Source organism: Aplidium turbinatum, chromosome 3, assembly GCF_918807975.1.
Source record: "Aplidium turbinatum chromosome 3, kaAplTurb1.1, whole genome shotgun sequence".
NCBI lineage: Eukaryota > Metazoa > Chordata > Ascidiacea > Aplousobranchia > Polyclinidae > Aplidium > Aplidium turbinatum.
Window position 1 is genome coordinate 20,188,820 of NC_137474.1, and position 288,358 is coordinate 20,477,177.

General features: G+C 39.0%; 4 protein-coding genes and 2 non-coding genes across 6 annotated transcripts; 2 read left to right on the forward strand and 4 right to left on the reverse strand.

The window, feature by feature from the left end:
• Positions 1-8,775: 8,775 nt before the first annotated feature.
• LOC145767593 (neurocalcin homolog) lies at positions 8,776-12,870 on the reverse strand. Its single transcript, XM_082579445.1, has 5 exons — positions 12,753-12,870; positions 12,190-12,316; positions 11,904-12,049; positions 9,127-9,229; positions 8,776-8,999 (listed from the first exon to the last, which is right to left on the reverse strand). The coding sequence occupies exons 1-5, from the start codon at positions 12,837-12,839 to the stop codon at positions 8,896-8,898; spliced, it is 567 nt and encodes a 188-aa protein (XP_082435571.1). The 5' UTR covers positions 12,840-12,870; the 3' UTR covers positions 8,776-8,895.
• A 2,873-nt stretch (positions 12,871-15,743) lies between these two features.
• LOC145767538 (uncharacterized) lies at positions 15,744-16,868 on the reverse strand. The gene is made up of 2 exons (XM_082579380.1): positions 16,603-16,868; positions 15,744-16,456 (listed from the first exon to the last, which is right to left on the reverse strand). The coding sequence occupies exons 1-2, from the start codon at positions 16,854-16,856 to the stop codon at positions 16,084-16,086; spliced, it is 627 nt and encodes a 208-aa protein (XP_082435506.1). The 5' UTR covers positions 16,857-16,868; the 3' UTR covers positions 15,744-16,083.
• A 30,170-nt stretch (positions 16,869-47,038) lies between these two features.
• Positions 47,039-169,892, reverse strand: LOC145766429 (uncharacterized). The gene is made up of 25 exons (XM_082578139.1): positions 169,754-169,892; positions 167,760-167,973; positions 151,412-151,572; positions 112,737-112,865; positions 71,933-72,049; positions 71,322-71,435; positions 70,233-70,346; positions 69,596-69,709; positions 68,700-68,763; positions 67,449-67,612; positions 62,057-62,095; positions 61,643-61,771; positions 61,299-61,466; positions 60,709-60,844; positions 52,911-53,127; positions 52,325-52,496; positions 52,073-52,127; positions 51,437-51,660; positions 50,933-51,104; positions 50,513-50,562; positions 49,475-49,520; positions 49,235-49,312; positions 48,681-48,748; positions 48,414-48,488; positions 47,039-47,848 (listed from the first exon to the last, which is right to left on the reverse strand). The coding sequence occupies exons 1-25, from the start codon at positions 169,836-169,838 to the stop codon at positions 47,634-47,636; spliced, it is 3,120 nt and encodes a 1,039-aa protein (XP_082434265.1). The 5' UTR covers positions 169,839-169,892; the 3' UTR covers positions 47,039-47,633.
• On the forward strand, positions 131,793-131,866 carry Trnai-aau (transfer RNA isoleucine (anticodon AAU)). The gene has a single exon. It is a non-coding gene; the product is annotated as a tRNA-Ile (tRNA).
• Trnaf-gaa (transfer RNA phenylalanine (anticodon GAA)) lies at positions 131,873-131,945 on the forward strand. The gene has a single exon. It is a non-coding gene; the product is annotated as a tRNA-Phe (tRNA).
• A 30,984-nt stretch (positions 169,893-200,876) lies between the features above and the next one.
• Positions 200,877-279,868, reverse strand: LOC145766623 (uncharacterized). Its single transcript, XM_082578336.1, has 23 exons — positions 279,726-279,868; positions 277,062-277,351; positions 276,186-276,326; positions 275,631-275,670; positions 274,931-275,120; positions 272,107-272,247; positions 271,566-271,844; positions 268,774-268,855; positions 267,634-267,808; positions 266,473-266,772; positions 254,316-254,628; positions 253,846-254,078; positions 238,661-238,766; positions 238,177-238,298; positions 237,498-237,609; positions 232,740-232,907; positions 232,135-232,557; positions 213,639-213,923; positions 213,072-213,299; positions 212,340-212,502; positions 212,087-212,221; positions 211,385-211,557; positions 200,877-201,770 (listed from the first exon to the last, which is right to left on the reverse strand). Exons 1-23 carry the CDS (start codon positions 279,866-279,868, stop codon positions 201,615-201,617), a joined length of 4,398 nt encoding a protein of 1,465 aa, XP_082434462.1. The 3' UTR covers positions 200,877-201,614.
• Between the last annotated feature and the right edge of the window lie 8,490 nt (positions 279,869-288,358).

Below are 288,358 nucleotides of genomic sequence, written 5' to 3' on the forward strand. Positions count from 1 at the left end.
TCATTACCGAAAAAAAAAGACTGATAGTTTTTTGTTCTACAGTAGTTTACATCCTTTGTGTTTTGGAGTAGCCTACAGCTTGCTACCTCGTGTCACAATTACACGATTGTGATGCAATAATCAAAAACAGAATAGTTGCGACAAGTAGGACAAGCAAAAGCATTCACGATGCTAGTTTAGATTAACTAGTATTTATTATCATGGTGACTCCAGAGCGAGCGAATGGTTATTTATGCAGGTGTAGTGTGCAGACATTTCACCGGCTGCTTACGGTTTGCTTTGCAGCTAGTAATGGTTATTTGTAACTAGTAAGTACAGATAAATATTGTACAAAAATGGCAGCAAAAAATACCAGAAAAAGGTCATATGACGAGACTTTTTTAAAACTTTGTATTACTGATTCTAATTGCAAACTAAAGTGAAGAATTAAGAAAAATAAACTTAAACGTCATTTAGAAACAAAATCATCCAGGCTGCCTGAATGGATAAACCATCTGAATTTTTTGAACGTAAATTGCAATCTCTTGAATTCAATTTCACTATCAGCAGCATCAGTAAAACGTAGGATTGAAGATATGTCCAACGACGTTCTTGACCAAATTGAAACCATCGCATCAACAGTGCAAATTAAATGTTGAAACAAATTGACAATTTTGTGTTCGTGAAATTGAGTTCATGTATTAATTAAAACTTCTTAACAATCATTTGGAATACTTCATTGTAGCCACATTTCTCTGTAATTGTGCATACTCACTCGTATTATTTAATTTCAGCATTACTTGAAACATTTTTCTTCGTATTGGAAAACAAAATGGGGTCGCATGGAAATGCTGATTTCGTTTTCGCTTAAATTGGGGTCGCTTCTTAAAAAGGTTGGAGACCACTGACATAAGGTGCACAGCTTTTAACTTGGTCAATTTGGTCACTAATTTCCATACCAAAATACATTTCATAAGCATAAAAGCTTTGCTTCTAGCTTTGTTTCATTGCACATTTCGTTTGTTAGTCTGATATGGTTACTGATATAGGTAGACCACAGACATAGCAAAAAGTTTCAAAACAATCAGTAGAAAGTTTGCATTCAGCACGTGATGATCCGATTCCTAACTTATCTGCAATTTAGGCTAGAGCTTTTTACAGAACACAGTAAGAAACAATGAATGATTGAAACATTTTAAGTTCTATATTTTCTGATTATATTGATAGTAAATAAAAACAGTTTGAAATTTCTGTACTTGCTCTATTCCGCGACCATGACAAAACAAAGATCATTGTTATGATACAAGCTACAGTTATGAAGCTAAAATGATAGCCACTATGACGTCATAGTTTACCGACCTTATAAGGAATTTAGAATAAGAGCTTGAGAAACAGGGTACTAGAAGTTCAAAAACCTTAAATAAATATTTTTTAAACGACACTTGTGGAAAAAAATTGCTAGAAGCATGTTTTAATGAGCAATATCTTTCAAAAAATACTAAAAACTTGACACAACTAATTTTTTGTTACATGGTGTTATAATTTATAAAAGTTGGGTATATTTCACACGAGCATAGCGAGGCGCAAGCTCGATAAATACACTATCCTGTGAATCAGACAAATGGCTTACAATGAATTCAGGTCTACAGTCATGGACGTGACATAAGATCTTATGGAGTCGTCAATTTGCTTCAACATGCTGCTTGGCATTGCATCATCACTGTCTTTGTCGTTGCGCGCCATTCCAACAATCCACTAATTTTGATTGCAGATGTTCGAAAATATGTGTTACATCTGTGGGTCTGCTACTATTCGGTGAGTCCGATTTGGTGAGTCCAATTCGGTGAGTTCCTAACCTCTAACCCCTAACTCCTAACCTCTAACCCTAAAACGGCAATGATAATTAGGCTACGGTACCTGATAATTAAAAAAAAATTGAAAAAATCACCGAATAGGGATCGGACTCACCGAATCGGACTCACCAAAACGGGCCATTCCGTACATCTGTAGTAGACACCAAGAAGCTTGCATGGAGCAATCAGCCATTGGCTGCATTCTTTGATGCAACAAGCCAGTGCTCCCCATGCTTAACACATGGTGAGAAAAGAGACTGGCTATCATTAAAAAACAATCAAATGTCTAATGAACGGTTAATCGGGAATGTAAGGCAATGCTTTCAGAACAGAAAAGTTAAAGACAGTGACGATGCAATGCCAAGCAGCATGTTGAAGCAAATTCACGACTCCATAAAATCTTATGTCACGTTCATGACTGTAGACCTGAATTCATTGTAAGCCATTTGTCTGAGTCACAGGATAGTGTATCTACCGAGCTTGCGCCTCGCTATGCTCGTGTGAAATATACCCAACTTTTATAAATTATAATCGTATATTCCTGCTGAGTCTGGTAACTGCCTATTTCTCTTCATGACTTTGCGCGATGTGGCTTACTTGATTTCTAGATACAGTGTATCTTTATGTTTTCTTGAAGTTATCACAGTTGTGATGTGAATTTGTTGCATTCAGTGTTCGCTAGCAGTTTTAGCTGTTTACAGTGTTCATTACGATTCCTTCAGTGTTTGTTTGTGTTCATTCAATATTCTTTAGCAGGTTCCTCTCTCAGTTTGGGAACTAAATTGGATTAGGCTACTGTATGTTGCTAGTTAACGTTGTTCTTTTCATTTTGTTACTGAGCTGACACATGCATTTCATAAACATACACCTGAATTTGTTTGTATTTTAACTTAAATGCATTCCTGAGCTAAAGATGTTTTCCGGTAGAATGACCCCAATTTGGGATAATTTAGAATATTCACATTTATTTTGATATTTTCCTACAGTTACTTTGTTTACTTATAGTATACACAACACCTTTCAACACAATTTACTCTGCAACTAAACATTTGTTTTTAAAATATGCATGATTAGGCAATTACTATGATTTTCCAAAGTCTCGAATGCCCTGAAAATCATTTTTTGGCTCATAACTATTTTTCTCAACACTTCAAATAGGGATGGTAGAAGTAGGGGATTGCTCACTCTAAAGTAAGGTGGACAACTGGAGGGTCACAATGTTATGACTAAATTTGATGCAACTACAGCTTGAGGTCTTCTACCATATGTCGCATACTCAGGTGCAGTTTATATGACCTGCCCACGTGTGTACAAAGTGTGTATCGTCAAAATAAATGTAGGAAATATGTGATATCATGTTCATTTAATAGTATTCAAGTCATGATTATGCAGGGGTAGACTTCACGCAACATTGGTAACGGTAGGTAGCCTCAAACTGCTGTAGTGAGGTTTTGGAGATTTTGTAGCACCCAAAATTTTAACCAAATATAGTAATTCATTTGATGAGAATAAATTTACCTAAAAGCAAAGAAAACGTTGTGCAGTTCTGCTCATTTTTGAACTTCTTAGTAACCCTCCAGCTGTCCATTTCGTAGAAAATATCATTAAAGTGAGTCGTCCCGGTATTCTACTGTCCCTAACTTCAAAGAACACATTCCTCTTAGAGCAGATAGGAACATGTAACTTCTGAGTCTTTAGAGCCAAAAACGAAGTTTCTACCTCAAGCGGTTTAGAAGTTATGTAATTTTAAGGAAAAATGGGGCTCGGACATTTTCGGGGAGGCGGAGGGACCCCTAAACAATGATATTTTTTGCTCAAAAATTTTTGGGTGGTTTTATGTGATTTCCCACCTAGCCAAACCTATTACTTGTATTTTTAAACAATTGACCTCAAAACGCAACGGCCTAATATACAGATAAAAAATCACTTAAAAGCCCCAGATTTTTTTTTTCTTTTCTTACCATACGTTTTCCCATATGGCCTATCATGTTCCTATACTGAAAATTTCAAAGGGCCATTGCTTGGCGAATACTTGAACAAACCTGCTCAATTTTTTTTTGGAGAGTTTCTAGGACCAACCTCATAATCTGAGGGGATTGCTGCCATGTTTCTGAGGGGGTTGCTGCCACCCACCCTAGTCCACAAAGATATAAGAAACAAATTATATTCTGACATTGTTGTTCATTTTTCAAAGAAATTGGAGCTTGCTTTAAGTTCGGTCATTCAACAAGGACACAAATCCCATAGGCTATCCCTGATTTGCATGCACTCGCTTTGAAACAGGCAAATGTTAGGCTAGCCAACGTTGTCAAGTACCAAGGAGAAAAATAATTCACTTTTTAATGAATGCCTGTAGTTACGTAACAATTTAACATCAATTAGACGCTATAAAGTTGCTGCAGCAAGACTGCAGTTAGTGACAGAAGAAGGATTGATTGCGAAAATTTTTAACCTCATACTGAGAACGCTTTTTTGAAAACAATGGAAGTTTTGCATACTTCCACAGGCGTTAAACAACCGACGCAGGCTCCGTCATCGCGATTGATGGAGTGAAGTTTTCCCTTGTTATTAAAATATTGTCTGTTAATTACCTCATCCACAAGGTGCCGCTAAATAGAAAGTATTCCTAAAATGCGTTGCCTAAGCGTACATCCGAAAGCCGAACCAGCACTGCTTTATCTTGCCCTTTCTTCATTTGCAAAGTCGAAGACTTCACCAACTGAGCAACCAAAACGGACAATAATGGATGCTTCAACAACAAAACAATGCAGAACCTCAATGAGAAGCAACCAGACGAAGAGAAACTGTGACAAAACATTACCCAACGTGGTCACAAGAACAGATTTGAAATGAAAAAAAGCAGTCGACTCGATATTATTTTCAAAATTTAGAAAAAAACAATTAAGTCTTCCTGCTAATAAATTTTACAACAATAATAATAAGTGTCGCTTTTGTTTACAAATATGCAACGCTCACAAACAAAATGGTAGCAATAAGAAATCAAAAGAATTTAAAAGAAACGATGGAAGTTTGCAAGTATGCACCACCATACAACGTTTGAGTATCGTTGACCTGCTTGGGCCACAAAGCGGATAGTCATTTGTAGAAATATAAATAAGGTGTTGCAGGTGCCCCGAGGCGAGCGAAAATAGCTCATGTTTTTTCCTGAGGTGATTTTGTGTAGAAACACTTCAGAAGAAGTTCCTATGAAATTGGATAAGGTTTACGCTAGCTCTGGCAGGATAATAAGGTTATTTTAGTCCTCCAAATGTCCTCATGTTTATACTTTTTTACGAAAATTTTTGTAAAACGTCCGGCTTGAAATAAATTAAGAATTTCAATTAGCCCCAGCATAAAATACAAAGTATGAGAATGATGAGGTTTGACAATCAAACTAGAAAAAATTCAAACATATCTTTTCTACTCTATTTTTACCTCATTTGGTGTGATTTCGATCATGTTTTGAGGTGGCCTATTTCATCAAGAATATGTTGACAAGATCTGTATGATTGGTATTAGAAGAATCCTTTCTATTCGTTTCTACCTGAAACGCCTAGCATTGAACATTTTCAATATTAGACACATAGGGTTAAACTTCCAACTCATTTTCAAGTGCTTCTTAGATAGGGGAGGGTGGGACTAGTTTGAACACTTTTCACGTTATTTAGTCTCACAGTCATGTTTGTTTATGAAATAAAGTTGTTTTAGCTTTGTTGCATATCTATAACATTTGTAGATACCTCGCAAAAAAAAAATTGAAAACTTTTTTACAGTTTAGATTTTATACTGAAATACAAAATATTTTTCAAGTGTTTAAACTTACCCCATGTGTGGGGTAAGTTTAAACACGCAAGAAGTAAGTTTAAAAATCATAAGAATAGCCATTACCAACTGGATAACTTCGTGTTATATGCAGTTTCGCAGTTTAGATCAGAACAAACAGAAAACGAACAAGGTGTATCCAAAAAACGACACAAATATTAACATAAAATCAAGAAAATTCGCCCACAAGTCGAATTACAGTCTCATATCAATCACGTGTCTCATCGCATGTTTTCACTCAGGAATCTGAGGCACAGTTATGGCATGCATAGTCTGAGAGGTCTTCTGTGCAGTCTTGGTGTGCGCATTGACGACATCCATTACATCTTACCCACTCTTCACCAGGACGACTGTTCGTATACGGCTCGCTGCACACCAGGCAGAACAACATCTCTTTATGTTTGGTTGTTTCCTTTGTTAAATATCCCAGCCTTCTTTTCGAGGGTTTTGTTGGTTTTCTTTTTCTTCCTTTTAGCTCTTCTTCAAGTTTTTCTTTTTCTGGGTTATTTGTCAAGATTGCTGCTCTTCTTTTTCCTGCATTTTGCCTTGTTGAAGCTTTTGGCATAGGCATTACTCTTAAGAGAGAAAAGTCATCAGTCTCCAGAGAACTCCCGGCCACACGAACACTAGTGGATATGCCCCTATCTGTCTTTCTCTTATAGGTTTTCATAATTATTTTAACTAAAACAACCTGAAGGTAAAGTTAAGTTAAGAAAAACAATTATTAACACAAAAACGGTTTAGCAAATTTGTTATGGCAAGTTTAAACACCACGTTTAAACTTGCCCCCACAGCATCCAGTGGACAAGTTTAAACACCACGTTTAAACTTGCCCCAACAGCATCCAGTGGACATTTATTTAAATTTCACTACCAAGCTAACTAGCTATCAGTTCAAGTGACAGGCCATCTGAAAGTCAGTAAGTAGGTATTTTAAAACTGCAAAGAAACTTTAAATAACTTTACTGCGGACTGCGTTACAACACTACAAGCAAAAAATAAAAAGTTTACTTTTACCTCCCGAAAACAGTCTTTACTTTCTGGAAAGTTGCATGATCAATCTACTGTATTTCGACTAAAATCGTTGCTGGTATTCGGTAACTATCCAGGCATAGATGGCGCAACAGAGCTTCGATACATTTACTTTCGGAGAGGAGCTATTAGCAGTGTTTAAACTTGCCTCTGTTCAAACAACCCCACTCTCCCCTACATGGCCTTGTATAAAACTCCGAAGTGATAAAAACAATCAAAGCACAAAAACCGTGGTATCCTTTTACAGCAAACTTTGCTATTAAAAGATTATTTTTATTTTAGAAGTTTTGATCTCTAAGATCATTTTTTTATGTGATCTTGATCTTGAAGAACAATAAGATCAAGATCACTTTAAAATTGAAATTTACTTACGCGATAGAGGCATCTTTTAGAACTCATACTGTACAAAGTAATGAGTGGGAACTGTTAACATTAAGCCACTGTTAATATAATATGTGGCCAAGAAACGTCGAGTTAAGTTTTGAATAATTTGGCCAATGTTGTCAATTTAAAATTTAAGAAGTTTTCCGAATTGGTCAAAATAAATAAGCCAACTTCCGTATATACTTTACGTTGACGTATAATTCAATTTTGTTCACAATTTTGTTTTGTGTGAATTCTAAAAAGATGTTTGCTTCTTTGATCCGATTTTATATGTTTAAAAAGTTTAGAATGGCGGTACTAAAAAAACTGGACTAGACAGCCTACTTTGGTCATGTAAACTGGTTTATTGCAGAATATCAACCAAACTAATAATTACAATACTAGGTTTATAGTCAGACTATGATTATAGTCAGACTAATAATAGGTCTGACTACTGAAAACATATGCGGCTTCTTTTTTGCATTGCTTTTGTATTTTTGTTTGGAGTCCTTTATCGGACCGCAGACCTCTGAATGTTTTTGATAGTGCAAGCCGCATGTAGACAACGGTATCAAGGTTGCCAGATGGATAGATTGTGCAACAAACATTGATATAATCCAGTGAAGGTTGAAAATAATTAGTAACATGAATAAAAGCTTCCCACATAAATCAGACAAAAATTTAATGAAAAATGACACAACGCAAAGGTGTCTTTGTTTTGTAAAAAGCTTAAAACTAATAGCAAATTTTGTGACTTTGTGACGTGTGATGTAATTACCCTCAGCCTTGGGTGTGACGTTGCGATTCTACGCAAACTACGACAACGATGGATAGTCGGAATATCAACAGTCACTAACTTGTGAAGAAAGGGGCGTTCTTCCCGGCTATCAGCACAAGGCTGAGCACTCACTAGTACAGCGAGCAACTGCGATTCGCCAACCATAACGGTGTAGCTTCCACGCTAGCCATTCAGACCATCCAATCAACAATATGTTTTTCGGCAGCCGATTTGTAGCAAGAATTGACAGCGATAGACACGTGTTTCGCCCATGAGGCTGGGCTCATCAGTATCGCACCGTATTCTGCCACAAATTTATTCGACCACCGCTTTACCAGTCAGTTTAACTCTTATCTTTGTGGAAACAAAGAAAGAGCCAACAAAACCAGCAGGCGCCAGGGCAGAGGACATAGTGAAGAAAGGGGGTTTCCACAAAGATAAGAGTTAAACTGACTGGTAAAGCGGTGGTCGAATAAATTTGTGGCAGAATACGGTGCGATACTGATGAGCCCAGCCTCATGGGCGAAACACGTGTCTATCGCTGTCAATTCTTGCTACAAATCGGCTGCCGAGAAACAGTCACTAACTTGTTGCAATTCTTAGGTCAGCGATTTAGTAGTAAAAAGCAACAGTTAGCAATTTCAACTACCTTTGCCAGGTTACTTATATAGGCCTTTATAGGCCTGATAACATTCCCTTTTTTGCAACATCATTGATCAAAAACTTCATTTTATCAAGTTTAGAAAAGTGATCTTGACCGTTTAGATTATGATCTCGATCTTCAAAATCACATATTGTTGGCGATCTGATCTTTAAGATCACAAAACTGACGATCTTGCTTATCTCTGTAGCTTACTGTGTGTTTTTTTTTTTTCACAAAACCACCATAGGAAAAAAGAAGGGGTGATAAGACTAAGTTTATTTATTTTGGGGCCCTGCAATGCCCTAACATAAATCAGTAAAATTAAAAAACTGAACATTTAGTGTTATAACTTAATGTGTCTCTGCTGGAAGAATGCTTAGATCTCCCTGAAGTGGCAAGAATGTTCTTGCGGACAAAAGGTGGTTGCTACATGAAAGGAAGCTCAGTGTTTCCCACATTGGCAAGAAGAAGGTTTGCTACAGTGGGATCTTTGCATCCGACTTCTGTAAATTCTTCCAAAGTGATTTCTCCTAAAAACACTTGCTCATGTTTACTTATGTGGTAGTTCATAATAGTAGTAGCCTATAGTGGATGCATATAGTAGGCTTATGTCTATCAAAATCACAAAAATCTGCTACATAATTTGAAACATCTCACCATCTTGATCTTGGTCTAGCTCACTGAACAATCCTTTTGCGAATACCTCCGGTTTGGGTAGCCCCTCCACACTGCAGGGCCCGTTTGTCATTCCGTACATTGCCTGGAGAATAAATATATTAATGTCTCAGCTCACTTAAAGTTCTTGCCAGTGCATACTGCCAAGAAATACAAATCTTTTGTAGTTATTTTTCTTTATCATATTGTTCACTGCTGTAGCCTACTGTAAGTTACTGTAGATTTGTTTGCAAAATTAAATTCTTTGACAAAGCAGGAATCATGAAATAAACTTGGCATTGAAAAACTGGCTGTCAAAACATGCAAAAATTAGTGAAACCTGTTTCTTTTTTGTGAAATGATTTAAGACTACCCAAACAGTCACTTTATCTGGTCCAGATCTGGTCAGATCCGGTCCCTATCTGGTAAAAATCAGGATCAGATAAAGTCGTTGTGCGGGTATACCATCCAGGCAAACGATTTTCAACAAAAGGTATTTTACATAATGTTTTAAACAGTTTTCAGAGTGAATTTGATGAAGCTAAATAGATCTGCTTACTCTTGCTTGCTACATTTGCAACTAAAATTTTCCATACGTTTGTCAAAACAATTCAAAGATTTTTTTTGTACAGCATTGTCTTCGTACAGTGGGTGTAATTCTGTCTAAGCGATTGTTTTCTGTATAATTAATTGAATACTTCCACTTGCTAACCGTTGTCATGCTCCTGGGAAAACGATTTGTGTTAAATAGCCACAGTCAAAAGCAAATGTGTTTAACATAAATTTTTAATACAAGTAAAGTTCTTATTGATAAGTTCAATTTAAATGGTTTTACTTGTTTAACAAAACACTTTCAAACGATTGTTTTTAATCATAACTTGTCTGAACTTTTAGCTTGCATGTTGAAACCAAACTGCCCCAATGAGTTGAATAGGCAGTCACTCATGTTCCAGTGATGAGGCTTTGTGATTTACGTCATGTTTCGTGCAGTTCTACGTGCACGAAAAGCCGCTGTGTTCCAAAGGTAGGGTACACTGTTTAATAAACTAGATGAAGAACCTTACCCAAAGGGAGGTTTATTTGAAAAAAAAGCTTTGACATAAGCTGCACTCTTTAGCAAACAAGCGTGCATGATGTTTGATGATATTTATGTTTCAAGTTACCATGCTTAGTTATTGTTCCATGCAGAAGGCCTCGTTTACTTAAGGTAAGATGCGATATTGCGGCAGGGGTGGTTGAAAGTAATATGCGAAAGTATGGAAGGTACAAAAAGTTTTAAATTTTATTGAAGCGTCAGATGTAGAACATTGGTGAATCCATCGAGCAATTCAAATCCGTCTATCCAATCCAATATTGGAAATATTGTAGGTTCATGTACAGTATATCAATGATTCCATGGCATCAGCATTGGAATCATTATTCCTACAAAAGCTGTTACAATTATATTTTGAGAGATTTGTTAGGAATCCAGAATTTGCATGAAATACATTTCAGGAAAAGTGTTTCGACTGACAACGTACTCTGTGCAGCTACTTAGTGCTGACTACAAAAGTACCCAGGCAGACACTTTATCTGGCCCATACCTGGTAAGGATCTAGTCAGATCCGTAGGCCTATCCGATCTGGTAAAGATCTGGATCAGGTAAAGTGGCTGTCTGGGTGATTTCCTAATTCTTTGTTTCATATTTCCCATTAAATAAATGCGACAAACAAGCGAGCGAGTTGCGCCATCGATCAAGGAAGTCGATCTCCTGTTATTCAGATGTTTCCTGTTCGGCCTGAAGAGAAAAATACAGACAAAGAAAGCATGGTTGTCCATTAAAATGTGAAGAAACTATCTGTTCGATAACTCTATACCTTTGCTTTGATATGGTATGTTTGACAATCCAATGCGTACGCTACGGTTTCATAAGAAACTACCGCGTTTCTCTTGTTAAAGCTTCAAGAGTTCTTCAGTCAGCTTGGATTCAGTCGCCAACGTGATAACACTCATTGATGACGTTGTTAAAATGAAGTTCTTTATCCTGTTGAAGCTTAGTTGTGACTATTACGTTAGTTGTTAGATATTCAGAAATTTAACGAACACCCGAGTGAGCAAGTTCGCATAGCTTCAAGCACGTTTTACTGGATAAGAGTGAAACTCAACGTTGTTTGTGCTGAAAAAATTAAGAGTAGTCCCTAACTCACAACGAGTTTTATACGTGAAATGGGAAACTAACATCTTCTGAAATAAATTGGTGGTCGTGATGGCTGAGTGGGGAGAGGCAAAATTGGGGAAAGTAATTTGATTTAGAAATTTTGCTCAACCAGAAACGATCAATGGTTAACTTCATGTAGATGATTAAGTGGCGTCTTGGAATACTACAACATGAAGCCCTTCAGAAACGAGCCTTTCGATTGTGTGGACAGTTTGGCATTTCAGAGGCAGCAATCTTTTTTCTCAATTTATGTAAACCACCTGCTTCAAAATCAAATGCGATCATTGCCGCTCCAGACACATTCTGAACGTGTTTTGTAGTTATTCTAACTTCATAGGATAATAGGCCTACTCATCTTTGTCTTGCTTTAGAAATGGATGGTTGTGCTATATATATATTTGTACTAACAACATGGTCCACCGAATAGGAAGATTATAAACACCTAATGTAGCCATGTTTCGTTTTCTTCCCTCGGTTTTTAACAAAATAATGCAATTTCATTAGATTTCCACCAATTTATGAAAAACGATACTTTCAAAAGTTTACATTGAGAATTATCATGAAAGACGTATATTGACGTTACTTTGACGATGTCCAACACTTCATCGTACGTGAGAACTCCGTCACAGTTCTCATCGTAGAGATAAAAAGCTAAGGACAGCTTCTGCACCAGAGTTCCCTTTGACATGACGCTGAGCGCGACCATAAACTCTCGGAAATCGATTGATCCTGAACAAACAACAACCTGTCACGTGATTTTTGTTATTGATAATTTTTGTTACTCTCAGCATTAGGTAGCACAGCAGATACGACAACGTTCATGGCAGGTTCCAAAATACAACACACTTTTGCTGTTGATGAAAACTCACCGTCATTGTTTTGATCAAAGGTTTGAAAGACTTTTTCGGCTTTTTCTCTGACATCTTTATCCGCCGGAAAGAAATTTTTGTAAACCTCTCGAAATTCTTTTTTGTTGAGTTGTCCGCTTGGGTATTCCTAAACACAACTGACAATAAGAATCGAGGAGGGAATCGCAGTTCAAGCGCACCGTGTTAAAATGCATAAACTACTCATGTTCAGCAAATACTGGCTTCATCTTCAGTGCTATTATGAATATTAAAAATATTACAAAAAAAACGCACTATGCTACAAACAAAGAAATTAGGAAAAAACTTTAAATGCAAAACAAATGGGCAAATATTTTGGCAAAACAGAAGATGAAATATGAGGGACATGTCTTGAGAAGATCGGCAGGCCAGCTACATCAACTGATCGTTGAAGGCATGGTGGAATGAAGATTGCCATACAACACTCCCGGACTACAGATGTTAGATCCCGCTGTTTCCGCACTTCCGAGGCGTAATACAAAACTTTTGTTCAAACCAAAGCCAGACAGGCCAAGTGATAATTAAATAACTGTCATTAACCTCACCTTCATGAAGCCAAAGTAATATTCCCGTAGTTCTGAAATATTTAATCCCGTTTTTTGAGATAAATCCAACACTGCGGACCCATCCATCCTCGCCAGATGCGCTTCCCTGCAGCAGCACTGTCCCATTGGGTGGCGCAGTACAAAAACCCAACAATGATAAAAAAAATGGGAAGTTTTATGTGGCAATGACTGAAATAATCCACAGGGATCAAATGACAGTCTGACAGTTAAATGACAAGTTTATGTTTTCTTTTCTAATTTTGTATTTTATTTCTGAAAATTCAATTGATTTATTCTATGCATAAGTTTTGTTTTGCAATATATTGAAACACAACCCATCAGCGTGTAGAGAGCCTCAGAGAAAATTTAAGATCGGTCGAAAGTATTATAAAACACGGACCATAAAGAAACCATTTTCAGTATGACATATTTAGTGAACTTTGCCATGCGTATTGCGTATGTTATTGGAGTTATGCAATTGATTGAGTTTCGCTTTTAGCAGCATGATTGTTGCTTACTTCACAGTGCAGATTCTAACGATCTGTATTAGCTTGATGCTGCGGGTTCGTGGTGGCAATATCGAATTACACGAGCTTTCGGAACACAGTTCCCTAGTCATGTGCTCTGACGAGGGAACTTCGTTTAGCAAGTGGTTAGAGTTAGTTTAGCAAGTGCGTAGAATCGCACGATGCAACTTCTTGTAAGAAAATCAGCAAAGGTTGCTCAATTAAACTCACTCAGACAAATCAAAATAGAAAGCAAATAGCCTACTCCACTATAGTTGCCTAATTAGTCTGCACAGATTTTTAAAGACAAAGATAACTTGCATTGTGAATACAAGATATTTAAGTTAACCCCTTGGGGAACTTTCGCAATGAAAAGTTAAGGGTTACAGCATCAAATAATATATTCCACGTCTAAATTGATACGCAACATACGTTCAGGCTGTTCAATCAATGAGATATGGTAGAACATTAACCTTTATAAATATTGGTGCGTCCAAATTGAGTTTTCTACTAGCAGCCGATAGCAGCCAATTATATTAGGCTATAAATTTCGTCATTATTGTAGGCCTGCATTTTGTGTATTTTTATCACACATTTGCAATCGAACTTTGCAGGTGACATTTTATAAAATCAAATCGCTTCACAATACATTTTATGTAATAATCATATGTCAATTTCAATAACAAGTAAATTCATTGCGAAATAAAAAACAATTCTTTTGAAACATTCAGGTGATGAAGCGAAGTTATTGAAGTGTTTCAAACTCTGTAAAGAAAATCACCTTCCTTCAGATTTATGCTTGCAGTTTACAGACAAAGATCTTCCCAGTTTTTTCTTTGAACATTCCTTTCATTTTGTCAAGTTCAATATCACAATCATTATCACATTGCTTTAATTGTATGAGCAGGTTAGCCGAGTGAATAACAGAGAGGCAAAACTTTGAAGAGGCTCATGTTTTTAAAACAGGCTCAGCTTCAAATCTATCATTTGTTTACAAGTCATTGCTCTATTCAAGTGAGGTTTTGGAGTTTCAAATACGAAATGCATGCCTTGTTGCAGATTTCCTTCAAAAAAAAAAAAATATTGTTAACTTTTGTCTGACAATATTGTCGTCGTCATCGTGTGAGCCTCTGGGGACAAGGGTCTATCCTTTTACCAACCCTGATTTACGATGTTCTCGGACTACAGCGGAAGGCCACTAGAGAGCAGCCAGTTTTTGCCATCATCATTCAAGAAACGCAGACGTTCTACTCCGTTCAGTGCCTTGGAGATGGTACAGTCGTTGATGATGTGGTCTGTGGTATGTTCCTCAGCACCACATTCACACGAAAAAAGAGACCATTCCCTATTGATGCATAGTTGAACAAAAAGTCCGACGCTCGTACGGAGACGGTTGAGGCGCATTCATGCCTCTCTCTGTAGTGTCAGGCCGATAGGACCGGTGTCGGCATCGGTGATGAACGAGTGGAATCTGATGGTACTTGACTTTTATCCAGATTTTTACAACATGGTGCTGCGGACAGAGCGTAACTTCATTAGTTGGGCCTCGGTGCAAAAGTCATCATGCTATACCCTCTTGTTTTGGAGCCTCGGTGCAGTGCACCAGCTGTAACAATATTAGCTACGGCCTTGGCTACAGAAATCACCCGACTTACCCCTTTTAGAGTCCCTGGTCACATATAGAGGAGGAAGCTACTCTACGGCTTCGATCACAAGTAGGCTACTTTCTTCCGCATGGTTCTCGGACTCAACCTTATTGCTGTTCTTTGACTTGAAGCTTTTGTTCTCTGTCATAGCTCATACACTTACTTGCCCTTAGAGGCATCGATGCCTAAAAGTACAGCAATCACTTGAACTGTCGTCATCACGAAACCTAGCGTACTTTATGTAATCAAGTAAACCTTGTTTACGCTCTGCCAAGTGTGGACGAGATCTTTGCTTGTTGATTCACTGCATGATTCCTGCAGTCTTGAGCTTGCCTTATCGCATGCATTATTCAACAGACTACCACAGGACGAAATATTTACTCTTGTTTCAGCTCATTAGAATAATTGAAAGAAAAGTTTCACGCGTCGTCTGCCGGTTTGATAAACGGCCAATGTGTTGTCAAGAAACAGTTCCTTTCCTCACTCGCTATCGATCTTGAGCTGATATAAAGTAATGTTTAATTGTACAAGTCATTTTTTTGTATTTGCATAAATATAGGCTATGCATAAAAATATATTTTTTTGAAACAAATTTTCAACAAGATCCCACCCTTATGAACAGGTTTGCAGCCGACCCTTACTTGTCCATACCCAAACACTTCACTGCGTGGTATCACCCGACTTTCTTTTAACCTTGTTTGGTCGGAACCCACCTTCAGCTTAGCTCGTCACAATGTACGACTGGACTGCTTTTTTAGTTGCCGGTTGCTTAAAGGGGTACTAAAGGAAAAACCTGACTTGGCGATTTTCCACGTTCTTTGTGTTTAACCTTCGTCCGGCTGCATGGGTACAATTGTACCCATTCCAATTTTAAAATACGACAGTCTTTTTTCTAGAAACCCGAGAGACCTGAAACTTCCTGACATCTCTACATTTCTGTGTTAGATTATGCAGACTAAATGTCGGCAAAAAATCTTTACACGTTACCGAGATTTAGGGTCGAGTTGTTTTTACACCCTTAACAGGCGGTATGGGTACAATTGTACCCTTGCACATTGTGTATCTAAATAATGCCAGTATACATAACACAAAGACAATTTTTTGAATGTTGAATGAAACAGAGTACAGAAATGATTTATTTGACACAGAAATATGAAAGAAAACTTAGTCGAGATGGGTTTAGTCAGTGTCACAAGTAATACACTTTGTTTTTGTTATGGAGTGTTCGTCGCACACAGGCTGAACGCAAGCCACGCAGCCTTTCCTGGTTTTACGTCGTTTTCGTTTCTGATCTCTGCAGACATAGCAACTGCCAACAATCGGTGTAGCTCCTCGATTTCCATGGGGTTCTTTGGGGTTAGCTTCTGCCCCTTCTGGCGGTGTCGCAATGGGCCGTCCTAGAACCATTTCCACTGCAGCTCGAAGGAAGCGGTTTCTCATCATCATGCGGTTGGTAGTGCGAGCTTCCACTGAAGGCATACACAGCTGTTTCGCAAGATCTTTCAGGAACTTTCTCCGTTGGTCCTTTTTCCTAAACACTGGCTTGTGTTCCCTGTAGATGATAAACGACGCTAAGCCAGTGACGTCGATCATGTTATAGAAAAACGCCAAAGGCCAACGCAGTGTCCGTCGTTTTACTGTGTATTCACCCAGCATTTTGTCTATTGTGTCCACCCCCCCTTGGTTTTATTATAGTACGTGATGATCTCTGGTTTGCTTGATTGTGTTGCTTCGACTTCTCCGGTCATGTGCATGGATGATAGAAGCACAACTGATCTGTTTTTCTTTGGCACATATGAACAGACTGTTGCATCTCGATGGTAGGCGAAATTGGTCGAGTGAAGTGCTCTTTCCTTGCCAGGCTGCATGTTGCTTGGCAAAAACCTCTTGTTTTTTCTGACTGTTCCAACTAAAGTCATGTCCCAGGTGTTCAATACTTTAGCTAGCTGCATACCTGTGAAGAAATTATCGGTGGTGACATTTCTTCCAGAGCCTTTATACAAACAGACCAGGTCCAAAACTGTTCACTCACCAACATTTGTTTGTCGGGGACCATCTATTGGTTTTCCAGTATAAAGCTGACCATGCAGCGGGTAGGCGTTTGATGCATCACAAGCCCAGAAAACCTTGGTACCATATTTAGCTGGTTTAGATGGTATATACTGTGTGAATTTGGTATGTCCTCGAAATGGAAACAATTGTTCATCTATCGTGATACATTCATGTGGCTTGTAGGCTCTCTCCAAATTTTTATTCAGCATTAGCCACAGATCTCGTATTGGTGCAGCTTTATCTGTTTGCACACGCTCTGCACGTGTATTATCGTTGTCAAATCTGATAAATCTGAGCATCAACTTGAAGCGGTCACGAGACATAGCTGCACGTATAAGAGGCAAAGCATCTACTTTCCACATATCTTCCAGATTCTCTTTGTTATTCCTGTGTACACCAGCAGCAATAAGGATGCCAATAAATGCACTGAGCTCAACTTCAGTAAAGGGCTCGAATGTTATTAGTGGTGGCCGTTCAGAAGCATTACGAAATCTTTCTGCGAGATTGTTGTTGAAAGCTTCATAAACTCTTCTAGCCTTTCGATTTGTTTCTCTTAGTATGATGTCACACATCTCTGGACTCATGATGGATTTGAACAGCTCTTTTTCTGTAAATAGATTGCTGGTTGCTGCAGGCCCACCTCTTTGTCGTAGGATGTTACGAGATCTTGTTTGGGCAGTTGGCAGCGGATCTCTATGCCATTCGGTTTCATCCTTAGCAATCCAAATGCTATCAACATGTTGAGACATGGCAGGGACATCTTCAACACTCTCGTCTGAGTCGTATTCTTCTTCCTGTTCTACCACCATTTCTTCTTCAATGTCGGACGCTTCTTCAATGCCATCATCTGCTTCTGGTATGTAGTTTTCATCGTCAGATGCAACATATGCGCCTTCCTCATATTCAGAATCAGATTCTTCAATCATACGCCTCATTTCATCGGCAGTATATCTGAAAGGCAGCAAAAAAGTAAATAAATGTGTATAATGTTTCTTTGTGAAATACCGGTACTACAAAAGTAGGCTATAAGCTGGACACAAAATGATACTGACCTCAATCGTCGTGTTCTTCGATTATCGTAAATGCTAGATTCAGCATCACCATCACTCATGATTTCTTCACCAACCTTCCAAAACTTATAGCCTACAGTACAACCAATTTTCAATCTACAGTTTACACCTAACCAATTCCGGCAGAAAACTTACCAATTCCTACTAGTCCTACTCAAATATAATCAAAAATTCTAATACTGCACGTGCCTTGTCTTATCTAAGGCAAGAGACGAAGGGAGAGGAAACGAAGTGGAACGACTGGGATGACGATAGCTGATCGCAGGGGCAGAAAGGATGATAAAAATAAAAGGGGAATGGAGAGAGAACTGGTGCAGCAACACGTGCTATACTTCCCTAGAGCACAGTATTTAAACGCTCTGACCAATAAATACGGCATACCGTACAAAAAATATAACTAACTTGGAAATTTCAATGGAAAATGTACGTGGGTACAATTGTACCCATGCCGCCTGTTAGCGGTGTAAAAATATGCAGTCTGACAAAGGTTAACATGCTACCATAAAACGATTTTCAATAAAATTTTGCCCCATTGCGGTCTGACCACCATTGTGGGCGTGCTTTTGTCAGAGCTTTCAAAATGAGATTGAGCCTGAGCAACGAAGCGTGCGACTGTGCAGTCTACGTCATAAAGGCTAGCAATCAACCGATCATGCAATAATTGTTACTGCGGGCGATTTGACTGTAGGCTATGTATGTATTTACATCAAAACAGCACATTTTAACATCAAAACAGCAGACAGTTTGCTCAAAACATCAGATTGGTAACGTGGCTTTTGTTATTGCTGGCCTTTATGACGTATTCTCGAGCAGTGTTTGCACGTTTTGGTCATTTTGAAAAAAAATGAAAATAAATGAAACTCTGGACTTTGGGCCTTGCCAGCGCCATTGAAAACACATTTTTTTGGGTAATTGTTTTTGAAATGTATTCTTGAATGTTCAGTTTACTCAATTTAATGCTTAATTCCGGTTTGAAATTTTCCTTTAGTATGCCTTTAAAAACAAAAATGATTTTGCGACAATATTAGCTTCGGCTGTTCTCTCTTAGTTTGTTGATGGTTGGTTACTTGTACGTTTGTAAACGTTGATAAAGCCTACGAACACATTGCTGGAAAAATTAAAAACGAAATATAGTTATTTATATTGATAGCAAGGTATAAAGTTTTGCTCCTTCATCGGCCTGCAATTGTGACGCGGAGGAACAAATTGCTGACCATGTCTCGTCTTCAATGAACTAACTGCATAACATAGCAGCACTGGCCGAAACTACACTGATCTGGTTTTTCATCACTTGCTTTAAACTTTGAACAATCTGTTTCAGACGAAAGAAGAGGATTATGATCAGCAGAGATTTCAATCCCCTGTAGCAAAGTAAGGTCAACAGTAATGTTTCTCAGGGGTTAATGATGTTTACAACTGATTGATTTTGCTTTGTTTCAATTTTATTCCATTCACTTGAAAACTTGTATGGGGCCCAGTGTTTACCTTAGCGTTCAGTTTCACAAAACAAGCAGACAATAAGTTCTTTAAAAACTTTACGTTTAGGCTATTTAAGGTTAAATGTGTCAAACCCCTTTTTAATTAGTGAATTGAAGTATCTTGCATCCGGCTTGCTCGGATCATTCTACAGGAGGCCGGCTTGACTGGTCCCAGATTTGGGCATATGTCAGCCTGACTGACCCCCATTTTTGTTGTTAGAATTTAAATACTTCCCAGAATGCTTTTAACGTATTTTCTTTGAACATTGTATGACCCAATTACCTTCATAATTTACATAAAAATTGTCATTATTACTGCTCGTAGACTAATTTCCCAGACTAACTCGTTTCTTGGCAACCACAAAACAATTTTGTTATTTTCTAAAGGGAACTGCTGCAAATCTTACTGTACTATGCTGTTTATAAAGTTGTACTGAAGAGGGTTTAATACCCGAAATCGCGATCTGCAACACGATAATTTCAAGCTGTACCAGAAAAACTTTGAAAACTATTAATGCTGTAGTTGATCTAACATGGAAGTTTAGCAAATAAATTCTTGTTTCTCTTTGAATTGACTTGTACTCTACAAGGTGGACGTTAATATGTTAAGGTATTCTACTTATTTTTTTCTTAAATAAGTTCTTTGTGGGAAATTTATGAATCGTTATTTTATACAAACTTGAGCAGCTTTTCTGACCTTTGTTGAATTTTTTTCACTAAAAGGCTTAATTTTGTACACGAAAAGATATAATTGTTCTAATGCGTGACCAGTTTTTGCTACATCGTAAAAAAGCATAAAAAAAACTTTTCTCAAACTGGCTCAAACAAACGTTGCCAAACCTTAAGGCAACCAAAAGCCACAGTCCGCTACCATCACCGGATATGACATAGCTTGATTGATAATTACGGCTATTTTTACATTCTGGATATCTGTTGCAAATTTAAATTCATTTCACATAAACTGCAACGAAGTAGCTTTAAAAGTGATTTTCAGCTTCGTTGTCAGACTGAAACAAAAATAACCTCCAGAAAACGTGGTTGCAGTTATTGGCTTCCCGGGGAGCGAAATTTTTTCCCACGAACTTTCTGTCGCATTTGCATATTTCTGTAATGGTAGCCATTACTGGTTACCGCACGGCGCGCGTAACTGTCTTTACCGATTCATTTTTTTCGCGCGGTTTTTCAGCAGCCAATTTTCGCCCTCCAGGTCCAAATCTAAACATTGAACTAGAAAAAACATAGCCTGGAGACACACCTAATCGTCGTCGTCGTGTCGTCGTCGTGTGAGCCTCTGGGGCCAAAGGTCTTCCTTTTACCACTCCAGATTCACGATGTTCTCGTACTACCAGGGCCGTTGACAGGATTTCTCGGGCCCGGTACCAATTTATTTTCGGGCCCCCTTCGGCCTTCATCGACTATGTTATGAAAATAAAGGTTGTGTACAAACTTTTATTGATGTCGTTTAAGCATGGTCATTTAACAAATCTTGCGCAATCTTAAAATTTCTTGAACCGCAAAACTTACTATCTCTACCTAGCGGTTGCTTTTTTGAACTTTTATTTGTCACATGGCGCTAGAGTATTTTAGGCTCACCAGAAGAGAATTTACAGCAAAGGTAGTGCAGACAGTCAAAAAGTTTTCAATTTGATTTGGGAAAGGTGTTTGGGCCTCGATCAAACATTTGCTGATTGCTGCAATCTGAAAAGCGGTTTTGTGCAGTTTTTAGTGCAGTGCAATGCAATTTTTAGTGCAGAAACAGGGATAGCAATCTTTTTACCTGTGCCATTTCAGTTTGAGTTTAAACAAATATTAACCTGTTTATGTTGAAATTCGTGTTTCGGGTAATATTCATGGTTAGGGAAATCACTATACTAGACTAAACTAAATTCTTATTTTACTGTTTGGTGGCTGAAGTGGCTATTTGACCACCAGAAAGCTGAAGTGCAGTGCTGTGTTAAGCCCTTTGTGGGCCCCCGGGGCCAAAATAATTTTGAGCCCCTTATTGGCAAGCAGGCTTATGATAATATAGTGTGTATGTTAACTGCACTGATATGGAAAGGTGGTTAACTTCACTAGAGTTTCTCACCAGTTGAGAAAACAATACAAATGTAAATAAGAGCAAACACAGGTCTATCAAGTCATAGCTACACCTTTGCTTGCAATGAAAGCCAAAAGTGTTAACGATTTCTAAACATACTGGCAACGGTCATGAAGCGTATGGGTCATTCAACCCAGATCTTATATCACACAGTAGAAGCCGGTATCAAAATTTGACATGCTTATCACATTGAGTTCATACAATTTTTTACATCGGACAAGAATTGACAAAATTATGAGAATTTTAAATTGGTTACCTACATTTGGAAGCAATTTTTTCCAAAAATTACAATTGGCATTTGAAATTTCACTAACCTATTATTTTTAAATGTATATATAATTATATAGCCATAACATAGCAAAACAGTTTAGAAGTGCAAAAAAAAAGTGAATTCACAAATGCTTTAACAAACAACATTTTAACACTTTCACCAAGTGGTAATTATGTTTTGCCTTATAGGATCGCCGAGGTGGAGGCTGACTTGGTGACCTCATAAGGTCTTTCGCTTCTTTCCTATCTCACTTTTATGTAATGTACCACTTGTACCAGTGCATTTGATGTGATATTTTGTGAAAAAAAATAAACCAGTGATTGATTGATTAAACCACTCACCTATACAATACTTTCAAAAAGCTAACAAGTACCCAATCAAAATGCTAACATGAAAACTCAAGTGTACTCAAATGTGCATAATCAGGAACTTAAGTACGATAAAAACAAAAGTTTACCAATCTAGTGATATACTTTCAATTCACAACAGAACAGTGTTAATCCATAACAGTACAGAATGGCGTACATGGTTTATTAACTAGGCCTACTCACACAAGATACACTATTATTAGAAACCTGTTGTTAATCATGCTATATTTCACTAAAACATTTTTTTTATTAATTGCTTTATTTTTGGAACATCGTGGTTGCTGAATTTAAGAAGCACAATTATTATGAGCAGCAGTTGCTGTAATCTAACTGTTGAATTAACTTTTCTACATGTAATTATTTTTTCATATGCAAACACCATTGGTCATGCTAAAAACAGTTGTTATTGAAATGGTGCATGAGTGCTGACTGCTGACTTATGTAGATGAAGTTTAATAACTTCATCACATGTTGCAACTACTTCACAGGAATCACAGCATACATAAGAAAATTACTATGATCTTTAACAAAACGGAGCAACATTTACAGTGTAACACTAGTTAATAGGTTTCTAGGTAAGGTCTAACAGCTTCATCACTCACTGACAACTTTGCAGTACTCAGAAATCCTTCATAGGTTACTGGTGCTTAATGAAATGTTATAATGCTTACTGCACAATACCGGCTAACTACTACCTAGTTAAACTTTTATAACTTCATAAACAATCATCAACCCAGCAGTGTACAGAACACAGCAGAAATATAACTAATAGTAAACACAGGTCTATCAAGTTATAGCTTCATCTTTGCTTGGAATGAAAGAAATGAAACATAAAGCAGCAACGATTTGAAATCACAAACAAAATACTGGCAACTGTCATAAAATACTTATTATACTGGTATCTAAATGTAATATGCTGGTTACACTTGCTGATAGCTACCTCTGTAAAGTCAGGGATATTTATAATTGCGAGATTGTAAATGCTAAAAATGAAATGCTAATTAATCTATGAGAAATGCTATTTTGTTTACTGTTCACAATTTTTTAGCAATAAACAAAATATGACTGCACAAATGGAATACGCTACAAATAAGACAAACATTTTTATGGCCTACAGTTAAAGGCAGGTTAATTGATTATATACCTATTACACTACTCAATGTTCGCTTATTACTTGCTAACCTTTGACTTTGAGGTCAGTTTTTGAATTGTTTGTCTTACTTCTGGTGGTCGTTCTTAAGCTTGTGGCCTGCTGGTCACTTTATCTGGTTCTTACCACAGCAATTAAAGACATGGGTAAAGATCGCATTAAATGCTTCATGGTTTCTGGTACATTCAAGGTTTAACATTTGGCTCAACATAACTTTTGAAAAAAAAAAACTATGCAAAGAGCTTGGAGAAAAACATTCCCTTGTTTGGAACATCTGCAAAACTTTTGCAGCACGTCTGCACCATTGCTAATCATAGTAAACGAATGTATTCCAATTGCAATAACGGCAAAGCAAAGTTTGCTAGGTTCTGACAAACCTCCATGTTCAGCCTTTTCAAAGAATTCCTCTTTGAGAGTTTTGTTTATCTGAAATGTTCAAAGCAAGAATGTCGGTAGTTCAAACAAGACATCTTCTTTATGAAATGCTGAATGAAATCTTGGTACATAGCAAGGTTACACCATTCTAGAACTAGATTACCGGTTGTAAACCAGTAACATTCACTTTGAAGTAAAGCTTAAGAAAACAAAACACCCTGTAAAACCAAAACGTTAAGCTAAAAGTGCAACAGCCTTAATGCAGCTTCTGACACTTCAAAAAATACTTTTACCTTGCAAGTTATACCGGTAGATGTAGAAAAAATATTTTATTGTTAAATGGGATATCAATAGACCAACCATACTTTAAGCTAGTCCAGTATTACAAAAAGTATTTCATGTGTCTTGTTTACTTATTGGCAGACTTCAAAATCAATCGTACCTGACTCTTAAAGTTTATGCTAACGAGAAGCTAACCTACGCACAAAACATGAACGCTTTCACCTTATGCTAAAGAAAGGTTTCAATCTATGCTTTTGCAAAATTTAGACAAGGCATTGCAATTAAGTTATGCAAATGTCTTATATAATTTGCCCATTTATGACAATCATTTTAAAATGAGCTGTCTACTTCGTGGTTTAACCTATAACAGTAGCACACAAAGTATGGTGACCCTACCACTACCAGTGTATAAAGCGGTTTCAGTTCAACAGTTGCCAATTCCAAAGTTTTACCACAAAATACGAAAAAATAAACAACCAAAATAATTAGAACACATTTATCTTAAACACACCTTTGTAGGAATTGGGCCTGTCTTGATTTCAAGTATTCAATTGCAACCAACCTGTTTTATTTCAAACACAGGTAATTTTACTAATGTTGTCACATTTTAACTTTTCAAGATAATGTGGTTTTTAGAGATGTTTTGGTATAAGGGCCCAGCATCTCATTAGTACCGGACCTAAATTATCTTCTCAATGAACAAGTAGGCTACACGCAGTAAACTTTAACAACTAAAAAACAGATTGTTACTGAAACACAAAAGTCAATTACCTGTGGGCCCCCTGAAATTTTATCACAAAATAACGACCAAGATAATGTGGTGATTTTAGAGATATTTTGATATAAGGGCCCAGGCCCAGCATCTCATTGGTATCGGACCTAAATTATCTTCTCAATGGAAGTACACACAGTAAACTTTAGCAGCTAAAAAACATGTTGTCACTGACACGCAAAAGTCTATTACTAGTAGGCCCCCTGAGATGGTGGGCCCAGTACCCAGAAGGGGGCCCGGTACTTTACCATAACCTCTGATGGCAATTCCTTCAGATCTGATTATATTAAGATCTTGATTATGTTTGAAGTCGCGGGGAATTTTTAAAATCCGGGCCCCTTAAATATTCCGGGCCCGGGTCCAAAAGTACCACCTAGACCCCCCTGTCAACGCCCCTGCGTACTACACTGGAAGGCTACTAGAGCCAGCAGCCAGTCTTTGGTTTCATCATTCATGATAGGCAGACTTACCACTCCGTTAGGTGGCTTGAAGATGGAACAGTCATTGATCATGTGATTTGCGTTCTGTTCCTCGGCACCACATTCACAGGAGGAGGAAGAGGCTATTCCCCATTGGTGCATGGTTAAGCGGAAAAGCCCGACGCCCGTACGGAGACGGTTGAGGCGCATCCATGCCTGTCTTGGTAGTGTCAGGCCGATGGGGCGTGTGTCGGCGTAGGAGATGAACGAATAGAGTCTGGTGGCGCTTGGCTTCCATTCAGAACTCCATTTATGATCCGTCCAAGCAGCCGCAGAGATGTCTTGTACATCAGCTTCGTTGATCAGAAGTTGAGCGGCTGGTACGAATGGGTGTCTTGATTTCAGTCGACGGGGGTGCTCGTTTGGGAGAGCAGAGATCTTGTGTTGGAGAAGGTGGTTAGGTTCCAGTAATCATGAGGATTTCTTCAGCTGAGAGCTCGACCCCAAACATTGATGAACTTGCATCCAAAATGAGAAGCCAAGTATCGGGGTTAAAGTAGTATGCGTTACAAATGCGCAAAGTAAACTTTCGTGTAGGTTTTTCTTTGTTTTTAGAGGCATGTTTGTGTTTTTCGGTTTTAGTTTGAATATTGTTTTCCTTCGCTGCTCTGAAAAAGCCGTACTGAAAGCCATAAGCAAGGAATACAACTGATATTTTTCTTCATTTAATAGTCCTATCTTGACTTTAGATATGACTTGACCTGAGTTTACTTTTTTAAACTTTAATCATGTTTCGGTAAATGCACAACCCATTTGCTCAAAATCGCTGGCAAAACCATCTATTTTTGCAAAGTCGGAAGTTTCTTAAAATATATTTTGCAATAAATATTGAACTAGTCTGGCCCGCGACTTGTATTGATTTTTTAAAATTTTGGCCCGGGGTGCATTTGAGTTTGACACCCCTGACCTAGATTGACAAAATGAATTTTCCGATTGATGCCGGGGAATTATTCCGTCCATTAGAATCCGCTGAATAGAGAGCAGTCCCATGCGTATTTGTGACACGCAAAGAACCACATTTGGATACTTTCATCTACCTTGCCAGAGTGCTCAAACTGCCGGAGTGGTGAACTATACCTACTATGCGCAATGCAAGAGCAAGATGTCTTCCAGCAGAGTGCTCAATTGGCGAACCAAGAGCATTACATAACTGCAGACAGGACGCCACTGTTTCGACCTAAAGGTCTCCTCAGTGCAGTAACTTGTCCATCACACAGAGCACCTTAGCACTATATAACTACTTCAGCGTGATGTTTTTTTTCATTTGTGGTACACGCAATGAACCACATTTGGATAATTTCACCCATCTTTCCAGAGTGCTCAAACTGCTTGAGCGGTAAGCTATGCGCAACGCTAGTATAGTATGCTAGATGTTTTCGTGGGCCACGGTATTATGTTATTTAATGTTCAGCTGTTATGATATTGCACAACAAAATAAACCAACCAATCAATCAATCAATCAATCAATCAATCAATCAATCAATCAATCAATCAATCAATCAATCAATCAATCAATCAATCAATCAATCAATCAATTAGTAGTATTATTATTAGATTAAACAACTTGCCTGTTTCTTGATAGATCATTCATTAATTGGTTTAATTACATTGTAGTTAAGATTGTTTTAGATTTCCCAATAACATCCTTAAACTATTGCCTACATTAATATTTTCCCTCGTTCTTTTTTGTTGATATTTTTCTGTTTGTTCAATTCTTGATTAGGCTACACTTATCGGTATTTTATCAAAACCTAATGTAGGCGGTAGCCACTTTAACAAGTCGAAATTCTGCCATTGCAAATGACTACAATGCAACCGCCAACCAATCAGAACATGTTATAAGAGGCTACCGTCCAATTGTGACCCTTCTAGCACTCATCCAAAGAGGTAATGCTTGTTTTGAACTTTATTTGGTAATTACAGAAGAAAAAGAGCAATAGCAGTGGTGAGAATCGAACACGCGTCAATGAAATGACTACTTTCTATCCCTAACCCTAACCCCTAAGCCAACGAGCTGACAAAAAATCCATCACTTAATTTGCTTTCTATGATCTTCTTTTCGCCATTTTTTACGTCACTTAAACCGTAGCTTATGATTGGTTGGCGGTTGCATTCTAATCAATTTCAGTGGCAGAATTTCGACTTGTTAAAGTGGCTACCAGCTACTAGACGTTGTTTGAGTGATGCCATTTGAGTTTTTTGTCTTGGGTGTTTACAATGTTGGTATTTCGGCAACAACAGTAGATAAATTAAACTGTAGGCTCCAGGTGTGCCCTTCAAACAAAGAAGATCACAAAACACCAGTATGGCCTGTGTGGACCATGAGCGTTTGAAGTAGACGTTGGCTATGTTACTGATGCCTTTCATACCTGTCTCTTAGTTTTTCCTCTATCGCTCAGTAGACCAGTTAACCTTGTTGTACAGTAAGCCTACGGATATTTGTGACAGATCTGCTACATTTCAAATTATCAAACTTTTTATCCTAAAAGTAGTTGCAAGTGCAAATTTGTAAAGAATTTGACTTTGTGAAAAAGAGTTGCAAATAAAGAAATTAAATCATCGAGTATTTTTACAGGTAAGTTTAATCCCCTACACTACCGCTGAAAGTGTCTACAAAAGGATCACTAATTGTTTTGTTTGTATGTTTGAGATTCTACGAAATTCTACAAACAATTCATACAAGAAAATTGAAATATTTTGGCCGCCCCGATAGCTCAGTTTGTTAGCGCGTGACTTCTGGAGCGAAGAAGCTTCAAGATCAAGCGGCGCTGGTTCGACTCTCGGGATGTGCGCTTGAGCAACGCACGTTAAGGACTGCTCTCCATTCAGCGGCACCCAATGAATAGAATAATTCTCCGGCAACAACACTTCAACAATCGGCAACTCCACTCTGTCAATCTCGGTGACCGGCCGCAGCTTTCCAAACGGCACCATAAAAAAATTCCCTACTTTGAAATTTGACCAATCAGAGTCGCTGATCAGTAGGGTAGGCACTTTAAGACTTTAACATTTAAACTTTGTTTGGTAATTACAGAAGAAAAAACAACAATAGCAGTGGTGAAAATCAAACCCACATCAATGAAATGACTACCATCCCCCTAACCCTCTACTAAATAACCTGCCCCGACATGTATAAAGTAGCCTATCTTATCCATGTCAGATGTAAGCTACTGTAGTCGAATGCAACATTTAACTGGCAAAAGTTATCTGGGGCAAATTGCCGCACGAGGCAGGTGTTCATCAGTAAGGCGACTCCTGTGTGAATTTTTGTTTATTTTTTTTTAAAAATCGCCAGACTTTTGATTTTGGCAATAAGTTCGTCAATATGGCCTACCCAGAATGTCCTTTGATGAAGCATATTGAGGACTTTGGCTAGTGCAAATATGCCCTATATAGGTCTAGTACTTATAAACTAAACATTTATTAAGTTTTAATCGCTTATAACTTCATTATTGTTTATTTTAATTATGTAAGTTTATTATTGATTAATGATCATGGGGGATCATGTTGAGAACCTTCACGTGGCGATCTCCGTTAATCTTTTACAGGAGACTAATCTCAACACCACACTCCAGTCACTGCCGGAGAGAGCACATTTAGGGTGGTACAAGGATAGACCCTCGGCCCTACGATGAAAATAATTAGCTTCAATACGGAAGGTTTGTCAGCCCCAAAAGCAGTTCTTATTGCTAACTTACAACCAGACATCCTGTGCTTGCAAGAAACACACAGAGAAAAAAATCCCTTCTAGCATCCCAGGAATGTACTTAGCTATTTAATCTCCCAGCCGAACCCATGGTAGTGCCATATTCTGCAGCGAGAAATCAGCGATACTCGGATCGGCCAACCTAACAACGGGTGCTTTAGAAATTTTGCACATAAAAACTAGCTCATTAGATATCGTCTAGATATACTGTATAAACCCCCCACAGAATCTTTTTCCTGGCCAAATAACACCTGGATCGACAACAGCAAACCGTGCCTCATAATAGGGGGACTTTAACAGCCACAACCTTGCCTGGAGATACAGCAGCAGCAATAAAGATGGAGAACTGGTCGAACTGTGGGCCTCCAACAATAATCTCTCCTGCTCTACTCGCTGAAAGACAAACCAACCTTCCACGTTGCCCGTTGGAAGAAAGGCTATAATCCTGACCTTGCTTTTGTTAGCTCAAAATACATCAACTCCTTTAAAAGAACAATCCTCGAACCCGTACCCAAGTCCCAACACCTCATACATCAACATAAACCCATTAATTCAGCCCCGAATCTCCAAAATACCGCCACGGTTCAATTTCCGCAAAGCTAACTGGGACAACCTTACACAAGTAATAGACGCAGAAATCGACAATATACCCCCCACACCCCAATCATACGCTGTTTTTCACCAACTGGTTTGGAAGGTCTCAAAACAGACCATACCAAGAGGAAGCCGCAAAGAATACATACCAGGTCTCACAACTGACAGCAAAGAAGTGTATGAAGAACATCTGAACCAACACAGCCAGGATCCTTTCAGCCAAGAAGCTCTGAGCCTTGGCGAAACAGTCCACAACAAACTCAATGCAGAAAGAAAAACGCGCTGGAGAGAAATGATAGAGTCAACTGACCTTCGCCATAATAGCAAGAAAGCATGAGCTACCATAAACAAAATTAAATTCTGATAACCAACTGCAAAATAACCTCGCAGCAGTCACACCAAACCAAGTCGCCCACCAACTGCTCCTCAATGGAAAGACCAAAGCCAAGCAGCGATACCGCAAACCCACGAGGCACAATGTTTGCTTGTTTTTCATGCTTTTCAATGTTTGCTTGTGTATAATAGGTCCTTCAGGGGCAGGACCGATTATACACTCTTCAAAAAAGTTTGTATATTAAGCTTTAACCTCACAAAAATAAGTTCGATTGTCAAGATATTTACAGTCAATAAACATTGACCTTGGCCGTATTCTCTAAAAATTTTGTCTTATTTTGATATAATTTTGATAATGATATAAGCTGAAGAAATGAGAGCAAACAATAAAAAAATGTCTAATAGGTCCTGCATCTCCCCTACTACATAAAAATAGTAAAATTGAGTTCTTTGCTTATAAACATTTTGCAAGTAGTCCTACAATAAAAAGTGTTCTTGGAGCTGATATAAACATGCCACTTCTGCAGCTTTTGATGTAACGTTCATCTATTTATCTCCAGTGGTTTTCGAAATATGACAAATTTTATGAGAATGGGTAGGTCTACTGGTAACCATAGAAACGCCCAGCGCGACCGTGTGACGTCATTATTTTCTCTCTTTTTTACGTTTGTGTTTGTAAAAGGCCACTACAAATTTTCTGAAAGTTAAGGAAAAATCCATGAACCTTGCCATTTTTGGGCACAGCCTAATGACCAGGCAAGTTTTCGACCAGCAGGGCGCTCTTGCTGCGGTCCAGTCTTAAACCTAACTCAATATATAGAGGATGGATTCGAACAGAAACTCGCCACTGGAACAGTCTTCGTAGACCTATCTGCCGCTTATGATACCATCAACCATAGGACCTTGCTTCTTAAACTGGATCAAGTCATCAAGAACCCCACAATCAACCAAGCTATTCAATCACTTTTTACAAATAGACGATTTTTTGTTGAGTTGAATGGTCGCAAAAGCCGCTATGGAGAACCAAACGTAATGGCCAGCCGCAAGGCTCTGTCCTTGCACCTATCTTATTTAACATATACACCAACGATCAACAAAACTCCCCAACATACGTCGTTTCATTTATGCCGACGACCTCTGCCTAGCTACCCAATCAAAAAACTTCTCGGTGATAGAAAAGACCTTAACATGAGCAGTTGAGCACTCTCCGAGTATTCCACCTATTACATGTACTGGAGCTTAAATGCAAACCCTTCCAAAACCCAAGTAACATGCTTTCACTTGAACAATCATCAGGCTAGCCAAAAACTTATCGTCAATTGGGAAAACACTGCATTACAATATACCCCCTTTCCTGTATATCTTGGCATAACTCTGGACAGGACCCTATCCTATAAGACACACCCACTGAAACTTAAGAAAAAAATTATCTGCTTGCAATAACCTTTGCAAAAGCTGGGAAACTCAAACCGGGGAGCAGATGAGCACACACTTAAGCAAACAGCACTGGTTCTTTGTTATTTGACCGCTGAATACTGCGCTCCAGTATGGGCTAGGTCAAGCCATACTAAAGTAATTGACTCCGAATTAAACCAAGCATGTAGAATCATAACTGGAACACTCCGTCCAACACCAATCTCCGACCTCTATAACTTAGAAACTGTAGCTCCACCTTATATCCGAAGAGAAGTCGCTACAAAAAAAGAAAGAGTAAAACAAATATCCGACCAACGTTACCCTCTCTATAAACACAAACGTATTCCAACAAGACTCAAGTCCGCAAGAGCTTCATCAAAGTCGGCCCATTGGAACACACAAGCGCGGCAGCTGCACGACTAGAAATGTGGACCTCTGAGCCCGATAGGACACAACATCCTGCCATCCCAAGTCCTTCCGAAAGTCTTCAACAAACTTCCACCCTTGAGAGAAGAGAGTGGTGCTGCCTAAATAGAGCCCGCTGCGGAGTCGGGAGAAATAAAAGCAACCTTTTCCGATGGAAGATGACTCCTGACCCAACCTGTGATTGCGGCCTATAGACAATCAGATGATGAAGCACATCCTCACTAACTGCCCCCTCAGCCCTTCATGTGATGACAACGACCTCAAAAACATCACAAACAATGCTCTTACCTGGCTTCGACACTGGCGTGACAAGCTATGAATGAATGAATTATTGATTAAAACTTGAAGTTGTTCGTGATGCAGCATATCGGCGGGCCAGATTTAAAAGGAATTTAATACCATCCTGAGGGCCAAAAAATGTTGCATCGCTGCCGGATTTGGTCCGCGGGTCGGGAGTTTGACACATATGATCTAGGACAGGTGAACGGGCCTGCGTTAGTGGTTCAAAATTTCTACAAGTACGGTATGCGAAACTGTCAGGATTAAGCCCTCACAGAAGCTTTCCCAATTCGAGGGTAAAGATTCAATCAATCAAACCATGCTGAGTTACTGGTAACAAGACGTTCAGTCTAGTATGATTTACTGCACTGAGGAGGTTTTAAAGTCGAAAAAAGTGGTGTCTGCAGTTATCTAATAGCAATCATACTTTATCGTCTGAGATGTGTTTGACATTTTGAACCAAAGCATGAGAATAACTTAGCAAAGAAGGTTTGTTGCAAAGTAGTGACTGGAAAAATGAGAAAAGGAAGACCAACAAAAACATGGGAAGACACAGTGAAGAATGATGTGACAAAAAAGAACTTAAAACTTGAAGATGCAAGCAACAGAGAGACATGAAGGAGTCACTGCAGACAGCTGGTTGACATTCGATGTTTCGAGATAAAGATCAGGCAACTTTGAAGCAAGATGGGAAAAGAAAATCATGTTTTATTTTGAGCCCATTGTGACAACAAACAATGCACCGCGATCACACATGCAACACAATTTTGGCATGTCATTATGTATCTTGCCTGGCCAAAGCTGTGTACTAGGGTGGCCCAAAAATTAAAAAATAAATTTTAATTTTTAAACTTTTTCTTGTTTAGACCTGTGCATTGTGGTCGAAAATGACACCTTGCCAAGTTTTGTTGAAATTGGTCCACATTTGACGCCCTAACAGTGGGCAGGTACCGCCCGCCGGGTCAAAATCGGCAAATCTGGCTAAATCTCAGCAACCGGTAGACCTAGAACGCTCAAACTTGGTTTTGAAGAAGAAGAATGCATGGTTTCCTATCTAACTTCCAGAAGGGTTTTGAGGTCTAAAACATTTAGTCTATGAAAAAAAATAAAAAAAACACATTTTTGACCAAATTTGACCAACATAAACGTGTAATGTTCAACTTTTAATATAATATTCAACACTAATAACACAAAATTTAAAATACAAGCGACTTTTGTTTAATCACAGACAAGTTTTATTGCTTTTGCAGTTTGATTTACCTCTTAAGTCTCAACCACTGACCACTCCAATTACCCATTAAATAATTCAAGACAGTTTTTTTCGTTTTTCATATTAGTTTACCATCTAATATTATTCTTAAATGATTATGTGGTTGTGTCCATCTTTTTGGTGGACAATGACTTCTTGGCCATATCTCGAACTTTAGAACGGTAGCCTAAGCATGAGTCACTTTGATTATTTTGTCCAGGGATATCTAAAGAAGGGGATACGAAGGCTTTTATTACGTCTGACAATAGAAGGGCTATTGTTTATCGTAAATAATCTGTGTTTACCATAAAGTGACAATTGGCACCGATAGCAGTTTAATAAATCTTGTTATGATAACTTGCATTGCGCTATTAACATCAGGCCTGGATATTCACAGCATGCTCGTGGTTGCTTGTTAATTCAACCACCCATATACTTGCTTTACATCTAGCCTCCTGCAAAGGCTTTGTTATAAAAAACAGCTTACTGGTTACTTTACAACTGTCTTTTTAAACAAGTATTCTTTAAATATACTCTAAGTAACATTTGCTAACTGTCTCCTGTAGCTCATTGTACCAGATGCAATACAAAACTTTCTACAATTTTAAAAAGAACCACATGTTTAAAGCACTACAAACAACCGCCCTGGTAGTGTCATGAGAATAAGGCAATTGCTGCAAGCCTTCATATCCCCTTCTCTAGATATCCCTGATTTTGTCTAACGCTTTCTCACTTTTTGGAGCAGAAACCCTTTCCTCAACATCAGTAACTATGCCCAAAACTCTCTCTACAACATCATTTGTAGCAGGCATGTTCTGGAGCAGGGCTTTAAATAATGAAAACTCTTCCATGTAGTGCCAGGATCTGGGACTTTCATGAGTCAAACATTCACACTTAGACAAAACTCTAAAAAGTTCAAAAGAGTCTGGTCCGATCAAGTCCGGCAAGCGAGTGGAGTATTGAATAGAAGGCATTTGAACTAAGCCCTTTCCAGTAACGGCTCTCTCAGAACTTGATCGAAATGTTTGCATCTTTTGCCACATTTGAACCTTGGTGGATGTGCTCACATGATCACTTGCAAAACCAAACACAACGTGGCGTTCAGTGAGGTACCATAGGTGCAGGTTGACACTGAACAGCTATTTCAAGGAAAAGGTCAGGGGAGCCTGAATTGATTCTTTTAGGAATGGCATTTGTGAGAGCGTTCCACATTTCTAAGTCATTCACTGCAGCATTTGTCAAACTTGGAAATGTAAGCCAATATTTAACATAAAGAAGTGTTAAAAAGCAGCCAGTGAATATATAATCTTAAGGTCGCAATCTTTGGTAAAAGCTGGATCTTCTGATAACTGCTGCTTGAAGAAGGCAATTTGAATGGTATAAATGATCTTCGCCATCCAATGTGCCTGATGAAATGCAGTTGGAGCCTTGAACGTATAACTGTATCCAAGTGGGAAAGTATCACCAAGAAAAAGAATGGACAATTCAGCCAAATTTTTGTAATCTTGTTGTATGTTCTTTCCATTTTGAAGCCAACTGAACAAGAAATCTAGAACTGATTCTTTAATCCTATTCAGTTTTCTGTTGTTCTTTTGAAAAGTTTCATAAACTTGAACATTTATGTTCACCCAAACTTCTGCAAAGCTTTTAATTACAGTTTCATGTGGTGATTCTGCGTCACCGTAGAGTCGTAGACCACTAAAGCTGCTCCACCACAAAAGCTGCATGATATGATGCCTGCAGGCTAGTTGAAGGATACTGTGTCCTATATGAAGTTGAAAGTTGACGCCAGTTTTATAACCACTATTCACTGCAGTTGTTTTAAAAACAAGACCCAAGACTATTTTTATGTCGAAATTGACAGCATTCAGTGCTTCAATCACGTTTCTTGTTTCATACTTTGATCCACTTAAATCCGTCATGTTTATCACATCAACCAACACTTCGGCCTCATTTTTTAAACATTTCAGTACCACTGCAAGAAGTGGCTTCCTTTTTCCTGTATGTTAACACTTTTTTATATTAAATATTGGTTTACATCCCCAAGTTTGACAAATGCTGCAGTAAATGACTTAGAAATGTGGAACACTCTCACAAATGCCATTCCTAAAAGAAGCAATTTAGGCTACCTTGACCTTTTCCTTGAAATGGCTGTTCAGTGTTGCTGCTTGCGCGAAACTCAACCTGCACCTATGGTACCTCACTGAACGCCACGTTGTGTTTGCTTTTGCAAGTGATCGTGTAAGCATCCACCAAGGTCCAAATGTGGAAAAAGATGCAAATTTTTTTTTTGTTTACTTCGCGCAACGCTTAGAGTTCAAGATGGATACCACTACATCTTGCAGGTTTACAATTTTCCATATGAAATGGATTTGTTTCCTGTCTCATCATTAGTGCGTCCGCTCCGAGAGCCGTCCACACACACTCAAACACTCAGCAGGCACACCATACTTACATGGAAGATACCTACCAGGGAGGCGAGGGACTCACTACGACCGAAGGACCCACCGCGGTAGATGGTAATCTGTGGATGTAAATGTTTGGTTAGTGGCTGTCTCAAGCTGATCTGCCTGTCTCGACTTTCCTCTTGCTGATCTTGGAGCAAACTAGGAGATGGCGGGTCAAGCATGAGAACTAGCGCGTTTAGGTAGATACAGTAATTCATTTTTTAATTTTATTTGAGTTTGTTTGTGTGTGTGTATCTTCTTGTTGCCCGCTTGAAGAAGGGCACCTGTTTGGAGAAAACGGGCTACTGCAGTCTGACATCTCATTTGGCGGAGATGCCAGAGAGGAGCGGCCAGAGGGAGGGTAGCTTTCGCTGACCCCAGAGTCATCTTGGAATGGGCCGCTGCAATCCTGTCATCCCAGGGCGAGTAGGTCGACGGAGAGGGACGGTTGAAGATCCCCCGCTGCAATCACTCTTCCGGCATCAGGCCGTTGCAGAGGAGTGAGAGGGACGGGTTAAAGGTGGGTTGTTACGCCCTTGGCTGTCTAAGCTTCTTCAAAGATGATCTACGACCGTACTGTGCTAGTGAGATCCACCGCTGCAATCAGTCATCCCTACCACCGAGGATGACTGAGAGGGCGGTTGAAGAGTGGATCTCGACTGGTTCTTCTTTCTTCTGACCGTAGGAGGAGGTTTAGAAGGAGTAGAAATGTCAGATGACAAAGGAATGTTATGCTTTTGTGTTATGTTTTTCGTTTTTGTCATGATGACCCACAGGGCTTGAATGGTGGACCGTTTTGTGTCCTGTATATATGTGTCACCTATGTCCAGAGATATCTTCTTTTGGATGATGGTGTGTTTCGCGACATTCATCATGGTCAAAAGAATTGGGTTGTTCTTCTGTCCGTCAGGGATTTGGTTGTGTTATTAGTGTTGAATATTATATTAAAAGTTGAACATTACACGTTTATGTTGGTCACATTTGGTCAAAAATGTGTTTGTTTCATTTTTTTTTCATAAACTAAATGTTTTAGACCTCAAAACCCTCTGGAAGTTAGATAGAAAACCATGCATTCTTCTTCTTCAAAGCCAAGTTTGAGCGTTCTAGGTCTACCGATTGCTGAGATTTAGCCTGATTTGCCGATTTTGACCCGGCGGGCGGTACCTGCCCACTGTTAGGGCGTCAAATGTGGACCAATTTCAACAAAACTTGGCAAGGTGTCATTTTCGACCACAATGCACAGGTCTAAACAAGAAAAAGTTTAAAAATTAAAATTTATTTTTTAATTTTTGGGCCACCCTAGTACACAGCTTTGGCCAGGCAAGATACATAATGACATGCCAAAATTGTGTTGCATGTGTGATCGCGGTGCATTGTTTGTTGTCACAATGGGCTCAAAATAAAACATGATTTTCTTTTCCCATCTTGCTTCAAAGTTGCCTGATCTTTATCTCGAAACATCGAATGTCGACCAGCTGTCTGCAGTGACTCCTTCATTTCTCTCTGTTGTTTGCATCTTCAAGTTTTAAGTTCTTTTTTGTCACATCATTCTTCACTGTGTCTTCCCATGTTTTTGTTGGTCTTCCTTTTCTCATTTTTCCAGTCACTACTTTGCAACAAACCTTCTTTGCTAAGTTATTCTCATGCTTTGGTTCAAAATGTCAAACACATCTCAGACGATAAAGTATGATTGCTATTAGATAACTGCAGACACCACTTTTTCGACTTTAAAACCTCCTCAGTGCAGTAAATCATACTAGACTGAACGTCTTGTTACCAGTAACTCAGCATGGTTTGATTGATTGAATCTTTACCCTCGAATTGGGAAAGCTTCTGTGAGGGCTTAATCCTGACAGTTTCGCATACCGTACTTGTAGAAATTTTGAACCACTAACGCAGGCCCGTTCACCTGCTGTCCTAGATCATATGTGTCAAACTCCCGACCCGCGGACCAAATCCGGCAACGATGCAACATTTTTTGGCCGTCAAGATGGTATTAAATTCCTTTTAAATCTGGCCCGCCGATATGCTGCATCACGAACAACTTCAAGTTTTAATCATTAATTCATTCATTCATAGCTTGTCACGCCAGTGTCGAAGCCAGGTAAGAGCATTGTTTGTGATGTTTTTGAGGTCGTTGTCATCACATGAAGGGCTGAGGGGGCAGTTGGTGAGGATGTGCTTCATCATCTGATTGTCTATAGGCCGTAATCACAGGTTGGGTCAGGAGTCATCTTCCATCGGAAAAGGTTGCTTTTATTTCTCCCGACTCCGCAGCGGGCTCTATTTAGGCAGCACCACTCTCTTCTCTCAAGGGTGGAAGTTTGTTGAAGACTTTCGGAAGGACTTGGGATGGCAGGATGTTGTGTCCTATCGGGCTCAGAGGTCCACATTTCTAATCGTGCAGCTGCCGCGCTTGTGTGTTCCAATGGGCCGACTTTGATGAAGCTCTTGCGGACTTGAGTCTTGTTGGAATACGTTTGTGTTTATAGAGAGGGTAACGTTGGTCGGATATTTGTTTTACTCTTCCTTTTTTTGTAGCGACTTCTCTTCGGATATAAGGTGGAGCTACAGTTTCTAAGTTATAGAGGTCGGAGATTGGTGTTGGACGAAGTGTTCCAGTTATGATTCTACATGCTTGGTTTAATTCGGAGTCAATTACTTTAGTATGGCTTGACCTAGCCCATACTGGAGCGCAGTATTCAGCGGTCAAATAACAAAGAACCAGTGCTGTTTGCTTAAGTGTGTGCTCATCTGCTCCCCAGTTTGAGTTTCCCAGCTTTTGCAAAGGTTATTGCAAGCAGATAATTTTTTTCTTAAGTTTCAGTGGGTGTGTCTTATAGGATAGGGTCCTGTCCAGAGTTATGCCAAGATATACAGGAAAGGGGGTATATTGTAATGCAGTGTTTTCCCAATTGACGATAAGTTTTTGGCTAGCCTGATGATTGTTCAAGTGAAAGCATGTTACTTGGGTTTTGGAAGGGTTTGCATTTAAGCTCCAGTACATGTAGGCTAATAGGTGGAATACTCGGAGAGTGCTCAACTGCTCATGTTAAGGTCTTTTCTATCACCGAGAAGTTTTTTGATTGGGTAGCTAGGCAGAGGTCGTCGGCATAAATGAAACGACGTATGTTGGGGAGTTTTGTTGATCGTTGGTGTATATGTTAAATAAGATAGGTGCAAGGACAGAGCCTTGCGGCTGGCCATTACGTTTGGTTCTCCATAGCGGCTTTTGCGACCATTCAACTCAACAAAAAATCGTCTATTTGTAAAAAGTGATTGAATAGCTTGGTTGATTGTGGGGTTCTTGATGACTTGATCCCGTTTAAGAAGCAAGGTCCTATGGTTGATGGTATCATAAGCGGCAGATAGGTCTACGAAGACTGTTCCAGTGGCGAGTTTCTGTTCGAATCCATCCTCTATATGTTGAGTTAGGTTTAAGACTGGACCGCAGCAAGAGCGCCCTGCTGGTCGAAAACTTGCCTGGTCATTAGGCTGTGCCCAAAAATGGCAAGGTTCATGGATTTTTCCTTAACTTTCAGAAAATTTGTAGTGGCCTTTTACAAACACAAACGTAAAAAAGAGAGAAAATAATGACGTCACACGGTCGCGCTGGGCGTTTCTATGGTTACCAGTAGACCTACCCATTCTCATAAAATTTGTCATATTTCGAAAACCACTGGAGATAAATAGATGAACGTTACATCAAAAGCTGCAGAAGTGGCATGTTTATATCAGCTCCAAGAACACTTTTTATTGTAGGACTACTTGCAAAATGTTTATAAGCAAAGAACTCAATTTTACTATTTTTATGTAGTAGGGGAGATGCAGGACCTATTAGACATTTTTTTATTGTTTGCTCTCATTTCTTCAGCTTATATCATTATCAAAATTATATCAAAATAAGACAAATTTTTTAGAGAATACGGCCAAGGTCAATGTTTATTGACTGTAAATATCTTGACAATCGAACTTATTTTTGTGAGGTTAAAGCTTAATATCATGGCTTACGTAATACAGGCCTTGCCATCGTGCGAGCTGGAGTCCAAGCTGGAGGCGAAACTTGCTTTTGCACTGTTTGCAGTAAAGAGTTCTCTCAGATTCGATAAGATAATAAAGAGAAAGAAAAAAATTGCTCCTCCGCGATCTCGTAGTATTTCTCTCATGTATCGTCACAACGATTGATTCAGAAAATATTTTACGAAAGTAGTCAACTAACTAGAAGGGGGCGTTTTTCTTATTTTGGTTATGAAATAGCAATGTAGTGTTGATTTGATTTTATTTTGAACAATTTTTTTTATTTATTACTGTATGTGTAACTTTTAGAAGCATAATTTGTACAAACGTGTATTAAAGTAGCCATTTGTTCGAGTTCTTAACAACCATGCCACATGTTGAATCGGTCTTTGTGAAGATAATGGTTGGGAAAACCGGAATCTATCTATGCTGCAAGCAAGAAGATGTGAATTTTGACAGCAGCAAAGTATAGTCTACTAATACAAGTTCTTAATGTTGGTAATATTATAAGCTAATGTTGTAGCTGGTGAATAGTCATTAGCTGTTGTACATTAGATTTCTCACAATCATTAAGTTGCTAGATAGGTGTAGTTTTTTCATTATAGCTGTACCTTGAACAGTCAAAATGTCAAAGAGGACTTCCCTACTATAGATACAGCCAGGTTCTCAGCAATCAAGATTTGACAAAAATTTTAATAAACAAATTACAGAGTATAAGTTATTCTGCATGTTTGTTTTTGACAGAGAATTTTACCAAGAGAGTATCTTTGCGCAGGGCTAGGTCAAAGCAAGAGATTAAAACTTTAGTTTTTTTATATGTTACTGATCAGGAATAGGTTAATAGGCTATAAGGAACCTAAAAGGTAAGCCTATGGTTGAATAAAATCATATACGGTACTGTAATTAACTACTCGCATGTTATATTTAGGTAACTTAATAAAGGTTAATTCATAATGGGGCGTAAATGTGTGATGAATTGCAATTATTACTTGCTTCTTGCCAAAGATATGATAAATGTGTAGTCTTGTAAACTTTTGCAGTTGGTTACTTGATATGAATGTCTATTGTTCATTGCAAGAATTTATCAGTTTTTTCATACAATGAACGGAATGACTTGTGAAACTTGACTAAATTTGTTAAATCAATTTAGTAATAGTTATTCAGTTATTAAGAAGGCTGTGGTTATATTTACACAATAGTATAATAATAGCCTCAATAGTGTTGCCAGATAAGGAATTCTTCCCAAATTTGAGAAAAGATTAAAGCTGTTGAAAACAAAAACTTGTAGGTTGGAAATTTTTTTTAGTGCTGGGCAAAGATTAAAACCCTATTCTTATTCTTAACTCTAAACCCTACCTTAAACCTTCCTAACTTTAATCCTAACTCTGGCAACACCTGATTGTAACAATGGCATTAAGTGTGAAAAAATAGCCACTTCCTATTAAGAAATACAGAAAGCTAGCTAAATCATCAACAACAAAATGGCAAGGCTATTTGCGTTAATTCTGGTCGTTAATGAGACTGTGACTACTGCTGTATATATATGATAGTGATCAATGCTTTCAGAGTGCTCAATGTATTATGTGTTACCATCATGACTTTTAGGAATTTAATAGGCAAATAACTTATTGTAGAACATACTGTACAATACACAACATTATTGCTACAATTCATGTGTCAAAGTTATGGAGCTGGAGAAGTGCTTTATTGGAAAATCAAATGAGTCTGATAAATGTCATAAAACGTGGTATACCAAACGACAAGAATTGTTACCCATTGCACAGTTGAAACGAAATGAACTAGAACTTGCATAATGGAGAGCGGGAGTCAAAGTGGAAGATTGCATTTACGACTAAGTGCAAAGATATGCCTTTATCCTTATTAAGTATATATACATATTGCGCGATGTGATTTACTATGACATCATGATGCATATGCTGTCTGGTGTGATCATGTATTTTTTATTAAAAAATCAATAATCAGCAGTGCCCTATTTATGGCATATGCATTTCGCTCTACTACTGTAGAGCATCATTAGTTCCTTAATTGTATGACACTTCGAGTCTATTGATTGAAAGCGTTATGAATATAGCAATGAAAAATTCATGTCAATTGCAGAAGCTTGCAACAAAATGTATTTATCATACTTTTCTACATGAAGCAGGTAGCTTTTCTTTACAGTTTAACATGCATTAGTTGGGGGAAAAAATCGTTTTGCAGGATTTGAGATATGGGGCATTGAAATGGAGTACCCCAAAACTTTTGTACAATAAAATAAAGTGTTTTCCTTTGCTTTTTTCACAAATGTAATAACATATTTGAATTCCTTGCCCCAAAAACTATAAGAATACATATTTTTATTATTTTTGCATCATACAAAATAAGAATTCTAAGCTATTTTTGTTTTTGTGATATGAAAATAGCGCCTCTAATGGCAAAAATATAATCGTCGATATCTTGAAAACCGCTTCATGGATTTTGACAGTGCAAATGCTAATCTTCATCTTTTCCCAATAGCTCTAATATATTAAAAAATGAAGAAATTCTGAGAGGATGGGTTACAAAATTTCAAAATTTTGACTGTATTATAATAGAATGACTCATACATATTGTCTTTCATTGTACTTTAGTGTTGTGCTTGTATTTGCGTTACTGACGTTAAATCAACGTTAATAATAGCAGATTGTGCTTGACAAGAAATCAAGAAATATTGTTTTCTTGTGTGCGTTTGTACTGTTTCATTTAACAACACCTTTTATTCCACTATGTGCTTTATTTAAATGTGTCATTCATTGTAAATCAAACATAAAATGCATATAACTTATCAATTAAATTAAAAAAAAAAGATTATTATTTACTGATATGGTATCAATCGAGCAGGACTTAACAAAATGGGCAAACAAGCCATGAAAAGTGTGTTTAGCAAGTTATAGACATGAGTTTTTGTTCGCCTCCAGCTTGGACTCCAGCCCGCACGATGGCAAGGCCTGTATTTAGTAAGCCATGCTTAATATACAAACTTTTTTGAAGAGTGTATAATCGGTCCTGCCCCTGAAGGACCTATTATACACAAGCAAACATTGAAAAGCATGAAAAACAAGCCAACATTGTGCCTCGTGGGTTTGCGGTATCGCTGCTTGGCTTTGGTCTTTCCATTGAGGAGCAGTTGGTGGGCGACTTGGTTTGGTGTGACTGCTGCGAGGTTATTTTGCAGTTGGTTATCAGAATTTAATTTTTTTTATGGTAGCTCATGCTTTCTTGCTATTATGGCGAAGGTCAGTTGACTCTATCATTTCTCTCCAGCGCGTTTTTCTTTCTGCATTGAGTTTGTTGTGGACTGTTTCGCCAAGGCTCAGAGCTTCTTGGCTGAAAGGATCCTGGCTGTGTTGGTTCAGATGTTCTTCATACACTTCTTTGCTGTCAGTTGTGAGACCTGGTATGTATTCTTTGCGGCTTCCTCTTGGTATGGTCTGTTTTGAGACCTTCCAAACCAGTTGGTGAAAAACAGCGTATGATTGGGGTGTGGGGGGTATATTGTCGATTTCTGCGTCTATTACTTGTGTAAGGTTGTCCCAGTTAGCTTTGCGGAAATTGAACCGTGGCGGTATTTTGGAGATTCGGGGCTGAATTAATGGGTTTATGTTGATGTATGAGGTGTTGGGACTTGGGTACGGGTTCGAGGATTGTTCTTTTAAAGGAGTTGATGTATTTTGAGCTAACAAAAGCAAGGTCAGGATTATAGCCTTTCTTCCAACGGGCAACGTGGAAGGTTGGTTTGTCTTTCAGCGAGTAGAGCAGGAGAGATTATTGTTGGAGGCCCACAGTTCGACCAGTTTTCCATCTTTATTGCTGCTGCTGTATCTCCAGGCAAGCTTGTGGCTGTTAAAGTCCCCCTATTATGAGGCACGGTTTGCTGTTGTCGATCCAGGTGTTATTTGGCCAGGAAAAAGATTCTGTGGGGGGTTTATACACGGCTACGCAAATGTTTAGTTTATAAGTACTACACCTATATAGGGCATATTTGCACTAGCCAAAGTCCTCAATATGCTTCATCAAAGGACATTCTGGGTAGGCCATATTGACGAATTTATTGCCAAAATCAAAAGTCTGGCGATTTTTGAAAAAAATAAACAAAAATTTACACAGGAGTCGCCTTACTGATGAACACCTGCCTTTAATCATGAGGATTTCTTCAGCTGAGAGCTCGACCCCAAACATTGATGAACTTGCATCCAAAATGAGAAGCCAAGTATCGGGGTTAAAGTAGTATGCGTTACAAATGCGCAAAGTAAACTTTCGTGTAGGTTTTTCTTTGTTTTTAGAGGCATGTTTGTGTTTTTCGGTTTTAGTTTGAATATTGTTTTCCTTCGCTGCTCTGAAAAAGCCGTACTGAAAGCCATAAGCAAGGAATACAACTGATATTTTTCTTCATTTAATAGTCCTATCTTGACTTTAGATATGACTTGACCTGAGTTTACTTTTTTAAACTTTAATCATGTTTCGGTAAATGCACAACCCATTTGCTCAAAATCGCTGGCAAAACCATCTATTTTTGCAAAGTCGGAAGTTTCTTAAAATATATTTTGCAATAAATATTGTGACACGCAAAGAACCACATTTGGATACTTTCATCTACCTTGCCAGAGTGCTCAAACTGCCGGAGTGGTGAACTATACCTACTATGCGCAATGCAAGAGCAAGATGTCTTCCAGCAGAGTGCTCAATTGGCGAACCAAGAGCATTACATAACTGCAGACAGGACGCCACTGTTTCGACCTAAAGGTCTCCTCAGTGCAGTAACTTGTCCATCACACAGAGCACCTTAGCACTATATAACTACTTCAGCGTGATGTTTTTTTTCATTTGTGGTACACGCAATGAACCACATTTGGATAATTTCACCCATCTTTCCAGAGTGCTCAAACTGCTTGAGCGGTAAGCTATGCGCAACGCCAGTATAGTATGCTAGATGTTTTCGTGGGCCACGGTATTATGTTATTTAATGTTCAGCTGTTATGATATTGCACAACAAAATAAACCAACCAATCAATCAATCAATCAATCAATCAATCAATTAGTAGTATTATTATTAGATTAAACAACTTGCCTGTTTCTTGATAGATCATTCATTAATTGGTTTAATTACATTGTAGTTAAGATTGTTTTAGATTTCCCAATAACATCCTTAAACTATTGCCTACATATTTGCCTCGTTCTTTTTTGTTGATATTTTTCTGTTTGTTCAATTCTTGATTAGGCTACACTTATCGGTATTTTATCAAAACCTAATGTAGGCGGTAGCCACTTTAACAAGTCGAAATTCTGCCACTGCGAATGACTACGATGCAACCGCCAACCAATCAGAACATGTTATAAGAGGCTACCGTCCAATTGGGTAGCCACTTTAACAAGTCGAAATTCTGCCACTGAAATTGATTAGAATGAAACCGCCAACCAATCATAAGCTACGGTTTAATTGACGTAAAAAATGGCGAAAAGAAGATCATAGAAAGCAAATTAAGTGATTGATTTTTTGTCAGCTGGTTGGCTTAGGGGTTAGGGTTAGGGATAGAAAGTAATAATTTCATTGACGCGTGTTCGATTCTCACCACTGCTATTGTTCTTTTTCTTCTGTAATTACCAAATAAAGTTCAAAACAAGCATTAACTCTCTGGGTGAGTGCTAGAAGGGTCACAATTGGACGGTAGCCTCTTATAACACTTTCTGATTGGTTGGCGCTTGCATTGTAGTCAATTTCAGTGGCAGAATTTCGACTTGTTAAAGTGGCTACCGTAGGCAAGCTACTAGACGTTGTTTGAGTGATGCCATTTGAGTTTTTTGTCTTGGGTGTTTACAATGTTGGTATTTCGGCAACAACAGTAAATAAATTAAACTGTAGGCTCCAGGTGTGCCCTTCAAACAAAGAAGATCACAAAACACCAGTATGGCCTGTGTGGACCATGAGCGTTTGAAGTAGACGTTGGCTATGTTACTGATGCCTTTCATACCTGTCTCTTAGTTTTTCCTCTATCGCTCAGTAGACCAGTTAACCTTGTTGTACAGTAAGCCTACGGATATTTGTGACAGATCTGCTACATTTCAAATTATCAAACTTTTTATCCTAAAAGTAGTTGCAAGTGCAAATTTGTAAAGAATTTGACTTTGTGAAAAAGAGTTGCAAATAAAGAAATTAAATCATCGAGTATTTTTACAGGTAAGTTTAATCCCCTACACTACCGCTGAAAGTGTCTACAAAAGGATCACTAATTGTTTTGTTTGTATGTTTGAGATTCTACGAAATTCTACAAACAATTCATACAAGAAAATTGAAATATTTTGGCCGCCCCGATAGCTCAGTTTGTTAGCGCGTGACTTCTGGAGCGAAGAAGCTTCAAGATCAAGCGGCGCTGGTTCGACTCTCGGGATGTGCGCTTGAGCAACGCACGTTAAGGACTGCTCTCCATTCAGCGGCACCCAATGAATAGAATAATTCTCCGGCAACAACACTTCAACAATCGGCAACTCCACTCTGTCAATCTCGGTGACCGGCCGCAGCTTTCCAAACGGCACCATAAAAAAATTCCCTACTTTGAAATTTGACCAATCAGAGTCGCTGATCAGTAGGGTAGGCACTTTGAGACTTTAACATTTAAACTTTGTTTGGTAATTACAGAAGAAAAAACAACAATAGCAGTGGTGAAAATCAAACCCACATCAATGAAATGACTACCATCCCCCTAACCCTCTACTAAATAACCTGCCCCGACATGTATAAAGTAGCCTATCTTATCCTTGTCAGATGTAAGCTACTGTAGTCGAATGCAAAATTTAACTGGCAAAAGTTATCTGGGGCAAATTGCCGCACGAACAAGCGGAAAGCTGAAATAGCTTCATTGGTTTGCAGCACTGAACTAATTGAGCAGCTTCACAATGTAGATTCTAACGATCTGTTTAAGCCAGATGCTGCGAGTTAGTTGTGGCAATATCGAATTACTACATTCGATATTGCCACAACCAACTCGCAGCATCTGGCTTAAACAGATCGTTAGAATCTACACTGTGAAGTAAGCAACGATCATGCTGCTAAAAGCGAAACTCAATCAATTGCATAATTGAGCAGCGTCGCGCTGAACTAACAATATCAGCACAAGGAACAAATCTGTCCCATAGGAATACAGTAGCCTACCTCACGTAACTTAATATCTAATAATTCCTTACTGCTAGCAGAACAATGTTAACATTGACATCACAAGTAAGCCAATTTATGTATGCTGCGTTTAGTTTGTACACAGTTCGCATATACAGGAATGCACAAACAAAAGAGCCATCTGCAGAGCTGATTAATAATGCATGAACAGTTCAACGACTCTCCTGTGGCGATGAAGTCTTAATGCATTCTTTCGCCATCAACACGGTTTCCACATCAACTCCATGAAAGTTATTTTCCTTGTGAAGCTTCAAGGTTTAGAGGCCAAACATAAGGCATGAATTGGCCGTAAGCAAAAGTTGAGCCTTCTAAAACTCCAAGAGGTATCATGTAGCCTAAGTCTAACTTTTTAAATTGCGGTATCTTGCGTTTTTAAAGTGTTTTTATACTGTAGCTTTCATCGTTTGATAGTTGTAACTCAATCAACAGTTGGGACAAGCAACAGGATTTAAAAATATCAAATTTCAAACAAAGTTTCTGAAGTTGACTGCTAAAAAGTTCCACCCTCAAACAATTACCATGCCAGGGGCTAGTTTGCTTACTTCCCCTACCCCTAGTGTCAGTTTTCCCCTCCACTAAAAAAAGTATTCGCCTGAGTCGACAATATGAGATTTTGATTAAAAATTGAAGTGTGTTTGCTGACTGGTTTATGTATTCAGTTCATTTTTGAATAAATGCATTTTCTCTCGTGAATCCACGTCCACGGTTGATGTTAAGAGAATTAGATTTTCGAATCAGTTTGAAGAACGATATTCTGGAATCTTCCTTTTGAAAGTTCCCGTGTAATTTTTGTTTTTCTATTGTTTCATCAGATGAGCTGATACCACCCTCTGGTGGATGTCGCACAGTGCTGTTCATCTTGTTTGAGTTCGGCTCTGCACAAATGGAAACGAACGTTAGGTTGGCCTTGCAATTGTTCTTTTATTTAAATATGTTTTAGCAGAATCTTGCAAAACAGACATGTTTTTTTATTTTGCAAGGAGTGTGTGTGTCAACAGGTTATTATTTTGTGACGTAAATAGGAAAACAACCTCGTTCTTAAGACGTTTCTATGTCATCACAAGGTTGTCTAACACCGAGTGTATTGTGGGAAATGAACCACAAACGCACCATCAACGATTGTACCATGCACTGTCTGTTACAGTACATGAGAGGCAACACGAGGTGCAATTAATTAGTTTATCGATATCATCCGGAAAACATCGCAATCAGTGACAACATGATAGACCCTCGGCAGAAGAGGATCATACAAAGAAGAAGGTCAACCGGAAAGAGTTATTGAAGTGCGGTGTTTGATTAAAAAAACAAGGAATTTAACCTGTGTTCTTTGATGTTGCTATTTCTTTAACAAAAATGTATGGTGTATGGATATTGACTTTAGACGACAACACTTCGGAAAGTAACGTTTGTCGCCGAGAACAATCTACGCAAAATGTTTACCTTTAACTCTTGATGACTCCTTCAAATATCGCGAGGATGAGCGTCCGTCTTCATATGACTCACGAAAGGGATCCTCTGAAAGATAATAATGAGGAAAATTATTCAGAACCGCCTTTAGCAGGTCTTCCCTGTGCCACCGCACACGCGCGAATAAATACAGGTGCCATTTCCGTGTTGTTTTGCTGCATATGTTCATAATTATCATTTCCTGGGCCTACTCTAACAAAAAAGTGCGTTTTTGCAGTGCTTCCTGTGTCCAAAACCAACCTTTGATTGGAGTCAAGCTTTTGCTTTGAGAATTGAAGTTTATTCTTTTCGGATGCTGGTTTCTTTTGCTGAAACATTTGTAGTTTAGTTACATATAGCATATAAAGCAAATGTAGCAGGAATCAAGAATTTGCAGATTAAAATCAGCTTTATTTTTAAGCCATGAAGGTTCCCCGGAGACTTATTCTGGATGGTTCTCCACATTCCGCAACTTCATGAACACTGAGCCAGCTCTGTTGGCTTGGTGACAGTTCATGTGTACCTTGACAGCACAAGCGCTGCTTCTGGTGACCATGATCATCAAAACTCTAAAGTAGAAGCAAAAATGTAGTCACAATGCAGGAAAAGAGCAGACAACGTGGGGTTCACCTAGCATCATGTCGTTAGATGTGTAATTGTTGAGCAAGTTAGATTCAACCACGTGAACGATCTTGCATTCAAGAATGAAACCAATAGTTCCTCACTTCGTCATCACGAATATGGATGATTTCGTAATTCAAACTTTAGAAAATAACATATGTATCAATTGCTGATAGTATAAGGTTAAGCCTAACCTGAATCCAAGGCTTCGAAGCCCGCTTGAAACGATGTTGTTCTTTCTGCTCAAGATACTCGTTTGACGTTGCAGTTTCCTGGAAAGTATTTGTCAAACTACAGCGATACTAAATATAGGTTCCGACATAAACGATTTGTGACACTAAGTGCTAAAAATTCAAAATGCTTAAAGCTGACTTATACGGCTCGAAGGCTTTCTGATCCTCTAGCCTTTACCATGTCAAAGTTAGTGGACTTACTCTTGAAGGTTCTTGCCAAACACAGGCTTCTCACTGACGTGGAGTTCTAAAAATAAATCGCATTTGAAAATAATCTAAATGACCTTTCAACAAATCAAAACAATAACAAGGTAATTCTGCATATTGTACACTTGCAAATATACGTTCCATCTCTGCTCAAAGACCTTCCTCTCTTTATTTTGTTTATATTATTTTATGTTCTGTTTGTTATTTTATGTTTGCACATTGAGGGTTGACGCATTGGGGCATCACACGAATTGCGATTTCAGTCATCTGCCATTCTGTTTAATATTTTATGCTGCTGGCGTAGCATAAATGGAAATCCTCTTGATATGCTTTGGAGATTTTTTTTTTCAGAACTTTAGACATCTCCTTGATTGTTCGCAACCACCAGCTTTAATCTTTATAGATAATAATTTGACTATTCGACTTTTTTTTAGAGTAACGTTTATTGAAGCACATTAAAGAAAGTGTTCTGCCAAAAAAGATATACGCATTGCTATTTTACAAAATGTAACTGAAAAACAACTTTTTAATTGAAATATTTGATAAGGATAAATAAGGATAATAAGGATAAATCTGATTTCTAAGATTGAGAGACTTCCTAAAAAAGTAGAAGGGGGGGGGGGTATTTCCATCCCATTTTGGGATGTGTCCAAAAATGTTAAAGTTGTGTCGTTTCTGTAATTAATTTTTTGCTTGTCTGACGTCCACAGTTCAAACATATCTGAGTTCCGCCCTAGCACCTGATGTATGTACAGATAACAAATAATAATGTAATACATAGAACTACAAATGATCCTTGCATTTGCAGTTATTTTAATCAACTTTAATTTTTTATTTAATGATCATTTGAACATGACATCTAAATTTAAGGAGAGGAAAATAACCGAAAAAAAGAGTAATCATTCACTTTGAATCTTTATTCTTGGACTGACAAAGCCTCTAATTGGTCATGCTTGGAAGTTTTGCATACTTGTAGAGATTTTGATGCAGGATTGGTTGAAACTAGGTGTTTACCTTTCTCCTGGTGTTTACCTTTCAGATTCACTGAAGAGTTTTTAAGTGATGACTGTCTTGTGTATTGTCTGAAACACAAAGATAGAAAAGCTCACAATAGATCGTCTTTTTATATCTAGCTATCTGTTGAAATGAAGCATAAAAATAAAACCAAGATGTTGCTGACCATCGCCATTCTCCACTACCCATGATGAGCACAAGTGATAACAATTTTACACAACTTTTGGCTTACGAAACTGTACGAACAAATCTCATGACATAATTACAATGTTTAAACCTTTGCTGCATAACTCGAAACAACTAATGCAACGTAGGCTATATTTTAAAATCATTGAAGAAGTTGTTTTCCACCACAATGCTAGTTTGGTTTGTGTTGTATATGTGTCATTATCAACTTCATCGATGCATTGAACATAAGGCAGGTCTACATGCACTCACTTTTCTGATTGCTCCTTGCTTCTTCGATAGTTCTGCGTGTGGTCTGCATTGTCATTTGATTTGATCACCTTCTTAATCATTTCAGAGTCCCCGGCGGCCTGGTAGCATTTGTGGGTAGAGGGAAAGCAGTTCAGCTTCTTATCATCTCTATCCTGCCAATGGCCTGTTTTACCTAAATATATTGTGACACATTGAAGCCATATGTTAGGCTACAAAATAATGTACAGTTTAATGTTTGCATGGTCCAAAGTAACGCTTTTAAGGATTCACAATGGTACAGCAAAACTTCGAAAACTCAAGGCACGACGCGTCAATTTGACAACACCTATCTACACTGTCCTTCAGTAACTTGAGTATTCAGATTGTTAAAATCAAACAAGCATGAGGTTTTCTCCCTATGAGCGACGTGTATTTGTCCAAAGTCTGAGTTCAAGGAAGCGACTCTTTTGTCTTGTGATAAAAAAACAAACCGATAACTCGTCCATAAAAATTACGACATCTTACGTTGTGGCAATTGATTCTTCTCTGAAGACATGCTAAGTTTTGTTTCTTGAAATAATTCGCTTTTGTTCCTCGAGTACGTGTTTTCTTCATCTCGGATGGAGGATGCTGGATGCGGACGCTGGGTGCGATGCGTTGTTTGCTCATAAACACTTTGCACGTCGCTTTGTTGAGGTGATTCAATTCTTTTGTCAGAGATGTTATGATCTGTATCATTTCGACTAATGCTGCAAAATCGTTTTTTTTTTAATAACAGTTTTGATTTACCTTGTTGATTCACTTACGAATGCACTAAAGCCTACTCACTTACATTGATCAGTGAGTCTAGACTTAGGTCTGGTAATCAGAGAGTAAATTTAAGTAGACGGAACGGCAAAAAAAAAACAGAACAATATGTATATTCCCAATCGTATGTCCTTCAAGACATAATTGCATGTTTGTCAACGGTATCGAACCGGCGTCCTTCTGACCGTCGTGCCGGGGTTTTCACCACCACGCATCCGACACAGTGATGTTGCAAACAACATTCATGAATGGCAAGATTTATTCATAGCGGATTAACATCAAGTCATGCAATTTTCAATGTAGAATTCTGAGCGCTTGTCCATAAACCTAACATCAACATATGGTCTCGCTTACGGTTTGTAATGCTTCCTTATACTTTTTGGACGATGCGGTGGTACCGACGTCGCGCCTGGAAAAACTAAACTTGTTAATTTAAACAAATAGACCAATAAGCCAAAAGACTAATGAAAGTTAACAACGAAAGCAAACGTTGATCGAAATATTATTTGTGTTGGTTTAGATCTTTGCAATACTTGAAAACTACAAAATGATACTAACATCCACCAAGATCAAAACCGTTCTGCCATTGCTATTTCATAAACTAACAACTTCTCTTGTCGTCTTTGCTGAGTTCTGCTTCATCCGATTCGGATTGCTCTGGACCAAGGAAGAAGAAGTCCGGATCTATATTTTCATCCACATGGTGTCCATGATACGGAGGCTCATAGGCATACGAGGTTTGCTCGTACTCGGGATACTTTGTTTGCAAATTCTGGCTCTAAATATACAGCAGCAATGACATGAAAAAGAACAACAGCAGCAATGACATGAAACAAAAATTCTCCTGAAAGCAAAGTTTCAATTCAAAATAAATAAGAACATTACAATCCCAAACAAAACACGCCATCATCTATTTGTCGATTCTATTTATATAAACCTTTGTGCACCTCCAAAGATGATGGAGTTGATAATTGCAAATTAAAAGCACAAAATAAAAATCCAATTGGTAGATTATCTTTAGGCAAAGTAATATTGTATCTTTAAAGTTTTTGTTTTCTTAAAAAAAGTAAATTTGTTGAAATAATATACGGTACTTCACTGGTTTGATTTCATTCAACTTTAATGCTTCATCCGTTAAAGCTACATGTGTATTAAACCAACTCTCTTATAGTCTTATTTGTTCCGCTTATACCAGAAAGGCTTGTCTTTGTGGATAGTCGTACACTTTCGACACTAGTGATCCATAGAGTCTGGGTTGTGTTAACGAGTGCTCAGGAAGTCCTTGGGATTCAACTGGATGCTGGTGCGGCGCATTCTGGAGGCCAGGATAGATGGTTGGCATTGCAACCATCATTGACTTGGTCGAAAGGCACGGTGGTTTTGAAATGTTTCCGATGTAAGCTACTGGCCTGCAACAAATACAGTATATGTATCTATCTATCCAACAACTACTATACAAAGAAAACAAGTAATGAACCGGATGCAAGATCTTGAGTGGAAACCGGAGCTTCCGATCTTTGACAATACCTACTTTATATAATAATAGTCAAGGTTCCAACAAAGCGGTTGTTGGTACACCACTCTCACCAAGCAGTAAAGAGGTAACTGCACTCTTAAAGAAGGAGCTTTATGACAATGTTTAGGATCTTTTAAAAGGATCGAATTAGAAGTAGGCTAAAAGGTTTGGGCAAATTTCAAATTTAGCAATGTTTTCTATCCATCTACTATATTATTGTTTTAAAGATATTGAAGATTTTTGATTCTTCCTTGATCCCATTTTCAATTTTACATACATATTTAAGACCAATGTTACAGACAACATGTGTAACAGTGTATTCTTGCATTACTACAATACCATAAAGGTACAAGATTAGATTTCTCCAAGGTCAAGAATTTGACCAGAGCCACAGGTTATTGAGAAATAACTTGCTGTGATTGATTAAAATAATACCATGATTATGAAATGATACATGATGAGGCTTCATCTTCAATTGCTAGCAGATTTAGAAATGGTAGAAACACAGGCGGTGAGCTTGCATGGAGCAACTACCACCTCTGGCCCGGAGCCAGAGTTAAAAAATGACCAGAGTTTGGTCGGAGTCGAAACTGGAGCCATAACCGGAGATTGTTCCATCACTTAAGAAAAGTACAGATGTGACGTCTTTTAACAATAGATTGTCGATCATCGAAGTTTTAAGCAAGAAATTATGAACTAAAATTCGAAAAAGCAATCAAATTGCTAAGAAGTGAGTTGTAAAACAAACAAAATATAACCTACCATGTACCAAATACATAACCAAGTAAGCTAGCTTAATGCCTATTGCATTTGATAAATAAACAGGTCTGCGTCAGTGGTTGAAATCCTTGTAAGTATGTAACTGCCAGGATTGTTTCCGAAAAAGCTTTCTCAATCCGAAGATAAAGATTCTCACAACCAATCAAATCAATCAAAGCTGAGGCGTGCCACTTCAGATAAAAACTTTTGGATGCGGTCATCAGTTCGACCACCTGAGCGGACCACCAATGCAGCTTGGAGTGAAAAAAAACACAAAATTTTATATCTTTATCTCCGATACCGGCCCTCACTCAACCGGAATGGTTTTACCAAGGAAGTCCTGGCTATAGCTCAACCGCTTAGGCACTGGCATCGAACTATTCCACTCGAGCATGCATATAGTGCTATGGCACCATGAGTAAGAAAAACAGGGCCTCTGAAAGAAATCAGGCTGGTCGGAAAGCAATACGAAAAGTGCACCCTTCTCCCCAAAAAAACAATATTCACAAAAATGAAAGCAACGAATTTGTATCATGTGTTGCCTCTACCTCGGCGTGAAATAAAATTACTGGTTTTGATTTTGAACAACGTATCTACTGTGTAATTATGAAAAATCTTTTCAATATGAAAATCAACAAAAATCACTCGACTACACTTGCAACAAAATTGCATCTTTTGGGAAATATTTTGTCTAGACTTTTTTTTAGTAAAGTCGAATGGTGTGAACATGCATATCTCATATGCTGTGCCTTTGGTCAAGGCCGTTGAGAGGAAAATTTAGGTCCCGTACCAAAATGATTCTCGGGCCGGAAATAAAGACACTTCTAATAAATGCGCCTCATATCCAAAGAATGCGGTGGTTTGTTCAAACTCCCCGGCCTTTGAAAAGGTTACGGGCACCTACCTACAGTGGGTCTACAACTCTACATTACTCCCTGTCAGCTCTTCTTTTGGGGCTTTAACCAGCGTTTAAAAATGTTGGCACTTGCATGAAGGCTACTGCTCCATATCCGCCACTGATTTTGGTGGCTGAGCAATCCTTGACCAGGTAATCGATGTCCTGGATGTTGGATTCTCTGTGTGAGCATCCAGGGCGTCAGAAAGTCCTAACTTATATGTAGCGTTTAAACAGTGCTGGCGTGTTTGCTGATGAATTCTTGTCTGTTTGTTGTGTGGAATCCTGGTAAAGCCGTTGTTGGGTCAGTGATAACGTCTCCTCCCCTTGACAAGTCTGCGTTGGTTCCATTCATAGTGTGAATTGCTATAGCTAGTAATTTCAGTATAGATGGAGAAAAAATTGTAAACTAACAATACAGGCAATAAAAATACCTCAGCAAAGCATTCCATCCATTTTGAACCGTTTGCAATGCAAAGTTACGGATCACAGCATCAAATAATAAAGATTTTGCAAGGTTTGATTAATGCACAATATACATAAGCTTTTTACTCAGTTTTGAGCCATGCTGGAGCGTAAACAACTCTTTACAAATTTCAGTGTGCTAAAACTACGTTTTCAACTCGCAACCGTTGGAGGTAGGCCTACTAGATTAGTTAAAAAATTCTCAAAGCAATAAAAATATTTCGAAAGTCGCAATCAATGATTTTCTTTAGAGATCATGGAGTGGTGCGTTCCAGTTTGCTGGGTAGCTTCCTTCTTTCAAACGTATCAACTCATCCAAAATGTCATTGTTGTACATCTTGTTTAAATTTGTTCCACATGCCGCAACTGCATATCAGACATATGATGATATTTTCACAAAACTTAAGCATATCAACGATATGTTTGAGTTTGTTGATACATTTGGTAATAAACTATCAATAGATAGTGAATCGTTTGCAACATACAGTAGCATAAATTTCCTTTGTATGATAGAGCTGGTGAAGCGGTTGTTGGAGCGCTCCGTCCTCAGAAGCATGCAATTTTTTATTTCTATTCATAGTTTTTATATACAACAACTTAAGCTTGCGAATAGCTCACTCTTTCCAGTTTTCTCTAACTTTGATTACATTTTTCTTTAACTTCATTAAATTCATCAGCTTATTGTTCTTTCGTCGTCGTGTTCTTCTTCTTCATCGTGTGTCACACGGCCGTAGCCCAGAGCACCAGGCAAGCTCTTGCTCTATCGTTGAACTCGGCCAAATACTGTTCAGAGAACCTTGTTTTTAGGTCAAGGCATTCGAGTAGATGTTGCATCGTTTGCTCCTGTCCGCATTTGCAACTTGTGCTCCCCATGGAATACCCCCAGTGTCTCATCAAGGTTTTACACCTGCCAATACCAGTTCTTAAGCGGTTGAGGCATCGTCAATACTTCCGCGGTTCACGTTTTCCGGGAGGAAGGCTCTACATGGGTGTGAGCTCTATATTGGCCAATGTCGGTCCGGCTGCCAGTCCCTCGTGTTATAGTTGATCCCGCACATTGGCGACGACATTGTCTTGACTTAATGGGACAACTGAAGCAAGGAAACCTTTTCTTGATTTCAGACGCCTGTGTGCTGGAGTTTGGCCATACAGTGGGTGTCTCAAATCCATGTCCTGGCAAAATTTTTCCTTTCTGCTGGTCACGCTTCTTCTGATGTTGGGGGAGCAATTCCAGACAGAATGTACAGCGACGTGATGTTGGTTGGTTTGAGACAACCTGTAATCAGACGGCAGCTTTGGTTCAATATGGGGTCAATTTTCTTGGCATGTGCTGAGCGTTCCCACACTGGGCAAGCTTATTCTGCAACCAAATAGCATAAGGCTAAAGCAATTGACCGTATTGTGTCAGGAAGGGCACCCCAATCAGAGTTTCCGTGTTTCTGTGAAATATTATTTCTAGAAGCCACCTTAGCTCTTACTTTTTCGATATGGGATTTGTATGTGAGGGACCTATCTAGTTTGACACCGAGGTATGTGGGATTGATACAGTGTGCCAGTTTGGTTCCATTCCAGGAAATGTTTAGTTGGCGTGATGCATCCCGGGATCTAAGGTGGAATGCGCAGACTTGTGTTTTATTGGGGTTGGCACGCAGGTGGTTGTCCGTGTAGTATGTTGTCAGCCCATCCAGAGCATCGCTGAGTACTCTCTCCGTGGAAGTGAAGTGTTTGTTTTGTGTTGTTATACACAAATCGTCAGCGTATATGGAGCTTCTTGTACCAGGATGGATTGGTTGGTCGTTTGTATAAATGTTGTACAAGATGGAAGCTAAAATACTCCCTTGTGGTAGACCATTTTTCTGCTGTCTCCATCTGCTATTTTGCCATAAAAATAAACATAGAAACGGCGATTCCTAAACAATAATGGTATCAGCTTAGTGAATCGAAAGTTCTCGGTGATCTTGAGGATCTTTGATATAAGGAGGCGATGGTTGACAGTGTCATACGCTCAGGGGCGCCGGAAGTGGGGGGGCAGGAAGGGATTGCCCTCCTGCCCTAAAATTTTCTCTAAATGGGGGAGCAAAGGGGCAATGGTGCCCTTTTAAGGTTATGTGAACTACTGCACATTTTTAATAATAGCAATTTCTGCTATTCGCTTTTAGCTTAATTGCAATCTTTCATTTATGCCTCAAAATAATATTCACACACAAAATTTTGTATCACAGTAGCATGATGCCCTTTCGCGCCATTGTTCTTTGTACAGTACACCGATATGTAATTCTTGTATCATTACTCGATAATGAGCTATTGTGTAGGTCACAACTCACAAACCTAATTTATTGCAATTCAACCACTCCTATGCTTCTTCAAAGACGGTTTTGTCACAACTATGTTTGGTGCTACCAGTAGCCGTGAAAATCAAACGGCAATGATTCGAGACACACTAAGGACCGTTTTGCATTGCATAGGACCAAAGGTAGGGCCGGATGGCCGGGTATTTTGATGACTGACTTATGAGAAAAAAATGTTCCTCGTGGTTTGGGTTTTAGTTAGAAAAAAGATCTGAGTGATATAGAGTTGTAGAAAAGTTAAGGAATGGTAACTTACAAACGTCTTGGCATAGCAAAGAGTGTGAGAACCTGGAAATTAAAAATTTTTAGAAGAAAAAGTGTAAGAAAGCCGTTATGATATAGAGTCAAATTAAGAAAGCTGAATGGTGAAGGCAGTTTTAGCGCCTTGAGGCGTGTAAAAATGTGGCTTCGTACCACAATGACAGACAAAAGTTTAAACAACAGACTGTTTTCGAGTACATTCACAAGCAGGTAATGGACACCATTGACTTAAATGCTGTTGCAAATAAGCTCATTCGAGCAACCGGCGGGCGTAAAGTGTACTTCGGATAGGTTTGATATTTGTCTACACCAGTGATTCCCAACCTTTTTGACTTTGCGGCACCCTATCAAAGAGATAAATAGTTTGCGGTACCCTGGCAAAACTGGATCAATTTTATGAGGTTTCTGTATTTCAAATAACTGTATGAAATAACACAGAAGGAGTTGTACAGTATATGGCGCGTAAATAAATGTATTTATTCAAAAGTCAGTGTGAAATTTGGGGTTGAATTCTTGCACAAAGTCCCATAATATCTGGGGGCACATTCGATAAAGCCACCCGCATTTCTTCCTTGACTATAAGCAGTAGTTTTCGTTTTCGTTTTTTAGCTTTTATTTTCGTTTATACGGAAAATCTAATCTCACATTAGTTATGACGTGGAAAACTGCAGCAAAAGTGCAATAGCATTCTTTCCAACGCAAGGATGTTCATTTTGAATTTTTATCCAGAACTCGTCAAATTTGTATCCAACAAAAGTTTCCAATTTTATGATGATTCGCAAACAATTGTGCAATTTTATAATCGTGCTGGGTCACACAATCCGATAACCCATCACTGCAATTTGACTTTGTGCGCCGTGAAACGCAAAAAAAAAATCATGAAGCCTGGCAATAATCATGCGTTTCAAACGTTTTTATGGAAAAAACAGCAACAAGTCAAAATCTCTTTCACGCTGTTTTTCCTGGGCGAGAAAACAAAGCCTTACCACGGATTAGGGTTAAAACATGGCGACCTTTATACACAGGTCGTGGCAACGTGCAGCTTAAAATTTGACTGAAGGCCGATCTGTTAGTAGCTAAAATCGCGAGTATAAGTTGATAGTTTGAGTATTAGTTGATAAATAGAGTCTTTGTTTATATTTTGTGAGAGTTTGAGTTAGTTTTGTGCTGTTTGTACCATTCAAATAACGGAATAGATTTTGGCACTTTTACTGGAAATCCAAAAAGCGTCTGGCAACACCAGTATTTCGGAAAATATTGTCAGTTTGTCAACATAATTTTAGGAGTTTTGCAGTGACTTGGGATTCAGTGATCACACTTTGGCAATTTAAATTGTTTAAATTATCATTTAAAAGGAATATAAAGTGAATTTAGCTTAAACTTCAAAATTGAAAATTCATCGGCCTTCAGTCAGCCCTACAGTTCGTACGTTGTCAAGGCCTGTGTATACAGATCGCCATGGGTTAAAATAAATAAATAAATTCCGCACTTAACAGGTTAAAATAAAGAATGGGCCGCAGTATTGCAATATCCCTATATGTCGCGGAACCCTTGAGCATTGCAATTGGCACCCCAGGGTGCCGCGGCACCCCGGTTGGGATCCACTGGTTTACACTCTACTGTCGGCCTATATACACTATACAGTATGCAAATTATCCCGTGGACACATTTTATACTTTGCAGCAGATTGTGACGCTATGAACGTGAAATTTATCTTTCGTTTATTCTTGTTCAAACTATTTCAATATATTTCATTTATTTATCTTCATCTGTCTCTGTCAAACTCAACAGTCGAACATATGTCGAACTGCCCAGAATTATCGCTTTATCTTATTTTAAAACTTAAAAAAAGTACTCTTTTTTCATAATCCTGGCCTCCCCAGTCAAAAATCGTTCCGGCGCCCATGCATACGCTGCAGATAGATCTACAAAGACAGCTCCAGTGACGGAACCCTCTTCAAACCTATTCTCTATGTGCTGTGTTAGATTCAAGAGTTGTCCTGTGCAGGATTTACCAGGTCGGAAACCTGCTTGTTCATTAATGAGTTGGTCTTCTATGAGAGGCTGCAATCGGTTTATATCAGCCTTTCAAACAACTTGAACAAATCACACAGCGAGTGAGCCTCTGGGGCCGAGGAGAACGACTTGTTCTTGATGAGAAACACTTGAATTAAGTAGCTTTTACAATGATAAAAAAATACTTGTTACCTAACTATGCATGGCATTCAAAAATTTGTTTATTTTTAAGTTGGTAAATTTTTATTTTAGTAGTAAAAATGGCTCCCTTCAAAAGTGCCAAAAAAAAGTACTCATTTTTTCTTTACAGTGTTATGCTAGGAGGAGAGGTGGTAGTTGCTTGACTCCTCTCCCTCTCGGATCCCCTGTGCGTAACTGTGGCTAGGAGGAACATACCGCAGACCACACCATCTGCAACTGTGGCATCTATCAAGCGTCAAACAGTGCGGGTGTGCAAACGGAATGACCAATCATTGTAATTCAGTGGCTGCTCGATGTCTACCCAAACATCTAGCCCGAGTCACCACCACTGCTCAAGACAAAGCCGCTTGAACCTTAGACTCTCGAAAAAATTCAAACAATGAGAAATGATTGAAATCCCAAAGAATGAAAGAACTTGGGACTCTTACTCAGGTATAAAAAGTCTTCCTGCTTTCACTTTTTTAGCAAACATCACCAAACAATGCGGTTACGTATCGTTGAAATTAGAATGTCGGGAAGGCATTTTTACCTTTTGCTAGCATCGTCTATTACTGAAATTGCATCCGAATCAGTTTCGCAGTGTAATATGTCCCGCTTTTGTTTCTTTTTACGACGTTGTTGCTTTCTTTTGTCCTTACGGTTTTGCTTCTTGGATTTATAAGAATCTATGTGGAGGTAAACAAGAAGGCGTGAAATAAAGTCGTAAGGTAAAAGAAAAACTCAAGTAACTTCAGGTCAGGAATGTGCTTTGGTTTCTTATAAACATTTTGTCCAGAAGCTTATCTGGAGACATTCTTACTGAAATCACTAAAGCAACTATGTAATGTCAAAGATAACTTTCTGCTTTAAAGGCATCGTTCCAGGCAACAAAATTTTAACAGGAAATAAAAGTTTAAACTGCTAATCCTAGTGACCTGGTTAGCATCAGTGCATCAAAACAAGCTAGGCTATGTCAAGCCATCAACGTTAAATTTCTTATCAGACATTTTAGTTACGTGGATAAATATTTAGTTAAACGTTCAACCAAACATTTAAAACTTATTAGAAGTAGATTGCATTTATTTAACTTTTCCGCGCCACTACACCAAGTCACTGAGGCAGAAGATTTACATGAGCTACCTTTGCTTGGTTTCACGTTGATTGTCCGCACGCGAGTGGATTTTTGTCGTTTTTTCTTGTACAAGTAAAAGAATAGGATGGCAAAAATGGTTCCAAGCAAGAGGAAGAGGAGACTTGGTAAGATAATCGAAAGAAGATGAACGTTATGGTGCCAATACTCTTCTTCTTCTGAATGTCAAAACATATTGGTCTGTTTTCTACGTATTGAAATAAGTTATCTTAGGCTACAGCACATCACTGACAAAGCTAATATATTCATAGGCTAACTCTAATGTTAGAAGCAATGTATTCAAAAGAGAGAAAAATAGGTTCAAATATGAAATGATAACATGAATTCAAATCACCATTCCTTTGGCAGGTTTTTCCCGTGTAGCCACCAACACACTGGCACGCTACTATGCCTTCACTCTCTGTACAAACTCCGCCATTCTTACAAGGATCCGGTTCACAAGAAAGAAGTTCTGGTTCTGTCTCTGATAAAACATTTCCAGATTTAGTTAGGTTATTTTTAATGTAGGCTGCAGCGGTGCAAAAGCGAGATGTACTTTTATTAGATTAAATTGAAAGCAATTTATCTTCACAGTAAATTATTGACTTTTTGAATGCAATCGAAGCATGTCTAAAAAACTGCCGAAGTAGGCCTACAATAGCACTAAAAAGATAAATAATGCCAATAAGAAATTTGTGTACATGAGGTACAGTAATAATATACAGCGAAATATTATATTTATGTCTTTAGCTAATGGCATAGAAATTACCTTCATCATCTTTAGGACTTGATGGAGCACCATCGGAAACTGCAACAAATATTTCCTATTAGTTGTGTTCAACAAGCCAGACCTTCAATTAACTAAAATCTGTAGCCTACTTTGCTTGGCCACCGATATCCAGCTGTTCCAATTACTATTTCATATTTTAATCACACATGAGACGTTTACGTTAATTTTAATAATTTGCATGTCCAGCAGCGATTATAGTTGTATTGGGGGACACACTTGTAACGAATTGCAACCTTAGAAAAATAGAATTTCAATAGATTGTCTGCATTGAAATGACAATCCGAACACAAATCAAATTCGAAAACAGCAACAAAAGCGAGATTTTTCAATCGTTTCTTTTTCTTCTCGTTTGGCCTCTAAATTTTGCTGACTGGTATCTCGGGCTGTTCGAAACGAAATTTTTCAAGTGGAAACGAAACGAAATATTTTACAGCTAGTAGGCCATTGCTTTAGAAGTCAATAGAAAATTTTAAACATCTTTTTTGCAAACAAAAGTGTAGCATTAGGAAAATGAGACGCCAACATTCTTTCTTCGCTAACCAGAACAAAACACTGGATTTCGAAAACGAAAACAACCAAATTTGGTAAAAGACCGTGAGGTTTGAAACGACGCTGTTAATGATGTCCGGGTAAGCAGCTGGTGTCAGGTTTTGAGAAGGTTTTTGAATTAAACAAAAATTCTACTCAATACACAAACGATACAGCAAAAGTGTTGCTCTGAGAAAAAGCATGTCATAAACCCTTGATGCGTTCAAGGATGCTCGATTTGGTACTACACAATGTTGCCAGCAGCAGACCGCAAACGCTCTCTTGTGGAAGTGGCTGGTAAAGCCAACAAAATCTGTACCAATTTTGCCACCATTGGAAAGTGAGTTTGCTTCACTTTCCACCATTGTAGTTCACTTTCCAATGATGACACAGATTTGACACAGCTAAATTGACGCAGATTTTGTTGGCTATACCAGTAGCCAGTTTGATTCAAGTTCTAGGAATAATAATAATGCTTTTATTTGCGCCCATTGCGATAACACACAGTACACTGCGATCACAGATGCGATACAACAGACGACAGGAAGTATCGAAGACATATAGTCTTCGAGTCAGCTGCTCCCCTTAGTTTGGCTTGCCATTAAGTGTCTTTGCAGAGACACAGTCGCGTGTTCTGGAGTGGTGTCGAACCCACGTCCTTCGAACGTCGCGCAGACGTTCCTCACCACTCGAATACGCAGCCGAAAACTACCATTGTACCAGTGTCCATTCTGCCATTGCAATGGACACTCGTTTGTTGGTATCCACTCGAGTTTCCAAAAGCGTTGCAATCCGCTTTCGAAATCGCCTGCTGGCACTTTTTCTGAACAAGTCTTTTCTTTCGTTTTCTTTTCTAACAATAAATGACCCTCCCTGCAGCAATTGTTTTATTTGTTCCTGTTTTCTGCACTTTACTATATTCGTCCGATAGATGTCCCTCCACTTTGTGAAGCAATTGTATAACTGTTTTTTTTTGACACATTGGTGAACCTTTTTATCAAACAAAATCTGCTTAAATCGTGGGTCGACAGAAGTGACAGTTTGAGAAGTTTTTCTATGCTTGTATTTCGATAAGCATTAGGGTGGTCCCGAAATGTATGGGAAATTTTTTTTTTTTCAAAACATTCCGACCACCCTACAATTTTTTTACATAGGCTAAAAGAAGGTAACAAGCTAAATTTCAGAAAAATTGGTTAATATTTAGAGGTGCCACACAAGGTTGCAAATCGGGTTAAGGGTGCTTATTTCAGTATTTCGATTTGATACGATTCCCTAATGATTCGAAATCTTTTTTTTGGTACTGCCGATTCGAAATAAAAATTCTCCAGTGCAGAATTTTTCTCTTCAAGCAATTCTTTTTACACCCAAATCAATGAGTATTGCGTAATTTCTTCGATGGCTAGAATTTGAAAGCGAAGCCAAGAACTTGCAAGATAGCAAGCATAGCGAACAAGTTGCAGTTCTAAATTGAATATGCTACTTCTATGAAAAAGAAGAGGCAGGAGGAGTTTATAGACTGACAAAAGGTTAACTTTCATGCACTAAGGGGTCCTTAAACGATGAGCACTGATCGTAGTGTACTGATGAAGTTGTGAATGTTTTTCTTTCTATGTTTTTCAGATGGCTAGCAACAGTAATAATAGTAGGAGGCCTATCGGTGGTGCAAAGCCCAAAACCAGAAAGGACAATTATGTTTGGTTGATTGGTCCCACTTCCAAGGAACTGTCTGGGAGAAAGCTTCCTTCTGCTTAGGGAAGTCCTTAGCGTGTTCTTCCATCTCCACAAGATTAAGAAGGTAACCATCAAAGAAAGTTGCAAAAAGTTATCAAATTGTGTATTCCATTCTGGGAGAGAGCCAGGATTATAACATGCACAGAAATACATGCAAGAGAAAGACTGGAAAAGTTATCTCTGCAATGGAAAATACTCCAGAAGGCGGCTTTAAGGAGAACAGATACACAGATGTAGAAAGTAGAAAAGTTCAGTGCCGATCTTGACAAACTGTTTGACATAGCACACACGAAAGCACTGAATCTGACTACTATTGAAGAAGACCGTGCTTTTCTGATGACACAAAGAGATGGACGAAGAGGTTTTCTAGGTTCAATTGATCACGAACTTGCTGCGAAAGAAGCACGAACTGTCAAGCGAAACAAGAGGAGCAAGCTCGAGCTGAAAAGGCAAAAGTATCATCTTCTGCAATGCAAGCATGTTATCAAGAAGGTATCTCAACATCGTCATCAGAGTCTGAAAATACTGAACAGTGTGAACAGTCCAGTTCTTCAGAAGTGCAGACACCAAAAAAAACGGAAATGTACAATTACAGCTAGAGCGAAGAATGTGATCTCTCCAGGACTAGCACAAGCTCTGGACCGAACCAAAGTCAGTGACAGAGCAGCGGTTCATTTCATTGCTGCAACAGCTCAAAGTTTAGGCCACAATGTGGATGAATTGGCCATTAATCGAAAAACTATTCGTCAGTCAAGAAGGTCACTAAGACAAGAAGCTGCTATTTCCAGTAAGGACAATTTCAGTCTTGACATTCTTGACCCGGGAGTTAAAGTTGTGCATTGGGATGGAAAGCTAATCCCAGACACAGCAGGGTGTCAGGACAAATACGGTAGGTTACCAGTGATTGTATCGTATGATGGTACAGAAAAGTTGCTTGCTGTACCAAAGTTGACTAGTGAATCTGGACAATCGATGGCTTTGGCAGTCAAAGACGTCCTGAATGATTGGGTACTAGAAGACAATGTTGTAGCAATGAGTTTTGATACAACTAGCAGTAACACAGGAAAAAGGAATGGAGCATGTCATCTTCTTGAGGTCCAGCTAAAAAAGGAACTTCTATGGTTGCCGTGTTGGCACCATATATTTGAACTAGTGACAGGTGCAGTATTCAACAATGCAATGGGACCGTCATCAGGGCCTGACATCGAGATTTTCAAGCAGTTTCAAGCGCGCTGGCCACATCTCAAGCAAGATGATTATGAAACCGCAGCAAGTGAACCTTCAATGGAGATTTATATCGCACCAGAACGTGATTCCTTGTTGATGTCTGCAAAGAAATATCTATTTAAACAACAACCAAGAGAAGATTACAGAGAATTTGTGGAACTGATCATCCTCTTCCTTGGTGAATTGCCAGATCAGGGTGTTTTGGTTATCAGAAAGCCCGGAGCTTTCCACAGAGCACGGTGGATGAGCAAGGTCCTTTATTCTCTCAAGATTTGGATGTTCCGGGCACACGTAAAGCTGACAGCAAAGCAAAAGAAAGGGCTTGCAGAAGTTGTTCTGTTCGCAGTGTTGGTGTATTTCAGAGCCTGGTTTGATGCACCGGTAGCAGTTTCAGCACCAGCCAATGACCTGGCCTTCTTGAAGAATTTGAAAGCTTATGCCTCCATCAACAGCAGTGTCTCCAAAGTGACATGCAGAAAATTCTTCAACCATCTTTAGTACCTGAGTGAAGAAGTTGTGGCATTTGCATTTTTTGATGATGATGTTGCTGAAGAAAGGAAGCAAAGAATGGTTAAGAACCTTAAAAAGCCTGGAAAGAGTAGTCGTGCCGTGAAAGCCAGCTGGAAGATGGAAGAAATTGAAGCAAGTGAGATAGAAAACTTTGTTGCAGTAAAATCTATGCAGTACTTCAAAGCTCTGAATTTGTCGACAGATTTCCTGTCATTGCTACCGTCACTGTGGCTGTCAAATGATGGTTACATTGCAAGAAAAAAGAAAGCAGCACAGTTTCGAGTGCTTAATGACACAGCTGAGAGAGGAGTGGCTCTAATTTAGGAGTATATCCATGTTTTGACAAAGGATCAGAAACAAAGACAATGCCTCCTTCAAGTGGTAGCACATCACCGCAAGAATTTTCCAGATGCAACAAAAAGAACTGTTGTTGCTGGGCTAAAAAACTTGGTTAAATCTGGCCCAATGCCCATGGAATAAACATTTGTTAAGGTCGTGATGACATTACAGTATAACATTGTACAGAAGGGTTTAGAAACAGTTAATAAGCCACACTATTTTACATTATGTCTTGAGAGAAAAATTAAATGGCTTTGTGGCACCTCTAAACATTGTTCAATTTTAACCAAATTTTGCACATTAACTTCTTTTAGGCAATGTAAAAAAAAGGTAAGGTGGTTGTAACAAAATTCTAAAAAAAAATTTTCGGGACCACCCTAATAAGCATATTGGTAAAAGTGTAAGTTTGGCTGTAATGTAACTTTAAAATCAATAGCATCTTTATGAAACGACCAACTTTTAAGAACTTCCTTAATCGCTAGCTCTTCTTACTGTATTGTTGGCGTACAACACTACAATAATTTTTGTGCTTTTAATTGATTTATTCAAATATTTACTGAATAAATCTTTCCAGATGTGGACAGTGGACACATTTCTTCATTTCAAAATTTTTCTTCCCTATGACTTCAAGGGTTTTGTCTAAATTTCGCTAAGTTGTAGCCTAGGTAACATTCCTTATTTGGCAACACTAATGGAAAATGTAACCCGGGGAGAGGCAAATAGCCTATAATAAAGAGGAAAAATGAGCACCGCTTAGTAAGCTTAGATTTTCTCACTTTGGTTGGTTGAGTTTTTGGCACTTTTTAAATTTTCAAATTCTTGTATGTTTCGTTTCGAATGCGGATGGAAATGGTTTGGATTTCGAAATGGAACGAAGCAAAATTTTTCACTCAGAAATTATTTCGAAACGAAACAAACTTAAGACAAAGAATTTCGCTTCGAAACGAAACGAAGTATTTCGAAATATTTTTGAAATATTTTATTTCGAACAGCCTTATAACTATAGATATACCAAAAATATTAATAATTTTCTCACCAACATCACAGTTGACACCGCTGAAGCCATTGCTACACAGGCACTCGTACGCCCCCGGGTGGTCAACGCATGGAGCATCATTCTGGCAAGGGTCGCTGTCACACTCGTCCACCTCCACGCCACAATCAGTGTTTGTGAAGCCATCAGCGCAGACGCACGAATACCTTGCGTATGAGTTTTTAGAAAAATAGCATTCTTAGAATACCTCTGGAGCAATGATTGTTGATGACTTTATTTTACGGTTAGTTGCACTTTCATAATTGTTGTATTTACTTGTCGGTTACCGAGATCGACCGAGTGGAGTTTCTATTTGCTGAAGTCTTGTTGGCGGGGAATTATTCCATTCATTAGGTGCCGCTAAATGGAGAGCAATCTTTTGAATGCGTTGCTCAAGCGCATACCCCGAGAATCGAACCAGCACCTCTTGATCACTCGCTAACCAACTGAGCTATCGGGGCGGATAAGCTTTTTTAAGAAAATAGCTTTATATCTGCTATAAACATTTCAATTCTCCACTTTTGAAGCTCTCTTGCAATAACCTAAAGCAATAATGCCTTTTGATACTTTTTATGAATTGATATACTTCAAACACTCCAAGGACAGGCCTTACGTGCCATCTATGTGATTTTTTCATGGTTTATTCAATGAGTTTGTTGTTCAATTGGAAGAGTCTGTCAAGTCTTGAAGAGCTGATTATGTTATTTTGTATTCGTATTTTTGCATGCACTGTGCAGTTAGCAGACCATTCTGTCTCAGGCAAGCAACAGATGAGAAAAAATAGTTTTGTTGCTTATTATTATTTTTTTTAACGCTGTATAGTAGTTGAAGAAGAACTGTAATATATGTTTATTAAATGTGTGTTGATATTTGACCTGCAGTTTGCTGAGGTTTACTATCTCGAAGGAATACTAACAACAACATGCCTGTAACCAACAGCTATTTTGAAATGAATTGTGAGATAATTTTCGCCAGTGCAATTACGTTATCCCCTTGTTTAAACGAATCTAACCTCAATGAGCTTCCACAGTGATAAAAATCTATTCGTGAATGTGTTGAAGGTCGAACTGTCTTCCAGCTATTTTTGTGACGCTGCTTTTTTTCTACCATTGTATTTTTTTATCTTGCTTTTTGTTTGTTTGAATATAGACAATCTTGCCTGATGTAAATAACAATTGGTCAATGAGCATCAAACATATTGGTTTGTGTTGAAATGAAGTAACAACAGTTCTAACAAAGGATCAGCACACCTACCTGCCGACGTTATCTTCACAAGAGGCTCCATTAAGGCAAGGATCAGATGAGCATTCATCGACTTCTTTAGCAGCAAGTGAGGAAGTTGATGTTGTTGTAGGAAAGTTGATGTAGTTTATGCAAAAAAAAGTTATTTAAAAATCTCTCAACTAATCATAAAATGCAAGTTCGAATCAAATGAAAAATTTTTATTGTAATTTTCTTATTACGAGTATGGAGTAGATACGACTAAAAAAATGCATTTCTATTGAACATTATAATAATATGAGGCAAAAAGTTTTGTTCATATCCTTGTTGTAGAGTTCCTTTGTTGGGGATTGATTGCAATTTTTGTGGCTGTCTAGCTACTGCTCAATTGAACGATAAAATGCGCCCTAATATTCTTTTCAGTCAGTTCTACAGTTGACATTTTAGTGATGTTACTAATTAGCGTCACATGCTGTGGAGTGCAACAGTTAACTAAAATCTTAATACAGATTTGTGCCATAGAATAGATAGATACGTTATCCTTCTGAAAGTAATGAGATTAGATTGCTGCATTGTAGGCCTACTGTAATATTGACAGTCAAGTAGGTCTATGGCTAGGCTGTCACCCAAAAATTTTTAATCTTTATATTTAGGCTATATAACATGTGAATCTAACTGACGTATCTTCTATCTACGAAAGCTTGAATCTCAAACATTTGGCATTTTGGAATTTCGACAAAGTAAAAATTCTAAACCAAAATGGACAATAGAAAAGTTGAAGTCTGAAGAAGCAAATCGCTTCGAAGGAACGTCTGGTAATAACTTGACCGAGTGGCCCCTTTAAATCCGGTATTGGCGTAAAAGCTTGTATAGCCTACTAGCGCACGGAAGACATAGTATTACAAGGTGATCGTTATATCACTACCCACCGTCTTTGCAAAGTGTCCCTTGGTACCCTTTGGCACATGCGCAGTTGAAATGACCGACGTCATCAGTGCAGGTGGAGTTGTTGTGGCAAGGTGAGCTTGCACATTCATCTATGTCTGCAAGTGGTAGCCATTGTGATAAGATGAGAAAATGAACAAAATCAAGCTCATCGTCAGTCAATGACACTGACTTTTCCAGTGGCTAGTGTTCCTGCCAATGTTTTCTAGTAGGCTATCATCCCACATCGTGTCAAACAAAGTTATGTAGTACTGCAATAGTTACAATTGTATTTGATGTTGAGCAGTGTTGATATGTTAAGATGATGACCGGATATGTTTCTATTTAAATAAGCCTAACTGAAGATGATCTAGCTGCTACCTGATCGAAATTGATTGTGAGCTGTTTATGATTGAACTGACTCGTGTGAAAATAAATTCGTTTGTATGACCGCATACGTCATTCTTTACCGTCACCTCTCAATCGGTTTGTTTGACCAAATGACGCACATTCTAAATAACAACACATTGCCAGTCACGCGTAATTAATCCAAGTCGACAACGCCACATGATTTATAACGTCCAAATGAAGTATGTCATATGATGTTGAAGCTATGTGAAATAATGAAGGTACTTTATTCACCGTTTTCACAGAGTTTCCCTTCGTAGCCTTCACTGCACTGGCAGCTGAACGAGTTGAGTTCGTCATGACATTCTCCGTTATTCTCGCACGGATTCGATTGACATTCATCTATTTCTGAAAAGATAAAGCGTAGAAATTTGATGTACAATATTATTCATTATCATTATACTGTAAAGTATAATATATAAGATTGTTTTAGACTAGACCTATTAAAAACTTGAGCTATTCACGAGAATTTGTTGCTTTGCTGATTGTGGTGTTCATTTGATATATAACTACAAGTCTTTTTGAATGATTACGATAATAAAGATTTATTTTCATTGCTTCACCAACGTTTCACACAGCATAACAACGCACATCTTTTAAGAGATGCGCATCTTTATGCGATATAAAATTGCAGAAATACACACTACATGACGGTCAGTAGCCTACGGATCATAGCAAAAGAAAAGGCTAAGTTAAAACACATTTGAAGTTGTGAATTAGAGCTGTAAAGGTAGTTCTTTGTTACACATGATGACATTGAACAAAACTTTCCAATAAGATGCTGTAACATCAAAACGCCACTTACAATTTAACCAGGTAGAACGAATCAAGCTGAGATTACATTGACCCCACGTTTCAAGTTGTGATGTTTGACGACCATGAGTGTCCATGACAGTAACAATTTATACTGCTCTAATAATCTTAATGCCCGCCACAATCGAGCACTTTGAACGGCACTTGCTGCTATTGTGTTGAACTAGTAATGACCTTTTCTTTAGAAAAACTTGTTTTTTGACTACTTGAAATCGTGGTCTAAGCCTAGCTAGCTTGAACAAGCAGAATATTGAACGAGTCAATGTAGTCAATACGGATATTTACATTGCGCTCAGTCTGACCAATGCACACTGTAGCATATAGTTGATTTACGAAACTTTACAAACCACACCACGTTTATTATAAAGGGCAGTGGGTTGTTTTGGGTTGTGATAAAATTAGCGTTTGAAACAGTTTTGTAGCGACTCTAACTTTGGTGTGGTTATAAGTTGTCGCAATGTTGAGTCAGACTCCACCCTGAGAATTGTTCAACGGATCGTCAGCACGCACCTGTCTCGCAGTGCAGACCTGTGTATCCTGATGAGCACAGACAGGTATAACGGCTCACATCATCTTGGCAGGACCCATCGTGGTGGCAAGGCGACGACGTGCACTCGTCAATATCTTTACATACGATATCATTGTCAGAATTCACGGAAAAACTTAACAATAAAGAAAGTTTGGAGAGAATTTATAAAAATTTTCATTGGATCACCTACTGATAATAAATCACACGCTTGTACCCTGATGACTCAGCAGCAACATAGCTAACTCGAATTGGAACACACTTCGAACATTGAGCATTGATGACGATAACAGAAGCAACGCCACGCAAACAATTGACTTTCAAAGTTGAACTTGTCATTAAGCTGCATCCTTCCAAGACGTCAGAATATACAAATACATACTTAGAACATCTCCAAACTCTAAACCCGTTTACAAAAGTTCCATAAGCAACTTCAATAGAAACAAGTAAAATAAATAACAAATAGAAACAAGTAGTAATGTTTAGGATAGGTCAGTTCAGCCAATATTCTTAATAAAAATGAATGCATTTAAAATTATCATGAACAATTGAAAACTATATCCAAAATACACAACCTCCTTCAGTAGCCACTTACTAATGTCACAGTTGTCTCCTGTGTAACCATCTGCGCACGCACACGAGTACATATCGAACTGAGGGGTAGAACATGTGCCTGAATTCTGACAAGGCTCATCTTTACATTCGTCGAGATCTACGAAAACAAATGTTTTTGTTTTATTTCTTTGACACGTTGAGGCTCAACGTATGAAATGGTTTAAACCAATGTAATAAATAACTTATAGAGCTTTTCTATACGCAACTCAACAATCTTTTTTTACCTAACTCCTTTTTTTTTTAATTACCAACCAGGTTCAACCTATTTTGACCCCATCACAAGGAATATACATTTCCCACTTTTGAAGCAAAAGTGTGAAACAAACAGAATGCTAGGTGTTTTGTGGCGAATGAAATAAAATCTCTAAAAGAAGACGGACTCGGATGGATAGAGAACAAGTAGACTCGATACAACAAAAAGACTGAAACAAGCGAAATATATGAATGGGTAGCGTTCTATAGTCACTGGTAGAGTTTTGTCTCATAAATTTAAGACGGTTTGCTTTATTGGGTGTTTTGTATATACGTAGATGCTATATGGGTTACATTCTAACCCAGGTAATACCTATTTTGTTTAAAACACTTCAATTAATTATCACAGACGACGTCGACAGCCAGTCTCCTGTACACTGGATATTCTTTCGTTTCAAACGAAAGCATTTTTACAAACTCATGTACTTATGTAGGTCCTATAAGTTAGTCGTCGTCATCGTGTGAGCCTCTGGGGCCGATGGTCTATCTTTTTACCTCTCCAGATTCACGATGTTCCTGGACTAAGCTGGAAGGCTACTAGAGAGCAGCCAGTCTATGGTTTCATCATCCAAGACAGGCTAACGTTTTACTCCTTTAGATGGTGTCCGGTAATTTCATCGCAGTAATTTCGTCGTGGTAATATCATCGTGGTAATTTCATCGCATAGTAATTACATCGCAGTATATCGCATCGTCAGGTAATTACACCGCAGTATGAGAGCTGCGTGGGCTACCAGCTGCGGGGCGACGGGAGCACCGCCGGCGGGGCCGCGCCCTGAAAGGGTCGGCTCCGGCAAGAGCACGGTCGTCGGGACCCGAAAGATGGTGAACTACGCCTGGGCAGGCCGAAGCCGGAGGAAACTCTGGTGAAGGGCCGTAGCGATTCTGACGTGCAAATCGATCGTCCGACCTGGGCGTAGGGGCAAAAGACTTAATCGAACCGTCTTTTAGCTGGTTCCCTCCGAAGTTAGGGTTAGGGTGGGTGGACGTTAGGGTTAGGGTTGACGTTGACGAAGACGATTAAATTACTGACGATGTGGTGTATTGCGATGTAATTACAATGCTATGACAATGTATGCGATGTAATTACCCTGTGATGAAATTACTGCGATGAAATTACCACGATGAAATTACCGCGATAAGATTACAGTGAATCCTTTAGATGGCTTGAAAATGGTGCAATTGTTGGTCTGCTGTCTGTTTCTCAGCACCACATTCACAAGTAGAGAAAGAAGCCATTCCCAATTAGTGCGTGGTTGAGCAGAAAACTCGCCGCTCGCACGGAGACGGCTTAGGAATACCCTCGCCTCTTTGTAGTGTCAGGTCGGTGGGATGGGTGTCAGCATCGAAGATGAACGAATGGAGTCTGGTGGTGTTTGACATCCATCGAGAGTTCCGTTTATAGTCTGCCCAATTAGCCACAGAGATGTTTTGTCCATCAGCTTCGTTGACTACAATCAGCTTCCCGCGGTCTCAACACCGGCCGTCCCTCATCATCGCCCCAAAACTTGTGGCTCCTGTTCGCGTTCACCGGTGAAGCGATGGCACTTCCAAAAGGCCGATTGGAATCAATACAGCCTCTTGACCAATGAGTCTGCTGCAAAGTTACCATCCCCTAAACAGAGGTGACGAACCTGCGGCCCGCGGGCCGCATGCGGCCCGTCAAAGAATTTTGTGCGGCCCGCAAACAATTTGACAATCGCTCATGCATTAAAGACAAAAGACATCTCAAAGCTGTTTTATGCCTTCACTGGTACACCTTTCCTTTGCTATTTTCTTGCCCTAAAGTCCAGTGGTTCCCAACCGGGGGAGAATTCCCCACTAGGGGGGAAATTTTCAGGGGTAATTTGGTTTTAGGATTGTAAACCTTTTAAGCCTAGTAAGTTGGCCTAGATTAGAGCGTTAAAGAAGAAATTATTATTAGATTAACTCCCGATTATTTAAGTGCACTGACAATCTGACATGGATGCAATCCATCACGTAGGCCTACTCCTTTTTCATTTAAATACTGGATGGCTTTCATGATGAAACGTAACCAAACGAGTGTTTGAGCTCATAGACAAGCTTAAATTATTTTTTGACTTTTAAATAAAATTGAAATTTGTTTGTGGATTGCTGAATGATGACAGATGGATTAGATTCCTTTCTTATTTGGTTGATATGTTTGGTCCATTGAATAAACTAAATCTGAAAATGCAAGGGAAAACACCAATATACGGTATATATTCAATTGCCATCTCTGTTTAAAGCAGATTGCTCATCAACATGGGTTATCTGTATCCATGAGCCATTGACATATTGATACAATGGAAATTTACAAACTGTAGGCTACTGCTTTCATGATGGTTCAAGGAAGGTTGGAAGAGAGTGATTGATTTATGTCATCGTCATTTGGAGATTGTCGGTACTAGAAGGCTCTGCTGTCTTCTTCGCGAGGGGAGTACGTTTTGTCTGGCCTCTACATTTCGACCAGGCTGGTTTGGGTGGCCCTTCCAAGAGTAGATACCAGTACCGTTCAGCATTTAAAGATGCTTTTGGAAGCTTTCACCAGCAAGCTTGATAATAATTGAAAGAGAAAAGTTAGAATGAACAATTGAACATGTTCCCATGTTTAAAGAATTATCATTGGTGCTGGTTGTTGATGGCAAAGAACAAGTTCTTCCAGAGTTGGAAAAAGAATTGACTTTGCAACATCTCACAGCATTAGAATTAGAACTGGAATTCATTCGATATTTTCTTAAAATTTATGACGATGAGCTTGATTTAATACAAAATTCATTCACATTGCTGGTGGAAAAACTTCTCGATAAATTGCAGGATGAAGTTTTAGAACTCAAAACGGATTCTTGCGCAACAGACTTATTCAGAAAGATTTCAATCACTGGATTTTGGCCATTGATGTGTAATTCCTATCCTAAAGTGGCAGAGAAAGCTACTCGAAGTATCCTTCCATTTGCTTCCACTTATCTATGCGAATCAGATTTTTCAACTCTTGCAAATGAAAACAAAACAAAGAAACAGATTAGTCGTGGAGAATGAAAATCGTTGTGCTCTTTCCAATACTCTTCCACGACATTCATGAGTTATCGAAAAAAAATCACAAGATTCACACAGACTGTTAAATGCATTGACTCTTAGAATTTTGAATGCCTATTCTTTGAATAAAATACTTTTCAGCTACGTTCTTCTTTAATTAAATTATTTTAGTTTGAAAAGGAATATTACCAGCTAAAAAGGTTATTACTAGTGAAATTTTAGTTTATCTTCCAAAACTTAGATTAAAATATTAATGTAAACGAGTTTTTAACAAACTAAATTTATAGGGGGGGGGGGGATTTAGATTTGAATATCGACCAAAAGGGTCCACCAGGTAAAAAAGGTTGGCAACCACTGCCCTAAACACTAACTTTCAGGGTTTAAAGTTAAAAAATAGGAAAGTTATAAGGTAAAGGTGTCGTCGTCGTCGTGTGAGCGTCTGGGGCCCAGGGTCTATCCTTTTACCACCCCAGATTCACGATGTTCCCGGACTAAGGTGTGGTGTGTAAAGGTGTGAAAACACTATTCACCAATTTTGGTCGATTCCAATCTATGACGTCATGGAATTTTGACGATTAAAAAGTTGTGTGGCCCGATAACTCATGTGTAATTGACAAAGTGGCCCGCGACAGCAAAAAGGTTCGTCACCCCTGCCCTAAAACATGCAACGCAGACGAGGCATACCAGGACTTCTGCAATGCCATAATAACTGCGGCAAAGGCCACAATACCACGTGGCCATTGAACCAGCTATACACCATGCTGGGACTCTGAAGCTCTGTATCGCTCCTACTTAAGCGCCACAAGTGGTGCTGCTTCTAACACCGCCGCCACCAGACTACTTGAGCGGCTGGACACAAAGAAGCTTGAGCGATGGAACGAAGCTGTCCAAACCGTCGACTTTTCACACTCAAGCCTCAAATAATGGAGCATCATCAATAACCTCACTGGGCGCTCAGCAAACTCTCCTCGTCAGTTCCCCGTTTTTGCTAATGCCATCGCTTCCGAGCTAGTGCAGAACGGGGTCTACAAGACAAAGGACCGCAAGGCATCCCGCCTTGTTGCCAAGGAAGTATCTGCCCTTTGGCGAGTGGAAACACCACAAGAGGAAGCAATCTCTGGAGACTTCATCCCAGATTAATTCGCTACCGCCCTCCGCCTAGTGAAACCACACGTCTCCACTCTCCAGGGCCGGATAAGATCCGCCCTGAGTTTGTGCTCCATGCTGGCCATGCCCTGAAGTCTTGGTTACGTAGATTCCTCTCTTCCTGTCTGCACCACCTAACAATCCCAAAAATCTGGAGAAGAGCTTTAGTAGTTGCGAACCTTAAGCCTCACAAGCGACCGGCGGACCCAAGGAGATTGTCCGATATCCCTCCTCTGTGTTCCTTTCAAGATCCTCGAAATACTGATCTACGCACGCGTCAACCCAATCATCGACCCGCTCCTTCCAAAAGAGCAAGCTGGGTTTCGGCGCGGAAAATCCACCGTAGATCAGGTCACACTCTTAACCCAAGACATCGAGGATTGCTTTGAGGCAAAAAAGAAGGCCTGCGCTGTCTTTCTAGATTTTACAGCTGCCTATGACACCGTATGGCATCGCGGCCTTACTTGAAAGCTGCTTCGCCTGCTTCCTGATCGACATATGGTTCATATGATTATGAAACTTGTCAGGAATCGAAGCTTCACCCTCGCCACCAGTAGCTCACGGCGAAGCAGACTGAGACGCCTGAAAAACGGCGTCCCACAGGGATCGGTCCTGGCTCCACTTTTTTTCAACATCTACACCCACGACCTGCCAACTACGGTCTCCGCAAAATATGCATATGCGGACGACCTGGCAATTTTCCACTTCACAACGTCGTGGGAAAATCTAGAAGACACCTTGAGCCAGGACATGAAAACTCTCTCAGCCTATCTCCAGAACTGGCGACTGAAACTCAGCGAAACCAAAACTGTGGCAGCAGCTTTCCACCTCCATAATCGGGAAGCTGATCGTGAGCTACACGTCCAGAACAACGGAAAATCTCTGTCCTTCTGCCCCGAACCAAGATATCTTGGGGTGACACTGGACAGATCACTCACATACCGCCACCATTTGGTGTCACTGCGCAAGAAACTGACATCCCGCGCTGCGCTACTCAAGCGCCTGGCAGGCTCTAGCTGGGGGGCGAGGGCTGACACTTTGCGTAAAGCAACCTTAGACCTTGTCTACTCTTCAGCAGAGTACTGTGCACTTGTTTGGTGTCGCAGTGCTCACTGCCATAACATCAACACTGCTATAAACAGCGCCTTGCGCACAGTGACCGGATGCCTGCGTCTCACACCATTGGACAATCTCCCCATTCTCGCTGGCATCCAACCCGCTGAGCTTCGTCGCGAAGAAGCCACTCTGTCCCTCGGTCGACGAGCACTGGAGCCTAACCACCTTCTCCACCACAAGATCTCTGCTTTCTCAAACGACTGCTTTCCCAAACGTCGACCCCCGTCGACTGAAATCAAGACACCCATTCGTACCAGCCGCTCAACTTCTGATCAACAAAGCTGATGTACAAGATATCTCTGCGGCTGCTTGGGCGGACCATAAATGGAGTTCTGAATAGAAGTCAGCCGCCACCAGACTCTATTCGTTTATCCCCGACGCCGACACACGCCCCATCGGTCTAACACTACAAAGAAAGGCATGGGTGCGCCTCAACCGTCTCCGTACGGGCGTCGGTCTTTTCCGCTCAACCATACACCAATGGGGAATGGCCTCTTCCTCCTCCTGTGAATGTGGGGCCCAGAAACAGACCGCAGACCACATCATCAATGACTGCTCCATCTTTAAGCCACCTAACGGAGTAGAAGGTCTGCATGTCATGGATGATGAAACCATAGACTGGCTGCTCTCTAGTAGCCTTCCAGTGTAGTCCGGTAACATCGTGAATCTGGGGTGGTAAAAGGATAGACCCTCGGCCCCAGACGCTCACACGACGACGTTGATTAGAAGTTGAGCAATCTGTCTAATGTCACCCCAAGGTATTTTGGTTCGGGCAGAAGGACAGTGATTTTTGTTTGTTCAGAACATTGAGCTCACGATCAGCTTTCCAGTTATGCAAATGGTAAGATGCTGCCACAATTTTGGTTTCACTGAGTTTCATTCGCCATTGCTGGAGATAAGCTGAGGGTTTTAATGTCCTGGCTCAGGGTGTCTTTTGGTTTTTCCACAACTTTGTGGAGTGGAGAATTGCCAGGTCGTCCACATATGCGCACTTTGAAACGGCCGTGGATTTTCCGGAACCCAGCTTGCTTCTTTGAGAAGAGTGGGTCGATGCTTGGATTGGCGAGGGCATATATAAGCTTTTCGAGGATTTTGAAAGGAACACAGAGGAGAGATATCGGGCGATAGCTCCGTGGGTCCTCTGGTGACTTGTGAGGCTTAAAGATCGCAACTACTAAAGCTCTTCTCCAGATTTTTAGAATTGTGAGATGGTGCAGGCAGAAAAAGAGACTCTACGTAGCCAAGACTCGAAGGCACAGCCAGGATGGAGCTCAAGCCCAGGACGGATCTTATCCGGCGCTGGAGAATTGTGTGGCTTCACTATGCGGGAAGGCGGTGGTGAACTCCTCTGGGGTGAAATGGTATATAAGTTACTGGTTTTGAAACTGTGTGCCGCGGTACTTTTCCGAAAATTGGGAAGGTAGGCCGACTTGTATTACAAATTGAAAATTAGCCATGTGGGTTCGATTAGACATGCGGAGTGAATTAAGCATGCAGTGTCAATTAGGCATGTATAGTCAATTAAGCATGCAGGGTCAAATAGACATGTAGAGTCAATTAGACATGCTGGGTCAATTAGATATGCGTAGTAAATTAAGCATGCAGGATTGCAAGGTCATAGCCTACAGGCATGCAGGGTCAAATTGGCATTTAGGGTCAAATAGGCATGCCAGTTCAAATAGGCATGTGATATCAATTAGGTACACAGGGTCTATTAGACATACAGGGTAAATTGAATATGCGGGGTCAGTTAAGCATGCAGGGTTAAATTGGCATGCAGGGTCAACTAGATACGCAACAAGTGTCAAGTAGATATGCGTAGTCAATTAGGCATGCAGAGTTAAACCATCAGCTGGGTGAATTTCTAATTAAGCATGCAGGGTCAGGCATGTGAGGTCAAATAGGCATGTAAGGTCAATTAGGCATGCGGGGTCAATTAGGCATGCAGGGTCAGTTAGGCATGTGGGGTCAATTAGATATGCCCAGTCAGTTAGGCGTGCGGGGTCAATTAAGCATGCGAGGTTGAATGAAAGCTACCAATTGCTCATGGAAATTTTTAGCAATTAGTTTAATAGAGAATGTAGTTTCGGAAGAGATTTCTCTTTTTTGTACAACGGACAGGCAAGGTACAACAACACAACAGGGTTGAGCATTATAAGAATATACTTTACATATTTATAAATAGTTTTAAAAATGTCAAGCACTTTTGGCTTAACACTTTGATCCTCAAAGTGAGGCCTGATCTGCCATCTCACATTTCCTTTAATAACTTGAAGCACAGTAGCCTACTGTCATGCACAGTTATACAGTAAATTGTCTTGGATTTGACGATAGACAATGAAGGACCTTCATTGAAGGTATTAAGGACGAGTTGGACCAGGCCTCTGGCCACGGCACTAATACAGTAATGCTTATGATGGGTAGGTAAAGGTGAGTCCCAGTCCCATACTTGAATCCAAGCATCGGGGAATGAGAAGATAATAGGTTTTTATTATACTAAGCCTTCGGCACTAACGAGAGTAGGGTGGCCAGTTCCTTTCTCTCGGCCGCCTTTACTTCAGCAACTACGCCCACCCAATTTATTACACCCTGGGTAGGGGTGAGCGGTGTATGTCAACAACCAGCATAAGCGGAGAGTCGAACCAGGATTGCATGATTGAAAAGCGAGCGCCTTACCCGCTTCGTCATCTCACCTTATGAGGGGACTCATTGTATTGATCTCCTGTGCAGGCCTTGTGTCCAGAGGTGGGCAAAGTTACTTTCAAAAGTAACTGAGTTACAGTTACAGTTACTTGGCCAAAATAGTAACTGAGTTACCGTTACAGTTACCAATTTTAAAAAGTAACTAGTTACCGTTACTAGTTACAGTTACTAGTTACTTTCAGTTACTCACAAATCTGAACATAAAATTCTGCACCTGGCCAGCTCTGCATGCAAGCCCAGTTTAACCGCAATGTTTGATATATAGTGTTAGAGCCATCCATGCTAACATAACAGCACAAGTACAAAACCAACAAGGTTTTATTTAAAAAAAATACTCAGTGGCTTATATGTTTATTTCCTTTGAGAAATACGAGCATTTCAAAGTGCTCGTCACTCAGGCCTGCCCTTTTGGGCTTTAAAATGTCCATCCTTGCCCAATCGTCGTCGTTGTGTGAGCCCCTGGGGCCGAAAGTCTATCCTTTTACCGCCCCAGATTCACGATGTTCCCGGACTACACTGGAAGGCTACTAGAGAGCAGCCAGTCTTTGGTTTCATCATCCATGACGCAGACCTTCCACTCCGTTAGGTGGCTTAAAGATGTTACAGTCATCGATGATGTCCACCCCTATAGTTCAATTGGTTAGCGCGTCACTTCTGGAACGAAAAAGCTTCAAGATCAAGCGGCACTGGTTCGACTCTCAGGGCATGCGCTTGAGCAACGCACGTTAAGGACTCCTCTCTATTTAGCGGCATCTAATAGATGGAATAATTTCCCGGAAACAAGACTTCAACAATCGGAAACTTCACTCTGTCAATCTCGGTGACCGGGCCTGCGTCAGTGATTTAAAGCCTCTACAAGTATGCGAAACTGCCAGGATTAAGTTCTGCAAGAAGCTTTCCCAGTCCGAGGATAAAGATTTAATCAATCAATCAATGATGTGGTCTGCGGTCTGTTCCTCGGCACCACATTCACAGGAGGAAGAGGCCATTCCCCATTGGTGCATGGTTGAGCGGAAAAGCCCGACGCCTGTACGGAGACGGTTGAGGCGCACCCATGCCTGTCTTGGTAGTGTCAGGTCGATGGCGCGTGTGTCGGCGTCGGGGTGAACGAATAGTCTGGTGATAAACAAGTGCTGCAATGAAAACAATATTTCTACTGCAGCACTTGACGGAATGGGAGTGTTATGTTTTTAAAACAGTTTTTTCATCGGTCCAATTGTGAATCTGGATCCGCTTAACTTGTTCTCAGGGTCCGCTTCCAAATACTCCTGTAACAGATTCAACGCGCATTGCTTTCTTTTCTAGGTATTTGCGTAAAGTGGTGCAAAAAGTCCTCCGTGGCTCTACTTACCACCATCCACTTCAGCGTCGCTGCTGCTCCCCTCTTCAGCAGACCAGTTTGCTTCTTCAATTGCTTGAAGCATGTTCTGTTTTATTTTTGTCTTCAATTCAGCAGTGTCGCTTAATGATCAGGCATTAAACACAGATAAGTCTAAATTGTAGGTGGAATGCAGTCGCTGTCCTCGAACCAATGACCAAATCTGGTTTGTATTGCTTCCACAAGAACGTCCACCAACGGCAAGCAAACAGCAATGCTGTTGCTGGTTTTAATGTCAGACAATCTTTTTAGAGGCATTGCAAGCGTTACACTAAATGCAATAAGTTTCAACTTCTTGAAGGTAACTATAACTAACTGACTATAAGCATCAACAAATTTCTTTTAATCGCTGCGTGTTTCTTGATGCTTAAAGTCAGTTGGTTGGTTACCTTCAAGAAGTTGAAATTTACTGCATTTTTATAAATATTTTCAGGTTCCTGATGAGGGCTTAAGTTAAACCGAAAACGTTTGACTGTTAAATTCATTTGTAAATATGTAAAATTTATTATTATAATGCTCAACCCTCTTGCATTGTTATGTCTTGCCTGTCTTTGGAACATATTGATTAATCGCCAAAAACAACTAATTTGTAACTATGTAAAATTTATTATTATAATGCTCAACCCTGTTGCATTGTTGTGTCTTGCCTGTCTTTGGTACATATTGATTAATCGCCAAAAACAACTAATTTAGCCAAATCAGTTATAAAAAATCGCCAAAAAAGAGCTAAATCATAAATATGAAGCTAAACGTCTTAAAAAATCGCCAGATTTCTGGACTTTGGCGATCAGTTCGCCAATATGGCAACCCTTCTCCACCAGACCACAAAACAAAAGTAGAACCGCGCATGCGCAGTGCTGCGCCGATACATCTGCGAAAAAAATGCATTATTGCGCAAAACGCAGCAAACACGCACTAAGCAAGACACAAACACGTGCAGAGAAATAAACGGCAATTAAAAACTAAAATTTCAATACAAAAGTAACTTGTAACTGTAACTGTTGAAAAAGTGTTAAAATAGGAACTAGTTATCGCGTTTCGTTACTTTTGGAAAATAGTAACGAAGTTACCGTTACAGTTACTCAAAAAGTAACTAGTTACTGCCCACCTCTGCTTGTGTCTCTGGTATGCAATGAATTAATCTCCTGCGTTTAATCGCAGCTCGTACCGTAACTATAGTGTCTGCTGTTCTACTTTTATGACAATCGCATCAACAACTTCTTCTAGTTAACAGTGCTTCCCAACTGGTGGGTCGCGAAGCTATTTCAGGTGGGTCGCGAAGCATTTCTAAATGTTGCTGAATATTAAAATTTTCTAAAAAGCACCGTAATTACTATGGATCTCACAAGTCGCAGTTTGGTTTTGAACAGTACTGCGCTTTCGCCATCGTTACTCTTATCTTCACTTCATTCGTTGATTTTCCATTTTCCTGAATTGTGCACCTTGTTTTCTATTAGATCGCGACCATTATTGCATTTTTACGTAACAATTATGCAACAAATATGTAACAATTAGATGTGTTGTGTCGCATTTAACCATAGATATCTTACATAGATTTAACTATATCAGTACGTATGCCACCTGGTAGTGGTTAGGGTTGCCAGATTGGGCGCTTTTATGCCCAATCGGGCTACATTTGATTTCTCCGGCGCCAAAAAATTCGCGTTGGGCGCGCTTTTTTGGCTGGCGCCCAATTTGGTTAATTTTTTTTTTTAAATATAATATAACTTTTTATGTAAAAATTGTGTCATGTTTAAGATTTTTACCTAATTCGTAGTTATTTCATTGAGGAGCAGCTTTTTTGGAGGTCTAGGTCAGGCAGGGTTACCAATTTGGTATAAAGATGCCAATTTTCAAAAATGTGCATGTTTAGGCTTTAATATATAGCAATTTAAGTGATCCAGGTTTTTATGAAAATGTAGTGGACATCAGTTCAGTTTGTCTTTATTTCTGACCATCACAACGAAAAACAATATATGGCAAACATAGCAGGGGTATAGAAAAAGGTAGAAGCGACAAAACACGGACGCTATAACGTGCATGATTCCAAAGCAGGACAATCAGTTATGGCATGATCGCAACATTTTAATAAAGTTTTTACAAATGTAGAAAGATGAGACAAAAAAGGCTAGTGAATTTTTTTAAACAATTTATATGAGTAAAATAAACAAAAAAAACAAGACAAAAAGATAGTTTCTGCGTTGATCGACCTTGGTGGGTTATCAAAACTGTTGGTGATCTTGAGGGGAACACTCTTGATGCGTTAGCTCATCTCGAAAAGCAACTAAACCATTTTTTGTGTTTTGGTACCGGTACTTGTTTGTAGTTATTTTAACAAACAATTGAGTGAATTAATGCATGGTTGCCAATCTGTCTGAAAGATGTGAAGAACTGGAAAAACACTTACAATTTGGGACTGATGATCAAGCGCTCTGGAAGAATTTTGTATAATAACCTATCTCTTTGTTTGGGCTCCATTTTAGAACCGCCCAAAAATTGGGCTACTTTTTGCATAAGCTTGGTTTTTTTTTTATATTAACCACTGGCAACCTTAGCCTAGTAGTGGTACGCCAGTAGCAATAGCAAAGATGCCATAATAAAAATGTCATATCTCATTGTGGGTCGCACAATAAAACTTGCATTAAAAGTGAGTCGAACTGTAAAAGGTTGGGAAGCACTGAGTTAACTTACATGCTTGTTTTGTATCATTCTATGCCCTGCAGTGCTTCAACACGTGAGTCGTTTTTTGTTTGTCGTATCCAGGCTTTCACCCGGTGGTTGAAGATTTAGATGAAGTAGACGAGAAGACAAGAAAGCCAATCTTCATGTATACCTTCAGGCATACACGTGAGTCGTGACACTATGTATTTAAAGTTTGAAACAGTGTGCTTTAAATAAGTTTGAAGTTTAGACTGCATCGAAACAGTCAGTGAGTCAGTCAGTGAGGGTCTGAGGGATACATGAACGTGAAGGAAAAGAGAAAGGCTTGGATTGCAGCAAGACAGCGGTTGCCTTACGCCAGTAGTTCTCAAAGTATGAGTCGCACAGGGTCAAAAAGGAGGTCGCGCTATGATGATTCATTTCTGCCCAAACGAACTTTTTCATTTCATTTTTCAAGTATTTTCAATTCCATTATGATGTGCTTTGCACAGGATTTGGCCGAGTTCAACGATAGAGCAAGAACTTGTGTGATGCTCTGGGCTACGGCTGACGGCCGTGTGACACACGATCACTGTTGCCACTCTCTTGTCATGGAAAAGAACTAGATTTGACTAAAAAAAACACTAGATTCACAAAAAAAACACTAGCATCATAAATACACGATCATTTACATGCATAATGTAAGTTACAAAAATGACAGCCAATGGCGTTAATAAGTATTAAAAGTCCTTAAAAATTTCAAAGTAGAACTGAATTTCCTTGAAAGTGAGCCCTGAAGTCATAGCCGTAGGAGAGTAAAACATTTTGGGGGGGCGAACAAAATTTTCCCCAAATTTAGCCTTTGCAAATATATTGTCAAAAACGCAATATTACTCACAATCATTTTAAGAACTCCACACTCACTAGCGTACGCAGGGGGGGAGGGCATTGAGCTATGCCCCCCTCCTTTAAAAATGTTTTAGTAGTAAACGACGTAGATTAAGGCATTTAATATGTTTTGGATTGCACTGTGAAAGCAATTAACAATGTTGTTTTATAGACTAAGCTAATACGAAATACATGGCCCAATCCACCTATCCCACCCCAGGTAGGCTATGCCAATGTAGCATAGTGTTCTGTAAGCTTATTATAGTGAGAAAGAAATGAATAAAGTCTAAACTAAAACCATTCTGGGATATCATGAAGACGTCTGGGATATCAATGGCCAGTGGCGTAGCCAGGGGGGTGGTTACAACTCCCCTTTTAGCACGCGTGTGACGTCACGGTATTGAGAATGATGCTTTCAGTCTCTTTATGCTTGGTGTTACGGACAATTTTCACCAAATCAAACGTCATATAAAACCGTTCAGGTCTACTTAACCTAGCTGGCATCTTACGTCATGGAAATTGCTAGAAAATGTCCAAATATTGCACCATCGTTCGTAAGACCTTATGAAACATTGCATCACCAACTTTCAACACCTGTTTGAATTGCGTGACAATGTCTTTCATTATTGCGTCACAGTTACTGTGTACGTGAGTTTGAGATATCGCAAATTATTCTAGTCATTCGTAAAGGTTGTTGCTTGAAAGTTGGAGGCATATTTAACTGTTTGCTTAGTGCTTGCCAGCTGGATAAAATTTCCGTCTTTTATCCAAGTAATCTGTTCTGTAGTGTTCTGTATCCAAGTAATCTGTTCACCTCTACGAAATCGGAGTGTCTAGGGAGCTGACTTTGTTCAGCCCCCATCTTATGGAGATGCCTCAACGTGGTGTAGAGGTGAACCCAGGCTGAAAACTAGGCTAATCCCTAGCAACTCCTGGGGCTAATAGACACACGTAAAAGTCCCCAACGGCAATCTCTTTATGGCGGAAGAGGGCAGTGTCTGACGGGCAGGCATCCTGTAAGGCGGGCCTCAATGAACAGAGCACCCGGCAGCCCGTTGCAACCGGTTCCCCTGAATCTGCACGTTCCGATCTTATTGGACCGCAGTGGACATGGAGCTGGCCAAGAGTGTGTGCGTAGCCCTCGCGTAGTCACGACCACCTTAAACAACCACACAAGCGAATGGCCTTTGTCTCAATTTGGACCAGGACCAAAACAAAGCCCAATGGCGATGATATTATGGGTAACGGGGGCAGGCTTGGTAGAGCTGGAAGCCTCCAGCCCGGTCTCACACATTGGCGGCGGATCTATGATGATCGTCTCCCAATGAACTGCGGTGACATTGGGTTCCGGTAGCAAGACCCGTGTCTGGGCTGGCCTATCTAGGATTTCCCGCAGCCCACCCCACATGGGGAAGCCCCTAGAAAAGGTGGGGTAAACATCGGACACCGCAAATCTCATCTGGCCAGCTTACCGCGGCTGGCGGATTATCCAAATAGCGGTCGACCTACACATATACCTATGAATACTAAGCTACCCTTCACATTGGGTGCTTGGAACGTCCGTACACTACAAGACAAAAGCAACAATGACCGACCAGAACGTCGCACAGCTTTGGTATGTAAAGAACTTGCACGCTTCAACATCGATGTGGCAGCTCTCAGCGAGACCAGATTTGCTGGAGAGGGCAGGATAAGAGAAGATAGATCTGGCTATACCATCTTTTGGAAAGGAAAGAGCACTGACGAGCCGCGCATTCATGGTGTAGGTTTTGCTATCCGTTCCCAGATTGTAAACCAACACAATCTTGTCCCAAGTATAATCAATGAACGGATGATGACGATAAGAATTCCACTCACCAAGAAATGCTACCTCACCCTGATCTCAGTCTATGCTCCAACACTCACATCTGAAGATGAAGATAAGATCTCCTTTTATAACCAGCTCACACATACTATCCAAAAAGTTCCTTATCTAGACAAACTTGTCGTGCTAGGTGACTTCAATGCCAGAGTTGGCAGGGACCATCACATGTGGAAGGGTGTCATAGGCCATCATGGTATTGGGAAATGCAATGCAAACGGAGAACTTCTGTTGGGTCTTTGTGCTGAACAAAATCTAATCGTAACAAACACTCTTTTCCAATTACCTTACCGTCGTAAGACTACATGGAGACACCCTCGCTCCAAGAAATGGCACACCCTTGACTATGTCCTCACAAGAACAAAAGACCGAGAAGATGTGAAACTCACACGTTCTATGCCAGGAGCAGATGACTGCTGGACAGATCATCGCCTTCTGATATGCCGCCTGAACATTCAGATCCGTAGACCAACTAGACGCATCTCGGCAAACATTTCCCATCGTCGTTTTGACTGTAGCAAGCTTCATGATCCCAAAACCTTGCAATCCTTCCAAGAAGCTATTGATAAAAACCTGCATGATTTAAACCTTCTAGATAACGCCACAGTTGAAGACCAATGGACTACACTCCGAGACGCGATGTCCGCTGCAGCTAAAGCAACAATTGGTTACAAACACAAGAAAAAGCAGGACTGGTTTGATGAAAACGACGAAGAAATCACCAACCTTATTGAAAGTAAACGATGTGCACGACTCACTTTTGAAAATAATCCTTCTCCAACCAACAAACTAAAACATCGACAAGCTGCCACAGCATGCCAAAAAGGAATTCGTAAGGCGCAAAACAAGTGGTGGCAACAGAAAGCTGAAGATCTGCAAAAATATGCCGACCAACGAGATATGCGCAGCTTTTACGCTGCGACGAAAGAAATCTTTGGACCGACTAAGTCATCAGTGGGGGGTTTAAAAGACGCAGCTGGCTCAAACATTATCACTGACACCGAAGGAATCATTGATCGTTGGAAGTCGCATTTTGAAACATTGCTAAATAACCACTCATCTCCTCACAGTGACCTTCTCCGCAATACTCCACAATATCCCACCCGCGATTGGATGTCCACACCACCTACACTAAATGAACTCAATAAGGCTATCAAACACATGAAGAAAAACAAAGCTCCGGGACCAGACAACATTCCGTTAGAGCTTCTTCTTTACGGAGGACCCCAGGTAAAGGACCGCCTAATGCAGCTGATTCTTATGATATGGGAAACAAAAACACTTCCAAGCGACTTTAGAGATGCGAATATAGTTACAGTGTTTAAGAAAGGAGATAGAGAAGATTGTAACAACTACCGTGGTATCTCACTCCTCAGCATCACTAGCAAGATCTTTGCCCGCATTCTCCTTGATCGTCTTATCACGCTAGCAGAGGACGTACTCCCAGAGTCCCAATGTGGCTTTAGACCTTCTCGCGGCACTGTAGATATGATCTTTTGTGCTCGACAACTCCAAGAAAAGTGTCAAGAACAACAACAACCTCTTTCATTTATCTTTTGGGACCTGAAGAAGGCATTTGATAAAGTTCCTCGACCTGCTATGTGGTCTGTTCTTGCTCGGTTTGGATGCCCTGACGACTTTATTACCCTGATCCGTGCTCTCCATGATGGCATGCTTGGCAGAGTCTGTTACCAAAACACCCTCTCCGACCCATTCCCCGTTACAGGTGGACTCAAACAAGGATGCGTTCTTGCACCTACATGTTTTTCACTCTATGTGGCTGCAATGCTTAACGAGGTCCCACAAACCTCCCCTGGTATCAACATGCGCTGTCGCATGGACGGAGGGCTCTTCAATCTTGCTCGCTTCCGTGCTAAGTCGAAAACCTCTGCTCATACAATTCATGAGTTACAGTTTGCCGATGACAATGCCACACCTGCTTTTACTCCTGATGATCTCCAAACGATAGCCACCATCTACAACAACTCTTATGAGCATTTTGGAATGGAAGTTAACACTGATAAAACTAGGATACTCAACCAAACGCCACCTGACCACACCTCCCCAGAGATCAATATCAACGCAACACCTTTAGGTGAAGTAGACTACTTCTCTTACCTTGGTAGCATACTTTCAACAGCACCAACATGTGCAAAGGATATTGAGCAACGTATAAAAGCAGCTCACTGTGCCTATGGAAGACTTAACCATCGTGTCTTCAACAACCATGCTATATCCATCCGCACAAAAATTATGGTCTTCCGGGCAGTCGTTCTATCTACCCTTCTCTATGCTTGTGAAACCTGGACATTATACCGCCGTGACATCAAACGTCTTGAGAATTTCCAGCAGAGGAAGCTGAGGCAAATGCTAGGTACTCGTTGGGAAGATTATCTTACCAACGATGCAATCCTTGATCGCGCTAGGTTGCCCAGTTTTGAAGCCACCATATTGAAACACCGCCTTCGCTGGACAGGGCATGTCATACGAATGGACCCAATGAGGCTTCCACGAATAATGCTTTATGGTGAACTAGAGACAGGAAAGAGACCCCCCGGAAGACCAAAAATGAGATACAAAGATCAGCTGAAAGTGTCCCTCAACCATGCAAATATTGATCTGGATTCATGGGAACTACTTGCTAGCGACAGATCACTTTGGAGAAAAAGAACTAGGGAAGGCACGGAAATTTATGAAAAAAACAGGATACAAAAAGCCCAAGAAAAATGAAACACTAGAAAAGAAAAGCTAAAACTACCACGTCCCCCACCCTCCATACAATGTGACTTTTGCCCACGTCTTTTCCATCATAGACTGGGCCTCCAAAGCCACATACGACATCACCATCCAAAACCAAATTCAATTTGAAGACAAAACCAATGCTCGGATACGAGCTGGAGCCGACGACGAACGAGTGACAAGTTTTAGTGGTGTACGGCGTTGCATCCCATTTTCGACAGCCAGGAGGCTAATTTTACAGAAATACATTTGACTTCTTTAACTATGCCTAATAAACGAGGCCACTTGTTTTGCGCACTTATAGCGAGGCGAGCGGTTTCATCAGAATATTCATCGCCAAGCAAGAGTGGTGTCGTCACTTCGCTTCACAACAGATATCTTGCAATTAACAGTTTCAGTAAACAAGGAAATGTTTGACACATCGCATTACAGGCAACAATAGTGACTTGCAAACATATCAGTGAAAATAGGCTCCAATAACAGGGAGAAAGAAACCAGGCACCATGAAACAAACTCTTTTGGAAATCACCGAAAAAAACGTTTCTATCGTAACTTATGAACAGTGCTCCTTCTAAAAAAGCAATGAATTGGTTTTTTATCCTTTTTGTGAGAATCTCTATAAACGTCTTTCTTTGATTATATTAGACAACTGTCACTTGCTGTGCTTATCAGCATGGCAAGAATTGTTGATTAACAACATTTTGCAGTACAGCTTAATATTTTCGTATGACAACCAAAAAAGTCTTTAAATTTTTTTAAAAATATAATATTTTGCCAATATTTTATAAATTGAGTTTGCATACCGACCTATTTTGCCAACAAAAACTTGTATAAAGGGAACACTGCTCATGAAATACAATAACGGTGAAATGCACACTAGTGTTTACAGACAATTTCGAAATTCGAAAACAGGCATTTTTAATCAATCACTCTGGGACAATGTGGTTGGACAATTGGACATCGCATTGGTATAACTTTAAGCGACCTCCACCTAGAACTACAATCTGATTGGTCGGAATCGTTATGAAAAGCAAAAATATGCTAAGTCCCGGAAAGTATTTTTTGTCTTCATGCTCTTTAAAACTCATCAAGAAAAGTATTTTTGGTTATACTTGTACGCTGATACCTTCCGCGGGCCGCACATAACAGCGTGTCGGGCCGCCATTTGGTGACCCTTGGTCTAGATGATATAACGTTGTTCCATGCAAATATTAGTATTTTAATGAAACAATAACACAAAAAAATTACAAGTTCCACAATTTTTCAAGACATTTATTTTATTCAAAACCATAAGATTTATTTTTTATCATTTATCATATTGAAAACCTACTTCAGGTCTCAAATGCCGAGTTACTTCCCAGGAGCACCAGGATCCAACATAAGGCTACTTTGCTGGTGAAAACTATCGCAGTGGAGGACCAACAATTCGTATAAAGAGTAGACTTGAAACAATTACAGTGTGTAGAGTAGCACGGTCAGATGCCAGTATGAGGTTCATTTGTGAAAATCCGCGCTCACACTTGCTCGATGAAATTGGAATGGATTTTAGTGACGTTATCAAACTTTGAAGACTCTGAGATCTTTTTTTCGTAGTTACATATTCACAAAGTCTCCTCACAGCTTTGCGTTCATCTAAGCGCAATCTTTTTGCCTCTTCCATAATTTCGTTTTCTCCGTGTGTCATCACTGTGTCCTTTGGCCAAGTAGTTAGATCAAGTGTTTTGAAGGCTTTAATAAATGACGAGTCTGTTGAAATCAACAAGCAATCTTGGGTGGAATTTCCAAAGTGATGGTAGATGCGGGAATTGATTAGCGGGCTATTTCTGCAATTGTTTAGATGCAATTCCACTGTTCCGGCGGGTCAATTGCCCTCTTGTTTAGAATTGAAATTGTGATGAAGTTTGTTGACATTAAATTTGCGTTGTTTTTGTGTTCTGCGTGATGTGGCTTGCCTGGCTGCAAAGAGATTTCACAACTGATTGTCGCTTTTTGCTGCGTGCCGGGAGCTGTTGTTTCTGGTCACAATTTTGCCTTTGTGTTGAGTTTCATTTCATTATCGAAATAGATTGATTCAGCGTCTTTAGACATTGAGTCGGTGTGGAAGGCGATTGATTTGCTGGCTGGGCTTTCCTTATTTTGTTTCAGTTTGTAACACCAAGTGTGCAATTCCAAAGAAGTACCTGACTTTCGTGGGCCTAACCTCCTACAAGAATTTCTTTTCCACTAATGATGTGTTTAAACTACTGTATCGTATTATGTTGTGTTGTGTCGTATTGCACCCTTCACTATGCCCTGTTGTGTTCTAACTGTGCTAAATAGCTATTATAATAATGACTGTCGCTAAAAGACCATAGATGTTGTAAAGCGACATAAAACAAACCATAACAATCAATCAAATCAATTATCGAAATAGCAAGCTAGAGAAATGCCAATGTGTACCACGGATTTCGGATTTAAGTTATCGTTGTTGAAGCCATTATAAGTTGATACAAAATCAGGTTTTTATTCCAACTCACTAACTCAATAAATAAATCAAGAAACAATTGCAATTATGATTGAGGCAGACCGAGGAGGGATTGTAGGTAGGCAGTGAGCACCTACTCTTGTAACCAAAAAATAAAAACCTGATAATTGGACAACTGAAGTAAAGAACTATAAAGCATCTAAATAACGAAATAAAAGAATTAAAAGAACTAACAAAATTGGCAGAATTGAAAGAACAAGAACTAAAAGACTAACTTAAAAATAACAAATTTAAATTTCAACCAAGGAAGACTTCAGAAGGGGTGGTCAGCAAATCCCTGCAACGAAAGGACTTTAATATACTTTAATTGTGTTGTAAACTGGAATTCTACTGTAGCCTAATTGTGTATAATAACTTTTTTTAAATACTGTATTGTTTGTCAAGAGGCTTACGTCACCGTAACCAGCGAGCGGTAAGTCCCTAATTAATGTTGGTTACGCTGTCCATTTCGTTACGTGTGTCGCTATTACTGTGTGTAGGCTATAGTATACACTATACAGTAGTGTAATTTCTTAAATTTGATAAATGGAAGGTGACGGTGGCCATCCGGTGTCTCGTGCGTTTCCCGTTGACAGTGGGACAGGGGGCGCTGCGTCTAGGGATGGTGCGGCGGAACACCCGGGCGTTGGACAGGTGTATCCTCAGGGGGTTCATGGCAGCCTTACCCATGCTGATTTCACTGCAGAGACTGTGCTCAGGGACGTCAGACATAAAAAAGAGAGGTTCTGCAGGGGGTTGGAGAATTAAGAAAAGGTCTTCCCATGGTACAGGATGAAGCGTCGCTAGAGCGGGCCTTGGTTCATATGGCGGAGTTAGAGATCAACTTAGGAGAACTGTTAGAACTTGCGAATAAACTAAACGATAGCACTATGATATCTGAAGCTACAGAACATGTCAGGTTAGAGATTGAGGAATTGAGATTGGCTATAAAATAGAAGCAAATCTTCAGGGTAGATACAAAATTAGGTACAATAAAAGGAAAATCAACCACTAGTGCCTCGAGTAGTCGCTCGCGCCGTTCAAAAGAAGAAGAGATTGAAATCCGGCTCGAAATGGAGAAGTTGCAGTGGGAAAAACAGATGCTGGTGAACAAAGCCAAAGCAGCGAAAGCCAGAGCCGAAGCCAAAGTCGAAGCAGAGGAAGCCGAAGCCAGAGCCGAAATTGAAATGCAGATCAAGGTAGCCGAACTGAGAGCAAGGCAAAGTAAGCTTGACTTGTTTTCACTATGTGGATCGGACCAAGGGTCGGAGCGCGGGCAAAGACGGCCTACGGCCAGTAGTCTCGGAGTCACCGACTACATCCCTACAGCGATAGAAAAGGTCCAGAGGTGGGACGCTGACATTGTCAATCCGCCTGGGAGATCCCATGACATTCATGGGGCCGCTAGCATAGATGCCCAACCTAAACAGAGCAAGGCTAAACAGGATAATTTAATGGAACCGCCACATAGAGAAACTCCCCTAAGAAAGCTCTTTCCAGGGAACGCCCTCACAAACAAGTATAGAACGTGGACTAAAGATGATTTTTTGGCAAAACCGCCCGGGGGGACCCATGGGGCCGCTGAAAGAGTACCTCATTATGATTATCAACGTGATTTTTATAGAGAGAAGGTTGTGAAACCGTCACAAACATGCCCCTTAACTGTAAGGAAAGATCTTAAAAGTGAGAGATGTAATTTACCACTAGTTAAAGATGATGGCCGAGTAACTAGACATGTTATGATATCCCCGCCAGGGCTTAATGCAAACAGAGGTGCTGAGGATCAACAAAACTGGTTCTATAAATATCATAATTGTCGCACTTTCTATGACAGGGCCGCATTGATCAACTATAACGGCAACAACATGCCATTTATATTTTTTTAAAACCGTATCGAATTACTAATGGAGAGTTGCCCATTTGAGGGAAATCGGCTGACTTTGCTACAGGCAGCCTGCGTACGTAGCGCCGCGCAAACCATTTCAAACTTAGCATCGGATACTTCTGGTTGGAGCGAAAAGGAAAGGATCGATATGTCGCTGGATCGCTTGTCGCAGCGCTTTGGCGTTAGAGGCGGATTTCTCGCGGAGCCGGAGATTCGGCGGATACGGCATGGCAATAAATTATCTGGGATGTCATCATCCTCAATAAAGGAATTCAAAGACGAGCTGGCTCAGTGTACCCTCTTCGCTAGGGCGTATAACCAGCGTCATCAGCTAGAAGGACGTTTTGTACTAGACTTGGCAGGTCGATTACCTGGATATGCGAAGAAAGACTTTTTGTACTATTTGAAAGAGCAATATGGTAGCACCTAGGAACCAAGCTTCCAAAGCCTAATAAATTTCGTAAATTGCGAAGAGACGTGTCGCTCTACGGACTTCGCCATACGCTTAATGGAGGAAGTCGTTGCTAGAAAAGATACAAAACGGTCGGCGAGTGATAATCACATTATGTGTATTCGTCAAACCTCAGCACAGCCTGTCAGAAATGTCACCCAAGGTAGCAGTCGCGGGTCTGGCTCTAGTTCTGGGAGCCGAGAAGAAACGTTTGGTAGCCGCTCTTTTGAGGGTACGAAGTAGGGGCAGTAGAATAACGGGACGACTCGCTTTATTGACTTTTCTTGCGATATGGACAACTGGAGGGTCACTGGGAAATTAAAAAATTGACAAAACTGCAAAATGTTTTGTTTGCTTTTATCTAAATTCATGTTTAGCAAATGAAATGCTATATTTTGCGCGAGGTTTAGGATGGTAAAACATTGACAGAAACTTGCTACAGCAGTGTGAGGTTACAACTGTTACCACTGTAGCGTGAAATCTATTGCTGCATTATTATGACTAGTATGGCATTACATAAGCATGAAATCACATATTTTCATACATTTATTTTGGGAATACACACTTTGCGCACGCGCATCCAGATCACATACGCTGCACCTGGATATTCGACATATCGCGGTAGACCTCAAGCTGTAGTTGCATCAAATTTTGTCATAACACTTTGACCCTCCAGTTGTCCACCTTCTTTTTGAGTGAGCAATCCCCCTACTTCTACCATCCCTAGTACGAAGAAGGACATACTTTGTATCTTTTGTGAGAGTAGGAATAAGCAAGAGCGTCACAGACTACCCAATTGTCCCGAGTTCCTAAACTTGACGCCGTCGCGACGGCGGGATGTCATCGCCACGACTGGTCGTTGTCTAAACTGCCTACGTCTAGGACACGAAGCAAAAAACTGCACCCAATCATGCAATTGTAGGCGCTGCGGCGAACATTTCCGATTTAAGCACTATTATCTACTGCACGACGCCTATTTGAATCCTCAAGGAACATCGGGCAATGGCAATGGTTTTAGAATGGCACCTGCCGTCACTAATCGTAGTGTAAGCATCGCTCATAAGAGGGCAGTGTTTAATCGTGTCACGGCTGTGCGGGTCATAAATCCATTTAATGGAGAGACCACTCTGGTTTACTGTCAACACGACCCAGACTCTCAGCTCACATTTGTTTCAAGCCGATTGGTTAAAGAATTGTATCTAAAAGCCGCGGATAATGTCTCTTTCCGCATGGACACTCTAACAGGCAAACAAGAAATACACTTTGATCTTGTTAAATTTAATATCCAATCCTTAGTTACTGACAAACTGTATGGTGATGTGGAAGCAGTTGTAAATGCACCTTGAAGTGACCATGTCTGTCACGATTTCTTTTTATCTCTTACCAGAAAAAAGACTTGGAAAGGTTTAATGACGTAGTTTAATGGGTTAAACCGAAAAGTAGTCAATTAAGTGATCGGATAGTTCTACCGGTAAAATGATAATGAAAACTCTTGAAGGACTTTAACGAACGGCTTCTCTTCTAACTCTAATTTCGAACACAATTTATATCAGCACCAATTCTCATCTACTTGTATTCAATTACTTCACGTCTCAATCACCAATATTTCTGCACCAACTACCAATCCACAACTCATAACACAACTCTCATAAACAACTCATAATAATAATCAACTCATCATTTACACCACTATTTATAGTTGGTTGTTCAGTCCAGTAACTTCGAGAAGGTTACGTATGGTTACATCATAAAGAACCATTGTTCTATCAAGCAGCATTTAAATGTAAACAACTGAAGTCTCTAGAAAGTCACGTAGGGAAAATGATTCTAGAAAAATACACGTTACATAATACAGATTTTGTAATCAGAAGTTACTTCAGGTCATAACCAATAATAACACATCCCACCAGAATTTTACAATCAAAACAACAACGCTCGTTGAAGACACAAAGCAACCCATCGCGAGACAATACACATTGATTGTGACAATGTCAAAACATTGCCGCAGCACCAAGACTTAAATAGGTTTTCACATTTCGATAATGTTGAATTGATTTCGTTACCTAACAAAATGTCGGTCGATGTTCTAATCGGGAATGACCATGCTTACTTGATGCGAGTATTAGAAGAACGTGTTGGCATGACTCGGGAAGAGCCCCATGCTATTCTAACCCCACTGGGCTGGCTGGCTAGTGGAGGTCGAGGTTCTATGATCTCTGGTGATTCTAAAGTACGTCGTGTTGCCATTAATGGTAACGTCGCTGAGGAGTCACTTAGTCTTGACAGTTTTGATGCGCAGGAGATTGAAATCAGTCGTTTAAAACATGTAATAAAGGATTTAACCCTAACAGATGAAACTATAGAACTGTCCCGCAATGATGTCATAGCACAAAATTGTTGAGACGCAAATGAAAGTGGAAGATGGGAGATTTGAAATGCCCGTACCGTTAAAAACCGACTTTGAATTACCGGATAACCACTCTTTGGCTCTTGACCGTGTCCTGACCTTGCGACGAAAGGCTTTAAAGCAATCTGATGTTCGAATATTCTCAGTAGACACAATGACTGAAATGCAGTCCAGTGAGTACATTGAGCCGGTAAAAGACGACGACTCATCGGCATGTGTGTGGTACTTACCATATTTTGTTACCACATTTTGTTTGTTTTGTTTGTTGTTATTTACCTGTCTTGCGAGTAGAGCAATCCATGTGGAACTTGTGACGTCACTATCTTACAGTGAATTTGTTTTAGCATTTACCAGATTTGTAGACTTGCGTGGATCTATACGTAACATGTACTCAGATAACGGGACCACATTTCAAGCGGCAGCTAAAAGACTACCAGAAATTTTGGAGTCTTCTGAAATTCAAACTTTGCGAAAAAAGGGAATTAACTGGGAGTTCATTCCTCCATATGCCCCGGCCCAGGGAGGAGCCTGGGAAGCAATGGTCAAGCAATTCAAAATTGCCTTTTCCCACGTTATTGGGAACTCATCACGGAAACCCAACTTTGTTGAACTTCTTACATTTACGGGTAGTGCCACAAGAATAGTGAACGAAAGATCTTTAGTCCCTGTCTGTGATGACCCTAAGGATTCTACTGTTATCACCCCAGCCGCACTCCTTAACCCATTCTTGAGCCCATTTTCATCAGTAGGAAATCCTCATGACCGAGATGAGTTACGGAGAGACTATAGGTATAACCTGGCTCTACCTCACAGTTTCTGGGAGAAATGGATCTCTTTCTATTTACCTTCCTTGCAGGGTAGAAAAAAGTGGGCCAGTTTGGTGGAAAACCTACAGCCTGGCCAATAGTGGTGCTTGGTTTCCCAGAAGATATAACTAAGAGAGGGAGGTACCGTCTGGGGAGAGTCCATGAGATCATATCCCAAATTAGGAAAGGAAAACCGATTGTCAGGCGCGTCAGGGTGGCAGTCTCAGCGGTAGATGAGGCATCGGGTGAGGTCAAAGTGGATCTGGTCCTAAGGGATATATCGTGCGTTGCTCTTGTGGGGAATGCTTGACTGCGTTCTGGACCCGGCCCGCCCTGGTCTGTTGTTAGCGGGTGTCGTGGAGGCATCTGTACCACCCTTGCCTTTCATTTAAATTTGTAGTGTATTGTAGATATGTAGGCTACCGCGCAAATCTGTTTAACCTGCGTATTTCTATGTGTCATCCACAGGGCCCCAATATGCGTAACTCAACAACATGTCCTAGTAACGTATGCTCTACAGCGATCTCAGTGATCGGCCTCATTATAAGTAGCTAGTTAGTTACTGTGTAATGCATTTGCTTTGTTTGCTATTGTGTGTTTCATGAAAATGATGGAAATACTAATCGTGTAAGTATTCGCCAGCGATCTCAGTGATTTGCGTCACCATAAGTAGCTAGTTAGTTACTGTGTAGTGCCTTTGATTTGTTTGCTACTGTGCGTGTCTCGTGAAACTAACGTAGATATTAATGGTTAATCGTGTAAGTATTCGCCAGGCCATTGTGGCCAGGGTATCCCAGTGCCTTGCACTGCTATAAAAGGATAGTCACCGTTTCTGTGTAGCTTTGATGTACTTACTTTCTGTGTATTGCATTTCGGGAATCGACCCTTCTACTTCAACTTTTGTCTGTAATTATGTGCCATAATTAGGGGCCGCAATGTTCCGGCGGGTCAATTGCCCTCTTGTTTAGAATTGAAATTGTGATGAAATTTGTTGACATTGAATTTGCGTTGTTTTTGTGTTCTGCGTGATGTGGCTTGCCTGGCTGCAAAGAGATTTCACAACTGATTGTCGCTTTTTGCTGCGTGCCGGGAGCCGTTGTTTCTGGTCACAATTTTTCCTTTGTGTTGAGTTTCATTTCATTATCGAAATAGCAAGCTAGAGAAATGCCAATGTGTACCACGGATTTCGGATTTAAGTTATCGTTGTTAAAGCCATTATAAGTTGATACAAAATCAGGTTTTTATCCCAACTCACTAACTCAATAAATAAATCAAGAAACAATTGCAATTATGATTGAGGCAGACCGATGAGGGATTGTAGGTAGGCAGTGAGCACCTACTCTTGTAACCATCCACACCTTTGAACTCTAAGTTTTCTTCAGCATCCTTGGCAATGTGATAATGTCGCCCGGGTTCGTTTCTACCTGTATTTCAAATAATTTTGCAAGGTTATTAACTTTGTTATCTTCATCCCAAATAGTAGCCTACATGCTCTGTTTTGCAGTTCGAGGCTTACTTCGGATAACTCTTGCAAGGAATCGTAGCCTACATCAAAGCCAAGTCCAACAAGAAATCCGGGGATGTTGTCTTCGACAAGAGTCCTTGATATTTCGCATGTTTCCGAAAATGTCTTCTGTCGCTACTAGCTCTATTTTTGAAATGTTCGACAAGTGCTGGGAAATCATTCCAGACAGCATTAACTGTGCGGAAACTCGAGGCTACCCAACGTGTGTCCAGTTCTACTCTTCCGATTTTCAACAACTGCACTTCAACAGCCGCTGCACATTCACCTAAGTCTCTGCTATTTCTAGGACAACACTTAGCCGTCCAGCATTGAAAGTATTATTAGAAGTCGAAGCCAAGTCGTAAAACTTTCGCCACTGGACATAGCACAAAGACTTTGTTCTAAGTTTCAAGACATTAACGTCACTGAACTTCCACTGTGTACTTCTGTGGGGATCTTTCCCAATAGGTCGAAGAATAAGACTGCTTTTATTGCTACTCTTTCCAGTTGGTAACACGACTGCTCAGACATGCAAGGCTACTCTGCATAGGGCAAAACATAAGCTACTAAGAGTGATGCTAACTGCTAAGTAGCGGAAACAGTGAGTAATAAAACTGGAAAAATAGAGGAAAAACTAATTGTAATAAGGTGACTCAATTAAACATCGGAGTGTAAACGTCAGGGCGTGGCGCAGACAGTCAAGCTGCCCCAAGGTTTCACAATATCGGATCAAATGAATGATACAAATTTCAAACCATCTTAACGCTACTCTGAACAGGGCAAAGCATAATAGGTAGCCACTGTCATCAACCCTGCCTCACTTTTGACCCCATATTTGGATCCATATTGTGCTGTTGGGCAACCACATGATCGTGACCAACCAAGAAAGGATTATCGATTCAATTTGTCACTTTCTTAGCAGTTTTGGAGTAAATGGATAGATTTTTACTTGCCAAGTCTTCAGGGCCGGAAAAATGGTTAAAAATGGCCGGGAATTTGGAACCTGGTCAATTTGTAGTAGTGGGTTCTCTCCAAGACATTGGTGAACGTGAGAAGTATCAACTTGGGAGGGTGCATGAGGTGGTCCCACAAATTAGGAAAAGGAAGCCTGTGGTTCGGAGAGCTAAAGTTTCCGTTTGCAACTATGATGAGAGTACGGGGAAAGTGAAAGTAGACTACGTGTTGAGGGATATTTCGTGCCTCGCCCCAGTATAGAACACTTAAGAGTCAGGGTTTGAGCCTAGTTCTGTCTGCGGTGGCCGACATTTGTCTGAACCAAGAACAGTCGGTTATTATCGCAACCATTGTATATAGCGTGTACCTATGGTACCAATTTCATGTATCGTCGTGTGTTATTCTTATTGTTGTTCATTCTTTGCATACCCTTTGTATTTGCGTATTAGCCTTATCGTGAATAATACAATTTGTGTATCGTGTGTTTTTATTTATTGGCTCACGACTGTCGTCAATTCTTTTTTGGTTATGCCATGTCAGACTGTCATAACTAGGGGCCGCTATGTTACGGACAATCGCTCCGCAAATGTAACGTCACATAAAACCGTTAAGGTCTACTTAACCTGGCGTCATACGTAATGGAATATTACTAAAAAATGACCAGAGATTGCACAATCTTTCGTAACACCTGTAAAACATTGCACAATCCTTTTCAACACCTGAGGGAATTGCTTTACAATGTTTATCGCTGTTACATCACAGAAGCTGGTTACGTGAGGTTGAAATATCTCAAGTCAGTTCTCTCATTTTAGAATTGTCGTTAGAAAGGTTGGTCGAATATTAAAACTGTTTTGCTTGTGCTTACCAACTAGACGAAATTTCAGTCTTTTATTCTAGTAATTTCTATTGTGGTGACAAGCTTGAGTGCGTACCGCGTTGCGCTCCCTTTCGACAGCCTGTGGCTATTTTTCTTGAAGTACAATTTATGAAAAGACGTTTTCAGAAGAGTATTTTTTCGGTGTCATCGCATACAGACGAAAGGATTTGGGAAATTTATGTTACAACTATCCCACGAAGATATTATGGTTTTCCGCTGTGACCAACGGGCTCATTGTTTTGCAGCGCTTTGCGTAAAACTGGATTAGCACGGTAATTAAAAGGCGGCAAGACAAAGCAAAATAATCGTTTTTGGGTACCTTTGCACAAAATTAAATATCAAGTTAAGCATACAAAATGTCAGAATATTAACTTTTTAAACTTGTACAGTAGAAAAGTGATTTTTCTACACATTAGTACAAATTCGGTTCAAAAAGAACCAGCAGATCACACATAACAGCTGGTTGAATTTGGTCCAAAAACGCCCCCCACTTCAGCAGATAACTTGCGAAAAAAAGTTGAAAAGCAAAGGGCTAACTTAAGTCCAGTTTAAAATATTTTCAAACCAGAACATATTTACTTTGTTATAGATTGCCAATTATTTATAGTTCAAATTTTGAGTTTTCGATATGATCCCCTGTGCTTCATTAAGAAGTTTTTAGTTTTTATATCTGTGCTTTTCCAGAATACTCATGAAGCAGCCTTTACGACGTCGAAATCTCTACAAATAAGTTTTTGCTTGTTTTATTTAGTGATTTTATTCGTTTGGTTGCATCCCCAAACATGGATCCTAATAAAATTTAAATCTGCAATTCTCCAAACATGGAAGCCAGAACGGAAGTTTAAAAGACATCTAAAGCACTACTACTTAGCCTACACTTAGGCTACAGGTACTAACCATAGATTTGTTAAAAAAAAGTCAATGAACCTGAACAATAAAACATCACTTGCTGGTGTGATGCAAACTTGTATTTTTTGTTTGTCCTATCCAGGGTTACGCCCGGTGGTTGAAGGTTGAGATTAAGTGGACGGGAAGGCAAGGAAGCCAATCTTCTTGTCCACTTTCAGGCATGCCTTTAAGTATCATGCCAAAGACACAGCCGCATGCGTAACTTGTCTTGCAGACAATATATATGCAACAACCGGAAGGACCTGATTCACCCTGACTTGATTGTAGCCTACAACTACGAAAGACAATTTTGGTAAAGAGGTCACTTTCTTCAACCACAGACATATACAACCAAGCAACTACATGGCATTTAACATAGGCCTAATCTATTAAAATTGAACATAAACTATAAGATACAAACGTTTTCGGCCATACACACGTTAGCCCTTATCAAGTAACAAAAAATAACTGCTTATCATATCTACAATGAAAATGAATAACTGATCTAAACACTGAAATTGAAAAATGAAATGCAAAATGAAACGGCAGAGCATAAGAGAAAGGCACATCACATGGCGTTTAAATTACGCGAGGCAAAGACGCATCATATGACTCATCATGGCCATTTAAAGATACCGCCTGATTTGTCACATTTTGCAGAAATTTTCAGGTTTTTCTAACTTTGGGCGAACGTTTAAATAAATTTTTCTAAAAATTAGATTTTTACGCTTTCTTTTCTCTTTTCCCCAGATGACACAATAGGTTTTAACATCCTCACATGTTGAAAAACAAAGAAAATTTGATTTCGAAGATTTTAGTCAGACTGTTAATTTTTCAATAACAGTCTGATTTGGCGTTTTTCAACTTACTTTTTCTCATTTGCTACTGCTTCTTCAAGGCAACAAAAAAGTTTTATGTTATTAAGAAACCGCAAAAAGTAAAAACATCTCAAAAAATGTCAGTCAAACATTAGCAGTAGCTGTAATCAAAATCTGCAAAATGTGACAAATCAGGCCGCATCTCCAGGTGGCCATGGACTCATCAAGAAAAGACGTTGAGTAAATAAGAAGCGCCTGAGGCAAACAACTATGTATTGAGGCGAGGATTGTATGATTTTATTAGCAAAGCCTCATGGATTTTAGTGTCAAATTCTGTGGAACATTTACGCATAATTCTACACGACTCCAAGGATGGTTTATTATTTGAACATGTTCGGCAATCGAATATGTGATCTTCAATGGCACTTTGCTTCTTCAAATTAGTTAAATCTAAGTGCTCCCTCACTCTCGTGGCCAAATGCCGCGTAGACATACCGATGTATGTACAATTCGCGTCATGCGAACAAGTGAACTTGTACACGACATTTGAACACAAGTAGGAGGGAGTCCCAGATTTAAGCTGAAAATAATAGCCAACTTTGAAGTTTTATACACAGGAAAAATATCCACGTTGAACTTCATTTTGATAAAACTTGACATATTACTGACAAAGCGTCTCGATGCTTTACCCACAAAGGGAACTGGAAGAAAGTTTTTCCATTCACGTTCGTCCGCTTGAGAGTGCGTAGAACGTGAATCCAAACCCCCCCTCAGCACCTTATTGAAAAACCATATGGGGTAGTTGTTTGCAATAAAATAAGACCGTAAACGATTGACTTCAATATCAAAATTAGAGCAAATATCTTGTGCTTGCTTGAGCAAGCATTTAATTAATCCAGATTTGTAGGTAGAAGGATGTCACAATCAATGTGCAAGGCCTCGCGTCGGGCTGCTTTGCGTCTTGACAGAATGTGCTGTTTTCATTATGGAATTCTTGAGCGGTATGTTATTATCGGTCAATGACCAGTAGTAACCTCTAATTGTGAAGTCGTTGTTCTGCAACGTAATTCTAGATCATTCTGTATCTGGAACGTTCTGTTGTTTTCACAATTGCCAATATCGTTTGTCATGATGTCACAAGGTTGTTTACGAATGGACCTCTGATTACGAAATCTGTATTATGTAACAGTCCTCTACTCCTACGTGACATTCTTTAGACTTCTTTAAAACTTGCTTGTTTATGCCGCTCAATGCTACGTGACCGACGATGAGTTCGTGTGATGCAACACTACGTAACCTTCTCGAAGTTACTGGACTGAACAACCAACTATAAATAGTAGTGTAGTTTGTGTCATGTTTATTGATTATTATTATTATGGGAGTTGTGCTATGAGTTGTGGATTGGTAGTTGATGCAGAAATTATTGGTGATTGAGACTTGAGGTAATTGAATACAAGTAGATGAGAATTGGTGCTGATATAAATTGTGTTCGAAATTAGAGTTATTTGAGAAGCCGTTCGTTAAAGTCCTTCAAGAAGTCAGATTATCATTTCACTAGTAGAATTTTCGACATTTAATTGACTGCTTTTCGGTTTGACCCATTAAACTACGTCATTGAACCTTTCCAAGTCTTTTTCCTGGTAAGAGATAGAAAGAAATCGTGACAAAGGACATACAGCATTAAAATTGAGAAGGAGGTTGGTATTGGTTTTCGCCAAACCCAAGTGTCAAATTTGTTTTTATTAATTTTAATTTCGACATCGAGAAAGGGAATGGTCTGGTTGGCTTTTTCTACCGTGAAAGTTATATTAGGATGTTGCGAGTTGAGAATGTTGAGAAACTGCATACAAGAATTATCATCATTAAATACAGCAAAATCATCGTCAACATAACGTAGGTACAATTTAGGATGGCAGTTCACATCAGTTTTAGAAAAAATCTTTTTTCAATATGTGCCAAAAAGAAATTAGCAAGCGTTAGACCCAGAGGCGAGCCCATTGCCACACCATCAATTTGTTTATATAATTTGTCTTTGTATAAAAACATACCTTCGGTGGCTATGTGCAGCAATTTTATAAAAAAAAAAAATTTTGATAGGTGGTTGGTTGGGTTGATGTTTATAGTTTCTTTTAAAGGAACATTGGTGAATAATGACTTTACATCGAAACTAACCATCAGTTGATTGGTAGCACACTGGAATTTATTGAGTTTTTCCAAAAATTTGTTAGTAGAATTGAGCATGTAATCATTCGGTATATATGGTTTGATAATAGAGTCCAAAAACTTTGCCAAACCGTATTCAGGGGTAGAAATCATGGATACAACAGGACGCGCTGGATTATCTTTTTACGAACTTTGATAAGACCGTAAAGCTTACCTGGGCTGCTCCCAGAAAGAATCAATTTTCGTGTTACGTCTTCATCAATTTCTTTGAGGTACTTTTAGGCGGGTCAATATAAGGTTTGACACCAAAAAAATTTATACAAAAGGTTTTTTTGTTCTAAGTGTATGATTAGGTTGTAATTTACCCCAGAAAAAAAGTCTACAAAAATCTGACCCCGGGAATGTGGTCAATTTACATAATTTAAAAATGGTGACCCCCAAATTTTTCAATGTAGTCCTACACAAATTTTTTTTTAGTTCAATTAACACACTATAAATGTATTAAACACATATAAACATGGTATCTATGCACCAAATGAACATATCAGAAACCGTCTGTGATGTCATTATGATGTCATGCAAGACATTGGCGTCAATTTTTTAACATTTAAGAAAATATCTGAGGGGGCAAGATGATAAAAAGTGTGAAATATGTACCCAAATTTAAACAGTTCCATAAAATTACACTGTCAAAGCTACAAAAAAGAACATAACATAATACCTCGGCATAACCCTGGACAGGTCACTCACGTACCGCCGGCACTTGAAGTCACTGCGCAAAAAACTATCTACACGCGTCGCACTTTTGAGGCGATTGGCGGGTTCCGGCTGGGGAGCTGGTGCTAAAACTCTTCGTACAGCTACCCTAGCCCTTGTTCATTCCACCGCTGAGTACTGCGCGCCGGTCTGGTGTCGTAGTTCTCACACCCACCAGATTGATACCGCCATTAACGACGCACTGCGTACTGTGACTGGATGCCTGCGTCCCACTCCAACGGACTGCCTACCCATCCTAGCAGGCATCCAACTCGCTGAGCTACGCCGTAAAGGAGCCACGATTTCTCTCGCTCGCCGCGCTTTGGACCCCGGCCATCTCCTCCATGCAACACTCAAGAAACCACCACCTATAAAGCAGCGGTTGAAATCAAGACGCCCCTTTGTGCCTGCCGCACAACAACTCCTTAAGAACGCAGAAGAACTTAGTTTAAGTGCGGCACACTGGACGAACCACATGTGGAACACGGAGTGGCAAAATCACACCTCCACGCTCCGTGACTTCATACCCAACGCCGATCCCCGTCCACCAGGGATGTCCCTCGCAAGGCTTGCGTGGGTCAGGCTTAACCGCCTGCAAACTGGCGTCGGCCGCTTTCGTTCGGACATGCACAAGTGGGGCCTGGCTCCTTCATCAGAATGCGAGTGTGGTGCCACGGAACAGACCGCAGACCATGTCATCCACCACTGCCTAACCCACCGGCCTCCACACGGTGCGCATGGTCTGAGAATCCTGGACGACGAGACTGCCGAGTGACTGAAGATTTCCTGCCCTCCAATCTAGCCTGGAAAGATCGCTCATACGCCATCATCATCATCAACGCAGGGTGGCTGCCCCGCCCAAACAATTTCTACTGAGGAGCGCCCCCCCTTGCCTCTCGGGAATCGACGCCTATGATGGAAGAGTATATGCACTAAACGCCAGAGAATGTCAGAGATGAAGTACCATTTTTCAAGTTATGATTGTTACATACTAGTAGTCATCACAATTATCATCGGTACTGTCTGTGTCGTCTTGATCCAATGGAAGGACATTGTTTGGGTTTTCACAGGACACAATTTGGCATTGTCCACAAGCAGAGGTACGGTACACGGAAATCCGTACCTCCTACATGTACATCGCCGTGTTGTGCAAGCAATCGTGCAATTACAATGCACAATCTTTAACAGATTGTCCGGTGCAGGGTTTTTCAGAGTCATTACTGGTGCGAATTGTTTGTCCTCAATCTTCCAACCCCAGCCAGTAGGGTCCAAATTGCTTTCTAGTCCTAACTTATCATTATTTGATAGTAAGCACGCAGGAAATGGAATATTTTAGAAGATGCAGTTGGTGGGAGTCGGGCTGGCGCAACAAAGGATGACACTGAAACTACTTTATTTTTCAACACAGAATGTTGCAAAGATGCCAGCGAATCGCTTTGCTTTCCAGCATAGAGTAGAACCATTGACTGTTTGCCATACTCTTCAATTGCATCCACCCTCTGGCCAGGTTTTGTAAATGCAAGTGCTAAGGATTCTAGCTCTTTGTCGCCTTTGGTGGCTTTCTGAAAGAGTGTTCTCTTTTCCTATTCCGAAGATTGGTGAGGTGGTATCGCATCCTGTAAACAAATGGATGAAGAGTAACTGAGAACATAGCTGTTGTCCGAGACATTCCTTTAGGGTATTAATATTGTACACCCTCTGATCTTTTGACCTCTTGTCCAAACAAAAATACATTGTCTTCTTCCAACTGTCCATATGATAGAGGAGAAGGATCAAGAGATCTGTGTCTTCTCCAACCAGCGAACACTGTCATAGTCGGCATCTCCTTCAGCGTTTATAACTGTGGGGCCTTTCTCTCGCAGTTTGTTGCTTATCATATTGATCAGCCTATGCTTATTGCAGCCCTGTGACAAGAATTCCTCCTTGTTTCCAATGAAGACTGTTGCTGGAGTGAAGCTCACTTTTGGATGATTTTTCGTGCTGACAGTCCTTCACTGATGGTTGATCACGATAACCGTCGAAAACAACTGTCGCCATCCCGTAATTGCGTAGGGTAAGGTCGACATAGCCATCCGCAGTGGCACCGTATGTGTTTCCCTTCGTCCATTGTACGCGATGCATGAGGGAACCACCATCAAGGACATACTTCTCGGTCTGTGGTACTTCGTTGGTAACAGCCTCATCAGATAGGCTGCTTGCGTACTCATCGATTGCTTTAGCAAGCTGTATTTTCTCTGGCTTCCTCATAATGTTGCTTGTCTCAAACAGGGCAGGTGGGAATGGGCTCAGTTCGTATAATAGAACCTCCTCTAAAGAAAAGTCACCTGCATTCGATATGACCAAAAGTCTCTGAAAAAGTAGGGCGGGATCGATGGATCTATGTAGGGAAACTTTGATGCAACATGAATCACGTAAAGTTTTCACTTTGTCCGTCCGTTTACTTGCATATGTAAAAACTGGCTGACCCTCCATTTTTTCTAAGATTTTCCTCCCGACTGTTCGATAGTCATCAACATTTACGCCATCTTTCGCAATCACTCCAGTGATGATGTTCCTCAGCGTTGGATTCGCACAAAATGGACTGAATGATTGGAGCTTTTCTTTGATTTTCGCTAGGTCGGCCTGATCTCTCTTCATCCTTGCCCCACTCATTTCCTTATGCTGTGCACTCGTTGTAAATGCACGCTTGTTGAAGTCCTCCATCGCATGATTGTACTCTGAACAAGCTGGTGAGGATAACACCCACAAGGCTCGCTGCTCCTCCCTCATTCCACTACCTCTTGTCAAGCCACCGGTTGTCTTTAGCGATCTCATCAATGTCTGTTCAATTACAAGGTCCGAACCAAGGCCAGCCCAGACTTTGTCGGTTCGCCTGATGACATGTAATCCGTCCTGAAATTTCTTGAAGACAGCAGGGTCCTTCATTTTGAGGTTTTGCATGTTTTGTAAGTACAAGTATGCTGATTTCAAGTAGTTGTGGTGCCCTGCAGAAGAAAATATTGGTAAGCACTCGGCAACAGCACTAAGATGTCTAATTGTCTATCCCAGGAATCAATTCGATCTGCCATCAGCAGCATTCGTGTACATTTGACCATGTTCATGTAAGAAATCCAAAGCTTACTTGTCCTGGATTTATCAGACAAGCCAAGTTTCTTCTTGTCAAGTGCTTGCTGAAGTTTAGCATTTGTCTCCGAAGTAGCTACTGTTTCCAATGTGGTCTTTCATTCTTTCATGACATCAAGGTGTACATGTCCTCACACGACTTCACTGAACCAGCTAACTCGGGATCACTATCTATCATTTCAGAGACCAGCATCCCATTCAAGCATTTTTCTATCAAGAGGTGACCCACAAAGCTCTCTGCACAGCTTTGCCACCCATCATATGCTTTACTGCAGGGGTGGGCAAACTTTTTGTACTGAGGGCCACATTTGAAAAAATGTTACAGCCGGAGGGCCGCACACTCTCATTACAAAGTAGGAAAATTTACCCGATGTGTAAATAAACGCATATTCATATTAAATACAATTTTTGTATTTCACACTCAGTTACGTTTAAAGCTTTGCAATCATCATCACAAAAGTTAATGAGACTTGTGCTACTGTTCACAGTTTTTCACAATCTTCTGCAAATTGGGAACAAGTTTGCTGGTAGATATCCTCATAACATCATGCAAGTTGGTGTCTGTCAGCAAAGACCTGTTCTTCGACTTGTTTATTTTTATACAAGAAAATGCTTGTTCGCATATGTATGTGGATACAGTGTCAAAAACTTAGCAGCAAAGTTTTTTAAGTTTGGAAACAAATTGTCAGACAATGACTTGTAAAAGTGATTTGAATCTGACTGATCTTGAATCTGACTTAAACTTCTCTTTCAAGTCATTATTTGCTTGCAAGTCCAGCAGTTCCAGCTGTAAATCATCAGGAGCCGAATAAACTTCTGTAGTGAATGGAGAGCTGAGCAATGAGCATATTAAACTGCGGTTCCAGGTTCTTTAAGTCTTGGAACCTTCTGCCGAATTCAATAGCCAAGGTATCCAACTGAACTTTATACTTTGCTGCAAGTTCACCAGAAATGTTTGCTTCTTTCAGCAAAGGAAAGTGACAAAATCTGTTGTTACCAGCTTGTCTGAGGAACAATGACAGCTTCGTTTGGAATGATTTAACGTGGACGTACAATCGTACATCTCGTGTGCAAATAAACCATTGCCCTGAAGTTTTACATTAAATTTGTTCAACTTTTCCATGATATCAATGGCAAACCTAAAGTCCAACCTCCACTCTTCATCAACTATGTTGGTACTAAAATCACATTTAATGCTTTTCATTTCCAGGAACATCACGATTTCTTCTCTTAGCTCCCTCACTAGTAGGCCTATGGTAGCTGGTACAGTATTTGTATTTTATGATCAAGCAATTGAATCAAACAATGCGTGAGAGTATGTTGCAATACATGCGCGATTGACATGTGTGTGTTTACGCACTGAAAGTGAAGAGAAAAACATACTCGTAAAGAGAATAATATTTTGTCATGTCACCTGTTTAATTAAAACAATAAGTGATGAGTACGAGTTTCTGCAAGTGCCGGCGGGCGCATAAAATGGTCTCGCGGGCCTCATGCGGCCCGCGGGCCGTAGTTTGCCCACCCCTGCTTTGCTGCATTGTCCCCATAAACAGTTTTGAGAATGTCCATCAGACCTGACCCTTGTGGACAAAGCCAAATTGTGTCCTGTGAAAACCCAAACAATGTCCTTCCATTAGATCAAGACGACACAGACAGTACCGATGATAATTGTGACGACTACTAGTATGTAACAATCATAACTTGCAAAATGGTACTTCATCTCTGACGTTTAGTGCATATACTCTTCCATCATAGGCGTCGATTCCCGAGAGGCAAGGGGGCGCGCCCTCCACTAGAAATTGTTTGGGGGGGGGCAGCCACCCTGCTTTTATGTTCATTTTTGTAGCTTTGACAGTGTAATTTTATGGAACTGTTCAAATTTGGGTACATATTTCACACTTTTTATCATCTTGCCCCCTCAGATTTTTTCTTAAATGTTAAAAAATTGACGCCAATGTCTTCCATGACATCATAATGACATCACAGACGGTTTCTGATATGTTCATTTGGTGCATAGATACCATGTTTATATGTGTTTAATACATTTATAGTGTGTTAATTGAACTAAAAAAAATTTGTGTACATTGAAAAATTTGGGGGTCACCATTTTCAAATTATGTAAATTGACCACTTTCCCGGGGTCAGATTTTTGCAGACTTTTTTTCTGGGGTATAGTATAACCTAATCATACACTTAGAACAAAAAAACCTTTTGTATAAATTTTTTTGGGGTTGCCCCCATATTTTTCATATATTGACCCGCCTATTTCTCACATAATACCCAATAGATCTTTCTTTAGAGATAATCGGATGAACTTTGGTAGTAAGTTAGTGTTAATTTCTTTAAACTTTGTTGTATTATTTACAATAGTGTCCAATTTGGAGAAATAATCGGAAGAGTCGAGAATTGCCGTTCTTTTTCCCTTGTCGAATTTGCATACTTTAATATCCTTGTTTGAAGATAGAGATTTTAGTGCTTTGTGAATGGCCTGATTTCTTTTGGACGCGCACAACTGTTTAGGGTTGTTCATGAAACGCTTCACAATACATTTGATTTCATCTTTAGCTTCAGAATCTATGGAAATGTTCTCGTTCCGTTTTAAAGAGTACACAATTGTTCTACGTTTGCTTTTAAGGTGCTCAAATCCATTTTTTTGGGAAAAATGTGGTGGTTGAGGCCAAATCTTAATTGCTTCTTCTTCTAGCAGACTCAGTTTTTTTCTTACTAAGATTAATTATACAGTTAGGATTTTTGACTCTTTGTTTTCTCCACAAGTTGATAAGCTTCAGCTGGTGAGTTTTGATGGTTTCAGTTGGTAATCGTTTGAATTGTTCTGTATTAAGCAGACAAATTAAACATATTTTTCCACAAAAAGTACGGATATTCAAGATCATCCTTTTGTTTTCTTCATACTTTCTCTCTGCAATGCGTGTCTCTCTTCGCAATTCGCTCAAATTGCTTTTGCGCAATAATCGCCCCCATAGCTAAGTTGGTAAGCGTGACTTTGCGAACAAAGAGGCCTCAAGACCAAGCCGCGCTTGCTCGACTTTCGGGGTGTGCGCTTTGTTCACGAAATTATTGCCCACTTATCTATCCCCGTATTGTAACATAGATTGTGACGCATTCGTGACGTCATCATTGCGATGCACTGTCACGTTTGAGCAAAAATCTCTCATTATTCTTTCTCTATATTACTAACTCATGTTTTCGCTACTTGGCGAAAACGTTGTTCGGTGTTTTTGACGATGTGCGAATCTATCGGACGGTCGTATTAGACTTAGAGTGTGCAGTGATTAAATATAATCTTCACTTAACACATGTGAAACTTAAGTCAAAAGTTAAGAAGAAGACAGGTTGGGTAGCATTTCATACATAGCGCTACCAGAAAGAAAGAACACTCTTAAGCAACGCATTCTAAGTACTGCTCTCCATTTAGCGGCACATATGTTAAGAACCTCAAGGATCATCTTCATGTTACAACCACAACAATTTTTAATATAGTCAAATACCGGTATGGATGAAAAGATCTATGCATGAACGACTAAGCCTAAAACAGGCATGGTACGTAAAGAAGAAGAAAGCTGAACAAGTTTGAGAACCACCATGACCATGGAGCCACTTAAGTTAAAAGCTGCCAGGAGGTTAAGAAAGTTCTTAGAGATCATTTATCTTACATTCAGATGGTTTAGGATAAAAAATGTTTACTTTTGACCAACAATAGTCTAACGACCATACGCACAAACATATCTTGTTAACAAAAGAAGTAAAGAGAATACAACAAAGTAAAGGGAAGAAAAGTGTTAGGAACAAATACAGCACTGAAAAAACAAGCAATCTATCAATTGTGTAGATAGTCGATTCAAGCCACATGAAACCAAAATAAGTTCCCACCTTCATCACAAACGCCTCCAGTCCATCCTGACGCACACTGGCATCGCCATCCCTCCTCTGTGTTATCATCCATGACACAACTTCCACTGTTCCTACAAGGAGAGCTCTCGCAGTAGTCAAAACGCTCGACTAAATAAAAATAACAACTTTGATTTATAAAAAGTAAAATTGTCCAATGCCTGGTTAAGCCTAATTTGCATCATTTTTTTCCAAGTCTTGTAATCATTTAGCTACTTCAAGCGCCTTAGACTATAAACGTCATTAGCGGCTTACGCAGAAATTTTTCAAGGATGGTGTAATAAAGCGAATGGACATTAGATGTTGGTGTAATATACGGTAGAAAAAAGCTTCCTTTTCACTTTGTTGTTCCATTATAGTTTAGTCAGGAACAAGAATATCATCACAAAGATACGTCTTCACTGCGGTCCATAGATAAAACAAGAATAGCTGGCAGCGACAAAGAAAAACAACTGATAACCAACAAAACATTCACAATAAATAACAAAATATCAAACGATAGTACGTATTCCAAAATCAATGGGTGAGGTTTCCAACGTATTGTCAAGGGCACATGTTTGACATGAAACCACGTTGTAAAATTAAAGCGTTGGATACACTCATTCCTGGATGCACTAGAAGATGTAATCTTGTAGTCACAGAATTTTTTTCGTCAATTAACTTGTCTGTGCAACATGGAACTTGATTAGCCCTTAACAACTCTCTGCCTATAGCCTACTCAGCCATTCAGCTACCTGCAAGAAACTTGATCAATTTGTTTCACCCCAAGAGCGAAACAGTAACACACAGTAAAAAGGAAGAACTTGAAAAAGGACTGTTGAAAGTAATGCCATTGCATTAGTGCAATAGCCGATATTATTACAAAGGAAAGCGCACATCAGCAATTAACATCCGTTTGTTGTGTTGCGACCGTGCCATATTTTGAACTGATTGTTTTGCTTTGCTAACAGGTAGGGGAGACCGGGGCAAGTTGTGCAAGTCCCCGATTGAAAGGAAATAAAGAGCGTAATGAATCTTTAACGACATTATTATATTTTACCTATAATGCCTTTGAAGCACGTGAATTGCAGTTATCAGTTTTTTGGCCAGGTTAGGCTTGATCAACGATGTAAGGTGTGTAGGTCTTAGGATCTAAATTCGGATGCAAACGAAATTTTGATTTTTTGCATGCACAATAGAACTAGTCAAACTTTAGCAGTATGGGTCAGTAGACATGTGATGTAGTTGTATTTTCGCAGGTAACATTTTTTTGTACATTTGTCAGTTTTCTTGAAATTTTTTGTTCTTTAAAAAAAAGTGTGAATGGGGCAAGTTGTGCAATTGATGACGGGGCAAGTTGTGCAAGTGTAATATGGTCGTAATATGTTGCTCAACTTGCCCCTGGCACTAGTGTTGCTCAACTTACCCCATGGTGCTACACAGCTTGTCCACCATGGTGTTGAACAACTTGCCCCGGAAAATAATCGGGGGCAAGTTGCGCAATCGTTACTTAAACTTGAATACAGTGCAAAATAATAAATAAAACTAACCAGTTTTTGTCTTAAATCTTGGCTTATTAGCATGTTTTTGAAATGCAATACTTGAGTTTTCGAAAAAGTTAGTAAAAAAAAAAAAATTAGATTTAAAAAAAAAACCTGCTCAACTTGCCCCGGTCTCCCCTATGTTTTAACTAGGGCAACCAATTTTTTAACCTTAAAACTTGAAATTGTGACTTTATAATTTGCAAATTTTGGCCTAATTTTGACCAATAACTTTCCGCGTTTGTAACCCAGATGCGAAATACAAAGCATATTAGAAATCAAACCGTTAGGTAAGGATATCTTCTTTTTCTAATAAAATAAAAGAAAAATGTGGAAGACTCAACACCACAGCTAACGAACAGGTAGTGAAAGTAACTCGAAAAACTGCAAAAGATAAATATGGAGTGTCTTTAAATATCTCGAAGTTACTGAGATGGTTCTGCACAGTGCTGTATACGAGGATATACGGTGGTATACGCAGTATACTCTCTGCTTTTTCAAGCAACTAGGCTATACTGTAGTATACCCTCTGGTTTTACAAAGAGAGTGCCTATGCTATCTTTACTGATTCATGACAACTACTAGATCCCAAATTTGTAAAGAGGTTAAAGATGTAGATTTCTCTCGGCAGGCTGTTTGGAATGCATTTATAGAAAAATAAACAATTTTGTACCTCTCGTCCAATTTTGATGTTGATAATTCATGTTATGGTAGAATAAAGATTAGTATTTTGCAAGTTGTATATTATTTATCATTTTGGCAAATCAGGCAGTATACTCTGTGCTTTTTTTACGAATACAGCACTGGACTTCTGCAGTATTATATTTCAACGCCAAGTAATGTTTCACATTATCGCCTTTGAAGTTCCTGTCTTCTGTCATTCACCTTTAGGTGTTGAGGTAAACTCAGAAGCGTAGTTAATAGGGCAATTTTTTGTTAATAAAGTTACTTTTTTTGGTTGTACCAATTGACAAAAAAACGTAGAACCAAAATTTCATGGTCGTGGGGTCAATATTTAAGAAGTTATAAAGTTACCAAAAGTCACTTTTTATGTTTTTAGGTTACTTATCATTTATTAGGTTACTTTATTTTGGATACTTTTTGCCTAACTCCATTATTTATTTATCTTTCATCGCTACTGTAGAGATGAATTTACATTCTATGTAGGCCTAATGCCAAGACTTTTAATATATCTTCTACTATGGTACGGATTTTAGGTTTGCACGAGCCCATGCTTGTTCGTATTGCGTGTATTCCCGAAAACTCGTAAAGTAATTTTTTTGAAGAAACAAATTGTGTTAACTACTTATATTTGACCACTTGTTTTCCCTGCAACAGCTAAAGTAGCCTATTGATTGACAGAAACTTTTTGCCAGAGAATGTGAATGTGCAATTTGAATGTGCAACTATATTATGAGCACAAATTGAAACTAATTTAAATGTTTTTTTAATGTTGAATTGCTGGTTTTTCTTTCGCTTTCTTGATTTCGTTAAATAAAGTTACTTTTTCGCTTTTTTTAATTTTTTAGGTTACAAAAAAATCGCCTTAGTAATTAAGCAGTGTATTACGACTTTTTGAAGAATTTGGTTGTTTAACCTTAGGCATATTTATAGGCTAGCTAAAGACAAATTTGAGAACACCAGAAAGCTAAAACTCAATAGTTTGCTATAAGGGTTTGAGCATTCACCTAACCAAGAGCAAAGACCACGCTTCCTGCCTTTCACGTCTATCATCAGGAGTGGGCGAAACAAGATTATTACCTCAGAAAATGTAACAAATGGATTATTCTGTCAGAACAGCAACAGAAATTGCAACAAGAAATCAGTATCTGTGTAGCTTTAATAAAATATCAATAGACAGCAGAAAAACTACGTTAAAAGAAAATTTTGACCTAACCATGAAATTTGACTTTTTTTTACTTAACAACTTTGAAACCTCTCTTCGTGTCAGCATGAAATTTAGTTTATGAACGTTTTATAAACTTTGAACAAGGCAGAAAAATGTTGACTAATAATTATATTATGGACAGATAAAAAAAAAGGATTTTTGGAATAATTAAATTTCGTTTCATGGACCCTGAATGCATTTTCTCGGGCCCCTTATAGGAGTTCATAGACTCCAAGTAAAGAACTTCTGCTTTAAATGAAGAAATATGTGTAAAAAAATGAAAATAGTTTAACAAAAAGAGCTGTAGCACAAATCCCTACACGCACTGCGCAGAACCACAGCGAAAGCAAAATACTGTAGCCTACACAAAAAACAGCCGCACTTCAGACTCTGTCAACCCGCAAAAACATCTTGATGACACAATCAAGGGCATCGAAAAACCGCAAGGTTATTTAAGATTCTAAGTTAGATGCCTCCGCGGCTCAACAGCAAGCGCAAATTGACACACTCAGAAAAACAACCACTTCGGTGCATCCCAATCTCACCAGGCTCCCAGAACGATACGTGTTATAATCGCACAAAACAAGCCCATAATCCCTCTGTTTTAAAAACCAACTTAAATATTTTTCATTCAGTTAACTGTGATTTTTCTAACATTATTTATTTAATTACCTGTCAAAAATGAAAATGTTTCCAACAATACGTTGGAGAAACTGGACGCAAATTTAAAATTAGAATTAGCGAACACTTAACACTTAATGACATCCGGAACAATAAAAACACAGCTGTAGCTTTACATTGCAATAAACAAATTCATACCGCTCTTGATTTTCACGCCATTGCCATTGAAAAACTTAACAAAACTTGCGAATATAGAAAAACTAAAGAATAATTTTGGATTAAAACACTTCACACACACGAACCTATTGGAATAAACATTAGAGTGAACAATTTTATCACTTTTTTACTGATGATTTATTTACTAACTACTTTTTTGCTTTGTCTATTTTTCTACTTCTTTTTTAGATATTCTTTTCTTTCACTATAGTTTATTTAGACAGTTCAACACGCTTTTTTTTTTTACTACACCCTTATTCATTTTTAATTCATTTCAAATATAAAATTTTCATTATGACATCATTATTCAAATGCATTTTCACCACTTTGCTCCTCAAAGGGAGGCCAGATTTGCCTCCACCTCATATTTCCTTTGATTATTTGAAGCACAGTAACGCCATGCACTTGGTTTTTCTTGACTTTTCCTGAAATTGCCAGGCGGATCTGATGATATTAAATTTGATGCTAAAAGTTGTGTAGTTTTCTTGTAAATTCAAGATTTTGGTGAATTTTTGCTATTTCTAGCTAACTTCCAGCAAAGCGTGAAATGGATTACATTGCGATAACAAGCCATAAGCTCATAATTGCTTCGTGCATCGATATGCGCAAAGCAGAGAGAAACATCGTCTTGTTTTCCTTTGTTTAGTTTGACCTCAATAATAGACTACAAAGCGCGTTATTTCGTATGCTACAAACGAAAAGCCAGTGATCACAAAGCTGTTAATTAGAAAGAATAATAGCAAACGTTTTTTGCGTTATCAGCTCTACAAAGAAGAATAGCAATCCACAATTAAAATAGTAGGCTATTTAGGCCACAAACTATTCAAAACAGTTGTTTCAATCAGATAATATTCATTGACGAATAAAAAACGTTACAATAAGAAATCTTCTCTTGGGTAAAGGCACGAAAACCTGGTTTCGAAATAAACGTTCTATGGAAATGCTCTCATTGACAAAACTTGCAATTGAGGAAATGTATCACTGCAAATTCTATTGGAAGAAGCCGGAGAAAAATCGTTTTTGCAAACAGTAATTGTGAGATACACTCAAAATTATGAGATAGGCTCCATTTACACGTAGCAGCTAACTCGATGGCGTCTCTTCCCTGTTTTATGTCGCCTACTTGTTGTTATGCGTTGCATTTTTGTTTCACAGTGCGCTGTGTGTTGTTTCAACGAGCGCAAAATAAAGATGATAATGTCTCATCTACATTACAAATTTTTTTGTAATGTAGACGAGGCGGAAAGTTAGGCGTCACATAAGACAAACAACAAATCAGCTTTCTTCATCATTGATTCAACATCTGAATACGTTGCGCCAATGAATAAGAGGCCGGCTATTGTGAAGACCCGCCCCATTTATAAACTATCCGATTATACCAAAAGTGGGACAAACTAGTGGATCAAAGAATGAATAAACAATGCTAAGAAAACTAAATCTAAGTGACGAACAATACCGATGCTTTCATTTATTTTGGAAAAATGCTGCCTATATAAACTTATCAACAAAAAATACCGTAAATAACGCAAGGATCCCGAAAGCAGAATTTGCTGGACTTTGGCATGAATTTAGTCAGACATCTACAGTAATAATTCCACACATACAATAACGGGCTCTCAACGGCTGTAAGATACATAATAATCAACCTGGTTCTGGGCGGTTTGTATAACAGCTTAGGGGAAGACACTACTTGAAATGATGCATCAGACAAAAGATTTTCAATGAAGACTGAGTCTAAAAACCGATGTGGATTGCGCTTCACAATGACTTCAAGTTTAGGACAGAAAAGGCACAAAAATATCACGATAAAAATAAAGACCTTGTGGGAAATTTTCGAGAATCATAACACGATGCAAATGCCATAAACGCGTAGTTTGCATGCTGCTCTAAGCTGGCCGGCAACCACAAAGGTAGACAATAAAGGCGGTTTATAATTCAATAACAGCGCAATAAACATTCTAAATACGTAAACCGACAATTTTCTTTTACAAACGTTTTACGTCTAATTGTAAATTTTCCCCCAACAATTTTTTGTGAAGCGCTTGCTGTAAACCACGGTTTTGTAAAACAATTCATCATTATTATTTTTGCTTCTCGGATGTTGTAAAACGTCACCAGCAAAATCGCAAAAAAAAATTTCATCACTTCAATGTAATAAGCCTAAGAATTTTTTATAGAATTGTAGCCACGTTGTTTCAAAAAGGAAGCCATTTTTTGGCAATGTAAAGTTATAGAAAATAATTTGCTATCATGCAAATGTTTGGAAAGAATCTAGGAAGTATTCTCACAATCTTGCACAAAATGATTATGTTTATTGTATTTTTGCAATATTTTTTACGACGAACTTTGAAGCTTCATTATAATCATTTTTATCTTTGAAGTCAAAAGTTAATTTTTTTTTGGCCAGAAACATAGTCGCTGCCTGGCTGATGTTGTCGCCTTTACGCGTATTTTTTGTGCTTCAAACAATATGGACCCAGTCAGCAATCCAGTTCTTTTACATTGATTCAACATTTGTAAACGTTAAATTTATGTAGATTTGCTGACTGTGGGTTATATCACATTTCCTTTGTTTACGCATGTTCCTCAATTCGCTGTTGCATTGTTTCGACGCTGGCGGACTAAAAATGTATTTTCAAATTGCTTGACACAATCTTCAATAAAAAGTGAGCTTCGAACTTAGCTTTGTTGATGTAAATGCTGCATTTTTTGTGGATGTAATTTATGAGTCATGTTTATAAACACCGTAAGCGACTTATGATGCAGCCTGAATGATATTTGTGATGCGACTTGACACAAATCTACAATTTCAAAAGCACCTAATTTGAACTTAGAAATTTCAGATAATTTCAACAACTTGTTCAATGGTCTTCTCTACTAAAAATATTCATACTACAAACTCAATTGTAGACCTAAAATACACAAACGAAGATGTAAACAGCTATTCAAGCAGGCTACGGTGTTACTTATGAGAAATTTGGTTCCATAAAACTAGAAGCGAGCCATGAGTTTCGGAATGCATTACTTTAGGACAAAACTGTAAGACAACAAACGCAGTTTTTTTTTTTCAAATTCGTGTAACAATATTACTCTGATTGTAGCTATTTTAGAATCAGTGAGTAGCTTACAATAAGATTTGCTCACAAGTTGTAAATCTTTATCAATGCAATGATTCGGCACACCGCACACACACTTCGTGCGGTCGATCGAGCTCTTTGTTATTCAGAACTTTGCATGAAATCGGATTAACACGGTAATTAAATAGCGGCAAAATAAATCAAAATTGTCGTTTTTGGGTACCTTTGCAAAAATTGAAATATCAAGTTTAACATATAAAATTTTAAAATAATGACTTTTCAAACTTATAGACAAATGATTTGTTTTCACACTAGTGTTGAAATAGCACCAGCGGATAACACGTAACAGCTGATTGAATTTTATTCAAAAACTGCCCCCCCCCCTTGAGCAGTTAACTTCCAAAAAAACGTTGAAAAGCAAAGGGTTAACCTATAAATTGCTATTAATGTCATCATCTTAGGTGGCTTAAGTCCACTCTTAGAATTCAGTTTTGTTAAGTTAGCCGTTCAGTTTGTTTTTATTCCTTACTATCACGATGAAAAATAGTGTAGGCTATGTTATCCATGGTAGAAGTCAGGCAAATGATAGGAGCTATAATACGTGGAAACTAGTTTTATAGTTAAAAGTTCACTTCATCAGTTACATTTTTAATAGATTTGCTTTTTTACTTGTTTATAATCATCTTATTTATTGGCCTACAGTCTTACAGATAAGTGTAATATTGAATCTTTTCTATGATTTTTACCTACTTTGAAATTTTTTAACAGTTTTATTAAATTTTGTAATCATCTCAACAGTATTGTATCCTTTATTATTGTTGTAGATTATATTGAAGAAGCCACACTTGTGTGGCAAAAGCTGTATATTTTAATAAATTGATTTTTCTGATTTGGTGTGATATTGTTTACTGTATTTCAAATGTTTTGTCACACCGCGCATCCTAGTGGATCATCAGTTGAATTATAGGAAACTTTGATGAAAAGTTTAGGAACGAAGTTTTGTTTTGCAACTGAAATAAGCCTACAATTGCTATGCACTTGCAATAAGAACGACTTAAACTTAGCTACACAAAAAAAGTTAAGTGGTGCGGTTACAACTTTCCCGAACTTTAGTAGGCCTAGGCCTATAGGTTAATAAAATTTCAACGATAAAAAGGCTCACTGTAAGATTCGATAACAAATATAGAAATCACGTTAAAATATTGACCAATCTGCGCCTGCCTTGAAATGTATTTCCCTTGAACTCATCAAATATTTGCCAAATAGCTGCCCCAATTTTTTTTTCTAGCTACGGCACTGCATGTAAGAGTTGGTTTTTGACATTTTTTTTAACCCCATTCGGACTAGGCGATTTTTGTGAGGTAATGGCCTGACGTGTGGACTTATTCCATCCACACTTTCATTTTCTAATCTTTTGATATAAAAACGTTGCGAGATTGCTTTTTTCGCAAAGTTAAAGCAAGATTATTTACAAACTGGTTAAAATTTTAAGTAAACACACAAACACACATAGTCTACCACTTTCTTGCTTTTGCGTTTTTGTTAAAAGTACTCATTTTTTTGAAACTTTGTCTGATGTCTCTGTCATAATCTCCTTGAAATCGCTAATCTCTTCGTAAGCACCCACGGTCCAGCCATGCATGTAATCCGAAATGGTCAGTAGCAATCTAGGACTAGGTCACGCAGTAAATCTTGGAACGCACAAAACAATACAAACGTTTGCTATCTTGCATGTCCAAGATGATAGAATTTTCTACAGTAGATAACCAGCACAAAACTTCTCACCAACCAATATTATGCTTCGAAAAACATTTGTTGTTTAGTATAAAACATTAATCACTACGCTGCATTTACAAGTAATATTTCAATTTTCAAATAATGCTTAGTTATTGCGTTGGCTATTGATTTCCTTGTGACTTCAATCTACTTGTGACTTTGTAAGGAATAAGTTACTTGAAATGTAATTGTTTTAGACTTGCGTTGGAACATGAATGAATTATGAAGAGAGTCGTCAGAAATTACAGCACAAGCCAAAAAACAAACGTCTCGATAACTATTCAACCTAATTATTATTTTGAATTTAATTGACATGGTTTCATAGTAAATTGCTGATTTTTAAGGTTTCTGTGAGTAATTATCAGTTTTTGCGTTCATACTAAAATGCTCATCATGCCATTGTTTTATACGACGTTGGCCAATGTAGCCAATCTGCTTTGTGAATAAAACAAAATGTGTCAAGCACATGAAAACCATAAGGGTGTTTCGGTTGACTGAATACTGTGGAAGGGTGCAGTCTAAAATCACTCAAAGCACTTTTCGAGCAGTTTAGTTCAATCCATGCTTCACAATGAAACATACTTCAAATTTGAAGTATAAATTTGTGTGGTAACAAAAGCACAAAGTCAAATTAAGAAATTGGTGATAAATGAATTATGTAAACTTTCCACAGGCTGAAGCAATCAGTACGACAACAGTTTGAGACGATCTTTCAACGTAAAACAATGTTACTTTAGCAAAAATATTAGTCAAGAAGAAATTGGTTCCATCGATGCAAATTTGTTTAGTTTTGGAATGGATCAATATTTTTAATCTTTTTCTGCTTTATCGCTAAATGGCAAAAATAAAAATAAACGTATTTGTGAAAAAGTTTAGGCTACTTCGTGTTGACTCAGCCTTGCTAAATGGTATTCAGCAAAAAAAACTTTAAATTTATCGGAATTTGGGTTTTTACTAGTTTGAAAATTGTAGAAATAACATCGAAAATGTCTTGTTATTTCAAATATTTGCTCTTCAAAAATGCATGGGCGTGTGGACTTTTTTTAAATAGTTGTGCAAAACAGTGTATACCGTTAGTTGCGTTATATATTCTGCAACTCAGTTGTACAATCCAATCCTTTTTGTGCATCAGCTTAGTCTCTACTATAATCAGTAGACGTGCAACTTTGTTTATTGCAAAAGTTCAAAACAAGTAGGCTAAACCTAGAAATGTGCTCTGTCCCATTGTAGATTGTCGAAAAAACAAAGTCGAAAGCTCAAGGCCGGATTTAGCTGATTGGGGGCCCGGGTCACTTTTAGATCAGGGATCCCCGTGTGAAAAACCACCTTATTGTCTACAGTAGCATTAATCTAGCACTGCACATGCTCAGCATGTTGCAGAGACTTGAAAGGCTAAAAGAAAAAAAAAATAACACAAAATCACATTTTTTCCACGCAGGAGGGCCCTTCAAAAGTCGGGGGGCCCGGGCACCTGCACCCTCTGCCCCCCCTAAATCCGGGCCTGCAAAAGCTGGTTTGCCGCACTTTTGAAAAATTTTATGTTGATTAGTAGGCTACCATAAACCCTGAATATATGATTTATTAATTAATTAATTAATTTATCTGCAAATATAACAATTGAAAACACGTAGTGATGAATTGGAAACTAAAACACGCAAATGAAGAAAATCATCGTTTGTTCAAACCAAATTTATTTTAAAGTAATCTATGCAAGAAGTCCTGAAATCAGCCATCATGCTACAAAAAGTGAAACTCTATCTATTGCTATGCAAGAATGTTTGTCATTTGATCGTTTATGCGACTTTGCTAAATGTAGCCAATCTGCTTTGGAAATAAAAGTAATCTCTCCCTGATGATGTTTTAGTTGACTGAGCAGCAGGGGCTCCGAGAGGGGGGGAAGTCGGGCTACTTTCCCCCCTAGCATAACATTGTAAAGGAAAAACGAGGAGTTTTTCGTTTTGTCACTTTTGAGGGGGGCCCATTTTTACTACTAAAATAATAATTTATCAATGTCACGTTTTCTTTCTATCTCTTACCAGGAAAAAGACTTGGAAAGATTCAATGACGTAGTTTAATGGGTTATAACCGAAAAGCAGTCAATTAAATGTCGAATAATTCTACTAGCGAAATGATAATCTGACTTCTTAAAGAACTTTGACGAACGGCTTCTCAAATAACTCTAATTTCTGCATCAACTACCAATCCACAACTCATAGCACAACTCTCATAACCAACACAATAATAATCATAATAATAAACATTACACAAACTACACCACTATTTATAGTTGGTTGTTCAGTCCAGTAACCTCGAGAAGGTTACGCAAGGTTACATCATAAAGAGTCATTGTTCTATCAAGCAGCATTTAAATGTAAACAACAGAAGTCTCTAGAAAGTCACGTAGGGAAAATGATTCCAGAAAACACGTTTTACATAATACAGATTTCGTAATCAGAGGTTACTTCAGGTCATAACCGATAATAACACATCGCACCAGAATTCTACAACCAAAACAACACGCTCGTTGAAGATACAAAGCAAGCCATCGCGAGGCATTGCACCTTGATTGTGACAATCAATTAAAAATAAACAAATTTTTGAATGAAATGCGTAGTTACAAGTATTTTTCGATCATTGTAGATGCTACTTTAGATGTTTCTGATCAAGAACAAACCATTCTCGTATCAAGTCGGCTATGTTAAACTGCTTCAATACGTGAAATCTTGCTGTTAAGCCTACTGACCTCAATACCCTATCACTGAACGTTTTATTTTGTTCTAACTTGAAAACTAGTGCTGCTTTGGCTAAGCGTGTATTATGTTTGCTTGACCAACTGTACCTTGACATGAAAAACTGCGTTTGCCTGGCATATGATAATGGATCCAACATATCTAGAAAAGTGTCCAAGCAAGATTGAAGGAAGTAAAACCTTCTTGCCTATTTTCTGCTTATGGATGTCATTGCGTAAATGCGCTAGAGTTGGATCTACTCAAGGAAATCATTCATTGCAACTTTCGAAACACTTTTCCAAATATTTTTGTTGCTTTGAAAATTTGTTACGTATACCAGTACCTCCAACGGTTGCGAGTTGAAAACGTGGTTTTAGCACATTGAAATTTGTAAGAATTGTTTACGCTCCACCACGACTCAAAACCGAGTGAACAGTTTATGCATTTTGTGCATCAAATTAGACCTTGCAAAATCTTTATTATTTGATGCTGTGATCCGTAACTTTGCATTGCAAAAGGTTCGGAATGGATTGAATGCTTTGTTAAGCTATTTTCATTGCCCGCATTGTGTGTTTACAACTTTTCTTCTATCTACTGTAGGACAGGTTATACTAAAATTACCATTTATAACAATTTCGATTCACAACATGACTGGAACCAACGCAGACGCAGTGATGCAGACTTGTCAAGGGAGGAGACGTTATCACCGACCCAAAAGCGGCTCTTCCAGGATTCCACACAATAAACAGACAAGAACTCATCAGCAAACACGCCCACACTGCCCAAACACCAGAGAGTTTGCACAAACTTGTGCATTCTTTGGATATGGTGCATTTTTCTTGGAAGTGTCTTTATTTGGGGCCAGAGAATTGCTTTGGTACGGGACCTAAATTCTCCTCCCAACGGCCGTGGCCAAAGGCATCATGTATGAGATGTGCATGTGCACATCATAAAACTTCACTGCAATTTTTTCAAGAAAAAATTTTGAGCAACAATGGCAATTTTGCTGCAAGTGTAGTCGAGTGATTTTTGTTGATTTTTATATTGAAAGAAGTTTTTTTCATATAACTTAGATATATATGTTGTTTAAAATCGAAACTTTAAAAGAATTCAATTTCACGATGAGGAAAGTAGCCAAGTTCGGCTTAAGACACTGTAGACACATGATGCAACGCGCATGATACAAATTCGTTAGGCCTACCTGTATTTTTGCTGAAAAATATTTCTTTGGGGCCCACTTTTCATATTGTTTCCCGACCAGTCATGATTTCTCTCAGAGGCCCTGCTGAGCAGTGTAAAAGTCTGCAGTTAATCATTACTTTTAAAACTTTTCCATTGGAGTGTTCCAATCGCGCTTGTGATAATTATATTGAGGCCTAGGCCTATACACATACAGTGTAGGCCTACGTTGACGTTTGGAAATTTAAGGTGAGATTGGTTTAGCAACAAAAAAAAATTCCGTAACAAATTGTGATCTCGAATAAACCAAAACTTTCGCAGCCCAAGCAATTGCATGGGTTTTTAAACATAAAGCTGATGTTAGTTTAGAGTAGAGATGATCTCACCTCAAAACTTCTAATGAAGTTTCAACCTCTGTTATTTTTGGTGAACGAAGCTCCAACAGCTAATGAACCTAACTTTTTATTTTTTTGTGTAAACTAAAATGTGCAGAACATACTTGAAGACAAGTCAAAAAAGACAAGTTTGACATTACAGAAAAGTATTCTTTTTGACCTCAGTAAAACCATAAAAATAAATTTAAAATATGCAATAAAATTATGGTTAGGCCTACATTAAATCTTTGTATTTATTTATTATACCAACGTTATATTTTTTGCATTTTTATATTATTTATCAACCATTTTATTTATCATAAAATTTGGAGAGTTATTTTAGTTCAGTAGCCTAATTTTTGACATAGGAAAATTGTTGCTAGAAGCCGATTACAAAATTGTGACAAAGTTGAGTTCTAAACTTCAATCACTTTTGTTAGCAAAAACACAATTCCCACGAGATCAACTGCATTTGTTCATAAATGGCAGTCCACTTGTTATGACTCACTGATTTTTCTAAACAATAGGCTACATTGCAACATTGCAACACGTGTGATCTCAAGCACAGCGAATATTTGACGTTATGATTCGTGAAAGATTAGTACGGAATCATGCACGTTATAACCAGGGGCTGCGGACACTTCCTGAGAGTGGTGGGTAATTTAAGCAAGAGGGGAACAATGTTTTGACATCGACAGGGGCTTATCGGATTATCGCATCACATATACTTCTGGTAGTTGGCCCCCCAGACCCTCCTTCGCATTACTGAAAGCTTCAGTTTCTCATACATCCTTATACAAATTTTTGCCCTTAAGCACGATTTAAAATCGAAAAATTATTTCAACGAATCTAAAATCGCGAGCAAAAGCTCTTTAACATTTGCCTCAATTTTTGAGATTTTTAGACAATTTTGACTGGAAGAGGGGACGTACGCAAAAATTCCTCTCTGTATTCTTTCTTGGCTCGAGTCCTCCAATTTTGCACTTCAGACGCTAAATGGTTAGATTTAAAAGATCAAAAGCGTTAAGGTCAAAGCTTTCTATAAGTTAATTTACAATTATATGAATACAACACGATAACCTGTGCCATTACATCCGCAGTGAAAGAAAAAGTTTCAGCAGCTATAGGCCAATGGTTCTTAAACTGGGGGACGCGCCCCCTTGGGGGGCGTGTGAGGCTCACAAGGGCAGCGCAGGAAATTGAGAGACTCTGCATGAATTATGACTGAACAATGTTAAACATGTCTTCACAACTACGCTGGACTGTTGATTTTTGAAGATAAAACTTTGTGTTACTGTGGCACAGTGTTTGTAGAGCGTGTTGCTGTTGTCACATCTCTCATTCTTTGTGATGTGTTAGCTAACTGTTTGCGCGACAGCACCTTAACTCTCGTAACACAACGGCTTTCTGACACAGCAGCTTCGAGCTTTAGTTGTAATAATAATGGCAACGACTGACCAACAAGTGACAGAGGCTAGAAGTACAGTACAACAGTATCCCCAACTCTACTGTACAATAGTAGCCTACCATGCGTAAACTATTTTTTTAAATTTTAGCATTGATTCATTTTGGTTTATTTTTGATTATTCAGTTCTTTTGACATGAAATGAGTGGGGAAAAAGAAAAAGTATGACAAAGATTATCTGAAGTTTGGCTTTATAGATGCCATCGTAAGTGACCCGGTTGTACCACAATGCGTCATACGTTTTTAAAATCTGAGCAATGACGGTTTGAGACCAACTCGTACGCAGCAGCATCATCTTGAAAAACAAACACCTTGACCACCGAAGTAAACTTTTAGCTTTTTTCCAATGCAAGAAAAAGTCTTTTAAAAAAATGAAGATTGCAAGCAGCGAGTGCTTTCGCCAATCGTCGTCGGCGGAAGTTGTAGAAGCGTCTTTCGGAATTTGGCATCGTCGAGTTGGCCTACCTCGTGGACATTTTCGAAGCCCTTAATAATTTAAATCTGCTTCTGCCGGGCAAGAATGCTAATCGCATCAAAGACTATGATGCTTTCATAGCAAAACTGGAGCTATGGCATCGTCGAGTTCAAAAAGGAAACGCAGCTTAATTCTCCAACCATAATACTGTCCTTGAAAAAAATCAAATTGAACTGAAGGACGAGCTTAAGTTCGAAGTGGTGTGCCACGTTCAACTTTGGAAACAAGAATTTGAACGCTATTTTCCACACTTTGGTGATACCGAACTTCCAGATTGGAAGATGACAAGGAATCCCTTTCGTCTAAATAAGAAAAAGTTTCCCGACAATTTACAAGAGGAATATTCTTGAAGCTAAAATGAAATTCTGTTGCAAGGGACAACCTTGATAAGCAATGCCACTAACAGATTCTGGGAGAAATATGTGCACATTTACAAGAGTATGGGTTCTGTGGCTATACGCACACTTCTTCCATTTTCATCCACTTACTTGTGCGAAAATGGTTTTTGTACTCTCGTGAACATAAAGACAAAATCAAGAAACAAATTTGATTGTGAAGCCGATCTGAGATGTGGATTAGGCTATGTGCTACTAATCCTCAAATTAAACATTTGATATCGAAAAAAGTTCCATCCTTCGCATTGACGCAACTTTTCTGGAAATGAATTGCGGTTCTGCTTAATGTTGTTTGATTTTGAATCAAGGTAGGGCGTGAATTTTGTTAGAATTGTAAAAGGGAGGTGTGTCTCAAAAAGTTAAAAAACCACTGATCTTGGCCTAGGGTCTCCCGGCTAGGGTCTAAGGCAGGCCTACATTCAATTCAGATAAAAATAAAAAATAAAAGCTAAAATGCATTAACTTTTACAACAACCGAAAATATAAAGACATTGAAACAGTGCAACTGTAGTGGGTTTCGTTCGTGAGTGGCAAAAGCGAAATTAAACAGTTTGTAGCAGTGAGAAACTATGACGTCACACACTCACACATAGCGCATTGTGATGCGTATATTTTTGACAAGATACATACGGTAAGTTAGTTTGGCCATAGATGACGGTAACGCCTAGAATATCACACAACTAAGGCGAAAGAGCCATGTCCAATTGTCCATTGAGTCCTGTTTTTGTCATGAGTTACCAAGGGGGGTGGGGGGGACTTGTATACCTGGGATTGGTATATAAGTCTCCCCCACCCTCCTTGGTAACTCATGACAAAGACAGGACTCAATTCAATTTTCTCTTTCGCCTTAGTTGTGTGATGTTTTAGGTTTTTCCATAGATGACTTGGCGTTGTCTTGCGAGTCGGAGTTTCCAAGCAAACACAAAAGTAAAAAAAAATTAAAAATGAAATTTTTATCTCAATTCAATTCAATTTATTTTTCATTGCTGGCGCGAACATGAAGAAAACGGCAAAGCAAACTCACGAATTTAGCACCAATAAAAGGGAAAGATGGAAAAACCAAAAGGTTTAAAAGATGCAAAAATCTCTACATTAGTGGGGGGATAATTTTGTATTAGTAACGCCCCCACTCTGATTGGTTGGGAGGTAATTAGCTAATCACCCCCGCGGCCCCCCTCTAACGGATTCAATGGTTATAACGTCCGCGTTTTGTCGCTTCTACCTTTTTCTAGACCTCTGCTATGTTTGTCATTGTTTTTTTTCGTTGTGATGGTCAGAAATAAAAACAAACTGAACTGAACTGTATCTGATTTTGTAAGCAATGCCACATACTTTACTCAATTTTTACCAAAGGTCAGAAATGTTCTGTAGGGGAGAATGGGGTTAGTTGGAAGGCGGGATTAGTTGAAAAATTATCATTTTTTTAACTCTCGATAATTTTTTTAAATACGTAGGCTACTGCCAACATGTGAAGTAGTTTATAAAAACACATAATCTATGTTAGTTTCGATTTGTTGTGTCAAGGTATGCCTGTTTGGCTGACAATTTTGTATTTTCTTACTTTCGAAGTAAAATTTTTGGCGTATTAAAAACATCTCATGCGTCAATATCGTTAAAGATAGGCAAAATTTTTTGGTGTGTGTCAGCTGTAGATGTTCTACAACACTAAGAAATAAACAAATTTTAGTCCAATGCACCGTGCTTGAATATTTTAGGAAAATAATTTGTCGTATGCTAATGGGGCTAGTTGGAAAATAGTGGGTGGGGTTAGTTGGAAAATGTTTTGATAACGGTTATGACTATGTAGTATGATACGATAATATGTTACAGTGCAGCTTCTACAGTAGCTAAATTTCAAATTATTCATAAAAGCGTTGTGGCCCAAACAGAGCAATCTAGAAACAGTCCACAACGTTGAATATGTCACGAGAAAGGAAAATGCAATCAAAAGAAACAAGTCGATTACTTTAATAGCCTACTTATCTCACATTTTACATCAAATCTATTCCAAATGACGCTGAGTCATTGCAATAACGCTGTATTCTTTGTTTGATTGAAAGGACATCATTGTCTGCGAAAAACAATATCGCTAGATCGTGGCCACCGTAAGTAGAGAAGGCCCTTTACGTTGAAATGACGTCAACACAGCCGGTTACAAGCTCGCCGTTCTGCACGACTGCAGTTGCGCGCGGTTCTTTGAAACTGGCAATAGAATATGAAATATTTCAGAGGATGTGCTGAGAAATGCCTTATATCTTTCAAGTTATAACCTTCATTTGCTCAAAATTTCAGCTTAATAGAGGTGAATAAAAGTTAGGAAAAGTCAAAAAATCTCGTAGTCGCAACCTCAGTGGTTTTAGAGATACAACTGTTAATACAAAAAAGGTGAATTGACAGCCCCCCCCAACCTTCAAAGGGTTAACAGAGCGTTTATTTAAAAAATGTTTTTACGATGATTTGGTGTAGAATTGATTGCATTTTGATTTTAAAGCAAGTAAACATATTTGCTTACAACCCCATGTAAATGTTTGTTGGTTGAAAAAATAGTAGCCTATCTAGTTCATTAGTGGGCATTAAACTGACGTTTTTCAACTAACTCCAGGCATGGGGTTAGGGAACGTTCAAATATTACGTAACGCTTTTTTTCCGAATTTTTTACCCCCCTCCCCCATGTAACTCCAACGTAACGCTTTTTTCAATCCCCCCTGGCCCTCTCCCATGTAACGCCTTTTCACTACGAATTCAGCACAAAAAACTACCATTCCGTACTCGAAAGCGTTACCTAACGTTTTGCTTGAACTCCCTCCCCCCCCGATGTGATGCTAACGTAACGCTTTGCATAAACCCCCCCCCTCCCCCTCGAAGGCGTTACGTAATATTTGAACGTTCCCTTAGTTGAAAAATCAATTGTAGGCTATGTTTGTTTATTTTAAATTTTCATTAAAAGCTGAATTGACTCAATAGATACTTATTTTTGGTTGAATGATAAGGGACATCATGTAACCATAGGTGATAATTTAAGCAGCTTCAAGTTGTCAGGTTTTGCACGAATTTTTTTTAAATTTCACTTTAAAAAAAAAACTTTTCGACTAGCCCCACTCACCCCTACATGTTTGCGCCAGCAACAAATATTAAATTAAATTTGTCCTACTTTACATGTAGGCTACTCAACAACTGCACGTCTGAAGGTTTTTGTCTTGTGGGCGCACATCACGTTTCGAATAATGTACGGTACCTACTCGAAAATATTTCATGACATTGCGCTATCTTCTAAAAAACATTCAACTGTTTATGACACCAAATAACAATACGTTCTCTCGTCTGGCCGGTTAGCTCAGTTGGTTAGAGCGTCGTGCTAATAACGCGAATGTCGCGGGTTCGATCCCCGTACTGGCCACTTCCTGCCTCGATAGCTCAGTTGGGAGAGCGTCAGACTGAAGATCTGAAGGTCCCTGGTTCAATCCCGGGTCGGGGCATGTTTTATAAATATTTTGTTCATCGCTGTGTTGTAACCAGGCTGTCAAGGAGGTATTCAGGTCAGCAGGGTTTCTTAAACTCAAGGGGTACCCGGACTAGGTTTTGGGGGCCCAGTGGAAATCTTAGTTTATAATTTCAAAAATGGAATGCATTTTTCAAAAGAAAAGATATTAAGTTCAAACGCTGATGATTGTGTTGTAAAACTATTGATTCTCTCTTCTAATGCACACTCGACATCCCAGACAACAAAATCCGTCATCTTTACATTGATTCCACGTCTGCAGACGGCAAAAATGCAGAAATGCAGAATGCAAAAATGACGGATTTTGCTTTCTGGGCATGTTGGCTTCTGGCGTGATTCGCGAAGCTCTTGTTCAATGTTCACATTTTAGTTGTGTTGTGAAGGTTGTGTAAAGTTTAGGTGTTAACTTTATGTATAGGCTATGTTTAGCTATGCTTTATAAAGCCTTTGTTGTGGTAATCTTATTAAGTAAATAAAATATGTCAATTTATAAAACATAGCTTTTGAAGAGATAAATACTGTAGATGAAATGGATGAAGTATTGAGACCAGACGAATTGGATATTGATCCAAGCGAGCATGAAACAGAATGGGCATGGCAGCATTGGATAAGGATTTTTGAGACTTTCTTGGCAGTTTTTCTCAAGAAAATTTAAACAATTTAAACAAGTATCTATTCAAATTATATATGTCTCCACGCAGTAACGTAGCCAGGAATTTTGAAAGGTTGGGGGGGGGGGGGGGGGGTTGACCACCCAAAGGTTGTAACCCCCAAAACCCCACCCCCCTTGGCTACTCCACTGTCTCCACGAGTGTATCGCTTTATTAGCAATACCACTTCGTACGAGGAAGCTAAGCTTCAATTTAAACAAATTTTCGTTCAGCCAAAAAACGAAATATATGTTCGCCATGTAGTCTACTCGCAACTCGAAATCAACACAATTCCGAAACCATTGCCACATACTTGCGTGCATTACAAACTTTACAAGGGTTATGTAGGCTAAAAAGACTGCAACTTTCGTCAAGCCTCATGAAAAGAATCCGAAAACAAATATATTAGAGATGCATTCATAAGAGGAATACATTCTTCGTGGATCCGTCAGAGGCTCCTTATAGCAAATAAAACGCTTTCTTTAAGTGAGATGACGGATCAAGCAAAATCCTTAGAAGCCCCAGGTGGGGCATTCCCGAATAAGGAGCCCCCAAAGTTGGGGCAAAATACGTAAAAATAACATCATCAGGTACAAAGATGGAACTTGTATCATCAGTTGGGGCATGTTCCACCGAGTTCGAAAAAACTTTTCTTATGGCTCCAAGATGGGGCTTAACCTCATTTTTGGGGTATAACCCCTAAAATTTACAAAATTAACATCATAAGGTACATGGATGAAACCAAGTGTAGGTGATAGTACCTCACTTACGGATTTCAGAACATCAAATTTGGCATTTCCAGAGGCGTAGCAATCGCCCTCCAAACCCTCCGATCGGAGGGGGCCCCGCAAGGAATGAGGGCCCTTCCGCCGAAGTTTTGGAAACTATCGAAATACAAGATATAGGCTAAGCAGGTGTTTTAAAAAAACACGGTGCGACGTAGGAAGAGAATGTTTGGTTACGAATGTGCTGATGATTCGAGTCGTCTTTCTGCTGAAGAAAAATTCAAATCGTAAATTTTTCTTGTTCTCACTGATCAGACCATGTCTTCTGTTTCTTTGCGCTTTGACCAACTCGTGGAGTGGTACAAGTTGTTTGAATTTCTGTACAACGCTGGCAGCCTGAAGAAGTATCTCAGAGAAAATGGTTGGTTGGTTTTGAATCTTTATCCTCGGACCGACAAAGCCTTGATTGGTTATTCTTGGTAGCTTCGCATACTTGTAGAGGCTCTTGACGCAGGGCCGGTTACCGATATTGGCAGAGTGAAGTTTTCCGACTATTGAAGTGCTGTTGCCAGGAAATTATTCCATTCACTAGGTGCCGCTGAATGGAGAGCAGTCCCGAAATGCATTGCTCAAGAGCACACCCCGAGAGTCGAACTTGCGCCGCGTAGTTTTGAGCGGGCACGTAACCACTGAGCTAATGGGGCGGACAATTGAACTGGACAATTACTGCAAAAAAAATTAAAAGAAAAATGGGAGACATTGATGCCAACGAACTAGTAATGGAATTGAATCGTTTTATTTATGTCATCGAGAAAGGTCACGGCAAGCATTTTTTTAACGTAAGTTACAATAACAGCCTTCATGAGATAGCCTATGTCCGAATCTTTGCATTTTCACCAGAATTCTTCTGACCGACCACACCAGTTACTGTCGCCAGTGCTGAAAGGACCATCAGCAGAATGAAACTGATCAAGAATATCATGCGCTTAACCATGACAGATAACAGGATTTCTGCTCTTGGAATTACCATCGAAAACAAGATTGCCAAATCCCTGGACTATGACCCAGTACAATTTGCGCAGAACAAGGCTCGAAAGAAGCGCTTTGCGTAATTATGGAATATATATGTCCACACTGTCACTGTAGACTTATGTAGGCTATATACAGTGATGGGCGCAGCTAATGTAAAAGTTAGCTTTCAACAAAGAAATCAGCGGATTTTAAATAAATTTACTTTCGCTAACGAGTCCGCTAAAATTTCTAAATATTTGCGAAAATGCTAATCCGGTAACCAAAGCGTTAGCTTCGCTAATTAGCGGTTAGCGGAACTGTGCTGTTACATAATATGAACCCTGCATGTTGTGTAAAATAAATACCACATTCCAGTTTCTGCGTTGTGAGAGGCTCCTGACTTATGTTCGATGGGGGCCACGTTCTTTGTTGCTACGGCCCTGGGCATTCCCGAGTAAGGAGCCCCAAAGTTGGATCAAAATACGTAGGTACCGGTAAAAATAACATCATAAGGTGCAAAGATGGAACTTCTTTCATCAGTTGGGGCATGTTCCACTGAGCTTGAAACAACTTTTCTTATGGCTCCAAGGTGGGGCGCAACCTCATTTTTGGGGTATAACCATGGCGATCTCTACTACTGGCCTTCCCAACGTGGCAACGGCCAAATAATGTGGGGGCCTATTAAGTTTTGGCAACTAACAGGTATTAGGCGTAAAAAAAGGCGTCTTTGCATGAATTATTACTAACAAACAAATACTTCTGGATTAAAAAACAAATTTTTTAACGTAGGCTACTGGGTGTTTTGAAAGTTGGGTCACTCTTGATTTCGTGTAGGCTACCAGCTTGTTTCTGTTGATATTTTGATTCTCATGGTATTCTTAACATGTAGCTATTGTCCTGCTTCCTTGCCACTTATTTAATAATATTACATCTTAATTACGTTTTGGCACTGTATATTTACAATTTTTTGGCTAAAAAACATTACTTGACCAATGAAAATTGCTGATTATATGTTGTAACATTTATCTCAGTTGGTAAATTGAATTTTCGTATAGGCCCCCACATCATTTGGCTGTTGCCACGTTGGGAAGGCCAGTAGTAGGCTATAGATCGCCATGGGTAAAACCCCTAAAATTCACAAAATTAACATCATAACGTATAAAACCAAGTGTCTCTCGTATAGCCTATATTTCAAAACGTCTGCAAATATTTTGGAAAATCAACGAAGCATGTAAGATATAATATCTACACAGCATCACATTTGCTTATTAGGTTAAAATTTATCACTATGAGTATGAAAATAGATATTGTACGCAGGGGTGGATTGGCGGCTAATCATTAGCCTACTGCGAATTCGAGAACGTTCCCGGTTGGCCGGTCAGAGGGTCACTGTCCTGTTTTATGTACAAAAGAAAATTTTATTTGAAATATAATAGTCGTAGCGCTATATCCTTATTCTTTGTTTGAATAACACTGACAATGATTCCAGTTACAAATCGAAGCTTGCTATACAAAATGTCTAATTTTATAGCCTACATCATATTACCGGTAAAAGACTTTTTCTGAAATAAAATAAATTGTTTGTGAAACGAGCATTTTTATGCTAAATCTATTTTGATAGAAGTGGACCGTTATTATTTTTAAATTCCCGGGCTAATTAAGTTTGTTAATCCGCCCCTGATTGTACGTAGACCTACCTACATTTAAGTTTCTCTCAGACTAAACACTGAACAGAAACAAATAACAATATGTGGTTGGTCTCATTTAAATAACTGAGAGGACTTATCGAATAAAATGTGATTTGTACTAAAAGGAATGGAAAAATTATTCGCTACAAAATAACGAAACCTGGAACGGCGTGCGAAGGAAACGTTAAACTATACACTAGAACGAAAATATGCACATTGAACTATTTGAAAACGTATGCCCTGTTCATCAAGTCAAAAGGCTTCATGAAAAAGCATGCCTGCTGCATAATCTTTCTCGAGTAGGCTATGCAGTGCACCATTGGCCCCGGTTTGCAGCCATGTGAAAAGATCAATCCTAACACTTTGTTCCATGTGGTTTCGTGAGTTCTGGTGGAAACCGTAAAATTAATACAAGTTCAAATCATACTCTATCCCCATGTTTACAAGAATAAAGGTAAAAAGTTGCTTATGTAGGCTATAGCCTACAGTTTATTTATGCTTGAGGTGGAGAAAGGCAAAAACATCTAAAACATTATAGGTCTGCAGGTTCGTCGTCAGAAAAGTCACATTCATCCGTTTCTGTTGTTTCATCATCTGATTCTGTTCCGTCTTGGTCCAAACCCTTCTTACTTTGCAGAACGTTGTCTAGCGTGGACGGAACTGGATCTCCATGAAACCAAACTGGAGTGAATTTACCATCTTCCACATGCCAGCCGCTCTCAACTGGTGTCTGGAAAAAGCTTCCTTTTTCGGCAGCACGATTCCAAATGCCACAAATGTAATTCGCTCTGAGTATTTTCTGATGGAGCACAGTTTTGCACGGGGGAAAGTTGCTTCCATCTGAACCTTTCAGTCGTCGCAATGGATTGGAATCTTTCAGTTTGTATGTTTTAATGATTTTTTTAAATCGTATTTCACTAACGCGATGACCACTTTTACATCGATACATCTGGCACACACATTTTTCAATGCCTTTTTTAATGTTTTCATCAAGATTTTTCGAATATCCCAAAGCAGCAAAGGCATGTTGAGCATGCACATTTTTCTCCAATATATTAAGAGTCGAGCCTTCCCTTTACCCGAAAAAGCAGCTGTATAATCTCAGCCTGTAAAGCAATGAAAACCGGGAAGCGACCGAAGCATGTCTAGAGATAAAGTACTGCCAAGCTTTGATACATCAATATATCTCAGAGTGTTGTTTGCTTGTACACCAACTTCCATTCAATGTTTACGTTTTTTTGTTCGAACGACAAATTTCCCAACAGCATAATCAGAACATCCGTGTCATTAGAGCGGACTACCACATTTTTCACATCTTGGCATGCGGTGACGATGTGGTACATTAGGCGCGTATCTGCTTCTTTGTGGTAGCATACCAAGGACTCGTCTTCACCACACAACATTTTTTCGCCATCTTTGCGATAAACATAACATTTTTCATCAAGCGTAGCACATAAAGAACCTTTAAGTCGAGGAAGCTGGAACACTCATCTGATTTCCAAGAATTAACAAGAAAATGCACCAATGCTTGCTTGAAGTTGTCTTTCCTCATTGCGGCTGCAAAATTGACATGTCGTTTCATGGCCTCTCCTTCGATGACGTATTGCTGATCGCGGAAGCCATGAATTGCTCGGCGATCTCGCTCGGCATCTTTGATGGACGGCGATACAGTTCTATCGAAAACAACGTGTATTGTTTTCCCACTGTGTCTGCATAATTTCTTCAAAGTCGTCTTTGCAACACCCCCGAACGTCATCGGCAAATCTTCAAGAGTGTGAAGAAGAAACATACCATCGATCAACGTACAGTCAACAAAAGGCGGATCTGTACTTTCAATTTTCTTTTCAAGAGCCTTTAAAAGCATTGACTTTTGGGTTGATTTCATTGTTGCATCCATATGGCACAAAGACAGTGGTACTGGTGTGAGGGGATAAGACAGCATCAATTTCATGTCTACCTTGTGATCTATTGCTATACATAGAAGCCTTCCCATCGAATTGCGTTCCATTCTCAACTGAAAAAATTTGCCTTCGCGGGTTATGCTTTTCACAACGGCAGCTTCAGAAGCAAAGTTGCAGATTTTGTTTCTACGTATTGGCTTGTTGAAGGTGCTAGCGTCCTGATGGCATTGACTTATAAATTTGTTTCTATCTTCAGTTCCTTTTTGAAAAACATTTAAAAGAAAATTGTAAGTGGCAGAAGCGACTGCTTTTCCTGTGCTAATATTGAATAGAAAGGATACATCGAAGCTTGCACTAAATGGATTGACTGTACTGCGTATTTTTTGCATTAGTTTATCCAAATGTCTGCGTCTCTATCGATGCTTGAAGGACGAAGGTCAAATGATGCTCAAACAAATTACGTCTTTTACCAATTGAATTGGTAAAAGACGTTATCCCGAATCGATTGGCGGATTCTGCATTGATTGTTTGCTCCAAAGTTTGATCAACAGCACATCCACAAAAGTTTTTTTCAGTTCTTTTTACGGACAAGATGCCTTGTTCAAACAGATCACTTATTCCAGGGTGAGTTTCTTCCATTTTTAGCATGTTATCCTGCAGTCGCAAGATCCATCTTGCATAATTTGGGTGGTTGAAAATGAAGAACACGTTTGACATCTCTCCTATGCAGTGCACAAACAACTGATGATTTGCAGAATGAATACTCCGAGCAAAGAGGAGGTACGTCTTGACAAGTTTTAAGTATCCATATCAGTACTGGGCAGTCTTGCCATTTTCTCCTGTTTCGGTTTTCCTTGAAAATTCTTGGTAGGAACTCAAAAAGTCTTTAACATCGTCATCCAAATAGCCAATCGTTGACTGGGATGGTCGAACACATAAACGACATAGTTTTTCGTCCATATTTTCAGGAGCAGGGCATTGTAACAAGAATTGATTAAAATGCAAGATTTCTAATGCTGCTCCGAAAAGGACGTGTATTCATTTGCACCTATTGTAATGAGTACCACGCAGAAACCCGTTAAGGGATCCTTCGGCAAGAATACCAGCGTCTGTTAGGATATATGGACCACCTGAACCATCCAAGTACTTACCCATAGTTTTAAAGAACGCCATACAAATGTGGAAACCACCCAGTAATATGAACAAACGGTCATATTTTGGACTTTCTTGCTCTTAAATGTTGAGGGCATGTTTTGCAATGGCCAGATCGTATGTAACACACATGTACTCTTGCTGGCATTCACCTGCTATTTGCAAAGATCTTCTCATTGTTTCAGCAACCACTTGAAGACTGGTGGGAGACTGGTTGATCTGCGGAAGGTACGAGATCTTCTGTCTTGGAAAGTTATCTTCGAATACTTTTGCATTTCATCCGACCCACATAGGTGTCCTTGGAATACCCAAGGCAAGGGACACCATCCACATTCCACAATGAATCAATCGTAGGAAAGTTTTGCAAAGCCTTGTACGTTTGATTGTAGTTTGTTGTAAATATTTTCATCAAATTAACCTTTTCTATTGAGTAGAACTACAATGGTAGGCTACTGGAACCGGCACTGCACACTGGCAAGATTCAAAATCTTTAATCTATAGGACTAATACTAAATCTTACATTTCTAATGGCGCAGGTTAACTGATAGTCAGTATGAGAATTTTAGAAACACCACGTGAAGTTCTCTATGCACTATCATCGTCTTCGACTCTTGTACGATATAAATATAGCCACAAAAGTAGCATAATATCATCATGTTGTGATACAGAGTAACAGTTAATAGTCTATGACGAAAGCCTGCCTGTTGCGCCAAATCATTATCACATTGTATGCTATTGTACACTACAGTCTTCAACAGGTGAAATATTAAATTATAGCGCAGTTGCTTATTATCGAATTATGACTTTCGCACCCGGTATCAGTCTTTGTGCTAGGAAAAATCCTCAGCTGAAGAAAAAAAAAAATTTTGACGTTTTGCAAACGCTTGGTTTCATCCAAATAGGCTATAACCTTGAATTTGGGGGTTGCAGGCTATATCCTAAAATGAGGTTAAGCCCCGCCTTGGAGCCATAAGAAAAGTTTTTGCGAACTCGGTGGAACGCGTCCGAACTGATGATACAAGTTCCATCTTTGTACCTGATGATGTTATTTTTACGTATTTTGCCCCAACTTTGGGGGCTCCTTATTCGGGAATGCCCCACCTGGGGCGACCATATTTTAATGTTCTGAAGTCCGTAAGTGAGGTAGGCTACTATCACCTACACTTGGTTTAATCCATGTACCTTATAATGTTAATTTTGTGAAATTTAGAGGTTATACCCCCAAAATGAGATTAAGCTCCACCTTGGGGCCATAAGAAAAATTGTTTCGTACTTAGTGGAACATGCCTTTCAACTGTAGTACTCAGTGGGAACAAATCGCTCAAACCAAACCTTTCAACTGATGAAAAAAGTTCCATCTTTGTACCTTATGATGTTATTTTTCTGTATTTTGCCCCAACTTTGGGGGCTCCTTATTCGGAAATGCCCCACCTGAGGAACCCAGATCGACTTGTTCCAAAGTCTACCAGTGAAGGCATAAAATCTGGCGTACGTTTTGTTTTTGTACCCATGGCCACCTAGAGATACAGCCTGATTTATCACATTTTGCAGAAATTTCCAGGTTTTTCTAACTTTGGGCGAACGTTTAAATAAATTTTTCTAAAACTTTGATTTTTACCCTTTCTTTATTCTTTTCCCCAGATGATACAATAGGTTTTAACATCCTCACATGCTGAAAAACAAAGAAAATTTGATTTCGAAGATTTTAGTCAGACTGTTAATTTTCAATAACAGTCTGATTTTGCGTTTTTCAACTTACTTTTTCTCATTTGCTACTGCTTCCCCAAGGTAACAAAAAAGTTTTATGTCATTAGGAAACCGCAAAAAGTAAAAACATCTCAAAAAATGTCAGTCAAGCACTAGCAGTAGCTGTAATCAAAAGGTGGCCATGTTGTACCTTATGATGTTTTCTTGACCCCCAAAACGGGGTTTTCACGGGCCGTAGCCCTCAAACGCCCCAGCAGTGAAACCTCGGATGTGGGTTTCTGAACATCCCACAGTGGGCAAGGTTGATAAAACACTCAAACCTTTTGTATCTTATGATGTTACAAATACGTCACGGGCTGCCCGACTAAATCTTATGCAACTTAGAGCGGTATTTAATGAAGAATCGGTCGTGGAAGATGTTCCGGAAAACACTTTGTCGGCCTCAATTGGAAACAGTCAGGGCTGGATTAAGGGTAGGCCTACTGTAGGCCTAAGGCTGTTTACTAGAGAAGGGCCTAATTTTGCAAACCAAGATATAAAGAGTAGTAAGAATAAATAGCCTAGCCTACATGAAAAATTCAAATTATTTACTGCAAAATAACATAAACATAACAGAAAAATGGCTAATGATGGCTCGTAATTGGTTTAGGAAACAAACGCAATTTTTGTGTCAAATTTAAAGCAGATGGAAAAGATTTTGGAAAGAAAGAAATAGATAGTAGGTATAGGCTACCTATGAAAATACTCTACCTAATGACACTTTAAACCAGGGATTTTCAACCTTTTTCCCAACGCGACCTCCTCAGAGCAATCAATGTAGTCTCGCAACCCCCCATAAAAGTATTCAACAAAAGCATATTTAATGCAAAATTTAACCAAATTTGACTCATGCCGACATCCAGATATATTAATTTTGCTGTTTCAACGTAGGCTAAACTTCCGAAACGAAAAACGATTTTTGCGATGGTATTACGGCTTTTATTACATTTCCTCCAATTGTCATTTCCATTTTCTATCAATCTTAGCTAGATAAAAACAGGAGAAAAAAATAATGAGAATAATCTACATTTTCGCACTTTCAACGGTAGAATTTATTGCAATCTTTTATGGATTTATTTAAATCAATTTCAGTAAGATGGTTGGTGCTTCACACTTTTAACTATTAAGTTTGTCAATGCGTGCACCCATTGCTGAAAGAACTTTCAAACAAAATAGCCGACACTAATTTTTTTAAAGCTTTGGTAGAGAATTTGCTTTGTTGAACCATAGAGAAATAAAACAAAGTAACTTCAGCGGGTTTAACATGATGTATTACATACACAAATATAACATTAATTAAAATAAACTCAAACGTTTTCGACTCGTAGCCTACGTGTGTCTCATCAGGAATTACATATCAGCAATATAAATAAAATGAAAATTGTAAGGTAAATTTGACTTTGCACTATAACTGTAACTGTATACATGGGCGCCGATCCCTATTGGACAGTGGGGACATGTCCCCACCATCTTTTTACATGTGCCCACCATCTTTTCACATTATTTTTATAACGTAAAGGTTTCTGAGAAATTCAAGCACCTGTAGCCTACCTGGATCTTTATTCTGAAGAGTCTTTGCCTCAGGCTGCATCAAAACTGAAGTCAATTTGTCCAACAAGATGGCTCACACGTGCAGCTGCTGTAAAAGCAGTGTTTGATAATTAATTATTATAAGTCAGTATTGGAAGCTTTGGAATTAGCCGTGAGTCAATTTGATTCAAATGTAGCAACAAATGCTAGTTGGCTTTTCAAATCTTTTTCTCGTGGGTCAAGTGTGCTTGGGTTATTAGCGGCATTGTCTGCATATTTAGTGTCTTGAACGTTTTAACAAAGCCTTGCAAGGTTGCACGGTGACTGTGGCTGGCATGCTTGAAGGTGCTAAACTCCGCCATCTACGCAGTGAAGAAGAAGTTCATCGTGACTTTGTGCTGAGGGGCTTGAGTCATTGAATCTGTCACGTTCCAAAAAGATCTCAAATCGTCTTCAACATGGGCATGGTCAATCTCCTCAAATTCAAACACCAGAGACGAAATATCGGTCAGAGTATTTTGCAGTCATTGACAGCGGCAAGCAAAATTTTACTGACTGTTTCAAGTCGTCCGATCTTGAGCACTACAAATTCTACAAGAGACACTCTTTAGTGGAAAGCTACAATTGCATGTGGTAGATAATTATCCTGAGTTCTGTAACACAGAGTCCTTTGCAGAAGAACTATGCTTCTTTCGAAAGCAGTACAATGGATTCGAAAGCAGTACAATTGTCGGCAGCAGTGGCCGAGTGGTTAGCGCGTTGGGCTCGCAGTCGAGAGCCTGCATGTTCGACTCCAGCCACCCGCACTTGCTGTTGTTTCTCTGGGCAAGAAACTTTACGATAATTGCCTCTACCCAGTGATCGATTTCGAGTAATGGGTAGTAGTACCAAATTTAAGTCATAAGTAACAACCGGAAACAGACATTGCCGTCGGCTGCAGCGTGGGTCAGGTGTACGTCGGAAGGCGTACACCGATGCATAGCGCTCAAGTCCGCTTTCCTGCAATGCAGGATAAAGATATGAAAAACAAAGTCGGTGAAACATTTTCGAATGATATTTAAGAAGATGCCAGCAGCTGATCTGCAAATGTTTCCGCAAGTGGAACTTTCTGTGCGACTTTTGCTCATTTCACCAGCCAGCTCGTGTTCAGCTGAACGGTCAGTTTCAACTTTGCGACGTGTCAAAACTTGGTTACGATCTACTATGATACAGAAACAGCTAAAGTGCAATGGTCTGCCATGTGCACAACACAGTTTTGAATTAGATCAACTACCATGACCTCTCCAAGGACTTCTTTTTTAATTCGCCGGAGACTCGTTGTCGAGTGTTTGGACGTCTGCTGTCCAATGCTGACAATTAAAATATATATACATCGCATTAGACTTGAACCAACTGTATTTGCTTGTTTGTCAGACCAGACCCCGTTCTTTCTAGCTCGCTTCGCTGGTCTCCCCTTCCTACCTTTTCTAGTAAATGTCCCCACCAATTTTACAGAGCGATCGGCGCCCATGACTGTATAGCCTACTAACGACACTCCAGACTGAAAAGCACAAACTGAACAAATGACACAGGAATGATTACAAGTAAATTATATGTTGGAAACAGATCACATGAGGTGTAAATTACAGGCATTTGACAAACAATTAGAACACACACAAGAGGAACGATGAGCCACAGGCGAATAACTGCCGGTTGAGAGACGGATTATTGCGTTTGATTCTTAAGGCTTCCATGATCTTAGTCTGAAATTCAGATCTGCCTCGAGCGATGATTTTAAATTGGTCAATCGAGACATTGTCAGTGCACGTATCACAAGAGGCGATGTGCTCTTTAATTGCACTTTTGGTTATTAAGTTTGGGTTTAAGTGCTCCCCGGTGTAGCAGTCCAAGAGTTACTGCGGGCCAAAAGTTACCAGGGTTGCCAAATATTTCATTTAAATTTTATTTAATTTTGTTTTGAAAAATAATTAAATTTTTAACTTCTTAAAAGGTCAGATTAATAATTATAAGTATTTTGTAATGTTAACTGAAAAGCTTGCATTGGTTTGAGAGCAATGAATTCATTACACTTAGTTAAAACAATTTTCGCTTTTCTATCAATTGCGAAAACGCCGGGCACCCCTGGTAACTTTTGGACTGACAGGAACTTCCAGACTGCAACGCCCAAAGTACGAACCCATGCCTACCGATTCAGAGGCGGGCGCACTAACCACTAAGCCACCGAGCCGTTGATGGCGTTTTGACTACCGGTTGGCCTGCATGTAGCCTAAGTTACTTTATATTTCTTCAAAACGTAGTTATGAAAAACCAGACCAAACATAGGCTCAGTGCTTCATTCACCAGAAAACTTTGATTTTAACTTTCATGAAATACATAAAATATAGGCTAGTCAAAGACTATGTTCGTCAACTACAACTCAAGACCAGCGGCTAACAAGTCAGCCTTTAAAAGCAAACTTTGCACGATATATTAAGGCCTGTAGCTTTTATGCCACCAATTCACGTATAGCCACGATTCAAACTTTGAAATGTTTGGAGCGATGATCAATTAAATTATTTGTTTCAACAGCGCCATATAGCCTACAACGAGTCAATAAAACACTCATAACAGTAACACTACATTGTGAATCGTAGGTTGCATTATTATATCACAATCAGGATTGACAGCAAAAGACTATAGGCTAAGTGGTCATCTAGTCAATCACCTCCCCATGCAAATTTATTTGCCAAGGCACGCAAGGCACGGACACAACTTCAAATGGTAGCCTATAATACAAACAAATCAGGTTAAAATGATAGCCTATGTAAATTGTTAGGTTACAAATTAAAATTTCATTCCAATACAGCAACAATTTCTGGTGCAAATTTAATCTTTTAACTTTCATCTTATTTTCGCTTCATTTCCAATTACGTTTCTGCTGTAAACCATGTTGTTAAGATGCAATGGTGGATAAGTCTTCACGTCCAACATGTTTCCAATATTGAAATCATTTATACAAATCTGCATGCAAGCGTCAAATCTGAAAACCCTGTTTTAGTAACTTCTGGACTGGCAGTATACTAATAAAATAACTAAAATCTACTTCTTCAGGCGTGTCTTTTGGTTCATCAGCCATGAAGGTGTTTAAAACTTTATGGAAAAAGTGGGAAGAATATCCATTTAAATAAAACATGTTTTTCAATTTCTTGATTTCTTTCTTTTTAGTTATTTTATTAAAAGAATACAGTACTCTGGAATTTCAAACACCTTGCAACTCTCCGAAAAACGGCTCGCAACCCCCAGGTTGAAAACCCCTGCTTTAAACTCAATTTCATTAAAAGTGGCGCCTACGTGGTTTTGGAAATGGGCTCTTCATATGTATTGACTCAACTCGGTCATTTGTTTTTAAGCAAAAACTGTAGGCTACCGTACTGTACTGGATCTGTATCACTATCAGCCTTACAAAAATTTAACCTTAAAAAAATTGAGGGCAGAATTTTTCCAGGGCCTAAGGCTATAGCCTTATCAGCCTAATGGTTAATCCGGCCCTGGGAACAGTGCATGTTTTGTGGGCGAGCAAGACATTGCAGATCTGTTTGTCCAGCTAAAGAAGTAGGCCTACATTGTTTTAATTGCCAGAAATTAGGACATTTTGCTAATGTTTGTCGTGCAAAGAAAAGTGCTAATGTTATGAAGACTAAACCAACTAAAATATCTGCTTCCATTTCTTATTCTACAATCGGAACAAGTTTCAAACAGTATCCTGCACCAAGATGTACACTGGGATCTGTCAAAGGTTTTGTACTTAGTTCTCTTTAAAAGGCGGCGGCCCCTGTTGTACTGGGCGACAAAACTTTTTCTGCGTTGTTTGACAGCAGAAGTTCTGAGAGTTTCATTCACCCTCGTATCGTAAAGTCCCTCAATCTCAATTTGGTACCTCAAAGGAACACTAAAAAACAATGAAAATTATTAATACTACAAAAAGTGCTCAATGCTAAGCAAAAAGGCAAAGCGGAGTGAATTAAATCAAATATAGTTATTTGGCCTACTATCTGAAGCCTTTACAAATTGTTTCACGTAACGATCATCAGAAGGTCTTATTGAAATAGAATCAAATAGATTCTATTTGAATAAGACCTTCTGATGACCCGTTAGGTGAAACAATTTGTAAAGGCTTCAGATAGTAATAACTATATTTGATTCAAAGAAACACTATATATCCTAACTATGCATCCTAACTCTGGTTATAGATATATATTATACAGAATAATACAACTTATCATTTTGTTAAAAAACTCTTTTTCTCAAAAATGGTACACAGGAGCTCATTTTAATGGTGAAATTCGCGTTCAGCATTGTCGATTTGACTATAAAACATGTATCTATTGCCAGTGACAAATTTTTTAGTCAAAATGTACACACTGTGTAATCAGTACTGCGATGTACTGGGCAATAAGAAACTATTCTATGCTGTTGATTACAAGTGCTTCGTGTATTCTGTTGAGGATGGACACATGACAAGGAAAGAGTACAAGCCACTTGGGAGTTCCCACGTCGAAGCTGATACAAGGATGATGCCGCATGTGAAGCTTATTCACATCCTCAATCTCAATCACATCATCACTGTAAGAACAAATGACAATGATGTGCTGGTGATTCTGTTGTATCATGCCAGTTGTAACAATTCCTTCACAATATACATGGAAATTTAAACAGCAACAGTCGCAAGTATATTGACGTAACGTTGCTGGCAGACACTTTCGGAAAAGAACTTTGTGAAGCATTACCAGGTTTAAAAAAAAAAACGCTTGGAAAACTTGGCTTTTCAACAATGGCTGAAGACACCTACCTTCTGCTGGAAGAGTTTGTGTGTGTTTTGTATGGACAAAACAAGGTTAAAGATGTTAACATTGCTCACTTCAACCTCTTCAATGTGAAGTATCAATTCAATGACCTTAACACTCCTTTGAAAAATATCAAAGAAATGGAGCCATCTATGCTTTCTCCATGCAAAGCAACCATCAAGTAACATTGCCTTCGTGCAAACTTCATTGCCAGCATGTTGAAGTCAGCAGATGAAAGCGACATTCATCAGCTTGATCCACATGGTAACGAATGGAGTAGGAAAAAGAAAATGTACATGCTCCTGTGGTTCCTGATTGTCTCAGCGATCAAATTGAAGAAGTTCCTGATGAAGAAGGTAATAGTGAAAGAGAAGCAGAGGAAACTGGTGACTCGGATGAAGAGGATTAGTTGTTTATTTGAGATGTAGGTCCGAATTTAAATGTAGCCTATGTCCCTGATTTAGCTGCTGTTCAGCTTTGGCATACGTCGCTGTTCTAAGTAGCCTACAGCATCAACGAAATACCTTCTGTATGAATATTGTGTTATTCCATCGAACTTTTGAAATGTATCGCTTGTAAACTTAAATCGGTTTTTGTCTCTGTCTTTTGTAACTAACTGTCCTATAAGAGGCTGGTGCCTACAAGGGTCTATGATAGATTTGCTTCAGCTCTTGGAACTTTGCTAACACTAACATGTCTATGTTCGTATGTTCTATCTAAGATATGAAATCTAAACTTTCTATTTACCTTTCGTAGTTACTAAAATGTAGGCTATTAGATGGGCTACGAGTATGTAAAAATGACAAAGTATTTTGTCTGGTGATTGAAACTTTTTGCATGTTACCATGTTGCGTATAATCAAACAAAAAGTGTTCCTTTTGATCATAATATCAAGTCATGTTGTTCCGATATCTTTAATTTAGAATATACCTTTCATTTAAATCATGTTTTATTGCCTCTTACTGTTTCCTGTGATGTATAGCCTACCATCTTGATAAGCATTCTGTCACATAACAGACGAATATAGTGATATTGCCAGGTAGGCTATCATCTCGGAAAATGCTTAATATAACAAAAACGGTCAGACCAGTGCAAGTAAGAAGTTTATTTTGAAATCTACGTAAAATTTGAGTCTAGAAACACTTGTTAAACCTTACTGACCCAGACAGTCAAATAAATCGACCTGGCTTCTGGTCTAATAGCTTTGGCGTCTTCGAAATGTTCCGCTGAACTTTTGGGTTATGTGACAGTAGACGTGTATGATATGAAGCTCGTATGAAGACTGAAGAGTATGTATGAAGATGAATCGTATGAAGAGTAGACGGTATGAAGCTCGGTGCTCTCACGCCTTATGCGTGGATGTCATACTCGGATTAGATTTTGAATCTCAACATGAAAGTGTGATATTTCATTATGTAGAGAAGCCGAGTGTTTCTGTGCCTGTGTGCAGTTTTACCTCTTTGAAGAATAATCCCCCAGAACCATTTAAAACATCTAACCCCAGACTGTCACCTCATCGCTACGAAGTCACGAAAATACTCTCTAGATCAGTGGTTCCCAACTCGTTTTTAAGGCGACCCATTTAAAAAAAAAATTCAGTTCGGTAAAATTTTGCGACCCAAGCAAATTGTCGTAATATTTTAAAAGCCATACAAGATTGTGTTGCAAACAAACAGCACTACAAAAGCAGGAACTTTTTCCGAAAATAATATGTTTATCAAATCACTCATGAGATAGCTGTGCTGGCTTGCTGTCAGTGAGTTTTTTGAAATCGAGGCGTTATTTTGCTTATAGGCATAGCCGCATGTCGGCTTTAACTTCCAGCCAGTTTCGCTGTTCAGTTTTCAATACACACATGACGCTAAATCCAATCTTACAAAGCCAAGTTGTTACAAATGGAATCTGTTTTTGAATCCCTAATTGTGAAACTGTGGGATACACTTTGTAGGCTACATGGAAGCCCAAAAGTGAATGTTGGCAGAATCTTTGGGGTATTTGTCTTTGAAGGACGCAAAAGAAGTACGGTTTGCTACTTCTGTCGTTATGTCCATAAACTGCTCTGCAACATGGATGGAAAGTTGAGGCAGATCTTTTCCAACAAATGGATCAATTATCCAATCATTTTGGTTATTAAGTGTTAGAGATCTCCATAGTAGTGCACAAACTTTTTAGAAAACTGTTCCTGGTGTGTAATTATCGTTTGCTTAATATCAACTTCATTGCCACAAATATATTGCGTTAGCTGAGGAAATATATCGTAGCCTACTCATCTCTGGTGACATAACTTTTCCAGAATATGAGTTTTTTGTGTTAAGCAGAAACTTTTGCGGCGCGATCAGTCACCGTAAAACCGTTGCCTTGCATATATAAATTTAGAGAATTCAGAGAGTCAAATAAGTTTATATCGGCAAGGTAAGCAACTTTTGCGTTAAAATCTTCTTGCAAAAACTTCTTGGCTAATCTCACACAGTTCTGTTGCCTCAGGAAGATAGCAATCTCCTGTCGCAAATTACAAACTCGCTTTAAGACAAGACCTCGTGACAACTATCGTAGGCTACTTCTGTGCGCAACAGCAATGCTTGATAATAATCAGAATCCACAAAGACGAAAACAAATGCCGATTTAGTGGACTTGTTTTGAGGAAATTTACACACTTCACATTCAGTTGTTCAGTTCAGTTTTTTTTTTTTTATTTCTGACCATCATATCAAAACAATACACGTCAACATAGCAAAGGTCAAGAAAAAGGTAAAAGCGACAAAACGCGAACAAGACTTCGTGCAGCTCTTGAGACAGCTTTTTTGCAGCAAAGGCCTCTCTGTGGAGAAAGCAATAAGTCCATACGGCACTTGCGGCTTTGTCTTTGATACGTTTTACCACACCAGACTATGCGTGGTCCAACGTGTGGAAAACTTTATCATAGTTTGTCCGACATAGCGTTCGTGACATATAGTGCACGTTACAATATATATCCCGTAACTTTGTCAAGTTAATTTATGTTTGAGACTGAAATTTTTGTTGGGTTTATATTTAATAATAATAATAACAATAATAAAAGCGAAAATTGTTAAAACTTCTTGCACTACGATCATGCTACAAAGCTTTCCGATGTCTCGACATGAAACACTTCATGACTTGTGTTTACATTTTCCAGTTTTGTGATCGATCTCATCACGTTTTAAATTTTTTTTTATTGTTATTTTTTTCGCCCAAGATACAATATGCCTGAAAAACAAGCGACCCAAAAAAATTATCAGGCGACCCAACTTTGGGTCGCGACCCATGAGTTGGGAACCACTGCTCTAGATGATCAGGCATTCATTTGCAGAGAAACCACTCGTTTGTTGCAAGAATCAATCATTGAAGAAAGTCAGTCACCTTGGAGAGCTCAAGTCGTGGTTGTCAAAGGACAAAACAGCAAAAAAGGTTAGCAATCGACTACTGTACCCACAAACTAGCCTATAAATAAATTCACACTATTAGATGCTTTTTCGTTGCCTAACATAGGAAAATTAGTAAATGAAATTGCTCAATACCGAGTTTTCAGTACTGTCGATCTAACTAGTGCAGTACGTACCATGTATCGTACGTCAATGCCGAATCACATGGACATGTAAAACTAGGCTATATACGACATTTGAGCAGAGTGACGAAGGCGTCTGGGACTTTAGTTGAAAATACGAACTAATTTTGAATGTTTTGTAAGCAGGAAAAACATCCACATCAAATTTACTGTTTACAAAATTAGTGTTTTGTTTCAAACTGTTTTCGTGCTAGTTGTTGTTTTTGCACTTATTTCTGTTGGCAAACGGAAAGCTAATTCTATTTTATCATACATCACAAAAAAGTCGAGATCTATAGAAGATTGCGAGAGTGGACGTAAGGATGAGGATGCTGATGGTGCTAGTACTAGTAGCATGGAGTTCACTAAGCGAACTTCTAGTTTGATTGAGAGAATGAATCCTGATGTATTGGTAACCGGTGGGTTGTGAGTGCCTTTAAATGTTTATCAAAGGGATGGGCAATGGCCTATTGTCACTGTCACTGTTGTCGCAAATACCTCGGCCGACATTTCTGAATTAGCCCCCCCTAATTTTTTTTTCTCTATGCGCTAATGAAAGAAGACATAATGGTAAGCCTACACTTGTCAAAAGTGTAGGGTTAGGCTGCGGTTGCGGTCACTAAGGTTGCGGTCAATAAGTTTCAGATGATCTTACTGGAGTATTTCATCAGGAATCCTTTAAACTGGACGCTGTCGTCTGACACAAATTTGATGACTGGATCTCCTGTCCCGTTCTTCTTCATGTCTTCATTCGGATCTCGATCTTCTGGACGACCGCAAAACTTTTCCGGATTACTTTCAGAAGTGAACTGAATACTGCAAAATATTGTGGTATTATTAGCTTGGCCTTTGAGCCAGTACAAAACCGAGAAAAAGGCGATACCTTTTCTTACATATAGAAAGCCATTCTCCCAAAGGCAAAAGCACCAACAAGTACTGACGTAAAGAGTTGGCACAATTATTGCGTCAGGAGCCGACAAGCAGTTCTGACGTGCATAACAGGCAATCGAGGTTGCGAACAACATGTAGGCCCAGATCGGCGGTAGGCTTAACCGGGGGTCCGCGGATCTCAAAAGGTCAGCAAAGCATTTTCAAGAGGTCCGTGAAAGTTTCCGAGTTGTCAGCATGATTTATAAATTACGATATTTAAAAATCGTTTGCGCTTTACTTGTGTATTACAATGATTCTCAAACTGTGAGTCGTTTAAAATTTCAAAAGATATCGCAGAAAGCTTTAGTTTCCTAACTAAAAAAATGTCATATAAACGAGTTAATCTTTTATAAGGCTACGTATGTTCAACTTAATTGTTCTGAGACAGGAGATTATTGATGAATGCTTACCTTGGTCGACAGACCAGTCGGCATGCAACAACTCAGTAGGTGCTTCAACTCAGCAAGTAGCTTTCATTTCAGATACTGTCAAGATAGCAAATGTGATTTACGTGTTAGCATCGGACTTGCTTGGTCATCGCTAACTAAATTGAATTTGCTGTTTTGTTAGATGCCAAGTTTTGGCTTGCTCAGTTTCCTCGTTTGACAACTTCAGCCACTTTTTGAAATGTTGCTAGCTCAGTTGTCATCTTCTCAATCCTATGCTCAGCTTGCAACTGCTGTTTTGTAGGAGACTCGCTTAACTTACACTGGCTGGCAAACGTATGCATTTCCATTAGCACTTACAGTATAGTCTTGTCAGGACTGTGATTAAAGCAAAATATTGACAACAAATAAAAATTACATTTTTACAATTTTGTTAGGGGTCCGCGACCGCTTTGAAGGCACCAAAAGCCCACCAGACAAAAAGGTTGAGAGCCACTGGCCTAGATGCTACTCCACTTTGCGAGAAACACATAACACGGGGTGTGAAAGATGAGAAAAATGGTAGCCTATCTCATGTTATCTGTTCTCCGCCCAGTGATGTGAGAAGAGGTTATTAACCATTCCTATCGTCTGATGAGTCGTGCAGCTCAATATCAGAAGTATCATTTTTGTTTTAGTTTGGTTAGTTCAGTCTCAGGTAAAGGTTTCATAAATAGCCTACATTTAGAATTATTTTCTTTGCCTTTATTGCTTTTTTTTGGTTAAAATAAAAATCAACTTTCAGTGTTTGTGTTGTTGTTGTCGCTTAACTTGACATTGTTGCGCCGTTGTGGTGATCTACAAGGAGCTGAGATGGCTTCACATCGATAAACCACCAGGAAGTACGAGAAGGACCAGAGAGAGAGAAAGCGAGAGATATGTTTAGGTTAAAGCAAGGGTTGGCAACCTGTTGCTCTGGAGCCCCATGCGGCTCTTTAACTCTTCTGAAGCAGATCTCTTTAGATTTGAGAAAATTTGAAATTCAAACTTGCGTTTGAGTAATCATAAGAAATTAAGTTACAGTGGCTGGTCACCTTGGAAAAGATTGGAGCCTTACCAAGTATTCATAGTAAACAATGCTAACTATCAATACGAAAATGAGTCATGGAGACTGATCAGGGCCCCCTGCTGTGAAGTCCTCTAAAAGCTACAGAGAATGAGGAACCTCTTCTATGCGCACAGTTGCTCGTGATGATGGCTTATGCCCAAATCCGTCTGGAAGGCATAAGTCTGATGGTAGACTGCTGAATACTAGAAAAACGGCACTCAACATAGGAACATGGAATGTAAGAATCCTTTATAAAGCAGGTCGATACGAACATTTAAAACAAGAGATGTCGGTCATGAACTTTGATTTAATTGGGATACGTGAAACTAGATGGATAGGTGATGGTAAAGTGACAGAAGATAATTTTGTTTTTGTATATTCAGGAGGTGTACAGCATATGTACAGCGTCGGTATGATGATGAAAAAAGAAATCGCTAACTCAGTCATTGGATTTTGGCTAATTTTAACAGAGTTATGATGATTAAATTGTCTGCAGCACCATTTAATGTAAACATATTACAAATCTATGCACCAACCCAAGAACATACAGATGAAGAGATTAAGTTATTTTATGAGTCAATAAAGGATGTACTTAAGTATACCAAAAGTAGAGAAGTTAATATAGTAATGCGTGATTTTAATGCAATAGTGGGTGATCATCATGAATTTCCCACAACTGGTCGTTATGGATTTGGCAATTTAAATGAACGTGGAAGAAGGTTGCTGGAATTTTGTAAACTTAATGATTTAGTAATGTTACGGTCAATTTTCATATCAAACGTCATATAAAACCGTTCAGGTCTACTAAATCTTGGCGTCTGACGTAATGGACTATTGCTAAAAATGAGCAGATTGCAGAATCGTTTGCAAGACCTGTAAAAAATTTGCAGCTGCGGCATAGCATTCCATTATCGTTAAATCTTTAATTACTTGAACAAGTGTAAGCCAAACTTGAGCAGGTGTGAGCTAGACTTGAACAGGTGTTAGCCAAACTTGAAACAGGTGCTTGAATAGTTTATCATTGCTTATCATTATTACGTCACATAAGATGCTTAGTTGCTTACGTGCGATTTGGAATATTGTAAATTATTCTCTCATTCGTAAAATTGTTGCTTGAAAGTTAGTCGCATATTTAACTGTTTTGCTTAGTGCTGCCAGCTGGACGAAATTTCCTTCTTTTATCTAAATAGTTTGTATTGTAGTGACAATTTTTTAGTGGTGTATCGCGTTGTACCCATTTTCGATAGCCGCGGGCTAATTTTACAGAAATACATTTTTGAATAGAAGTTTCAAAAGAGTGTTTCTTTCGGTCATTGCATACAGACGAACGGATCCGGGAATCTTATGTTACAATTTTCCCACGAAGAGATTATGGTTGACCGCTGTGACCATAAATAATAAAAGACGTTACTCTGTCTAGTGTTTGGTACAGTAGCAAAATAATAAAAGACGAAGTTGTTGGTTGGTAGGCTACAGAAGCAAAGAAATAACAAAAGAAGATCTTGTTGGTTGGTAGTCTACAGAAGCAAAAGAAAATTAAAGACATTTCTTCTCAGTTGGTACTGAAGAACTTCAAGCGAAAAATTAAAGGCGTTTCTTTGTTGGTTCTGAAGAAAAAACAACATTGACATTCATTGGCAAGATAAAAGATTAAAGACAATCCATCTGTGCTTGAAGATTCAAGTGGACGAATCCAAGCAAATTTTGTGGAACTTTAGGACTTCATATACCCGCACAACTACGGTATTGTGCATTTAAATTCTTTTTGTATTTTTACGGTCTTTGCAGTTAAGTTTTTTTTATAACTTAATATTTTGTGTGTTTGTGTAACTTAATTTTTTAATTGTTAAATTTAGCCCCCTGTCGCCACTCGGTGGCGACAGGGACTCGGCCGCCGTCGACTCGACTAAGTTTAAGCCTGATGATGTTCTTTGCGGTCGGGCAGGCCATTCTGGGGAGGGACCCAGTAACGATGAGGCTAAGTCAGTTCGAGAGGCCCGGCATCTTAGAAGGGATATTTTGACTCAAATTGGGGAAATTGTTGTAGCCGTAGGTTCTTTGGGTGACAAGCAAGAATTGTTAATTTTTAGATCTAAGTTCTCTACTTTGGAAGAGGATTTACAGCATTTCCATGCTCTTTTGACTAAAATTTTTAACTCTGCAATCTTGGCAGAACTACGTGATAGGGTAGATCCCGAATTTAACTCGTTAAAAAATAACTTCGAACAAAAAGAAAGTGAGTTCTCAGATATGTTGGATGCTGACATGCATCCTGAGGATAGTGCCTCAAATGTAAGCACTAGGATGTCTAGGAGTTCGTCTCGGATATTGGCACAAATTAACCTACAGCTAAGACGAGAGGAGCTCCAGATACAAGATGAAGCCGAAGCGAGAGCTGCTGAGGCTGCCACGAGAGCGAAGGCCATACGAGCTCAGCTCTCGCCGCGAGAGCTGAGGCCATACGAACTGAGGCTGCCGCGAAAGCCGAAGCGAGAGCTGCTGAGTTCGCACTCAAAGACGCACAGTTGAGGGCTGAACAACGTAAGGAGGTAGCTTTAGCTGAATATCGATCAGAGGTGGGCTCCCGGCGTAGCTCTAAGAAGGGCTCTTCTAGGCATTTCAGAAGTGAACATCAATCACAGTTTAATTTACATAACCTTTTCCAGACGCCTGTTCAATCTGTAAGTGGACCAGTGCAACCCACACGTTTTCAAGCTGTTTCAGGAGGTCTCGAGGCCGCGGCTAAGGGTCTTCCGAAGGCTGTAGAGCCAAGGCCTGTAAATTATAGCCGAACTCCTCCCCCAGAGCGTGCAGGTCACGGGGCCGCTATCAGAAGTAATGTTTTGCCCTCTTCACAGTTTTCTGCGCCGCTAGTTTTTGATCGCCCAGCTACACGTAATTTGAGTGGTTGTGAGAGGCGTGTTGCGTCTACTGATTTTAACGTGTGTGAGGATCGTGATCGGGCTGTGCATTTGACTTAGCCCCCTCAGCCCCTTAAGGGATATAGCTTGTCTTCTCCCGCTAAATCGAGTTCTCAACAGCAGGATTGCTTTTTTGAATACCAAAATAGTAGGACGTTTTTCGATAAGGCTGCCTTGATTGGTTACGATGGTAATAATATGCCATTTGTCTTCTTTAAAAATCGTGTCACGGCCTTGATGGCAGCTTCGCCCTTTAAAGGAACTCGTTTGACTTTGTTACAAGCAGCTTGTGTTAGAACAGCTGCTCAAACGATTGCTCATTTGGTTTCCGACACTCCTGGCTTGTCAGAAGAAGACAGGATACAAATGTCGTTAGCTCGCTTGTCCCAGCGTTTTGGAGTTCGTGGAGGTCTTTTCGCCGAACCAGAAATTAGAAAGTATCGCTATGGTAGCAAATTGACTTCGATCTCTTCCAGTGATTTGAAAGAGTTTGAAGATGAATTGTCGCAGTGTACGCTTTACGCGCAAGCTTATGGTCAGCGTGACAAATTGGAAGGACGTTTTGTTTTGGATTTGGCTAAGCGACTCCCGTTTGACGCTAAGCAGCGTTATCTTGACTTTTTGGGTGATCAGTATGGTGTCACTAATAATCCTACTTTTCAGAGTTTGTTTGAATTTGTAGTACGGGAGGAAACGCGCAAATCGACTGATTTTGCTGTTATGCTAATGGGCGATTCTAGTGAGTCGCAGCATTTTAAAAAGTTTGGCAAAGGAAAATTGCCTTCATGTTAGGCAGACGTCCGTAAAACCCCATGATAATGTGATTTCATGGAGTTTGCAGTACTCGACTGCTGTTGGCGCACCGCGCGGTGGTGTGGCCAGACGTAGAGATCTACCGGCATGTATTTATTGTTCGTCACGTGGTCAAGTTGAATATCATTTTTTCTCTAATTGTAAAGATTTTTTGCGCTTGACACCTAAAGATCGGGGAGATATTGTTGTGAAAGCTGGAAAATGCTTGAATTGTTTGCGCCAGCATATGGTTAGGGACTGTAATCATGCAAATAACTGTCGTCAATGTGGGCCTAACAACGATAGGAAACACTTTTTTCTTCGGCATGATTTTTATGTGACGTCACGTGATTCTCTGGATTCGGTCGGCAAAGATGATGCTGGTGCCAGAGTTTCTGTGCGTAATGTTAAGATTGGAAATGTTAAAGCAGCTTTTAACGGCATTACTGCTGCTCGTGTTTTGAATCCAATGACTGGCAAATCGAAGTTGGTGTATTGTCAGCGTGATCCTGGTTCGCAGTTGACTTTTGTCTCGAGTGATTTGGTGAGCGAACTTGGCGTTAAACCGTATGATAAAGCGTCGTTTAAAATGGATACTCTGGCTGGTCAGAAACCTACTTGTGCTGACCTTGTTAAACTCAACATCCAGTTGCTAGAGACAGATGAACTGTTTTGTGATATAACTTCGGTGGTTAAACCAGCTTGGGCTGACGATGTTAAAACTTTACCGCATAAGCAAGATTTAAGTGGTTTCCGTCATTTTCATGACGTGAATATGTTTCATTTGAATGATTGTAGTACTGTAGATGTACTGATTGGCAAAGACAACGCTTATTTGATGTGGGCTAAAGAAGAGCGTGTTGGTGAAAATCGTAGTGAACCGCATGCTTTACTCACTCCTCTTGGTTGGTTGGCTTGTGGTGGTAAGTCACCCAAGATGAAAGCGTTGCTAACGTGTGCAGAGTGCAGACGTCTTCAGAGTCGGATGTCATCTCTGGCTTTCAGCGTAAAATTGAGTCTCGTGATATGGAAATAGCAGACCTGAATAAAATCATTCAGGATTTGACTTTGCAAAATGAAATCTGTGATTTGTCTCGCAATGACATTTTGGCTAGAGAACTTGTTGAACCGAATATTGAGTTGAAAGATGGTCGATTTGAGATACCTGTACCGTTGAAGGAAGATATTGATTTACCTAACAATTTTGTGTTGGCGTCAGATAGAGCTGCTGCTTTAAGGAAGAAGGCTTTAAAACAACCTGAACTTCGTGATTTCCTTACTGACATCATGAAGGATCTTAAATCTAATGGTTATATTGAGCGTGCTGGTGAAGCAGAAAATGTAAAAGGATTTGAATGGTATTTGATGACCTTGAAAATGGTAGAATGGTACCCTTTCGTTTTTGCGTACACCCTTGGGGAATAAAGAGTAGCCCATATATCGCTTGCTTGGCTATAAAGAAAATGATCGAGCAGAATCCCAGCGGTGCTGGTGAACTGACTCTCTGCAATATTGCAAATAATATGTACATGGATGATTTTATATTTTCGGCTGATAGCTTGGAGGAAGCTCAGCAAATCACTCATGAATCAATTGCTTTGTTTGATAGCCGTGGGTTTAAACTTGTTAAGTGGAGTGCTAACAAGGAGGCTATGATTGTCTTGTCAAATTTGGATAATGAGATGCTCTCACGTTTGATTCGTGATGTTGACTTTCAGACTGAAAATATGACTTTGCCATCAGCGAAGACATTGGGTTGTGTGTGGCAAACCGAGTCTGACGAGATGCGTATCGCATGTTCCTTAAAGCCCTTAGCTAAACACACGCGCCGAAGTATGCTCAGTCAGCTTGGACAAAATTTTGATCCGCTAGGCTTTGGAGCGCCATTTTTTCTGAAAGCACGCCTGATACTTCAGCAATTGGCGATAGACAAGTTTGATTGGGACACCGAGGTCCCTGATAGCTTTGTAAAAGAGTGGGAGTCGTGGCTTCGCTCTTTGGACCTGCCTAAGGATTTTTTGTTACCGAGATGGTATTTTGCAAACTCTGGTGTGTGTAGTCCGGATGATGTTGTTTCATATCAATTGCATGGGTTTAGTGATGCTTCGAATCAAGCTTTCTCTTCTGTTGTTTACTTACGTAGACTGGTCAGCGAAGTTCCTAGTGTGTCTTTCGTTTTGGGTAAATCTACCATTGTTGTAAAAAATCAGTTTTCTTGGCCAATAGCTAGGAAAGAGCTTGTTGCCGCTTTGAATACAGCAAGACTCGTGAAGCAAGCCTACGAGGCATTGAAGATGCCTGACTGCCTTAAGTATTTTTGATGTGATTCTCGGACTGTGTTGCAGTGGGTTAAAAACCCTGATTTACGTTTGAATAAGTTTATTACGCGTCGAGTTGAGCATATTTTATTGTTGTCTGGAGCCCAGGATTGACGTTTCTGCCCTACCGATATGAACCCAGCTGATGTTGGCACAAGGCCAAATCTCATTACAAAGAAAGAATTTCGAGAGTTGTGGTTGAATGGTTCTAGTCTTCTTTATCAGTGTGAAGAAATTCCATCTGTAGAAAATGCCACTTCAGTACCTGTCCATAGCCTATATCTTTGTGACGAAGAGGAGTCGCTTGACGTATGACAGGGTGGCCTTCACAGATTGATCGAGGCCGCACCTTCTTTGTATGTTATGAAAAAGAGGATCGCTTATTTGGTTGCCTTTGTTGAATTTTTGTGCTGTAAAACGAGAAAGCGTAGCTTGTGAAGCCAAAACTGGACGCCTCTTATCTTAATAGAGCCTTAGAGTTGACTGTGAAGTTTGTTCAGAAGAGCGTGTATGGCGATGTGGTACATTTAATGACTAAACGATCGCTGGATGCACTTGAGGAAGTGATAAAGCGGGGTAGTGTTGGCGCTTCGCAACGTGAAAAGGAACGCTTGAAAGAACTGCGTTCACTTAAAAAGTGACGCTGGTGTAATCCGCATTGAAGTGCGCTTAAGTAATTTTCCCGAGATCTCTATAGAAGCAAAGCATCCGATTGTTTTGCCTTCGAAACACCCCTTCACTAGGCTTGTTGTACTGTTGCATCATAATCGAAATGCGCACTGTGGAGTTCAGCACACTTTGTTGTCTACGCAACAGAAGTTTTGGATCGCTAATGGTATAATGCCTCCGTGAAGAGGTATCTTAATGACTGTGGTGTATGTGCGATTGAAAAAGTGCGACCTATAAGGCTGCTGATGTCTGTTTTACCTTTGTCTTGCACAACTGCGCATAGGAAACCCTTCTTTGATTGCGGCTTAGACTATCTTAGACCTTTAACTTTTGTTGAAGGTAGGAGTCACAAAAAAGCTTGGGGACTCTTGTTCACATGTATGGCATCTCGCGCTATCCATGTTGAGCTGGTTACGTCATTGTCGCTGAGTGATTTTTTACTTGCCTTCACAAGGTTTACAGATTTACGTGGGCAGGTTAATGCTATCTATTCCGATAATGGAAGCACCTTTCAGGCAGCATCTAAGAAGTTACCCGAGTTGATAAAATAAGCTGAATCTCACAACGCCCTGAGACAGAGGGAGATAAACTGGGAATTTATACCTCCGTATGCTCCGGCGCAAGGTGGCGCCTGGTAGGCAATGGTAAAACAATTTAAAATTGCATTTTTTCACATTTTGGACTCTTCAATACGTAAGCCCAATTTTATTGAACTGCTTACGTACACAGGCAGTGCCGTTCGGATCGTGAACGAACGCCCTTTGGTACCTTTGAGTGACGACCCTAGGGATTTTACTGTCATCACCCCTGCCTCACTTTTGACTCCATACTTAGACCCATACTGTGCTGTTGGGCAACCACATGATCGTGACCAATTAAGAAGAGATTATCGGTTCAATTTGTCACTTTCTCAGCAGTTTTGGAGTAAATAGATCGATTTTTACTTGCCAGGTCTCCAGGGCCGGAAAAAATGGCAACAAATGGCCGAGAATTTAAAGCCTGGTTAATTTGTAGTGGTGGGTTTTCTCCAAGACATTGGTAAACGTGGAAAGTATCAACTTGGGAGGATACATGAGGTAGTTCCACAAATTAGGAAAGGGAAGCCTGTGGTTCGTAAAGCTACAGTTGCCGTCTGCAACTATGATGAGAGTACGGGGAAAGTGAAAGTAGACTACCTGTTGAGGGATATTTCGTGCCTCACCCCCGTAAAGAACACTTAAGTGTTAGGGTTTGAGCCTGGTTTTGTCTGCGCTGGCCGACACTTGTCTGAGCCCAGAACAGTCGGTTATTATAGCAACCATTGTATATAGCGTCATTTTAGTGTGTACCTATGGTACCAATTTCATGTATCGTCGCGTATTATTCTTATCGCTGTTCATTCTTTGCATGCCCTTTGTATTTGCGTATTAACTTAAACGTGAGTGATTCAAACAATTTGTGTATCGCGTGTTTTTATTTATTGGCTCACAATTGTCTTTAAATTCTTTTTTGCTTACGTGCGATGTGGAATATTGTAAATTATTCTCTCATTTGTAAAATTGTTGCTTGAAAGTTAGTCGCATATTTAACTGTTTTGCTTAGTGCTGCCAGCTGGACGAAATTTCCTTCTTTTATCTAAATAGTTTGTATTGTAATGACAAGTTTTTAGTGGTGTATCGCGTTGCACCCATTTTCGATAGCCGCGGGCTAATTTTACAGAAATACATTTTTGAATAGAAGTTTCAAAAGAGTGTTTCTTTTCGGTCATTGCATACAGACGAACGGATGCGAGAATCTTATGTTACAATTTTCCCACGAAGAGATTATGGTTTACCGCTGTGACCAAGTAATAGCAAACACTCTTTTTCAACATTCTGCTAGGCGGTTGTATACATGTCAAAGTCCAGGTTATCAATTTCGGAATCAAAATGACTATGTTATGATTAACCAGAGCTTCAGAAACGCAGTAAAACAAGTTAAAACGTATCCAGGATGTGACATAATGTCTGACCACATCCAGTTGTTATAAAAATCCAAACAAAGTTAAAAAGAGTGGAAAGAACAAATATGTCAGAACATATGGACATGAACATGCTTAAAAATGAACAATATCGAGAGAAATTCAGTATTACATTCAACAATTAATTTGAATTATTACAGCAAACAGAAATTCCTCAAGTAATTGCACAAAAAACTATTGACAGAAGTTGGTATGCAATTAAAGAAACCTTAAATGATGCAGCTACTAACATTCTACCATCAAAGAGGAAAAATATTAAACAGCCTTGGAATACGGAGAAGATACTTGACTTAATGCAACTGAGAAAGAAAAACAAATTAATTAATCACAAGAAATATAAAGCTTTAAATAAGGAAATATCCCAATTATGCAAAGATGCTAAACATAGGGGTGGGCAAATTCAGGTCGATTTTTCAGGACCCATTTTTTCCAATGCCATTTGGGCAAAGATTACAATAAAAGCACTTTTAGCTACCTGGCATGACACCTTCTTGTATTTTTCTGCAGAAAAGATCATTTTTAGGTTATTATTTGTGTATTTATTACGCCAATGATCGTTTGAGCTTCTTGTTATATGCAACCATGTTACCAGGAAGATTGAGTAGGCACTTTCAAACTGCATGGAAGTTCACGGATATTCGTTTTTGTACTTTTAGCTCGTGGCTGTTGTCAACTTCCGCGAACTTCGTTCACTGAACTTCACACATGAAGCAAAAATGGCACGCGAACTTCTGTCAGCTCAAGAAAACTTACATCCCAATTTTTTGTTTCGCTGGTTCCAGGTTCTTAGGCTAGGCTATTGAAAGTTTTGAGGTTAGCGGCTTATCCCGTGGGTGTTGGCTTTTAGCGCTGCAAATCCTGCCGTTCAGATTTTTTTGACACTGTGGTGGTTTAGTCAGAACGATAATGTTTTCCATTTTTGTTTGCAAGCTATTTTGCTTTCTGTGTGAAACGAAATGAGCAACAGAGTCGAAGAGGTAGATCTCCACCTTTATAGGAAGTTACCGGTATCTTGAGCTGAAAAAAAACTTCTGAATGTGATGTAACAAAACCTTATACAATCGCCATATTCTGCCATATCATAGTGGTCTACCACAAGAACGGTTTGAATTAGGGGAAAAACAGTTCCGTGAGCTTCCGTCAACTTATGTGTAGTGTGAAAGGTTTTTGATTTCAATTTCTGTGAACTTACGTGTAGGTGTAGTCTGAAAGCGCCTTAGACTTCTTCTGTGTGTAATTTCATCATACTTACTGACCTTAGGCTCCTTTGTCTACATGGTGGCCAGTCGATTGGTCGACAGACTCGCTGTGTCGACAGCTGTGTGTGTTCACGCTGTGTCGACGGTCATTCACGCTGTGTCGACGGTCGACAGTCATTTGGTCGACAGTCATTTGGTCGACAGTCATTTGGTCGACAGGACGTTTGGTCGACAGACAATTGGTCGACAAGACATTTGGTCGTCAAGACATTTGGTCGACAAGACATTTGGTCGACAGACATTTGGTCGACAAGACATTTGGTCGACAGACATTTGGTCGACAAGACATTTGGTCGACAGGACATTTGGGTTAGAGTTAGTGTTAGGTTAGGGTTAGCAGTTACAAGTACATCGCTTGATTTATTGGAATGTTTGAGTGGAAAACAACTTTTAGCCGAAGCACCCGAAATTCGACAAATGAGACGAGTTAAGGCGGCTGACGGACGATACCGGGTTGAAAAATTTGGGGCAGAAGAACTGAAGTCCTCCATTAAAAATGTACTAAAGCCAGTATCCAACATTACGACGACTGTGGACTCTCTCTCTCTTTTGAGCAGAATTATATGACCTAGCATGTGTAATTATGCGGGAATGATTGTCAATGAGATATTCGTATGATTATTTTCTGTTAGATGGTGAAACACACTAAAAATTTTTAATTTTTCATGTAAAAAGCGTTTTTTTTTTCGTACTTTCAGATGATATCGCCACAGCAATGCAGTGAATCGCAAAACTGAGTTAATTTTAAGAATCTACGCCCCAAACAACCTATGTTTAGACATATTACATGACCCATATGATCAAATCTTCATCTGATTGATGGAAAATATCAATTTTTTAGCGGCCATTTTGAAAATGGCCGCTGAACCAACCTATAATGACGTCATAGACAAAAGAACTCATCGGATTCTTATTCAAAGAGAAAAATGGCCATGAAAAAATTGGGTCCTGGAAATACTATGATCAAAATGCCTTTATTTGCCCACCCCTACTAAACAAAGGTGATGGGAAAATCAATGCAGTGAAATAGAACAACTAGAAACATCTCATAAGTCACTTGAATTACACAACCAAGTTAAACAGCTAACATGTTTACAGACAGCTGAACAAGCAAACAGTTGCATCATGGATAGAGGAGGAAAATTATTATTTGAGGAAGAGGAAATAAAGAGTAGATGGGAAGAGTATGTAACAGAATTATATGATGATGATAGAACATGTAAGCCTGAAATTACCAACAATGAAGGAGAAGAAATATTGATATCTGAAGTTGAGAAAGCCATTCAAGATCTGAAATGTAATAAAGCTGCAGGAAAGGATAATATTTATCCAGAAATGCTAAAAGCACTCAATGGCTTAAGTGTCAAACGCATACACAAATTATGTAAGGAAATTTACATGACTGGATTTATACCTGAAGAAATGAATGAAATTGTTTTTGTCAGACTACCAAAGAAATCCAAAGCAAAGAACTGCAGTGACTTTAGAACATTAAGTTTGATCAGTCATGTATTGAAAATTCTGTTGAAAATAATTTTGTTAAGAAATCGTAAAACTATTGAGAATGAGGTTAGCATGACTCAAAGTGGATTTATGACTGGTAAAGGAACACGAGTGGGAATACTTAATTTCAGAACGATTTGTTAGAGTTACAATGCAGTAAATAAAGATGTATATGCATGTTTCATTGATTATGAGAAAGCATTTGATAGAGTTAACCATGAGAAACTGATTCACTGTTTGGCTAATATTGGTATGAATGGCAAAGACTTACGTTTTATGATCAATTTTAAAGCATTTATTCGCATGAAAAAGATTTGTCTAAAGGAATTGATATCAAGCGTGGAGTACGCCAAGGATGTGTACTCTCTCCATGTCTTTTTAATGTGTATACTATACAGAAATGATTTTTCGACGCATTGATGGTATGAAAGGGGTAAATGTTGGCGGATTGAACATAACAAATTTACGCTATGCTGATGATACTGTTCTTTTGGCTGAATCACAAGAAGATCTTCAAGAAATATTGGACAATGTTCATTGGAAAAGAATTTAATATGAAAATTAACGCTAAAAAGACTAAATCAATGATAATCTCAAAATCACCAGACACTCCAGTAGGCTACTCCAAATTATAATTGACAATCAAAATATACAAAAAGTTAAATCTTTTTCTTATCTTGGACATTTAATAACTGAAGATGGGAGGTGTGAACATGACATTTTAAGACGGATATAAATGGCAAGAACTATATTTGGAAAAGTGAAAAATGGTTTAATCAATCAAAGTTTAAATTTATCAATTCGTCAACGAATATTAAAATGCTATGTCTGGTCAACCCTTTTATACAACTCTGAAACTTGGACAGTGTCACAAAAAATAGAAAAACGGATCGATGCCTTCGAGCTCTGGTCATACAGGTAAATGTTAAGAATTTCATGGAAACAAAAGATCACTAACAATGAAGTATTATCCAAATTTAATTCAAGCAAAATTCTCTTACAAATAATCAAAAGAAGAAAATTAAAGTATTTTGGACACACAATAAGGCAAAACTCGTTACAAAGATCATTAATAGAAGGGAAGATAAACCGTAAAAGCAACAAAGGTAGACCAAGAATGATTTGGACATCAAACATCACTAAATGGACAAAATTAAGTTATGAAAATGCAGTACGAACAGCTCATGGTTGAGAACAATGGCGCATTGTATCCAACCCTCATTACGAGGAAGGAACGTAATGATGATGAAGAAGTTAATTAATTTGACAATGATCACGTGTGAAATATATAATCGTATAAAAGCATAATTTACTATTTTTACAATATGATGCAATAATGAGCCCTCATTGAGTTATATTTTGTTAGAAAATTACAGAATTTTTTGAAAAGTTTTGCCTTTTAAGTTTTGTCTTCATCATCATGTCAGTTTACAGCTTTTAGTCTTTTCTATCAGTGGCCATGCAAAAGTAAAAAAAAAAACTAGAAAATTTTTAGGCGAAAACAGAAGATTTAGATTAGAACAGACAACTTTGCATTCAATGCAACTGATGTTGGTATATCTGTGCTGTATGCTTAATGAGGGGACAAATTCGAAAACAATAAAATACATGACTTACAAAAGATTTTCAAAAATGGCATAGAACATTTGCTGCAAAGTAGGCTATCCCACTGGAGGTGAGCAGAAGAAAGTAGAATTGAAACTAACGCAAAAAGCGAAGCGGAATAAGGAAGGTATTAATAAATAAACAAAAGCCAATGCCAAACTAGTACTGCTAGTTTTTGAGTAGCTCAAGAAATTGTTAAGCGTAGACAACCGTTTACAGAGGGTGATTGTGGTGGGCTACACATAAAAGAATCATTTCTCAACCGAAAAAATTTGCTGTAATTTACTGTATATTTACACAAATATCACGAAATACGTTTATTACGTTTTTTGGCTCTCTGCTGGTCGTATTTGCTGAAAAATGAAGCAGAATGGCTCTTTTGATGAAAAAGGTTGCCGACCTCTGAGTTTCAGTAAGTTAACATGAAAGAAGATGGGAGGTTTACGTGTTACTGTGTTGGCGGCTTTTGACATGGCAAGCAAATATTCAAACGCAGTGGTGATCTTTGAACTTCAAAGTAAGGGGTTCGATGTTATACGCGACTTTGTTAGTTCGTATTGCTGCGGTCGATCAATAAGTTGAGTGTGTAGCGCTCGAGAGCTTTCTCTCTGACGTAACGCGCTTCGCTTCACTGGCGTCGAGTCGGATTCTGGAATATTCTCTTCATTTAACAAATACCGCGAGCTGCTGCTCTCGGGATTCAATCTAGCAATCTATTTTGTATGATGCCTAAACCGCATTCCTACTGTACTGTACTTCATCGAAGCGTAGATCTACCGTTGTGTTGCGTTATATGGTCGCGTGCAGAGCTTGCAATGCTTAGGGCTTTGCCTTCCCAATCAAAACCAGAGTTTCTTTTAAGAAACTAAAACCATGATTCCTAACGAATATGCAGTTCTAAAATTCCGAAGTTACACTCGAATGGCAAATTCTATTCTTTGAGAATTAAGTTAATAAAGTAGAACGACAGTATGCTGAACTAAGTTTTGGTGGTGGAGTTATTAGTCGTTCGGGTGCTTTCATTTTGGTGTTATTGGATTCTGTTCTTCGAAAGTTAAAGGTTGAGTCAATAAACAACGCAGCTGTGAAGGATTCTACTTGTGATCAAGCGCTACCTAGTGAAGTTCAGTCGATAAACAAGGCAGTAGTGAAGACGAATTCGTGTCCCGGTCATTCCTCGCCAATTATGCCCAGGAATGTCGCCGTCTCACTGACGGCTGCATATGAGCACGCATGCTGACTAGCAGCGTCCGCTACAGAATGCACAAAACAACAAAAGAAATGAATCAATGAATCACACTGAAAATTCGTGCTATTGGTAATATTGAATTGTGTTTTATAGCAGTCTTTCAATGCTGTGCATTTGTAAACATCTTCGGTGGTTGTTTTATGTATGTATTGATAAACTCTTACATTTGCTTTATGCGAATCATTGTGCAGACTTAAATGCTTTGATGGTATCTTTTTGAGACTTTTCGTTGCTTATTTTTATCAAATGAAACTAAAGATGCTGCTTGCATAGGTTTTGTTTTACCTGACGTAATCGTAGGAGCATCTTCCATTCCGGTCCGCTTCAAGGTCAACAAGATCAAACTCAAAAAATACTTGATCCCTTTCGCGTGCCATTGTTGTCCATTGACAGTTCGCGTTTGATCCGTAATCATCCGGATATTGTGGATGAGTCAACTCACCTCTTAAATCAGATAATTGATGTCCGCATGCTTGGCTGTCCACTGAGATGATGCACACTAAACATACGTGGTTAGTAACCAAAACGTAACACTTTGTCCGAACAATTCTATCAATGGCAACAGAAGATTAGTGAAAGCAAAGATGCAAACGCAGCCATCCACCACTACAACGGGGAGGAAGAAGGTGAGATAAAAGTTACTAAAAGAAGCAAGCCTTTGTCTTCCTCTCAAAAGAGTCTTACTCCTATAGCTTGATTTTACACCAGATAGATCATTTCACAGCGACTATACTCAAAGAGCGAATGTTTTGGTCTCAGCAATGTAATAAACGCATAAAAAATTTCAGACCGGGCTTTCAAAGTAATGCCAGCTCGGGAGTATAGTAGCTCAATAAGCTTGGTTTCTATGCTTGTAGTGATGTTGGAAGCAAGACCGTGTGGCCCTCCAGAAATCCACTAGTGGACTCCTATGTTTAGTGAAAGCTCTTAAAAATAGGACCAGACAGTGTTTAAGGCGGCAAACTCTTTTAATGTGGAAAGAAAATTTACATTCATAATTTCAGTGAAGAGTAAACAACTTTTAAGACTTTATAAAAAAAAAAGTTAATAGACTATGCCAACAATGCAGAAGGGGATCTAGAAAAAAATTGGGAAAGGATCAGAGTTTTAACAAAGTAAAATTTATAACATAAATAAACAATGCAAAACTTAATGTCCAAATAAATGAAACGGAAAAGAGGTGTGGGCTGTGGGGGGATTGCCCCTAGAAAATTTTGACAAATATAATCTTATTTTGGTCATTTTTTAGGCATGTTTAGGTGCAATGTTTTTTTGTGAAGTTGCACACTTTCATGTAACCAAATTTATCAAATTAAAAATGGATTGGGTTAAAAGTTTTCAATAATTTATTTCTTAATAGCCTAATAAATCTTGTAGACCATAACCTGATGTGTTGTAGCCTTTCAGCAGGCTAGAACTTCGAACATTTTATTTGAGGTGCTCCAATTAGAGATTGATTGTTTACTATGAAATATTGCATCATTTGGTTAAGTATTTCTTAGACACAAAAAACTTTTTAATCCTTTAATCTCCAACTGTTCTTGCCCAATATCGCCGAGATGAACGAAATGTTGTTAAGCGAGCAAAATTTTTTACAAAAATAGAAGAAAAAAAATTGTAAAATTACAAGCCGAAAAGCGCTGCACGAACTAAATATGAGGGAAACCCTGGTTAAAGGTAGACACCCAGTCGGGGGTTTGGAAAGCAGTAAATACAGCTTTGCATGATTTAATGAAGCTATTGATTATCGAGCTTCTGTAGTATTCTTCTATTTATTAAACAATTAAAAAACATTAGACAAACTAAAATGAGCGGACCTCTAATTGTTTGTTTGTTTTTCATATCTTTATCCTGCATTGCGGGAAAGCGGACTTGAGCGCTTTGCATCGGTGTACGCCTTCCGACGTACACCTGACCCACGCTGCAGCCGACGGCAATGTCTGTTTCCGGTTGTCTACTCTACTTATGACTTAAATTTGGTACTACCCATGACTCGAAATCGATCACTGGGTAGAGGCAATTATCGTAAAGTTTCTTGCCCAGAGAAACAACAGCAAGTGCGGGTGGCTGGAGTCGAACATGCAGGCTCTCGACTGCGAGCCAAACGCGCTAACCACTCGGCCACTGCTGTCGATCATCCGTGCCCTCCCGGTGGGGATACGGGGTGGTTAACACAGCCTCAGTTTGGAAGTATTGTATCTGCTACAATATGTTACAACAACAGTACTCTCAGTAGAGAAAGAACCAAACAAGTCCAAACAACATTTAGCGTTGCGTACCTGAAGAAAGAAGTAAAGCAACTATTCCACCACATGACCAAGAAAACTTGCGGTTCCTCATACTCTTCCTAAGAGGGAACGTCATTAACCACTTTATTGTAAAGTTATTACTCACTTGAAACTTCAACGATTATTGAAAATTTGACAAGTCTATGGTTAAACAAAATATACTTTTGTAAATGAAATCGATTATTTCCGAGAGGCTACAAGGTTATGGCTAAAGTGAATATTTTGGTATCTATCCTGTTTTGTCCTGCATGTATTTTTTGTCATATCCAGGCTTAGGCTACGTCCGATTGTTAAAGGTTTCTGTTTTTCGAATCAAAACGAAATGATAACAAAATAAAAACGCTCATTTTCTAATAATAGCCAGTAAGTTATATTGTATAAGATTATCCTATCATTCTCAGCTTGCATTGACTATCATTTTTTTAGTTTGCAGCAGCTAGGTTGCTTATTTGGAAAAATTTTAGTATTGAAACAAACAATATGATATAACACTCTTGGCGTCGCATAATGTTTTGCGTAGACGACGTAGTGAGCTTACTCAACCCAGCAAACCACACGTATTTACGATACGTTCAATGGCGTACGCAGGGTTTTGTTACTGAGAAAGGGGAGCAATGAGGCATTTGATATATTTTGACATTTTTTGATCATGACATCTCATGCCTAATTTTAGTTTTCGTTATCAAGAATAGCCCAATGCTACTTTATAGCCTGATCAAGGTTTAATGTAGTCCAAAGCTATCTGTCAGTGAAATATAAGCTCTCACATTCATTGTGCATGTCACCATATTTGCGGATGGAATATTAGATATGCAAATATGAAAAACATGATAGTAGGATAGTAAAAACTGTAGTAGTTCGATTGAAAGGCAAATTGATTAGCTCAACTAAAGCATAAATCGAACTTCTCTTGAAAGTTTAAATATCGAATGTACTTTATCACGGTAGGTTACCTTAAACAAAAGTTACCGTAAACATAACTTATGTAACGGAAAAGAAGGCTTGCCCTACAGGGCAGTGTGAACACCATCAAAAAATCCAGACCTTACAAGGCCGTTTTCAGAGAATAATTAGAAAGTTCATCGTCGTCGTCGTCTGCGTATGAGCAGGTCTTTCCAGGTTAGATTGGAAGACCCTCAGTCCATGCGTACCGTGTGGAGGCCGGTGGGTTAGGCAGTGATAAATGACATGGTCTGCGGTCTGTTCTATAGCGCCACACTCGCATTCCAATAGAGGAGCCAGACCCCACTTGTGCATGTCCGAGCGAAAGCGGCTGACGTCAGTTCGTAGGCGGTTGAGTTAATGATGGAATAGAAGCGGAATAATGGAAGACTGTCTTCAATCCCAGCATTTAAATCTTTCACCCCTTTCCATGCTTGGCAATTTCAATCTTTCATATCAATTTTTCTTTTTATTCTATACCCTGCTTTGCGACCCACTGGCAGGGTATGGGATGAAATGGAAGGGAAGACGTTTTTTCCATCTTCCATCCCAAAATCTGTCTTCTATCCCATCCTATCCCATTCCCTGCTCACTGGGAAGCACTGGGCTACACGAACGAGGTGATCACGTTCTTATGTGTGAGTGTGAAGTTACGATCCTACTCAAACTACATGGTGGCTCAGCGAAGTGTGGACACATAAAAGTTAGGTTTTTTCAGTATGAAGGCCAATAAAAACAACTCATATATCAAAAAAAGCAAAATGTATTGACTTTAATAACATCCAAGAATTAATTAGTCAACATATCCTACTTTTCTCCTCGATAACTTGGTGAAGACGAGAGATCACCTGATCTCACATGGCATGCACAGTTTTAGCGTCAATTTATTCTCAAGATTTGATCAGTGTTTGCTTCAGAACCTCAACACTTCAGTGGGATACAGCGTAGGACTTCATCTCCAAGATAGACCAGAACCCAAAATTTATTAGACTTAAATCAGCAAAAGATGGAAGCAATAGTTCCTTGGGCCAAAATGACTTGAAATTGTCTTTGCACCAGTTTTGGACCAATCTGGCCGTTTGAGAGGTTGCTCCACCCTGCTGAAGTGTAATTCCTTTCCAATAACTTTCCTCACCCAAAGAACGACTTCATGTTTAAACATCAGATAAACATGTTGGTTAGCCTCGATGAAAATTAAAGAGATTTTGAGACGGTGGACGTAACCCTGTCCACACCATTACCGAAGCTGGTTTTTGCCTTCTGAATGAAGTTCAACGTTCAACAGGCACTGAATCTTCAGATTTAACCCAAATGTTATCATTTTGGCTGTTGTGTATGGCTTGAGCGGTGTATAATTTCTCATCAGTTCAAAGAACTCATGGCTGCATGCCATTAAAGAGCTTTTTCAAAAGAATCTTTGATTTTTCAAACCTCTTCTTTGTGGCACCAGAAAGAAGTTGTCGTTTGGTAATTTTGTAGGGCTTGATATTGAGATCCCTTACCAGCACCCTCTGGATAGTCTCTTTAGCAAGTTTTCTGGAGTTCCTTCCAGGATTTCGTTAACTTTTCTCTAATGTTGTTAATGAGTTTTTTGGTTCTTACGCACCTTTCAGGGGTACTTCTGACCTTTGGTAAGCTGGTACCAACCTACCTGAACCTTTTTACTACCTTGTGTACACCAGAATGTTTCACAATCCCTTTCAAAACCTTGAAAATCTTAACAGGTGATAGCCCCTTATGACAGTGCATTTCAATGATACCATTTAAAGTTATCGCCATAGGTGTAACTTTAATTTTTCAGAAAATTTATAGAATATTTTTAATAATCGATTGTATTAGGATTATGCTGTACTGTAGATCTGTAATAAATACAAATAACTTTTAGTCGGGAAATATGTTTAAATTTAATATGAAGTTTAATCCACAATTCGCTGGGCCACTCTGCACAGCAATGAATGATACTAGCAACAGTTAATAACTTACTGCTATTGTTTGGCCAGTGCTTGAGTAGCAAAAAGTTCACAATACCAACTCCCTTTAACCAGGTTGCTTACGAGTAAAAATTCTTTTTTGCAACCTCATTGATCAAAAACTGCTTATTGTCAAATACACAAAACTGATTTTAAAAGTAATCTTGATCTTCAAGAACAACTCGTTTTGATGATCTGGTCTTGATCTTCAAGATCTCATACTCTTTTTAATCGTGATTTTGATTTGCAAGATTACCAAAATAGTGATCTTGCCAATCTCTGGTGACTTGTAATATCGCTAAGTCTTCTCTCTAGAGATGCTTATTTAATATCACATTTTTAAACACATCTATCGTTAATTCATAAATCTCAAAAGCTCTTAGTAGCGAAGCAGAACAATGTATCTGCTAATAATAACAAAGCTTCATTAAAAACAATATATGTCCAAACCGTCCTCGAAGCTTCACATTCATTCAAGTGCTTTCATCTATTAATGAATAGTCAATAGTGGGTCGTGCAGCCAATGACATTCCTAACCTTTGAACGTCCACATCCGGTTTAACTCATCTTGCTTGATGATCATGAACAAGGTGCGTGCACGCCACCAAAACAGTAATCATACTGTTTTGTTTTGTGCCCATTGTGACATCATGCAATACATTACGATCACAGATGCAATACAATAAACAGGAAACAGCGAAGTGACATACTAGAGTCTTCGAGTAAGTTACGATTACCGTTACCGATGCAACACAACAGACAACTAGAAGCAGTTGGCATGTAAACATCGAGTTAGAAGCTGCTGCTCTCGTTATTTTGGTATGACATTAAGTGGCTTGCCGAGACACAGTCACATGCTATGGAGCGATGTCGAACCGACGTCCTTTCTAACGTCGCGCAAACGTTCTTACAACTCGGCTATGCAATTAACGATTAGACACAGTCTCGTGCTCCACAGCCGAGTACGTGCGCGTTATTTGAGGAAGCGCTCCTCGACCAGGGTAGACGCTAGGATGTGTCACAACAGCCACTGCGGTTCATAATACGAAATAGCCAGGGGCAAATCCAGAAAGTAGTTTTAAAGGAGGGGCGATTTTCCTCCGGATTTTAACAAAACACAATGATAGCTATACATTAATCTGACCTTGCAAATACATCGTGAATAAAGTTATTTTTCTGAATTTTAAGCGATGGGGGGAGGGGGCAATTGCTCTAACCCCTTGAAAAATCCTCTGAAGGATTAAGCATTCTTTTATAGGTTTTGATCCACTGACATAGGTCCGGCTACATAAATTGGCAGAGTAAAATTTCCCCTTATTATTGCTTGTGAATTATTCCATTCACTAGATGCCGCTGAATGAAGAACTGTCCTTGAAATACCCTATGTTGCTCAAGTGCACAACCCGAAAGCCAACCAGTTTCTGCGAGCACAAAGTCGGGCCCAAAACCAACTGAGCTAATGGGGCCGAATAATTTAACTCGAGAGTAATCCACGGTAGCATAGTAGTTAAGTTTCCGAAGTTCCTGCAAATTTGATAATATTAATTTGAATCCAGTCAGTCAGTCACTTATTTTTGTTCAGATGCAAAACAAAGTATAAGGTAGGCTACCTGCAGCTAATAAGGCCCAGCCAGTAGTAAGGCCCACTCCCAGGATCTCCGTTGTTACAAATCTTTTAAAGAAAAGTGGAAGCTCTGATTTCTGCTATGGTGAATTGAGACTGACTGGTAAAGTTTCACAGCCTAAAGTTCAGAACTTTTTGTATTACGGAATGTTGAAGTTTGGGAGGACTGAAATTAAGTGGTTTTATTAATTTTCACATATTTTAGACTGCTCTGCTGTTAACAAACCGCTTCCACTTCTGGTTTTTTGCATTTTATGTGAAAGATATGTGCAATTGTGCATGCTGATGCAGTAAAACCAATAAATTTAAACTTTTCTTCTGGTTAAAGCAAGACTGATAATAATGATCAGACTAGGCTAATGTTGGTAAAAAGATCCATGGGCCCATGGAGTAGGAAAATTGTATCGCTGTACACCCCTGCTTAAGAAAGTGAGGGTTAAAGAGTTGAGTGACCCAAACAATTCTTGTTAAGCCTACACCATTAATCCAATTTGCTATTGCAATGAAAATATCATAATTGCAGTAACAAAATACTTTTGTATCCCTACCATATCTAAAAACACCATGTCGCTTTGAAAAAAATGGAACATGGGCGAGGGAGGGAATAGTTGTCTCTGTGCATTCACTTATTAGTTCTGTGCCTGTGTTGTCGATTAGAGTTTGTTTTGTAGTGTTTTTATTGTGAAAATACATCTTTTCTATCACTTTTGGTGCAAATTCAAACCAGGCTTTATTCACAACACATGCATCTAATTAGCCGCTTGAGATTTTTTTTGTAATACAGTATTTCACAGCTCTTACTTAAAAACTTGTTTCACAGATATGTTCAGCGAAATCAAAACTGTGGCAGCAGCTTTCCACCTCCATAATTGGGAAGCTCATCGTGAGCTGCACGTCCAGAATAACGGCAAATCTCTGTCCTTCTGCCCCGAACCAAGATATCTTGGGGTGACACTGGACACTGGACAGATCGCTCACATACCGCCACCATTTGGTGTCACTGCGCAAGAAACTCACATCCCGCGCTGCGCTACTCAAGCGCCTGGCAGGCTCTAGCTGGGGGGCGAGGGCTGACACTTTGCACAAAGCAGCCTTAGCCCTTTTCTACTCTTCAGCAGAGTACTTTGCACCTGTTTGGTGCCGCAATGCTCACTGCCATAACATCGACACTGCCATAAACAGCGCCCTGCGCACAGTGACCGAATGCCTGCGTCTCACACCATTGGACAATCTCCCCATTCTCGCTGGCATCCAACCGCTGAGCTTCGTCGCGAAGAAGCCACTCTGTCCCTCGGTCGACGGGCACTGGAGCCTAATCACCTTCTCCACCGCAAGATCTCTGTTCTCCCAAACGAGCACCCCCATCGACTGAAATCAAGACACTCATTCGTGCCAGCCGCTCAACTTGTTATCAACGAAGCTGATCTACATGGCTCTGCGGATGCTTGGGCGGACCATAAATGGAGTTCTGAATGGAAGTCAACCGCCACCAGACTCTATTCGTTCATCCCCGACGCCGACACACGCCCCATCGGTCTAACATTACCAAGACAAGCATGGATGCGCCTCAACCGTCTCCGTACAGGCGTCGGGCTTTTCTGCTCAACCATGCACCAATGGGGAATGGCCTCTTCCTCCTCCTGTGAATGTGGTGCCGAGGAACAGACCGCAGACCACATCATCAACGATTGCACCATCTTCAAGCCACCCAACAGAGTAGAAGGTCTGCGTGTCATGGATGATGAAACCAAAGACTGGCTGCTCTCTAGTAGCCTTCCAGTGTAGTCCGGGAACATCGTGAATCTGGGGTGGTAAAAGGATAGACCCTCGGCCCCAGAGGCTCACACGACGTCGACGACAGATATGTTGTTTAGATAGACCCAAAGTATTCTCATTCCAAGTTTCGTTAAAAATTATGCAGTATTTAGAAAAATATTGAGGTTTGAAAATTAGTGGGCCTTATTAGCTGCAGATACCTTACGTACCTTACACAAAGAAAATGAAAACATACAGTGTGCAAACTGTGCATCCAGTCAAAGAGTGCGAAAGACCGCAGCCTGTGTAGGCGTGAGAGGTCGTCGAATCTGCACTCTCATTCAAACAGATATAAGCCTACGAAAACAGATGTTAAATTAGGTATTCAGATAGTAGCTTAAGTTAAAACAATAAAGAAGGAAGACAAAAGAAAAAAATGAAACAAAAAATGAATGAGGACGCAAGAACTGCTAAAAAGAAAAGTAATAATATTGAAAAAAATCAGGTGGTGGTTGTCGCTTCTAAAACTCTTGTACTACTACACTACTGCAAAAAAATGTTTTTTCCATGTTTTGCTGAACAGTTTATAGCTTTTTTCCATTAGTTTTTTGTATTCAAAGGTAAATTGTCTCATACCTTGATTCCCATGCACTTTAAACTTTTTTGAACTAATTAGGCATTTGCATGTTGAATGTAAAGCGATTTAAAACTTGAGCGTCGGGGTTACAAGAATGTACAGTAAGCGTATATATAGATGACATATGTGTGAAGAAATTGTAGAAGTTTTTTGGTAGCTTTTTTTTATGAAGTTAGACAAACAAAACAAAGTAACTTTAGCAGGCTTAACATGTTTTATTACAAAGAGATATAACATAATTAAAATATCTCCTCAAACGTTTTGGACACGTACGAGTGTCCTCATCAGGAATTACACCTGGAAAAATTATAAGATAAATTTGACTATGCACTGTGTAACTGTAAAGACACTGCTGACTGAAAAGCACAAACTGAACAAGTGATAGAAGAATGATAACGAGTAAATTATACAGCAGGAAACCGATCACATGAGGTGTAAAGTACAGGCATGTGACAAACAATTACAAGACACACAAAAGGAACGATGAGACACAGGCGTTTAATTATTTCGTTTGACTCTGGCTTCCATGATCTTAGTCTGAAATTCAGCTCTGGCTCTAGAGATGACATTGAATTGGTCGATCGAGACATTGTCAGTGCACGTTACACAAGACGCAATGTACGTGTCGAAAACGTTTGAGTTGATTGTTTAATTTATGTTATATCTCTTTGTAATAAAACATGTTAAACCCATAAAAGTTAATTTGTTTTGTTTGTCTATGGTTCAAGAAAGCAAACTCTCTACCAAAGCTTTATTAGGCTATTATAAAATTTGAACTTAACTCTTTGAAGGTTGGGGAGGCTGTCAATTCAACTTTTTTGCATCAACAGTTGTATCTCTAAAACCACTGAGGCTGCGACTACGAGATTTCATGACTTTTTCTAACTTTCATTCACCTCTATTCAGCTGAAATTTTGAGCGAATAAGGATTATAAATTGAGAGATATAAGGCATTTCTCAGCACATCCTCTGAAATATTTCATATTTTATTGTTCAAAATTTTCCCACCAGCTGGATGAAAGTAGTTAATTTGGCCCATGTCTCGTTAATCCTAACTGCTTCACAGCGTGAAGGAAATTGGTAGTATGCGTAGACCTTTTGTTCTCACCACGGCTTATAAGCGACGTCGATACAAGAAAAGCTTCAACTTTGATACGATAAGTTACCGTCGCTTGCGGTTAAAATTACGTAAAATTAAACACAAGACTTGGTGCCAATGCATCTAGAGCGAGAATTGTGTTTTGCAGACAATAATGTCCTTTCAATCAAACAAAGCATAGGCTACAACGTTATTGCAATGACTCAGCGTCATTTAGAGTAGATTTGATGTAAAATGTGAGTTAAGTATTGAAAGTGATCGACTTGTTTTGTTTCACTCTCATTTCTCGTGACATATTCAACGTTGTGGACTGTTTTTAGATTGTTCTGTTTGGGCCACAACGCTTTTTTGAATAATTAGAAATTTACCTACTATAGAAGCTGCGCTGTAACATATTATGATTTTGGTTTCAAATCTTTCCTTTTGTCCGACACACTATCGAAAGCAGAAAAGGCGTCGATGTTCCCAAAGCTTCTCACATATACTTGTAAACATTTATTTCCAAGTCGACATGTAAAGATTTGAAATGCAATACGCTTCTCATTTGTGTAGGATAAACCAGAACATCACGCTTTTGTGAAAAGGACGATCGTTCCACCACGTTTATACGTGATGCGGCTTAATTGAATCAATATATTCGAGTCTTCTTGTACCAAGTTCACTGTCACTGATAAACTAAACCGCAATGCAGTACCTCGCAAAGCAATTGTAGCGTAACATTTCCATGTGCTATAACTCGTCATAAATTGTGAAAACTTGTGTCTTTACTTGTCAAGTTGTCTCATGTGAAATATAAGTTTACATAGCAATGTCACAATGAAATCTTATCTCCGTTTACCAAACTAAAGATATGAACTTATGCGACGTCTTGCAACGTTGAATCGACGGAAAGGCGGGTAACTGCCAACCTGAACTGAGAATGCATGAAAGAAATCGTTTATTGTCGAATGGACGTGACGTCAGAAAACGATGAATCGACATAGGCTAGCGGCGAGAGATATTTTAGTTAGATAATGACACGCGGCAGCGCGTTTACATTGAATAAAAATACCTTTATTTTATCCATTTCTATTTCCATTCTTCCTAGTTTTGTCTCACAATAACAAACAGATGAAGTTACGCATATTTACTAAATTATTCAATAAACAATAATGCATCATCCAGCATTATGTCAGCACTGATTGACTAGACATATTCACGAGTTGTGTGAGAATTGTATTCGATTAATCGCATTATTTATTGTAGGTAACACCTGCAAAAATTCAAGTAATTGCAAACTCTGCCTTCATAAGTGTAGTTTAGAAGTAGCCATCTCATATTGAGCCAATCGAATCAATGTAAAATAGAACGCTTTTACTTGATAGCGCGTGTGATATATAGGTTTTATCTAACAACTACTTTCAGTTACATTGAAAGTGAATGAGTAAGCATTATGCAGTCTGTGACAAGGACTGGAAATGTATAATCAGAAAATATAATATCATAAAGTATATTGCGTTATGTACATCTAGTAATTTTTATGAACATGGTATCATTTTGCAGGCAGGCGTTTTTATAGGGAAACAAACTTATTCTATAGTTTGATTTATGGCATTTATCCAACTGTTTCATAATGCGAATAGCTGTTTTAGTTGAATTTAGAAAAAAATATAACTTATAACCGCAGACAGATGCAACTTTTTTCATGCTTTAGGGGAGTAGGCAATCGGCAGTACGGTGAACTATAGTGGTACATAACATAACCCATATGCGGAGTAATCGCAAGGGTCAACCCAAGTAATGGAAAGATTCTTTTTGAATTATGGTGATGGAATTCTTGTAATGCTATTGAACTTCATCTTGTTATGAAAAACTTATATTGTTTGCATTTGCAAGAAATATCAAACTTTTGGATTTTTTTATCACTGAACTGTCCGTAAGTAGAATGTTTCTTTATTACCTTAGTTAGGCCTATTGGTAAGTCAGGAAAGTATTTGTTGATGTGACATATGAGGATATTCTAAGAGACCGAGTTATTTTGTAAATAATATTTGATTTTTGGACACCATCAAAATTTTCACACAATACACAAATGCGCATCGAGATATAGTGCTCATAGTTGGGAAAAGTTAGATTGTGATAATTACAACTTGCCTGAGTAGGCCTACAGCAAGGGACAATCAAAATAGATGAAACCGCATTCATGGTAATATAGACGTTTTGCAAACTGCTCTTTTCATTTTCAATATAATAACAAGAATGACAGCTTATTTTCACTAAACATATAAACAAATATAAAAAATTATGGATGAACAGCGCATCTATATTTTTCGGTTTAGGTTCAACAATGCATTCTAGCCGTCAAAATGATGGAATATTTGGTAATTTTGTTGAGACATACCATTGCCCAATCGTTGAATTTACATCAGAGATAATTTTAATAGATAGATTATCAGTTTCATGCACATGGTTTCATTCAGCGTTATAATGTTGTTTTTCAAGCCACGTGGCGTTCATGGTCATAACGCAACATTGCAGAAACAGCCAATATTGATACCAGGTAGGCCTACTAATTATTACGCCGCTTTCGTCAAATCTACGTCGCTAAACGACGAAATTGTACAAACGCCTGTTGGATTTCCCTTCTACGTGTAGTTTATCATAAACGTGAAGCATTGCTCAAGAAGCTAATCTGAATCACCATAGATAACCATAACATTCATATAGTTTCATCATCAGTAAATATGTAAAGTGCACTTCACAATTTTTGACAACGGTCTGACAATTTATTATATTGCAAAGTTTTGGTTTATTCTTGACTTTTATAATTCTGTGTAACATTTTTTTTCTAACTAGTTTCTATGTGACTAACAATTTGTTTCATTATACATTTTTTTTAGTATTTCAACGCCATTATTAAAAAAATTACGTCTTTTTCACTTTTAAATAAAACATGGCAAGGCAAGGATTCAGTGCTGAAGAAATATTGCAACATGTTTTACTGGATTCTGACGACGAAGCCAGGCGGATGATTTGGAGGATTTATGGCACTCCGATTCAGATGAAGAAGCGGATTTTTCTCCGTCAACTTCCGTAACAGCGATTCCGATCGAGATTGACGACCAGTTACCTTCCATGGGCGATGTTCAACCGGAGTTTGCGCCACCACGACAGATTATAAGATCGAAAAGACTGGTGAACAGCATAGATTCCTCTCTAGACATGAACAACTACGATGCTGTTGAGTTTCCCGACACACTGAAGTCTTATACAACTTTTGTAGAAAAGCCAAAAAACAGACAAGAGGGCGGCGTCAGCATTACTTGGTCTAATGCGAGACCGGTGCACAATGGGAGAAGGGGCCGGGCTAACATTATATCTGGCCCGACTGGTGTTAGAGGAGAAGCCAAAGAAGCCAAGACTCCTCGGCAAGCATGGGAACTATTTTTTGCTTTAAACATTTTGAACATTATTGTTCAAGAAACAAATAGAAAAATTGTCACACTCATTTCTCAATTGCCAGAGAGAATTTTAGATGACAGCAGGTGCTGCTATTTTGGCCCAACCAACAACGAGGAGATGCTGGCCTTTGTTGGATTGGGGTATTTTTCGGGGGCTTTTAGGACAGGCTGGTCATTCCACGGATGTATTTTTCAATCAACTGCAAGGGCATCCCGTGTTTAGTGCAACAATGAGCAAGAACCGCTTTAAATTTTTATTTTCGAACATTTCGTTCGACGACCAAAATACTAGGCCGCAACGTTGGAAGAATGACCGGTTGGCCGCATTTCGAGTCGTTTTCGAAATGTTTAACGAAAACTGCGGCAAACATGTCATTCCAGGTGACTACTTGTCGTTGGACAAAACGCTATACCCCATGAGGACACAAATTGCCTTCAAGCAATATAATCCAAACAAGCCTGCGAAATATGGCCTTCTGTTCAAGTCGGTAAACGCCAGCAGATTCCCATACACATTTGCGGCATCGCTCTATTCAGGTAAACCGAAGGAACAGCCATTTCATTTTTACGTTCGTGGAACAGAAGAACTGGTAAAAGGAATGGTGATGAGCCTGGAACAACACGGTGACCTTCAAGGTCGGAATATTTAGTATGACCGCTTGTACACCTCCATACCTCTCGCGCAGTGGTTGCTTGACAGGGGTATAACATCAGTGGGAACCCTCAACGCTATACGTAGAGGAGTACCCCAGGAAGTGAAGCAAGTGAGTGGTAGGGAGGAATTTACGTACGAAATTTATTGGCAGACGAGTGAGGCTGATCTCAGCCTACATTCTTATGTAGTAAAAACTAAGAGTTCTGGCATGCGGAATGTGTTGATGTTGATGATCATGCAACCTCTGTTGTGGATTACCAAGGATGACGGCAAAAAGAAGCCAGGCTTTTATAAGCTTTACGACTTCACAAAGGGTGGCACCGATATCATCGACCAAAGGATGGGTTCATTCACGTGCAAAGCGAAGTCCCCACGGTGGACAACTACTGCGTTTGCTTATTTTTTGGATGCTTGCCGCGCCAACGCATCTACGGTTTTAGCACTAAATGGAGGGACTGATCCACGCAAGCGAAAATCCTTCGACTTCGGTTGGGAACTGGCCGTGGAACTCGTGAAGCCATTCATAAAGTCGCGATCTCTCCAGGGCCTGAACTGTCACACCATACATAAGATTGAAGCAGTAATAGGGAAACAACCTTCAAAAACAACTCCAAGCGGCAGAAGGGCCACTCTGCCCCAACTATCGTCGACACGACGTAGATGCGACGTATGCAAACACGCTATTATGGGAGAAGGTGCCAAAGCCAGAAAAAATAAACTACCAAAAAACCGTGGCCAATGTCAGTGCTGTGAAAATCCTTTATGTCCTGCACATTCCATACGAGTATGTCAAGCTTGCTTTTGCGCAGAATAAACTATTTGAATGATTGCGGTTTTATAAACATTGGCTTCAACCACAGCCTAAATAAAACGCGGAGCTCAATGAAAGATTTTCCTTTTTTCCTTTCATTAGACAGATAGCTATTTTTACGTTGATTCAACATATCAAGACGTTGAATACTTGTAAACATGCGCGGTTTTGCAATTAGATTGCTTATCAAAATCATCTATCCTTTTTTGTATAAAAAGTGGGTCATAAAACTAATCGTAATACTCGATGTAAAATTCAGCATTTTTATATGCTGAAACAGTATTGTATTCATATTTTATAAATCCATTTTCTATTTAGAAAATATCAATGTAATGCGGTTTGAACATAGCTGAATTTTAGAACGGATACAACGACTGATTTTATGACTTTTATACAAACAAGGACAGAAGAGAAGTAATCTAATTGCAAACCCGCGCATGTTTACATCGTCTTGCAATGTTGAATCCACGTCGAAATGATTGTATTAGCGTTGTATTCAATTCCTCGTATTATCGAACTGTAAATGTGCAGCCACTTGTAATTTCAATGTGCCTCATTGCATATTCCTAAATATTTCTGAACTTGTGTGTACATAACCTGACAGAACACAGGTTGCTTTACCATTGAATCAAGTTGAAACACGTTGCTGCAAGAGCCTTGTGCCAATTGCTGCAGTCCGGTATTACTGTAACCAAATCAAAATACTTATCAATATTCTGCTGCCATACTGACATTTTTATCGCACAAACGCCCAATAGGCAGCTAATTCTCTGTAAAGTATTTCTCCAGGTTCACAATGATTTGACGCATAATAAATACTACTTTGAATAAATCTAAATATTGTTTGGATTTTAGTGTGTGACGTATGAATCTTAGAGAGCTTATTGAATCCACAAGAAAATGACCCGAGGGATTACAGATTTTCCTTTTGACGAAAAGCGTTGTGACGTTCTGTTAATTAATGAACCGTAACTGTTTTATTTTGAATTTCTTTCTGACTTCTGTTTACGTAGACTCTACGTCGTAGAGCATCATCGACTTTATCGGGTAATCTTACTCCTAGTACTCGCCTTGTATGTAGCCGAGTTCACATTGAACTTACATCGAGAGACGCTGTTGCAATTACAATACATTGCATTTATACCGCGTTTTTTGTCGCATGATCTTCCATTCGTTTCGTGGATTACATAATAGTATTTGATAAACGCCACCCTGCTTCTTCAGCTGGTCTACATTTGTTAATAAAGCGTAGGAGTTGCTGTTCTTGGAACCGAGGTCACAAGATCATGATCCAAATTGGTGTGACACGCGTTCAGAAATCTTATTACTGCATGTAATTGATGAAGCATTGTTCTTTTAGTCAAGGAGCGACCTTATGTTTGAGCGTGGGAAAAGTTATTATTTTGCATGAAAAATGTAGATTCAAATTGAGATTATGTAAAAAAAATTTTAATCACAACATTGCAATGCATGTTCTTCATTACTCTACCAAAAAATAATGGGTAAACTCACGCTACAATTGCTTTAATCGCAAAATAATCCAAAAGTCATAAGTCACCTCAACATTTCAACGTCTATGAGCAGTTCTAAAATTCACATAGTTTTAATTTTCGGATATGCTCAGCGTGAATAATTTTACAAAGTGTTTCCTAAAGTTTGAAACCGTACCTTAAAAAATAACAGAGATATCACTCCTAAAGCATAAGAAGAATCGACAGCCCCCCCCAAACTGAGCAAGACTCCAGGGAGCCCAACCTTGTAAGGGTTAAAGCTGATTATTTCTAGCTTTTAAGTAGAATTGATATTTATTATAACAAAATATCTATGTACCAACGTGATAAATAAACAATTTTTTGAATGAATAGGCAGTTCCAAGTATTTTTCGGTTTGTTCCCGTAAACTATTAATAACTTTATCATTGCGGTTTTTTTTCCGACAAAGAAAAATAAATTGAATTGAATTGAATCATGGTAGATTTTACTTCAGTTGTTTCTCATCAGAAAAATCATTCTCGTATTAAGGTAGGCTATGTTAAACTGCTTCAAGACGTGAAATTTGATGCTGTTAAGCCTACTGATTTTTGCATCTATTGGATTTTTATTGTTTTAACTTGAAAACTGGTGCTGCTGCGTTTAGCTAAACGTGTAGCCTGCTATTTTTGCTTGACCAACTGAACCTTGACTTCAAAAACTGCGTTGGACAGGCATATTATTTCAACATGTCTGGAAAGATTAAAAATGTTTAAGCAAGATTCAATTTAAGGGAAGTAAACCCTTTTTGCCTATTGTCCGCTTATGGATGTCATTGCTTTTATCTGGTTGGAGTTCATAGTGTTGTCCAGATGTCATATCATTTTTGGAGTAACTGATCGACTGTATGCTAAGCTTGTGTCATTTTCAATTGAACCCTGGCAAGATAGTAAATTCTAAAGAAAGCTGTCTACTTGCTACAGTTTCAAACCTATGCTTCTCTGCATTTTCTGAATTACAGTTCTAAACTATATTCACTCAACTAACTTATTCATACAGCGATAAAGAACTGTTCAATGGATAGATGTCTGCCCCGATAGCTCAGTGGGTTAGCGCGTATGACTTCGTGAACAAAGAAGCTTCAAGATCAAGCGGCGCTAGTCCGACTCTCTCTGAGTTTTTGCTTGAGCAACGCATTCTGAGGACTGCTCTCAATTCAGCGGCACCTAATCAATGAAATATTTCCCCGGCATCAACACTTCAATAGTAATCGGAAACTTCACTCTGTCAATCTCGGTAACCGACCTGCGTCAAAAGCCTCTACAAGTATGCGAAACTACCAGAAATAACATATTCAAGGCTTTATCAGCCCAAGGATAAATATTTAAAACCAAACTAACCAATCAACAATCAACTTATAAAATGTAATCAAAGTTAAGGGAAGCTAGAAAAAGTATGCCGGGCTATTTGCCAGCCTAAGTTGTTATTATAGAAACTATGAATTGAAAATCAAAAGATCTGATTTTTCTAGGGACGGAATGCTCCAACAACTCCGCTTCACCAGCTCAATTATACAAACAAAATTTATTCTACTGTATGTTGTAAAATATTCGCTAGCTATTGATAGTCAATTAACAACTGTATCAACAAACTCAAAACATATCATCGATAAGTTTGACGATTTATGGAAATTTCATCGTACCGATATGTCTGATGTAGAGCTGCGGGCATGTGGAACAAATTTGGACAAGCTGCGGGCTACAGTGATGACATTTTGGATGAGTTGGTGCTTTTGGAAAAAAAGCTACACAGCAAACCTGAGCTGCAAACCGAAACACACCACCCCATGATCTCTGCTCAAAGAAATCATTGAATGCAACTTTCGAAACACTTTTCCAAATATTTTTGTTCTTTGAATTTTTTTAACGTAAACTGGTACCTCCAAAGGTTGCGAATTGAAAACCTAAGTTTAGGGCACAGAAGTTTGTAAAAAAAACTGTTTATGAATCATAAACAGATAAAACCAAGCAACCACACGGCATTTAACATAATATATTAAACTGAACATAACTTATAAACTACGAACGTTTTCGGCCATACACATGTTAGCCCTTTTCATGTAACGAAAAATAACTGATTTTACATCTACATTGAAATAAATAACTGATCTACACAATAAATTGAAAAAGAAATGCATAAGAATGAAACGGCAAGGCAGAGAAGAAAGGCACATCACATGGCGGTTAATTCCGCGAGGCAAACACGCATCACATGATGAATTAAGAAAAGACGTTTAACCCATTAAAAGCCGCCACAAGTTCCCATTGCTCTTTTTAGGAAATATTTCAGCCACAAAGTTGTATTGTCATACCTTTTAAATTAGTTTAAAAAAATTTGATGATTTTTGCTTTATTGATGCATTTTTTTTTTGCCTTTTAAAAGGACACCGGCCACATAGTCAAATGTGAATCTCGCGATACCTTAACATAAGAAGGTGTTTGTTTCGGTAGAAATTTGTCAGATCTTTCTTGAAGGACGTTTCAAAGTTATTGTATGAACATATTATATTCACGATAACCATCGGCGGAGCTAGTGGGAGGGTGCCCCCCCATTAGGCAGCCCCCCCCGGTCGGAAGCTTGTGGCGGCAGAATATTTTTTAACCTAAACGAAAAAGCATAGTAAAAATATTTTTTGAAACGGATTTGGCTCGAATTCTATTTGCTGGCTCCTACTTCACGCGTTCAGGGGTTGCAAAATCGTGGTCCGCCGCTGCACAAACCATAGAGATACGCCACTGACAGTCGTCGGCTCCAGCTCGTGACCGAGCATTGGTTTCTTCATCAAATCGAATTTGGCTTTGGATGGTGATATCATATATGGCTTTGGAGGCCAGTGTATGATGGAAAAGACGTGGGCAAAAGTCACATTGTATGGGGGCTATGGATTGTATGGAGGGAGGGACGTGGTAGTTTTAGCTTTTCTAGTGTTCGTTTTTCTTGGGCTTTTTGTATTCTTTTTTTTGAAAATTTCCGTGCCTTCCTTAGATCTTTTTCTCCAGAGTAATCTGTCACTAGCAAGGTTTTCCCATGAATCCAGATCAATGTTTGCATGGTTGAGGGAGACTTTCAGCTGATCTTTGTATCTCATTTTTGGTCTTCTGGGGGGGGGGGTTTCCTGTCTTTAGTTGTCCCTCCTCGTTGTCCCTTCTCATACATGCCCTGTCCAGCGAAGGCAGTGTTGCAATATGGTGGCTTCTGAACTGGGCAATCAACCTAGCGCGATCAAAGATCGCATCTTTGCTGAGACAATCTTCCCAACGAGTGCATAGCATTTGACCCAGTTTCCTCTGCTGAAAATTTTCAAGACGTTTGATGTCACGGCGGTATAACGTCCAGGTTTCACAAGCATAGAGAAGGGTGGATAGAACGACTGCCCGTAGGACCATAATTTTTGTGCGGATAGATATAGCATGGTTGTTGAAAACACGATGGTTAAGTCTTCCATAGGCACAATGTGCTGCTTTTACACGATGTTCAATATTCTTTGACAGTGTTACAAACAACCAAAAAAATGTGGCCATGTGGCCGGTGTCCTTTTAATAGGGATAGTAGATACCGGGATTGTTAACTACATCCGCTTTTTCGTTCATCCGCAACATTAGAAGGGTAATTTTTTTTTTTATTTACAAAATAATGTATTTTTTATGGGTTATATAAAAAGAGTGAAGTTGGTTTTGAAGTAATTTAAAGTTTTTAGTTGAAAGCAAGCCAGCAGCAAAGCGTGAAAAAAATGTCAAATTGGCAATTTACCCTTCTAATGTTGGCGGAACAACGGAGTTGCTTGTCCCGGTAATCTACTGTCCCTACCTTTTAAAACTAATTTTGGACAGCCATTTACAAAACTAGGGGATTGCAATATTAATTCTTCCTTAGTTTCTAGCAAAATTAACTTTTTTGCACAATCAAAAGTTTTAATGCGATGGCACAAGTTATCAAAGCTTTTAATTTTTTGTGCCTCTGCATACATGGCATACTGGTCTGGCTGGACATTTCGTGCCGCATTTGATGCTATGACAGTGCTTCTAGGCTTAAGTATAGAATTTCTTATTGGAAGCAAACTTGGTTTGATATCATTAAACACAGATGGTGGCTCAGCTGGTCTATCCTTGCCATAGCACTTAACTGTTGCATAATTTTTAGGCCAATGCCGTTCGCAGATAACTGTATTGGGGCTGTCTGGCACATTATCCCGAGGTATAATTGATATCCACAACTTTTTTTCTTTGGCATTTCGCGGTAAACGGAATGTTTTTTGCTTTTTGTCCTTGTCGTAGTTTCCGTTACATTAAGTCACACAACATTTGCGTCCCATTTAGTATTTACTAATTTAAGATAATAAGTTTTTGATTACAAGTTTGATTAATATTATGTATGGCTGCATCAAAAAAGAAGTAAACATATTATTTCTGTGTTTTTGCACACAATAATTTGTCTACGTACCGTACCAGTAAAAAGTAATTTTTCCAAAACTTTGCAACAAAACAAAACCAATACCGGTAAATCACTTTCTGGCAAAAATATATATATATACCTAGGATGTGACTGCCGAAAAACTATAATAACTACACTTCGGCAAACCTGAACTTTAACATTGAAAATTATTCCAATTGAAAGATGACAACTACAACCATACGACCACTCCATATCCTTGCACAGGTTAAACTATGCCAAACTGCCTTAAGGCCAAGCTTCTTGGATCACAATCAAATTAGCTCACTAGTCTGATTAAAACATCTCTTGGCTTTGATTTTTCAACTACTTATTTTTTTTACCCATTGCTGGACAACATTGTACTTACTGTTCAAAAATGGCCAGTGCAGTATTACTCAATATCTTAGGTTAGCACTCACTGCCATGTAAGAATACTGTATGTGGATACTTTTCAAAAATTCCCACCACATCCATACATTTTGCATCATTCTGGCTTTGCAAAATGTGAGAACTGCTCTACTATAAAATGCATCATGCACCTTTTTTCAAGCTAAAGTAGCCGTCTGAGTGAAATCATTTCATTTGAATTCTTCAATAAAATACAAAATTTCTATACTAGACTATATTCAGTGTATTGTATTTATCAAATTTGCAACGTATCATGTCACTTTATAACTCACATGTAATTTACCAAACTACGTACTTTTATCTATAAAGCTACACAGGCTGCAAGATCTGAACTAGCAAAACTAAGAATGGCTAGTGCTAGTGTAGGACCTGTAGGTGTACTGCATACGTAGTGCTGGTGTACAGCATACCCTAGACCCTAGTTGGAGTTACTATTCTATTAGTATTAATAGTTAATATGAAAGCACCAACAAATGTTCGTGCAAATGCAGAAAAGAAATAAGCTTCCTCAAAACCAATATAAAAACATCCTAGGTTCCTAGGCTATAGCAATAACATGAGCTCTCTGACTCTTACAACAAGATTGTAGCACTTTCAAACACGCACACATTTTTGGACCAGGCATTTAGGGTTGCCATTCTCTATACATAAAAGAGAAGCTCGCCTCCAGTTTTTAGCTGGCACTGCGCGTCTGGAAGGCCTGTAATATAGTAAGCCATGGTTCAATTCTACAGAAAAAAGGAAATTCACATGCACATTTGGGAAACGTTACTCTGGACAAACTTTCGCTTGCATGATTTTTGTGAATATTGTGAGTGGATTTAGGATTTCCATTGATCTATCGTCTTAGGTTTTCCACACCAGCTTTACATGCAGCATGTGTGGAGCCTATGATTTGTCCTGATCACCCAGGCGAATTTTAAAGATGTAAGATATGCTTGTTTCACAAAAGTTGTTATGGTTTGCCTTTGGTTAAGAACAGTAGCCTATAACTGCCCCATATGTAACAAAGAACATCTGGGCCATTTTCACACTTTTTTGAAGATGTCATTCTGCTACTTATTTACACCACAAACAGAATTAACACCTTGCTAATATGAAAAAATCTGAATACATGAAAATTCAAATAAGAATGAGTTATAGACAAGTTTCACATAAGCTTAAATCTCCACGCTCAACGAAAAAGATAAAACCGATGTTATATATCAAAAAGTAGAATGGTACTAAGCATTCAGGCGAAAGTGAATGTACCCCCGCCCCTGCCTGTAAGGGTGGTATATGGACAGTTCTCAGAAGGTACATAAGTTGGATGGTCTACCATAGACAGATGGTCCACTAGCCAGATGGTCTAGGTGACTCTTTTGACCAGTGGACCATCTAGCTAGGGGGGCTTCTGACTAGTGTACCTTCTGAAGGTAGGTCGGTCACTCCAATGGTCATGGTGTCATCATACATCTCCAAATGTTACAAAATGAAATCATTTCCATGAATATGACAAATTTTCAAACACTATTGGCTCATAAGGTCTTTATAAAACAATAACAGTAAGAGAAAATTTGGCCAAAAGTCAATATTATGAGAAAAAATATCATGCAAAAATCTCAAAAACCTAATGTGATGGGTAAAATCTGATGTGAGTTTTGAAATCAGCAGCCTCAATATACCCCAAATCACATCTTACATTGCAGACACAAAATTTTTTATCTTTTTTGTTGGCCTGTGTTATCAGCATTTTTGCTGCCGATTTCCAAAATTTTCCTGTGGAATTCATTCAAATAGTTTCAGAAGATAAAGAAAAAATTGTTATTTAAGCAAATGTCCGTTTTACCCCACTTTCCCTTCTTGGCAATTATTACTTTGGGACGCAATATTCAATTCAATTTATTATTTCTTGTGGGAATACAATGTTAAAGATGAAGTTAAAAAATAGAGTAGCCAACTTTAACAAAACCAACAAAAGAAAAATGTTGTAAAACCAAGAAAGTTAAAGACGTGCATACGATGTAGAGTTAGAGGTTACGTATAGAGTCGTAGATGAAAGTAAATTATAAGCACGGCTACCAATCCTAACAGTTTAAAGTGGGTGAACTGGTTGAAAGAACCAGTCGGCTCCACATACCCAAAGCAACTGGAGGTGCGCCAGTTGATGATAGTTTCAATTCTTGAAACACATGCTTTTATTTCGTATTTGACAGTTGCGTAACTAGAACCACTCAGTGAAAGTGAATCACTTTGTTGGTTACAATTTTATGAACTGTTGTCGAACTTTGGTAAACTTTTTAGGTTTTGCGGGCAGTAGCAAAATTATAAAACCCCAGTTGACTGCAATTTAGTATGAAAAGAGGTCAACGCGGAGCACAAAAGAAACTACGTGAAACGAAAAAATAAATGAGGGAGCCAGAAACTCCAAGCGATTATGTTTGTGGCAGTTTCAATCAAAAACATCCAAGTAAGTCACGCCTGTGAATTGTGCTAGTGACAATAACAATATTATTATTTCATGCAAAATCTCGATCTTAAGACAAAACTATTTTCACAGTTTTTGCTCAAGAAAGTTGTAATAATTCCTGTGAAGCTTTAATGGGCATTGATAACAAGAGGAAAAGCAGGACATCAGCAGTAAAGATAGAATCTACTCCCCTATTTGTTGACGTTTACAGTTTCAACAATAATAGCCTTCTTGTGAAAACAATTCCAATGCTAATAGGCTACAAACGATAGATGAGATCCAAGCAAAAATGATCATCTTGCCGCCATTATCGCAAACCCAAAGGTCAAGAAAGAAATTATTGCCACAGCTCTCAAACAACTTCAAAACCTGTTCTTAATGATTGCCTCTAAAACGATCATTCGTTTTCAATAATGTATATCCTCATAATATAACACAATTAGATCAAAAACTACGAAAATATTGGTTATGTTATTCACCAAGCATGGACCGTGTTTACAACCAACCCGGCTAATTATTTTGTCATGATAATGCCTCTCCAGGGACATCTAACACACTTCATAACCCAAAGGCTACAATAGGTTTGAAGGATTGGAGACATTCATCGCAGCGAATGCGAGGTCATCAAAGCACTCTTCATCACGCGGAGGCGTGTGTCATGAGCACGAAGAAATGCTAAAATAATAGATGCATTGCACAAATTTTCGCTTGAAAAAATAATATAAAACTTGGGGCTCACACTGAATGTTTGCACTGGGGCCAACTGACGAAGTTACGCCCCTGTATTGTGCCCTTGATCGTTAGCAATTTATTTTAATTGGTATATGCTATCTCGAGTATATCTTATCGTTATGTTTTTCTGGTGCGTTTTGAAATGGCTTTGCCATGTTTTTTTTCAGATCTATTGGGTCTAGGCCTATAGGCATCAATTTGTGATTTTTTCACATTAATTTTGTTAATTTCTCAAGGTTTTGCGACAGTGCCAAAATCCTTAAGTGTTAAGTAGATCATTGCTCTCTCGAACACGCTTTAACGTTCACCTTTTGTCGCTTCTACTTTTTGCCATACCCCTTCTATGTTTTCACAGACGCCTTCTGTGTTGTCCGCCCCGTTAGCTCAGTGCCCTGCTCAAGATCACACGGCGCAAGTTCGACTCTCGGGGTGTGCGCTTGAACAACGAGCGTTAAGGACTGCTCTCCTTTCAGCGACACCTAATGAATGGAATAATTCCCCGGCAACAAAACTTCAACAATCGGAAACTTCACTCTACCAATCTCGGTAATCGGCCCTGCGTCAAGAGCCTCTACAAGTACTGTAGGCTATGCGAAACTACCAGGAATAACCTATCAAGGCTTTGTCAGTCCGAGGATAAAGATTCAATAACCAACCAACCCTGTTATGGCAAGTGATATTGTTTTAGTGGTTTGATGGTCGAAAATAAAAATAAATAATATAACCTGTTGATGATGAAGAAGTTCAAGACATTTGGAAAATAAATATGAAAGCTGAGATTTGGTTTGTTACATGTCACATGTCACCTGGAGAGAATGATTGTGGAAAAGAATTCGAAAATAGGACACAGCAGCAGCGCTGCTGCCCTGTTTGTTATGAAACAATGCGGTAGGTCGTAACCTAACAATACAACTCTGTCTAAAAAAGAACTATGCGCATTTACACTGTGACTTGTTTGTCTGGACACTCTAGACATATGAGCAGGGGATCCGAGAGGGAGGGAAGTCGGGTAACTTCCCCCCTAGCACAACATTGTAAAGGAAAGACGAGTAGTTTTTCGTTTTTAACGTTTGAGGGGGGCCCATTTTCGCCACTAAAATAATAGTGTACCAACTTAAAAATAAACAATATTTTGAATAAAATAGGCAGTTCCAAGTATTTTTCGATCATGGTAGATTATAGTTCAGATGTTTCTCATCAAGAACAGATCATTCTTGTACTAAGTTAGGCTATGTTAAACTGCTTCAAGACGTAAAATTTGATGTTGGTATGTCCACTAATTTCTGCATCATTAAAGAGTTTCTGTTGTTTTGACTTGAAACCTGGTGCTGATGCGTTTGGCTAAGCGTGTAGCCTGCTGTTTTTGCTTGACCAACTGAACCTTGACTTTAAAAACTGCGTTGGTAAGGCATATTGATCCAACATGTCTGGAAAGGTTAAAATGTTTAAGCAAGATTCAATTTAAGGGAAATAAACCCTTTTGCTTGTTGTCTGCTTATGGATGTCATTACTTAAATCTGGTTGGAGTTCATATTGTTGTCCAGATGTCATATCATTTTTGGAGTAACTGATCGACTGCAGGCTAAGCTTGTGTCATTTTCAATTGCAACCCGGCCAGATAGGAAGTTCTAAAGAAAGCTGTTTCATCCAAGCAGCATACTTGAGCTTGCTACAGTTTCAAATATATGCTTCTCTGCATTTTGTGGTTTACAATTCTAAACAATATTCACTCGACTAACCCATTCATACAGCGACAAAGAACTGTTCAATGGACAGCTAAATATTGAATGGATAGATGTCCGCCCCGATAGCTCAGTTGGTTAGCGAGTGTGACTTTTTGTGTTAAAAAGTAGCGATCTTCCTGGCGTCAGCACTACCTGACTACTCACTATAGAACAGCGAGCATTGTGTTTCGCTATCCATACCGGTGTAGCCTCCACACTAGCTATCAAGACTTTTCCAAAAACATGTGTTTTTCGGCAGTCGAGTGTAGCAGGAACTCAGCGATAGACACGTGTTTCGCCCATTAGGTTGGGCTCATCAGTACTGCACCACTAGTGTTCAACTGTTTTATTTGCATCCAGCGCACGCGTACAAAGGATTGACACGGCGAGAGAGCACAAGTGTTCAACTATTTTATTTGCATCAACTGCGCACGGGTACAAAGGATTGACACTGCGAGAGAGCACAAACAAACATAGCCCGGTCGAAGACTTTAGGAAACCGGCCTGCCACACCCGCGGCGGCGGGGAGCGGCGTGATTTAGGGGTGACGATGCACCCGGAGGAGTAAGTCCACCAGCTTAGGTCCCGGGGGCCAGGCTGGGGAGTCGAGGTACCTGTGGAAGGAGAGTGTGGATCGAAAACGTTACATGACTCGTCCGCAAATTTAGAATGGCGGAACGGGCCAAGGAGACAGGCTCTTTTTGCATAGCCCAGGAAGATAGCCTGCGACGGGCCGGGCGACCCGTCGCGTGTGGACACTGGAACCGGCAGTAATTGACCGCCGGGCGGCGCCAACGTCTCCCTCATGCGACCTCGGCGCAGGTACTTGACTCTTATATCCGGTCTGCCAGTAGGCAGAGCAGATAAAATTGGGGTCTACCACGAGGAAGAGAATCAACTATTTAAGGATAATTTGGCTCTCGTGGCAGACGAAATTCAAATGAAAATGTGGAGCAGAGGCTCGATTAATCAATAGAAACAAAAAATATAGGTGGGAATGTAATACATACTCACTGGAGAAGAGTAAGCTTTGATTCGGCGAGCACGGATGTGCACTGGCCAGACGTTGAGGCAGGTTCGCCCAGCTGGGTCGGGGAGGCTAGCGATCGCAACCAGACGAAGCTACAAGAGCAAGCTGCGCTAGTCCAACTCTCTGAGTGTGCGCTTGAGCAACGCATTCTGAGGACTGCTCTCAATTCAGCGGCACCTAATGGATGGATAGCCTAATTCCCCGGCAACAACACTTCAATAGTAATCGGAAACTTCATTTTGTCAAACCCTGTAACCGGCCTTGTGTCAAAAGCCTCTACCAGTATGCAAAACTATCAGGAATAACCTATTCAAGGCCTTGTCAGTCCAAGGATAAAAATTCAAAACTAAACTAACCAACCAAACTAACAGCAGCTTCATAGCAAACCTGAGCTGCAAACCGAAACACACCACCCTATGATCTCTACTCAAACAAATCATTGAATGCAGCTTTTGAAACACTTTTCCAAATATTTTGTTGCTTTGAAAATTTTTGACGTAAACTGATACTTTCAACGGTCTCGAGTTGAAAACCTAATTTTAGGGTACAGAAATTTGTGAAGAATGGTTTACGATTCACCTTGTCTCAAAACCGTGGCCACGCTTAAAACCAATTAAACAGCCTATGCATGATGCGCATTAAATCAGACGTTGCAAAATCTTTATTACTTGACGCTGTGACCCGGAACTTTGCACTGCAAAAAAGGTCTGCAAAAATGCATTGAATGTTTTGTTGAGCTATTTTCATTGCCTGTAGCCTATCGTGTAGGCTACTTATAATCTTTTCTCCACTTATACCAAAATTACCAGCTACAATAAGTTAGATTTGTATCATGATTGGAACGAATAGGCTGCTGGCATTTAGACTTGTCAAGGAGAGAAGACTTCATCACCGACTCAAGAACGGCTCTTTCAAGATTCCACTTAACCCCGTTAGCTCAGTGGTTACGCGCCTGACTCAAGATCACGCGGCGCTGATTCGACTCTCGGGGCGTGCGCTTGAGCAACGCATTTCAGGACTGCTCTCTATTCAGCGGCACCTAGTGAATGGATTGGAATAATTCTCCGAAAACAACACTTCAACAATTGGGACGTCTGATTCTAAAGTGGCCCAAGTCAAAAAAAGTGGTTTTGAGATAATCGAGTTTAAAGATTCATGCTGTGATAAAAATTGTCACTGAAGGTTTGCAATCTTCATCTTGCATGTGAGAAAACTTGAGTGAGCAAGAAACTGTTTGTGATGCTTGGTTTAACTGAGTGATGACGTCATCTTCGTTTATTACGTAGGTTTTAACTTGGGCCACTTTTCTATGATTAGATAAGTCAAAACTAGCGACCCAAGTTAACTTGGTACAGATAATAAAAGCTTTTCTTATAACAGAAAAGTGGCCCAAGTCAAAAATTTTGCGTTTAAAAAAAATATTTTTTGCCTGTTTTTATGTTACACGAAAAACAGAGCTTTTAATACCTTTTTATTAAAATAAGGAAAAAACAGCAAACAACAAAATACTGAAAGAACAAACGGTTAACAACAATACGGGCTATAAAAGAAACGTAACTTTAAAACCAAGGCTGTAGAAGCGTGCAAAAAATATGCGATTCCCACTCGATTTATAGCTGCTGGCTGATTCCGACTTCAGTGTTGCCAGATTTTTTTTCATTTAATTTAACTTAAATTGCGATCGAAATGGCAACTTTCACGTACTAACAAGAACAAACACTTCTATTTGTCGGTAAAGTTAATACAGAAAACAAGAAACAATATTTTGAAAAAAAATGCAAACAAAAATTTTATTGTTTATCGTCTTGCATCAAGCTTCTTGTGGTTAGTGGTTTAGCGTCTTGTGATGTATGAAGGGACCATAAAAAACAGTAAATCTGGGAAATCCAAACTTTTGCTGCTGTCAACAGAAGACGCATGAAGCCGAATCCAATTGCATACATTTTGTCTGTCAGATGAGCTTATAAGAGAAAGATTGAATACCCTACTCGCATCTATCCCTGACAGTCGAATGGCGTTTGGATTGGAAATTCGTTATCATCGTGGATGTTGGCGCAATTATGTCAGCAACCCTCTGAAGAAATCTTTGTCTGATGAAAGTACAGAGCATCTGCAACAGGTTAATCTTCGAGAGGCTCAAGCAATCTTCTTTCATCATGTCCGTCAAGTTATCTTTGAAAGTCATGAAATCCATACACTGCAAGGGGTACTAATGGATTACAAACGCATTACTTCAAATTGTGGTTACTATTCCACAGCAAAGTCCAGTTTCTTGAAGGAAATTCTGATCAAGGAATTCGGAAATGACATAGCATTTCATGAAAGAGGTCAGAAGAATGTGAGTGAACTGGTAGCCTATATGATACGAGAGCTGCAGGCTCATATCTTGAGGCTGCAATATCCTCTCTAGGTGTAAGTGACGATAATCTGGTGAAGAATGTAGCTGGGAGACTCAGAGATCCGATCAAAACAAAAACTATTCCTTGGCCTCCATACATACATGAGTTAGAAAATGGAGACTTACATGATCTCCTCTTGAAGCTCATCACTTGGTTAAAGCACCCTACTAAGTCTGAAGTCGATGACACCCCCCCAGTCAGATCAATTGCATCTATTTTGACCAGCTATATCACTGGAAGACGTACTGCATTTGAGACAAACCTAGCTGTACTGGTACATGGTATGGCAAAGAGCAGAGAAATGGTAGACATATTACATAAGGATGGCCTGGGAATCAGTTACAACGATGTACTTATGCTTAGAGATTTCAGGTCAGTCACTGACCTTAAGCATTCAACTGAGTGTCCATTTGAACTTTCTGAAAGAACACCCGCAATATGTATAGTCAAGTCGACAACGATGATTTTAAAAGTGATAATTTGACTGGAAGTGGCCAATCACATCGTACAAATGTCATATTTGTTCAGCCAGATCTGCCTGAGTTAAATCTACCTACCCTAATTGAGGATAGACCAGTTGTAAATACCACCTTGACTTCCCACTTCTCTGCTAGTCTCAAAGAACTTGGGAGCCAGATGCAAAGAGTTGAACCATACAAAACAGTCAAGCGTGGTGAACCACCTATCAGACCAAGGGTAACGGATGAACATCTGGACACAGCTCCTCAAAGAATGAGAGGTGTCATCCATGCATTGGCCCGAGCCATGGCCACCTAAAGATACGGCCTGATTTGTCACATTTTGCAGAAATTTCCAGGTTTTTCTAACTTTGGGCAAACGCTTAAATAAATTTTTCTAAAAATTAGATTTTTACGCTTTCTTTATTCTTTTCCCCAGATGACACAATAGGTTTTAACATCCTCACATGTTGAAAAACAAAGAAAATTTGATTTCGAAGATTTTAGTCAGACTGTTAATTTTCAATAACAGTCTGATTTTGCGTTTTTCAACGTACTTTTTCTCATTTGCTACTGCTTCCCCAAGACAACAAAAAAGTTTTATGTCATTAGAAAACCGCAAAAAGTAAAAACATCTCAAAAAATATCAGCCAAGCACTGGCAGTAGCTGTAATCAAAATCTGCAAAATGTGACAAATCAGGCCGCATCTCCAGGTGGCCATGCCCGAGCTAAGGCAGACCCAACAAGACCAAAGCCAGAAGACCAGACCATACCAGCCTTTTCTGGCTTCCAGGCCAAGCTATCACCAGAAACCCGGAAAAGTCAAGCAATTTATCACATGACTTATCCTGATCCACCAAGAAAGATCATTCTGTATGAAGTCCTGCGCAAGCTTGCAAAGGCAAGTGATGACAAGAAGATGCCATTTGCAGTTATTGTCGGTGATCATCCTGTCTACGCATTACTGCTAGAATTGAAAAGTGAGAATCCAGACATGACTGCTGACATATTGCCATGCATGGGACCCTTTCATATTCAGATGCCTTTCATCAATGCGGTCTACAAGAGGTTCAAAGGCTCAAGCATTTCAGATGTACTGGTGGCTGCAGGTGTCATTGCAAATGGATCCATAGATCCAGCTCTGCGTGGAAAACACTTCAAACGCAGTGTGCGTTGCCTTCGACTCTTCTACGAAGCTTTAGTCCACCATGCACTAGACAAACCTTTGGAAGGTTCCACTCTGTCTGAAAAGATCCAGGAATCTCTCAGTAAGTAACGCTGTTCAGTAGACCAACAAGAACTTAATGATGCAAATGCCTATCTCAAGGTGCTTGTTGACTCTCTATTCGAGAACTTAGATGGTGCTCCACAAGCAGATTTCTGGATTTCATTCTTGGAGATGGTAGAGATACTTTCTCAAAACATCCATGCTATAAGGACAAGAAACTGGATGGAGTTCAAGTCCTCACTGAAGTTGATGCTTTCTTGGATGCGTATCTATGATGATAGATATGGACGTCATCTTCCAGATTTCATTGCAGTCCTGGAAAGTCTTCCCCATATCCAAGCACAATTCATGGAGAGTGGCATGTTTGCACAGATCGGCAAATATGTCTTCCAGATTTCATTGCAGTCCTGGAAAGTCTTTCCCATATCCAAGCACAATTCATGGAGAGTGGCATGTTTGCAAGGCTCGGCAAATATCAGGACTCTTGTGCTTGAAACGCAAATCGTAGCTGATGTCGGTGAGAGGTGAGAGCAGCAAAGTGGTCAGTACTCAAGAAAAAGACGGTCATCAGACTGGTAGGCTTACCTGACTCTGACAGTCTACGACCACACTTATAGCGCACCAATTACCTCACATATCGGCAGAAGAACTTCCAGCTTCAGAATCATCCGTCACCAATTGGCCATGGATTGCACCTTGCAAATGGCATATGCCTCCCAGTACGCTATACCCAACCTGCACTTCCACGATCCCTGGAACTTCCAACAACTCCAAGTCATCTATATATAGGGAACAGTGATGATGACAGCAGAAGTGATTCTGACAGCTGTGCATCATATTTGTCCTGCAGTGATAGTGAATCTAATACAGTAGGCGACCACATACGTCTGCCATCTTGGATTTTGAGGTTAAGGGGACTCTGAATCATGAAATATGTCATCCCATTGTGTTTCTGACACCAAAATTAGTGGGAATTGACACCTAAATTGTCATTTTTGGCCATCCACGTCAAGAAATAGAACTTTATTAGTTTTCAAAGATGGCGGTGGCAGCCATTTTGAAAAACGTCTAAAATAACAACTTTCCCGCCATTTTTGTGAGGTATATGGGAGCTTATTTTTTTAGTATCAGTTGCCCTTGTTAAATCCACTGAGAAACTTTGGTATGCTAAACACGGCCAAGGATCCTCTGAAAATGACCCTACTATAAAGCAGGCTACAGCTGCAAAAGCAAATTAAAAGACAATTCTAGGTAACAATGAAACTATTCTTCAGCATTGTTTAAGTTTAATGTTAGCTTATTCGTTAACAAAGGAGTAGAGACTAAAAAAATACGCAGTACAGTATTACCAACCAATCAATTTATCATTACAAGCTATAACTTGGTTCTATTGATTTGGTGAAAATTGCAGTATCGTAAATGCAAGAATGGCCCAAGTGAGCTTGGGCCTTTCTTGCAATAACATTTTTTTTTATCCAAGAGACCAAGTTAACTTGGTTTACTTTTGGACACTTAATAAAAAAAAATTTTTTTGGTCTAAAGACTCCAAATTTTGTCAGCAACAACCTTATATCGTTTTGTGCAAGATTCCATCAAAACCTCATAAGTGGCCCAAATTAACTTGGGCCACTTTAGAATCAGATGTCCCAATTGGAAAACTTCACTCTGCCAGTTTCGGTAACTGGCCCTGCGTCAAGAGCCTCTACATTCTACAAGTATGCGAAACTACCAGAAATAACCTATCAAGGCTTTGTTTGTCAGAGCATAAATATTCAAAAACCAAACCAAACCATGATACAAACTCGTTGCTTTTATTTTTGCTAAAAAAAAAATTTGGGGCCCATTTTACGCATTGTTTTCCGACCAGTCCTGATTTCTCTCGGAGGCCCTGCATATGACACATTAAAAGAAATTTCTACGTAGGCTATGCAGCAGTAGAATGGCAGTAAAAATTGTTAACAAATAGTTGTCTCAAGTGCAGAGGGAGCTGATAAGATGTTTCATGACCAGCATGTAATAAATTCTGTCCTTACATCACGATGTAGATACCAACGACCTGTTTTAGCCTGATGCAGCGAGTTTGCTGTGGTAGTAGCGAATTGCGCTAGCTTTCGAAACACAGTTCCCTAGTCATGTGCTATGAGCCTATGACGAATGGTGTTGAAGTCAGTGAGTTGTTGTTTTCAGCACCAACAGCATGACCAATAGTCATGGCACATGACTAGGAAATTGTGTTCCGAAAGCTAGTGCAATTTGCTATTATCACAGCGAACTCGCGGCATTGGGGTAAAAAAGATCGTTAATAGCTACATTGTGAAATAAGCAACGATCACGCTGCTAAAAGCGAAACTCAATTTATTGTAATTCTGTCCTTTCGGACGCCCGGATGATAGCGCGCGGACTACGATGAAACTTAATGGCAATTTTAGCTGCCGACAGATCGGTCTCCAATCATATATAAAGCTTGCACTTTGGCATGGCCTGTGTATATAGGTCGCCATGGTATAAAGATTTGTTGTCCACAAAACACTTAAGGAAAACAAGAGAAAAACATCGATCTTGTTCTAATGGCACGCTGACGTAACGATTCTCGTGCAGTGATGTCACGATGACGTCGAGCACGAAGGATTTGATTCAAGAAGTCAAGGTCTAAGTCGTCACCGATGGAGTTGCTGAAGTGCAAAAGCTGAAAAATATATAGACAAAAATTGATAATTCAGTTTTATCATCGTCGTCATCATCATCACCTTCACCATCATCATCATTATCATCCAAATTCGGTTTCATCATCCAAATTCGGTTTCATCATCGAAATTCGGTTTCATCATCCAAATTCGGTTTCATCATCAAAATTCGGTTTCATCATCCAAATTCGGCTTCATCTCCACTAGAGAGTTGGCCAATTCTTTCCTTGCAGCAATTGCCTTTACTCCTATTCTCCATCTTGTTGTCCATGGCATCTTCTTCCTTCAGCCCTACTTTGTCTGCATCATTCTTCACCTGTTCTTCCCATGTTCTTTATAGACGTCCTCGTTTCTTCTTCCCATCTACCTTCACTGTCTTCTTCATCGTGTGAGCCTCTGAGGCGGAGGATATATGCTTTTACCACTCCAGAAACACAATGTTCCTGTACTACACTGGAAGGCTATGATATGAGCTAATGAGACAGAGTGGCTTCTTCGTACGAAGCTCAGCAGATTGGATGCCAGCAAGAATGGGAAGATTGTCCAACGTTGTGTGACGCAGGCATTCGGTCAGTGTGCGCAGAACGCTGTTTATGGCAATGTCGATGTTGTGGCAATGAGCACTGCGGCACCAAACAGGTGCACAGAATTCTGCTGAAGCAGTTCTTTGCGTAGAGACACCAGATGGTGGCTGCACCCGCCGCTACACGAGCAGTCGGTATTTTGGTTTGGGCAGAAAGACAGTGATTTTTCATTGCTCTAGACATGTAGCTCACGGTCAGCTTCCGGATTGTGTAGATCAGGGGTCACCAACTGGCAGCCCGCAGGCCGCAAGCGGCCCGCCACGCTGTTATGTGCGGTCCGTGGAAGGTATCAGCGTACAAGTATAACCAAAAATACTTTTCTTGAAGAGTTAAAGTATATGAAGGCAAAAAATACTTTCCGGAAAGCATATTTTCGTTTTGGATACGATTCCACCGACCGACCAATCAGATTGTAGTTCTAGGTGGGGATCGTCTAAAGTTATTCCAATGCGATGTCCACATTGTCCAGCCACACTGTCCCAGTGGTTGATTAAAACACGTACAAAGTGGAATTAATATGCTTCCGGGCAGTTGAAAAATATTTAGCTTCGTACTGCGAAAATGTTGTTAACCAACAATTCTTGCCATGCTGATAAGCATGGTCAGGGCCTGATTAAGGCTCACGGAGGCCCGAGGCACAGCTAAGTTTAGGGGCCCCTATTGGCAATCGCTTTTGATGCAGAGCAGGAGTGCTCAACTGTTACTGCAAAATCGTTACACAATTTCAAATTGTTACTCAAAAATAACAAGTGTACACACACTGGCACAACAACTTTCACTACCTACGCCTATGGTAGGGGAAAGTGCTATAAAGTGGACCGGCTGATAATTTGGACCACTGCTGTTTTTTCCATGACTGAAGTAAATAATTTCATGGTTTGTGAACAGCTTGAATTAACCTTTCTTACTGACCTAGTTTTTACTATTTCAGATTCAAAGGATTGAGCTGGTTCTTTGTTGTTACTAGAGGTTTTGTGATTTGGGGGTCTGCGATGTTATTTTGCTTGTCTAAACTATTGAGAATTTTTCAAATATTGCTACAGTTACAAAACATTATACAAAATTAATCTGCAGGACTATTACTAATGACTATCTGCCAAAATCTTGACGAAATGTCCACTGTTTAATTCTAAATGACACCAAGCAACATAAGATTATGCTAAAGTAATATGGACCACCTAACTGTTTGGTAATATGGACCAGTGGTCCAGGTTATGGTCTATTGGTAGAAATTTGTTTCTCAGTAATGAAGACAGGCATAGAAATGAAGTTCCATGAGATTTATGCATTTTTTTCAAACTTTCTAGAGTGCATCATAAAAATAAAATATATTTGTAACTTGCTTTCTTATAGTGATAAAAGCTACTACCAGTAATTTGCATAATCACTTTGATATTATAAACAATTTGATTAAGTTCTGACGACATGTCTAAGCATGGAAATTGGATTTAAGTTGGATTTAAAAAAGCAGAAATTTACCCCATTAATCCTCTTGTATTTGATGAAAGTGATTTTCACTCAGCTGAAGTTACTGACAAGCCTCATGAAGTAGACACCTCTCCAAACAATGTATCACCGCTGATAATTGATGATCAAGATATGTCTACTCAAGATGCAATTTCTCGAAACATTTCACCTTTGTCACAAGAAAAAAATTCTATCATGTCAACAGAATTAAATGCTGGAACTTTAGCTGATGCACCATATGAAGCAATCTTACAAGCACTAGGACCATCGTCATTGAGTGTTAAGAACTTACAACCTTGTTAATGTTCAGTTAGCACTCATGCAGGGTATCTGTCGAGGACATAAGCCCACTTCCAAAAAGTTACGAAGGGAAGAAAACGAAGAAAAACTACAAAGGCTACTGTGCTGACAGGTACGCCACACAAACATAAAATCAAGTTCACAGAAAAAGTTAAACCAGTATAACAAGTGAGAAAAGGCTTTAACCTACAAGTTTTCAAAAAAGAGAGTTATTCCAAGCAATGCTGCTTCTCATGCACTTGTCTTGTGTGTGACGAGTCCACTGATGAGGATTGGATTCAGTGTTGTCAGTGCAAGAAATTGGCCCATGAAAGTTATGCTGATATATCAAATGCTCATTTTTATTATAGTGACAACTGTGCCAACGATCAATGATTTGAAACTTGTTTGAAATGACTATCATGAACGTTTCAGACTATTTTTCTTTATTGAGTGTTTGTGTTCTATTTCATCCCTTTGAAGTTTGACTTCCTTGATAAATTTACTTTCACATGACAACGGTCCATATTACAGTATGGTGGTCCATATTATGAAACAGGGTGGTCCATTTTAGAAACTGAGTTGACAATATGGACCACTATATAAAAAGAAATAATAATGTAGTTTTCTTTGTTTGTGTTATGTTTTTGTGATTGGAATTGTTTTTGCAAACCAACTAGCCTGTAACTAATCAAATAAAGTTAATTGCATCCCAATGTTGTTGATCTTTTTAAAAATATTAAGATTTTTCATTAGGTGTTCCAAATTATAGTACTTTCCCTACTAATGTAAAAAAATAGGGGCCCCCAAAACCAAGGGGCCTGAGGCCTGTGCCTCGTGTGCCTCATGGTTAATCGGGCCCTGAGCACCGTAATTGACAGTTGTCTAATAATCAAAGAAAGACGGTTTTGTAGACTCTCACAAAAAGATCAAAACCAACTCATTGCTTTTTTAGGCCACCTTTACATGATAGGCGAAATGAAAATCACCGAAATGAAATCTCAAAGCGGCGTGAAAAAAGTTTTGTTCACATGCCATCTCATTGCGACTGCTTTTGGTTTCGGGCGAATCGAATACCGCCTCTACGCATGAGTGATTTTCGCGTCTGTAACTAGGCTACTGAGTAGCCTACGCTGAAAATTAAGCTGGTTCTTCCAAAAATAAAAATAGATTCTACAATAAAACATGCAATTCCAAAGGGTAGATTAACCACTACCGAAATAGCACAAGTATTTTTAAAATTCTTTTGGGTCAATAGTATCACTTGTATTCTTCAAGAATGGACTAGCTTAATTTATTGGCCAATTATTTGCTCTACCAGTGCACCAGTCCAGATGACAGATGACATTGACAATAAGTCTTTGTGCTCAGTCTAAAAATTAGTCAACATTCTAGACTAGTCCCAGTTGAAAATGTATATCATCATGACTTTACAAATATAAAGCTATGCCTATATTGCACTGATGTAATGCTCAAGTTCTCCTTTCCTAATACACCTTGCAGCATATCTTTCAGAAATTGGGAGGATTGGTTGCAGATGGCTAGTTTAAAAGCACAACCAACATTGTAAACCAGTGGAAAAATTCTATTATTATGACTTCAAAAACAAAACTATTTTATTTATCTTATGTTCAAGTTCTTTTTACGTGCTACACTATACAAATTACTACACTCAGGCCCGGATTTAAGGGGGGGGGGATAGGGTGCAGGTTTCCCGGGCCCACCGACTTTTGAAGGGCCCCCTGCGTGGAAAAATGTGATATTATGTTATTATTATTTTTTTCTTTCAGCCTTTGAAGTTTCTGCAAAATGCTGTGCAGTGCAGTGCTGGATTAATGCTACGGTACTGTAGACGTAGAGGTGGTTTTTCGCGCCGTAGTCGCGAAAATTTATTTTGCTCAGGGGCCACCCGATCTGAAAGTGCCCGGGCCCCCATCAGCTAAATCCGGCCCTGCTACACTACCAGTTAACTGACTACAGTATAATCAAACTACCAGGGCTAATCTCATTGCTAGGATCTCATTGCGGCGTGTTTACATAGCCGCAACCACTTGATATCGGTTTCATTTCTGTCAAAACTATCGATGTGAAATCCAGACCGCCATGAATCTCATTTCGGTCGCCGCGTGTTTAACAGATTAAGCGTCCGCTAAACGAATCGAAATTGAAATCAGTTCAGTTCAGTTGTTTTTTATTTCTGACCATCATATCAAAAACAATACACGTCAACATAGCAAAGGTAGAGAAAAAGGAAGAAGCGACAAAACGCAAACGTTAAAACGTGCTTGTGACCGAAGTAAGTTATTGAGTTGAGAAATTTGGCACGGTCGCAACACCTTAAACCTGGTCTACACTACAAGCCCGAAATACGCAAACGCCTGCATTGTCCACTGTCCAGCCTCGACTGACTAAAAACTGTCTACATCTACACTTAGACGAGTCAATATAAGGTTGAACCCCAAAAAAATTGATACAAAAGATTTTCAACGGATTCTGTTACCTATGGGCATACTAAATAACATACTAAAAGTCTACCAAAATCGGACCTCCAGAAAGTGGTCATTTTCAAGATGGCGTCCAAGATGGCCTCCGGGATGTTTTATTGCCTATATCTCAATTGCTATTCAAGATAGAAAGACGGTTTAGGTGTCTATCCCTAGGTTTTCGGGGTCAATGAATCGAATTAAATAGGTTAAATTACAATAGGCTGATTATCTACTGAGATACGTATGATTTGTATATAATATACGACCTGGGGGAACCCGGAAACATTTCGGACGCAGCGATAGGCCAACATCAGACAGAGCAGAGCACGATATTAGAAAATTCACTTGAGGCTTGAGTAAAACCGCAAACAAAATCATCTTGACTTCCATTATGTAACACGAGCTTGAGAAAAGTGGTTTTCCAACATTTCAGTTTCTATACTTTTGGCAACTTGATAAGCTGAATAGTGGTAAAATTTTCAGAGACAACTCCTCAATTTTTATCTGAATAAGTTCCATATGTATTGGTGCAAAACGGTTTCCAGTACACTTTAAAATAAAACATTTTTTCGAAAACAAAACACTCGAAAATCCGTCCATAGTATCCCCAATCTCCCCTAATAAGATGGAATTATCATAACAGCATATTACATGTGGCATAACAGGTACTATCAATACCCGGCATCTGCAACTGGCAAGAAAAAGAAAAACTGCAACCAACAGGCAAGAAAAACTGCAAGAAAAACTGCAACCAACAGGAAGCTCATACTTGGCTTTCTACAGTAGATGAATACATGGGATTAATCTGTTCTAAAGAATGGCGTACCATTAAAGTCTGGACACAGACACATTCAGAAATCATCGGAATTACAACAGTAGGCTACAAAGGTAAATCGTAAACCAGGGTGATCAGCCCGTTTGTTGTCTTATTGCCTACGGCTGTCTCTATTCATCTTCTTCCGACTCGTATAGAAGAAACTTGTTATGTGGATTGTCACATTCTTGCAGTTGGCACATTCTTGCCGCTCGGCTTCTGATCAACAAAGCTGATGAACAAGACATCTCTGCGGCTACTTGGGCGGACCATAAATGGAATTCTGAATGGAGGTCAAGCACCACCAGACTCCATTCATTCATCCCCGACGCCGACACACGCCCAATCGGCCTGACACTACAGAGACAGGCGTGGGTGCGCCTCAACCGTCTCCGTACGGGCGTCGGCCTTTTCCGCTCAACCATGCACCAATGGGGAATGGCTTCTTCCTCCTCCTGTGAATGTGGTGCCGAGGAACAGACCGCAGACCACATCATCAATGACTGTGCCATCTTCAAGCCACCTAACGGAGTGGAAGGTCTGCGCGTCATGGATGATGAAACTAAAGACTGGCTGCTCTCTAGCAGCCTTCCAGTGTAGTCCGGGAACATCGTGAATCTGGGGTGGTAAAAGGATAGACCCTCGGCCCCAGAAGCTCAGACGACGACGACGAGTTGGCATGGTCCACATGCAGCGGTACATGGTATTCCGTATCCTCTACAGGAGCAGCGGAGTGTCTTACAGGCAGTGGAGCAGTTGCAATGAATGACCTTCAAGAGACTGTCTGGAGCAGTCTTCATTTTTGACATAAGTGGGATGAGCCGATTTTTTTGCCGGTTCCACCCCCAATTCATGACATCCATACTCTCTGCTTTTCCCATCCAGACCATTATCTGGTAGTAAACTTGGCGACAGTGAAATTGGGTAGCAGATTCAGTTGGCGGCAGACGCTCGGGCGTTACAAATGATGAAGCAGAGACAACTTTCTTGTTGAAGGTGTTGTATCGCATTGTCACAAGGGAACCTGTGCTCTGGCCATCAAAGAAGACAGCCATTATTGGCACCCAAGGTCATCGATTATCTTTGTGGTCTGGTTTGGGGCAGTGAATGCTTTAGCACAAGACCGAAGAACAGGATCTCCATGCACAGGTTTCGGAAAAGCAGTCTTCTTGCCAACACCGAATATCCGAGACGTAGTGTCACAACCAGTCATGGCATGGATAAATATCAACTCAGAACACATGTCATGTCCAAAGGTTTTTTTCAAACGGTTGATGTTGTATACTTTGGTACTGCCATCAGCTTTGGACTTGTCTGACCTGAAATAAAGGCCCTTACTATCTTCTTGTGCATAGTAAACAATTAGCACAAGGAGATCTGTATCTTCTCCAATTAGCGTCGTTGTCTGGATAAGAGATGTCTCCACTGCGGCTTACACAATTTCTACATCAGCATCCCCAGATGCATTTACCACGGTGCAATTTTGTTCCCGAAGTTTACCACTTATCATCCAAATTAAATTTTGTTTATTGGCATCTTGTGAAAGGAACTCCTCCTTCTTGCCTGTGAACATAGTCTCAGCTGTAAAGTTGACAACGGGATGAAGATTACGTCCTTTTCTTTGATGCATGTTGTCTTTAATGGTCGGCCCTTCTTCATAGCCGTCAAACACAATGGTCGTACCGGATCCATATTGCCGGATGGTGAAATCAGCATATGACCGTGCTATTTCACCATAGCTTTGTCCACGCTGCCATGGTATGCGGTGAAGGAGTGAACCGCCATTAAGTACGTGGCACTCCGCTTTTGGCACAGAATGTAGGATTGCATTACTTACGTGATCACAGATCGCGTGTGCTAACTGTGGCTTATCAGCTTTTCGGAATACATGTCTCGATTCAAAGAGAGCTGGAGGGAAAAGACTAAGCTCGTAACACATAACTTCCTCCAGTGATAGATGTCCAGATTGGGAGACCACCATGAAGCGTTGAAAAAGAAGTGCAGTATCAATGGTTCGATCAGGAGCGACCTTGATAGCAGATTTTTTCCCAAGGGTCCTGGCTTTATCCTTTCTACTGAATGAGTATGCCAATGCAGGTTGTCCTGTCATTGTCAACGCATCAATATCCTTACCAAGCATGTTTGGTGCAGAACAGTTTGCGGCATTCATTTCAAACCTCTACATTTCGCCATACGAAGAGCAGAACCCCATCGCTGGATACTGGGTACGAAATGCGTTCTTTTTTAGCATAAGAGTCAACCTACCTAAAATTTTATTAGTGCGGCCCTCCACAGCTCTCCTTAGCGCCAAAGTGGCCCGCATGCAAAAAGGGTTGGTGACCCCTGGTGTTGATGGAAAGCTGCTGCCACAGTTTTAGTTTCGCTGAGTTTCATTCGCCATTTCTAGAGATAAGCTGAGAGGGTCTTAATGTCCTGGCTGAAGTTGTCTCCTAAGATTTCTCACAACTTTGTTGAGAGAGTTGCCTGGTCATCAGTGCTAGAAACGATAATTGTCCTGATGACTAACCAAATCTTTCAGTATTCAGTTTAGATTCAAATAAGCAAACAAAAATCGTCATTAAGAAAAAGGAACGTTAGTTTAACATTTTCACTAAAAGCTTGTTTAAATAATAGCCTTAGTCTAGCGGCTAGCCTATAACCAAAAATATTTCATCTCAAATTCAATGACTTTGTCGATTGCAAATGGTAATTGACGATGGGGGTTAAGTTTGTATCTTTACTAGCTTTCAATTACCAATAAACTACCGAAATGTTCGCAAATAATCAAAGTTTGTAGTCACTTTATGATGTCACACAAGCACGGTCAAAAAAGAAATCATATTTTACCTGTACAACACTGTACAGTACCTTCCTGTTCCTAGCGCCAGTTTAACTTGATGGTAGTAAAATAATTACAAAACTCTTGTAAGTCTATTTTTAAGATACTGTTTGCATAGAATTGCTTCCATAAATATGTTTCAGTTGTGTGTGGAAATCAGGGATATCTAAAAAAGGGGATACGAAGGCATTTATTACGTCTGACAATAGAAGGGCTTCTATTCATCTTAAACAATCTCTGTATATGGTAAAATGACAATTGGCACATATAGTAATTTAATAAACTTTGTTATGACAACCTGCATTGCACTAGTACAACCATGTATGGATACTCAGTGAATGCTCATAATCACTTGTTAATTCAACTACCCGTATAGGCGTATACTTGCTTTACACCTCGCCAACTACAAAAGTTTTGTCAAAAAAAAAACAGCTAAACTGCAAAACTGGTAACTTTTCAACTGTCTTTTCAAACAAGTATTCTTTAAATATGTTTTACATAACACTTGCTAACTGTCTTGTGTAGCTAAGTGTACCTACCAGCTGCACTAAAAAACTTTCTGCAATTTTATAAAGAACCGCATGTTTAACGCGGTACCAACTACCGCCCTTCTAGTGTCATGAGAATCAGCAATCGCTCTGAGCCTTCGTATCCCCTTCTCTAGATATCCCTGGTGGAAATTTTTCAATTTCATTCTTACTCGTAGCTGTTTGCTAGTAGCCTAGTTAATTTTTAGAATGTTAAAAATAAATGTACGACCAAGTCCAATTTGATGTATCTTTTGATCCGTAATTGGGCTTCTCTCTTGCATCAGCTTGACTGGGCGTGTAGTTGTTCTCTAATGCGTTAAATTGCCTAACCCATTTTTTGCACACTAATTGATAGTGACTGCATCTTTTGTGGATCACATTATAGGGTAATGTTGAGTCACGTTTGTGCGATAAGCATAAAATTCAGCATAAGATTTTCCACTATGAAGATAAAGTTCTCAATGTTCTATCTTTGATGAGTTTGATTGTAGGCCTAAGTGGCCTACGTGTGCGTTTACATTAATGTAAAGTAGCTGATAAAATTAACCGAATTTTAAAGAAATTAGCTTAAAAAGTCGCCACTTATTGTATTATAACAATCCAACTTGAAAACTTACCGGAATGTTTTGAGGGGCAAGCACGAAGCCGTAGAAATGGCTTCTATCGTCAACAAACACTCGCTCCTCGCTGTAATTGCTTGACAGTTCCGATTCTGATGACAAATCACTAGGCGTCGATATGTAACACAAACCAGACTTTACCATGGGATACGCAACAGAAGCCTGGCTCTCTGCAAGTCAACACGTAAATATTGTTATCTTTTTCACTGCTTTATCAAACCAGATCTTCGTTAGTACCGATACAACTTCGCTTTATTACAATCAAAGATGTGCATTGCTCTTGTAGTCTCACCCGGTCAACAGACCATTTAGCATGCGAAAACTCAGCAAGCGCTTCAACTCAGCAAGTAGCCTACACTTCAGCTACTGCCAAGTCAACAAATAAAATTTACTTGCTCAGTTTGGACTTGCTTGATCATCGCTTGTTAAACTAATTTTGCTAACTTGTGACATACTAAGCTTCGGTTTGCTCAGTTGTTGCTGGCTCAGTTTCATCTTTTGCTAACTTCAGCCACTTGCTAAAACGTTGCTAGCACATTTATCACTTGCTGCAACGCTATTTGTTTAGTTCACAACTGCTGACTTGTAGAAAAATCATCTTAACCAGGGTCAAACGCTTTTTCTATTGGGTTTAATATTAACGAATCCATCAGTATCTAGTAATTACTTGACTAATTTTCATCAATACAAGTCACTCACCGTAACTGGAAGTTAGGTGGGAAGATTCAGGGATCAGAGAAGGCATGTGGCATTTTGAAACGTCTTTCGGGTTTATTAATTCTATCAAGCCCCTTTTGAACAATCCCTCGCACAACTGCTTTGCTTTGTCCTTATCTGTTGAAAATAAAGATTTGCGTTTAGTGTGGTTTTCACTTGCATCGCCTTCAATGTGAAAGAAGACCTTCTCATAGATTTATTTCTTTCGAATGTTCGAGAACACGTCTTTACTCACCTTCACTGCATGACTTGTCATATCCCATGTTGAGCAATACACTGCGAACCAGATGGTAGCCTGAAAACGACCTTTGCTGACGACACAACTTTCGCAGGACTTTTCCTGGGAGATCGCCAATATGCGGATAATTCGCGTTATGGTTCGATGGAGTTGCTGGCGGCTACAAAGTTATGACGCATATAATGCGGCATGACGTTGTAAATCAGATCACTATTCGTACGAAACTTCTAGTTCTTATAAACAAAATTGTTCATATAAATATCCGGATTCAAACGTGAAAGGCAGTGGAAAAAGCAATAAAAATGAAATTAATTCTGACTGTTTATCTTCGTTAAAATTCTGTACATTTGCTTTCTACATTGAGATAAGGAAATAAGTACGGTGCTGCACGTTGGAATGAAAACGTAAGGGAAACTAAACTATTACATAGCTTGTCTGACATGGGACAAAAATGTTAAACGGTACATTGCATTTATTTTATCATCGCTATCCAGAATAGCCTACTATAAAATCTTATCCTCAGTGGTACAAATGTAAAGGACCATTACACGCTGAGAAAACTTTATTGAAAGTTTAATTTATTTGATTAAATTTTTTACAGTTTGGTTTTTAGTTGATCAATGTGATTTATTTCTTGTCATCAAAACGAAAACAATACTTTACATAACCTAGCCGGGGACACGAGAAATTTACCGGTAGTGCAAATATAAGCGTGACGTGCATACTAACCTTCTTTTCAATGTTATCGTATAACCGAAGCACATGTGACGTCGGCATAGTGAGGAGTTCCAATGACGCATGCAGGGAATGCAAAGTTTCGTTCTCATCTAAGAAATCGTCAATTCCTCTTCTGGTGAAGATTTTCAGGATCTCTCGATGGAAAACTAACATCACAAACGCGCGTGCTCTGGTTCTTTCTTTCAAAACATCGAAAGTTCTTGCCTCTTTCTTGATGTGCTGAATGTTACAGAGAAAATAATAAGATCCTTTGAAACACAGTGGACAGAATTGTGATGTTCATCCTCTATGACTAGCAGCAACAATGAGCGTTCAATTTTGATTGCATGCGATTGTTTTATTGTTGAAGTTGCTAGTGTTTTAAAGTAAAATACTTGAGACCAACAAAATGTCACAGAAAAAGACAATGTTTATTTGAAACTTTTCACGTTACTTTTGAATTGTTAATTGTATAATTGTGCAACAGACAGAAAAAATGCATCCACTCTGTAGGCTACCAGTTGTGATATCACTTCATGTTGTTTGCATAACATTAACTTCAAGATTGCAGTGACATACATTGCGTAGGATAGTCCATATGGTTTTCCCTGCAAGCAACAGACAGTTTGGCTGAAGCCATTGCGATAATGCGTCCATCATTTGCTGGAGTTGAGTCAGCAAAGGTTGGCAATGACTGACGCAAGCCTCAATGTCGTTTTTGTCTATCTGACCATCCACATCCAAAGCAAAGTGTTGCATCTGAAATACTTTGAGGAGGTTGGTTTCTAAATGCCTGGCAACACGCCATCCGAAGATACACGACAAACTGTGGACACACTCTTGAATACTTGAGTTTGTTGTATCCTGCAATAAAATCGAATGAGTCGATCCCTAAAAGGAAATTCTTATTTAAACTTAAACCAAATTCCAGCAACATCAAAGTAATGAAAATAACAATAAAACCTGCCAAGATTTTTCACAACCAAACATAACCAAGTTGATAACACTGCTGTTTCAAAATACCGATTTTATTTATTGCAGTAGCCTGTATGGTACAGTGCAGTGCTTCTCAACCTTGTTCAGTTCACGACTCACTTTTAATGCAAGTTTTATTGTGTGACCTACAATGAGATATGACATCTTTATTATGGCATCTTAACTACTGACTTACGTACTGAAACAGTTAAAGTGACACAACACATCAAATTGTGACACATATTTGTTACATTGTTGCATAATTGTTATATTGTTGCAATTGGTTCCCGAAGTCCAACACCATCGTCTTTACGTGGCGTAATTGTTGCGTAATGATAATGCAATAATTTCCAGATCTAACAGAAAACAGGGTGCACAATTCATGAAAATGGACAGTCAACAAATAAAGATAAGAGTAGCGATGGTGAAGGCGCAGCACTGTTCAAAACCAAACTGCGGCTTGTGAGATCCATAGTAATATCGGTAGTTTTTAGAAAATTTTAACATTCGGTAACATTTCGAAATGCTTCGCGACCCACCTGAAGGGGCTTCGCGACCGCGACCCAACGGTTCGGAAGCACTGGTATAGTGCTTCGCATGCGTAAACTAATCAACACAAACTTTCATAACAATAATGAAAACGATCCAAAATGACCACTCGGTATTTTTAGGGTGAACCTGTCCAGTCCACGCCGTGTAAGCACCATCTCGCCTCTACCTCCTCACGAAATTCACTAGTAGGCCCCTATGTTTGGCGATGGCGCTTAAAAATAAAACAAGAAAGCATTTAGAACGGCAAACTCTTTCAATAAAGGAAAAAAATATACATTCCTCATTTTAGCAAAGAGTAAACAACTTCTTAAGATTTTGTAGAAAAAAAATAGTTAGGCCTTATAGGCTAAGCCGATAATTTTCACGGCACATTAAACTTCATAACCTACTGTATTTCAATTAACAATAAAATTTGTCACTTTAATTTTAATTAGTTAGGGTATTTGAGTGCGCAGTGTTTACTTCGGAATTTTCCATCATTCTATTTGTTTTTGAGGGACACAAAACACTTTATGCTCCCTAAATCCACTGTTGAACTATGCAAGGCCAATTTTTCCGGCTAGGTGAACAAAATGTGGTAGGCGAGCAAAGCTAGCGAATTTTTTTTACAAAAAGTGGAAAAAAACTTAAGGTTATGTACAGTAAAACTCGGTTAACACTTTGCTCCTCAAAGGGAGGCCAGATTTGGCCCCCCCCTCATATTTTCTTTAATTATTTGAAGCACAGTAACGCCATGCACTTGGTTTTTCTTGACTTTTCCTAAAATTGCCAGGCGGATCTGATGATATTAAATTTGATGCTAAAAGTTGTGTAGTTTTCTTGTAAATTCAAGATTTTGGTGAATTTTTGCTATTTCTAGCTAACTTCCAGCAAAGCGTGAAATGGATTACATTGCGATGACAAGCCATAAGCTCATAATTGCTTCGTGTATCGATATGCGCGAGCAGAGAGAAGCATCCTCTTGCTTTCTTTTGTTTGGTTTGACCTCAATAATACAAAGCGCGTTATTTCTTATGCTACAAAGAAAAGCCAGTGATCGCAAAGCTGTTAATTAGAAGCAATAAAAGCAAGCTTTTTTGCGTTATCAGCTCTACAAAGAAGAATAGCAATCCACGATCAAAATAGTAGGCTATGGAGGCCACAAACTATTCAAAACAGTTGTTTCAAGCAGATAATATTCATTGACGAATAAAAAACGTTACAATAAGAAATCTTCTCTTGGATAAAGACACGAAAACCTGGTTTCGAAATAAACGTTCTATGGAAATGCTCTCATTGACAAAACTTGCAATTGAGGAAATGTATCACTGCAAATGCTTTTGGGAGAAGCCAGAGAAATAGCGTTTTTGCAAACAGTAATTGTGAGATACACTCAAAATTATGAGATAGGCTCCATTTACACGTAGCAGCTAACTCGATGGCGTCCCTTCACTGCTTTATGTCGCCTACTTGTTGTTATGTCCTGTATTTTTGTTTCACAGTGCACTGTGTTTTGTTCCAAAGAGCGCAAAATAAAGATGATAATGCCTCATCTACATTACAAAATATTTTGTAATGTAGACCTACAAACAAAATGTACAATGTACACAATGTACATTACAAAATATTTTGTACTGTAGACGAGGCATAAATTTAGGCGTCACATAAGACAAACAACAAATCAGCTTTCTTCATCATTGATTCAACATCTGAATACGTTGCGCCAATGTATAAGAGGCCGGCTATTGTGAAGACCCGCCATTTATAAACGATCCGATTATACCAAAAGTGGGACAAACTAGTGGATCAAAGAATGAATAAATAATGCTGAGAAAACTAAATCTAAGTGACGAACAATACCGATGTCTTCATTTATCTTGGAAAAATGCTGCCTAAACTTATCAACAAAAAATACAGTAAATAACGGCAAGGATCCCGAAAGCAGAATTTGCTCGACTTTGGCATGAATTTAGTCAGACATCTACAGTAATAATTCCACACATACAATAACGGGCTCTCAACTGCTGTAAGATACATAATAATCAACCTGGTTCTGGGCGATTTGTGTAACAGTTTAGGGGAAGACACTACTTGAAATGATGCACCACACAAAAGATTTTCAATGAAGACTGAGTCTAAAAACCGATGTGGATAGTGCTGCACAATAACTTCAAGTTTAGGACAGAAGAGGCACAAAATATCACGATAAAAATAAAGACCTTGTGGGAAATTTTCAAGAATCATAACACGATGCAAATAACATAAACGCTTAGTTTGCATGCTGCTCTAAGCTGGCCGGCAACCACAAAGGTAGACAATAGCCTACAGGCAGTTTATAATTCGATAACAGCGCAATAAACATTATAAATACGTAAACCGACAATTTTCTTTTACAAACGTTTTACGTCTAATAGTAAATTTTCCCCCAACAATTTTTTGTGAAGCACTTGCAAACCACGGTTTTGTAAAATAATTCATCATTATTATTTTTTACTTCTCGGATATTGTAAAACGTCATCAGCAAAATCACAAAAAAAATTTCATTACTTCAATGTAGTAGGCCTAAGAATTTTTTATAGAATTGTAGCCACGTTGTTTCAACAAAGAAGCCATTTTTTAGCAATGTAAAGTTATAGAAAATAATTTGCAATCATGCAAATGGTTGGAAAGAATCTAGGAAGTCTTCTCACAATCTGGCACAAAATGATTATGTTTATTGTATCTCAGTAAAATGTTTTTTTTTGGCCAGAAACATAATCACTGCCTTGCTGACGTTGTCGCTTTTACGCGTATTTTTAGTGCTTCAAACAATAAGGACCCAGTCAGCAATCCAGTCCTTTTACATTGATTCAACATTTGTAAACATTAAATTTATGTAGATTTGCTGACTGTGGGTTATTTCACATTTCCTTTGTTTACGCATGTTCCTCAATTCGCTGTTGCATTATTTCGACGCTGGCTGACTAAAAATGTATTTTCAAATTGATTGACACAATCTTCAATAAACAGTGAGCTTCGAACTTAGCTTTGTTGATGTAAATGCTGTATTTTTGTGGATGTAATTTATGAGTCATGTTTATAAACACCCGTAAGCGAAATGACTTATGATGTAGCCTGCATGATATTTGTGTTGCGACTTGACACAAATTCACAATTTCAAAAGCACCTAATTTGAACTTAGAAATTTCAGATTATTTCAACAACTTGTTCAATTGTCTTCTCTCTACTAAAAATATTCATTCTACAAACTCAATTGTTGACCTAAAATACACAAACGAAGATGTAAACAGCTATTCAAGCAGGCTAAGGTGTTACTTATGAGAAATTTGGTTCCATAAAACTAGAAGCTAGCCACGAGTTTCGGAATGCATTAGTTTAGGATAAAAATGTAAGACAACAAACGCAGTTTTGTTTTTTTCAAATTCGTGTAACAATATTACTCTGATTGTAACTATTTTAGAATCAGTGAGTAGCTTACAATAAGATTTGCTCGCAAGTCGTAAATTCTAATCAATGCAATGATTCGGCACACCGCACACACACTTCGTGCGTTCGATCGAGCTCTTTGTTATTTAGAAGTTTGCATGAAATCGGATTAGCACGGTTAATTAAAGGCGGCAAGTTAAATCAAAATTGTCGTTTTTGGGTACCTTTGCAAAAATTGAAATATCAAGTTTAACATATAAAATTTTAAAATAATGAGTTTTCAAACTTATAGACCAATGATTTGCTTTCACACCAGTGCAACTTCTGTTGAAATAGCATCAGCGGATAACTCGTAACAGCTGATTGAATTTGATCCAAAAACGGCCCCCCCTTGAGCAGTTAACTTCCAAAAAAACGTTGAAAAGCAAAGGGTTAATCCGGATTCGATTTGACAAGCGATTCCATCCGGATTAGGCGAAGATCCGGATTAACCGATAACGGTTCTATCAAGCCTGAGGTTACCTAGATAGAAGGGTATCGGTAAAACTCACCGAAATTGAATGCATTGGTGTGGTCATCTGCCAATTCCGAAACGCCTGATCACCACATTAGCGACCCAGTGATAGACTTCTTTTGAAATGCAGTATGCATGTAAAATGAATGTAGGCTATTTGTAGACTCTGCGTCTAATGCAAAAACACACTGGCAAAAGTTTCATCTTCAGACATGCGTGTCGGAATAATCTGTGTTCACTCAAAAGTTTTGAAAACAGTTACCGAAGACGAGTTTCTATGGAAAACTTACAAAAAATCAAACAAAGTCTTCGATTGGAAAATCGTCACCAACATTACGACCGAAAATTCCACCGACATCTTTTCAAGTTACAGTACGAGTTTGGACATTTGCGCACGAAATTTGCGTTAGGAGGGAATATTGTTCATGAACGGAAAAAATCCATAATTTTTTGTTAAAACTCTGTTATTACGTTTTAGCATAAAACTGCAAAACTGTCGGGCAAATCCGGATAAAGCGATAAAGAAAGCGCAACTTTTGTCCGAAATAGGCGAAGATCCTATTAATCCAAAGCTGTTTCTCAAGAAAAAGATTACAAATCATTTGTACTTCCAGTTTTATCCCAATTAGGCGAAGATCCGGATTAATCGAATCCGGATTGACCGAGTTCTACTGCATTAATTGTTACCGGTAGATGTAAAATTACAACCATAAATACGCCGCAAGAAGTAATTTTGAATGGGTCCCCAGGCAATGGTTGACCCCCAGCCTGGAGTTGGAAAGCAAGAAATACAGCCTTGCATGATTTAAGATATTGATTATTGAGCTTCTGTAGCAGCTTTTCTATTTTTTAAACAGTCAAAAAACATTAAGCATACTAAAATGAGTGGGCTTTTAATCAGCCGTGGTCCCCCCTGGCCGAGGGGTACTGGAGCGGTTAGCAGAGCCGTAAACTTGTTACTAGTTAGATTCTACCACCTGAGTGAGACCAACATGAAAGTCCAATGATCAAGCTTGATGAAAATAAAAACTAAATTAATTATTGTATAGTTTTAAGAGTATCTCGATTTGAAAGATTGATAAAACAAATGGAAATCAAATTAATTAATCCAAATTCTTCCGTAAGGTAAAATTGTTTGTATTCTACAGATAATTCTATTCTGTGTATTTTAAATAGCTGTAAGTGAATTATTTCAATACATCGTAATTTATATGAGTTTGTCAGAAAAAGCTACAAAAGCATTAGCTTTAAAAGAAAAGTTACTGGAGCCAACATGTGAACAGTATCAATTGACAAGCCTGTGCAGACAATTGTTCGTCTTAGACCGGAATACAGATGCTTCCTCGATGATCCCGTCTACTTGGGACAATGGTTTCAGACATTTGATCGGATAAGAAAAAAAACAAAAACAGATAATTGAACTGTTATATTTAAGCCAAAAAAAAAGATGTAAAATCAGTTATTTTTCGTTACTTGAAAAGGACTAACATGTGTATGGCCGAAAACGTTTGTAGTTTGTAGTTTATGTTCTGTTTAATGCAGTGCTTCCCAACCGGTGGGTCGCGACCCATTGGTGCGTCACAACTCGCGAAGCATTTCTAAATGTTACTGAATGGTAAAATTGTGTATAAATACCGACATTACTATGGATCTCACAAGCTGTAGCTTGGTCTTGAACAGTAGTGCGCCTTCGCCATTGCTGCTCTTATCTTAACTTCATTTGTTGACTTTCCATGTGAATTGTGCAGTGCACCCTGCTTTCTATTTGGTCGGGAAGTTATTGCATTATCATTATGTAACAATTATGCAACAATGTAACAAAATGTAACAATTAGAGGTGTTGTGTCGCATTAACTATTTCAGTACTTACGTCTGTAGTAAAGATGCCATAACCCATAATAAAGATGTCATATCTCATTGTGGGTCGCACAATAAAACTTGCATTAAAAGTGGGTCGCGAACTGAAAAGGGTTGGGAAGCACTGGTTTAATGTATTATGTTAAATGTCGTGTGGTTGCTTGGTTTTATCTGTCTATGGTTGAAAAAACAAAAAGTAACATATACAGTATATGATAGGCTACACGTAGGGTGGGTCGATTTTCACATAAAATTGTCGGATTGTCGCATAAATCGGTATTTAGGTGAGGCTTGCCATACTAAATAAAGTGGTAAAATTTCAATGTGATGGTGTGCTCCTAACCACTTACCCCAGGTGGTATGGAAAAATACAATTTTCTACTTCACGGTAAATTATATTCAATAGGTAGGCTACAGTGAAAACGAAACACAATTGAACTGTAATGAGTTAAAGCCACACCTGGATGTTAAACTATAATAACACAGTCTTTCTTTGATTAAAATATAGGCCGCTGCTTCCTTGCATCTAATATAGAATAAATCATAGAGTCCCTTTTCTTTTTTCCGACAGTTTTGAGGCTGACCTCAGCGACTACACGAATCATTCTTTCAACAGCTTGAGTCTGTGGTGTGTATGACGATTGACGACTTTACTGAGACTGAGTTTATTGCATCCCAAAGTTCATCCTCACTCTTCGTTCTTAGATGATAATAATGGTGGTTCAGTAACGTCAATCTGTGTCCAGTCGATCATATCAATATAATCCATTGCATTAAGATTAAGTTGATCAGCAGGGCGATGGAATCTTCATATTATTGTAGCCTACTTGTAGATGAAAGGTTTCGTGCTTTCGGGGTGAGCTGCATAACAATTTTGCTTGATCGATTTGTCAATAACAGACTGCACTTCTATACTGGCTCAAGTCCACAACTGAGTTGTATCATAAGGAAAAGTAACATAGGAAAAATAACCTACTGCTGGAGCATCGCTGATATCTGTGGCCATCTTAGTGCAAACCATACAGGCCCATATACAATTGCAATGAATCGTGTCAATGTCTTAGCAGCTTCTGATGGATGGGTTTGACTAACATAATAGCGGCACATTCGATTTGCTCCTGTGAATGATTATATTTCCCAGGATTTCTGTGTAAGAGTGTTTCAGAGCATTCCCCAGAACTGATTGCATGGCAGATTTGCAAAAGGTACATCTGGTCTGTGCTTAAATCTTTGAATTGTCCAATTTGACAAATGGGGAGTTTCAAATTTATCAAATAATGCGATCTCCAAGGCTATAAGGTTTGACCACAGAATATCGCCAATGAATGTTTCTTGACCAGATGTCTTTCCAAATAATTAATCCAAATAGATGCTGCAATGGTAACTCATTGATGGGCAGCATAGGCCTACATATATTCCACTGAACTTCACAATGGATACGATCTTCTATTCTAGCCAGTGGCGTAGCCAATTAAGGGGGGGGGGAGGGTTGGGGGTTACAACCCCCCCTTTGGCACGCGTCTGACGTCACGATATTGAGAATGATGCTTTCAGTCTAATAAAAAATTGCCTAGTTTTAAACAAAATTGCATTAAAAGAGCGAGTTTTGCCAATACCAAACATTCAAACATCTCAGCCAGGAATTAGCAACAAGAAAACACAGAGACTTAGCTTTATTTCCAAAAAATGCCGAAGAAAACATGATCTTATTCTTTTGCTATGCTACCAGACAGCACCATTTTACAGGAATATTCGTACACACATTTTTGTTGAAAATGCTCTCAGAATGCACCAAATTCAAAGTAATTTTTCAAAATTTTCTGGGGGAGGCCCCCCAGACCTCCCGCCGCTGGGTGGTCAAACCCCCTCCCTTTCAAAATTCCTGGCTACGCTACTGATTCTAGCAACTAGTCCATTACGATTCCCAGTGTTCACTGCTGTCCCGTCATAACCTGTTATTCAAATTCCATCCATGTTCATATTCTCGTCGATCATACATTTTAAAATGTCAACTGAACGACCACTTGGTGTTGTGACATGAGAGATGTAGAATATAGATGTCATCAGGTTGTGTCAGTAAAACGTAATGGTATTCTTTTATTTTTCTCCTGTGGTGGTAGTCATCAAAGACATGTGATTCATCCTTTCTCCCATCAAAATAGACGATATAAAATTATTGACGACATGTTGGGTTGGTTTCAATCCAGTAGACTAGGCCTCTTGACTCGGCTATGTCTCACTTTCCGTGGGTTAATAATGATGTCTGTGGAGAAGTCTTTTCCTAACACATCATGCAAAGTAGCAGTGGCAATAGCAGCAACTGTTTCGTCAGAAACCATCTTTTGATGGGCTTCCCTTGCAACACAAGGGATTGGGATGGTATTGTAGGCACTACTTGTTGAGACACTCTCCATGAAACTCAGATCGTTATCGGATGAATAAGATAAAGAGTCAGTTTCACAAAGTTTTTTGTGGCGTGTTAAACCGCACAACTATTAGAAGTTCTCTCACTGCGCAGGATTGCCGGATTGGGCAAAAAAAATGGAATGAAATGACAAAAATTTCCGCAACTTTTCGCCCAATCTGGCAACCCTGTTATAGAAACAGAGGGTCACTGGGGTAATGGGTTGCTGTGCACAAAACGATTTAAAACTTTGAGGAAGTGTTTAGAAGGTAAAGTCGCACCTATGTTCAAATTTATAGGATAAATGGAGAAATCGACCCACCCTACGAGTACACAGTATAAAAACTGATCAAGTTCAATATTGTAGCAAGAACTTGTTGGCTTGACTATCAGTTGCAACAGTAGATATACTGAAAAATTTAGCAATTTTAGATTATTTACAGAAAAATTCGAGTATTTCGGCAACTATTGCAATCTTGACTAATTGCAATCCAATGTTTTGAAGGGGTCCTTAATCCCTTATTAGCTAGTTTTGAGATTCATTATATTCTGTAACCTTTCGCAGTTACCTCCAACTGTATAGAAACACTTATTTTAATTCATCCTGTTTAATTTTAATCTCTATATGTTCGATGGTTGTCGGTTCACTTCCAGGTCACTCCAAAGACCTAACAAAACCTGCATTGTTTCATCTTGGTTGCGGTTAATCTCGCTTTCGTGATTGTCAAACGGTTTTAGCTCAAAACTTGATAGTAATTTGTTTGTAAATGTATTAAACTTTGAAATTATATTTGATATGAGACCACTCAAACCTTGTTAATAACTTTGTAAAAATGACATAAATTTAAGTTTGTCTTGATTTTTTTGTAGAAAAAACTTTCATGTTTTTTTAATTACTGAACAATCACAAGAACACGACCTGGTAAGCGCCTAAATGAACTCCTGCAATAAATGTTTGCAATACCGACAACAAATTTACAGCAACATAATTTACAACAGACACACAAAAACATAACGAGGACAAATTTGCAACAACACACAATTTACAACATAGTATTCCTGTAAGAAGATCATGAAATGACACTCAAAAAAGCATAGCACAAATTTTGCAAGACAGTATCCTCACAAAATAAGAACAAGCAACAAACCCAAAGCAAAAATGTTAGCTTATTTTGTAATCAATAGTTTTTAAAATTTTCAGAACAAAAAGTTTTATTTCAAGAATTTAGTTTAAAAAAAAACAAAGTTTGCAATTTGTTGAAACTTTTTTGATTTGTAAAGTCATAAAACAAAGTCATAATATTTGTAACAATGATGCTTTTTATGAGTTTGTTATGCTTTTATGAGTTTACAAGTATTTTATGAGTTTTTGTTTGTAAAACTTTTATTTAAAATGTTAGATTGCTTTTTCTTGGAAGACAAGTTTGTCAGCTTCAATTTTGTAACTTTCTAGATTAAAGTTTTACTTCGTGAGATTTAACTTACAAGTAGAAGAAACTTTAATTTTATGATTTTCACTTTGTAAAACTTTATTTTTTTTTACTTTAATTTGTAGTTTTGTTGAACAGAGCTTCATAAGCTTTTGTTTCTGATTTTGCAAAACAAACTTTATATATTCCAGTTTGCATTTTTGTAGAAAAACACGTCATGAGTTTCAGTTTGAAAACTTTTATTTTATCAAGTTTAGTTTGCAACGATTTTATTGTATAAAAATCAGTTTGCTATTTTGTGAAAGAACAGATTATGAGTTAATTGGTAGCTTTGTGGATCAAAAGTTTTACTTGATGAGTTTAATTTGGTAGAGCAATTTCAACATGAGTTCATATTAATAAAACCTTTACAAACAACAGCATCAATCAATAAATTCTACACGTACTGCTTGATGCACTTTTTTTTTATAATAGGTCTACCCGAGGGGATGATCAATTTTCAACCTCATTTGTACTTGACTGAATTAATCGTTTATTTTGCATCATGTGAAGCAATAACAAGTTTCGTTGGAAGAAATTTATTGACCGAAAGGTTAAGATGTAGGTCTTCAGAACCAACGCCTAACATCTGCGTGGGTTCGAATCCCGCACTTAGAATTGATCTCCCTTTTCCTTTACATCCCTTAATAACGTTATAGTGTTATAAACTCGAGATAAATGCTTAGGTAAAAAATATATTATAAAGAAAATGTTTTGTCAAGTAATGACATTCGTCAGCTATATACACCGGTTGAAAAAAGTACCAAACCCACTGGTAATAGTTTGCACAATTTATGTATAACTAAACCTTTACAAAGACTGATGTTTACAACAAAACTAACTTCAGTGACTTTTGTAAAATTCTTTGTTTTATCAAAATTAGCAAGTCTTTTATTTTTAAAGAATATTGTGTCCATGGTATACGGTTTATAAAATCATTCGAAACAGTACGTAGCAAAACATAAGATATTTTATGAAAGAAGGTAAGAAATTTGCTCCTGTTAAGTTTCAATAAGAACAATCCTCCCACTACTTAGAAGTTTCCATTCAATCTTCTATACTGAATATTAAAATGATATATTACACATACAAAGAAAAGTTAAAGAAAAAACTAACGTGTTAGAATTCCAAGTGTTATGAAAGTCGTTACAAAACCGACAAAATTATTCGAATGTACAGTTCTCACATGAAAATATAACAAACTTAGCTGTGGCTGTCACATAATATGGTTTGGCAACACTCTTGTAACTTTAATTATTTTGTATTTTTGTGATTGTGGCAGCAATCTATCTAGCGTGAGATGACGAAAACGTCGAATAAAAAAGACTCAATTTAAAGTGATGCACACCTTTCTTGTAAATTTGGTGCGTTTTATTATGTTTGTTCTTCAGGGTGTCAACTTTTAAACTTCACAACAATTAGGTATGCACATTAATTGCATTTCACTTGCAAGAGAAACAAGATAAGTGAAACACAAATAAACCTTCCACCGATCATACAGCATCGTTTGTACTGTTACACTTGACACAATCTAATTTCTGAAACAAGTCTGAACACGAATTATATAAAACTAAAAAGGATACAAAAGCAGGACTTGACGAAAGCTCAGCTGTATATTTCGTATCGGTTGCAATATTATTTCAACATCACTTCATAACAAGATTCTTTTTTTTAGATCTCGGTATAGTATATCACACGTTTCTGTCGACAGGTTTTTCTAAATTGATGATAGTGGAGCAACCTCTTAACTATCGTATGCTCTCAGGCCACCTTTGGGCAAGGTGTACCACCTGATAGCCTCCCTACCTGGGTAACGGTCTGGCACGGTAGCAGAGTGTCAGTATTTCAGAGTAGCGGATGAATATGAGTCGGTAAGAAACTCAATGTCAACGGTGCCTGGAAATGATGGCAAGCGGATGAATCCATTATAGGATCAACGTTTGGCACAATTGACCAACATGGTACTGCTAAGTGCGTTAGTTCTGGGGGCCTGACCAGAGGCGCCTGAACGATTTTTGACTGGGGGGGCAAGACTATGAAAAAAGGGCACTTTTGTTGCTGAAAGGCAAATTTTTTTAAGTTTTATGTTAAGATATAGCAATAATGCTCATCCATCAGCTCATCATCGAGTAATGATACAAGTGTCCGGTATATAAAGAACAACGGCACGGAAGGGCATCCTGCTATGTTATAGTAATGTAACCTATTAACACTAGAACGGCCGAAAAAAAAGTATACCTGTAACGGCCGCTGGTGTCGAAATCGACACTTTCACAAAAACGTTATTTTTCTGCAAAATTAACAGTAATCGTTCGTTTTATTTTACATTGATAAAATTATCTGAAGCATTTATTACTTTGTCGTCTATTTGCGCTATTTATTTTTTGGTTTTAGACGAAAATTATACCGTAGGCTACCAAGTTTTGATCAGTTCGAAGCTTGACTGTATCTGTATCTTGACTCTGTACGATGATCTAAAAATTCAACAAAGCGAAGACATAATTATCATAAAAATAGCACAAAGTTTTCTTATTCAGGAGAAAAAAAAATCAATTCAACCAACAAACACTTTACGCAGTGCAGCCTTTGCACTCTGTGACTTTCCAGTCAGCATTATCACATTTCCCTCGACAGTGGCGGCATATGGTAACTATTGTTTTTGCAATAATGCCCAGCACATTTTTTGTGGAGGATAAACTCACGTCGGCTAATGTTGCTGCAAGAACGTTTTCTAAAAATAATCCAAGAGTTCAAAGCTGCAATATCTAGCATACATTTGTCCAAACCGCAAGAGGTCATCTTTTGCTTGCTGCATGTGTGGTGTATTTTCTTGCCAGTTGGTCAAACATATCAACTGCTACTTTGTTCTCGTTATAAAAATGGATCACAGAGGGTTTCTTTTTCTCTGTTGCATCGATACTGGGGCTGTCATGCATAGTGGAAAGGACATTTGCATTTTTCTTTTGTTTGCACTGATAGTTTACCAGCATGCAGCTGTTCGTTGAATTGTAGAAGAATTTACTGGAAAATATTTCTCTTCCACCCTTGGTCATCTCCTTTGTCAGTCCTTTACTGTTAACTCAAACAGTTCCAACAATGGTTATATTTCTTTCCTGCAGCAAACCAGCAACATTCACCCTAGTAAAGAAGCTTACTGTTGTGACGCTGTACCTGCCTTGTCTGTGTAAATTGGTGGTGATCCTCATCACTACATCTTCGGTAAGATGCCTTTCATTTCGTTGCTCTCTTTCAATAGCTCCGAAGTATGATAAGTATGGTACGATATTGCATACGCATTTGGAATGAACCTCGGCTAACACCCAGAATTTTATGCCAAACTTGTCTGGTTTATTCGGCATGAACACGATAAAGGGACAGCTGTTTTTTATTGGAAATAGCTGTTCATCAACCTGCAGACTCCAATCCGTAGTGTAATTGTTGATGCAATCAGCAACAAGTCCTTCCAGTGGCTCTCGAATATGAATAAACTTATCTGTTGCAAATCGCTGATAGATTTGTGGAAGGTACCTTTAAACTCAGTACGATGAACTAAAATTGAGCCGAGCGATGGACAATTGCCATGAGAAACTCTATAAATAAGTGTGAAAACTATCCCCAATAATACAACAACAAATTGATGAAAATCAAGTGGGGATATAAAAAAGGATCCGGAACAAGAAATGCAATCTTCCTTCTAAGAACAAACGGCGAACGTAGAATAGAAAAAGGAAAACATACTTATATGGCATACATAGATCACAGCAAAGCATTTGACAGGATAAAACATACCAAATTACTACAAATGCTCGAAAAATTTAATGTCCCGTTCTTTAAAAGAAGACTTATAAAAAACATATATTTGAAACAAAGAGCAGCAGTTCGAAATGGTAGCAGTCTCACAGAACTTTTCCCGATATTCAAAGGAGTTCGGCAGGGATGCATACTCTCACCAATATTATTCAATTTGTACAGCGAAGCAATAATCAAGGAAACATTAACAACACTAAACAAAAACGGAGTAAAATTCAATGGTCAAAAATGAATAGTAAGCAACATACGATACGCAGATGACACTGTTATCCTCGCCGACACAGAAGAAAAACTGCAAGACAGCATGAACAAAATTAGTGAAATCAGTAAAATATACGGAATGAAACTCAATTTGAAGAAAACAAAGACAATGCTGATCGAAAAAAGCAATGGAAATAATAAAATAAAAATTAAGCTGGAAGGAGAACAATTGGATCAGGTCACCACGTACACATACCTACTTGAATACACATAGGCCTACTGCATTGTTGAATGACCGGCTTATGTCAATAACAACATGTATTAGTTACAATACGTTAGTTTTGCAGCTAATATCGAGTTTTTTTTAGTTTTCCAATTATTTCAGAGATACATTTGCACCTAATAAATTTTAGAAAATTTACAACCAAACTCCTCTTCAACATAAGAAAGTTTTTTGAATTATCAGTAGTAATATATACAGTATATATACCAGTGTTTTATAGCAATCGAAAACCAATGATACGTGTTTTATTTTAGCAGACTGAGAAATGTAAATTTGTTGTTTTATTCTTCCTGATTAACTTTGTTTCTCGCACGTTCCAAACTACTACCGGTACTTAAAACACACTGCTTTGTGCTTTTGCTTATACTGTGGTACTAAAAACAATGAAACCTATTAATACTACAAAAAGTGCTCAATGCTAAGTAAAAAGGCGTAGCAGGGCGAATTAAATCAAATATAGTTATTACTATCTGAAGCCTTTACAATTTGTTTCACCTAACGGATCATCAGAAGGTCTGTAAAACATGCAAAAAGTCATTGAATCGATAATTTCTGAAAAGATGTTAAATATTACAACTGTAATTGAATCTGCAAAAAAACCTTTAAACCTGTAATTTCTGAAAAGATATTAAATATTATAACCGTAATCCAATCTGCAGAAACAAACCTTAGAATTACTAAGGGCTACCTCCATCCATTACTACAAAGTTTCAATTAATTTGTCCAACTGGAAACCAAGCAACTTGATGGCAATATCTATGACATCACAAAAAAGCAAAATGCAGTTGTGAACATCGTACCTGGCCTTTTGAACAAGCGTTCCGAACTGGTGGGTAAATGTCGTCATAGAAACAAATTTAAACTCAAGTACTTCAAAATAAAATAAATTCCTTTTGATTTTCACAGTTTTTTTAAAAAAAATTTTTATTTGACTTTTACAGGTTATAAATCTCATTTAACTTTTACAGGTTTTAAAAACAGATTTAATTTTATTTGTTCAGGTTGCTACAGGTTACATCATCACAATTCCTTGTGATTTTCACAGGTTATAATTTTGAAAAAATTAAATTTTATTTGATTTTACAGGTTACAAATCTCATTTAATTTATACAGGTTTTTTAAAAAAACAATTTTCATTTATTTTGTTCAGGTTACTACAGGTTGCATTGATCATCACAACTGCATTTTGCTTTTTGTGATGTCATAGATGTTGCCATCAAGTTGCTTGGTTTCCAGTTGGACAAATTAATCGACACCTTGTAGTACCGTAATGGATAGAGGTAGCCCTTAGTAATTCTGAAGTTTTTTTCTGCAGATTGGATTACGGTTATAATATTTAATGTCTTTTCAGGAATTACAGTTTTAAAGGTTTTTTTTGCAGATTAAGTTACAGTTGTAATATTTAACATATTTTCAGGAATTATCGATTCATTATTTTTTGCATGTTTTTCAGGCCTTATGATGATCCGCGTTAGGTGAAACAATTTGTAAAGGCTTCAGATAGTAATAACTTTATTTGATTTATTGTGGTACTAATGTATGAACAGCGAACATTGTGTTCTTTCCCTTGTATAAAATCGATACTTTTATATTTGAACACTCCGCATCTTTAATTGATTTAGTAGATCTCCTGATAGCCTTCTACTTCTGTTATTTCATTTAAACCTAATCAATTTACAACCCAGTCTTCAGATGTTTATTGTTTTGTATCAAAGCTCTCGTGGTTTTTCCGCTGATGTTGATTTCAATCTAAGCTTTAGTTTATTTTTCACTTTGCAAAACACATTCTAACGATTTGTTTTTAAGACATGTACAAAATCTTGCCGAATGGTTGTATATCAATATCATACTTCTTCCACTACATTTGTTCTATTTGAATGTATTAGCTTAGGCTAGTTGGGATTGATGTAACAGTAACGATAATTTATCAATCACCAATCAAAGGTAATCAACAAAACAACATTATATAAAAAACACAAGTTATAACTATGTTATCCTTATAGCTATTTACGTTAGTAACACATATATAATAATATATATTATGCCTATTTAAATAAAATAGTATTATTATTATGTTATATCTACTTTCTACTTATATAAACTATAGTAATATAGCCTACTATAAATATTCTAATTTTTAGCAATGTTGTTTTTTTGAGTACCTTTGATTGGTGATTGATAGTTTATCTCTACTGTTACATCAATCACAACTAGCCTAAGTTAACACATGCCAATTAAAAAAATTTAGTGGAAAAAGTATGACATTTATAGACAACCATTCGGCAAGATTTTGTACACTTCTAGAAGCATATGTCTTATTACCAGAACCTCAGCGCAATGGCGCAGAAGTTGCTTTAGATACCTATTTAACCACAAAACATTCATCAGATAAAGTTTAAACTCATAGCAAGTATGTGCAGTCACAGGTTTGTAAGATTTATACATTAAATTTCAATCTTTGGCTAAAACTGTTTGTTACACTGACCATCACGAAATGGAGACTTAGCAAACGAAAGGTTTAATAAACCGAAACTACAGTAAGATCGAAAAAATAGTGTGCCTACCGAAACGAAGAAAAAATACATCACTGGTTGTGTCTTCTGTTAAGTGGCCTGGAAACGAACCAAAAACCTACAAAAATCTTAAGACATAGAGCATTTCATCCAACAACAACCTAATAAGCAATTAAGAAACACATAAATTTATTGATTACTATAAGCTAATATCCACTCATTGAGTAAAAGACTTATTTGTAACAAAAACAAAGGATTTAAAATATGCATCCATAAAACAGATGGGCCAGGATAACCACAGAATGGACACCAAGATATGCAAGAAGAACTAGAGGGAGACCAAAAAGAAGATGGCGAGATGACATAGAAGAAAAGATTGGCATCACCTGGATGAGAACAGCAAAAGACAGAATGGTGTGGAAACATATGTGGAGGCCATCTGCCAGCAGTGGCATGACCGGCTGATGATAATGATGAAAACAGTCTTTGGAAATCACCACCTTCGATGTAAAATCGCTTTTAACAAATTGTAGGTAATTTAGAGTTAAAAAGTCTAAACATGCAAAATTCACATTGCGTAATTATCAGTTCAGTTTGTTTTTATTTCTAATCATCGCAACGAAAACCAATATAAACTATGCTAAACATAGCAGAGGGTTCGAAAAAGCTAGAAGCGACTAAACACAAACGTTGTAACGTCCTTGATACCAAAATAAGACGATCAGTTTAAAATCTGGCACAGTCGCAACACTTTAATTATATACCTATTTTTGTCAAAGATAATTATAACAATATCCTCAACAAAATATGGGATTGACATTGGTTGGTTGGTTTAGAATCTTTATCCTCGGACTGACAAAGCTTTGATAGGTTATTTCCGATAGTTTCGCATACTTGTAGAGGCTTTTGACCCAGGGCCGGTTACCGAGATTGGCAGAGCGAAGTTTTCCGATTGTTGAAGTGTTGTTGCTGGGGAATTATTCCATCCATTAGGTTCCGCTGAATGGAGAGCAGTCGTTAGAATGCATTGCTCAAGCGCACACGCACCAAGAGTCGAATGTATAATGACATGGAATGGGTTATTCAACTTACCACTCTTTGCGGAATGTCGTATTCTGTTATGTTTGAGTGCACACGAAGAAGTTCGTCTGTCGCACTTCTTGGAAGTGAGATCACCGAATGGCTGAATCTTGTTGGTTTTTGAAAGTCCGAATGGAGTTTCTTGGACGTTTTGGAAGATATATTGGAAGAGAATGACGTTTCAATACACTCTGGCGAACATCTTGCATCAGAGTTGTTAGACTTTTGCTTCATAACAAAATCTGTTCCAGTATTTCCAAGAGATCCATTGTTGTTTTTATCACAAGGAAGAACGACAGAAGGAAACGCTTCTTGTTGTTCCACAGATGTTGTTTCTTCTTCATCTTGTGAAACTTCTTGCTTGTATAATTCTGGTGCTGCTTTGAAGATGACAGTGTTGTCACTGCGGAAACTCTTGCTACGTTCGGCGATTGTCTGCATTACAAATATATGATGTGTCAAAGAATTGTTAAGAAGTAAGTAGCGTAATAACTAAGTGCTAGTCATGTTGGTTGTGTTTTTTTAGAATAAATTTGGAAATTTGCTCGCCCGCTTAATACCTCTATGGCAGATAGATGGAGAGTTTTGGTACCATCCTCCTTTGGAATGCTGCTTACCACTGGATTAGTGCAGGTGCTTGTGGAATCGAGACCGCTCGTCCACGAATAGCTGGACTTCACTAGGGGCATTGTTGCGTCATTAATTTCCAAACAATCCGAAAGTCGCTGCCAGATCAACTCCATACCGCTACCCAGAAGAGCAACATTGTTGATGTGTTGCGCCATCTGTTGAGATAAATAATATAGTACAGCTGATAACCTCTCATAATCATAACAATTGTGCAAATTATGACTAAAGCATGAAATTTTCATCAGTGTTACATACCATAAGGGTCATTTTAAGATCGGGAGGTAAGTCAGATTTGATCTCTGATGACCTTGAGAGATCAATGACCTCAAGGTATCAGATTATTGATATTTGGCACCATTGGTTAATCTTAAAGGTGTGTATGATGTACAAACCATACACATGTGTTATAATAAAAGTTTCTACACATTCTAAAGAGTGTTGAATGTGTTAGTGTGTTGGTCATTATTATCAGAGTTTCCAGGTTTTCCTTTTTACGGCTAAATTTCACAAATTTGGTCTTTTTTGAAGTCGTTTGGCCAAAAAATTGGGTTTGGTCTTTTGGCCTTATTTTGACTTTTTTCATATTGGTTTGGCTCCAAATTTTCTGTTCGGCTTTTTTGCATTTAGCTTACTGTATTTTGTAAGATCGAAACAACAATGGCAACACTTGTCTTTATTCTTTCTGTAGTGGTGATTGTTATTTGTTACTGCGCATGTGCAGAGTGTGCAGGCAGCAAAGATGGAAGTTTTTCTCTCTTGCTCTTGTAGCGATGGTTGTTTGTTTTTATATTTTTAACATATAGGATAGGCTTCCTAATCTGAGAGCGTATTCGCAGGGCCGAGACACACCTCTCTTGTTTGAGAAAGACATAGGTCCCGTCCTGATGAAGGCCTGTGATCATGACAGTAATGCGATGTACCTATAGTAAGAGCAGCACAGTTAGTCCGTGGAGAAATGTTCTTTGACGATGCGTTCCGAGCCGATTCTCAGATAAACTCTGTGACACCATCTCTCCTTGCTCTGGTTATCATGATCCTCGATGGTGCAAACATCAAGCACCAGACTCAGTTGGCCAACACAATCAGCACAACTGCTGCGCTTACACTATCGCAGCTACTGGTGTTCAACAGTGTGAAGCATGCACTCTGCATGGAGTCAACCTCAGTGCGCCACAACCGCGAGAGGGAAACCCCATTTCCACTCTACCTGACCTTCAAGATTCACGCTGTGACCAGGAGCAGAGGACTGATCGACACACTCTTCAGTCTAGGGAGGTGTGTTTCGTATGATTGATTACTACAGCCCACAGCAGACATTGCCAATGGCTTCTGCCAGGGCTTCAACATGGAAGAAGTTGTTTGCCCACCCAAGCTGCGCCAGGGACTGTTCACTACTGGGGCTGTTGAAAATATTGACCATAACCCTAGCTCTTCTACTGCCAAGGATTCTTTCCATGCCACTGGTATATCTCTAATGCAACATCTATGGCGCATAAATGACGAACACTACCGTGGTGTATTGGTGCTTGGACAAGACATCTTCACCTCTAAGACAGTAACACCTCTGCCTTCAGTGTACACAAGTGTGCCACTCGTTGCCATGAAGACGAAGCACTTCACTGCACCCGCTGTACAACGTCTGGCAAGAACTCTCGACCTGCTGACTGATAGAGCTGCTGTACACGAAGAGTATTGGTGGTTGAAAACAGTGACGTCAGCTCTAGAGAAACAATCCATAGAGGAATGGGTGTCTGGTACAAGCCAACATTGTCAGCTCGGGTACGGCAAATTACTTTATTAGAACAAGTCATGTTACCAAGACTCGTAATGCAGACCAAGTCACTGCTGCAACCCTACACACACTTCTCAAGAAGGCGTACAGTAGGGACTGCACAGTGCACACCGGATGATGGCAACACCACTCAGTCAGATAATGAGATTTTTAAGAAGTGGTGCACACAGCAAGCAAAGTGAAGTGTGCACTTCGACTACTGGCTCAAGGCACCGTTTCTAGAGGTTCTCTTGCTAGTGTACACATCGCTTCGTGAAGGAAACTTTGAGCTCTATGTGCAATCTCTGACACAGATCATGCCCTGGATGTTCGCCTTAGATCACATTCACTATTCCAGGTGGATTTCTGTACACATTCGTGATAAGATAAACCTCATTGACAAGCACCCAAATGTCCTTGCACAATTCAAGTCTGGAAACTTTGTGGCCATAGCGATCCACCAATGTCATGAGTAGAACAACACTTTGGTCAAATAGGTCTGGTGGAACTATTGAACTGACAGGAAACCCTGGCGCGCTCAAGCGTTTGATGGTGGCAGGGCCAGAAATAGCCAGGATCATTACAGAGTTTGAAGAGCAAACCACGAGAGGCATAACGACATCAGGCATCTTCACCATGATCAGAAACCTGGAATACAGACAGCCTTTGTAAAGGATGTCAGGGCACTTATGGAAGTGTTTCAAGAGATAGGGAGTCCCTTTGTAGAGAACACTCAAGATTTACTGGTCCTTGACACAAAGGACATCGTGGAAACCCCAGTGGCAGAAACTGTGAGGAAGATTGAATGCCTTGGTGAGAAGCAATATACAATGTTTGTTTAAGAAAGGCTGGAACTATGCACGAAGCCAGTTACAGACACACAGACCAAGAACAAGTTGCCGCTCTTCAGTTAGCCACAGACCAAGACGCAGTCAAAGCAGCAGATGCAACTCGCAGCAGTGAAGAGTGACTGTAGTCTCTTCTCGAGACTGTATATTGCATGTCAATCACGTGACTGGGATCTTGACCAGTTCTTCTCCTATGAGAATCAGGCAGCTCTACCTTCATTATCAACAGGAGGCCAAATGCGCACTGGAGTCAAAGCAGATCTGCTACACTGCCTGAAATCAGACCAAACTGAAACCACAAGAGCACATAAGGTTGATGTTATAATCCTTGATGGGGCAGTTATTGTTCAAATGCCTGTTGCGGCAAAGATTTTTGAAGAGTATATGTACACAGTTTTTGCACCTTACATCTTCACTCAATTGGTAAAGGTCCAAAGACTGGACCTTGTTTGGGATGTATATCTGCCTGACAGCCTGAAGGGCACGACCAGACAGAAGAGGCGTAAGGGCATTAGGAAAAGAGTGGCTCATTCTACCGTTATGCCTAAGAACCGGAAGTACTTCTTTCGTGTTGATCAAAACAAGACTGAACTCTTTGGTTTCTTGTCACGAGAGACCATTCGTCTTCCAATAGCTGATTGCAAAGAAATGTATTCGATCTGTGGAATTGATGTCCTGTGCTCTCCTGCCGAGTCCGACTTGACCAAACTCTCCCCATGTTCTCAGGAGGAGGTGAATACACGCATGCTTCGACAAGTAACAGATGCTGTTCAGACGAGAATGAGGAAGGTGACCATACGCACTGTAGGTAGATACTGATGTTGTGGTACTGGCTGTGGCTTCCTTCAACCACATTAACCCTACGAGCTGTGGAATTTGGATAGCTCTTGGTACTGGGTCCAGCTTCCGGTACATAGCTGTTCACCGCTTGTCTTCCGCCATGAACCCCAAACGATGTGCTACTCTCCCGGTCTTTCATGCCCTCACAGGGTGGACACTGTGTCTGCATTCGCTGGCAGAGGGAAGAACACGGCCCGCGAGATTTGGACAGTTTTCCCCAGATATGACTGATGCCTTCGAAGAACTATTACGCAGGGAGCGCTTCGTTGTGCTGATGTATGACCGCACCAGCGACATCATGGAAGTGAACGACGCTAGGAAATAGCCCTTCGCACACAAGTCGAGGGCTCTAGAAAACATCTCTCCTACGCAGGCAGCACTCCAGCAACACATCAAGCGGGCATCTTTCCAGGCCAACTGCTGGAACCAAATTCAGGTCCTGAATCCCAAGTTTCCGAGTCCATCTGACTGGGGCTGAACAAAAGAGGCTTCTGGGTGACAGCCTCTCTGGACGACACTGCCAGAGGCATCAAAGTCTTGCCAACAACTGATCCACTGCAACTGCAAGAAGGGGTGTACCGCCGCTGCAAGTTCGCCAAGGCTGTACTGAAGTACACTGCATTATGCGCATGTTCGGGAGACTGTTAGCTGCGATGACACTCTCGACATTTATGCGGAAATATGGATAATTCGCCTGTATATCATTACCGATATGTACTATTCATGCGTCTGAGGCCCGCCTGGCCTCACTGTACTTCAAGCTTTTATAGCCTCTGTTTAATGTACATTAAACTGCAGCAAATTATCATAAAATGTCTTTCAAATAATTCCCGAGACAAACAAACTGCACCAGAATGGTGAAAAACTGTAATTTAGGTCATTGACCTCTCAAGGTCATCAAAGTCAAATCTGACTTACCTCTCGATCTTAAAACGAACCTTATGATATGTAGCCTATCACGAAAAACTGTAATTTAGGTCATATTTAGGTCATTGACCTCTCAAGGTCATCAAGGTCAAATCTGACTTACCTCCCGATCTTAAAACGAACCTTATGATATGTAGCCTACTAACATTGGTGAAAATTTATGCTTTTGTCATAATTTGCACAATGGTTATGATAACCCGCTGCACTAATAGGATATCACAATCCACGCTTGTGGTACGTTGTGGAATAGTATCAAAGCGTGTTCTGCTTTATACTGCAATATGCAAAAACATACTGTGTACTGTATATGAGACATGTGCTAATACAGTTGAAATATAGAGTAGTAAAACATTTTCTACTTTAAAATAGACTCCATCTTCTTTGAAGAGTTTTGTCGCAAAATGTCGATCTGTGCACTCTGATTGGCCAACAAGTTGATGACGACAACAGTCTATTGTTCCACGCTTTCCCCTGAAATACAACAAATTGTTTGAGCTTCCTTGTGTTTGAACAAGTTGTGTTTAGACAAGAAGTCTGTTGGACTTGAAGGGTGAAAATAATTGAGAAGCTCAAAAGGTTCAAGAACAGCAATCACAGGCTCTGTGGCCTACCTAAAGACACATAACCGCATGTTCGGAAAGTACGAAGATTGGTTATTGATTTAATTGCAAACTAAATTTCCTCGTGCTCTGAACAATAAAATGGAATAAACTCCGTGTTGTCTGAATAGAAATATCCAGATCTGAACGTTCTTTGAATCTGTCAAAATTATTTACAACTTTGACTTTCTCTGATTGTGGTTACATGACAAAAACCACACTTTGAAAATGTTTCATTCAAATTAAGCTCCACAAAATCTTTTTGAGCCGGACTTATAATATGATAAAACTACCAAAATGAAGTGTATTGAAATCAAGTTTATTTGGTTGTACTTTATACATATTTTTGGAAGCAATCCTTCCTCAATCACTTGTCAAGTTAAAAAAAAAAGGAAATGACAACAAGAACAACAGCCGAATTGTTTTGTGATAAAGTTACCTGAGAATTAATTCGTTAAGCTTTTCTTTCTTTAAGTATCTTTCGAGATCAGTTTTTGGGAAGATACAGACATCTAAGTTGAGCAAACAATCGCAGTATTGCCTGATCAATGACGAAACGCACTGCAATGGACACCACAAAGCTCTCTGGTCACTTGCGTGTAATGTTATTCTCAAAAATATGCTTTGACATTAAAATAATATTACGCATATTTTACCCTATTAACTGCTTCCAGCTTTATTGGGCAAGACAATTTATTGTTCGTTGCCTCCCTTTGTTGACTTCTAGATAGGCTGAAAGGCATTTCAAGTACTGTAAGTGCAATAATCAGACAGTTTGGTAAGATGAAAAAAAAAAATTAGACCTAATATTTCATTCTTCTTTGCTGAAAGGGCTAAAAATCCTTGTGAAAGGGATATTTAATTTTCAAAAAGAAGTCATTTCCAAAAGTAAAAATTTTAATTAAAGTGCAATTTAGGCCTACCTTGAAAACGTTTGAAGAAAAAGACTCCTTAGGTTCAAGATCTTCATGAAAAGTCATGGATGATTTATACAAAGTTTGATAGATCTTGTCCACCAGTCCCGAAAACCTACAAACAAACAACACTGAACATTATTTCAAGGAGAGCTTATCACTTTGAAACCTTCCGATAAAGTTTCCCTACCTAATGGCTGCAGATCTTTTATGCCTTGTAGAACAAGATGAGAATGGCACGCTTACTTCAGAAAATCGAGAATGAAATAATTAGGCTACTCATGAGCATTTTAGATGAAATACAAAACTGCATGAACTGCAACTACAAAAAGCTTACTTTTTAATGTGGCTCTCTGTGACCTTTGTGCATTTGCAGTTTGTGTATTATTTCGTTTTGTTTTGGATATGGACAGCTTTGTCTTACGCAAATAAATAATAATAATTATTTACAAAATGTTATACAAACGAACTTATTTCCACACGAGTCAGTTTAGGCTAATCATAAACACCTAAAAATCAATTTCGATCACTATAGCAGCTAGATCAGTGAATCTCAACCGCGGCTCAGAGCAGCATGCGGCTCTCACCAACTCAGTGAAAAATTACTTACTTGTACCAGAATTGCAAAAAAGAAAGTAAAAGAAATCAAGAATTAGTGAATTGTCTCAGCAAGGATTGCGTGTACGAAGTACTAATGTTCCTGGTTACTACCGTCGTGCTGTGTGCAATCATTTTGTGGTTTGTAACGTCATAATATATATTAGTCCTGATCTACAAGCTAAGGCAATAAGAAATAGCTATTTCAGAAGTGTTTCTCGGCAGTCGAGTGTAGCAGGAACTCAGCGATAGACACGTATTTCGCCCATGGGGATGGGCTCATCAGTACCGCACCACTAGTGTTCAACTGTTTTATTTGCATCAACAGCGCACGGGTACAAAGGATTGACACGGCGAGAGAGCACAAACAAACATAACCAGGTCGAAGACATTAGGAAACCGGCCTGCCACACCCGCGGCGGCGGGGAACGGCGTGATTTAGGGGTGACGATACACCCGGAGGGGTAAGTCCACCACCTTAGGTCGCGGGAGGCAGGCTGGGAAGTCGAGGTACCTGTGGAGGGAGAGTGTGGATCAAAAACGTTACATGACCCGTCCGCAAATTTAGAATAGCGGAGCGGGCAAAGGAGACAGGCTCTTTCTGCATAGCCCAGAAGAATGGCCTGCGACGGGCCGGGCGACCCGTCGCGTGTGGACACTGGAACCGGAATTAATTGACCGCCGAGCGGCGCCCACGTCTCCTTCACGCGACCTCAGCGCAGGTACTTGACTCTTATATCCGATCTGCCAGTTGGCAGAGCAGATAAAATTGGGGTCTACCACGAGGAAGAGAGTCAACTATTTAAGGATAATTTGGCTCTCGTGGCAGACGAAATTCAATAAAAATGTGGAGCAGAAGCTCGATTAATCAATAGAAACAAAAAAATATAGGTGGGAATGTAATACATACTCACTGGAGAAGAGTAAGCTTTGATTCAGCGAGCACGGATGTGCACTGGCCAGACGTTGAGGCAGGTTTGCCCAGCTGGGTCGGGGAGGCTAGCGATCGAAACCAGAGGCACTGATAGGCTACATTACCAGGAAAAAGTAGAAAATTGGGGTGGAAATTTTGAGGCTGCATCGAGTTCATCAAGAGATTGTGTTGATCAATGCGTTGAAAGCAGAGCGAGTTGATCTGAGCGGGCAAGAACAGCGTTACAAGGCGAGGGCAGCGTAAGATAATTTGAAACAATTGATTGATTAATATCAATTGAATTCTTACCATTGTGGAAAGAAAACAACAACCAACTGTCGCCAAGGATATGCACTGTTGAGAAGAAGCGATCTTCCTGGCGTCAGCACTACCTTACTACTCACTATAGAACAGCGAGCATTTTGTTTCGCTAACCAGACCGGTGTAGCCTCCACACTAGCCAATCATCAAGGCTTTTCCAAAAACATGTATTTCTCGGCAGTCGAGTGTAGCAGGAACTCAGCGATAGACACGTGTTTACACGACACGTAGACACGATCGACTGCCGAGAAACACATGTTTTTGGAAAAGTCTTGATGGCTAATGTGGAGGCTACACCGGTATGGTTAGCAAAATACAATGTTCGCTGTTCTATAGTGAGTAGTCAGGTAGTGCTGACGCCAGGAAGATCGCTCCTTCTCAATTATTTCAGAAGTGTTAATTAGTTGGAAGAAAGTAATTAGTTAATTAATTAGTTGGCGTAATATCAGAGCAGCCTACCAAGAAAGCTCGCACTCCTCCGCAAGAAAATCGGACTTTCAAAAGGGATTGGGAAGAGAAATATTTTCAAATCGAAATGGTTAACAAAATCATTGCCTTTTGTGTCCTGTGGTGATTACTGATTAGTAGTGTAACAGCTTTTAACGTTGAGTGGCACTACAAAATTCATTCTGCGAAGTAGGATGTCTACAAGGAAACGAAAGTTAGAATTACTGAAAGCACGTAACAAGAAAACGAGTATGTTTAAGTGTGGCAGAGAATCCAAAGAAATAACTATCATTTCGTATAAGGTTAGCTATCTACTGGCCCGCAACATGAAGTGAATTATGAAGCAGGCTATTGTTACGTTTGCTGAGGAATGTTGTTCTACTAGCATTTAACTTAAAGTAAAAAAAAAATTACGGCTTAGTAACGACATAGGGACTCGACGCGTTGAGTGCATATGTAATGACCAACATGAACACTGAACAGTTTCTTCATCAGTCAAAAAAATTTGTTTTCTACTTGGTTGCACTTGATACCTCAAAAAACTTCACCCATATAGAGCAACTAGCTGTGTTTATCAGAGCAGTCATGGCAAACTTTAATATTTATGAGGAATGCCTCACTTTGCGTTCTATTTATGGTACAACAAAAGGAACGGATATATTTCGTGAATTTCAAGCCACTCTTCAAGAAGCACATTTAAATCCATCAAAGTTTTTTTCACTGGCAACAAATGGGTGTCCTTCTATGCTTGTCTCAAATGAAGGACTCATCAACAAATGGCGAAAAGAAGATAACCTAGCTCCAGTGACATGGCATCACTGCATTTCACACCAAGAAAGTCTCGTTGCTAAGTCTTTGAACATGTCTAATGTGACAAAAGTAATCATTCTTTATTACAAAATACATGGAAAATCAGCAGAGCCCTATTGGCATATGCATTTTCAGAGCCCTATTCGCTGGCCCGCTGCTTCTTAGTCAGGAGATCCCCTAGCATATCCTTAATGGAAATCAATATATGTGACAAAAGTAGTAACAACAACAGTAAATTGAATTCGAAAATATGCATTAACCATTGTAAGTTTAAAAAGTTTCTCGCAGATATTGATGCTGATTATGGTGACGTTGCCATGTTCACTGGTGTAAGATAGTTAAGCTGAGCTAAATGCCTCAAAAGATTCTATGACCTTTTTACGGAAATTAAAATGTTTGCCGAAGGGTAGGAAGACATCTCACCACTCGGAAGTGAAGAATGGACAGCTGATTAGGCCTTTATGGTTGATATCACTACCAGTGCCGGTCTTAGGATATTTCGGGCCCTGTGCAGAATATGCTTTGCGGGCCCCAATGACAATGATCTAATTCAGTAGCGTAGCTAGGTATTTTGTTTGTTTGTTTGTTTATCTTTATTCTGCATTGCGGGAAAGCGGACTTGAGCGCTATGCATCGGTGTACGCCTTCCGACATACACCTGACCCACGCTGCAGCCGACTGCAATGTCTGTTTCCGGTTGTTTACTTAACTTATGACTTAAATTTGGTACTACCCATTACTCGAAATCGATCACTAGGTAGAGGCAATTATCGTAAAGTTTCTTGCCCAGAGAAATAACAGCAAGTGCGAGTGGCTGGAGTCGAACATGCAGGCTCTCGACTGCGAGCCCAACGCGCTAACCACTCGGCCACGGCTGCCGACAGTAGCTAGGTATTTTGAAAGGGAAAGGGGGGTGGTTTGACGGTCGGCGGGCGAAGCCTGGCTGTGTGTTCCCCGAAGGCGACACCTAGCGGCGGAGGGTCTCCCCCAGAAAATTTTGAAAAATTGCTTTGAATTTGGGGCATTCTGAGAGCATGTTCAACAAAAATTTGGGTATGAATATTACTGTAAAATGGTGCTGTCCGGTGGCATAGCAAACGGATAAGATCATGTTTTCTTTGGCATTTTTCGGAAATAAAGCTATGTGTCCATGTTGAGTCTGGATGCAACCTATTTCGTCCTCTGAACAATTCGCATCCCGATTTCGTACCCTAACCCTGGTACGAAATAAGTTGAATCCTTAAACATTTCTAACCCTGACGTGATTGCATAGCACGAACAATTGTTGAGAGAATATATTTTCCAGCACATTCTAGGGCGCATCCAGAAAATGTTAATACTGTATCCCTTAGCTTCCATTTAAGCAGAAAAGCCTTGGATTTTTAGGTTGCTTCAACGTTTGATGACATTGAATCAGCATAATCACGGTGAATTCTTCGCTAAGAATGGATGGGAGTAGCCTACCTACTTCTACACTAATCCGCGCAATTTAGTTCAAGTGTGACATCACAATGTCTGGCTTTGATCTCCGAGTAATATTGATAAGGCAAGGTTGGTTACAAAATTAATTTATACGAGTAGGCTAAGTTTTGGTATTACAGTAAGAAAAAAAAAGCCCAGGAAAAATTCTATAAGTGAGAATGGATACGATGAACCTACAGTACTTGCTCTCTATCACTTTTGCTCACATGACACGCAAAAATAAACCTAAGGATAAAAGCCTAGTGAAACTTTGCATAGCAGAAAACAGTAACGTTAGTGCAGAAGTTTCCCGACTCCTGCCCAGAGCATTGTGACGCAAGAAGCCACACGACCTTGTTCAGTGGAAGTTAATCAGTTATGTTGTGTATTGGGCATCTACAGGGCGCTTTGACTTTTCAATGGTCTGGTCTGATGAAGGCCTTTCAGAGTTAAGAATTATCAACATAAAGTGATTAAGCATGACAATCGAAGTTAAATATGGTGTGTCCGCCATGAGACCTAATTTTTCCGCCGAGATAGCTGCTCAGACCGGACACGTTTGTCCGCTGTTAACAAAATCGAATTTTGACCTATTTCGCTCCCCTGAAAAAATCGAGAGAAATTTTGAAATGTTTGCGGCAACTCCGATCAGCGACTTCGGGTAAAAGTTGTTTTTTTCTCAATTTTTTTAGGGTACGAAATGTTCAGGGACAAAATAGGTTGTTATTCTATGTTTTCTTGTTGCTAATTCCTTCGTTGAATTCACTTGTTAAATTTTTCCATTGGAAATGACAAAAATTACTGCATTTTCTGAGTAAATTGCGGGCCCCTTAATTTGCGGGCTCTGTGCGATCGCACGGTTCGCACACCCCAAAGACCGGCACTGTCACTACCTACCTTTCATCACTAGTCAAATCTCAACCTGCAAGGAAATAAGAAGTTTTGTTATGATTTGTATAGCACAGCATCTTCCTTCATTAAAAAGATTTGCCTTTGGACATAGCCATAGGAGAGTACAACATTTTGGGGAGCAAACAAAAATTTTCCAAATATTGTCTTTGCAAATATACTTTCAAAACTCCATATTACTCACTACCTCTGAGATGGTGTATAGTCTAATACAGGGGCCAGGAATCTTTTCAGGTAAGAGAGCCATGAAAGCTATATTTTTGAAAATGTAGCCTATTTCTGTAAGAGCCATAGGCCTATAATGCTTTTACACTTAATTTAACCAACCACCTAGCCTAATATGTATTGGCAAGTGATGAGTTTGTGAAAGTGGAGCCATATTTAATGAAGATGAGAAAAACAGCGAAGAGTCTAGGGGACTTTCTCCAGGCAATTTTGAAAAAATGCATTTAATTTCATGCATTCTGACCGTATTTTCAGCTTTAAATTATAATAAAAAGTTATGATAAAACTTTTTGTGAGCCAGATGCCGTCACGATGAGCCAGATATGGCTCGCAAGCCATGAATTCCCAACCAATGGTCTAATATTGTATCTTCACAGTCATCAACTTGGCAGTTTACGAAAACTCAGGCAACAAAACGTTCAATTTAGGTAAACAAGGCTGACTTCACTTTTACATTCATTGACCTGTCTGTATCCCAATTACCCTAAATAAAGTACCGGTATCAAATTGAATTTTTCTTGCATCAAACTTGCACCTTTGAACACAACTACTTTTAGTATTCGATGTAGCCTAATATTTATTACAATGAAATCATGGAACATTTTTGCCAAAATAGTTTTACAAATAACTGCATTAGTAGGATATGGACAAAAAACCTAAACAGGTTTACGATGCTACAACGGAAACCTAGGTTTCAAATGCATCTAGTCGTTTTAACATTTTTGATGACAATGTCCATGTTTCTGAATTGTCAAGTAACGTAGTCCACATACAGCATTTCATAATTCGTTTTCGAATGCTGATGTTAATTTTGCGTGTTGATGTCTTTTTCATTTTGACCAAGCTGTTTCTTGCTATTTCTATTCGTCTCAATATTTCTGTATGGCATCTGCTATTTTTAGTTATTGTGTGTCCCAGACAGTAAAGCTTTTGACTGGTTCGACCAGCATTCCATCAATAGGAGCCTACATTAGTATGTGATATTTTGCAATAAAAAAGTTATTTCAATTTTATTAATTTACCAAAAAAGTTCATATTACACAACCCTCTGTGTAATATGAACCTCTGTGATGTGTAATATGAACCGCTTTGAATCATTGCTGAATTGAGGTGGATTGACTACACAAAACTGCCCTAAAGCAAGCCACATAACATGTGCAGCATAACAAAATTTATTACCATAAGGTTTTCAAATAATTTACACCAATTTTAGTAAACATGCACTACTTTTTAAATGTAGGCTAAGCATTAAATTCACAAAAAGATAAGCAACATTAATCGAATGACGTGCACTGCATTGAGAATGCTGGTAAAATTGAAGTCTGAACCCCAGTTTACAGAACCCCAGTTTACAAAAATTCATTACACCATCATAAATCACTTGGTAATATGAACCTGGGTTCATATTACTCATTCAGCTAGGGTTCATGTTACACACTTATGGTGATTCTAGTTAAAATGCTGATAATCAACTAAATGGGGCTCAAGTTGTCAACCTCCACGTGGTGAGCCCTGGATTCGACTAATGACAACAAACCGACAAGTAGCAAAGAGAAAGCAAAGCTTATCTGAAGCAAACAACATGCAAATGGAGTTGCAGTCTCCGATTAATTCCGACCCCGATCAAGCGCCCTTATTAGGGCGGACATCAACGAATGTCGTAAGGGAAGGAATAATCTTGCTGCAGCTCAATGTGGAAGGCTTTTCAAGAGCCAAGTCTACAGTTTTAGAACACCTGATTGAACCCTTGCAACCGACTGCCATCCTGCTCCAAGAAACTCACTGTGTGGATGTTTCGCGCCTGAAGATAACGGGCTTCCAACTTGCCTCCTACACTCTTAGTAAAATCCATGGAGTTGCGACGTTTGTGCACAGTGCTGCAACTTGGTCACATGTGTCCTCTTCTGATGATAGTGACTCAGACATAGAGTGGGTCGCTACTAGTATCGAGAGCGTATGCGTTGTTAACGTCTACAAGTCACCACAGACAAGATTTCTGAACGATTCGATCCCGAACTTCAGTTCCCCATGCATGTACGCTGGCGACTTCAACTGCCACAGCATTCAATGAGGTTATAACATCACTAACTCTGATGGGACAGCTTTGGAAGATTGGGCATCCTTCGTAGAGGCTCAGCTTCTGCACGACCCAAAACAACCTGATAGTTTCCGCTCTGCCAGATGGGGTACCACATCTAACCCCGATTTGGCCTTTGTGAAGCTTGGCGGAATCCTCCCGCATCGCGCTGTACTGGAGAAATTCTCTCGGTCCCAACACCAACCCTCACTGATTGTCCCTTCTAACCCAATTCGACCAGTACCAACCAAATACATCCCAAGATGGAACTTCCGGAAAGCGGACTGGGAAAAGTACACCGACCTTGTAGAACAGCAATGTAACCAGATTCCTGAAGCAAACACCGTAGGAGTGAACGCAGCATACAAAAAATTCTGTCAACACCTCATCAAGGCAGCCAAGCTATCCAATATCCATCCCAAGGAGCTGCAGGAGAAATTTTATCCCAACCTGGGATAACGAATGTCAGCAAAAATATGATATTTTTATGTCATCCGAACCTGGCTTGACAGCTGCGGCAGCCGCTACTGACTTAACAGACTGCATCAACAGGAAAAAAAGAGATAGATGGGAGGAATCTGTCGCTGGAATAGACTTCCCCACTCAAGTCGGAAAGCCTGGTCAACGCTCAACCGCCTCACAGGCAGGACCACGAAACCAAAGCCATGCCCTATAACGGCCAACTCCATAGCGAAACAACTTTTCACAAATGGCCAATATCAAGGAGCTGATAAAGCGCATGCCAGAGCAGTGAAAAATGAAATCAACCAACTATGGAAGGTACCCAGTTCAAGCTGTTTCCTATCTACCTCTTTTAACATCTCTGAGTTAGACGCAGCCATCAAACATCTAAAAACTGGCAAATCACAAGGTCCAGACAAAATCCCACCAGAGCTAATTAAACATATTGGACCACTTGCAAGAAAGTGGCTGCGACAGTTCATGTCATTCTGCCTAAAGAAGTTGCTCCTCCCAAAGATCTGGAGGAAAGCTAACATCATAGCCATTAGAAAGCCCAACAAGCCAGCTGATAACCCTAAAAGTTACAGGCCCATTTCCCTGCTCTGTGTGCCATACAAGTTACTTGAGCGTCTCTTACTGAGCAGACTCGAACCAATCGTTGACCCAAAACTGCCAGAAGAACAAGCTGGATTCCGACGCGGCCGATGCACAACTGACCAGGTTGTCAAGCTTACTGATGACATCGAAAGTGGTTTTGAAGCCCGTGAGAAGGTTCGTGTTGTCCTAGTGGATCTTACAGCAGCCTATGACACGGTGTGGCACCGTGGTCTTACTATGAAACTATTACAACTCATTCCTGACCGACACATGGTTAAGTTTTTGGTAGAGACCATCTCGAACCGTACCTTCATACTGCATACCAACGAGGGAAAACCCAGCAGACCACGCCGCCTGAAAAATGGCGTCTCCCAAGGTTCAACACTATCGCCACTCCTATTTAATATCTATATAAGTGACCTCCCATGCACTGCATCGCAACAGTATGGCTATGCGGATGATCTAGCTCATTTATATGCTCACAGGAGCTGGCATGAGGTGGAAAGAAAACTTGAAACTGACCTGAAACTGGTGGCTGACTATCTGGACAAGTGGAGGCTCAAACTGAATGCGTCAAAAACAACAATCTCTGCTTTCCATCTAAATAATCGGGAATCTCAGCGTCAATTGTCTGTCTCGCTAAAAGGAAATCCTTTACCATACACTGCAAACCCAACTTACCTTGGAGTAAAACTTGACCGGCAGTTGACCTACAGACCCCACATCGAGTCACTCCGTGCCAAGGTTATCTCGCGAAATAACCTTTTGAGAAGCCTAGCAGGAACAGGATGGGGAGCCCGAGCATCAACCTTGCGTACAAGTGCACTAGCCTTGGTCTACAGCTCAGCCGAATATGCCTCAGCTGTGTGGAACCGCAGCAGACACACAAAAAGATGGATTTATGCATTAACGACACCTTGCGCATCATCACTGGCTGTCTCCGCCCCACACCTACTGCTTATCTGCCAACTTTGGCTGGTATTGCTCCTGCTCATGTCCGCAGAGAAGAAGCCTCTCAAAAACTGGCTCTACATGCGAGACTCGATCCTCAACACCTTCTGCACAGTCACTCCCAAACAAATGGACCAGTCAGACCTCAACGCCTATCATCAAGGCGCCCATTCCATCGATATGCTACACAACTTGTGGATAACAACTTCAGCTGCATGGAAACATGGGCCCAAGAATGGAACGAGCTGCCACATATCCCTTTCCAGTTTTCAGTTATGCCAGCACTCTCCATCCCTCTTGGAGCAGACCTCTCAAGAAAGGCATGGGTCACATTGAACAGGATCAGATGTGACGTTGGCTGTACTGGAGCTAATCTGTTTAGGTGGGGGTTGCATAATTCGCCGATATGTGTCTGCGGAGCGGTAGAACAAACAATACAACACATACTCCACGAATGTTCCATCTTACGACCCCCAAGTGGAATCACTAGTATTCGACAACTGGACCCAACTACCGTATCTTGGCTGCACGAGGAGGCATTGCCAATCTAAGCTACTACAAGTCAAACGAGAGAAGAGAAAAAGAATCAACTAAATAATGCATTTTTTAAACAAAACTTGTTGTGATTTCCATCATCAAGTTTATTTGAGGGTATATTAATCAAAAATTACAAGTCCATTGATACACTGATAAAAAAACAACAATTTCTCTATCTGCAAAATAATAACGCACAAGCTTTAAACCTTCATACCCCCAAAACTTCAACAACACGCCAACTTTCAACAAGAACATTTCCGGTCGAATGACCAGCAAACTTACTTAATTCAAGCTGTTAAAAGTCAAACATTTTTATTGCCACGTTTTCTGAAAACAACATGGGTTCATAATTCACAGCAGTTCATATTACACGGCTTTCCCCCTAGTATTTAAACTTGGTACATTTTATTTTCTTGTTAATCATCTTTTTCATCTTTTTTGTGTTACTTTTCGAGTTATATCCCTTTCTAATATTACTTTCCTTTTTTTTTTTGGAGAGCTTGTACTGTTTTGGAGAGAATAATAATATTGCTTTGTTTTTATTTATTGTCGCTCTACAACAGTTAAGGTCTTTTAGCAGTGTGGGCAGTGGGCACATTTGTCGTGAAAAAAGGTTTCGTGTATTTTTTTTGTTAAAAGCAAAAACTTTCTTGATTTTGTCAGATGATACTATAAAGATGAAAAAAAATTAGGTGGCATTTTTTCTGTGCACTCTAAGACCTGAAATCCCCTATCAAAATGGCCAAAATGAAATTTTGGCCCGTTCATTTACAGTAAAAAATATACAAAAGTACTTTATGACGTAAATAATTCGTAACAAAGTTACTTTGTGACGCACATACAACAAGCTTATTGAATCATTTTAATCAGAGAAATGCAAAGAAATTTATTCTCACACAAGTCAATTCAATCATATATTGCTAAAAATCGATTTCGATCAGCTAGAAGCTAGATCATCTTCAGTTAAGCTAAGCTTATTCAAATAGAACGGTTCGTTTTCTATTAGAATAAGCTTAGCTTAACTGAAGATGATCTAGCTTCTAGCTGATCGAAATCGATTTTTAGCAATATATGATTGAACTGACTCGTGTGAGAATAAATTTCTTTGCATTACAAGACATGTAACCGAGTCGTTCATATCAAGTTGTGGGTTTGACACCTGTCAGAAGATAGCCTACTTCATTTTCTTGATCATTTTAATCAGCCGTTTTTTATAATTTGTGACGTCATAGATGAATGACAGTAGGCTACCAGAGAGAACCTAAGCTTGTATAACGGTTTTTACAGGTTTACTCAGGCTGCTGGATAAAAATAACAAAGAAGTGATACAGGGAGTAAAAGGCGAAACAGCCTGTTAAAGATTTTTAATAAATTGAAGAACTTATAGTTGTTGCTTTTTTATGTAGAAATAGTTTCTGGCGATAATCTGTGAAGCAAACAGTCTGCGAGGAGCCAGAGTGTCTAATGATCACATGTGATACACAAAAAAACACTATACAATACATACTATCTTTTATTCTCGGCGAAGATAAAATTTACAATTTGCTCACCAAAGCAGTTATGAATGAAATTGCTAGCAACGACATCCTTCGGCGTGATGAGATTGGGCAACCGGTTTTCGAAAGTTTCGTCACGGAACGTCTTGTAGAATGATAACTTTCCAATTCCGTGTGGGACAAAATGACCAAGAAGAAACTGTCTACATTCAAAAGTGCCAATGCAATTGCAAAAATTAGCATGGGAGACAAGGTAATCAAATTTAAAGAAGAGCGAGGACTGTTGCATCGGTTCATTGTATATCAAGAAGTCGACCGGAGCTGGACCTCAAGAAATGCATCGGAATGTATGAGTTTGGTGTGGTGCCTCGATTACTGTTTGCTTCAGATGGACCCCTCCTGCTGGCATATGAAAAGGCATCAATACTCCGTCATCTTTAGAAGCTGGATACCGGTAGTAACAGACAACGGGTACAAGTTGACAGGAATGAGGTAACTGTTACTCAGCTGTCCGATAACCATTCATTCCAAGTACCCTTAAAGATGACAGACACAGCAGTTGAATATACCACTGTAGACCCACCAGATGAACTGACAGCTCACCGAGTAATCATCATTGATGGGATAGCTATAGTAAACGCAGTTACCAAAACGAAACAAATGAAAACATGCCCAGATTTTGCCGAAGCCTTTCTTCAGATAATTTGTAACAAGGGTACACAGTATGACGAAATCAGGTTGGTGTTTGACCGGTACATCGAAACATCACTCAAGCAACAGATGCGGACAAAGAGGACCAAGGGAAAGTCAATAAATTACCACGTGAAAGACAATACTTTTATCCAGAATATTTCCCTGAAGGACTTTCTCTCAGATATCCGCACCAAAGGAGAACTGACCGAGTATTTAGCTAAAAAGGTTGTAGCCTACATCACAGTAAGAGCTCCAACAAGAGACTGAAAAAACTACTGGTGATATCGGAAACACAAACCAAGAGCAATGATATTCCAGACTCGCTCCTGACTCACAGCCAAGAAGAGGCAGACACTTTGATTGTTCTGCACACTCTAACTGTTATCAATGAAACAGAACTGGTTGTCAGTTCCCCAGACACATACATCTTGTTGTTGCTCATCTACATGTATACACACTTGCCCGGGCCTACAACTTTCCTTATGGGAAAGGGCAGATTGATGAGGGACATTTGTGGGCGAAACATATACAACAACTTGGGACCAAAGCGTGCTTCTGCACTTCTAGGTTTTCATGCTCTGACTGTTTCTGATATGACTGAGAGATTTGCTAGCAGAACCAAAGACTTATGCTTCAAGGCATTAATGTCTTGTGATGATGAGATCTTGGTTGCACTAGAAATAATCGGTAACAGTAGCGTAGCCGGGAATTTTGAATGGGGGGGGGGGTTGACGACCTAGCGGCGGGAGGTCTGGGGGGCCTCCCCCAGAAAATTTTGAAAAATTACTTTGAATTTGGTGCATTCTGAGAGCATTTTCAACAAAAATGTGGGTATGAATATTCCTGTAAAATGGTGCTGTCCGGTGGCATAGCAAAAGGATAAGATCATGTTTTCTTCGGCATTTTTCGGAAATAAATCTAAGTCTCTATGTTTTCTTGTTGCTAATTCCTGGTAGAAATGTTTGGTATTGGCAAAACTTGCTCTTTTAATGCAGTTTTGTTCAAAATTAGGTTTTTTTAGACTGGAAGCGTCATTATCAAGCATAAAGAGATTGAAAGCATCATTCTCAATATCGTGACGGCACACGCGTGCCAAAGGGGGGGTTGTAACCCCCAACCCCCCCCCCCATTGGCTACCCCACTGCTCGGGAATGACACTGATCTTCCTGCTGATGTATGCTCGCAGTTGGAACGCTTTGTCTGTATTTTGTATCGATCCAAAATCTACACGAAAGTGAATGAAATCCGTTGGCTCCTCTTCTCCAATCGTGCAGCCTAAGGAGAAAACCTCCCACCAACTTCTGGTTCACTAGATTTGCACATTCGCCGGGCTCATTATGTATGCATGATTTTGAGAAAAGCTAGCAAAGCCCATCCCTGCCTTCCAGCACCAACTGCATTTAGTTGGACGTTTGATGCAGTTTCAGGTCACTTCACGCCAGATCGTTGTTTAAACCCACCAGCTCCTAAAGCAGTATCGCAACCCATAAAGTGCGGGTGTAAACGTGGATGCGAAGGAAGGTGCAGCTGCCACAAGAACAATATTCCATGTAGGCTACAGAAGTCTGTGGCTGTGGTCTCAGCTGTAAAAACAAAACTATCCAACCAGTGATAAATGAAGACTGAGAATTTGAAGATGAATTGCTTTCTTTGACATTCAATAAATATTATGAATTCCGTAGATGTCGGTTGTTAACGATAACTGCCATTTAATCAGAAGGCCTAAGACTTCTTACATTTTTCGCGTGTGATACGTCTTAAAGGATCGAACATTAATTCAAGTTTCATTGTATTTAGATCAGTTCATTGGCTTTCTAGTTGCGTATTTTTTGTGAAAAATGAATGCATTTAAGTTAATACAGTCCATGGTGTAAAATTAAAAAATTACGTAGGTAGCTTAGCATACGTTTCGGGTGCGCGGGGGTATTTTGAACAACATTTTAAAATTTTGCACATGTATGTGATATAGGTAACCTAAATTCGATGATTCCGTTAGATTTTCTGTCTCAGAAAACATATATTCAGATATTTTATTTGTAATTGTAGCCTATATACTTGCGAAGATATTGCATAATTATTGTTGTGCCCCATTTTCAACGCCATCTTGGATTTCGTGCCCCAAAAATGTTCAGAAAAAATGCTACCCTAATTTTTTTTTAGCTTATCATGTTTTCTTTCAAAATTAAGTGAGTTTTTGCTTTTAACAAAAAAAACACGAAATTACAAATATGCCTACATTGATAGAGCTCATTTTTAATTTTATATCAGGTTTACGAAGTCATCATAGTATTGATCGACTTATTCTCACTACGTTATGCAAGAAGGAACACAATCGCTACCGTTTTTAAAGTTTTCGATTTGACCCGACCTGGAAGCGATCTCAGATCAACCAAACAAAGTCGAACGCAAAACCACTCGATCCCTGAGCTGGTTTTGGTATGAGGTGGTTGCAGTTGTGTTGCTCAGAGCCGCAAAATTAGACTTCCCATCTTGAGGTCAGTACATAGAGTAGATAGAATAATGATGGATTACGTAGTTGTACTGTATAGTTGAAATGAAGTTGTAAATTATTTCCCAACTCAGTGGAGAGGTTTTTGACATATTCAACAAGTAGCTTGCCATCAACGCTAACAAAAATAACTTAAAACTGAAATAACAAAAGATAACATTTGTAATGTGTGGCACTTTTTAAGTTTACCTGTTGAGAAGAATAACAAGGTCCACAAACGATTGTGTGCACCGCACAACTAGGTTTGAGTTTCCAGTCGAGTTGTCCTGGCAACAGTGACCCTGGCTTTGTGCTTGGTCGTCACCAATCACACCGGGGTGGGCCCCGAAACTCGACTCTTCAGTTTGCTGTGTAGACTCAATTGCAACTTCTGAGTTCATTGTTTGAAGCCGTATCCTGGCGACATTGTTTTCCGTTATGCCCTGTGGAGAGTGCACGGAGTCACTGACATTAAAAATGCATTCCAATCGTTGAGAAGTTGAATTGGATAAAGTAGCAACTAATAAAAGTAAGCTATTGCATTGACGCTAAGTTAGTAGGCCTACTTGCAAATATGCAAATAGCCTTGTGTCATTTAACACTAGTTATAGTTGTGATAGGCCTACAGTAAAACTTGCAATAGGTGAACAGCAAAACTTTATGATTTAGGTTTGGCCTACCGGGACATTTTTCTTTTTCATTGTGATGTCCTTTTCATTATGATGCATTGCTTCAAAGGAAGGAAAGCATGTGGTAACAATTTCATCACTGGTGTTAGTGGTTGTCAAGTTTCTCCCTCTGGGATTTCCGCCATTACAATAAACTTCAATTGTTGTGACGTCATCATGACGTACACATTGCAAAACGGTGTCCTCCATCTCTCTCTTTAAGCGTGTGATCCACCCTGATGTGTGGGAATGCAACAAAGCTCTCCACCTTCCCTTGTCAGGAATAAATCCAATTTTCGACACGCTATCATCAAGCTCAGCCAATCTGCAATCAACGTTTCAAGCGATGCAATAAGCCACATTGTCAACGTTGAAACATAAAGCTTTTCTGTCTTTGCTCTTGCCAGCTTTAAGAAACTAATACGAACCTTTAAAACATGCGAAAAGAATACCTGAAAAGTTTTTTTAAATCCTAGCAACGCCTGAGATTTGTCGGAAGCAAATTAATCAACTAACAAATTATAACAAAACTTTGACAGAGAGTTCGCTTTGTTGTACCACAGACATACAAAACAAATTAACTTCAATGAGTTTAACATTTTATTACACAAAGAAGTACAACATAAGTAAACTTCAACTCAATCGTTTTCGACACGTACTTGTGTCCTTATCAGAAATAAAATGAGAATTAGATAAATCCAACTATGCACTATCCAACACAAAAACAACACCGTATCGGTTGAGGCTGAACAGCATTTGAAAATAATAAAAATATTTTTATCTCCAACAGACTCCACATCAAACTAAAATCAAAAATTTTTAACACTTACGTTTTTCCAATCGTGCTATGTGCGTGAATTGGACGTTCAAAGCAATGAAAAAACTTACCACTCTCCGAAATCACATCATGAGAAGCATGATCAACAAAAGGCTACTTGACCACATAAGAATAGAAGACGCATTGATCATAACGACCAACCGACTATAACAATCAATTGCAGCAACAATAAAATTAAAATTTATAAAACTGTTCGGCCACACCAAAAGATCAAAATATGGAGTCAGCAAAATTTGCATGGAAGGTAAGGTCAACGGCAAAAGAAAATGAAACAGACCACCAAGACGATGGCATGACAACATCCAGGCATGGACCGAACTCAAGTTGGCGACACTGGGCGAGCTAGTTCAAAACCGTGACTTACGAGGCAGATGACCCGTGTTGATGCGCAGTTTACTTCAGGCGGAGATGTCGACTAAATATATACAGCGTAGATGCACTGTTAGAGTTGTAAATGCAAAAAACGTGTTTTTTTTAAAAAAAAAAACTTGGGCCAAAAAAACACGCGTTTTTTTGTTTTTATTGTTTTTTTGTTTTTTTTCATATTTTTCTGGAAAAGTTGCAATTTTTTTACAATTTGCAGCTTAGTTTCATTATAGTGCTCTTGAAAAACATTAAACTAGTAAAAATGGTTTTATTGGTGTGCTGCAATTCCTAAGTGTTTGTGCTTTGGTAGCAGATTATGTTTTCTGCATAGCTCTGCGTTGTTTCACTTTCTTCTTCATTCTCGGACATGTTTGTGGCAGTAGACCTGACAAACATTGAATTAATGCAATTTGATAGCCTAGGCTACATGACACAATGTAGATGAGTTAATTTCTTGTTCCTTTTATGGATGGTAGCCTACGATGTTAGTATACTGGTAGGCTACTGGTTATTCTTGTACAATGTAGCCTACACACCCAATGGGTTGAAGAAATTTTGGAAAAAACAAGATGGCAGTATTCAGAACACACATTACCTTGTTTGTGGTATTTTACTAATGCAAGCTATTGCCAATAGCTTGTTTAAACATGTTTTTTAACTGATAGCTTAGCAACGATGTATTATGTTTTAATTGTTTTATAAATGTTGAAATAGAAGTATTCCATTCGTGTGTTGTGAGGTCTTAGACATTTTGTCATTCATGTTTCTTGCAGATCATTTGTGACATAATGCACGAGATCTTATCACTGATATTTTTAGTTGTCAAAAGTAAGTGCATTTGTTAAAAAAGATTAAGGTGAATGTTCCTTTCAAATGCCCACCACCCATGTTGACTATTGCTAGTAGCTACCAACCCTGAATGAAGAAATTTTTCCTTTAAAGTAGAGTTTTTCAGCACTGCTCAGTGTTCACATAGTGAATAAATGCTTCATATTACTTTTCCTGACAAGTATAAAGTTTTACCCATATTCCCGCAATGCAGGAGAAAGATACAAAACAAACATCAAAGATGAAAACTTATTTTATTTGGGAACAAGAACAAATTTAATGAAACTAACAAAAATCTGATGTAGTAAGAGTCTATTTGCTTGTTACGAAGTAGTTATGCAAGATCAGAGTCCTCAGATGAATATAATCTGTTGTGTAAGCATAAGGAATGTGAGAAGATGTGAAGGAGTCTGACTCTGACTCAATACCAGAGCTGTTGCTATCACTGCTGCATGTTTGATTGGATTTTAAAGGGCTTTTTCTGCTGGTTGTTGGTAAATGCACATCAACTGGAATAACCTCTTGACGTTGTACTGGAAAAGGCGTGGAGTACTGGTCAAAAGTGCGTTTGTCACTGGTGGAAATAACCAACTGCGTCAGTTTAAAGTTCTGGCTTACAAATAAGAGTTTTGGTCCCTCTCCACTACCTTTTGTAGGTTTAAGAGTTGTAATAATATTCCTATCCTACTATGATGATTTTGTTTTTCAGAAGTTTTAATCAATGTTCATTACATTAGTAATGATTGATGAACGATACATTACATTAGATTTATTACATTACACTAGTAATCATGTACAGGTTACAAACGATGAAAGTATGAAATACCGGCAATAGGTCAAATCAATATTATTTGACATTTGAATGCCCACATTGTGAAGTAGACAAACAGGACACTGACCAATATGCTCATTAATCAAAATCCCAGATAGCTTCGAAACTGTACACGAGTGTGGTACTCCATTTAACAACTGGCTGGACCAAATCACAGACAATACTTGTGTTGTATTTTTAGACATATAATAGAAATGAAGTAAGTAGGTCGCAAACAAGTAATAATAATTCGTCAACCAAGTAAATGAACACCACTGACCTCTTGTACTTACTCAACATATTGTACAAAAGCAACGCAATATATATAGCAACCCGAAAACGCTGAATGTGATTATGTAGTGAGGCTGGTCACAAGTTACATAAAAACAACGTGAATTAAATGGCGACTATACCACCTCCCCGATAATTTTTATACACAAAGATAAAATATGAACAGGACACCAAACAATAAAACTTAAAGTCGAAAAAGAGCCGGAGGTCTGCGGCGACCTTCGTGGATTGTGTCGCCCGAATTCCGGTACACTAGGTGTCTCTACTGAATCCGTTCGAGCTGAGGTGGAGACAGCGGAGGAGTTGACCGTTGGCGCAAGAGTTTCTCCCGGCTCCTGGTCCTCCGATGATGCATAGCGAGGTTGTAGTTGGTCCATACGGCGCCTCCACGTCGGACCATGTGGCAGTAGACGTACCAGGAAGATTCGGCTGCCCTGTCGCTTAATTACCTCGGCTGGAACCCAACGAGAGCCCTGGCTCCGTCATGGAGTGAAGGATAACGCGTAGCAGGGTTCACCTGGTTTAAAATGTTGTTTCGTATTTTCGGAGGCGTCCGTGTTGCGAGTGTTTTGTCTGGGTACCACTTGAGACGATGTGGGGAGAAGCGTGTCGATCCTGGTGCGTATCTGACGATTGTTGAGTAATTGACTTGGAGAGTAGCCACCTGGAGTGGGCGTGCGTCGATACTGCTGTAGGAATTCCAAGACGGCTTATTTCCGGTGTAGGGAAGATTTTCGAAGTGCTAGCTTGAACGTACGTACGAGGTGCTCCGCCTCTCCATTGGTTTTCAGATGGTAAGGGGCACCCGTGATGTGTACCATACCCCTCTCCTTACAGAAAGTTTGGAATTCTGTGGATTTAAAAGTAGTAGCATTATCGGTAACTATAGTATGGGGATAGCCGAAATGAGCAAAATCTTCTTCTAGCAGGTTAATAGTAGTTGTTGAAGATAAGGAAGTAGTATCATGGATACATGGGTATTTGGAAAAAGCATCAATGCTGAGTAACCTATGGTCACCCATGAATTCTACCGCATGATTTATGTGTAGACGACTCCACGGTGCTTCTGGAACCGTCCATGATTGGACCTGGGTTTTAGATTGCAGTTGGTATTCGCCACAGGTACTACACTTGTGACAAAGTTCCGTTATGTCTCGATCGATGTTTGGCCAGTAGACAGACGTTCTTGCCAACTACTTCACTCTCTCAATGCCGAAATGTCCTTCATGAAGCAACTGAAGGACGGAAGGACAAAGTTTGGACGGGATGGCCACTTTGGAACCGTAAAGTAGACATCCGTAACAAGTAGAAAGAGAGTCTGCGTACTTACAAAACGGTTCGACCGGGTCTTGTGGAGAAGACTTGGCCGGCCATCCTTCATGAATGAAACGCATTACCGTGGAAATGATAGGATCTTTAGAAGATTCTTTACGTAGCGAGGCAGCATTTGGGGTCTAGACCTGCAAATCTAAAGCATCGATAGCGCAGACGATGTCAATGTCATCCGCACTTTCCTCTTCATCGAAGACTTTATCCCTTCCTGCTGGTAAGCGACTCAAAGCATCAGCGTTTTGATGATCCTTCGTCTTCCTGTACTCGATAGTGTATGTAAATTTCAACAAAAAGAGTGCCCAACGAGCCAAACGATTTGCTGCCAAAGAAGGTGTCGATTTGGTGGGGCCAAAAAGACTAAGCAATGGTTTATGATCAGTGACCAAAATAAATGATCTACCAAAAAGATATTGATAGAATTTCTTTAGCGCAAAAATTATCGACAAAGCCTCTTTTTGAATTTGGCTATAGTTTCTCTGAGAGGCTGTTAATATCTTTGAAACGTTTGCTATAGGCCGTTCTGTGCCATCTGGGTAAAGGTGAAACAAAGTAGCACCGATGCCCACACTAAAAGCATCACATGCGATACCTTCCGGAAGTGACTCATTGAAATGTGTAAGAACCGCATCAGTGGAAACATAATGCTTAAGCTGAACAAAAGAGTTTTCCTCTTGTTTTCCCAATCTCCAAAGAATGTCCTTTTTCGTGAGATGGTATAGTGGTTCTGCTACTGTGGAAGCGTTCAACGGTAAAAACTTCGAATAAAATTGTAAGGAACCTAAAAACGAACGAAGAGGAGATACGTCAGTGGGGTGCAGACATCTCCTGTGTGGCGTTTACCTTTGGAGATGCCCTGCCTGGACAAAATGTGTCCGAGGTACTCTACCTGAGGTTGTGCAAACTTACACTTGTCTTTCCTACACCTCAGGCCTTTTGAGTGAAGTCGATCGAGGAGCCGTCTAAGATTCTGGATATGCTCCTCAGCAGTAGAGCCACTGACAAGAATTTTGTCTAAATAGACTGCTACCCCTGGAAGGTCGGCTGTATGGTCGTCCATGATCTTCTGAAAATAACCCTGGAGCAGAAGATAGGGCAAAAGATAAAACATTTTGTAAAAGTACGCCACGGTGAGTGCTTAATGCGAGTCGCTTTCGACTGTCAGGACCAAGTCGTATCTGATTGTAGGCATCAGCCAAGTCTACCTTGCTGAAACCATACCCACCACCCAACTTTTGCATTAAGTCATCTGGTAAAGGTAACGGGTAACGATGGGTCTCCAGGGAAAGGTTCACTGTGACTGAATAATCGCGTAACTTGTATGCGTAACTTGGCTTTCGCTTTTGAAGAGTTTGAAAGCTTAGGGACTGGAACAACCGGTTTGTCCCAATCGCAAAACTGAACTGGTGTCCATACACCACGTGCAATACCCGAGTCATAGGCTTGTGCTAAATCTTCCTTTAGTGCGAAAGGTACAGGCCTAGGTTTGAGAAAAACAGGTTAAGCATCAGATTTAAAATCTATGTCTAGTTCATAATCTCGTAAGCACCCGAGTTCAGGCTTAAAAACATCTTTGAACTCGTCACATAAGAGGGAGCATGCTTTCTCCAGACTCTTATCAGGCTTGTCGCATGACTGGATACTCCGTAAAGTAAAATAGTTAGACAGAAGGAACTTATCGATAGATATTCCTAAAGACGAAATTGCATCACGACCTAGCAAGTTTAGTCCTTTGACTGTCGTGACTACAAAAGGAATAATATCTGGCCTTCCCGTGGAAGGACAAGTTACCTGGGCCGTGACAGAACCCGTGATTGGTAGGGGAGATGTGGGACCAATGACCCTTTTTGCACACTTTGGCCAAAAATTTTCAAAGTTTGACTCTCAGAATCACCAAAATCTGCAGAAAAGTTGTCAGCAAACCCATCTACCTACATGCCAAAAACCAAATGAATATCTCGAAGTTTTATCCTCCAAAACTGAAATTATAAAAAAATTAAAAAGTGGGTCATTGGTCCCACACATGTGGGACCAATGACCCATCCTCGTGGGACTTTTGACCCACCCTTACAATCGAGTCGAAAACTACACAATACTTTCAGGTTTCATGTTTTTATTTTTGATTTTGCACAAAAATATACAATCAAAACAATGCGAAAAATGAAATTTCAAGTCTAGCATCAGAAAAGTGTTTGTTTATGCACTGTCAAAACAAAGTTGCAATGCATCATTAAATGTCATGGCGAGATGAATCTTTCGTTAAATCGCATAACTCTACAAAGCCTTTTGGTACGTGCTACCTGTGTAGGTTTGTCAAAAATGCACACAATTTCTGAGCACTTCACAAAGTCCTCAATATCAGGAAACACAAAAGCATTTTTAATTTTGACGCTCCCCTTCAAAAAAGAAATCTAAAAATCTCCATCCTCATCACTCATCAGGACCATTCAGCAACAGGCCAGCAAATCTCTTACATCTTCCTTTATTGGAATACACTTTCACAAGCGCATAGAAACCAGCTTCATCACTCTGCTTTGGCGAGGTCGTCGTGTCATGACGCAACACTTTTCTGACTAACGGCACAAAGTGTTTCTATCAATATTGTTTTCTTTGGCAGTCTTTCTTAAACTGACATTATGTTCTAATACTTCCTTCAAAGAATTGTTCAACACTTCTTGTGTAAAAAAGGAATATTTATTTTTGCATAGCTTAAAAGTAGGCATATTGAAGTTAAAAACAAAAAAAATAACATTGGGGGACCTTTGACCCACCTGATGGCAAGCATGGGTCAAAGGTCCCACATCTGCTCTATCTTGGCATTCATGCAATGGTTTAAAAACTGGTGTGAATTTTTACCGGAAACCAATGCAGTTTTATCACCCAATCCATGGTGCATAGCCTGAACTAAAAATAGTATTTAAAAATGTTCTCTTCCTATTCGAAAACAAAAAATGAATGCGACCGAAAAAACTTATTTTTTCCTCTAAAAACAACTTCTGCCTCTTAAAATCAAACTAGCAAGTCTGAGTTGACCAAAACACATGTGCTTGACAAAGAAGAAATCTCGACACCAAAACAACTAATAAATGAACAAAACGCCTACAGGATGGCGAAATCGAGCCTATGGTCATTGGTCCCACCCTGCTCATTGGTCCCACATCTCCCCTACTAGATGCTTGGTAGCAGATTGGAACTGCGACACTGGTGCTTGCAGTTGAGGTGCGCCTATCCGATTCCAGACGTCGCTGGAAAGGAAATTTCCATTTGTAGCAGTGTCCAGTTCTAGGTGTGTGGTTACCGAATTAATAGAGATCGGTACTTCCAACTTTGAATTTCGAGGTTTTCTGCAAGATCTAGAGAGCATGTTAATTTCCTCGATACAGTTTATCTTAGAAGGTTTGAACTGCCTAGCTTTCTTTCGACAAACACTTTGTAAGTGTCCCGTAATATTGCAGAAATGGCAGGTGGCTTTCTTAAACCTACAGTCATTGGCGTTGTGGTTGGAATCACCACAACGATAGCATTCTTTGTTTTTAGAAGTAAAGAAAGTATCTGTAAGCTGCCTAGTTTTTGGAGGTTTGTTGATGGTCCTTACTTTCGCAACCGGTGCTGGTGGAGTGCCGTAAACAGTTTCTTTGGCTACCTTGGCTGCCTCTTCGGTTTCTGATGCTACCTCCACTGCACGTTTGAAAGTAAGTGTATCAGCTCTGATTTTGAATAACGCTTTAAGTACCGCCTCGTTACCTATTGAACAAATAAAACGAGTACGTAAAGCTTTGTCCAATGGATTTGAAATGGACGAGAAGTCACAGGTGGCAGCTGCTTGGCGTATGCGGACGGCAAGTTCTTGAGCTATTTCACCGGCTAGCGCTTCATCTCGCTTCAGAAACGGAATCGCTCTCTCGCGATGAAGCGTTTTGGGTCGAATTGTTGAGCCATGTAACCTGTAATTTTAGTCATGGTGTGATCGTTGACTTCCTTGGGGTTTGTTTTCTGGGCAGCCAAATTTGTTAACATTTTGTAGATTGTAGGTGATTGATTGGTGAGAAAAACCTGCGGTATTTTGTCTTGTGCGACTGAATGTGCCGCTACAAAGGTGTTAAACCTCTTCCAATAGTCTGCCCACAGTTCAGTGGTGGCATTGAACGTTACGAACTTAGGTAAAGATACCTGTGGTCACAACGGTAAACCATTCCCTCTTCGTGGGAAAATTGTAACATAAGATTCTCGGATCCGTTCGTCTGTATGCAATGACCGAAAGAAACACTCTTCTAAAAACGTCTATTCAAGAATTGTATTTCTGTAAAAATACCCTCAAGGCTGTCGAAAAATGGGGGCAACACCGTACCCACTAAAACTTGTCACTGCAATACAAATTACTGAGATAAAGACGGAAATTTCGTCCAGCTGGTAAGCACTAAGCAAAACAGTTAAATATGCGACCAACTTTTCAAGCAACAAATTTAAAATGACGAGAATAGATTACAATATTCCAAACGCACGCAACCATCTTCTGTGACGTAATAATGATAAGCATTATGAAGCTATTCAAGCACCTGTTGAATTTGGCTTACACCATATCTCGTAATTCAAGATTTAACGATTATGTAATGTTTCACAGGTGTGACAAGGGTGATGCAATCTTTGCTTATTTCTAGCAACAGTGCATAACGTAAGACGTCAGGTTCAGTAGACAACGGTTCGATGTGACGTTTGATTTGAAAATTGTCCGTAACAACCTGCTGTTGTATTGTTGTTGGTTGTGGTCTTGAAGTTTGGCGCGCATTTCTCGTAGTTGCTCCATGAGTAGTTTCGTCTGATTTTGGTGACGTTGTTCTTGTTTTTGGTGACGTTCTTCTTGTCTGGCAATTTGCTTCTTCGTCTGGCGTTCTTGGTTGGCTATTTGTTGTTGCAAAACTTCGATCAGCTTTTCCATGTTTCTAAAATCCTGTAGAAATTCTGTACAGATCCTGCCGGCGACGCCAGTTAAATGTCTGTTGTATTTTTAGACATATAATAGAAATGAAGTAAGTAGGTCGCAAACAAGTAATAATAATTCGTCAACCAAGTAAATGAAAACCACCGACCTCTTGTACTTACTCAACATATTGTACAAAAGCAACGCAACATAGCCTATATAGCAACAAGGAAACGCAAAGCATGCAACTGAAAAACGTGGTACAGAACGCTTAATTGATTACGACGCGCGGTGCGGTGGTAATCAATTCCAACGTCTGTAGGCTACCAGAAAACGCTGAATGTGATTATGTAGTGAGGCTGGTGACAACTCACAAGTTACATAAAAACAACGTGAATTAAATGGCGACTGTAACAACTTGAGATGTGCCAACCATGGGACACTGTTACTACAATTTGAGACAATGAGAAATCTTTATATTTTTCCCGCGCTTTTTCAAAGTGAAGAGCAAAGTTTTTGCTCTTCAGGTCTAAATATATAAGTTGGAATTAAGAAAAATTTAGGCCTGGAGAATAGCTAGATTTGTACAAATTGAGAAAAGAATTTAATTGTGATCGTTTTAGTCGAAAATTTTTCAAAATTGATAAAGAACTCGCGGAGAAGGGACAATTCAAAGAAACCTTGATTTAGCCTAGCCAGTTGCTATAGTATAAAGGCCTACCAGTGAATTCGGCAGCCAGTTTGTTATTTACATATTCTGAGTTGGATAGCTCATAGATAGCCACTTTTATTATTGAATTTTGAAGACAAAGTAAAGAGAAGTCACAAGAAATGTTTTTGGCCTTTTTATATTCCACCCAACCGTAGTCAACCTTCATTTTCACTCAACCAAGTTCAAACCCTACCCAGGCTTGGTGCTGCAATAATCGACTCAAAAAAATGTTATTTATGATTACCAAATCAAATTTTTAAAGAATTGAATCTGGACTGTTCATTGTACTGTATGTTACAACCCCGTTTTTGTTTAATTTTGTTTTGTTGGCCAATAGTTTGTAGATCTGCGCAATTTTGAATTTATAGGAATGTAGTCAGCTCGGTCTGACTCTGACCGTAGATAGTCTGACTAATTTTAAAATTTTTGCCTAATTTTCATATTTTATGACGCAACAATAATATTTTTGAAAATTTGACATGGAAGCAGCTGACTCGATGACTGATATAGTCTTCGCTGCTTCCTGTCTGTTGTGGTACCTAGATGGCTATGGTGCTATTCTATTCATGTTGTGTATAATTGTACCGTGCTATTCTTGCAACAGAGGAAATAAAAGTTTTCCCTCTCTTTCTCTCTCTCTTATGGCTCGTGTGTCGAGATTTGAGCTCTACAAAATTGCAATGAAAAAATATATCAGACTTATAATCTGATTTGAAGTAAGTTATACAAGTTATGAGATCGTTTGTTTGTTGAAAGAGACGCTATTGCAATGAGTTTACCCTAATTGCTGCATATTGTAACATTTTATGTCAAAATAGGTAAAAAAAAATAAAATAAAATAAAAAATAAAAAAAACGATAAAAAACAAAAAAAAACGGCCTAGCTTTTTTTTAAAACAAAAAAAAAACGTTTTTTTACGTCTCTATCAGCACTATACTGTAACTGCAAACGACATTCCGGACTGAAAAGCACTGATACAAAAATGATTACGAGTGAACTATACTGCGGGAAAGAAATTACATGAGGTGTATAATACAAGCATGTGACACCAATTACAACATACACAAAAGGAAGGACGAGACACAAGTAAATAATTGTCTGTTTAAAGATAAATTATTACGCTTTATATCCTTAAGGCTTCCGTGATCTTTGTCTGGTATTCTGATTTGCCTTGTGAGATGATTTTAAATCGATTGAGATATTGTCAGTGCACGTACACAAGAGGGGATGTGCTCTTTAAATGCACCTTTTTGTAGTTAAATTTGTGTTTAAGTGCTCTTCGACCCTCGTCAACAAATGTCTGGTTGACATACCAATGTATGTCTGGTTGGCGTCATGCAAACAACCAAACTTATAGACAACATTCGAAAAAAGAGCAAATGGAGTAGATGACTTCAGTTGAAGATATTGGTGCATTACGTTTTATATACAAAATGGACGACACACAAAAATTTCTTTTTCACAAGTAGCCTATAGCTAGATTTTATAACTCGATTTGGCTTGTCCTTCGTTTTTGCGTGCGTGTTCAGATTGTTGTCATATGGTTGTATTATACACCTCATGTGATCTGTTTCTGGCCGTAATATTTACTAGTAATCATTCTTGTATCAAATGTTGAGTTTGTGCTGTCTCACTTCGGAGTGTCGTTTGCAGTTACAGTATAGTTAGTGCATTGTCAGATTTATCTAATTCTTACTTTTATGTGTATTGCAGAAAGAAGATAACTCCTGATAAGGACACAAAACGTTTGAGTTTATTTTTAAATATGTTGTATTTCTCTGTGTATTAAAATGTTAAATCCAATGAAATTACTTTGTTTTGTATGTAAATTGCAGTATTGCCAACATACGTCTAGGCCAACGGAGTTGAGGAAAGAAATTGTTACCAAGGGATGGAAGTTATCTAAAAAGTTTTTTATCGTTTCCTACTTAGCTGAATCGAAAGAAGTGATTTAAAAATACTTAGGCCTATACAGCGATATAAAGTTTTGCATCACAAAAACATCTTTTTTCAAACTTTCCAGTTGCAGTTGGAGTAATTCGTAAACCCATTTTCTCAAAGTTGCAACGAACTTACTTTGTGACGAGAGCAATCGCCGCCGAAAAGTCTTTTTCATTGGCCGAATTAAATGCTTCGTCTCTTTCTAAGCGTTCCATGTCATCGATGACGCAATTATAAAGCACTTCAGCTGACGTTTCTGCTACGTCATCAACAAAATCTTTGAACGCATTGTGACAACCTTCCACCCGATTGCTGACGTAAGTTATGACGTAAACTACTGACCGGAGCAGGGAAACCACCGGAAGTCCATCACAGGAATCCTTGCACTTGCATGATAAGCGATTCCTTGAGGAATATTCCTCACGGATTCCAGATCTACAAATTTATTGTTTAAAGCAGGGTTAACTTCAGTTTGACTTCTATAAGAAATTTTTAATTTTGTGAGTAGAATCTTTCGTTTAAACTTTAATGTTTCTAAAACATTAAACTTTAAAGTATTGTTAGATCGGATAATTATTGTCGTAACTGCTGTGAATGTAGGCCTAGCAAACATAAATTACGAACGATGTTTGTCAATCGCTTTCATATGTTGAGGTAAACGCGCTATATTTTTGCAGCTAAAAGAAGTTAGTAATTGGTATCATTGGAAATCATCATACTGTAATTTGAAGAAAGTTTGTAAAAGGAACAAACAGAAAGAGTTTGCTATTCAAGTGGAAGTGATGGGTGAGAAGCATGCGAAACAAAAATTAAAAAAGAAAACATTATTTTGTCTCGTTTTGGATGTTTTTGGATTTGGAATGTCTTTCGTATTAAACCGTTAATTATATTGAAAGATTGCGTGAAGTCCACAAGAGGTCAAACTGAGATCTTTACTGAACACCAAAAATATTTATCAGGATTTCAAAGGATAGACTATCTATTTGGATTTATTTTTTACGTTTTTTCAATTATAGCCGAGGTGTTTATTTGACGAAACAGAATTGAAAAAAAATTTCAGCAAAAAATCAATAGGCCTACCCTACTTGATGTAAAATTTCACAATGGGTCTAGCGGTGAATTGTACTTTATAACTTTACTTTGAGACCTCTAACCACAACCTATCGTTCTGAAACATAATTTGCACACGTTTCATAAACTTTGAAGCAGACAGAAAAATTTAGATTTAATTGGCATGTAGCCTACATGTAGCTACTTTGGATATCACCGTTTGTGCGTTAACAAGTAACAACATACATAAAAATCTCTTTAACGCGTTTTTGGTATTCCTCGCTTCCGGGTATGTGATGCACCGTGAGAAAGTTGGAAGACACTCTGAGTAGCTCCAAAGCTGACGTCAATCTGTCTGCGCTAGTCTGCCATTCAGCGACGAGTGAAACCAGCAAAGGTTTCAGGTTTTTGATGAAGCTTTCTGCAAACAAAAACTGTTTAATCTACTACAGCTAGCATAACATCACTTGACATTAAACTTGTTATTTTAACAACTGTTTTACGGCATTACGACATTTTATCTAACATATGGCAATTTATCAAAAGATAGAGACTTTCACTGGAATGGCATTTGGTGTAATAAATGACCCTATGGGAGGTTTGTTATAAAACTTCTCCCAATAACAGGTCTACCCATAATTGTATTGTCTTTACAGCGCCTAGGTGAAGAGTTTGTACTGTGGATGTGGTACCATATAAATATCATTGAGCATAAAATGTTAGCGCCATAATAAAAACAACAGTAAATTTGATGGTATCTTGTTTGAATATTTCATGAAAGGGATTTTTGATGAAACGTCTTTCGATTAAGTGTTGAACCACCAGTGTTGCAACAAGTCATGTCACAAAGGGGCGGCGTAGTTGCAAAAAGTTGTCTTGCAAATGCATAAAAACTTAAAATGCCAACACAAAACATTCCACTCCATACTACGTAGACCCCTGCACTGTGCTTTCACCACACACTGACAACATGATGACTGCACTGTGCAGCCGCGGTCATCAAGCAGACAGAGAACAAAGTAATATTGAAATATCTCAGTGTATTATTTGTTTGTTTAAAAAGGTCATAGTTTGTTTGTCTAAATCACATGCTACCTGCCATTACAATGCAAAGTTCAGGTTAATGTTTAATTAAACAAGTTACACCCACATCATGCAAACAACAAAAGCATTGGGCGAATGCAGTGCGACGCCGCAAGACTAAGATCCATAGAAACACTTTCAAAGCAGTGCAAATGCATCATAGAAAACAACCAACATCCTGTTCAGCATTCAATTCATATTGCTTCATTGTTGATGAAACAACTTCATTAATTGTAACAACATGCAACAATATGATAATTAGCCTATACCATGTCACAATGTAGATTGGTATTTATTATTTACCTGCAATCTCACAAACACTTCGGAACTCAGAGGTCAAAATGACATGACCGCCACGGATCAGTAACGCCGTCAAGACTTCGATCTATTGAAGAAGTAAACGATCAGTTTCATATGTCATGTTCTCAAAATTGTATTCCTTTGTAACCATCTTGTGATGTCATCAATAATTGCAACACCAAATATTAATGTCATCTTGGAAATGCTAACGTCTCATTCCTATTCCCATCAAAGGGAGAAAGCCGAGACCGCGTTACTAAAAACTTGGAATGGATCCAAACAGCAAATGCTGATGCAGTGGCAAAACAAACTTTTTCCTTCTTTCTTCAACAACCCAATGAAAGCCTACCAAAGACCCACTGCACCTTTCACCTTGCACATATTTCACAAATATCAAAAAAGCTCCAACATTACTTTTGATACTTCGTCAGCTCAGCGTTTTTATTGGATTGCGACGAGCCTGACGAAGGGTGCCATGCATCGCAACATGATTTGTTGACTATCTGCTTCTGTTATAAAGAATTATTTAACGCATTAAAGTGCCCCTGACAGGTTGGATCCAAGTATAGTAACTTTTTAAAGCATTTCCTAGCGCAGAATTATACTTAGCGAACTTTTTAATCTTAACCTCGTAGCTCAACTGGTTAAGGCGTAATTTATATCAAACGACTGTTCCGCAGCGCCACCACAGACGAAACTCCATATTTCACTGCTCTGGGACGACTTTGGTGGTATTACGTCATCCTAAGTGGGCGTCGTTAACGACGGATAAAACAAACGCTTCCTAGATGTAATTGGTGGATCACAGTTTGATCGGAGTTGGTACAAGCGGTTGCTTTTTCAAAGATTTATTGTTTTTTGCAGTTTAATAAAACTGTAGGCCTACTGGATACGTTCCTACAAAACCTAAAATATACTTGAAGTGAAAAATGAAGGCAGTTACGAATCATCATTCATATTTAATTCATCATCACTATTCAAAAATAAATAAAAGTTCTTTCTCTCTCATAATGTGCCTTCAGTTGGCCATTGAAATCCGGTGTAACGGCCATCTGGATCTAGAAAATTGTTTCGGATTCAGCAAACAATGCATGACGGCAGCACAATCCGATTGTTGCTTCCGAGAGCATCAAACTGCAAGCAGTGAGCTTTGCGCAATGCAAGTTGTCAGAGCCAGTATTAACAAAATCTTAGTTATACAGTTACGTAGCCTACATAGCAGAGTCTACACATGTAAAAGCCTACTTTACCTGTGCAAGGGTACGTTTTTGTAAACGTTGTTGTTTAGAAGTGCTGGAATCATCATCAGCAACTGGTTGCATCTTTACTTTTATACATGGTATGGCAGATTTTTTAAAAATGTAAAGTTCGCTCAAGCCCATTTTTACTTGAGTGGTATTAATAAAATCATCTTCAGTGAACTGAAGAGAACATAATACGACTAGTTTTGTATGGCCCATCCCACTTTCGAACACTTGAAGAAAACTTTGACTATTTTCTTCTCAGCACCTTGTTTTGTGGGAAAGCGTGAAAAGAAAGCACACGGTTTTTGTCATTGACACATAAACAGCAATTTGTAGGCATTGCCTTAACCATAAATTAAGACTATTGTTTGTGAGATACTATTTGTTACACTGCAAATGGCTATAGCCAGATTAGGACAAATAAAAAAGTATCAAAATTGTAACCCTACGAAACTGCAATTTCAATTGATTTGAGATGCTGTTTGATAAAAATAAACTCAACCATGGCCACCTGGAGGCCATGACTCAACCTATTTGATCGAAACCTGATAGTAATAATAAGTTCACTTTTTCATTTCGGTAATTCTTGACTTGCACATGCGTTACACCAACAGAGCCCCACACAGTCACGTTTTGTAGTAGCCGTACTATACTTTACCAAGTCACCACAGAGAAAGAATGTATCCTTCCCGCTTACGGTGACGTCACAACGGTGTTGCCGTTTTTATTTTCGCAATTGAATGAGTACCAGATTCGCCGATGTCAACAAAAGTTTGCAAGCTTGTAACTTAGTAGCCTGTTGATATCTTTTACGATTTGCTGGTCAAGAAAGTTTGTTAGTGTCATCTTTTTGGTATCTTAGGTAAACTTACCGAATTTATTTGCCTGTCAGAGGCACTTTAAAGAGTTTTGTCGGTTTAGAGATTCCATAAAGTAAAACTAGAGGAGTTAGTTGTCTTTCTTAACTTCAGAAATACCAGATTGTGCCAACTTTCTAGTCGATTGTTGATTGATTGATTCATTGCAATCAATTATATTCGTTTTGTCTGATGCTCGCTTACTTCTCGCATGTTTAAACGAAAAGTAGTTTTCCTTTCTTCCTTCCTGTGAATGATGGAAGTGCCATGTGGCGGTTCCATCATGCTACTTTGCCTCACTGTGTCTTGTTTTGCTCATAGAAACAAAAGCTTAAGTTTCTCCAACTATTGAAGCATTAATAGATACCATTGTGGTTTCAGTCTCTTTGTAATTTTGAATTTGTGGTTTTAGATCCGGTGTCGTGCTCATTGTGTCTCACAAATAGACGTGAGTTGTTGCATTGAAGATGACGCAATGATGCGGCATGGACGGCATCGGAGGAATCACACTCGCCATTTAATTACAATATTTTTGGAACTGCAGTTACTGTTTAAGCAATTGTGAGTTTATTTTAAAAATTCTTCTTGTGCTGATATTGAACGCCATTCACGTGCACAAACAACATTTAATTAGGTGCAACTTATAAATGGAAGACCACACTGTTTTTAGCATATTCAGTGAAGCTTGTCGTACCTGATATGTCGCCTCTTGAAGAATAGGATTCTCTCCCAAATCCCTAGTTTCTCCTTCGACTGAACGCACTATAGACTGCAACGCGCATGCGCACTGAGTAACTGGAGTCAATCGGTAGCGCAAGCTGAATTCTTTCAAAAGTCGCCTCGCTCTTTCGGAGATGAGATGAGACGCGAATGCACCATACAAAGAAGCTTCTGAACCAGATTGAGGGGATTCGGGAAATCCGCATGAATTGCTAACTGTGTGTATTCTTTTGTGAACCCTTTCTTCTATGACCTGAAGCATGCATTTTCACTTTTAACTTTGCTGATAATAATTTTTTCCCCGGTATAGTCTATCAGGTTTGTATAGGGCACCACAAAAGTAACAAATTGGAGCATAAAACAAAATATATAAGTTTTGTTGTGATTTCGACACAATAAATTGTTGTACAGAAAACGTTTCTGCTTAAATCACAAAATCATTGTGTTTTCTCTTAAACTATGCAAAGAAACAAAATCCTTTTCGAAATTTTGAAATAGCGTTATGGCCGGCTTACTTTGACAAACAACGCGACGTAATCGGCATGACGTGATCTCTCAACGGTCTCTCCGTCAGTGTGGGGACGGATGTCGTTTCCAATCAACTTGGTAAGCTCTTTTATTTCCTTCTCTTTCCACACGCCATAGTCTTCTAGCGACTGCAATACAACAAGTATTAATAACAAACCTTAACTTAACAGGCAATGCGCAAGTAGTCAAGCAAACGGTTTGCAGTCTAATGCAATTAATGCATCATTCTGATGTGGAACAAGAAACCAACAGAGGCCGATATAATTTATGGAACGTCAACGCAAGGATACGTTTGGCTGGGTATGTTTTATATTTATTCTATTGATGATTAAAGGAAACTATCAATTCTTAACATTCAATTCAAGTGCTAACAAATAGTCTTGAAATCGACACATTGTGTATTTTGTGCAAAACAATTTATACCAATTGTATACTTAGAAGGTTAACAGAGCGCACTAACTTACCACAAGCCTGTCACCTTCATCAATTTTATTTGAGTTGAAGTTGGCAAAACAGTCCCACTTTTGCTGTCAGGCACTTTGCATCAATTTAAATTTTATATTCAGTAAAATGTGAAATTTGAAAAATATGATGTTAAAAGAACTAAGATTTCATTAGCAATAAATGTTCGTTTTAGCTCTCAATCTTCATAATGGTATGTATTGTAATATGTCTTTTGATGAAGAGTCATCCATAAAGTATTCATCGTTTTTTTTTTTAAATTGTGTGTTGTTGGTAAATGTTCCGGCGGGTCAATTGTGAAATTGTGATGAATTTTGTAAACGTTGAATTTGCGCTGTTCCTGTGTTCTACGTGAGGTGGCTTGCCTGACTACCAAGACATTTCACTTCTGATTGTCGCTGTTTACCGCTTGCCGGTGTAACGGTCCAGAAGTTACTGCGGTCTGAAAGTTAGGTAACTTCTGAACCGCGTATACATTTAGGTAATTCTGAACCGGTTCAGAAGTTACCTAACTTTCAGACCGCAATAACTTCTGAACCGCGTATACGCGGTCTGAAAGTTACTGCCAGTCCAAAAGTTACTAAAACAGGGTTTTCAGATTTGACGCTTGCAGCAGATTTGTATAAATGATTTCAACATTGGAAACATGTTGAACTTGAAGACTTATCCACCATTGCATCTTAACCAACATGGTTTACAGCAGAAACGTACAGTAATTGGGAATGAAGCGAAAATAAGATGAAAGTAAAAAGATTAGTTTTGTACCAGAAATTGTTGCTGTATTGGAATGAAATTTTACTTTGTAACCTAACAATTTACGTAGGCTATCATTTTCACCTTATTTGTTTGTATTATAGCCTACCATTTGAAGTTGTGTCCATGCGTTTGCATATAAATTTGCATGGGGAGGTGATTGACTAGATGACCACTTAGCCAATAGTCTTTTGCTGTCATCCTGATTGTGCTATAATGCAACCTACGATTCGCAATGTAGTGTTATGAGTGTTTTATTGACTCGTTGTAGGCTATATGGCGCTGTTGAAACAAATAATTTAATTGATCATCGCTCCAAACATTTCAAAGTTTGAATCGTGGCTATAGCCTACGTGAATTGGTGGCAATTAATAAGCCACAGGCCTTAATATATCGTGCAAAGTTTGCATTTGAAAGCTGACTTGTTAGCTGCTGGTCTTAAGTTGTAGTTGACGAACATAGTCTTTGACTGTATTTTATGTATGTTATGAAAGTTAAAACCAAAGTTTTCTAGTGAATGAAGCACTGAGCCTATTTTTGGTATGGTTTTTCATAACTACTGTTTTGAAGAAATATAAAGTAACTTGGGCTACATGTAGGCCAACCGTTAGTCAAAACGCCATCAACCTTCAGTGAGTAGGCTATCACAGTCTCACACGCGGGGAAGGCTTTAACTTTTACGCAAATGTTGAACACTTTGAGATTCCAATGAATTTCCGTAGCACTCCCATCGAAAACACGTGACACGAAACTAAAAGTCAAGAATAATGGTTTCGTGGTGAGAATATTTATCCTTGGGATTCATCTTTCGCATACTTGCAGAGGGTTTAATCTACTGACCAAGTAAAGTTTAAGTCCATTTACAAGTTTTCCCAAACGAATTTCGAAAAAGCACACCCACTTACAATAGCAGTAACTTTTGGACTGCTTCTGCGGTGTTACAGTCTGGAAGTTCCTGTCAGTCCAAAAGTTACCAGGGGTGGCCAGCGTTTTCGCAATCGATAGAAAAGCGAAAATTGTTTTAACTAAGTGTAATGAATTCATTGTTCTCAAACTAATGCAAGCTTTTCAATTAACATTACAAAATACTTATAATTATTAATCTGACCTTTTGAGAGGTTAAAAATTTAATTATTTTTCAAAACAAAATCAAATAAAATTTAAATGAAATATTTGGCAACCCTTGTAACCTTTGGCCTGCAATAACCCTTGGACTGCTACACCGGGAGCCGTTGTTTCTGGAGACCATTTGCCTTTTGTGTTGGGTTTCAGTATCGGTAAAGCAAACTAGAGATATGTCAGGCCAACTCTGCGCTATGTTTGAAATTCGGATTTCAGTGTAATTGTTATTAAGAATTATAAGTGTGTACAAAAATTCAGTTTTTTGTCCCTACTCACAAAATCAATTCAGACTCAATACATAAAAAATACAAGAAACGATTGCAAGTATGGTTGTTCCAGGAAGAGTGATTGTAAGAAAGCAATAAGAGCCTACCCTTGTAACCAGTAAACTTGAAAACTTTAATTTGAGTTCAAAAATTTACCAAAAACATTTGTTTTTTCGAGTTGTTGATTGAAGATTCTTGCCTCGTTTACCTCAAAGCTCTTCATGGAATAATAAGGATGCTGATCCTCTTCCACCATTCTCAACATTCGGCAAAGATGTTTTCTTAGCTTCCATCTTTTGTCTCCTGAAACCTGCATTGCCAGATATTCTTTATGTGTCTTACCGGAGAAGTGAGGAAAGATTCGGCGAAGGAATCTCGCAAGCTTCTCCGACACGTCCCTGCAATCAGTTAATTCGTGAAATGAGCTTTTGTCTCAATCAACATTGATTTAAAAATGATGGTTGAATGAATGATAAAAATGACGTCCATGTCGTCATATATGTTCATAAAAAAGGTTTCTTTGAACACTGGCCTTCATTGCTTCCTAGATGATTGCTATACCTTCTCTACAACGTAGTATGCAACATGTAGCACCATGGCCGAGTACGACTGCCATTTATTTATTGTAACTGGTTCCTTCCAACGTTTTCATCAGGATAGCAAGCACCGCCTCCTTTTATGAGTTTTATCTGGTATAATTACTTCGGAGTTTTGTTAGTTTTGTGGATTTTCTGATTTTGACGTCAGATGATCAAAACGTATAAAAAAACAGCAAATTAAGTTAAGTATAAGAACATTAAAAAACACTTTTTTTCTCCAAAAGTATCATACTTTATCATGAATTGAAATGAAAACTTTCAGCAATTCATCGCAATGACTTGGTATAGATTGATATAAAATTGTCTTACCGGTTGCCATGATGAAGAAGCATCGGTTTCTTCAAAAGCTCTGTAAGTCGAAAAACATGTTACAAAGTTAAATTTTTTAAACTTGAACATCTAAAAGTCTTATCTTGGCCATGAAATGACAAACTACTTGATGACGGGTTGGAACCAGTGGTTAACTGGCCAAATGTTGTTGAATAATAGAAAATATCACACAATACTCGTGCTTATGCAAAAGCAACCGAGTGTGTGTGCTTCAGCTACTGCTATGGTGTGAGTGTGAGATGCTATCTGTACTTTATAAACTATAAACTAGATTTTCTACATTACACTCTGCACGCCTCATACTATCTCAGAGCGGTTGGTACACCCCATCGTACTGTATGATGTCATGGTTACATTGTCACTTTCATGATAGTTTTACTGAGAACAGCAAGATAGCAGATGGGAGTGTAAGTATCGGTGGCAAATAACATCTGCACTTGCTAAACTCTGAAAGTTAAATTTCCCATCAAATTTGTTTTAACTTGTAGATCTGCTTGAGAAAGAACAAGCGATTGTTCACCAAAAAAATCTCACCTGAGTTTTGTGTTTCGTCTGATTCGGAAGCGAGGACTGGATGCTGAGCGCAAGCTGATGCTGACGTGTATAGGTAATCCTCTCGACTGGAGTCTGATACAAATTTTTGAGAGCCAACAACATCTTTTACAATATTGTTAACTTCCGAAACACAGGTAGGTGCATTTGTGACATATGGTACCCTTACCCCAAAAAAATTGCAACAAACTGTTTTTCAACTGTTTTGATTAGTATTGGGTGTCAGTATTAACATAACTTATTTAAAATCTTAAGGAATCCAACTTCCGAAAAGTGGTTATTTTCAAACTGTCTTCCTAGATGGCCGCCAAACCATTAAAATAACAATAAATTGACCATAACTCGGTCATCATATGACCAAAACATATAGTTTTGGTGTCTATATTTAGGTTTTTATACACTGTGAAGTCAATAAGACCATTCTCAGAATTGTTGAATTATCTGATAGCCTATAGATTCAATATGGCAATCCAAGATGGCTGCCAAAACAATTAAAAATGAACAATAACAATGTATTGGTTACTAAAAAAAACGTTAAATTTATATATATATATATTTGGATAATCCATATATGCCCCTACCTAACAACCATATAAATGATTATAATTTTGTTTCATTAAACTTTTTATTCTATTTCATGTGTGAGGCCACGATGTGTGCTGCTTTTGCTCAAATTTACGTAAAGATTAATATAACGGGACGTATCGAAGTTCAGTTGACATAAGTTTGCGATAATTTATAACATTGATCAAATATAGACTTGGCGATTATTATGTCAGCTCAAAATCAATACGTCAGTGTTGGCCTTTAGTAAAGGCCTGATTAAAGTTTAATCATTTAACCTAATTAGTGCGTCACCTGCATGGCTGACGTGCGGTGCTTCCGAGTTGTCATCACTGAATACGCTAGGGGTGTCACTTAGGGATCCAACATCTGTTGGAAGATCAAACAACGACTCAGGAACAGACGACAATGATTTCTTGCTCAATTTCCTGATCCATTGCCTCTGGGAAGATGTACGGAGAGGTTTGTGTTTTAAAGCTTTCGGGAATGTGCTGCTCTTATGAATGAAACGTGTTTCATGCTGATGCCTGCCATCCGGGAGAGAGCATGTGTGAGGCTGCACAAGGATCTCCAATCCAGCAAAGCTGCCAAATATTGCACCTGATTAATTTATTGTATCAATGAAATTCATTTCTATTGTTGAGGTTTGTGTCAACTTAACTGGCTCCTTCAAAAACTTTTATTTGTCATTCTTCTTGCAGCTTGTGACACACTAACGGTAGAAAAAGGTGTTCATAAAATGGAATTCAATGACCCATTAGATTGGAGGTCGGCAACCTTTTTCTAACAGCTGGCCAATGCCAAACTTTACATGGCTTTGGTGGGCCGTAGGCTACTAATAGTAGTTTGGATCGGAATGGCCCGTTTCGGCAAGTCCGATTCGGTGAGTCCGATTCGGTGAGTCCGATCCCACGGGGGATTTTTTCAATTTTTTTTTAAATTATCGGGTACCGTAGCCTAATTAATTATCATTGCCGTTTTAGGGTTAGAGGTTAGGAACTCACCGAATTGGACTCACCGAATAGTAGCAGACCCAGTTTGGATAGACTCAGACTTATGACTTGAAGGCGTTGACGTAATGCCGTCAGAATATCGGCTCTTGTAGTAATGCCCTTGACAGGAATCAGCTTAACAAATTCTCAACATCAAAATCTTTGTTTGCTCCACGCACAAATACTGCCAGTCCAACTTTTTGCTAGATTTTACATTCTCAGATATCTCTTCTCTTCGTCACGTTACGGTTCTTGCTGAAAGACTTATATTTAAAAACTTTTTTTTTTCTCTGGACATATGTTTTCAATAACATACAGTACATATTTTCCCAAATTCGCCATCAATATACGATTTATTGTCTTTTGCATTTAACTGTGCTACCTTGTAGCTAGCAAAAAAATTTCTGATTTATTGGTTTTCCTTTGTAACAAAAAAATTTGCTGTTTTAAGCTATTTTTGAATAGATTAACTTTGCCGCTCCTTGTTTGACCAACTAACTTGGAAAAAATAATATTTCTTATATCATAATGGAGCTTTATGTTGAATTCCTTGTTTACACAAACAGCAACGCTGCGAATCAAATAGGTAGGCCTACCAAAATGATTAAGAAAAGTACTTATTCTCCCATTCGTTTATAATATACCACTGGCCTGGCCATATAATTCTATATTTGTAAAGGAGCTGCGGGTCAGATGATTTTTCTTGGCGGGCCGGATCCATTGATTGGCGTTTATTCTGTTGCAAGTATAAATACACACTAAAATCAACAACCGCGCCGAAAGGGAAGAACTACGTCACCTAATCTACTAATCAAATGATCCAACAAAACCTCACAGCAATAACGCCTAACAGCACAGAAACTCAACAGCCGGCAGCCTCAAGCTAAACCAAAGAGCCACTTTAAAAAACCACTCACTGACTTTAACACCATTCGTCATAGCACATGACTAAGGAACTGTGTTCCGAAAGCTAGTGCAATTTGATATTGCCAAAAAGAACCCGCAGCATCAGGCTATAACAGATCGTTTGAATCTATACTGTGAAGTAAATAAATACACACATTCAAAGCAAAGTCAAATAATACAAACGATCACATAGAATGTGTGGATACTGCAACGGGTGGCTGCGAAGTGACCTAAAAGGTCTTCTAGTCAAGTAACCAACCAGCCATCGATCCAGCCTGCGGGCTGTAGGTTGCCGACCCCTGCATTAGATCAATAAACAGCTTTGTGTGTCATGTTTGTTGTTGTTTATGTTTGTTATGTTTGTTGCTGAATAAACCAAACGTTCAAATTAATTATTCTGATCAGAGAATTGAGTTGACTGATGAATGAGGAAAACACGGCGTGGTTCAATTCATAAAACAATTGCTTGTAATTTCAATTTTATTGATTTTGAAAACTTGATATTTTATCGAAAAGAATTTCGGAAAAGCATATAAAATGAAATAACGGCTTTGTCAGCTTGTTACACAAAAGCAAACACTTTACCTGTGTCTTTTGAACTGCTCGTAAATCTTCTGGCATTGATTGTTCTGCCTTCAACATGGTACAAGTACATTACTTTTTCATTTCCATTACAAATCTTCAATCATTTAGTTTGTTGAGATATTACACTTAGTCACACTACAAATGGTGCAGCCGGTATTATGCTGTTACATTTATAGTGTAGCGGGTAGCCTAATACAGGTTTACTCTAAATACATTATTTTTAAGGCTTAATCAGTGAAGTAAAAAAAACAAAAAATTTCGTTTACTTGTTACAAACTCTACTCTCACTACGCAATTTCAAGTAAGAAACTGGAAAAAAACTTATAACAAAGAAAAAGTCATGTCGTCTTATTTAAGGTTATGCCCGATGGTCGATTGCAATTACAGCAGTTACACTTGCAGGGGTGCTTACGAAACGCAAAAGGTAAGTAACTGCTCAGATTCGATCAAATGCATTGATTTAATTAACACTTACATCAACTTTCTTGCCACAGACTCCATGTGACATCCATCGAGTGAAGAAGATGTCGCTCCCAAACAGTCATCAGCAAGAAGAATGGCTTGAACAACACCAGCATAAAGCTTTTTGTTAGGGAAAGAAGGAGGATCAGTTACCATCGTTTCAATCAAGCAACAAGTTATCAAACTTACAAAAAGTTTACATTAATCTTTGTAAGACAAGAAAGTCTTGAGTTTAATGCGGGGTCATTGGTGACGACATTGGGCATCAGTGGTGAATGCATTAGGTCGTTTATCGAGAAAGTCACTTCGAATTCTCGCTGACTCTCAAAGGTACAAATCTACCTTGACCAGGACATCTTAGTTTGAATGTTTATCCTCGAACTGACAAAGCCTTTGACAGATTATTCCTGGTAGGTTTTGAAACCCTGGCTTTTCACTGATAATACCGGCACTGGACCAATACTGACGGCCGTGTTGCAAGTTATAGATTAAGCACTAAATGACAATAACACAGTTCATTCATTCAACTATTTTATTCTTTTCGGTATGTAAAGCAGCAATGCATCTGGTATGCTTGTACTCTATGCAACTTGACACTATGTACAGTACCACACTTGCCAAGCAGTAAGTTTTAGCGATATTGAGAAACACTGAAAGGGAGTTTCAACAAAAACAATTTGTTGGTATAATGACCATTGCTATTAAACTTTTAAAAGTATTTATGGCGTCATAAACGCGATTACGCGATCGTTTGCAAGCGAAGGAACATATCTATGCACGACGTAGTGTTGCAATTTTACTTTCGTCATGAAAATAAATTTTGTCATGTAACAATTACTTCTAGGCTTCAGGCTTGTCAGGGTCCACAAATCTCAGCATAGCTCTTCTTCAATTCTATTCTGACTTTGAGTCTTGATTCAAAATTACATAAATATTTTCAGCACACTATTAATAGTATCATAACAGCAGCCGTGTGATAATACATTTATGATATGATGTCACGGACCCGAAGTTCCCTAACTTGAACTAGAATCTTCTTTCTTGCTCAAAGGCTTGTATTGCAACGACTAGAGCAACTTTTTAAAACAACTTCAAACGTTGCATCAAGGCAGAGAACAAGTTGCGTTATCACATGAACCTGAACTCATTAAACTAACCTAACTCGACAAATCGACCTGATTGCATCAGTAGAGATTCTCGTAATTTGTAGGGTCACTGAAGTGCGCATCATTAAGTTCATACAAAGTCGCAGCATATCGGCGCAATTAAACAACAGTAAGCTGAAGTTGGAGTTTGTATTTGATTTACAGTGCTTGCCATCCATCAATCGTGTCTAAGCGACATAACTCCGCCAACGAAACGTCCTCAAACCCCATGAACGTGAAGACGTCATTTATTAACAACCATCACGTGATCTGCTGGTTTGCTTCATCGCACGGACGCGTGATTCACTTAGCAAACTGTGTTATCTCATGGTTTCCAACTTTTTCTGTGATAGCATCAACGTTCATTTGAGATCCATGATGAAAATATTATTTAAGTTTTGTTAGCAGTCCCATAAAATAATTTGTTAGTGTATTGATGTGCTGGTGCCAGGAGCGTAGCCGGCACAAAAATTCTGGGAGAGGGTAAATAAGCATTACCGTACATGTCAGTGAACCAGTCAAGGAGTTGCGATGGCAAAGCACCCAGAGGGGGCCTTCCCCAGGAAAAAATTGAAAAAAAAATAGCTGTAAATTGTTCATTCTGAGAATACTTTCAGCCTAAATATCAACAATAAAACTCTGTCACGTAAAGTTGCATCAGAGAGTGAAATGCTTATTTAAAATATTTGGAGGAGGGTTGGATTCATTTCCTACACATGGCCACTTCCCTAAATTTATTTTTTGTGGTGTCTCTACACTTTCATTTTGTTCTAAAATTATTTGATTCGGCATTACCATACACGAGATAATTCTGGTTTTTCTTCGATTTTGATCTTTATGAAAAGATAAAATTCAAACTTCTGAATTATCACACTTTTTTCTTTGCAAAATTGTTTTTATGCTAGTATTACTACTTTTTCGTTTGATTATTTAAAATTTTGTTTCGCAATTTCCAAATGTTTTTCCAAATTTCCAATTTCCAAAAATTTCCAAATTATTTCCAAATGTTTCCAAATGTTTTATTTCCAGTGCCCCTCCCATCGTTTTTCGCAATCCGTGACAAATTATTCACTCAACCGTGCATTACCATGTTCACGTGGTCCGTAGAAGCTGCTGAAACTAAGTTAGGCATAAATAAGTCATTGCTTGTTGTTGGCAGAAATGAAAGTTTGTTTTAGGGGGTAAAAAGTAAATTTTCAGAACTTTATAACTTTTTTTGTTGCAGTTTTTACGGTGGCTTCAGGGATGCTTCACAAGTTTTTCATGCTTGGTCAGTCACTAGACTAGGTTTCAGTAATAACGTTTCAGATCGTAGGGCTCGGTAAAAAAAAACTGACGCCATTTTATCTTGTAGGCCGTGGTTCCAACAGTGCCCCACCCTGAGGTCTCCTCAGGGCCGGATTAAGGGTTCATGGGGCCCTGGGCTGAGCTGAAAGTGAGGGCCCTTATCAAGTGACATTTTTCGCTAAAAATTAATGGTGGAGTGGGGCGACGACACGGGCCCAGTTGCATGTATCTGTGGCACTGAGCCCCAAACAGCGGACCAGTGGCGTAGCCAGAAAAAAATTTGGGGGGCCAGCAAATATTTGATGAATTGAAGAGGACAACAAAGTGTTTGATTTAAAGCCATCGCCACTTGATGTGCAGTGGCGTATCCTGGTGAGTTGAAGCAATAAAAGTGGTAGCGGGGTTAGAGCGTGCCGAAGGCACGCGTATTCTAGGGGGGTCCGGGGGCATGCTCCCCCGAAAAAATTTTGAAAAATTACACTTAAATAATGGATTATAGCGCATTCTGAAAACACTTTTAGGGTAATATTTGTATGAAATTTATTAGCAAATAAACAGCTATTAACTTATTAAAGATAGCTCTTACACACGAACGGGCAAAAACTGCGTCTAAAATTAGAGAACACTAAAAACTCAGCTACACAAAAACTCAATAACTACACAAAACCCAACAGAGTAAGCCATTCTGAAATTGCTTCCATAAATTACAGTAGCCTAGTTCAAAGAAACGTAAATCGCGTAAATTTGCGCGATTTACGATTTGCAAAATTTATTGGTGTCTTTTCTGTGTGTCTAAAACAAGTCCTTGGGGGTGTTAATAGCCAAATGTCTTGGAAAACGATATAAATTTCTACAAACTTTATTATATTTTCAACAAAGAGCTAAACTTTGGAATCCAAACTTGGAAAATTTGGGGGGGAGGGGCATGGCCCCTTTCACCCCTCCCCCTGGCTACGCCTACGCAGCGGATCACCTTCTTGTTTGCCCTCGGCTTGCCACCCGGTGCAGTAGGTGGGACCTGTCAGTGTATAACTTCGTTGCGGAAGAATGTGTCAATCTGTGGTGTGCGGTATCAACGAACTTTAGAAGACTCGATAGAAGAAGAAGAACTGCATCATATCTAACTGACCATCTTGTATCAGCTAATGTCTTCAAAACAGGCAAACCATCTAGGAATTTTCGATAGTTGCCGATGAGTAGACGAGACGAGCCATGAATAAACCCTTGCAACAATTCAAAAAGCTCAGCGGCAGAACGGCTTGTTTCTACAGGACATTTAGGCTACCGATTGAATTAAGTGAATGTGCTGTGCAAGGGACATAATGAGCTACACTACATTTCTCGCGCAGAAGAGCTTGAAGACCGTTATACTTGCCACTCATATTGGCAGCATTATCATAACTTTGACCCGTAATCCGTACCATTTTCGGATATGAAAGTATCAAATAAATATGTTTTTTGTTAAAAAAACAAAGAAAAATTGAATAACTGGGGTTGGGCAGGGGCATGGGCGCCGATCGCTCTCTAAAATTGGTGGGAACATTTACTAGGAAAGGTAGGAAGGGGCGACAAGCGAAGCGAGCTAGAAAGATCGGGGGTCTGTTCTGACAAACAAACTGATACAGTAGGTACAAGTCTGATGCGATGTGTATATATTTTAATTGTCAGTGTCAGCATTGGACAGCAGACGTCCCAACACTCGGTAACGAGTCTCCGGCGAATTAAAAACGAAGTCCTTGGAGAGGTCATGAAAGTTGATCGAATTCAAAACCTTGTGCCGTTGCATGATTTAGTCGTTTCTGTGTCATGGTAGATCATAACCAAGTTTTGACACGTCGCAAAGTTGAAAATGACCATTCAGCTGAACACGAGCTGGCTAGTGAAATGAGCAAAAGTCGCACAAAAAGTTCCACTTTCAGAAACATTTGCCGACCAGCGGATGGCATCTTCTTGAATAGTCTATCATTCAAAAATCTTCCACCCACTTTCCATTGTACTGCTTTCGAAAGAAGCATAACTTAGTTCTTGTGCAAGGGATTCTGTGTCAGAGAACTCAGAATAATCGTCTACCACAAGTGATTGTATCTTTCCACTAAAGAGTGATTCTTGTAGAATTTTGTAGTGCTCTAGAACGGTCGACTTGAAATAGTCAGTAAGATTTTGCTGGGCGCTGTCAATGACTGCAAAATACTCTGACCGATATTTCGTCTCTGGTGTTTGAAAGTTGAGGAGGTTAGCCATGTCCATGCTGAAGACGATTTGGGATCTTTTTGGGACGTGACAGTTTCAATGATTCAGGGTTGCAATCTTCCATTAGCCTCTCAGCATTTACAAAGACACGATGAAATTCTTCTTCATTGCGTAGATGGCGGAGCAGTACTACAAAGTTCAGCACATTCAAGCATGCCAGCCACAGTCACCGTGCAACCTTGCAAGGCTTTGTTAAAACGTTCCATACACTGAATGACAGACAATGCCGCTAATAACCTAAGCACACTTGACCCACGAAAAAAAGGTTTCAAAAGCCAAATTGCAGTTGTTGCTACATTTGAATCAAATTGACTCACGGCTGCTTCTATGGCTTCCAATACTGACGTTAGAATCATCAAGCACTGCTTTTACAGCAGCTGCACGTGTGAGCAATCTGGTTGGACAAATTAGTTTCAGTTTTGATGCAGCCTGAGGCAAAGACTTTTTAGAATAAAGATTCAGGTACATATGCTTGAATTTCCCAGAAACCTTTTAGCCTATAGCCTATATAGGCCTAGCTTTCCAAGTTCTTGTGTGGAACTTGGAGCATCTCAAATAAACGGCGAAGCTACAACAGCTTTTGATACAATTAGATTAGTAAATATGTGCCCCACAATGCACATATTTAGCAAGAGGTTGAGATTTTTATTTCAGCTTGACAGCTACGGGGTTTCCTCCCATAAAACAAAAATGTTGTCCCCTCCTTTCAATAGATTTTAAACGTCTGACCATGGCCACCTGGAGATGCGGCCTGATTTGTCACATTTTGCAGATTTTGATTACAGCTACTGCTAGTGCTTGACTGACATTTTTTGAGATGTTTTTACTTTTTGCGGTTTCCTAATGACAAAAAACTTTTTTGTTGCCTTGGGGAAGCAATAGCAAATGAGAAAAAGTAAGTTGAAAAACACAAAATCAGACTGTTATTGAAAATTAACAGTCTGACTAAAATTTATAAAATCAAATTTTCTTTGTTTTTCAACATGTGAGGATGTTAAAACCTATTATGTCATCTGGGGAAAAGAATAAAGAAAGCGTAAAAATCTAATTTTTAGAAAAATTTATTTAAACGTTCGCCCAAAGTTAGAAAAACCTGAAAATTTCTGCAAAATGTGACAAATCAGGCCGTATCTTTAGGTGGCCATGGTCTGACTAATAAAATTGTGACATTCGGTTAATATTTTCCCCTTTTACGTTATAAAAATAATGAAAAAAGATGGTGGGGACATGTAAAAAGATGGTGGGGACATGTCCCGCTGTCCTATAGGGATCGGCGCCCATGGGCAGGGGTGCTGCAGCACCGCAGCACATATGGGTGAGCCGCCCTTGCTTGTTTGAGATACGAATTAAAGCAGTAATCTCCAGCTGTGCAACTAAAAAAATTAGTAGAATTTTTTCTTTGAGGTTGGGGCCCCCAAAAGTGGGGGCCCTGGGCTTCAGCCCAGTCCGCCCCCCCCCCTCCCTTGATCCGGCACTGGGTCTCCTACAGTGCCCCGGTGGAGCACTGTTGGAAGCCATGAGATTTTATTAATCAATATGCAGTGCCAAAAATATTATCAACATTTTATGTTATATCAACAATATTATAGTTGTTGGGGAGTTTTTGGTAGCCTATGTTTCTAAGTTTCGGCTGTGGAAGAAGCTTCGTGCCTGAACTATATGTGGGCCTATTGTTTAGTAATTTTTTCTGTCAAATTTGGTTATTTTGCTCCATAAACCAAGCCATTTCTTGTGAACCACATGTCATTATAGGCCTACTAAAGTGTGTTGTGTCTGTATCTTGTGTTAATCATACCTTCCATGTGGCCAAATCAATGATGTCTTTAATCTCCTGCATTGCATGTTCTTTCACTGATTGACTGTTGAATAAACACCTTCCTTGTTATTGCAATTGGTAGTTAGGTCATAACACCAAGCTTTTAAAAAGGTAATTACAGCTCTAATTAAATCAACTTGGGCTGTTCTATAAACTACAGCTCAGTGTGTTCGCATGGTTCCTTGGCACCTATTCGCATTCTTTCGTTTAAGCACAGTCACCACGACGGGCAGATTGCGTGTCCTGCATGTTATGATAATTGTTGCTGTTATATTTTGCGTCTGTGATAATTGTGTAGCATATGTATCACTTTTAAAAGGTTTTGTCTTGACCTGACCAGTTCAGTGACATCCATCATGTAAAACAATACCGGTACTAGCACAAGTTTCATACCTAGGATAATCATTGCAAAAAGAATGGCTCAACATTGCAACTAAAGACACCAATTACTTTGATAGGGGCACTGTTGGATATGTTATCCAACAGTGCCCCGGGTAGGATCCAACAGTGCCTCACTTTGACAGGTGATTTTTAACGCCTGATTATGAAGTTTGTGTCAAACTTTTAAACTTTTTTTTATGTGGAAATACTAAAGAAAAGGAGGAATTTTCATAATAGAAAAAAAAAATTTGAAATTTTTTTTTTTATGTCCAAACCTCAATTTTCCAAAAAGCGGGGCACTGTTGGACACTCTCCCCTAATATGTATTAACAAAACAACTGCTATGATTGTGATTTTATACGATAGTTTTGATTGGTCCAATAATCACGTCTGTCATGGCAAAAATGTTTTAACTGCAAAGGAATAATGATTCTTAACTCTGTGAAGAGATTCTAAAAAGTCTAAAAGATATAGTAGATAGAGCACTAAACTCTTTGTTAAATTACAGCGACAGCTACTGATATAACTTAACCTGAGGTGAAAAAAGCTACCAAAAAGGTGGGGGCAAAAAGTCTAGTGGTGGGGCAAATTCATTCAGTGGAGGGCATGTACTTCTACCAATTTTCTCAAGAGCCCCTCGCAGATGCAGCAGTGCAACACTTTTGCCACATTGTGGAGACTAAGAAAATTACGTTACATGCACAGTGACAAAAACAATGACAAACTGCTCTCCTTTTTTCCAAAAAGTTACAAAGTTAGGTGAAAATTTATAATATTTATTATTATAAATGATTTATAAATTTTTGTTATTATCAGCCTTGCTCATAGCCAGGAAGAATTCTCCATTCTTCACATTTTGGTAAAAGTTTGCAAAAAAGCATAAAATTACATCAGTTAAAAAGCTTACAAGTTGCACAAAATATGGTTACGTTTTTATTCGGCACGCTCATCTGCACATGTTATTTGTTTTGTAGGTCTACAGTGACAAAATGACAAAACTTTATTAATTTTGCTACAACTGTATTATGTTAATTTTTGCAGCTACAAAATATGAAAATACCTTGCATTTGAGTAATTATTTTTTGAAAATGCCTCAATCAACCTGATGCAATTGTCCCAAAGTTAATAAAATCTTTTATTTCGTTTTTTTACACCAATGTATCATGCCTATTTTTGCACCCACACAGCAGTATCAAATTGGTTAAATCTAAGCCTACTTGTAACCACAGGTATGAAATTATCTGAAAATCTTTATGCATCTGGCCATTAAAGTAAAGATTGTAAAAATGTTGTAACAACATTGGCCATAATTTGTATCATACTAGTACTACTCCATTTTCACCAGAAAGATTATTTGCTTGGTGAAAAAGATTGACAACTTACATTACAGAGGCGTAGCCACTGGAGAACTTGAGGGTGCAATTAATCACCCAATTTTATCTGCCCCCCCCCCAATAAAAATGTTATTATGCTATTACAACGTTTTAATATCATTGTAACTCATATTGAGTGACATTTTTCCCCCAGCAGTTGCTTTCTACGCTTAAAATTTTCTTTCTAGCTATATCTCACTGCCACTGCTACATACATCCCTTTATAAAATAGAAACGTTTGTTTGTTTTTGCCATAATGTATAATATTGAAAGACTTTTTTGGACAAAATTGATATCAGGTCTGCTCATATTAAAGTTTTGAAAAGTAAAATGAATTTATTTCTTCGACGTGACGGAAATTATTCCTTTGCAGCTAAACAAAGGCTTTCTATAA

Coding starts and splice junctions, on each gene's coding strand:
- LOC145767593 (XM_082579445.1), bottom strand. CDS start 12,839: ATGGATGGGTCCGCAGTGTTGGATTTATCTCAAAAAACGGGATTAAAT. Junction 12,050..12,189: donor CTTTGATCAAAACAATGACG/GTGAGTTTTCAT, acceptor TTGTTTGTTCAG/GATCAATCGATTTCCGAGAG. Junction 9,000..9,126: donor GCTAGACCAAGATCAAGATG/GTGAGATGTTTC, acceptor AAGTGTTTTTAG/GAGAAATCACTTTGGAAGAA.
- LOC145767538 (XM_082579380.1), bottom strand. CDS start 16,856: ATGCAGCTAGCTAAAGTATTGAACACCTGGGACATGACTTTAGTTGGA. Junction 16,457..16,602: donor AGCAAACCAGAGATCATCAC/GTACTATAATAA, acceptor TATCATCTACAG/GGAACACAAGCCAGTGTTTA.
- LOC145766429 (XM_082578139.1), bottom strand. CDS start 169,838: ATGACGTTCCCTCTTAGGAAGAGTATGAGGAACCGCAAGTTTTCTTGG. Junction 68,764..69,595: donor AGGGACACTTTGCAAAGACG/GTGGGTAGTGAT, acceptor TTGCTGCTAAAG/AAGTCGATGAATGCTCATCT. Junction 47,849..48,413: donor GGAGTCATCAAGAGTTAAAG/GTAAACATTTTG, acceptor CCATTTGTGCAG/AGCCGAACTCAAACAAGATG.
- LOC145766623 (XM_082578336.1), bottom strand. CDS start 279,868: ATGGTAACTGATCCTCCTTCTTTCCCTAACAAAAAGCTTTATGCTGGT. Junction 277,352..279,725: donor TCTGTGGCAAGAAAGTTGAT/GTAAGTGTTAAT, acceptor AATATTTGGCAG/CTTTGCTGGATTGGAGATCC. Junction 275,121..275,630: donor CTTCTTCATCATGGCAACCG/GTAAGACAATTT, acceptor AACTGATTGCAG/GGACGTGTCGGAGAAGCTTG.